We start from the raw sequence: 263,685 nt of genomic DNA, 5'->3' as shown, positions 1-263,685 counted from the left end.
GAGGCATTTATTTGCATCTCATCAGTGTTGCATTTTGGGATTTGTTGGATTTGAGTATTTATAGTTACTCTAGAGGAAACTGACTCTGACTTATATTTTTCATTTTTCACGCAACCACTTTCACATTAATCATAATGGCTTGACATACAGTCTAAATTTCTGTTTTTTGTTTTGTTTTGTCAAGTGGTGGCCTGAGTTACTAATAGGACAGGTGATAGTGATAGGTAGTTTATTATTTATTGTGTATATGGTGTAGTAATGTGTGAATAAGTCATTGTTGTTCATATTCAATGTTTTCCTTAATTGTTATGAGTTGATCGTAATATTGATTATTGCCTTTGTAGACAAAACTTGATATAGATTATTCCTTTGTGTAATAGACCTCTATCATTGACCAAAAAACTATTAAAAACACATCATTGATCAATACTGTTGCAGTGGGCGTTCCTTCATTGGGATGAAGTGCTCGAGTGACAAATGAAAATGAAAAACTAATTAGGACTAATAACTAATTATGTTTTAGGAAACTTAGCCTTTTAAAAAAGAATCCATAAGATTTCGATCTTTAGTTGGAACAAATGTGGTTGAGCTACTGGCAGGTTAAAGAAGAGAGAAAGTATTAAGAGACAGTGTTTGTTGACAATAAGAAAAATACAAAATATTGCAAGTTTAACCCTTTAATATCCATGAATCACTACTACTCCGAATGAGTAACTCTCAGACCACTTTGTTTTCCAAACCATCACTTCAGATGAGATATTTTCACTTGATTTCAAATGTTTTTTCTGAAAGTTCGGTTACACTGTCTTTACACCTTTGCATTAGTGTTTTAATGGGGAAAAAAATTAACCCTGAGCCAACAACAGTCAGCGTCAGAGTCATTGTCTAGGGAACCATTTTTGGGGTCACGTTTAAAGGTGAAACGGTCAAGGGGTGATGGTGTAAAGGTCAATAGGTGAGAGGGGGTCAGGCTGTGCTGACCTGTACTGCCCCCCCACCCCACCCCCACCCACACCCTTACCTCTCTTCACCTCTCTGCTCCCTCTTTAATTCCCTCCATCCTTCTGTTGTCCCCAGTGTTTCAGCAGGATTATGGGTCTCTCCTGGGGACGGAAATCGGCTGCTCTTCCAGTCTCTTCACCAGCCAGGCAGGACAGATGCAAGGTAGGTGGAGAAAGAGAGAAAGAAAGAAAGAAAGCATATGAAAGATTAGAGACAAGTGAAGAGTGTGTGTGATAATGCAGGTGTATTTACAGAAGGAGGTGAAATCATGAGGAAAGATGGTAGCAGAGAATTGAAAGAAAGGAAAACAAAAAAAGAGACTCTAAGGTATCTTTAATATGATAAGAAGAGGACAGGATGCACGTTGGGGCACCTTGAAAGGTTTAAGATTGATGGCAAAAGGAAGGAAGAGGTTATGATGCAGAGGAAAAGAGGGGAAGGATGAAAGTAAAGGTGACGAATGGTGTGTTTTGGGAAAAAAAGAGGCAAAAGGGGAGAGAGGGCGTCGAAAGTCTTGAGTGAGACTAAATAGTTTGTCAGGCCGGCTTAATGCCTCACTTCCCCAAAGAGCCTCCTGAGATTACCTGGACTGTTGACAGACATAACCTGTCAACACACAGCTGGGCTGATTGATGGAAGTGACAGAGACAGGTGTGTGTGTGTGTGTGTGTGTGTGTGTGTGTGTGTGTGTGTGTGTGTGTGTGTGTGTGTGTGTGTGTGTGTGTGTGTGTGTGTGTGTGTGTGTGTGTGTGTGTGCGTGTGCGTGTGGAAGTAGACGAAAGAAAAAGGTGTCAAGAAGTAGACAAAGTCCATTTTATTGATGGTACATGAAAGGGAGACTAATTTTTTCTGTCATTAGCTTCATCAGCTCATGTCATCTTACCCGTGCCTTTCACTACTCACATTCAAAGTAAAATATAATCTTAAGAGAAAATTGAAGCTGCTCATTTTACATTTATACTTCATTTCAGTAACCCCAAGTGGTTAAAGGATAATTCAAGATTATTACAATTTATTTTTGTCATGTTTGACCATCATTTCTATCAGTAATAAAACTTGAATTCACCAAGGTAATTGCTGATACTGATATCTGTGAATGTGGCTGAAACTAAGTTACCAAAGCAAGAAAGGTCTTGCTGTTTTCATCATCTTCTTTCAAATCACTTCTTAAAAACTATTTTTTTATCGGTTAGCCTATGAATAATTTTTCTGTCTTTTATGCTCGTCATCTTATTATGTTCTCTATGCTGCATTTGTTAGATCAATCTTATGTTTATGTAAAGCATTTTCTAACATTGGCTTTGAAAAGTCCTACAAATAAACTTCTTTATAATTATTTTCCTGTGCAATGAAGGATTATTATCTACATTGCCTGTGTGTTTATTTTTGAACTATAAATAAAATGGTTTATAGTAAAACTAGTTAATCATTTTCTATGTATGAACAATGCATGAGAAAGTGGTGACTATAGTGCCAAACCCTCTGATAATTATCATCTGACTCCACTTGAGTTCGCCTGAGCTCTGCGGACCAAATTTGCATTTTTTAGCACATAATTTGGTTTTCTGCCCTGCAAGTTTACTTTCATCAAGATAAACCGAGTTAGCAACTAGCTGGTGAACAAAGTGTAGCATTTAGCAGCTAAAGAGCCATTTCCCTCAAGTATTGGTGGAGACCAAACAGAGCTAAAAAGAGAGCAAACATTACACATTCATCAACACGACTCTAAATGAATGCTAATGTATCGGTAGTAGCAGTATCCGTATCTGCTGGATTTGTAAGAAACTGTCTGTCAACATGTTCACTTTATCAACTTTTTAAGGTGATACTATGTGGATGTCATGTTTACAGCTTTTTGTACTGTCTCCAAGTGGCCAAAAAGAATAATAAGTGTTGGCTTTGTTGTAGCAATGTCAACATGTCCCAACATTTCACATAATAACCAACAGAATTTAGGCCGAAATGAACAAAAATAAATAAATAATAATAATAAATCTGTAAACATTTTCATCTCATTTAAAACAATTGAATGTTTTTGTGTTGCATCCCAGGGTCACCGTACTACTACAGTGCAACATCACGGGGGGCGGGCCCTGCTGCCACTGCAACAGCCTCCGCCTACGACCGCCACTGACCCCTCCTACTGAGGGAGGAGGAGGATGCAGAGAGGAAGACGACGAGGGAGGGAGGGAGGAACGGATAGCACCAGCACTGCTCAGTTCAAGCCTGCCTACACATGGACAACAATGAGGAGAACATTTCAAACTTTCTGACGTCAGTGAAGTTTGAATTTTCTTTGATTGACACTTACCCAAACCCACACATGGCTAGCCTGCAACACAGACTTACTGTAGGGGTATTACATTACTGTGTGGACACAAGCGTTGCAGTGTCAATACCTGGAAGATAAAGGATTGATCAGAACATTTCATAAAATTTGAGCACTCTCATACTACATAAAGACATGGTATCCCTATCTTATTTGAATTTGTTTTCAACCAATCATTTACCAATCTAAGAGGTCAGTAGAAAGTGTCTGCATTGTGATCTGCTGGGTCAAATGTTGTGTTTTAAGGTTTTTGATGAAATTATTTGAGCTGATTAGAGCAAAAATCACTTTTTCAGACAGTCTTTTAATGACCTGACATGAATCAATCAATTTTCTATGCCATGTTACGGTGAAGTAAAGACAATCTAATTTTCATAACATTAAATGACCAAAATTGCTACCATAACTTTGTCATGCTAGACTCTTTGCAGTTGATTCAACCCATTTCTTCTAATGCTTAAAGAATGGGATACCCTGATTTTTAATGGGAGTGTTCAGTTACACAAATTCAAACACATGTTAACAGCCATATCCCTCTGTGTTTTCAGCACCCCAATAAGAAAAAACTGTAGTTAATGTCCACACTTACATTGGAAGTGGTGTGAACACCACTGACCGACAGACAGGCAGGCCTTTCAGCAAAGCACAGACCTAAAATCTGAGCCTCTACTGTAAAATGAATAGTGTGAGTTTTCACATCAGACCAAAACCAGGGAGTGTTATTGTACAGGAAGGTGCTATCCTACCTCCCCAGCCAAGATTTAGTCCTGATCAAGAGCTATTTATAAATGGAGGAGACACAGAGTAATATATTAAGAAGCTTTTCTGCGCTGCGCTCCATGATGAGAGTGAATGCCTGTAATGATTTATAATATGTGTCACGCTGTTGTGCTAGAATAGTGATGATGATGATGATGATGATGATGATGATGATGATGATGATGATGATCATGACGATGCAGTGAAATATGAAATCTTAAAAACTTTCAATATGAAAGAAGTCTTTGTTTATAAATGTAATCCGACTGCAATTTTCCTGTTTATAGTTTGTTGCCTGGTATCAGTTGACACAGGTGCCATTGAATAAGACGCCATTTTTATCCGCTTCCTGAATATTCAAATGAAGAAGCGGGAAGTGGCGGCACCCTCTCTTTCCCTCTCTCTTGCTCTCTTTCTATTTCTCTCTTTAAACTCCCCAAAGATGGCCCCCCCCAGTGGATCGGCTGACTAACTACAAAAGCACAAAGAGACTCAATCATCATTTAAAGGTGCCATTTTACTTTTTTAAAATTTCTTTTCAGAACCATGAAGTACTTCCTCTTCTTCTTCTTCTTCTACCCATTTTTGAGTGCTTGTCCTTGTGCTGTTTGACATCCTGAAATTGTTTCTATAAAAGCATTGCTTTCGTGAAAAACAAGTGAAACTGTTTTCTGTTTTTGTTTGTCTCCTGCATCAGTTCTGCGCTGTGACAATGCATGACACCAGGGTCGAGGCCTTACCCATTCAGTGTGCAGACAGAGTAGGACAGATTTGCCCTTCAGCGCTGATCAAAAATCAGTGTTATCCTACTTAAAAGTTGGAGGGGCCCACTATGTTGATCTGTGTTAATGGGCAGTATCTTCCTACGCTTGTACCTATGTAGCTTCCTGTCTCACATCTATCCATACAAAAATTGTACAGATATCAGTGAAAGAGAAGTCACAATGTCAATAGCAATTTCAATTATTCACATTTGAATTTAGATTTTAGTGATGAAGCTTTCTTTACGATAAAAAGACTAAGAGGTTTGTGGTGTTGTTTTAGCCATCGTCTGCGAGTGTTTACATATCTTTCGTTTGTTTGTTTTGGGTATGTGTGGCTGACCGTAGCACTTCTTTGCTACTGTGTAGTTTTAATAGCTATCAGATTAGAGGCACCAAATCTGCAGCGTAAGACATAAAATATAGCTATATAAACATATACCTATGAACACTGAACAAAGCTGTTAGTTTCTCAATTCTTTGTTGTTTCTCGGTTTTGAAATAGTGATAGAGTGGATCCTTTTACATTTGTAGACCTTAAAAGTTGTGCATACACAACTCTAAAGAAGATTCTTATGACGGCTCTCTCGCTGTGATGCCTGTGAGCACCGCGCCGGGAGCTGTCCCTATTTCTGTCTTTCTCTCTAGATCTTTCTGAGGCATTATTGAACCTGAACCACACCAGCTGAAAACAAGGACAGTGCCTTTAGTTTTATATGTCAACTCCCCCCTGACTGACCACGCGTCACTAAAACAAGATTCAGTGTCCCTTCCTTCAACTCCCTAAATAAAACTCTGACCATGTGGAGGCCAACACAGGATGGTAGACTATATGAAGAGTTCCACAAATAAGTAGCAGACAGTAATACCACTATCAACATCAGTTAGTAATTTGTACACTGTACCAATAGTAACATTGCAGCTCTGATAACAAGACCTTACCTTGATCCAGGACTGTATACTAAGTATCACCATTTTGTAAGGATATCTATGGTAACTTGGACATATTAGTCACAGTCTCGATCAATTCATATAATGTGTGACTGGAAGAATGTTGAAAAAATAAACTCCCTGGATGGTAGAAAATGCTCTCAGTGATCTACAAGCTTAGATAAAATGACGTCATGCACCTCTAAAGTTACAAAGAAGATTTTTTTATTCTGGCTAAGAAGGTCTGTTCAGTTTAAGTCAATACAAGTCATGTAGATGGCACAGAAGCACAAAACCTTGTGTTGCTGAACAACCCCTTGAGTCATTGAACAATGATGGGTGCAACCTTGCATTGACTTTAATGGAAGAGATCTTTATATGTTGAACTAAATGTTGCTTGTTTGTCGGTCAGTCCACCAGTTTCTAATCTGATGGACTGCCATTACAATTTGTAGAGGTATTCATGGTCCCCAGATGATGAAGCCCTATAATGTTGGTGATCCCCTGATATTACCTGTGGCGCCACAGACATTTTTGGCTTTTAGTGAAATGTTTTGACAACTTCTGGATGGATTGCTGTGAAATTTGGTGCAGATATCCATGTTGCCCGACGTATAAAGCGTATGACTTTGGTGATCCCCTGGCTTTTCCTCTAGTGCCATGAGCAGCCTACATTTTTCACATATTCAGGGAAATTCACACTCATATTTCAACATCTACTCAATGGATTGACACTAAATTTCTTGCAGACATTCATGGTTCGTAGATGATGTTTTGTATTCTAAAAACTTTGATGATCATCTTTTCCTCTTGCATTATGATGAGGTTGACATTTATGGATTTTTGTGAAATGTCTCGATAACTATTGGATGAATTGGTACACACAAATTAAACTAAGATGATGAACATGGGAAACATACCTGCTTTTTCAAGCTTCAAAGTCACTTGGAAGATTTCCTACCATCCAGTGACTTTATATTTTTAACATTCTTCCTGTAATACTGAAATGTTTTTAAGGGAGGTGACTGAAATGTGCAGGTTTCAGGGGATATCCATAATATTCGTAGCTCATAGTATACGTAAAGATTAGGGCTAAACAGGGTTCCACTGGCTTGACAAGGAGTGAATACTGACAAAAAAGGCACAAAATATACAAAAAAGCCAAGTAAGTGACAGAAATATTACAAGTCTGTTCATTAATATTGCTTTTTTTGTCCAGCCGGAGCATCTTATAACTGAATTACACTCTTTTTTCCTCGCACACACTCTACTGTAAACATGGAGAAATATTGATTGAAAGCCTTTCTCCTTGCAGAGGTGAATCTAGTCGTGCCTCCTCGTGAGAAGCTGTGAACCCAACAGGCCAAATTCTCCTACCCCCTTTCTCCAGTGTAGCCAAGAATCTGGTGATACATTAACAGGATTATTTGTTAACTATGCATCTCATAGTGACACAGCTTGCCTTGCCATTGCTTTGACCTAATTGGTTCACATAGGGAGAGACTGGATCCTCATTGGCCCGTAGTTGTTTCGATTGGCAGCCATGACATTGACTGCAGCGATTAGGGGGGACTGTCATTGTGGGTGGTACTGTAGGAAGCACGACGAGCAGAGGCCACACGCACACACACCTAAGTGTAAGAACAGACACACTCTCTCCCTCCCTTTGTCCTTTGCGGAGTGGCGATCGCCCCTCCTCTCATGCCCCTGTGTTCCCCAGGGGAGGCCAAACCTGCTGTGCCATCAGAAGCTCATCCCGTCTTTCTTCTTCCCCCCTCCCTCAGCCCTAATCTCATCATATCTCATGCACTCGTCTTCCCCTCCTCTCCTCTCCTGTAGCACTGCCACACCACCAGGATTAGGAATATTAAAACTATTCTGTTGATTTCATGCCTGTGACCTTCCTCAAAAAGTCCTCCCTCTGTGTTCAGACAACCCTATTAATCCTTTTCTCTCTCCTTTCTTACTTTTCTCTCTGACTATTCAGACGTGATGCTCACTGTCCTGTCAGGAATTCTGCATAGGAATGAAGCAGGGTGTTTTGTGCCAAAGCGAGGTCATTTCAATGGCAATATTGCTGCTGGTATCTTTATTTGGCCAAGAATATTCTGTGAGATCACATCTCATATTCCTCTCAAAGAGCTTTTAAAACACAAAGACACACAAAGTTTCATTTCCAGCACTGCTAGTTTACTGTCCATGAAAATACAATTGCATCCTGGATTTTTATCCCAAGCTCCAAATCAAATAGGAAACTGAAATAAATGCAAATTATTTTTCCCCCTTTATTATGATTTCTCACCGAGTGTGCACCGCCTGACTGTATCTCAATATGAGTCCTTGAAGATGGCTACTGCCTTTGTAAAACCTGAGGGGATTTCAGCATCACATCTTGACAGCAATTAGTGGCACAATCTGTTTCATGCTTGCTGATATAACTAGGCTCTGGACAGATCTAATACTGAAGTGTTACAATGTTCTGTACATCTTAATATTATTCAACTGTGGAAGAGGAGAAATATACAAGACTCAGCCTACAAAAATCGACTGTGCTTTTTAAGCAGATGTTTCAATCAAAAAAACAAAAAAAACAACAAAAAAAAACACACAAAAAAAGATAACATGATTTTTCACCTTACTGTGGCCTTTCGTGTAACAATCTGGAGTTTCTTTTGTGTCCATGGCTTCCTATCTGGGGTGTTAAAGAGATATTTATATCTGTGACGTTTTGGTAAAAAAAAAAAAAAAAAAAAGTTAAAATAATTAGCAAGCAAAAGACATCAGAACGCAGACAGATGCAAAGACGAAATTAGGTTTTAACGATTCAGCTCACTCTACTCTTCAAAAATCAAATGCGACAAAAAGAAAACATATCTGTAACATTCACCAAAGCCTGTGATGCCTGTTTTAAATGATAGATTCTTGTACAAAAAAACATATAAAATATCAGAAAAGACTAACAGATACAAACGCGAAATGAAGATAAGAAATGCCTTCAAATATTCTGGAGGGGAGGATTTTAAAAAAAAAGTAAAAAATATGCTTCTTTAAGAAAATGTGTATGTTTTTTATTCGATTTTCTAGTAGTTGCAAAACAAAAACTTGGTGTTTTTTCTCTTTGTGTGTTGTGTGTTGTCTTAATATTTGAATGTATTTTACTGCAGTGCGAATTTGCCAAAGATATCATATCACTTGATTTCTCTCCTTTTACTTTTCATTTAATTTTTGTTCCTGAATTGTGACCAATTTTGTTCAGAAAACTGGAAATAAATGGTGAATTTGATATTATGCTTATTTTTTATATTTCTATTGTTAATATTATTATTTTATTTCCTGGGTTTGAGTTTACTGTGAAATATTAAATTGCAGTTTGCTTGATGCATCTCTTCATACTCAGTCTGTGTACCTGTCCATCCGTCCACCTGAGTGACTGTTGTTGGTGAATTATTCCATTTATGTACCTGTAATGTGAAGCTAAGAAGTAATTATTTGTAAATATTTGCCATAATTTTATTGGTCCTTCAGAATAAAAAATAATTTTTTGGAACTGAAAGGTCCTGTGTGAGTGCTTAGCTGCACATATACACACATACACACATATAAACAATACACACACACACACACACACACACACACACACACACACACACACACACACACATACACACACACACACACACACACACACACACACACACACACACACACACACACACACAGAAACACACTTTTTGCTGATGTCAAATTCCTCGACATCCAGCAGCATTCTGGAAAGCCACAGACTTCTAGAATTTGAGGTCTTTTTCTGTCTCAGTGTTACCCCACAGTGCTGCTTTCATTTTGGGGACACTGATCTGATCTTGGGGCATCTGCTACCCCCCCACTACCACACACACACACACACACACACACACACACACACACACACACACACACACACACACACACACACACACACACACACACACACACACACACACACACACACACACACACACACACACACACTCTCCTCGCCCCACCAAACAGAGTGAATGGAGAGTCCCAGTGCTGCAGTCTTGGCTGCTGGCCGAGTCCAGGAGGGGGCAGAGGTGTGTGTGTGTATGTGTAGGAAAGGAGGAGGAGGAAGGGGGAAAGGGGTGATAATAGGACACAAGCCATGACATGGCGACAACACGCCGCACACACAGAAAACAGCACATACCCAGCTTGAGACACAGGCCAGGCTGTCCGCAGCTTGGGTGTCTGCCCAAGACACCAGAACGGCAAAATATGGTTTTGTGTGTGCGTGTGTGTGCGTGTGTGCATGTGTGTGTGTGTGTGTGTGTGTGTGTGTGTGTGTGTGTGTGTGTGTGTGTGTTCACTTTGGGTCTTTGCCAACCAAAGGCAACCCCTCTAAGGTTGTCTGTGAACGCTTCATATAATTAAAAAAAAAACACTGAAGTAAGAGTTAACAATCAGTGTTTTTACTCCAGCGATCAGAGCTGGATTAACCTGCTAGGGGGTTCTGGGGAAAAAGAGACACACGCATATTTGTACATATGTTTACCTAAAGTGTTGGAACCTTGAGCAATGTTCGACATGGACATCCAACATCATAGCAGTTGGTTACAGGGAGCACTGCACAGCCTGTGAAAACAGTTATGGATCAAGGATATCTTTATGTATTAAACCCTCAAGGGGCAATTTGTTGCACAGTCATCAGTAAAAGACAACAGTAAATAGATGAATTAAGAAATAAGACAATGAAAAAGTCAAATTTAATTATTTTAATTTTTTTAGGAAGTGTGAGATAACATACCTGCAAGTATTACAGCCAGATTTTGACAAATGGCACCTCTGCAATCACCTTACAGTATCATGTCAGTGTTTATTGTGCTTCAGTGGTGCACAATTACAGTAAATTAATTGCCAAGAAAAAAATCTGTCACTGCCGTTGGGGTCCGGCAACAGACATTTTATACTTATGATCATTGGACACAAAATCTTATGGATGCACCACCATAGTTTTACCAGCCTCGCTATGCTCCTTACATTTGGCCAAATATTTACCATTTTCTGAAACAACATTTGTGTCACAGATGCAGAGATGATATATGATCCGTCAGATCAATGTCTGCTTGAAAAATAAGGGTTTGACGGTGCGTATTATAGTTAGAAAGCAGTGTGACACCCTCTGCCCTCTTTACTCTCCTCCTATTGCTCCATATTACATAACATGACGAGGCACTGACATGTTATATCTTTTCTACTCCTCCCCTCCTCTTCTTCTTCCTCTGCCTTCCTATACAAGAGAAGACAGACAACAGTGGTACTTATGGAGGGCAAGAAGTCATGCAAATTAACGTCAGTCAGCATCGGTATTTTTTGGCCCTCCAGAGCCCCTGTAGAGAGGAGGTGCAGGGCCAACTGAGTATAATTGGGCTTCAGCTGATTAACGAAGAAGGGCTCACACAGGAGCGAGAGAGAGTGATGAGAAGATGAGATGCTAAAGAGATATTAGGAGTAAGAGAGCAGGGCCTTTGAGTGAAACAGGAGAAGACAGAAGAGAGAAACTGACAAAACATACAGATGAAAAAATAAGGAGCAGGGGGTGCACTAATACACGTGTTGCATATTCATGACTGCTGCTGTGTTTGCATCCCCGCTCTTTCTCTCTGCCATCTTTGCTCTCTCCTCACTCTCTTCTAATTATCTCTGAGTGCATTTGTCCTGTATTCATATATCATGGGTTTGGTGGTGGAGACACATTACTGAAGATATGCAACTGGCATGTAAACACCATGCTTTTTATTTGTATTGATTTTAATTTAAGGAAAACTGCAGTTGTACTCCTCTGGTTTAATACAACTTGCATCCAATTTTTTATAGATTCACCAAGTCCTTTGCCAAGATTTGATAATCAATTTAAATTTGAAAATCATTTAAAAGGAGTCAGACAGGGGAAGAAACACAAGCATGATCATACAAGTTTCATCACTAGGCAGGTATTGGAAGTCTCTGCAGAACACTGCATTACAAGTCCAACACCAACATTTTTAAACATTTTAAATTTTCTACAATACGTGTGCATGTCAACTACTTTAGGGGATATTTAGGGAATAATAGTGATAATTACAGTTCAGCTATAGTTAAAATGTTAGGCACTTAGAAACACTTGGGTAAGGTGAGGGAAACATTGTAGCTAGGGTGGAAGAAAGGAAGACACATCAACCATCCAGCCTCCACACCGTAACTCTCTACCTTACTACATAAAAGACACACCACCTCCTATGTTGGCACTGAATGTTGGCAGTTAAAAGTAAATTGTGGTGTGCAGAATCGTTTAATATGGACAGCCTTCCGAAGGATTCTGAGTTGGGTTTTAATCAAACCCCCAGGTTTAAAAAACTTATTCGAAAAAGAAAGTGAAGGTGAATGGTAATATTATTACCCAACATCCCTCTGTTTCCTAGACTTTGATCTCCTGTACGTACCATAGTTGTGTGTCTTCAGGCAGATCTCCTGTGCTCTCATTAGCCAAGAATAACGTTGTTTAGCTAACCTAGATAAACTGTTGGCTTGTTGATAACCAACATGACGTCATCATTTGATTGTTATGTTTTCATGACTATCTGACTTCATTGTAGAAAATTGTGTTCGAAGATCTCAGCAATTACTTGGTGGGTACAAATGTTTCATAACCAAAAGTATGAAATGTATTACAATAATCCCCTGAGTTTTTAATTTGATGAAGCTCCATGTTTTGAGGTGAAATTTTTACAAAGCAATGATTACCAACCAAGTTGGGAACCCGCCATGGGGTCAGTAGATAAATCAGAGAAGTCATGAGTAAACAGAATTGTAACACAGAAAGAAAAATTAATCTGAAGCACTAAATTATGTTAATTTTTTAGACTTTTTACAAATCAATGTTTTTGCTCATAAATGATTAGATTACATTTCGAGACCTCTAAAAATGTCTGTTTGGTTGAAATGGCCATCTTTCAGTGACATTTGTAACATGTAATGACGGATCACAAGCTGACATATCTTCATTTTAAAGGGTCACAATCCAATAAGTTTGGCTTGCACTAATGTTAATGAACCTTGGAAGTGTCAATCTCATTTTCACATGTAGTCGTATGCCACCTGTTCATCACCTTCAATCATTTGGTCTTGTAACTGTGCAGCTCACGCAAATTAAAAAAAAATCAAGTCCATGTGAAACAAGTCGGTCTTCTGCTGGCTCATCAAATGAAGAGAAACTCTCTGACACATGTACAGTGGAAAAAAATCTTGTTTGACCTTATCACAGAAGACATTTGGACCTCACAGAATGAGCTTCTACATGCTTCTCATTGCCCTTTACAGCAGCACCCATGCTCTCTCTCTCTCTCTCTCTCTCTCTCTCTCTCTCTCTCTCTCTCACACACACACACACACACACACACACACACACACACACACACACACACACACACACACACACACACACACACACACACACACACACACACACACACACACACACACACATATACAGAAGTCACAGAGATGCATTACACAGTGACAGTAGTAAAGATGAGCGAGGCTTGCATTACACAGTGACAGTAGTAAAGATGAGCGAGGCTTGAACGGAGTGCTTATGTGCTGTGTTTCACTCATTAAGAACCCCCAGACACCAGGAATGATGAGACATGTAGTTCAATGTAAAGCCCCCCCCCCCCCCCCCCCCCATGCCCATCACTCACAATCACTCCCTCACACAGATACTACATGTAACAAATGTCAGATGTGAGCACAGCATGTGTGTCTGTGTGTGTCTGTGTGTGTCTTTCTGTGTCTGTGTGTGTCTGTGTGTGTCTGTGTGTGAGTGTGAGTGTGTGTGAGTGTGGATGTCGGACCATTGACAGGCATGGAAGCAGCTTGTTGAACTAATAGCCTAACTAATGTGTCTACATTCCCTCCCTCCTTACGTCCCCCCCCCCTTTCCTCTGCAAAACTGGCATCTATGAACGGAGCACAGAGAGGAGGGAGGGAGAAAAGGGAGGAAAGAAGGGGGAAAAAGAGGAGAGGAGTGAGTTGACAAGCGGCAGACCCTCTCGCCCTCTCGTCTGACTCTGTCTATCTCCCCATCGCTCCCTGAGGGTTTGTCTCTGAGGATAGTGCTATGATGAATAGGCCTGTCTAAACTAACCTAGCAGAGACCAATTAGAGAGAGAGAGAGGAGAAGAAGAAGAGGAAATATAGAAACAGGAAAAACAATTTGAGAAACTGAAGCAAAGGAGAGCGAGAGAGTGGGGAGAAGGGAAGTATAAAGGAAGGGCAGATAGGTTAAAAAAGAAGGTAGGAGCATTGGGGTAAAAAGTTTAAGACAATGCATGTTGGGAGTACTGTTGTCCAGAATTGTGTGTGTGTCTCAGTGAGCTGTCAGTGCTGAGGGAGAGGCGATGTGAGAGGGGCCGGCCTCTTAAGTCTTAACATCGTCTGCTATTGCAGGAGAGGCTTTGACAGCAGAGACGCACAAACAGGCCTGACCCTCAAAAAAATACTTCCTCCTCCTTCTCCTGAGGAACCTTTCACTACTGTGCTCCTTGTTCCACATGTTCCTCCTTTCTCCCTCCTCCTGCTGATTATTCTGTTAGTCCTTAATAGTTTTTGCAGCCTAACTTGTTTCTAATCTAATCATCAACCCATCTAAAGTCCATCATTCAAGGAAAGTAAATGTAAATTTAGTGCTGCATTGTCAATGTACATTATTTTTAACCCTCACACGACCACCTGTGTAATCATACAGCAAGAGCTGCAATGATTAGTGGATTAATTGATTAGTTGACTATTTTGATAATTGCGTAGTTCTTACAAAGCAAAAATGCCAAACATTAGCTTGTTTCAGATCTCTGATATGACGATAATTTCATTATTTTCTTTGTCATACATGATAGTAAACTGAATATGTTTTGGGTTTTGGACTTGAAGAGGTCATTTTTGTACGGTGGCCCTGAAGTGCAAAACACATTTCAGAAAACAACAAAACTGAAAACAACACCAAAAACAAAAGAAAGAATCATTAGTTGCAGCCTGCATACAACAGTCTTGAGTTGACTGATAACAGGAATCTTCACACGCCGTAAACAAGGGAACCTTTCTTATCTCTACCATTTATCCTAGATAACATGAACCCTGTATCATATTGACTCCACATGTAGCTCCAGCCTGGCCTGAGATCAAATCCCACTAACACTTCCATGCCTCAGTCTGCCAAGCTAATTTTCCCTGCTTCAAACAAACATTTGATAAATGGCCTCCATGCTCTCCACTTTCAAAATAGGCAAACTCTCCCTCTCCTCCTCTCCCTCCTCCAGACTATCTCCGTCATCCTCTTCCCATCTCTGAGACAATTACAAACAACCCGCTTCCCATTTATCACCAACAATTAAACAGCATGGACGGAGGCTACTTCATGAGCGGAGAGGAGAGGTGCGAGCAGAGCGGGAGGAGACGAATGCGAGTGGAATGAAGTAGAGTCAACAGTGAGAAAGAGAGAGGAAGGCTGACAGCACAATTAAGGTTTTTAATTCTCTGCTTGAGTGGGCCGGTCCAGTCTTTATGCTAATTAGGATGCCACGGCCATGTAATAAATCTCTATGATCCAGCCTCATTTCCCCTCTGTCTCTCTCTCTCTCTGTCTCTTTCTCTCTCTCACACACACACACACACACACACACAAACACAAACACACACAGGCCTACACACACACACACATACACATACATAGGCCTACATACATACACACACACACACACACAAGCAGAGAAAGTTCACCCATTGCTTTTTATAGCTACTCTTTTCGGCTGGAGTATTAATAGTTTTAATAAAATTGTTTTTTTTATTGTGTGTGTGTGTGCAATTCTTAATGCTTCCCTGAGATCTGAGCGCCACAGCGTGTGTCAGCACATACTGTTTACTGGTTGGGCAAGCATTCGCCGTCTTGGCTCAACAGCTATACCACATGTAGTTTCTCTCCCAGTTAACTCCCTTTATTAGTGTTTTTCAGGAATATGGATTGCATGCCCTGCACTGCTGGACTGCACTGCGCTGCACAAACACACACACACACACACACACACACACACACACACACACACACACACACACTTAAAGGCGCTGACTCAATGAATGCAGAAAATCTTTCCTTATTCATCTCTCTTTCTCTCTTATCCGCTCATCTCCATTTGACAGACATGTCTAATGATAACATCTGCGGATGAGAAGGAAACAGCACAACAATCCGCAGATAATTGGAGGGGCACATTTAAAGAGCAAGAGAGAGAGAAAATGAGAGAGACAGATAAGTGGACAACTGCAGGCTGTTGGTCAAAGTAGCAACTAGCAGATCTATTTTCACCCTCATTTAGGTCACAAGGACGCACACTTATCAGTGTTTTTCTTCTGTTGCTTCTTTACAAATTGTCCCAAAGCCAATTTAAACACAGAATCTATGTAAAAATCAAGTACAGTAGTGTGTTCATTAAATAAATGAAAGTGAAAGCAGGTCCAAATTAATTTTAACTCAAACAAACAAACAAACAAACAGTAACATCATTTTGCAGCAGAACTCAGCCTTGCTTTCTCAATCCTGGCATCACTGTCTGCCATTTTGTGCTGTGTGAGGGTCAAAATGGCCACCACCCCAACCACCAAGGCCAGGTGAAGCAGGTAAAGTCCTACATGGAGGCAAGTGAGCAGCAGGGAGACAGAGATGGTGGCAATGCACCAAGGCCAGCACAGGAGCAGCAGCAGGGAGTGGTGGAGGGAGTTGAGGACGAGAGCCGGGATGGACAGGACAAGTCTGACGAGCATGGAGGCCAGCCAGGAGTACACAGAAAGAGGAGACAAGAGGAAAGACACTGCTGCCTTGCTCATGGATCCCGCCTGAAAGAGAAAATTAAAACTGGATATGTCATATGATGATGCTGGCGAAATGAAAAATGTGTCTATCTTACTAGAAATTCTCTGTTAGTTTTAGCTTGTGAGCCCTTAAATCTACAATAGCAATGGGGGAAGAGGAAACAAGTTGTGAATGCAAAACTGACATGTTATGAACTTGTTAGCAAACAGTTGTCTATTTACACATCCAGCAGATATGGACCAGCATTAGCAACATTTTCAGCTGTGGTTATGTCTACCTACAAATGAAAGTCCAATATTAACTGTCTTTTGATTTATTTGTTTTTCTATTTGGTCTTTGCCAACTGTTGAGGGAAATATCTGGCTCTTTCACAGACAATTGCTCCACCACCTAGTCACTAGCATTATAGTTTACCATTTGAGGCAAGTAGTGCACAGTTGGTTTTAAGAGCTTTTTCATGCTTGCAAGTATCCATGTGTGTGGGTTTTTTTAATTTATTGAATAGTTGCCCTGTGCTGCCAAAATAACGCAAAAAGTGGCAAAAGTAAAACTAATCAGTAAAGTTGCCAGCCAGAAAACCAAAACAATTAGCTAACATAAGCTATTAAGAGCTGAAGGGAGCTGCAAAGTCGGGTGTTAAGTGAGTTTTTAAGAATATAATTTAAACATAAAGGAAGAAAGTTTTTAAGAAAAAGTCAATACGCTAGATTAGATTGACAAACAAAACTACATACTGAAAATGAAGTATTTTTTTTCACTGAAAGAATTGTTAAAAGTCTAATTTAGTGATATTTTTTGCAAATTAATGCATATAATGACTGGCCACTTTACCAACTAAACCAACTTAACACTTGCTTCTGTTTTTCTTAAAATTTGTACCAATTTGCTTAACCGTTTCTGTAAAATATCCTAAAAACTAACCATTATATATCAGCAAATTACTTCAGGAAATTAGAACAAAATTATAGAACTTGAAAAATTAAAGCTTTACTGTGTTTTTAGGGCAGAGGTGTTATACAGCATTTGCACATAAAAAATTTAAATTAATAAAGAAAAACATTTTACTTTTCATACTTCAGGGGGGTCCCGACCCATCAATTGGGAATGAATGTATTACAGCACAAGTGGTCAAAACTACTGTCTTACTTTCTGCTACTATCTATTTTCATCAACTTACCTCACAAGGATTTCTATGCAGTGCAGTGTCATTAGACTCATTAGACATCTGTGCCTTGTGAAGCCCTGAAACATTTAAGCAATGTACAGATGAGGAAAAGGAAATAGAGGTGTCAAGCAGCTGTGTCACACAAAAAAACAGTATGAAAATTGTTGGACCATATAAGTGTAATAGCATTTCTCAGGATACATAAACTCACATAAGAAAAGGAGAAGGAGAGTGATTGCCAGCAGAAGCCTCATTTCTCCAACACTCACAATTCTGAAACAACAACAAAAAAGCAGATTAACAAAAAGACAGTTCGACGTTAAGCTGCTCTAATCAGTTCAAGCATTCATATTTGACACAAGGATAAAGTCTGCACATTTTCCTTGCACGCTGACAGCATTTTATGTGATAATTACTTATCACCCAAATCTGCTCCCAAACTGGACAAACACTATGCCACCTCACTGCAGGGACACAGTAGAAAGTCCCACTGTGGGAACCACACTTGCCCTATATTTCGCAAAGTTTCTCAGCTTTAATTCTTTAATCCTCTTCTGGGCATCAGGCAAGACACAGGCCCTTTAGTTTCCTAACAAGCATGGACTGAACTGACTTTGAGATTGCAGTGCCCCCTGTTTGAATGGAGGGACAATGACAAGACTCATGTAATGTGATTGACAGGTCACTACAGGGTTTGAGGTCTTGTCACAAGGAGAAAAACCCTGATCATTGACCACCAACCATTCAATAGAAATTTCACAGGAAAGCATGCAAGAAGATGAAAAGGATCATTCATTTTCATGAGCATCATTAATTATTTAGTTGGCCAGTGGAGCTCTTTTTATCATACAGTATTTGAAGCTGGTTGACAGCAGCTTTGGTCCAGCTGTTGTCCACAGCACAAACACGCACACACAGACACAGAAAGACACATACACACACACACACAGCTTTGATCCTCCAACCTCGGCCCAGCAAGAATGATTATCACTGCTGGAATAATGGAGAGAATACTTTTTTTTTTTTTTTACCTCTCACTCCAACCTTCACCTCTGTCTTAAATGATCATCTCACCCCCCACCCACTCTCACACTTCATTAAGGTTAACCTCCCCCCTTTCAGCTACTCAACCCACCATTACCCTTCTCCTCCCTGCTGAGACACCAAGGAGAACCTGCCAAAAATAAATGCTGATCAACAATGTTGTGACTAAGTGGCATCTTGTTTTGTCTGAAGAGGGAGGGGACTCTTCACTGCTTTTTTGCATACTGAGCCAGTGATCATTATTTAGTGTTACTGTACGCTCGCTCACCCAGCTGGTTATGATGTGCAAATTATTTTTTACTCTCATGATGTCTTGTGTTCTTCCCTCAGGGGTATCTGGTCCAGTCTCATTGCTGTAATTTGTGAGTCAGGAGTTTGCAATTGGGTTGAGATTATTTACTGCAGCAGCATTTTGTGGTGCGGCGGAATTTTGTTGGCTCTCAACAGATGTTGCAGCTGCTCAGCAAATGTTGTATAGTCTTGCTTTAAAGAACTGGGTGTGGAATTAAAGTTTGGCTTTGGCTTTAAAAGATAAAGAACCAGAGGTGGAAAGAGAGAGTGAGCTAAGGTTCCTATCCCCTCTTTTTTCAGTTTCCCTCAATTAAACCGTACCAGATACACCTGAGGCAAGAATACAAGACATCATGAGTCAAAATCATATGCACATCATAACATTGCAGGGGGGCATGTAGTATTTAGTCATTCAGTCAGTCATTACGCCCCATGCCCCTACTGATATTTTTCTGTCATAACAATGATCATCCACTCTTTAAAGCAAATCATTATCCTTATGGATGATAATGGAAATGTGTTACAGTATTAGGAGCTATGTGAGAAAATTCCAGCTTCAATGTTTTTAATAAAAGATAAAAGCCATAACAATCTAAGGCAGATTAATGGTTAAAAAAAGTCATTCTGTACTCAAATGTCTCTCCTGAGCTGACGCAGCTTTGCATCGAAGGAACTGACTTTTGTGACATTCAAATGAAGAAATGTTATACAAACCCAGTAAGAATTTAATCACTAGGTCTGTTTGTTTTGAAGACGCTTTTGTGAATAATTTGGCTCCTGGTAATAACCTTCTGAACAATGAACACTGAATGAATCATGAACAGGTAAAGCTGACTGCAATGGTGGTGGTTAAACAATGAAGACAACACACGACCCCGTACTGTGTTTAATTACGTCTTTTTTCATTACCAAAATGTATTCATGCTGGTCTTCTTTTTTGTGCTGCATACCAGAGGACATCTATGCTACCACTGTAAAGTTGGTCTTGGGGTCACTTCCTCCTCGACTGTTGTGTCCGATTCCACAGCAAGATATTCAGCCATGTATCATAAAACTAGTTTTCTTCCAAATATATTGATATTTTTTAAGTACTTAGTTATATGACTGCCTTGTTCTATATCTAGTATAACATTGTAGACTGTTTTGGAAGACCCACCTTTGACTATCCTTGAGGGCACCACCACGGAAAATGAAATGTAGTTTGTAGTCTAAGGCAGACCTATAAAGACTTTTGCAGCTGGATGAAGAGGGATTTTTATAACAGAGAAGACAGACATATATATATACACAGTACCAGTCAAAAGTGTGTGTGTATATATATATACATATATATATCTATCCTACCCACATTAGAACCATAGGAATCGACTTGAAAATCTGTTAAGTCGTCCTTTAATATTCATGAATAACTGAAGTAAAACAATATTCTACATATAACAAGATTTACTGTACATGAAATGTTCATACATTTACTGTAACATGTATTCTGGGAATTGTCGGCTGGCCTAAGAACAATTTTAGCAATTCACTAAGAATAACAAAAGGATTGATCACTAATGCTAAGAATGAGCCGCATCAGTCAGTTATCAATCATCCTTCACTTCTGGACACTGAAAGGAAAGCAGTTTCATGTCACTGACACAAAAAGGCCGGTATCCAAAATATTCTGGAGAAGAAGCGGTCGTCTCCAGGAAAGTGCTGACCCATCATTGTTTAGATTCTGAATGTGGAGAGGATGTCTTCCACCAGGTGCTTGTAGACCCAGGCATCCCCTTTCAGCCTCTGGCGGCGGATCCCAACAACCTCTGGCCTCTGCAGCAGGCACACCTCCAGCTCAAACATCATGTTCACCTTACCAAAGTCTCCCCAGGTCCGGCATTTCAGGGTGTACCTAAATTAAAGCACAAAGAAAAACAACATGGAAACATTACAATTCAATCATGGGATTTGTAGTCTGGACAGAGAGGGGGAGAAGAAGATAAGACGGGTCATCTTACCCTTTCTGTGTGAAATCAACGTTTTTCTCGGGCAGGATGGAGAGGATCTGATTAAGGATCTGGTCTGGGTTGGTCTGACTTGTTAGAGTAACGTTGTACAGAGCCTATAGGAAGACATATACGCTCATCAGAAAAGCTGTGTGTGCCACAGAATACATGACAAGACAAGGTGTTTGCACATACCTTGATCTTCCGTGGGCCGTCTCGCAGGGCTCGCCTCTTGCTGGGAGTGAGCATGGTTATAACCTTGTCCAAGCCTCTCTCCAGAGAACCAAACATCTTCCCACCTCTTTTCTTTTTCCCGCTGTCTCCCATACCAGCCATGTCCAGAGACCGAGATCTGGGAAGCAAACAGGGTCTCAGAGGTAAAGAACTTTTACCTGTCCCTCCAGCTAAATCACATGTCCAATATTTCAGTACTTGACATGACGTGTCACTCTCCTGCTGTTTACCATTTCTGTTCAACTCTTTCATCATTTAGGTGATTATCTGATTCAATTCGGCTTCAAATAAGAGAGCAACTTTGTGGTTCAGTCTCTTGAGACCATAGTCCAGCAAACCTAAACATGAAGTTTAGCCTCTCTCTTGTCTTGCCAGTGTCCATATTCACCCTATTCAGTACCCCAAACATTTCTTTTCCACACATCTGACTCCATCTCATTTATCTCACAAACTCCATCCATCCTGTACCCCATTCACTCACCTTCGCTCAGGACTGAAGGTCATTATATCAATGTTTGCTGGCTCCTTGTTCTCTGCTATTCTCTTCTTAGTGGGCTCTTTGGAGGCACTGCCTCCACCTACAACACACATACACACACACACTTGAGTTTAGAGAAGTGAACATAGACATAATAGATCACTTCTTAAAGCCCACGGACTATTGGTGAGTCACTGAAAATCAAAAACAGCGTGTTGGTTTTGAATATTTCACTAAAGTCCGTTTCAGACACAGAACAGCATTGCTGGATTAATCAATCTTTTTGTCATTCCGACATACTGTAGGTGTCTTGTGTTAATATTCATTATGGCTTAATTCAAACATGACAAACGTTTACACAAATGCACGAGAGAGCAGAGTTAAGTTAAAAAATTCTTCTCACAGTGAATCCACTTATACATTTTGGCATCAATTTGATCATAAATTCTAGAATTTTAGTGCCTATTTTATAAAGTCCAACAGTAGAAGTTAAGTTGTGATTCTCATTTAATTTCTACAGTATTTGCTCATATGCTCTGTAAAGCTTTTTTCTGGATATTCATTTATTCATCCATTCAGTTGGTTGACATGAATGAAAATTGAAAATATATAGAGTGCACTGGTTTGATTATTTTTGTGCTGAGGCCTTTTTAACCGATTTACCCTCAGCTGCACCACACATTTAATCTCTTTCTCTGCATGTTCAACCTGCAGCTGTGCTCTTTACGTTAATCTGATGGCATTCAATTCAGACTTGTGCTGTGTGGAAAATCTTATGGAAATGTAACAAGGTACAACCTAGTAAGATTGCTGTTGTGACTGTTAACATTCAAACATAATCAGGTAAAGCGGTGCATGTCTGAAAAGGGCTCAAGTGTCACTTGGCATCACATGGCTTTGAGTTGGAAAAAAGCTGACACAAAAACTATATGATACTGTCCTGATTCCTGACAAGAAGAACAAGATGTTTTTTTCCAACCTTAAAGCCACTGAAAATAAAATAAAAAGGGGAATACTGTGTGGAACTCTTTGTTCTTAGGCAGAGATCTGGCTGGCTTTGACATTGGACTTGTGAACACAAAAGCATAGTATACACGAAGACAAGTAGTCTGACACACACAAAAAGAGAGCTATGCTTTAGTGGCATGAGAACACATGTCCCTACAGCCCACGCAGGACAGTGAGCAGAGGACAAAAAACAGCTACACCTGTCACAGCACACACCTAGGGACAGACACACATAGACCACTGTGTGTGTGTGTGTGTGTGTGTGTGTGTGTGTGTGTGTGTGTGTGTGTGTGTGTGTGTGTGTGTGTGTGTGTGTGTGTGTGTGTGTGTGTGTGTGTGTGTGTGTGTGTGTGTGTGTGTGTGTGTGTGTGTGTGGACAAGTATGTCAGTACGGGAGCTTAGAGAGCAGGAGCCCAGATAAAGAGAAGGACCAAACCAGATTCCAAAGGTTTAACATCAACTAGGTCAGCTGCAGTGTGTTAGCCGGCTTGTGCTCCAGTTTATAGCAGAAAATAATGACACTGGACATCTGAGCACAGAATTCACTTTGACAAACAATTATGACTTTAATGATTCTCCATTTATATTGGTGTCCTTTATTTATAGATAAGTGAATAGAATTAGCTTCCTGATAATAACCTCACCTTTGAGTTGACAGTGTTAATTGTGTGTGTGTGTGTTTGTGTGTGTGTGTGTGTGTGTGTGTGTGTGTGTGTGTGTGTGTGTGTGTGTGTGTGTGTGTGTGTGTGTGTGTGTGAGAGAGAGAGGGGGGGGGGGCCTGTGTCCATTTTCAGTGTCGTAATGACAGCTAAATCATAGAAATATGAGTGGCTTTGGGTTAAAAAAAAACCCAGGCCCAATAAACGAGTTTATTACCAGAAGACAATTTACTTGCAAATGCGTGGCATGTGGATGTGGCACTTGTGATTATGAGAGTTGCATGAGACAGAGAGAGAGAGAGAGAGAGAGAGAGAGAGAGAGAGAGAGAGAGAGAGAGAGAGAGAGAGAGAGAGAGAGAGAGAGAGAGAGAGAGAGAGAGAGAGAGAGAGAGAGAGAGAGAGAGAGAGAGTGAGAGAGAGAGAGGGAGAGAGGGGGTCAGATAAATAAATGAAAGAGGGAAATGTGGAGAGGGGCAGTTGACTAATGCAAATAATCAAATAGATTGCTCTCCAAGCCCGTGCTTGGAGCAGAAAACAATTACAGTATACAATCAATCTACAAGACAGAGTAAAGCTCAGCATTCATTTCTGCTATTTGTCAAGAGATAGAGAAGTTATTCTTACCCTTAGGTGTGAGTGCATTTGTCTTGTTGTCATTGACGTAAGCGTTTTGGTTTGGTGTGGTCAACACATTCTTGTTGGGGCGTGCATTCTTCTTACTGGACGCAGGAGTTCGAGGAAGAGGTAACACAAATATTTCAACATCTTTCTCCTGCACAGCAATATTCTCCTTGTTCTCACTTGTTCGCTCTTGGTCTCCGTCCCTCCGCCCTTGGCGATGCTGTATTGTCGCTCGCCCCCCTCTCTGGGGTCGGGCTGTAAGCACATCTTCTCTCCACCAATGGAGATGCCAGTAACTTAAGGAATAAGACATAAATGTGGTATGAGTATTTCCCTAGAATAGTCGTGGTCCCTCTCCCCTGCTGGTACAAGCCTAAATAGAAATTCTTAATTAAAACATGTTTCTCAAACTCTGTGATAGACAGACGGCAAAAACACATTTGTCCCAACGTCCACACACCGTTTCTTTGTTGTTCGTGGTTCTTTCTGGCCGACTTCTAACCCCTTGGGGTGTATGTTGTGTGCCAGAAACCCACGGGCAATCATCAATGTATTCTGAGCAAAAGTCCAGAGAACCTACAATCACAGCATCTTCATCTTCGCTGAAGTGAAGGGTTTCTTTAGTCTGGAGACCAACAGAAAAATAAAAGGAAAAAAACAAGTAAGACAAAAAGATCAGTTGAAAAGTTAAATTAACTAAAGTATGGAAGGTTACAGGATAAAGTCATAAATGCTCATGATGGAGCCAGAACATCCAGCTCTATAAAGACAGAGAACAGAGAATTGTGGGAGTTGTCGTCCCCAGTCCAACCTGTAATCCTCTGTGTAGTGGAGATCTGGAATCCTCACGGCCAGTTGGCTCAGGGCGCAGGCGGACTGGCTTGCCCCTCTGCTTCTTTGACAGCAACAGCAGGTAGGTGGCTGTGATCTGGTCATACCGCCACTGAGAGAGTGAAGGTGTATTAGTATGTATATCTAACAGACACTATGTAAAATATCATATTTACACATTAAAAGGATATGAAAATGATTTCTGCATCAAAAACACAACAAAATCAGTTGAGGATGAACTGATTAGCATAATAAACATTTAATGCTAAGACTGAAACGTGCAGCCAAACTGGAACATACCTCCTTGACCAGCGCTGTGGTGCTCTCTCTGGATCGTTTCATGTTGACGGCCATCTCAGTGATACAGTCCTCATCAATATGACCAAGCTACAAAAAAGAAAGAACCACCATATATTCACAAAAAATGCAAGACACACTTCTTTTCACAGTGTTTATGTGTGAGCAATAAATTATTCTCAAATAATATTCAGTTTAAGAATAAAGGAATTTCTTTCCAGAAAAATACTTAAATGGAAATTGGAGCAAATTGACAAAAACTCACAAAAATCTATTTCACTCATTTCAATGGCAGTTTGAAATTTAAAATCTATTTTCTTAAATAAAACAGACAACACACTGCCTGAAGTTAAATGCTGCTTACATGTTTATGGTTGTACAATTGTACCTAGATGTTTATGCATGTATGTGTGAGTGTGTGTGTGTGTGTGTTTGTACCGGCTGCCTGCTGTACCACTCCACAGGGCTGTTGTAGTCTCTCATCACCCAGGGATGGTTCAGCAACTGTCTGACAGTAATACGCCGCTTGGGGTCCACCTAGAGGACACACACAGAAACTACACCTCAATATGGAGACTACACACTTCGCAGTTATGTCTACAATATATATTGTACATATTGTAGAAGAAAGAAAGAAATCATGTTCCAATTGTGTACAATGTTTTTAACCTTTATTATGAGTTCAACACCATTTCTCTCCTTTTTAAATGGAAAATCTATGAGACAGATCCCCAATGAGTTCTACTGTACTAGTTTCTGTGAAACAATGAAAAACCATGAAGAGAAAGCGGCACAGCGGGCAATGTATAAATATATGATATATATATATTTATAAATGATGAATATATACCTGCATCATTTGGTTGAGGAGGAGGATGCTACCTGGAGAGAGCCACTGAGGATTGTCGTATTTACCTCTCTAAAGATAAAAAAAAAAACACACATACATTAACATATTATTAAACAGTAATGCACTAAAACACAGAAACAAACCTAAGACTTGTCTGGTTTTTGGATTTTCTCAGCTGGTATTATTACAATAGTGAATGTGACTACTGTAACACCTCATGACAGCTGTTAGGAAGGGCCACAAGATATTTAGGCTTAATTTAGAAAAACCTAGCTGGGGTTAAGAAATTCAAAAAAGACATTTTCTGAGATGTGTGCTCATACACACAACAGAACTCTTACGGAAATTTTCCTATAGAGGACCATGCAGTTGTCGTCATCGAAGGGCAGGTATCCACAGAGCAGAGCGAAAAGCAGCACTCCCATACTCCACACATCAGCCTGGAGGTTACACATCACACAGCAATATTTCAACTTCAAGGATTTCAGTCATACACCAGCGAATATGATCAAGACACCATGAAAAAGCTGAATTGCGGAACAGGGCAGTAATCATGACTCAGTGAAAACAAATTCAAGTTTTGTGAATTTTAAATAAAAACAAAATTGCAATTGTTCCCCCATTGGGCTCAAAAGTTCAAAATATCATTCAACATGCACCTCTCACCTCTGAACCAATATATGCTTTTCCCTGGATAAGTTCAGGAGCAGCATAAGCAGGGCTCCCACAACATGTCATCAGTTCATAACTGAGACCTCCCTAGAAGACAAAAATAAAATACATGTACATATCATGTTTATATGCACTATTCAATGTGTATGAGCACACTTTCTTCAGGTATCATCTTCTATCTGTTAGACCTGTACAATCTAAGACATTACCGATAAAACAGAAATAATCAAGACTGAGTAGCCAATATGACAGCTTAAACACTCCATATTTTTTAGACTTAAGATGTTGTGATGTACCTTGGGTTTGGCACACAAGCCAAAGTCTATTAGCTTCAAGTTGTGGTCTTCATCTATCAAGAGGTTTTCCTAGTTGAGGAAAGTTCAGAGGGACAAAAATTGGAGCAGATGTTAGACTCATGTGTAATAAAATGCACAGAGAAACAAAAACAACTTCATAATAAATATTGTACAATCCATCTCTCTCTCTCACAGAAGCTGAAACCTGTTTTTTCCTCTCACTCAATCTTTCACATGCAAGCAGTAGCTGTTTTTACCGGTTTTAGGTCTCTGTGTGCATAGCCCTGGCTGTGAACGTATGCCAACGCAGACACAATCTGCCTGAAAAACACCCTGGTCTCCTCCTCTGACAGACGGTCCTTTGCTATGATATAGTCGAACAACTCCCCTCCTGGACAGTACTGTGAGAGATGAACCAAAGGATAGTGGAAGACAAAGAAGCCAAATGAACGAACATGACAGTGTTACATCCACAGTTACACATGTTCTCTGTGTGCGTGTGTGCTTACCTCAAGAATCATGAAGATCTGGGTGGAGGTCTCTATGACCTGGTAGAGACGACAAATGTGCTGATGACTCAAGTTCTTCATGGCCTCAATCTCTACCTTCACGCGGGGCAGGTCGTCCTGGGGACAGCAATGATATTATTTTTTATTTTGTCTCTATGTACACTCACCAAGCACTTAATTAATAACACATGTACAATATAATGCAATCCAATACAACAGCTCTGCCATAAATTCAACTTTCACAAAGCTTATACCTTTTCAATTTTTGTTGACATTGTCAGAAAGGCCATAATTCAACTCTATTATATTATTATCACGGTCATACTGGTTATTGGTCTACTGGAGTGCCTATTGAAAAGTGTTCCTAATATTTTGTCCACCCAGTTGACATACATAAGGGTCTGGTTTGCATTAGATTGCACAGGTGTTACTAAAGTGCTTTGTGACTGCATAAGTGTTTTTGTTTAGCATTTAATTTGCTAAATAATTTCTATATATTTATTATATGATGTTTATGAAACATATAAAATAAATTAGAAAATCTTCAAAAACTTTGTGAAAGAAAAAGCAGACCAAAATAAACAATAGTGAAACAAAAAAGGTAGGGATAGTGGCAAGCAAGTGTGAAAGATTAATTGGCAAGCTGCAAGTCAGTCTAAGACAGTTCTGAAATTTGATTAAATGTTTAAGACTGTAATAACGCCCTCTCAACTTGAGCATTTTCTTGCTTTTCCTTACATCACTCCAGACCTTTGAACATTTTGGTTGCTGTTCCCTCACTTTGGGAATTCATCATTTTAGGGTGTGGTAACTTGTGATGGTCATTTTATGGACCTTTTACTCGGCACAAATTGTACCGCCTGAAGTGGTTGTTGATCATGAAATATATAGTTAGTTGCTGCTTGAAAGTGAAGATTTATTTTAATGACTTCTGTTGTCTTGTGCTGTGTTAAAGCAAACATCCACAGTAGAAAACGTCTAAATAGAGGAAATGATATTTTTTAGACTCACCCCTAGATCCTTCTTGTTCATGATTTTAATGGCAACTTTTTCTCCTGTCAGGATGTGCCGACCTAGCTTCACTTTAGCAAAACCACCTGAAAAAAACATATAATTTGTAAGAAACAATAGCACAGACGGTATGGCACTTGCAACGCTGTTTTACACACAAACACACATTACCTGAGCCGATGGTGTCATACACCTCATAGTACTCGTGGAGCTCGTCGGCCCAACGGGGCTCAGTCCTTTCCACGGGCATCCTCCCTGCCTCAGCCTAACAACGTAACCCTCCCTGGGAGACAAAAAACGGCCTGAAACACCACAGAAGCACTCGTGGATAAAAAAAACTAAACTAGAAAAGACAGAATTAAGTTAGCTTCATATTCAACCCAAGTCCGTTAGTCGCTATAATCTGGCGAACTAGCTTCAGCTAACAAAAGTCGTTAAAACTACCAAAAAGTAATACAAGTAACGTTAGTAAAAAGCTACAAACTGACTGAATGACGCTTATCGACTTTAGGAGCTTACCTGATTTTGTATGAAAAGTCTGTAGTTTAGCCAGTTAGATGCCGGGTGCCATCGGGAGGAGCTCTGTAGATGTTTTGTTACTCAAATTTGAATTTCACACGTGACATCTACGTCAACTGCATTTCCTCCTTCCGGTGGGGTCATTGTGCACCCCCATCTGGTGAACAGTGGTACTGCAGCCCTAAAATGAAATAAAAAGCACTGCCGCCACACAACCACACATGGCCTACACTACATCCTATGTACAGTGTTGGGAAGTAACTAATTACATGTAACAACGTTACGTAATTTGATTACAAAATAAATGCATCTATAATCCGTTATAGTTACTGAAAAAAACGTCTAATTAAATTATAGTTACTTATGAAAATGTTGATGATGTCAAAGGGGGTTACATCTGAAGTCAGACCTTTAGGATATATTTTTTAAATATTTAATATGTTACTTAATAAATATATTGCTCTTTTTAATTGTTTGAAAACAATAATTTCTTAAAATATATATTTTTGTAAATAAATGATGATATGGGCTTATTTGGAACATACATAGGCTTAAATGGTGTCACAAGTACCAATTATTAAGCCCATGTCAGATCTTTTACTTTTTCATAAAATATCTTCTATCTTATTATATATAAAAATCTACATGAGCTAATGAACACATTTTCAAATGAGAGATAAATCTTGCTTTATAAGAAATGATCTACCTTCTAAACCATGTTAGTAATCACGAAAAACACCTGCACTTAATAGGTACACTTACCCTAACAGCCGAAACATTTGCTAGAAAATTATAAAAGTAATCAAAAGGAATAAATTACATTACTTTGATTAAGTAATTTAAATAGTTACATTACTTATTACATTTTAAATAGGGTACCAAGTAATCTGTAACCTATTACATTTTCAAAGTAATCAACCCTGTCTATGTATAACATGAAAGAAAAAAAACTTGAATTAATCAGGGAAAAAACTTCTTTTAAAAAAAATCACATGTTGCAATATATGCCAAGTCAAATCAAGTCAAAGGTATCTTGGGGCACTTTTCACATAGAGCAGGTCGAGATCGTACTCTTTAATTTACAGAGATGCAACACTCCCCATTATCATGTGTATTACGTGACATAATGAAGTACATTTCAGGTTCTGTGACATGAAAATGCATGCCCACTTCACCATGCTTTTGAATGGATGGTGCTGAAAGAAGTATTCAGATTGTTTACTTAAGTAAAATGTTAATATTGCAATGTTAAAAAACTCAGTTACAGGTTCCCCCTCCACTAAAAAAAGGGGGGGAGGCCCTGAACTCACCTGTTCAGACTTTATTATGATTTTATGTTGTTCTATTCTTATTTTGTTTTATCTCTCTGTGCTAGTCCACTCCTTTACATGTATGTTTTGATTGTATTACCTGTACATTTTATTTTATTTCTCTATGTTTTACATGTTCTATTTCTCTTTATTTATTTTGTAATATGTATGCTAAAATTGCCTAGCCTATAACTATCACCTATATTTTTTGCTATTTGTGAAGTCCCTGAAAGGCACAAATACATTTCACTTCCATACCTAATTACTCCGCTCAAAAATATGTTTTTCTTCCTGAATTGAATTGGATTGAATGAGTTTGACATTTTAAGGCTGTTTTAATGTTTATCTGTCAAATGGGAAAGTTTCTCTGTGTTCATAAATTTTGAGATGAGGAAGAAGAGGTAACTTTAACAGGAAGATATATAAAAATACTCGGCTTGAAATAATCAACTGTTCTTGACAGGGCTTTTATACAAAAGTTATTCAGGAACTCTTAAATTAGTTCTACTTACTCTTCTGCAATGAAAATAGAATCTATGTATATATAAATATTCATATTCAAATATTAATCAAACAGCAAGAAGTGTCCTACTTGCACACTTCTTGCATCCAGCATTCAGGACTGAGAGGTCCATTCACTGTGTATTTGCACTAAAGGCTTTTAAGGCTTTTGCACTAAAGGCTGTGTAAGTTTCAAACTGGACTTACGGCTGGCTCCAAACCAGTTGTGATGTAACAAATCATACCTTAAAATGAGCACAGTCAAACGTTCCCTCTTCAGGAGTTTAATGTGAAAACTGCACATACAACACACTACATAGCTGAGCTCCAACATCCAAGTGAAGTAACAATAAGCAACACGTTAACAGCTAATAAGTGACTTTATGTTTAATATCATTATTATCATCAAAATGTGTCCAAAGTAAAAGAAGACATGCAGTGAATGACCCTCGTGACTGTTATAATATACAGATGCACATTTGAGAGTTAAGTGATGCAAAAGTCATAGACAAAGATGAGGGAAAAAAGTGATATGAGTCATATGAGTGCACATGCTGTATAAACGACTATACCCTTTGTGGGCACCCTCTATGCAACATTGCTTTATGAAGTAACGACAACAAAGCAAACAATTCTAGCAAATGGCACATGGATGGTCACACATTTCTCAAAGATAGTGGATAGTGCTGGAATTTCCCTGCAAACATACTTTCATGTGCTTTCATGGGCAGGTATACACAGCCTGTGGGATGAAAAGCATCCAGTGTGTCGCAATTTGTAAACTGTCATGCTTGACCCTGTAGGTATGTGCTGACCAGATAGGTGTATTTATGGTGTCAGAAGGTGTGTGTGTGTGTGTGTGTGTGTGTGTGTGTGTGTGTGTGTGTGTGTGTGTGTGTGTGTGTGTGTGTGTGTGTGTGTGTGTGTGTGTGTGTGTGTGTGTGTGTGTGTCTTCACCTGCATAAGTCTCAAACCTGTAATTAGGAAAGGTGAGAGGTGAGCTCAGGGACCCCTGAATGCATCTTAACAGACCTTTGCCTACTTGTTAGCCCTTTGTAATGACTGTATACAACCACTCTCACTGTTAAAGGTTTTATTTTTGTTGCTGTAAATGTCACATGTCATATTGTCCTCCATCAAAAGAATAAGTACAATAAAATTCACTGCAGTTGTCTTTACAATCACAGACAGATAATCTTTAAACCAAATCATATCCTATAAACAATTCTGCCAGTTAAAAGGTCACACAAAAGGTCATCCCAGTCCTGCACTGTGCCTGTAAAATTCAACTAGTCTTTGTTCACTGAGTAAAAAAAATTCATCCTGACACTTACTTAACGAGGACAGAAAGCTGCAGAGGAATTTCAGTGATGGATCGGTGGTCGTCCTTTGTTTCTCATGGCAGTTAGGGAAGGAGTTGGTCGTTAGGGAAGTAACTGGTGGTTAGGGGATGTCCAGGTGTCAGCAGGATGACAGAACCCTTCATTTGGTTTCTGGGGCAGCTGGCCAGGACGAGACAGGGGGACATCAAACAACCCACATCTGGAGGAAAAGAGAGGAGAAGGAGAGAAGAAAATCGAAAGACACACGCACATCAATGTCAATTATGGACATTACATAGAAACACTGGCTCAAACTTATTTTAAACAGCCACATGTGGTGGATTCTCAGGCAGGCAATTGAACAAAAGAACTGCTTCAGGCCTTACTTTTATGAATCTATAAGTAAGGGCTCCTACATTCCCAAATCTGCATGAGCTCACACTTACTGCACATTAAAACATATATTCAATGTGCTGTAGCATACTGTAACATAAATTGTGGGTGTTCCCTTTTTCAGTCCTTTTATAAGATGCAAGTCAAGAGGAAATCTTTTCCCCCCTCTCATGAATAAAAATATAAATGGCTGTAATGATTTTGAGGGCAAGTTCTGAGACAGTAAATGGTTTTAACAGACAGAACAGGCCCTTCCATGGCCCTCGCCAGCCTAAATTAATGTGCGAGTTAGTTTCACATAAGCTTCTGCACTAAATCACAACAGTTGGGTATACTTGCCATCTTTAGTTAAATGACAATGTCTCTGCACGAAAAGCTCCTGACCACATTATGTTTATATACAGTATTGTAGGATTAACATGTATGTTCTCGGTCTGGGGAAGTATTATGTTGTTTGTGTACATCATATATGACTGTATACTTTTACAAGTCTTGAGCTTGCTGTGCCATTTCCAGATGCTCTCACATACACTTACAGTGTGTGTGTGTGTGTGTGTGTGTGTGTGTGTGTGTGTGTGTGTGTGTGTGTGTGTGTGTGTGTGTGTGTGTGCGTGCATGTGCGTGCGTGCGTGCGTGTGCGTGCGTGCGTGTGTGTGTGTGTGTGTGATCAGACATGGCAGCTATTAAGCTGTCCAAGTGGAAAACAGACGTTCTAGCCCTAACAGCGCCTGTCTTGGACAGAATTCCCAGTATACCTTGACAGACTTTTGGAGGCTCCCAGAATGCCTTTGTCATAGCTTCGTGACTACCGGGTATTCACTGCAGGGGACTGGCGTCTTAGATCTGGCTGTGTGCCAGAGAGAGAGAGAGAAAAAAAGAAGCATATATATCAAGTGTGTCTAGATGTGCAGTGTGTACACATCAAGTTCGTGATGGTGTTTGTTGTAGTACATCAGTGACCTCCCTTGTTTCTGGGGTCAGAGGGCACAAAGCCAAACACTCAGACACAGACACAGACAGAGAGAAACAGACAGGCATAAGAAATGATACACTGGGCGCGCAGGTGGTCGAGTGGTTTAGAGCGCATGCCATGTACGCAGCGGACCCCGGTTCGATTCCCGGCCGGCGGACCTTTCTGCATGTCACACCCCCCTCTCTCTCCCGTAATTTCCTGTCTCTCTACTTTCAAATAAAGGCGTCTATGCCAGAGAAAATCTTTTAAAAAAAAAAATTAAAAAAAAGAAATGATACACTGGTGTCATCTCTCTCCATGCTGCTTTCAGCGTTCATACATGGGTCACAGTCTGCTTGTCTGTCTCACTCATGCTGCTTTCATGGTCACCCGTTTAATTCACTTTGCATTAAAGGCATTGCATTGCACCTGCTACCTCATAGTGCTTTATCCCCAAATATGTGACTCATATGTCTTTGTAGAGTCCTCATGCAAATATGTGTAACTACACAAGCATACACCATTGCAAAGACAGAGAAATTCTTTAAGAAGTTGTGGATTTCTCCGTTCTGGCAATTTCACACCCATGTTGTGAACAGCTGCGGTGTCAATCAAGTGGTAATTTGAGCCCAAAATGTCTAGATCTAAATTGTGTTTTCTGATGCACCGTCATGCAAGAGGCGCATTACATTTAGGGAAATCAAATTATGTCTCCTCCATCCCACTAAATGTATCCTCACACTACAACATTACGTTACAGTTGACAGCTAAAGAAGTTTCTGATATTTACAACTCTCATCGCTCTTCACTCCCCAACATAAAACAGTGGAAAGTTAAAGCGCCAGGCAAGCTATGCTACATTGTGTGTTTACATGACTAAAACAGTCCTCTGCCCAGAAATGAAACATTCAGCCAGGGGAATTTATTGCACCTATCTGTATTTGAAAGTCTTCAAATCATTTATGTTCATGCAAATTTTACCATAACCTCAGCAGATTTGGGATTGTGTCATTGTGGTGTTCGGATTCCTGGCCAGAAGGAGTTACAGTAATTTATGAATCACTTACGTGTGAATCACTGATGAAGGGATACTGAATCACTCGTATAAAAAGGCATTCTACATGTGTTTTGTTGTGTTTTGTTTGTTTTGTTGTGAATCAATTTGAATATTTTTCCACAACAGATTACTGATTTTTTTCTACTGGCATAGATTTTTTTAATCTTTTGTCTCTAACCACTGTCAATGAAATGAAAAGAGGAATAACATAACTTGAACAGACAACTTGAAAAGTGAAAAACAAGACAAGCATGAAGAAGCCAGAGTAAGATCCAGAGTGATGTGTGTCCAAAGCCTCACAATCTTGCATGACGATTCACAGGGAGAGATATTGGTTTTGGATGAGTTTTGTTATACACTACAGGAGCCTGTCCTCAATCCACACACACACTCATCATGCGTTGTCACAACACTTATGAGGTGCAAAATGGGTGTGACCTCAACTTAAAACAACTCTTAAAAATGTGCCCACAATTTTCAAACACTTTCTCTCAGCATTTCTTCTTACATCCCTCCCAAACTTTGTCTCTTTTCCTCCCACCCCTCAAGCCAACCCTTTAAACATGAACACACATACCCCTCTGTGTGTGTGCGTGTGTGCGTGTGTGCATGTGTGTGTGTGTGTGTGTGTGTGTGTGTGTGTGAGAGCGTGTGTGTGTGTGTGTGTGTGTGTGTGTGGGTGTGTGTGTGTGTGTGTGTGTGTGTGTGTATGTGTGTCAGAGTGTCCTCCTCCCTCAGTCTCTCCATGGCTGGATCGTGGCAGCAGCTCTGCTCCCTGCGGCTGGGTCGAGCCCTGGCTCTCCTCCACTTCATCTGTCTTCTCTACCCACCCTCAGGTGCCCTTCTTTGGGATACCAAAGCCAACTCGCCTCCCCTGAAGGTAAGATATTCACATGGTCATGTTGAGCTTAATGCATGCTTGCGCAAATTTTTTGAGAGTTGTGTTACAGTCATATCATGTGCTTTTATCTGCTTTATAAGTTATATCATCTTTCATGAAAGAAATCGCATCCTAGTATCTTATGTATTTAACTCAGTGTTTTGGATATTGTTGTTCTTCTGTACACTACAACTAAGATCCTGTGTCAAAATTGGAAAGGGGAGGGGAAATACTACATGACATACAACCAGTTTGTTTTAGATTATCTCTGTCTTTGTTACTTAGGCTAACAAATCCCTACCAGAGCAAGCTATATCAGACTGTAAATAAAACATCAAAAGGGAAGAACCAGGCAGGCCTATTAAAATACACATTACATGAAAAGAGCAGAGGAGGTAAACTCGTTTCCAAAATGGAGATCTGTGTAAAGGAGGAATGGAGAGGAGGACCAACTCAAACCAATTGTTGGACCAGACTGAGTGAGCTGCGGGATTTCCAGCAAGACAGAGAGCTGCAGAGCAGGATGGATGAGAGAAAATAAGGGAAAAGAGCAGCAATGTGATCCAGTGGAATTTATGATTATACTGTTGAAACACATGCCTGCCATGGTTAAACTATGGTGTGTGCCTGTACATGAGTGTGGACAAACAGCATGTTTCTGTTGCTTTCCGTACATAAAAATATGCGTGAATGTGTGTGTTGGCAGGGGTTTGAGGTGGTGAAGGGGAATTTCTCTCGGACTTTCCTCCGCGTTGACTACCATAAGATTGCAGAGATTCCTGCAGGAGCATGCAACATCAGCATACGGGAGACTATAAAGAGCCGAAACTACCTGGGTACACACACCTATACACACATAGACACACACACACACACACACACACACACACACACACACACACACACACACACACACACACACACACACACACGAATACTGTATTTAACAACAGACATATTTTCAAAATTACATTTATTACAGTGATGGATGCACTTTGGGTTTCTCTCCAGCTCTGCAGACCCAAAGTGGCATCTCCATCATCAATGGCAACTGGGTGATTGACAGGCCCGGGACCTTCCTTGCTGTGGGAACACAGTTCACTTACCGACGACCCAATGAAATTCGGTCCCGCATTGGAGAATCCATTACTGCATCCGGGCCGCTGACTGATGACCTGCAAGTTTATGTGAGATGCAAACAGCTGCTGACATCAACCTTACAGCCTTCCCATGTCTCTTTCAGATGCACAAATACTGTAAACAAACACTACCACTTGTACTACAATATACATGCCATCATATACCACTAATCTCTCCTTCTGTCTCTTCTACAGTTGATCTACCAGCAACCATCTCCCAGTGTATACTATGAGTACAGCTTACCTTTACAAAACACACACCCAACTCAAGAGCCTGATCCACCTTCTGAAATACTACCTCTGGGTGAGTACCCACACTATCATGCATTAGAGTGAGCCTAATGACCACAGTGGGATTTTCTCATACTAAATACTCTGGTGTGCCTGCGGGGAGCATAACAGATAACAGATGCCTCTATTTGTGTCCTCACATTCAGTACAGTGAGTATAATGTGTTTGTATTGAGTGCAGATGTTACCGTAAGGTCAAAGTGTTTCCAATACCGTTTGTTTTTTTTGCTTGTTTGTTTCTCATCTTCCACAAGTGTGTAAAATGACTAAGTTGGTGGCACAGGTCTGGTGGGTGGGTACTTAGGAAGGTGAGCTGGATGGATACTTGGGATTATATTGGATACAATGTACGGTTTGTATTTTGTACAGGAAAGTTGTCCTTCTGAGAAATGCGATTACAATTTCAATAACATTTGAAACAGACCAGCAGCTGAGGTTTGTTCTGGCAAAGTGCTCTTTACCGCACACTGAGACAATAATCGCTCACTTAAGATGAATTTAATATCATTACCATCATTAAAGAAATAGCTTTATTTGGGTCGTCTGGCACCAATAAATAAGTATCTAATTTTAAGAGATCTCATGAAGTATCTCAAAAAACAACAAATATTATCAAAAAGGCACGTGAACACACAGACAACCACACACACACACACACACACATACAAACACACACAAACACACACACACAGTTGTTTTCTGTTGTTGTTGATCAGGTTGAAAGTGGGTGGAACTATTTAAGGAATTGTGTGTATACTTCATGTACAATATTAATATAAATGTGTTATTTGTCCCATCCAACATACAGACTGTATACAATACGTACAAGAAATCAACATACTTCATTGTTTTACACAAACAAGAAATACAACAATCCATGCATGCATTGGATGATGTCAAACTACAGTTTTTTTTAACTAAAAGACAGCAAAATATTTCCCCAAAATTTTGATCCTTGTATTTTTTCCTTGTGTGTTGGGGCTAGGGCAGTTTCATCACATCCACAATTAGTTTAGATTTTTTTTTACAGCTGCAAACATTTCTATGTAATTCCCTTTTCCCTATTTTGTCCCAATCAAATTGCAGACAGCTTAAAAAAGAATGCAAACTGAGTGTACTTTTTTGGTTATTTTCCAGTGTGAACATACTACGCACTCAAAACTGCATAGAATCATATACTGTATATACATAAGTATATGTTGCATGGGTCTGGGCCTGAAAGTACTGAAAAAACATCTGATGAGCTGTCATAATTGAATTCATTTGTATGAGTACACCATGGGTGTGCTGGGCCTGTAATTATGTTTTATTTTATTTAGCATATTGCTGCCACAATGTCAAAACCGTTTATTACAACGTTGTTGTTGTTGTTGTTGTTGTTGTTGTTGTTGTTGTTTTTACAAGATTACAAGGTCATTTCCATGTTATAACAAGATAGTTGGTTGTTATAATGATTAAGTAAACTAAAGTATTCTATTTTAACAAAAAACTTTTTTGTAATTACAATAATAATGTATCTTGTTATATAGCAAAACGTTCTCACTATTTCACAAAATGAACGTACCTCATTAAGACATACTTTTGTCATTATAACACGATAAATTGATGAATTGTTATAACAAGCCAACATTGGCTAGAAAAAGTGAGGTTTCTGGTTTATATGGTTTACTTAACTTTTATTTCATGCTTACTTATGCATTAGAAATGTTTCATGCTGAAAGGGAATATTAAAGAAGAAAATGTGTCATTATAACATGAAACTATCTCACTATAATATTTTTGTCAGGTCAGCAGCAATACACCATGTTACCCTGCCTAGCCAATATTTTGAATTAACTCACTGCCTTTATTACTTCACATGACTATCAACATTGGCCTCTTCCCAACAACCTTCTACTTTCTTGCAGCTGAGACAGTGGGCCCATCCCAGCCCAGTGAGGAGGAACAGCAAGGTGACATCACCAACAATAATATCATCAAAGAGAAACCCCACCCTGACCAGGATACCTCTGACCCCAGTGTGAACTCTGATCGTCTGCTTACATACACCTGGATGAAGACTGGGAATAAAGAATGCAACACCACCTGTGGCACTGGTGAGGAAACACATATTGTATTTATACCCTCTAAATCTTTATTTCTATATATAGTATAATAGTTAATTTACCTTTGGGATTAGAATACAATATGTTGCAGCAAGGAAATACAAGAGAAGACATTGCTAGTACATTAAAGATTGAAACACATATAGGTGAATGAAAACTGCAACTGTAACAATAAACACCAGCTGTCACACACTAAAAACAAGCTGGCAAAACAAGGCAAGCCACAACATTCATACATTGATGCAACATAGATTTCGTTTTGGATCACTATTCATCAATCCTTTGCACCAATTCAACCTTTTCTGGTAAAATAGTGTGTATGCAGTTATATTTTTTGCAGACATATATGTATTCATGTTTGTTGTTGTTTTTTTGTGCGTGTGTGTGTGTGCGCACACTTGCCAGGCAGGCGCCAGGTGCTATGGGAGTGTGTTGAAAAGGATTCTCAGACAAATGTTACTGCTGACCTTTGTGACCCTGCTCTTGAACCAGCAAACCAGGAGGAAGACTGCAACACCCAGTCCTGCCCTGCATAGTGAGCAACACACACACACCTGATGTCCCAAACATTATATATGGCACAGACACATAATAGTACGCACATACTCGTACATTGTATTAGTTCCACATGGTGCTGTGAGTCTCAGGGTGAAGCCATCATCACTCACACACATTCCAGTCATAAGTCAGTCACCAGTCACAGTCAATCGCACTGACTCACTTTGGTGTGGATTTGGTTTTCATGTCTTGTGGTAAATACCACTGCAGCTTACCGTTGCCAAGATGTAGCGGGGCATTAGTGCATTAACTGTATGTTTGGTTGTGGGTCTGTGAGAAATTTTCCCCAGTGTTAGTGATCCATGATAGCAGTCTGAAATATATATATGCCTCTAACAGTGGATTGCAAAACTGAAACTTCAGTAATAATAGTAGAAGAAGAAACATCTGATTTCTGCAGCACGAATTGGCTGCTTTTGCTTGCTTCTTTTATGTTCTACTTTTGGAGGAAACTGAAAGCTTTATAACGACCCCTTGTGGACCAATCTCAACTGACCACACACAATAACTGCGGTCAAAATCAGGACAAAGAGCTGGGAAAAACTCTGCCTGAGGAAGGTCATTGCTTGACTCGTGTATCACCATGAAACCACATCTGCTGTGTTGGATCAAGCTACTCTTTATTTCTTCCAACTCTCTCATTGTCCTTTGTGATTGGTTGACAGCTGGGATGTGGGGGAGTGGTCAGAGTGCAGCAGGAGGTGTGGACCCGGCACTCAGCACCGCCAGGTCATCTGCCGTCAGGTCACTCATGTCCATGCCAACAGGACTGAGACCTCAGTTACAGTAGCACCAGAGCTGTGTGGGTCGTCTGATAGACCAGTGACCAAGTCTACCTGTCAGCTGAAGATTTGCAGCCAGTGGGAGATACGATCTGAGTGGAGCCCAGTGAGAAAACCACACACACAACTGAGTATTATAGAGTATGACTCTGCTAGACCTGTACTAAAAAATAAGAGAAAAGACACTTTCTGAATGTTATTATGTTATATTTTTGAACTCTTCATATATTGTGGACACCTTTAACTATAATAATGTAACAATTTATAGGATGGATCATGGATCATGTTTTGTATATAACATTTTTATCTGCAAAGTTATTAACAATTATTGCTGTTGGGTAAATATAGTTGAGTAAGAAGTGCAATATTTGCCTCTGGAATGTAGTGGAGTAGAAATATAAAGTAGCACAAAAGTAGCACGCAGTGGAAATACTCAAATAAAGTACAGGTACCTCAAAGTTGTATGTTTTGCCAGTGTTTGAGTAAAAGTACCCACAGTAGTTGCATTCCACACCTGACTCTTTCATCGTCACAACATCATCAGGTCAAATTTTAAAATTTCCTTTGGTTTTTTAAAATTACTTTGGTTTATGAAAAAATACCCAAAGTTATACATTTCAGCAGATATACAGATATATATCTACTATACATAGAATTTAACATCCCATACAGAACAATTTGAATATTTTTTCAGTTCAAACTAAATAAGCTTTATTAACATGAGGATTGGGTTTGCATTATTGCCAAAGTTAAATAACATACCACTGAATATACAGTAACCCTCTTCTCTTCCCTTTGTCTGGTTCAGTGCTCAGTACCATGTGGGGTGGGCCAGCGCAGCAGGGAGGTTGTGTGTGTGAGCAACCAGGGTGAGGTCGAGCCGGACGAGGAGTGTAACATGAACCTGAAGCCAGACATACTACAGAACTGTGACATGGGAACCTGTGCAAGCAGCTGGTTCACCTCCCTCTGGAGCCAACGGGTAACACACAAACCGTAGTATTACGCATGTGTATGTGTGTAAACAGAACAAACTCAAACCGAGAAAAAAAGTGAATGCTGAAATCTTGAAATGTCTCCGTTTAAGAGTGCATGTGTCCAAAAAAGGCATTAAGTGTGTGTTACAATTGAATGTTCAACCTTAAAATATACAAATCAGTTCAAAAGATGATACACAATCAAATCAGTCAATACCTGCTTCTTCACATTTTCTTAAAATAACAGTGCTGGTACGTTTCAGCCATAGGCCTTCCTCTGATAATGAATAGTGTTTGAAAGCAGGTTCCTGATATACAATACAATCAAAGCAATGATTGGGGTTTAAACTCTCAGATAGTCACAGTCTTGCATTCTTGTATTCCTGTTTTCTATAATAGATTCAACATTGTTAAAGTTAATAGGCCTGGGTCTCTTGTTTGTCCCTTGTGGCTATCTGAGAGTTTACACCACTTTTTTGGTGTTATCTGCTGTAAAACTGTTAACTTCTTTTATCGTCTGCCACCTTTTTCTGTTTTTGAACTAAGAGTATGTGTGTTTGTGTGTACGTTCATATTCCTTAGTGCTCTACAGAATGTGGCCAAGGCAATCAAACCCGGACAGCGGTGTGTCTGATTGATCATGTGACCGATCTTCCATTGGACAGCTGTGAAGGGGAACGCCCACAAGAAGTGACATCGTGTAACTCAGGCCCTTGCCATAACCGCCTGGAATGGTACACAGGACCTTGGGGTCAGGTAATTTACCTGTAGACACTTACCCTCACGCACACAGATATTGTGATCCATTATTAATAACTTACGTGTGTGTGTGTGTGTGTGTGTGTGTGTGTGTGTGTGTGTGTGTGTGTGTGTGTGTGTGTGTGTGTGTGTGTGTGTGCGTAATTTAGTGTTCTGCAGAGTGTGGGAATGGCACGCAGACTCGGAGTGTGGCTTGTATTCTCAACAATGATGATCACATGGAGGTTGTGGACCTGTTCAAATGTTCCAGTCTACCCCAGCCAATCATAGCTAAACCCTGCAGGCTGAAGCCCTGTGGTGTCCAGTGGTATGTTACAGAGTGGAGTGCGGTAAGTAGTCTGTCTTCTCCTGAAAGTGCTATTGTTCACCTATTAACTATTGTAACATCTGAAATATACGATCAATTTTTGAAGACATTTGGATGTAACACACAAAGGGTGTTGAAGGGTCCCTCCACCCAAATTACAAAAAGTTTTGCTCTCATCCATAGTTGAATCTAAACATCTACGTAATTGTAGTTTCATGGGCCCAAGTGTTGAGATATCTGCGTCTGGGATTTATGCTGCCACCTCAGTTTTGTTTCTGCTCCTCTACTGCATTGAAAAAATATTGGCTAAAAGTGTTACGGGTGAATTCATAACAGTTACTGAGCTTGCATGTCAACTGAGTACATCTCCATGACAACTGAAATTCTATCCACTGATGAGGACCATGTGATGGTTGAAAGTTTCAGAAAACCCTCCTTAGGCGACCTTGAGTTTTGATTGTTTTGTCAAATCATGATATATCAAATCACCAGGAGAGTCCACAGAACATGCTGGTGTTGCTATTGTGTTAAGCATTGTGTGTAGAGAGTAACCAGGACATTATTTCTGGAAAGACACATTGTTCAGTTTTTCAAATGTTATTTTGTATTGCTTTGACCACCAAAAAGAGACAGAGGTCTGAAAGGTAAGCATCACCAAAACCCAGCACATAAAAATATAAGTTCAGAAAGATGTGATAACAAAGTGGCGTCCACATTAGTACATTCAGTCCTTCAGAGTACATCATAGCCCTTCATCTCTGCCTCTGTTCTCTCCATCACTTCAGTGTTCACGCTCCTGCAATGGTGGATACCGTGTGCGTGAGGTGCGCTGTCTTTTTGACAACATTTCCCCAAGTGACCACTGTGACCACCAGTTCGACTCCGGAGAGTCGAGAAGAATGCAACACACAACCTTGCCTAGCTGAGATAAGTAAGTCTAACCTAGCGGTGTCGTACTGCTGTAGAGGGATTGCACAGGTGTTTGCCTAGTATTTGACTGGGTCTAGCTGTTGAGACTGAGTATCTCAGCCAGGAGGAGTTGAGGTGTTGTACACAGGGCAAAGGGAGGTATAAGTACTATTTTTTGTGAATTGTGTATGAAGCTTACTAGCTGTCAAAATCGTTAAGAGAATTTGAAAACAGCTATTTGGAAAATTGTAATAAGTGCCTTAATCAAAGCATTAAAAGATGTGAGCAGGAACATGGATTTAAAGTATCCCTTCAAAACACCTCTGATGTTCTGTGTCAATCATTGTTCTAGTATAATTAATGACTTTTGAATATGAAAATGGTCATACATACAACCAAATATGGCAATGGTGTAAAGCATCTCTTTAATAGTTTTGAAAGCAAGCTGCATATGCCAAAAATATTTGAAGGTGTATGAACAAGGATTTGTGTTCCTGTAAGCAACAATCTATGAGTAAGGAAGGGTGTGGGATATATGTGATGTGGACAGTCTCCTTCTTCTATTGTCATACATATCAGGCAAACTTCTGTTTGGTTGACAATATAAGTGCAATGAATTTGGCCATGAAAATGTATCTTGCAATGTTGTCATTGGTACATTTTTTAAAAGTTGCTTGTTCATAGTTTTACAACCCTTAAAAATACAAATCTATTTGACAGACCATAAACATTTCAAGTAAGATATTTACAGCCACTATCTGGATTTTTATTACTACAGATCTGACTTCAGTTCTTAGGCCAGGATGACTTTATTGAGTTGGACTTCAGTTTAGGAATTGACTTGGAGGCTCAGTGAATTGGCTCAATTACCTGCAACAAGACATGATGTGACCAGCATGTGGCTCCAAGCATAAGAATGTAGTGAATAAATTGAATTGAAGAATAACATTTGCTTTGCTTCCCCTATTTTTCTCTGTTTCTCTACCTTGTTCTTCTTCCCTTAGATCCATCATGCAGCAGCGACCTGTATCATAACTGTATGGTGGTGGTTCAAGCCCGACTCTGTGTTTACCCATACTACAGAAGTGTCTGCTGTGCCTCTTGCTCCCAGGCCCAGAAAACATACCCCAACTCATTTCAAAAGAATCACATCCGCAGGTGATGCTGCCACCGGGAGAGTTAATTGACTTCAGGTCACAACTCAAAAAAACACACAAAAAAACAGCACCATGAGAGTGCTGTTAGCTCAGTTTAGAAAGCACTTCAGTGTTAAGATTGAGTGTTTTTCTTCAGTAAATATTCAGTCATTCAGTCTGCAAACAAATGCCTGATTCTATCTTGTGAACCACCACAGCGTAAATACTGCTGCTACAGTGAGATCCTGTTTCACGCTGACGCCAAACAGATAATTGCCTGAAATGTTCTTAATCTCGTGCACAAACACTCACACATTTCTGTAATAATTATCACTATGTATAGAATTTAGAGAGTGCTTTCATTCTCAGTGTAACTTTAAATGGGACTGGTCATGTTGGGTGATGTACTTATATATTTATTCTTAATAAACTTTTGGTACTCTTACTGTCGTATGTTGTATTATTACAGAGGTTACAGAAACTATATTGTTTGGTGTCTCCACCGTCAACAGTAGGGTATTAGAAGATCTAAAAATATTGAAATGTTAGCAAATTACATCACTAAAAACAGAAGTATAGGACAAATTAGTAGCAAAATGTTATTTTAATAATAACCTCAAATTGCTAAATGGTCAATTTATACCCCAAATCAACATCTCTACTCCTGGAATTAAAAGTGGTAATGTGCTGTGCCAGTTGTTGCTTGCAGGAATTGAATGTATTCAAGAGACATTAAAGTCTGTGTGAAGTAAGAATAAATATGTGTTCTGAGTTTGACCACAGAAAAGTGTGTTGTTAACCACCCTGCCAAATTTGAATGATTAAAAAAAATCGCCAATATTATGAAATTAGGCTTCAAAGTTGCGAAAAAAATCAGCCTCCGCTGTCTCTGCTACCAAACGCTGTGGGTGTGCCCAGCCGAGTTCGCTGAAACCCACGCCCCCTACCAAGTGTCACCTGTCAATCAAAAGTCACCACCTCTACTCGAAACATGGACGCTACGTCTGAAGCTGCATTCACACCAAAAGCAAAAAATCGCTTGAATCGCTTATATCGCACCGCTTGATCATAAATATCAATTTTTGGATCATCGCTTCATTCGCGCTTGTGACATCGGGAGAAACTCGCCACTGATTGGATGTCGTGGCGTGATGTCGCCTGAAAAGTTAAATTTTTCCAACTTTATTCGCGCCTCTTAAGACGCTTGATTCATTCGCGCTGCCTGATATGAAATTGCGTGTTATCGCACCATTTACATTGATTTTCTATGTAGACGCTTTTGGTCTGAATGCCCCATGAGAGCTTTCTGCCGCTAGTTCGGCGGCTAACTCGGCGGTTAACTCAGCTAACTGGCTAACTGTAGACTGTGGTAGTAGTAGTGTGTAGTAGCAGCAGGGGCGGGTTTATGCTAACGCGGTGGAGATTTTCAGACCCGCCCACTAAATCCTGAACACAGAAATTTTGAAACACAAAGCCTAGCTCCACAATTCAAATCTTAATAGTTGGAATGCTTTTTACACATTTTGAGAAATACATTTATGACCTATTTAATGTGTTTAGAAGTGGCTGAATTCCCTTTACACTAACTTTAATTCACACATCTATAAAATGTCAAGTCAAGTCAAGCTTTATTTATAAAGCACATTTAAAATCAACCTCAGTTGAACCAAAGTGCTGTACAGTTATCAAAATACAATATAATCATACACATAAATAAAAAGAAAAAACTAACACTAGTACTAGTACTAACACTTGCACCCTAACACTTATAAATAAATAGCAAAGACAACAAGCTAGGAAACCGAAGCTCTAGAACCATGTTTGGTTACTGCAGTGTACCTGAGGTTAATTGGGCAGTGTAGATTCTGTGGCACCGGGCAGCAGAGAGGTGCTCGGCTGCCATACCTCCTTTTGGAGACTTTATGGTAGGCTACCCCATGAAAATGGCAAGGTGATTCCTTTCCAAAGGTCACCATTGTACTTTAGGGTGGCTCCTCACATGTTCCAAATAAGGCTCCTGGGATTGAGTAAATACAGGATTAGGACAGGCAGTGGCAGGCTAGCTGTCTTGAACCTGGGGCGAATTGACTGGAGCGCAGGCTGGTTGTGAGTAGTGCAGGGCGCAAGCTGAAGGTACAACAAATGAACAGAACACAGATACAGAGGCTAGAAAGAAAGACATGAAATCCATGGCAATTTAACAATCTGGTAGAGAAGAATGGCAGCGTACAGGAATTAGTAGTGAGTGGCTGAGGAGGGCATGAGCTGCAGGTAAAGAGTGGGCAGAGTAGGCCAGGGGATGGGAGAGAGTGTGGCTGCAGAGAGGGATCAAGGTGCAGATTGTGACATTATCAACAAATCTGAAGTAGTCAACCTTAACATCAAACAACGGACAAGTAAGTCATTTTTTCATTCCCTTTCATGTAGCAGTATGTTTTAGCTCCAGATACATTACCTCAGTCAAAGTTCAGTGACAGTGACTACAGAATGTAGTTTAGACTAAGGTGACCAGATTTCTGAAATGAAAATCTGGGACATTTTCAATGCGGCGGTGAAAAATCATTAAATATTATCATTATGAAATAAAAAATGGGGACAAGTACTTTTCGTGTATTTTAACCTGCTTTTATTACACAAAAGGACCAGGTTAATAAATCAAAATATCAGCACCCACAAATATCATGTATCAGTAGCACACAGCAGTGTCAAAAACACAAATGTAGAATACTTTAGAAAAAACATCTCTCTTCCAAAGTTAAGTGTCATGTGCAAGGACAGCTGCCAGACCAGTAGCTAGTAAATATCATCAAGATGTAATTAATAATAATTACCAAGTCTACCAAGAGTATATTAATTTTATACATGACTCAGGGCATCAGCTAATCAGATGGTCTGCATTTATAACTACTACAGTCATTAGTTACCCACACAGCCCGACACAAAATACAGAAGCACACACAACTATCAACCATTGATTTATTATTAATTAATTTATTATTTTTAACAGAGTCTCATGTCCCTATGCCTACAGGAAAATCATATGTTACCAAAGCAGTCTTCGACCTCCCCCTCTTCCAAAACAGGGCCACATACAATGTCATCACCTGGTAATCTCATGCTAACGTTAACGTTACAGTGTCACTAATGACAGATATGAAAACATTGTCATAATGTTAACGTCCACTGACTTTTATAACGTTACGTTAGGTCTTCAATTCAGATAAACAACTTACTTTAATGTTACATCACTTCTCACACACACACACACACACAGCCAAGTCTACTGCCAATTCACACAAAATAAATAAGTTCATACACAACATACCATGTATGACCGCTGGTCTTCTTTTCTTTCCTTTTTGCCGCCTCTAGATTGTTGTTGTTGACGCTGTTGCGTCTAGTCGTACGTCCAGATAACCTGTACGTCATACGACGTCTTCTCTGGTGATGCGTTAGATGGCTACCGTAATAACTGGTGTTTGAGTCTGCGCGCATTTTTCCCCCATTCAGTGTCAAAATCGGGGACATTTTCGGGGACAGCTTTGACCGGGGACAGGTCACCCAAAACGGGGACTGTCCCCGGAAATCGGGGACGTCTGGTCACCCTAGTTTAGACTACTGTCTCATAATTTTAGTGTTTTTACATTTACCAACTTCATATTATCATGTCCCTGGCAAGTTAGAAATGATTCATAATTATGTTTTGGCCAGAGCCCCCCGATACCAACCAGGGCCTCCATACTCCATTGGTTTCCACAGACCGCTCATTAGCACAAGTTTCCTGACTCAGCTAATTACTATGGGAATCATAATTGCCAGGAAAGTGGAGTGGGGTGCCATTCAGAAGGAGAGAACAGTGAATGGGAGATGGGGCTCTCATTTCATGTTCTTCCCACATAAATTGTCTGGGGCTGCTGGTCGAATGTAGAATTGCAAAAGAGGAAACATATGAAGAGCAGTCCCTAAATGAAAGTGACATGATTCAGCTTCCATAGCCAAGGCCTTTGACCTTGTTTCTGCCACTGTTCTGGATGAAACCAACATCAACCTGGACAAAATAGACAGAGACCCCAAGAAGATGAATTGTGTCAAACTATTCTTTTCCTGGTGGAAAAGCACATTTTTGCACATTGCTGCGTGAGTGATGCTTACTTTGACAGTTTTGTAGTAGAACACTTAAGTTTTGTTATAAAAGCTTGTAGTTCATTATATGGGAAGCATGGTGGCTCAGTGGGTAGCATTGTGGCCTCACAGCAGATCCTGGATTTGAATGGTGGCCCTGGTCTTTCCTGTATGGAGTTTGCATGTTCTCCCTATGTTTGCATGGGTTTTCTCTAGTTACTCTGGTTTCCTCCCACAGCCCAAAGACATATAACCTAGATTCACTCGACAACTGTCAATAAATGCAATATGATCTGAAATGTGGATTGAATTAAGACTACAGTATTTGCCACAGAATGTAAAATACTACTCAAATAATACCACTACTAATAAAAATAAACTTGGTTCAGAACTGACACGTCCACTGTATTGGAGCTGGTCCCGGACTCCACTAATTGCTACATCAGAGTTTAGGGTAACATTAGCTGGGATTTAGGAAATTTACTGGAGATGACTTGGCCCTAATTTTACATTCTTTGCTCTTGCACTCTTCCTCAGGCAGGAACATAATGCTGAAGATTTTCTGACTTATTTGTGCCATTTAAGTGCCTGTATTTGTGCACATATTGAGCAAATTAAATTCTCTTACTATTCCACATCTGATGCCCCCCTTCATTTTATCTGGCTGAAAATACAAAAAAGCATAAAGGGCAATACTAATTGTTGGGTTTCTTGTTCAACTTCTCATTCTATAGGACCCTGGACTGCATTATGTTTAAAAAAAAAAATACAATTGTTATAAATACTTTTGTCTTCTTTTACAGTCCCATAGGATTGTAACATATGGCTAACTTATACCCTGCAAAACAAGAGCAAAGCTGCTTCACTTCCATTAGAGGTGGAAATTATGACACACTTAGCTGATTCAAATAATTTGGTTCTATTCAGTTCAAAGATTTGTTTTCTGAGTCTATTGCGGGTTTAAGCTGCTAGTTCAGTTAAACCATTCCTACAAGTACTGTTTAATAGGTTAATGATAAAAGAGAATCAGACAGAGATCTCATTTCTGTAGTCCCTTTCACCCTTATCTATGTGAAAAGAATGGTCTACATTGTGTACATGTTGATCTAGGCGCCACTCTACCCAGTCAAAAAGAGATAACATTAGCTTCATAGTCATTCAAGATAGCAGTACCATTGCTTTAATAGGAAAGCTGGGCTAACAGCACATAAAAGGCCATTATTCAATCATAAGAACATAAAGCACAGAAAGAAAGAACACCGATGACAAGTGATCATTGCATTCGTTTGTTTTATGCATTTCTCGTAAAACAAATTAAAAGTAGCATGGGGACCAACACTGTTTTACATATACACTCTCCCATTTTGTAGCTATACATAATCTTTAATAATGTTCCCGAGGTGCTCCAGGATCTTTCTGTGTCCGTGGATGCAAGGCTGCACTGAAAGGTCCATGCTAGTAGGCTGTTGAGGATGTGTGATTGGAAAAAAATCTTTAGGGTGAGCCTGGGCCTTTGGCATTGAGGGATGCAGGGTCCACATTCACCAATATCCGTGTCTGTCTTAATCAAATTGCTTGGACACCATTACCCCAAAAACATTCAAGGCTCTCTTTCCATGCTGATAAACCTCAACCCATTCATATATATGTATTTGTATTTTTTACTTGTAGACAACGAAGCTGGGTTTTCATGAACAGAAATAGCAACCCCTTGTCTTTTTTCTCTTGATAGGTCTTTTTTGCTTTGTCCTTGGCATTGGGTACTAGACTGTAAGACGTTAATGTCATTGTTACTGACGAGTTTAAGCTCTCTAAAAACATAATCGTTAACAACAAAACCCCCCCCCCCCCAATTGTCCTGGAATTGAACAATCATCATTTATACAAGTCAGTTCTGAAAATACAATGGCAAGTGACATTTTACACCAAATTTCATTGGGAACAACAAAAAATATATTTCATTCCCCATCTGATTTGTTCAGCTTATCAAATGCAATAACTGGTTTGTTTACTTTGTAGCATCGTACCAACATTCACTGATTTCAATAATGAAGTTTTACAAAGACATAAATATAGTAGGATACAATACAGTAAAAAATACAAAATAAAGTTGATATAGTTTTCTTTAAATGATAATTTACCAGAGGCAAACCCAGAAACGGATCCTTGACACTAGGCAAAAAACACTAGAATTACCCCCTGAGGTCAAATGATAAAAGAATAGCCATGTCTCAAACCAGGCCTTATAGTCCCAGCTAACTCACTACTTTCATATTATTCAGAAGTAGTGTACTATGTACAGGACTATAGGCAAAATGTAGGTGTCCTGTGTGACACAGTTAACATGTACTGTGCAAGTGCACTAGTTTGGGTGTTATTACTACACTAGCTGGACTGTGAGACATTACGCTTGAAGGAAAACTTGAAGGCACAATTATCTGAGGCAGCATATGCCTCGAGAATCAAACACAACAGTTGTGGTTTCAAGGGAGCAAGAATCAGAAAAGGTAAGGAAAAAAAGAGATAAGACAGTTTACAGTTTCAGGTATGGTTTAGGTCTGAGAACGACGAGGCAGTGAATCAAGTTAAGGCCAAATTACTTAAGATCGTCCAATCAGAACGCTCCAACAGTAAAGATGATGTTAGACCTGGCAATACGATCAGTTTTAATACCAGAACTCTTCTCTATATGTTTTCATAGCCTGGCTCGCTACATAGATATTTCTTCTCAAGGTTAAGTCAATTATATTAAACAAGGCTTTTTTTGCTATTCTTTCAGAGGTTGTTATTATGCACAATAACGTATAAATGTATGTTACAAGAATATACATGGGCTTCAGTCTATAATATCTCAGTAAGGAGTACATCCAAGCATTCAGGGTGAGGACTTTGGCTTTGAAATTTAGTCTACATATGCACAAATATGAAACACACATAGAAAATGCACCATAGAAAAAAAAAGGACATGGAAAATAAAATAAAAACTAGAAATGGACTAAATGGCTCACACACACACACACACACACACACACACACACACACACACACACACACACACACACACACACACACACACACACACACACACACACACACACACACACACACACACACACACACACACACACACACACACACACACACACACACACAGATCCACTGTCATTTATGACCATTTGCTCACTCAGAACCATTTCCTGTCAAAAAAGTAACACAAAAAAAAGATGTTTTCAGGATTTCCCCTTTTCATACCCCTCACAATTAATCTGTGTTCACAGACTTGTTCAGGGTTGAAAAGGAGCAGGTAATACAAAAACGGAACAAAGACGGGTTTGGAGGGCTTCAAGGGGTAAAGTTCAAGTTTGTCATTCCTCATGTGCAAGTCAATATAAAAATGCTACAACTCGTACAACGCTCTTGTCAACAAGACAGGTTCAGGGCATGCCAAGTTCCCCTGTAGTTTGCTAAATAAAAAGGGGCTCGGAAATTGGCAGGACAGCTTTCTCAGTCAGAGACGCAATGCACAGTCTCCACTCCCTGTATTTTTTTTCTAAAGCTCTTCACCTCTCCCTCTGTCTATTCATTTATCTGAAGGAAGAGCAACTGTGGGAGTCTGTGTCATTACAACTAGAGTCAAAACAAGATCTCCATCCTTTGTCTCTTCTCTCTTATGGCAGAAGAGGCATCTCCCTCCTTTACTCCACTCCACAATCTTTCATTCCTATGACATTGGCTTAGGTTGGCTATCCCATTCGTTTTTCTATCTCTCCATGTGTCTCTCACTCGCTGTCAGTCTCCAGGTCTGAGTCAGACCAATGCACTGGGCTCAGTTTCCCATGGCGCTGGGCGTACTCGATGACTGCTGTGTAGCAGAAGTAGTACTGGTCCCAGGTCTGGATGCTGAAAGCCCTTTGTGTACGCATCCGCCTCACTGTCTGACGGACATCTACTGTACCAATGTCCTCCAGCCGGGACAGGCAGATGTCCAGCGTACAAAATGTGCCTAGCCGAGAAGCAAAGGGGAAGGCATGGGTGGACAGGGAGAAAGAAAGACAGAGAGGTTAGTCAAGGGAGAGCTTCACAATTATTTACACTTCAAATTTTCATACCACTTAGCCTGTAAAAATGAATGATCAACAACAGAGCTGCTATCTGAAAACTTTCATTATTTTTGAAAATTATTTTTCTAGTCTGTCTGTTGTTTATTGTCGGATTTTCCAGCCAACACATACAAAGAAAGCACAAAATTCCTGGTTCAAATCATGCTGAAGGGCCTTTTGTTCTCTCTACTGTTGCTGAACACTGTTTATAAACATCCAGTACATGGGGCAGCAGTCGCTCATGTGGTAGAGCTGGTTTGCCTGTAATCTGCCTCATCCTGTGTCACAGATGCTGAAAACCAAACTGCTGCCAGTGTAAATTAGCCTGCTGGCACTTTGGCTAGTTCAGTACGTGATGTGAACCTCAATTTGGAGGTTGTAACGGTCTAATGAAAGTCTCACTACATTGATTACTGGCCCAACATTTTCCTGTAGAGTTTGCTGAATTTTTAGTAAAAGATTTAACAATAAGTTTGTAGATACTTAGACATTTTGAACCACATTCACAGTGGTCCAAATTATATGTTTTTCCAAATTTTTTCAATTTTTCAACAGAAACTCCATCTGCAATCCAATCTGGATTCTTTTGGTGTCTTCTTTCACACAACTCACATAAGTAATGTGCTTGTGTCCACTTAAAATATGGTAAAAGTACATTTGATGCATTACACCTTTTTGACATTATCCAATACCATAATAATGTGTGTGTTTACCTGTGCGGCCGATGCCGGCACTGCAGTGTACAACCACAGGAGGCCCTCCTGGGGGCCCTGTCCAACTGGAGCCCAGACTCTGGACTGCAGCGTCCCGCCTTTGAAGTACATGCTCACGGAAGTCCAACATGGCAGAAGCACTCTTGGGCACCCCAAAGTCTGGCCAGCTCACATAGAGATAGTGGCACACTTCCCGTCTCTCACCAGACTGAGAACAAAAAGATGATGATATTAGACTCTTTCCTTTGGTTTGTCACATACAGTATCAGTTTTAAGTTCAAGAAAATGGGAGGGTGTGTCCAAACTTGTGACTGCTACTATAAGTAAATATGCAAAATGGTGATATCTTCAAAGTGTTAGACAATAATATAATTAAAAGTGAATTTTGAAACATTTCTACATTAAAAACAGTTTTAAGGAAATTTTATTACCACAACTTGTCAGACCATGTTCAAGATTTTTCATATTGCAGTCAGTGTGACTCACTCGAGTGTTGTAAAGCTCAAGATGGGAGAGTTTGAAGTCCTGGAACACCTGGATATGAGTGTTCCTGACCAAAAAGTATCCATGCTGCTCAGCTCTGCCATCCTCAAGAGGCCAGTATTGCCCACACTTGACACGTCCACGCTCCACCACCCTAAGACACACACAAAAGTACACCCTTTAATATGATCACCAGCTTATCATGAATGCCATTACTTAGTCTATCGCTGCATCTCTAACAAACAACTCACTTCAGAAATCTCACCTGGTGGTCATGACAATGATAAGTACCATCTGCTCCCACACCATACGCCAGAAGTCACCAAAAGTTTTTGGCAAAGGACCTGAGGGACATAGATAAGTCTGTCAAACTGTGGTAACACCTGACTGTACCCTGCTGACATCTGAAGGGGACTGAGACAATATTGAACAGGACAGATGTCAACAGCTTCTCACCCTGAGTAGCAATGTAGGCGTTGCTCCTCTTGTACCCGTCCATGAAACTGGCATTAATGTAATCTGATGTCTGGAAAACACACATCGTAAAAGAGGTGAGACTTACTGTTTGGTGTGAGGATGTACTGCCTCCTGTAGGAGGAATTAGGTCATTACTACTGTAGTTTTAAGTGTTCTGCATCATGTAGACTTCAGTTTTTTGGACGATTCCCTTACAGGCGTCAAGCTGTTTCTTTAAAAGTCAATCCCAACATTTTGTACTGCAGCCATACAAACGTTTTGTTTTGTTTAAGCGATTTTACAACATGAGTCTTCTACTCATAGCTTTGACAATAATTTGTATCAGTTAAAATAACATTCCCTACACACAACACCAAACCCAAAACAACAAAACCCTGGTTGCAAAAAAAAAACACATAACATTTCTTTTAAACCACACAAAAGCCAGTAGATAAGGTAAAGACACCACCAAAGAAGGAAATGCTTTATAGAAATCTTATATCAACAGGCAGTTGTATGGTGACCGTCTGTATTTAGAGTGGAAATTGTGTAACAAAAATTACTGTGTTTAAATGTTTCTTATATGGAATGGAGGCCTTCTACACTGTAAATGTAACTTATCTTGACAGGAGTTATCAAACCATCTACAGAGTCGTGTAATTTGTAATGACAAGTTAAATAAATCCAGGGATCTCAGGAACATTGAGTGAACAAGTGTGATGAATTAATTTTTACCTCATCGTCATCATCACAGAGCTGGCAGAGTCGCACTCGTGACTGGTCCAGGCAGAGAACATCACTGTACCTGTTCTTTATCTGATTGGACAGTGTCCTGTAAAAACAGTGAGGTAACATGACAGATTGAATTTGAGGGCTATTGTATTTTTCTGTCGATGTTCCTTCAACTGGCAACATAAACTGAAAACAATGGAAGACACGGAATAATGAGGAGGCGGATAGATAAAACATATGTCATCAAAGAATAGCTTACTTGGAGTAGTCAAAGGTGCCTGCTGGCGGCTCCTTGCGGATCTCCTCGTACTCCTGATAGATCCCCTTCTTCTTCTGCCTCTTCACATGCTCCACCAGCTCATGCACTGTCATTCCTCCCGTTTCTGGCATGTGAACAGACACCTCCATGCAGTGCTCCTCGTCATCAGGACCCCATGATGAGGACAGTGGTGGGGACTGGGAGCAAGGCTGGTGGGGTGGTCGAGGCAAAGACTTCTGGGGCAACGGGGGTACTCCCTCCTCTTCCTCACCCTCCTCCTCGTCCACCTCTTTCACCTCCTCATTCTGAGATCTTTGGGCCGATTCTGTTTCCTCACCATCCTCTGTATCTCCATCACTTTTCTGGGAAAGTGGTGTGTCAGGGGGCGTGTCTGACTGGGGAGGAGCTTGGCGGCCACGACCATTCATGTTAGCATTGGGGCTAGAGCCACTAACAGCCATGTTGGCCCCACTCACAGCTGAGCCGTTCCAGTGTTGGTGGTTCCCCTGCGGCCTGTTTGCAGCAGAATGTGGGCTCTGCTGGTACTGGCCTGGGCCTCGAGTCCTGCCTTCCACCACACCACAGTGGTTGTGTGGGTTGGCATTGCTATCGTCGTAGCAGTTAGAGTTAGCCACAGCTAGCTCAGAACCTAACTGTGTATTTATATGGGTGTGGGACAGTGTAGCACTTGTATTGCTGCACTCCAAGCTGTAAGAGCGCAGAAGGCTTCCCACACAGTCGTGTGTGTCATGTACTTGTGTATCACCCTGAACAGTATTTGTGTGTACGTTGACACACGACTGGATCCATGCCACATGGCTATACTGGGATGTCCCACCCAGGTGTTCAGGGAGGGAGGAGACTGGGATGTGACTGGCCAACTCATGAGCTTTCACAGTGCACACCTGGTGAATGGAGAAGAAATATTAATAGATCAATAACAAAAATGATGTGTAACTATTACCTCTAGGTAAAAATATACATACCCTCTCTCTCAGCTTCTCGCGTACAAAAAGGCGGAGAACCGCAAATGGTGCTCGAAACCAAAGAGGTGATGACACAATGAAGACACATTTTAGACGGGCTGGAAATGCCCCCTGGGGAAAAAAAATCAGATCAAAAAATGTAAAATGTTGATCATTGCAGACTAACTATAAGCAGAACTAGAAAAATAAAAAAAGAACATATAATGTTCTTTAATATTTACCTTTAGCAAATTGAGGATCTTGACACAGAGCTCATAGTCAAAATTCCCATAGCTGGAGTTGGTCATGTCGTAAATAAATATGAGCCCATCTCTCTGAGTTTGCAGACTGGGAAGAAACAAACGAGATTTACAAATTAAGAGAGAAGGATGTAAATGGTCGAAACTCACAAAGGCAATACTTTTTTATCCAGGTGCTTGCAAGAAGTCTAACATAAAGGATTCCATGTTGACTGACAAAGAGCAAGATAAGTCACAACTGGAATATGAGGAGAAGGACTAAAAAAAAAAAAGGAAGGAGATGAACAACAACAAAGTAATCAGGGCAGATTTTAAAAAAGCTGTATGTATATATATATATATAAGGGGTGCATCACCTCTCTATGGCTTTGTCCAGCTGATAGATGATGGCCTGCAGCACAGCTTTGTGGGTGGTGACGTCTGGCCGATGGAGACGAGCAGTGAAGAGCGCTAGAGCAGCACCCTTCGCATCACGCCCAGGCTGGTAGAAACATTATTGGGTCATCATGTATGTCAATGTTAATTCACTGCACTTCTACCATACAGTATGTGATTTCTGAGATTTGACTGCTGATATTCTATACATAGAATGTCAAGGATATAAACTGAGTCAACATGCACATGCTTTTATTTGATCTCCATGCATAAAGACACACTAAAACAAGCATGTGTCATTGACTTGCACACACAAACTTTTTCTTCAATGAACAGCGTGTACACCATATCAGTGTATCTTCAGATGTAACTGAAAGGAGGCTCATAATAGCTCACCACTCACCAGGACTGTAAATTTTCCACTCAGCAACTCAGAGCGTAGGGGCTCCTCGTCAGGGTTGATATTGATGATCCCCTCTTTGATTCTTGTGTTCTAATATTGATAAATAGTGGTAGAGGAGGGAGAGAAGGGGAGTCATTAGCCTGTGGCCAAAATAGCAAACCTTAACCCAAACAAACAATAACATCAGACAACATTATTAAATTGATTTTAGTTGCATGCCATTAACGTTCATGTTATTTATTCCAACTATATATATGCAACAAAAAGTACCACGTGCAACCTCAGCAGCTGTCTGACACAATATTAAGAAAAATACAAGAAACAGTTTCACAACGGTGGTGTTTGTTGCTTGGTTTTGTGTTATTTTTCATTGAGTTCAGGCATTTATGTATTTATGTCCATGCTTTGTATGGGTCTGAACTAACACCTCAGTGGACTAACTTTCTCACTTAAAGACACTGCGTATTCATTCTTAGGATTAGAGCATAGTTATCCTGAACTAAATAACAGATTATTGCTCATCACTCAGACATCAAAACTTAAATACTTTCAGATAAAACTTTGTCATTATTAACATATGTGAACAGCTATGTACCCACCAATAATTATAATAATTTAATGTCATGATTACTTCTATTGCAACTTCTAATTTGCTCCAGTTGACTGGTTTGCAGGAAGCAACCATGAAAGGAACTCAACAAACGACTGCATAATTTTTTGATCAGACTTCAACGTGCCAACATAATGCATTTGTGATTAAAAACAAATAAGGAATCACTTTGCAGATCTCACATGGATATGTCACAAAGAAGGGGTTCATGGTACACGGATAAGCATTCAATAGCCACAAAAAAAGGGGAATCAATTCTCTAAAACGTCAAGGCACACTCCTACATCAAGGCACTAAATTTAAAAAGCCTTTTTTTCTTCTTCTTTTTAAATTTTATTTTATTTTTTTACAGTAGCTACATGATAAAAACAAGACCAACACGTACCACTTAAAACCTTGTTTGAAGCCCACCAAATAGGCCTGAAGGTTAATCTATAGAATATTTTCACAATTTAAAGTTTACTCGCAATATTGGTAAGAAAAATTACAATTAGAGATCTTTCCCAAATCCTTTATCCCTAATTGAGCCTGGTGGTGTCTTGTGGATGAAAAAAAGTAAATGGTGATCTCAGTTGTGTCACTAATTGAAGTGTTGCTGTACCTTGTATGCTTGGAAGAGGTCGATGGCTCTGGAGACGTCAAATTTGCGGGCCATGAGAAACTTAACAGCTGTAGGTTGGGAGACGAGCCCAGCACTGTGAGGCTGCTCCCGGCTACGCACCTCACTCAGGAACTCCTCCACAACCTAGAAAGACACGAGGGAGAGGAAATGGATAGGAAAAGGTGAGTCGGGGAGAGAATACAGGCTGAAAAATTGTAACTTGGGCAGAAGGGGAACAAACAGAGTTGGGGAAACTGTTAAAAAATACTTTACAAGCTTGGAATTTAGGGGGTAGAGGAAAAAGAAACAGAGAGAAGATGGGAACTGGCATGACAAGGAAAACACAAGCCCCCTCAGCTTTGTAGTCCTTTCCCTGCCAAAGTTACAATATTGTGTGATACAGATGGTAGCAGGCCGTGCCCCTAGAAGATGCCGTGGATGAGAGCATTCATACGCCAGGAGACAACAGCCAGCTTGTTTTCACCCAAGTGAGCTGCATCTGTCCTCCAAATATGTAACCAGCACGAGGAGAGTCAATGAATGGGCACAACAGATGAACTCAACAGCCACATACAAAACCTAAAATTTACTTTCATATACATTAGACAAAATATGCAGCAAGTCAATCTCAGGGTTCCCTAAGGTAATTGTTTAGCAGAAGCATAAAGCCATCCAGATCCTGACAAATCTCATTGTTCTGATCAATGCAGTTATTAAATTACAGCTTAAACAATGAAGAAATAACATATCTTACCTATGACTGGTAATGGTTTATCTCATAAAATAGAGTAATTGATCAATCCTCGTGGGGAAAGTACCTAAACTATAATGATGTTAGTAGAGTTGGTCTTTATTTCAGATATAATGGGACCGCTTTGAGATAAAACATTATGGGAAAGCACATGACAATATATATTTAGACATTCATTCTGCCACAACACCTGGGAATTAAAAATGTTTGAGGAAGGTGGGGCTGATTTCATCGGCAAGCTACAACTACAAGCATTGTGAAGAGCAACTGTCCTCAGGCAGTTAATCAGTTGACTTTACAGGACCAGGGAACGTGATGTTCAAATCTGCAAATCTGGGGAGTAGTAATTTGGTTTATTAACCAGGTAAAGGGCTGGTTCACAATTTTTCTAATCTTCCTAAAAACAACAGTCATTTATCAATATGAAAACTGAAATAGGTCTACAGGGAAACAATGTCTAAAGAAGGGTACTTTATTTTATTTAATTTTTATTTAAACAATATATTCCTAATCCTCCCCTCCAGGGATTACTACAATCTACCTAAAAAGACTGTACAAGTAGCAGATATCCACTTCATATGACTAACTCTACCTGCTGAAGCCTGATATAAGCTTAAGATAAACATTTAAATGCATTTTTGCACAAAATGACTGTGTGGACACTGTGGATTTTGGCCCCCATCACTAATATTAAAAGCTTATTTGAAGGGCCTCTTTTCATGGCCAGTATGAAGAGGAGGAATGATTACAGCAAAGAAAACCTTCTTCAGTGTATATATGGACACCTGACTGCTAAAATAGACTTGGAAAATTGTGAGCCTATCCTTTAACCTTGTGAATGCTTGAATAAGATAACACAAGTAGCTAACGTTATTAGACGGAAGCTGTCATCGGAACTGCTGCGTGACATTTCATGTGAGCTATCAATGTCAGGCCTACCCCGTTTACTAGAAAGTGATGGTAACAACAATGCTCAGAAACGGAGGCTCACTTCTGCGAATTCTCGCCCGTAAATCTGATAGGCTGGACACTGCCAGCTAGTCAGTGTTAAACGATGGCAGTCATGATCTCAAGACTGTCTTAACTGTGTCATCGGACATAATGGCAATCGACAAAATAAAGCAACCATGGGTTGGATATTTATAACCTTCACACTTAGTCCAATATAACCTTACTCCTTTGCAAGTCAACAATAGCTATCAGCATTAGCTAGCGGCTAAATTACATGTGGTAGCTGGATGGCTAACGAGGCACTACAAGCCACGTTGATTGAACAAACGTTAGGTCACCGAGTATTAATAGTTTAACATTAACGACATGAACATCTCTATGTGGTCCATGTGCAGCTGGGTTATCAAGGCAGCGAGTATTGGAGACACACAGCCGGTGAAGTGATCCCGACTAGTGCTGGCTAACGCCGTCATGCTAACACACGCTAACTGCTGTCAGTCACACCGGAGGAGCGGACGGGCCACGGCTGTTTACTACCCCGGGAACGACCAGCGTGACAGAAATATACCACAGAAACCGCCCAATAGAGGGGAAACTGAAGGTGACATGTGTACACACTGTACATGATGGGAAAATGTGAGAAAAATCCGTCAATAGACCCTTACCAGCTGCTCCTGAGTTGTCAGGGCTTCCGCCATCTTGAAGCCTCCGCAACGTCGCAGCGGGCGCGCCCACCAGCCGCTCGCTCACGCCCTGCAGCTCGAGACAGAGGGTCCCGCCCACAGCCATTCACTTTACCATAGATCAATAACTACCATTCACTTTACCATAGATCAATAACTGTTTACCATTCACTTTACCATAGACCAATAACTACCATTCACTTTACCATAGATCAATAACTGTTTACCATTCACTTTACCATAGACCAATAACTACCATTCACTTTACCATAGATCAATAACTGTTTACCATTCACTTTACCATAGATCAATAACCTTACCATTCACTTTACCATAGATCAATACATGTTTACCATTCACTTTACCATAGATCAATAACTACCATTCACTTTACCATAGATCAATAACTGTTTACCATTCACTTTACCATAGACCAATAACTACCATTCACTTTACCATAGATCAATAACTGTTTACCATTCACTTTACCATAGATCAATAACCTTACCATTCACTTTACCATAGATCAATACATGTTTACCATTCACTTTGCCATAGATCAATAACTGTTTACCATTCACTTTACCATAGATTAGATCAATAACTTTACCATTCACTTTACCATAGATCAATAACTCTTTATCAATCGCTTTACCATAGACAGATCAATAACTTTACCATTCACTTTACCATAGATCAATAACTCTTTATCAATCGCTTTACCATAGACAGATCAATAACTCTTGACCATTCACTTTACCATGGATCAATAACTCTTTACGATTATCTTTACCATAGACAGATCAAAACAGGTATTTATCAATATATTTTACTACTCTTGGGTATTTTATTAAGTTTACAGTATCTGTTTATCCATATTGTCCTTGCTTAATAAATTATATATACTCTAAATATGCATATATATTAACAGAGTTTACGTGGACAAAATCATTTTATCCACATATTTAAACATGTTTATTTTATTTATTTGTCAGGAACAATGAGCAAGAGTTGACTATCATCTGTTGTCCCTGCACAACACAATATAGCCTTATTTACAACAATAGATTATTATTATTATTTTTGATATTATTATCAATAGCTCTCTACTACTACTACTACTACTACTACTACTACCATTACTTCTACCACTACTACTATTACTACTATTACTACTACTGCTACTACTACCATTACTTCTACTACTACTACTACTACTACTACTAGTACTACTGCTACTACTATTACTACTACTACTATCACTACTACTATTACTACTACTACTATTACTACTACTACTACTACTAATAATAATAATAATAACTTTATTTGTATGGCACCTTCCATTCAATAAATGCAGCTCAAATTGCTTTACAACAAAAAGATATTTACTACACCAAGTGCTTCACATAAAAGGAACATAAAAGGTGCATAGAACAATGTTAAAGGAAATAAATAAAAACATTAATTAATATAAGCTGTAATACAAGAATAAAAATAACAATAAAAATAGTACATAGTAAAAGTAGCTAAAATAGAGTAAAAACAATATATACAATAAAGTTAAAATACAACTATGAAAAGAAGTGCAGTAGTGACTAATAGAAGAGTTAGTTAAAAAAATAAAATGAAGATATACGTGTTTAGCTTTCGGAACTAGGAACTAACATATTTCAGCATTTTGTTCCATCGGACTGTTGTTGTGAAACACCGGGGCTGCTCTCCGGCGGACTTTTTGATTTCAGATTTGCTGTCTGACACAGAGGAAATGTTTATACTACAAATAAAAAACAATTCAACAGGGGTGTTTGTTTTCGCTCGATTGCCTCCTTCCCCGTTAAACATTTAAATGTATTATCTGTTAAATATAGTTTCTACACTCGTGTCAGGACTCAAATTGATGTCATGTTAAGTAACATCAAGCTGCTTAGACATTTATCCAAAGCGGTGCATCTTCAGCATGAGTGGGTCGGCTCCACCTCCGCTGAAAAAGAAAAGCTACATGGGCCAACACCAGATCAAGAAGAAAATTAGGTAATTTAGGTCTCAGCTTGGATCCTTTTTTTGTTGATTGTGAGGGACAGCAGCCAGATCTGTTATCAAACACAATTTTCTCCTTTTTTAACACAGCCTCCAAGCTCCCGATGATCCACCAGAGAGGGACAGCCTGCTGAGGAAGAGCCACTATCTGTCAGACAAAACAAACACATCAGAGAACATCAGCAGAGACAGACTCATGGTGAGTTTGACATCTTGAGAGAAAGTTTTTTCTCCTCCTTTTTTGTCGTCTATGATCAGTGGTGGAAGAAGCATTCAGATCCTTTACTTAAGTACAAATAACACTATAGCAATGTAAACAATACTCCATTATTTAAAAGTCCTCCATAAAAACAATCATACTTAAGTGAAAGTACATACATTAGCAGCAAAATGTTAAGTATTGCAGTTAAAGTAGTGTTTTGGTCCCTCTGACTGATAATATGACATCATTAGATCGGTGTTCGAAAGCATCAGTGTTAGAAAGTAACTAAAGCTGTCAAATAAATGTAAAATATAAACATACAATATTTCTCTCTGAAATGTACTGGAGTGGATAAACTAACATAAAATGGAAATACTCAAGTAAAGTACAAGTATCTCAAAAGTTTACTTAAGTACAGTACTTGGGTAAATGTACTTCGTTACTTTCCATCATTGCCTCTGACACACAATTTTCTGTCTCAGGGTGGAGGGACAGTGTTTCCACTTGGGGAATCCACATTAGCTCTTGATGAAGAGATGCTACAGGTGCTGGATGCTGCAGATTCTGTGAAGCCTGCAGCTGACAGAGCTCGTCCAGCAACTGTAAACAGACACGCACAGGAACAACCACCAGTTGCAGACAGTAAGAGGGAAAATGACTTTGTGCTACAGGAGAGAGTCTGTGGGCGAAATGGTGACTATAAGAAACCAGGATGGAGCACTGACTGTGAAGACCTCGCTCAGCGGCTTCTCTTCAGTGAGGACGCGGAGGAATCAGAACATGCGCAGAGGGATCCAAAGAACGGCCAGTCAGTGCCAGCTTCTGCCTGCATCAGTGGCTCCACCTGGTGTGTCTTAACTTGCACATTATCATCCTTTAAAAAAAAATATATATATTATCTGCTTCTGTACATTTCTGTTAGCAATAGTTTTGCTTACTTTGTGTTTCAGTAGGCAGAATAATACATCCAGAAAAAATAGCTCTGCTCGTAGTGAAGACAAAAATGGGCAAAATGTGAATGCTGATGTACCTGTGGATGTATCCAGAGACTATATCTTATTCAGTCCTACACGCCTGGCAGCTGCCATGAAGAAAGCTAAACTCCAGAATCAGTCCACCTCTGTGCTCACAGTGCCCAGTGGCTTAGACCTCAGTACTCTCAGTGACACGGTACCTCAGCCAGGTAAAGTATTTTAACTACAATTTCTACAATCAGTGCCTTTGTTCTGATGTCTTTGTTTCTGTGTGTGTTATTGGCGTAATTCAAACCTTTTATGAACACATATGCAATGTTCAGATTGTATGATTGAATTCATATTTGGTATTAGATGTTGTCATCTTAAAATCAGATTTCTTTTCCACATCCACATGAAATCTACTTTGTACTAAACATAATTACTTTTAATGCCATTTATAAAAGGAGTTATTTGTGTGTTCTCTACTATAGGCATTGCCTTGTGTGCTCCTGCAGAGCATGCTGAAAAGCTGTTGTTATCCAGTTGGGGTTTACCAAAACCTATTTTGGAGCGCTACCAGAAGCACAGAGTGACTCACATGTTTGAATGGCAGGCTCAATGCCTCACTGTTGGACAGGTGCTGCAGGGAGGAAACCTGGTATACTCTGGTAAGAAACTGAATGTCTGTCTTTAAAGTGATTTAGGGAGTCAGTCACTGTTTGCACTTTTTAACAAAATGTATATTTTGTATCCTCCATTTTCAGCACCTACTAGTGCTGGAAAAACTCTGGTGTCAGAGCTGCTGATGTTGAAGCGTATATTGGAGACCAAAAGAAAAGCTCTCTTTATTCTGCCTTTTGTCTCTGTGGCCAAAGAGAAGATGCACTACCTGCAGGTGAGGGAGAGGTGGACAAAGGGAAATAGTTATGTTGTTATGGACAATGGACCTCATGCAAGAACATTTTCTGAATAAACCAAAACCGTCTTACTGGTACTCATACAAGTGTTCCAAGTAGGATTCAAAAACTCTCTGAATTGCCCAAATCACTCATTTTGTGCTTGGTGAATGCAGCATACTTAGGAGTAGGTGTGCATTCATGAGATTTGATCATTAGCATAATCATTCTGAAATTGCCATGTAAGGCTACATATTCCACTCTGATTGTGGGAAAATTGAATTCACAAAAATGTCACCAAAATGCAAACAAGAAACAAGAATTTCACACAGCAGAGTTTCACATCCTGCTGGCTACTGAAATCTAGCCAAAATATGCCAATAGAAATCATAAAATCTAAAAGATAGTAAATTATAAAAGCCATGATGATGCCGATATGGTGCACAGAATACCTGAGCATTAAGTTTATTTCTGTTACATTTTCAGTTTTATTATTGCTGATTTCAGTATCATATTTAAACTCCAAATTCATTATTAGTCTAAATCAAGTACAAGAAAATTGATAAATGACACATTTTCTTAAATCACTTGTACATGCCTTTTAAGAACAAATGTGTTCCAATGACTTGCATGAGGCCCATGGTGTTTTCATCCTGAGTCTACATTTTATCTCCTTGTATCTGTGGCCCTGTAGAATGTATTTGAAGAGGCAGGAGTCCGTGTGGAGGGATACATGGGCAGCACCTCGGCTGCTGGAGGTTTCGCGACGCTGGATGTGGCTGTTTGCACCATAGAAAAAGCCAACTCTCTCATTAACAGACTAATAGAGGAGGACAGTATGGGTCTACTAGGTAATGCACCTGTGATAATGATGTGTTTTCATGAATATAGAACATAGAGTATGACTTTTGGATGTGTGTGTTATATCTGTACTATTAGGTATGGTTGTGGTGGATGAGCTGCATATGGTTGGAGATTCTGGAAGAGGATACCTGCTAGAACTGCTCTTAACCAAAATCCGCTACATCGCACAGAAGCAGAACACCTCTGGGTTTGTGTTTAACATGGGTCTTATGTTATTTTTGCGTAACATATACAATCTGAATGTCAGACATTTGCATGTTATGTGTGTCTTTCTACAGGTCCCTTTCTGAGGGTGTGCAGATAATAGGTATGAGTGCCACATTGCCTAACCTGTCCCTCCTGGCCAGCTGGTTAGGTGCACAGCTTTACCAGACAGATTACAGACCGGTGCCTTTGCATGAGCATCTCAAGGTTGGATACAGCATATACGACAGGAGCCTCTCAGTGGTTCGTCAGTTCACTCCTGCTCTTTACGTTAAGGTAATTGAGACTGAAGTGTAGCCCAGAGATGATCCAGTGTATGTGCTATCATGATTGATACCTCCCTTCTCATCACCACTAATATAGTCATGCTCTCTACCATGTGCATGTTCATTTCCTTTTACAAAGGGTGATGATGACAACATAGTGAGCTTGTGTTATGAGACGGTGAGGGAGGGCCACTCTGTGTTGCTTTTCTGCCCCTCGAAGAACTGGTGTGAGAAACTTGCAGACAGCATCGCCAGAGAATTTTACAACCTCAGACATGCAGGTGTGTGTATTTGAATGTCATCTCAAAATCATTTGCTGTTATTGCACAATATTGTATAATCAAAAGTGAGGTCAAGAACAATTCTAGCTTGTCCTCAAGATATAATATCACAGTAATTCTTTGGTTTGACAGTCAACTGATGTGTTAGTTTTGCTTGAATAAGAGTTATGTATTTTTCAGATCGCCAGGGAGAAGCAGAGCCCCAGCCAGTGTGTCTGGATCAGGAGGGACTAGTGGATGTCATAGCACAGTTGAGACGAACTCCGGCTGGTTTAGACCCCATCCTCCAGCGCACTGTGCCATGGGGGGTGGCCTTCCACCACGCTGGTGAACACACTCACACAATCCTACAGCCAAAATGAAATGTTGGCTGAATCATTGCAGCTGTTTTGATCATATAAATAAGATAAAGTTTGTGTCTGTAGGTTTGACATTTGATGAGCGCGATGTGTTGGAGGGAGCTTTTCGTCAAGGCATGGTGAGGGTCCTGGCTGCCACCTCTACTCTCTCTTCAGGCGTTAATCTCCCAGCCCGCAGGGTCATCATTCGAACCCCAATGTTCAATGGCCACTTGTTGGATCCGCTCACGTACAAACAGATGGCTGGAAGAGCAGGGAGAAAAGGAGTGGACACTACAGGTATAGGGGGAAGAGGGGGACAAAACATTAAAGGAATGAAGGAAGAGGAAGAAAAAAAAAATCCATGTGACTTTGACAAATAATGTAGTCGGACACATGTTAATTGAAAAGTGAATGTAAAAACAGTGTGTCTGCTTTGGTCTCATGTCATTTTGTTTTTCCACTTCCAGGTGAAAGTGTGTTGGTGTGTAAGGAGGCAGAGCGTCAGAAAGGTATCAGCCTCCTTCAAGGTGCCCTTCAACCAATCAGCAGCTGCCTGGTGAGAAGGGAGGGAGAAGGTGTCACTACCAGCATGCTGCGAGCCATACTGGAGGTATGATTGATATTTAAAACAACTTTGCACACACAGAGATGACTTCAGGGTGTAAATGCATAATGATAATGATAATTCCTATTCATAGAATTGTTGTGGCAACGTTTTAGTACCAAAAACACATTTGTCAACTTGCAGATCATCGTCGGAGGTGTTGCCAGCACTCCACAGGATGTGAAGTTGTATGCTTCATGTTCACTACTGGCTGCCACCATGAAATGCAATGACAAAGAAAAGGCAAACGAAGAGACCAGCAGGGGGGCTATTGAGACCTCTGTTGAATGGTTGATGGAGAATGAATTTATCAGTATCCAAAAGCAAGGACAAGGTACTGCCACAGTCGCCACAGTGCTGTCTCAATATGTGCAATGTTCATACTATTATATGATATCACTACTACATTATAACAGGCCTTCAGTAATGAGATGACCATCAGGTAACAATTGATATTTGACAAAATGATTCCCAGAATTCAGTGAGGTGAGAAAATGCCTGAAAAGGAAAGAAAAATGTCATTATTTTTTCTGCAATTAAACCTCATACACCACTTAAGCCAAAATATCAGCCTTTCTCACTGTTGCCTCTATAGTAACTACTACATATCCTCTTATGTCTTTGCATATCCAGAGGAGCAGTACTGTCCCACTCAACTTGGTGCTGCTACCCTGTCTTCCTCCCTGTCCCCTCCTGAGGCTCTGGGAATATTTGCAGATCTCCAGCGGGCTATGAAGGGCTTTGTACTGGAAAATGACTTACACATTCTGTATTTGGTACAAAACATATCTTATATTATCACATGTTTAAAGAGGTTCTGTCATCTGCATCCAACCCTACATAACCCTCACTATTAAACATAATGTCAATACTAATTTTAGCCCTGAACCATCCAGAGTTTCCAAGTTATAAACACCAAACTCCTCAAAGGCATATATGAAGTGATATATTCAAATGGAAATTTACAAATGCTTTTCCAAATTTTCCTCAGATCACACCCCTGTACGCAGAATGGACTACCATCGATTGGTATCAGTTCTTCTGTCAGTGGGAGCAGCTCTCATCATCAATGAAGAGAGTGGCAGAGTTGGTTGGCGTTCAGGAGGGTTATCTTGCTCGGTCTGTCAACGGCAAACCTGCCGCTAAGACAGAGAAGCAGCGTAGACAAATGGCTATTCATAAACGGTAAAGGACATACTCATGTTAATTACACAAAGTTTATACAGTATGCTTACATTTTCTGACTGACAGTTCGACTGTAACTGTAAACATGTTACATTTGGCTTGGAAATAAAATAAGCTAGTTTAATACTTCCAGAAGTCATAGTCACAGTTGTTAGTGTACTGACACCTGAACTATCTAATTCAATATGATAAAATAGTCCTAAATATTTATGACAATTATAATATTTGGTTTTGGATGAAGCAGTGTCAGAGAGTTTTTGGTTTAATTCTATAATGTAATAAACATTTTCCTGAAGATTATATTGTTCAGGTGTTGATGTTTTTTTTGAAAGTTAAACTACAGAAAAGCTCAAAATTTTGTTTTGATCAGATGGCTCTTTGTCAGTTACATTTGCTCTTTGTTGGATCTTTTCACAGGTTCTTCACTACTCTTGTGCTACAGGACCTGGTGAATGAGGTACCTTTGGGAACAGTAGCATCCAAGTACAACTGCAATCGTGGGCAGTTACAGTCTCTCCAGCAATCTGCTTCTACATATGCAGGTACTCAATTAAGAGTGTTGGGAGCACATAATTAACAACTATATAGAACTTAAAACACTGCACAAGACTTCATAATAAAAAGGGGGAGCGGTGACACGTACAGTAACTCGATGCAAAAAGCTGGAGAACTTTAAAAGGACGATATGCAGCACAGATGTCCATTAGCTGCTATGTCGGTAACAACGTACCTCCTTCAGACAGATATCCGTCATTAAGTGCCCGTGCTTTTTGCATCAAGATAGTGTTCATGAGATCCTAGTGTGATTCCGATTCAGTTGGTTTTTTTCATAAATGTGGCTTAGATTAGGTCTGTGTGTGAGCCTGTATCTTTTGAAAAATGATGTTTATAATCAATGAAAAACCAAGAAGAGCCAAAAAGTAAGACATTAAGTTATTCAATAACTGTAATTTACATCCTCACCCAACAGGTATGGTCACAGTGTTCTGCAAGCGTTTGGGTTGGCACAACATGGAGCTGCTGTTGTCTCAGTACCAGACCAGACTGAGCTTCGGAATCCAGAGGGAGCTGGTAGATCTGGTCAGGGTTTCCCTCCTGAATGCAACACGAGCCAGAGCACTCTACGCACAAGGTCTCTGCACTGTTGCTGAATTAGCCAGGGCTACAGTAGCTGATGTAGAGAAAGCCTTAAGGAATGCTGTCCCATTTAAGAGGTAGGTGTGTGTTCCAGTAAGATATAAATGCATATTAGGAGATCAAGAATATTAGTCCCTTGACAAAAGGCTATTGAAAATGGAGGACCAGCAGTTTATGGAAGCCATAGCATTGCACTTAGTTTATTTCCCTTATCAGATTACACACATTAAACAATGTTTCCCATGATGAAGTTAAGACATAACTATAAACTCTGCCCTATATGCCAATTTCAAATGTTTCAATAGGAAAAGTACAGATGCTTGCTTTTTTTCAATAACTAATCTGCTAAATGTCCCTGTTAAAGTAAAACTGTACCCCAGAAACAAGACGTTTAATGATTAACTGTAAATTAACTCATTAACAGATTCTTGTTGTTCCTTGGCCCATCGTACAGGGGGAGATATGACAAGAAACCACTATTTTACAAAACATACATCTCCTGGTAATACTGCACGTGGGCAGCTGTGGCTCAGGAGATAGAGCTCAGGGCGTAGAGTGGAGAATCAATGTTTGATCCCTGGCTCCTCTAGTCTGCATGTTGATGTGTCTTTGGGCAACACAATGAACCCCAAAATGCTCCTGAAGGCTGTGCCGTGTGTGTGTGGGTGAGCATATGTACTGTCAAACATGAACACCACAGCCTCACTGTAGTATGATCCCAGATGTCTTTCTTCCTCAGCTCTAAGCGTGCAGTGGATGAGAGTGAGGTGGAAGCAGCTGAGCGGCGGAACCTCCGCTGTGTCTGGGTCACTGGTGGACGAGCTCTGACAGAAAAGGAAGCAGCCGTTGAGATCGTGACTGAGGCACGGCTCCTCCTTCAGGAAGACCTGGCACAGCTAGGTATTCAGTGGGACCCAACAACACTTGTGTCCCAACAACACACCGGGGCTTCTGTGGTCACCAGCGCTGATGACCATTCCAGCAGTAACTCAGACAACTCATATATCAGCTCACAAGAAGCACAGACAGTTAGCACTACAAACCACCAAGAGGTAGACGGGTTTAAGACAAGCAACAGGAGAGATATTGGCAGGCGTAGAGAAGAGAGTAAGGAAGAATCTAAAAGAGAGAAAACAAAAAGCAGAAAAGAGGGAGAAGCAAGGAGAGAGTACAGGAGCAAACCTGAAGCAGTGGGGGTAAAGAAAAAATTGGAAGAGAGGAGCGTACCAGACAGAGCACAATTAGGTAATGAAGTTTTAGTAGAAAGAGTGACAGAAGCAAATCAACAACAAAGAAATACAAAATCATCTCTGGCAAATGAAACAGAAAAGCAAGATGAAAAAAGAGACAAAGAAAAGAGTGAGGAATTAGAACAAAGAGGCCAAGAGTACAGAAAAGCAGTGCAGAAAGAAGGGGGTGCAAGTAAAGTCTCAGTCAGACCAGAGGATCAGCAAGCAAGTTGGCCCGTACGTCCTGAAAGAAGCCTGACACAAGAATTAGCAGAGATTGTATCTAGCCCCCTGCTTCAACACAAGCCACCTCCTCAGCCTTGTCCTTCCCCCATGGCTCCTCCTCGGTTTAGAGCCCTGATTTCCAGGGTAAAAGAACTACAACAAAGTGTCTCCACAAAGACATCAAAAGTAGACAACACCACGGGTGACTCACCTGTGCAACCAGGTAGACTGAAACATTCAAGAGCCCTAAGCAAAGTCCTCCATTCTATACAAACTGACAAAAGCCTACAAGATAATGTAGAGACTGTGCAGACATCACACTCACATAACACGTGCACATTTCCTGCTCTTGGCCCTGCACAACAAACTCCTTGCACTGTTTCTGCTCCAAGAAATGAAGACATGTCAGATTCTCCTCAGCCTGTCTCTCCTGCCTCAGCTCCCTTAATCTCACCTGAGGCCAAGCGAAGAAGGATAGAAGGCGGAGAGATAGATACGTTTTCATCTCCCGAGCTGTACGCAGGAGATGAGGAGGTTCAGGGAGAAATGAAAAAGGGAGAAGAGAGTTTTGGTGAGAGCTTTGAATTGGACACTCAGACAGAAAGGATCATTTTTCAACAGGTGGATCAACCCAGAGATGGGAATGAGAGAAGTATGAATGAGTTGGTAGAAACTGAAAAGATAAAAGAGGAGGAAGTGGTAGAAGCAGCTGCAGTGCAAGAGGGAGACGCCGATGAGAGAAGAAACAGGTTGGAAGCTCCCGATGACGCTTGTCCCAGATTCAGTATTTCTCTCACAGATAGCCAGATGGAGCTCATCCTAAACACCAGCCACCAGGTGGGTGACCAGAATCATCCATCATGTACTGATTGCAAACATATATTCAAATATTTTGCCTCTTAAAAATTAAAAGCTTACCTTTTTTATCACAGATTCCTTCTGATCCAGATGGTGGTGATAACATGGATGAAGATAAAGATGAAGTTGGTGATGATGGTGAAGTGCCCGTTGCCAATCAAGCCGTTTCTGAGAGTTCTAACAGAAGCAGTAGCTTCCTCTTCGACAGCCTGTACGACAGCTCTCTGCTGGCTGCTCTGAGTCCACATCAGATCGACCAATCAGACGAAGAGGAATGTGGCCAGGAGGTCAGAGTCGAACGTCCCTGTTCGTCAACCCAGGAGCGACGGCACAGCGAGCTCCTTGCCAACCAGGAGGCGGAAAAGCAGGAGGCAATCCAATGGGGCGAGTCCTTCTTCAACCTGTCTGAGTGGGGTGACTCACTGCTTGTGGGTGAACACTTTCTGGAGAGGCAGAGTGTGCTCAGACATACGGAGAGAACTGAAAAAGAGCAAGAAGCCAGCCATCATGAAGCTGAGCAACCCAACACAGACCAGCTGTCGAATTCACAATCTGAACTTGGTCAGATACAGTTAAAACCTACAACTACTACTCCTAAAGCATCTACCACAATTCAAAATGAGTATGACATGGGTAAAGCCAGTAATAATCCAGCCCCTACACACAGAAGCGAAGAGGGTAGAAATGAGAAATACTTAGAGAATAAAAGAAAGGAAGAGAAGGAGAAGGAAGAGAAAATGAATACTTTACTGTCAGATAATGCAGTTTTAAAACATCCTAATTTCCAAAATGCACCTGAAAGTACTCTTTGTTGCAGCCCTGGCCTACAAGAGATCTTTGACCTCTGGCCTAGTATGTCTGACCAGCCCTGGCAAAACACTACAACAGGCCTCACAGGCAAACACACTCAGACTGCTGCTGCAGCAGAAGTTACAAAAATACTGCAGTCCTCGATACAGGTGAGGAGAAAAAGAGGAAATCTGAATGTGCAGGTCGCTGCTGCTGAGAGTGGTTCTCAAAAACCCTCAAGACATGACAGTGAGAATGTAACAGAGAGACCAGGCTTTGCTGGTGACCTTATCCCCCCTACTCAGGAAACCCCACCTGTCACACCAAGAATAAAACTGACCACCTCGTCTGTCCAGTCGCCTCTCATTGCTCAGCCTCTCAACCAGTCGACTCCCTCCACCCTCCTGCCAGGGAAACCAGCAGCTCCTAAAACTGTGTGTTCTAAAACTCGCCCAGGATACACTAATAAGCAGTCCAGAGCTATTGACCACAAACACCAGCTGGGACACAAACCCAAGACACTACCTGAATCTGAGCAGCACACCAAAGTAAACCCCACTACTGTTTCACACCCAACTTTAAAATCCAAACCCCTGCCACTCTCCGACCAGAACCTCAGCCCTCCACAAGACTGGCCTTCTCCACCCCCCCCTCAGCCAAAGACCCTTTCTGATACAGAGTCACCTGTGACTGATGAAGGCTTCACTCTTCAGCTGTCCCAGGATGCATCACTCTGTTCCAGCAACTCTGGGAACTTCTCTATCATAGACGTGGCAAGTGACAGGGGCCTCTTCCACACTTTCATTAATGAGTGGAAAACAAAGGATCGGTACTCTCTGGCTTTGGCCTGTGAAAAGAAGGAGCACAGGCAGCAGCCTGAGGAGGAAATAGGAGGGAAACATAAGAGAGGTAACTGATACACAAAAATTACATTAATTTTTCAGTAAAATTAATTTTTGTTTTAAATTGATCTCAAGACTGATGTCATCTGTCAAGTATTTGTTGTAGAGAAGTATCATCACCTTATACCATTTAAAGGACTTAAAGGTGTGTAGGATTTAATGGCAACAACTGGTGAGGTTGCACATTGCAACCGACAGAATACTCCTCCCCCTCACCCTCCTTTCCAAGCATGTAGGAGAACCTTCGGTGGCCGTGAAACTCACGAAAAATGCTAAAGGCCCTCTCTAGGGCCAATGTTTGGCTTATAATTCTTGACTACTGTAGAAACATGGCGGTCCGTGGAAGAGGAACAGCTCCCTATGTAGATATGAAGGGCTCATTTGAAGGTAGAAAAAAATACAATTCTTATTTAAAGGTGATTAGACACTAACAAAAACATACTTATAAATATTATATATCCCTCTAAGCCTTACACACTGGTCTTATAATTTTGGTATAAACAATGAACTTGAAGAAATTCTTTTAAAAATCATTCTTTTCCTTTATTGTATTTATTTATTTGTTTATTATTTATTCATTTACAAACTGTGAAAAGAAAACTACCATCACAAAATCAGTCTCCTCTTTCATGCACGTGTGTGCACAGTGTCAGCTGCTCATCAGAAGCTTCACACAGCTGATGGTTTTCCAGTAAGAGATAGTGAGGGACTGGTGCTGATTGGGCTGGCTGTCTGCTGGGGAGCAAGAGATGCCTACTACATATCCCTGCAGCAAGAGCAGAGCAAAGGTATTCACACACACACAAAAATAAATCAGTTCACTCATAACTGTTCCCTTACTTCAACTACTCCTGTTACCCCTCAGGTTTGAGCTCTAGTCTGGCCCCTCCTCCACTGGATGGAAATCTGCCATTGAGTGAGAGGCTGGGGCAGGTGAAGGCCTGTCTGAGCAGGCTGTCAGCTGGTCATGGAGGGGGTGTGGTTGTCACGTATGACATCATTCAGGTGTACAAGACTCTAGTGCTTAGCTGTGGCGTCAGCTTGGAGGGTAACTACGAGGACCCCAAGGTGAGAGAGACAGTTTATTCACATTCAGACACGTAGACACTCAGATCTTTGTATTCCTTTATTGTTTTCCTGAGAAAAAACAACAAAACTTGACCCTTTATTAAATGCTTACCGTAGGTGGCGTGCTGGCTGATGGACCCTGGCAGTGAGGAGAGGACTATACCCAACATGGTGACGGTCTACTGTCCTGAGGAATTACCTCTGTTAGATGGACTTGGGAATGCACACGCACACTGTCCCCGTGTCAGGGCAGCGACCAAGAGTGTGCTTATATATGCTGTCATGAACCATCTCACTGGCCTGCTTGAGAAAGACGGCATGCTCGGTACAAAGAGCGCACATTCTAACAGACAATATTTCAGCAATGATTAGAAGTGTCATAAAAATATGAGTGACATTTTTTTAATGTGATTGTATGAAATGTGTCAGAGTCTTTCAGGAACATTGAGATGCCCTCCCAGGTGTGTCTGGCTCTGCTGGAACTGAACGGCGTGGGCTTCAGTGTTAAAGAGTGTGAAAGGCAAAAACATGTGATGCAAGCCAAAATCACAGCGCTGGAATCTCAGGCTTACAATCTGGCTGGACACGGCTTCTCCCTGACTAGCATTGACGACATAGCACAGGTCTGACACCTCTCCTTCTCCATCCCATCCATGTTTTTCTTTTTTTTTTAATTTAAATTGTCTGGAGGAGGAGCACATGTGCAAGGGCAACAATGCATAGTAAGTAAAAGTCAAACTTGTGTGTGCTCTTGTGTATATTGTACTGTAGATTTTGTTCTTAGAGCTCCACCTGCCTCCAAACGGAGACATGGGTGGATCGAAAAGTAAGAAGACTCTAGGCTACACCCGGAGAGGTGGCGGCAGAGTACGACTTGGAAAGCAGTTCAGCACCACAAAGGTGAAAACACTTAAAGATATAAACATACATTTTTGACAAGTGAAATTGGCACAGTAGTATTTAAGAGGTGAAATGTCCACTATGTCCAAACTGAAATGAGATGATGTGGTCAGGATGTTCTGGAGAAGCTTCTACCATTGCACCCGTTGCCGGGGGTGATTCTAGAGTGGAGGAGGATCACCAACGCTCTGACTAAAGTGGTGTTTCCCCTGCAAAGGGAGAAGCAATATCACCCTGCACTGGACATGGACAGAATATACCCCATCGCTCAAACACACACAGCCACAGGTGAAACACACATTCCATGCATCAAGATATTATGTTATGTATTGCATGGAGAGCCACCTTCATATTCATACGAATGTTCAGTATGGCTTATATGATTTTTTTTACCCTTCCCAACTATGAAGCATGCATTCACCACTCTCACTCTGTTAATAGGTCGAGTGAGCTTCACTGAGCCCAACATACAGAATGTCCCCAAAGACTTTGAGATTCACATGCCCACAGTGGTGGGTGAGAGCCCACCTTCACAAGATGGAGGCCACATGACCACCAAAGCAGGGTAGGTCAAGGCTTTTTGAATGATATTTCACTGCACCTGATCTACAGTGGTTCTTAGTGAGGACACTCAGGGTACCTGAGAGGCTTCCTGTGTGTTCTCAGTCAAATTAAATATGCTTTATTGTCATTAAAAATGCATCGTAATGTCTGGTTGTGGATAAATCTAGTTGAAAAACAATTTAATGAGTTTAGTTTAAAAAAAATACAGATTAATAACACATTTTGCATAATACCCAACTGCCTTATAGAGTGTATTTAAATACGCCGCTATTATCTGGTAAATATTCTGTTTTTGGGTTGGCACATATGTAGAAAACAAACATCTCCATAAAATAATATTTTCAAAATGTAAAAGCTTCATATGTTAGCATGAAAGTTAATGTATGAAAGGTGCTTATTAGCCCGGATACTACACCTTATTCCCCTTATTGTTTGTTTGTAAAGTCCTGTAATGTCCAGTCTTCCATGGTAATATTCATAATACTCTGTACACAAAATGTACACTTATAAGACAATATAGGCAAACAACAGGAACTTTAATGCACCTGTAATACCTGTGCACACAATGTAAATCTTAAAGCCTCATAATGTACAGTATTACATGCTATGTGTGGGTGGGGATGCACTTCATTCCACAGGTTTTCTCTGAAGTTAACATGTTAAGTGCTAAGCTAACTCAAAGTCATTCATTATAATAGAATGAGATGGTTTGTCATAGTTATGATTATACTTTTGTTACAGAAAGAAAAGACACTCCATGGTGTCTTCAGTTCCAGCTGGAGGTGCAGAACAAGGCCCGGCCTTCTCTGTCAGCATGAGACACGCCTTCGTACCTTTTTCAGGTTACTAAATTGTTATTTGTGGTTACCTTGTTTACCTATTACTTTCTCTTAGAATGTTGTCACCTTTGTTTTGTCTGCATCATATTGTAGGTGGAATGATATTAGCAGCTGATTATTCCCAGCTGGAGTTGAGAGTGTTGGCTCATCTCTCCAAAGATCAACGTCTGCTGCAGGTCAGTGGCTAACCAACACACAGTGACAAACAAAACAAAAAAATCAATAAAGGAAATGATGAAGTGTGTGTGTGTTTGTGTTGCCAGGTGCTGAATGGAGGAGCAGATGTGTTTCGCTGCATCGCTGCTGAGTGGAAGAGTGTTGACCCCGAGACTGTGAACGACAGCCTTAGACAACAGGCAAAACAGGTACAGATAGGCAGGAAGGAGAAAGACAAACATGTATTCCCACTGGTTTGCTCACAAATCTGTATTTGTGTTTTCAGATTTGCTATGGCATTATTTATGGAATGGGAGCCAAGTCTTTGGGGGAGCAGATGGGAGTGGAGGAAAATGATGCAGCCTGCTACATAGAGAGTTTCAAGGCCAGATACAAAGGTATGGTGTACGCTACTGTCCCATTCATTACTTCCTGGGCCCAGGTATATATATGTATGAAGTGTTTGTGTGTATTATGTGTACTGGTGGCAGTATTTCCATTTTCACAAAACTCCTACAGTTGTTGATTATATATTTGTTTTATTCTCTTTTCTTTTAAATTCTTCTTGTCATGTTCAAGCTTTTTTACTTTGTAGTCTGTTAGTTTTCATATTTTCTTGTTTTTAAAAAAACATGATATTAAAATTGCGACTATACCACACATGTAAAACTCCAAAAAGAAGAGTTGTGCAGTAAATGAAACCAAAATACTGAAGCCGCCTATTGAACACAACAAAGTCAAGTTAGCTTCTAAATTGCCGCCCAGAAACATTTACGTTTTGTTTTGTGTTTCAGGGATCAACCATTTTCTCAAAGAGACAGTGAAGGGCTGTATAAAGAATGGCTACGTTCGTACCCTGATGGGCCGTCGGAGATACCTACCTGGAATCACTAACACCAACACACACATCAAAGCACATGTAAGCATGCTAATCCATCAGACTTTGGCTGAATTTATATGCAAGGCGTGTGATGTTAAATCTTGTCTGTCTCTCTCCCTTGCCGATTCAGGCAGAGCGCCAGGCAGTGAACTCGGCTGTACAGGGCTCAGCAGCAGACGTTGTTAAACTTGCCACTGTGAACATCCAGAAACGACTCCGGAAAACATACCCTGCAGCTCCACAGTCTCACCAGCACACACGCCCAGGTAACACACTTAACCGTACCTTAAAGAGGAAATATTATGCTTTTTGTAATTTTTCTAATACTATTATTATGTTGAATGTCTCTGCTATTCATCGTCAAAATTCCAAAACTTGAAATGAACTTTTTCTACCTTGCTGGTAGCCCGTCAAGCATGCCCTTAAACAGCTGTCGGTTCCATTGCTTTTGTTGCAAAGGTTTTTCTATATTCTATATTACTCTCCATGCTCATATTTAAGATCGGAATCCAGCTCAGACATGTCGGGGTGTATTTCAGAAGTTGACATTTCAAGTAAAGAACAAGAAAAAATAGTGAAATCCTACTACTATAGTTTGTTTCATAGGTGAATGAAGTTGATTCTTGAGATAGCAGAAGTCTATCCAGGGGCAGCTTTCAAAAAACTGGCCAATCAGAACAGTGTGGGCTCATTGGGAGGGGGACCGTAAAGAGGCAGAAGCTAAAGTGGCTGGTATAAGATAAATACAGAATTTTTTGAATTGTAAATCGTGCAAAGATATTCTAGTAGAGCCTCAGATTTAAACATATAGACCTATAAATGTGCAGATTACCTATTTAACTATCCCAAGTTTAGCATCACATGCAGACAGCATTACTTCAAAGTAAAATTTACTGTATGTTTGATGTGTCCGTTATACAGCCAGTCATCACCGCAGGGCTGGGTCGTCTCATCTGAGAGGAGCGTATTTTGTCCTGCAGCTGCATGATGAACTTATCTACGAAACTGCAGAGGAAGACCTCCTACAGGTATGAGAATTATCTTCTGGATTATTAATTTTTCAGGATTTATTGGCTGACCATTCTAGTTTGTCATGATTAAAAACACAAAAAAACATTTAGGAATTCAGCTCAGGCTAAATATATAAATATATATATATATATATATATAAGAACAAGAAAAAGTAGTGAAATCCTACTACTATAGTTTTTTCATAGTTGAATAAAGTTAATTTTGGGGCCTTTTTGGATCAATTTTTCTCCTCAGAACAGGATCTATCCTACACATTCTTTGGCACAAGCGGAGGGACAGGGCAACTGATAAAATACTATATACATATACTGTATGTTCATCACTTTTTGTCTTTGTTGTCCAACCCCTCTTTCTGTCAGGTTGCCCAGATTGTCAAGAGGGAGATGGAGTCAGCAGTGAAACTGTATGTGAAGCTAAAGGCTAAAGTCAAGGTGGGACCCAGCTGGGGTAACATGCAGGACCTCGATATATAATGTTTTAGTATTTAGTGTGAAATCAAATGCCATGCAGTCATTGCTTAAGGCTCTGTGATATGTAAATACAATAATTTGAGTATTTTAAAACTACCATTTGAAAAATAATGAAATAAATAGAATATAATTGCACTAAATGAACTTCATGGAATGTATTTATAATTATATTTTTTGTGTACAATGTCAAATTATACTTGTAAAAAAGATAAATGAGATTTTGTGTATGATGGTACCCGGTGTAATAAAAACAAAATATAGTACTCAAGCCAGTGGTTTTTCCTATATTTTGAAAGCTTGTGATGTTTTTAAAGCAAAGACTGAGCCACTTTAGTCTTGAGGACATCCCGAAAACTCACATTTTATTGGACCATTGGTTGAGTTGTCTGTCAAAGGAACATACATCATTATAATTGTCACTCGTTAACACTCTTTTGTTGTACACTTATGACATTCACTGCACGAGAAGTGTTGTCAGTATGAGACATTTTCTTTGCAAAGTGAAATTCACCACCTTCGTTTATTAGGAGAGAAATACATGTGTTAAAGGAAGCATTTTGTGTGACTTCAGTCTTAGTTTGGCTATAGGCCAGAAGGTAATTTTTTCTGACACAAATGATAACCTGTAAGAGAACGAGATTTTTAAATGATTCTATTCAAAAGTATATTAACATTATCGTCACTGTAAGCCAATGATGACCGTTTCAAATACCCTTTTCAAAACTAAAAAGAAGGCAATTTACACATCTGGATAAACACTTTTAGGATGAATTTGTTCATCATTGATTAACAATTAACCAGTGCACCATGACTCAGAGCTCATTAATTGGCTCAGTTTGACACAGAAACTGACAAAAATGAGTAACAAGTAAATAAATACATGTCATGGACACACATCTATAAACAAATGCAACAAATAAATCATGAACAGTTACGATTTAAAAAAAGAAGAAGTTTAAAACGGTAGGAGTGTGATTTCAGATGTTGATACGGTTTCATGTTCGTCAAAAAAAAAACTTTTCTGTGAAACAGCGTTTCAACTCATGCAGTGACTTAAATTAATGGACATACTGTTTACCCAAATGTGTTAACTGATGCCATTACCAATATGTTAAACAACGTAGGCAAGACTAACAGTTACTAGCAGGTGGTTTTATCCATAGTGTGGAGTGATACACACACTGGCTACGTCACAAAGCAACACATCCATTGATGCCTGTAGCACACATCAACCATGTACTCCACACAGAAGAAGTAGACAAGGTACTGCAGCCATGATGTCCCGATCTGCGGAGCCATTTGAAAAAAACTGCTGCTTCTCTCTCAACGGTTGACGTGTTTCAGTTCTGGGAAACAGGACATTGATATATCCCCACAAACTGACCCATGTCAACATGGTATGAAGCACGTCAAGACTAGTACTGCAACTACTGGTTATTTTCAGTATTGATTAATCTATCAATATTCTCGATTAATCCCTTGGTCTATAAATTGGTAAAAAATGTTGATCAACAATTCCTAAATCCCAAGGTGACGTCTTCAAATGTCTTCTTTTGTCCTAACTATCAAGCCACAACCCAAATATATTTAGTTTACTGTCACAGAAAACTAAATAAAACAGAAAAGAAAATACTGACATTTGAGTATGGAATCAGAATTTGGACATGTTTTCTTTAAATATAACCCACAATTATTAATCAGTTATTAAAATAGATAGCCAACAATTTTTTTTGTTGCAGTTTTAGTCAAGACTCTCGATGTGTGTTGCTCTTGCTCCGCTGTGATATAAATGTGTTTTTATGAGGCAAAGTGATCATAAAAGAGAACAATCATCTGCAGACAACAAAACTTTGTATCTTTGGTGGTTTCTCTGTTGTCCACTGACCTTTTACACCTCCAAATTATTCAACAAATAATGGCTTGACCTGTTTATACAAGGGGAGATGGCCCAGCAACTGGCCAATTTTGTGGTTGGCAATATTTTTAAAGCCAGGGGGAGGAGAGGACAAAGATATGATGCCTACTATCTACAAATCCACTTTATTGTCCCCAACAGTCCTCCCACCACCTCTTTTTAGGGCCTAGTAGATTTAAAACACAAATGAGATGCTGGGAGTTTGCAGGTTTCTGTAAACAGTTTTTAGTCAGACTCACTGCCAAAAAAAACATTATTAATCAATTAAGGCATCGACACAGGCGGAGCTGTGCATTTCACCAGAGTAGAAAACAGAACAGAGAAAATGTATGTACACAAGTACAGTTAAGTGCTACTGAAGCAGCCTCATGTTCCACTGGCTAGATCTGCGGCAAGAAAAACAGGAACCAGGGCTGGTCTTTTCTTGCTCCATGAAGTACGGGGGAGGCTCGTGCTGGGGCCAGGAGCTTTACCAGCGTCATATAACATCCTGGGGGAAAGCTCTTGGCCCTGGCCCAGGTAATTGGGGTACAATAGTATACATGAAAGAAGGGACGTAAGGACACAGGAGGTTTGAGGATGATGTCTAGGAAGGTGTCAGGGCGTCTCTCCGTTGTGGCTGAAGTAGTACCTGACAGGTGGGCCAGGGAGGTCCTCATCTCCGTCTGCCTCCGGAGCGAACGACACGGTGAGGTCAACGTAGCGGCGGTCCACTGATGGCTTGATCAGCTTCTGCATCCTACAGAGAGTCAGGGACAAGAGGCTTAAGATGAATCATTTCACTATGATGAAGCAAGGATAATAACTTGGTTAAGCAGGGTATCTGCACATTTTTTAAGAACAAATTTAATAACTTAAGACATTTTTAATACCTCTTTAAGGAAAAATTAATACCATTGGTGAGACATAGTAGTGCAAAAGCAGGATTTTACTGTTTTAGTGGGTTGAAATGGAGCTAATTTTGAAGTAATTTATATAGGAACGCAACTAATGATTAGTTTCATTATAGTTCAAATTGCTGATTTGTTTTTTACTTTAATTAATACGTTGGTTGGTTGTGTAAAATAATCAGAAAATAATGATAATAATAATAAATAACAAACTGAACAAATATAATTACACTTGTTCACTCTGCCTTAATGTAATGCCATAACTCCTACAATTCCAGACATTTTTAGACCTTGAATATCAAAAGCTAAATTTAAGACATTTTATGGATCTGCGGGGCCCTGTTAAGAAGACAGGATTGCTTTTAAATTAGCTTTCTCCAAACTCCAAACATACAAAAAGACGTGGTGGTGAGGTGGATCAGGTGTGGTGATAAGGAAGACCAGGAGGTGCTGCTTCTTGTCATAAAAAAAGGCACATCAAGAAAAAGAGCATCCCTTTCTAGGTTAAGTACTTACGTGAGTTTGAGTCTCTTCGAGTGTCCAGGCATCACAGGCACATAGAGCATCTTCACACCATGGACGACCATAGTGGGTTCAATTCCATACTTCTCCTGGAATAAATCATCAACAAAAAAGTATTTGACAAAAATAAACTTTAAAAAAAAGTCATCAAAAACCTCATGGAAAGTGAAATAATATGGTAAATAACTAAAGCACCAACAGAATGTGAGGAAATGTTTCTCACCCTCACTGCATTCATGAAGTCAGACAGAGTGAAGTCCTCATGGCCAACGATAGTCCAACAGTCCCAGATGGAAAAGTAGATGTTGTCCCTGGGAGAGACATTGTGTCACTACTTCGTATTTTAATAATGAAGAAACACACGTTAAACATGCTGAATTTTTTGAAAATTGTACTACACAGTGACATAACTGCCAAGCCTTTAAGCAGAGTTACAGAGTGAGATATTGTGTGTGTGAAAGTTTAACTGTACATATCCTCCTACCTGATAAGTGTCTGTTTAACTGGGGCAGGCTCAGTGAGCACCATTACAGGAATGGCCAAGTTAAAGAAGCAGTTTTTGAAAGACTCAAACTCATAGCCTCCAACCACTTTAATCATCTCCAGGGCCACCTAAGGAAGTCAAAATAATAGAAAAATGAACAGAGTTTGATAAAGAATAAATAGAATTCATTTTGGCTAACACAGATGTGCACATTAATGCTCTAATAAATCTGAGCAATCATAATGATATTATCAGCTACATGTAGTTATTCTGAACACCTACATTTGTCACTTAAATTTAAGTGACAATTGAGTAAATATCTGTTGGTATTTTTACAATAACTGCAGCAAGTTAAACTATTAAAATACACTTGCCAGACACTTAATTAGGTAGCAAATATATAATCAGCCAATCATGTGGCAATTCAATGCATGTAGACATGGTCATGATGTTGTGTTGAATTTCAAACCAAGCATCAGAATGGGGAAAAAAAGGTGATTTAAGTGACTTAAAACATGGCCTGGTTGTTGGTGTGAGACGGGAACCTTCTGATCGACTGATTTTCACGGACAACCATCTCTAGGGTTTACAGAGAATGGTCCAAAAGAGGGGAAAATATCTAATGAGCGGCAATTCTTCTGGGTGAAAATTGTGGCAGAGGTCAGATGAGAGTGGCCGAACTGGTTCGAGCTAACACTGCCATCAGCTAAAAAAAAAGGAAAATGAGGCTACAATTTGCAGAGGCTCACCTAAACTGGAAATGAGAATATCAGAAAAACGTTGCCTGATCGGATGAGTCATGATTTCTGCTGTGACATTCAGATGGTAGGGTCAGAATCTGGTGTAAACAACTAGAAGGCAAGGATCCATCCTGCCTTGTATTAAGGGTTCAGCTTGGTGGTGGTGGTGGTTGGTGTAATCCTGCTGGGGGATATTTTCTTGGCATACTTTGGGCTCAAAATCTCTGAGGCATGTTTCCAGAACCACGCTGAATCTATGCCATTAAGAAAAGGAGGTGCGGTACTAGCAAGGTGTACCTAATAAAGTGACCGTCCAGTATGTATGTCAACTTTCAATGTCTTCACGGGACAAACTCAATACATAAACATGAGTATTAGTTACTGATATGTTCTCACCTGTCCAGCTACAGCAGCTGTTGCCGTGGCAATAGCAGGGATGATCTTGCCAGCGATGCGTTTGGTCTTGAGTCTGTCAGCTGGCTCAATGGAGTACATATTGGCTCTGAGAGAAGATGCTGATGCAACAAAGTCCATGTGGCCATTACTGTCATCGTCCTTTTCAAACAGCACTGGTCTCATCCGTAGCCTCTCTACAGATTGCATGTGAAAGCACACACGTCATCCCTTTATCACACAGTAGTCTTACAGGATATAATAATGACATTATTAATTAATAATAATGATGTACCCCTAAAGATTTCAGCTTTGAATTGTAGCTGTAATCTTGGATGTTTTTCTCTACGTACCTAGTGTGACGTCAGTAGCGATAGCCTGCTCCAGCTGTATGATGGCCTCTCTCTCCTCTTCACTGCTTAGAGGCATCTTCATAAAGTCAGGCTTCTTTGCCGTCTCATCTGTTTCTATACACTGGGAGGGACACAACAATCCACAAGATTAGGTTTATTCAACAATCAGATAGAAAGCCAAGAATCAGATCAATGAACAAGCTTACTTTCTGTGAGGGCCTGTACTCGGGAATCTTGACATCAGAAAGAATCCGGTTCACCGCCTCTTCAGAGACGTCCTGAGAAGGATGGGAAGAAAATGCAGTGAGTCGTTTTGTGCATATATATATATATATATATATATATATATATATATATATATATATATATATATATATATATATATATATATATATATATATATATATATATATATATATATACACGTATGTGTATATATGTACGTATGTGTGTCTGTGTGTGTGTGTGTGTGTATGCTAAATGACCTACGTTCTCTGAGTAAGGGATGTTATAAATCCCTGCCAAGAGCCGGGCCATGCTGACAATGAAAGTGAAGTGCCTGATAGGAAAAGGGAAGGGTTTGGTAAGCTTAAAGGTAAAACATAAAATACGAGAGGCTTTAACAGTTATACAAGAGCAGCATACTTACAAAGTGTCTTTCAGGTCAAATTCAATAGGTGCTGGAGGTCTTTTTGGTGACTGCCAAAACAAACCTAAGGAAGAGAGAAAAAATTAACTATATTTTGTGCTTTAAAGTACAATTTATATTGTTGTTATATTCTACATATTCTGTATGTGTATTTCTTTTGGGAAAAAACGTACTTCCATCTTTTAACCTTGTGTCAAGGGGGAAAGAGTGCAACAGTTGTCGGGCCTACAGAAAGATAACATCAGACATTATCAGTACATTGATTCTCCTCCTTTAATTAAAAAGGAATGATAATGAGATGAACAACTCTTGTGACTTGTTACCTTTCTTGTAAAATACTTTTCAAATTTCAGACGAGCTACAGTGATGCACTGTCTCCACTGGCTAGGCCACCTGCTTAGCAGCTTTATGACCTGGAATGACCCCTCCAGACTTTCCCCCCCCTGCATCCTCTGTACACACATATAAAAAAATCGATAATGTGTTATTGAATTGTAGGCATATATTTACACAAAGGTCCTGTTTATTAACCTATGACACACAAACTCATACCTGTAGCACAACTTCAGCTGAGGAGTGGGTCTGCCAGAAGGAGTTGTACATAGAGGGCTTGTGGGCGAACAAATTCTCAAACTAGGCAAAAAATTAAAAATGAGTACAGTATTGAATAGATACTTTCTAAAATGATAATAATGATCATTAGCTCATGGAAGAGTAATTATGTTTGACTTTAAGGGAGCAGACCTTGTCCCTGGCCCACTGGATGGTGTGCTCTATGACAGAAGGGAAAGACTTAAGAGTGCAGAATGGGATTTCCTCTTCTGGGGGGTCTCTCTGGGAAGCAAAGAAAATGATATATGAAAGTCTATTCCTGTGAAGCAAACAGACAAGAAAAACATATGACATGCAAACTCTCACGCATACTCACATGGCTATTGTAGGACTCTGTCAAATTTGGCACAATGATTTCTGTGTGTCCTTTAGTTCCCATGGTGCCAGAGTCCAGGAGAGGTCTCTGATTTGATACACAGCGGCTGAAAATTAAATAAATAAGTAAACACTTCATAAAATACCTTCCTAACTTCTACATTTATGCCATGAGTATGCTCTCTCTAAGTTACTTTAAAATTTTCACTGACCAGTCCACATATCTCCGAGCTTCCACGTTGTCCAGTGCAGTGACCACAAGGTTCAGGCGGGAGTAGAAGGTGTCACTGTAGATACCCTCAGTAGCTGGACACACCTTATTGAGGTGAGCATCCACCTGCAAGTCAGGGTTAATCTCCAGAGTGGCTTCTGCTGCAGTGGTACTCTTCGGTTTCTGAGACAGAGAAACACAGGAAACATGTAAGTGTGCGTATGTGTTTTGTATTATAAAGAAGGGGGTGGAGGATATGAGTGGGGAAGATAAATCACTACTCCTAATCTTGACCCTGATCCAAGTTTCTTTTCCTGTCATTGTTTCAATAATGTGTTTTAATATCAAGTATATTAAGTTAGCCAGGATAAGCAAAGGCAAAGAAATGTTTGTGGAGGAGAAGTGAGAGAACCTGTATATGATGTGGTCGGAAGAGAAACTGCCGATTCAGGTTGGACTTTTCTATAAGGTCAGGATCTGTGATGCACACCTGAGGATGGACAGATGCAGTGTTCAACCAATAAAAATCATTGCTGTAATTAAAGAAATGCAGTCAAACAAAGACAAAAAGAGTGCAAACCTCTCCTGAGCTCTTGGCCAGTCCCACTCCAAGCAGGGCAAAGTTTTTCAGCATTTCACAGCCTATGGCACCACAGCCCACCTGGAAGTGAAGAGATAACAGGTGTATTTAGACATAAACCTTTAACAGAGATCAATACATAAGGGACCTTCTAGGAGCAGCTGGGAAATACTTACCATGAATACCCTGAGCTTGTGTAGTTCCTCACACATCGATTCACCAATGCAAGCTCGTAATCCATCATATCGATCTCCTCTGGGGAAAAACTCCTCAGCAGGCAGAGACTGAAGTGGCCGAACAACCTCAATGGCATCGAGATAAAACTTAAAACAGGAGAAACAGAGACAGAAATAAACACAGTTACAACAGAAAAAACTGGCTGATAAAGTCAATAAAATGAATGGCTTCTGTAGGTGTATTGCAGTGGAGAAGTGGGTCCATTTCACTTCCAAAAAGAAGACCTACATGTCTACAGAACACTACAATAGTAACAAGCTTGTGTGGTTTGATACAGTCAGGCCATGTATTTAATCTGTGTGATAGATCTTGGTTTCACAAGATGTTTTAAAGGAGCAGACAGACGCAGAGCTGTGACTCTCTGCTCTGAATTGAACTTTAAACTTACCTCAACTAGACCGTGTTAAGTAAAAGGTGTCCAGCTGGTCATATCAAACTACCTTCAGCTTGGTATCTGACTGGCAGCACTATCTGCTCCCCTCCAATTATGTGGCAACTTTTTTCTCACAGATCCTCACTGCACCATTAGCCTCTAGTCTCTTCAACTCGGCTCTGATTAATTACCACAATGTAAACATACAATGTCATGATTCATCAGTCATTTTCACCTGAGATGAATCCAGATGTAACTTGTCTGGTGGTCCACGTAGTTACAAAATGGCAAAGTTTTTATGTGTTGTACTTTTGATGGTTTGTTTCAGCGGTGTGACCTACCAACTGCTGCAGGGGTGCAAACTTCCCAGTGATGGCCTTGAGCACTTCCTGACTGGCTAGGCCTCCTACAGCTGCTGCTAATGGAGGGAGAGTCCCCCTCGCTGTCCTCGACAGGCAGCACACCAACTCTGTATTCACAGGGGCCTGAGAGGAATGAGGAGGAGAGGAAAGTCACAGAAAGATGTCAGTGTATCTGTGTGTTTGAATGTGTTTCATCTGTCACAGAGGTTAAAGAGAATGAAAGCATCAGTAATTTTTAAAAAAAGGCAACAGAATGAAAGCATCAGGAATAAAAAAAAAAAGGCAACTCACTTTGTCCCTGAGTGTTGCATTGACCTCGTCGGTTAGCTTCAGTAAGACTTCAGCATCCTGTACACACCTGATGGCATCAAAGTAAAAATGCTCACAATGTAACATGTCACATTTCAACAATTTCACACACTGAAAACCACAGTGAGAAATATATTCCATCTTCAGGCACTGTTGAAGCAGCAGCTTTGAGCTTGACAATGAAAACATAGAAATATTTTATTTACCCAGTATTGGGAAGTCTACTGTGCTGCTCCTGAAAGGTGTCCAGGGCCAACATGGCTGCATGGATCTGTAGCGGGGCCTGATGATGGTGGATTTAAAACAGGATTGTGAGGAAAATGCTTGATTAAACTCAAACTAAAATTTATGAGACATTTGTGAACTGGGGTGTGTATCGTACAGCAAATTCAACTTTGTCAGACAGCTGTTGAGTTATCTGGCTTTACTGAGACTAAAATAAGTTATCCTGGATAACCTGTTTTACAAAACTGTTTGTCAAGCATCTTTGTAAACCCAAGAAAAAAATAAGTATACAACTAGAACAAAAGAAGCAAAGTGATTCTACCAAGGCAGTGTTTTTGGTCCTGAAGGAATGATGGCTCCATTATCTCTGAAACCTATTTAGCTTTTAGTGTGAGCATCAAAAAACTATGGTCCGATCCAAACTTCACCTACTGTGGACTACTTAACCATGCAGCATAATTATGTATAAAATGTAATTATTTATGATTTTTGGCAATTTGCTTTGGAAAAATGATACACATGAGACTGTAAAACCAGGCTTTAAGTTATAACCCCACTTTGTGATACAAACCAAGTAACCTGCTTTAAATTCTCACCTCTGGTTTACTGAAGTCTGGAGTCAGAACCTGAGGATCACACAGGTGTCTCTCTAATGTTTCCTAAAATGCACAAGTGAATAAATGCAGAGGCAATAATATGTTTAAATGCATTTAAAAATGCATGTATTTTGTTTTTGGTTCAATTCTGATATTTTTGGTTTATATGAAAACTACATGACTCACAAATCTGTATGTCTTAGGGGATTTCAACAGGACAAAGAAACCTCCGTGTTCATATATTTGTAGCTGAGATGTGTCTCCTATTGCAAAACTGTAAGGAGAGAGGACTAACACCACACACACACACCCAAACAAAACACACACACCCACACATATGCATTTACAAACACAGTACAAAAAAGGGACAGAAATGGCTTAGATTTGATTACTGCATTATGATATCAGAGAATATCTCACCAAACATATACTCTTGGAAACTTTAAGATATGACAAAGATATAGACCCAGTATGTTAAGAAAAACAGAGCATTTGTTTTGCCTTACGGAAAAGTTTTCCTCAACCACATTATAATTATTGTGTACATCTGTGATTTGATGGATATGCTGACGTTACAATCACAGTCATACAGTTAAACGCTCTATAACAACCTTTAATACACTGAAACCATTATCTTCAATATAGACATGATACCTGAAACTTGACGTGCAGTGCCATTGAGTTCCTTCATGCCATTGACCTCTCTGAAGACAACACTCTGGCCTGTCTGTAGGCCATGAGGTTGGTTGTCCATGCAAGTTACCACACCAGGATTGTCCTGAAGGGAGAAAAGTCAAAAGGGGATTCATTCATCCTCCTTCTAATGTAGCTAATTATTAAATCTGACAATTTGAAAAATGTTGAGACTACCTTAGTGATACTTTGGATGAAAATCTCCTTGGGTTCTTCTCCTGTGGGATCTGACACCTCAAACTCCTCTCCGAAATCACAAAACACTCGCGCACAGATCCCATACGCATCACAGCCAATGAACTAGAAAGGACATACGGTAATATAGTTTGGTTGATACACAGGCAGAAGGTTTGGTTAATATTTGACTGCTTGTGTGTTCTACATTTATAGTACATCTGTTAGCTAATGCTCTGTGATGCATAACCGCTACATGGGCTGTAGACTTACTCTGATCGGTGGTTGTTGCAAGTGGCAGAACTCATTTACTCTCTTCTGCAGGCTCAATCTGGCTTCCGTCAGAATCACACACTGCAGGAGAGAGAGAAGAGCACACAGTCAGATATTAAAAGTTACCTGCAGTCTTAAGCAGATAAAGATTGAATAAATTGTCTATTTTTGAACTGAGATGATGGTGTATTCTAGAAACAAATGACAATAAGCCACAATTTCACTGTCATACACAGTTAATACAGACAACTCATGGGCCTTTCTGTGCCTAGATGCATCTTCCCTAAAAGTGTAATTCAAATTCTAACAGATGATTTGGCCAGTTATAACCTTTCAATTTTGGCCTCTTAACCCACATTTTAGTTAAAATATGACCGCAAAATAAGACTAACAACAGCTGTAAAGAGGATTATGCATCAGTGCTTACTGAAGTTTTTACTGACATTTTTATATTATGTCCAACATTGACTGACAAACACACATCTCTGGGACTGGGAGCAAGCCATTTACTACTTGGGTTGGTCATGAACCAGAGTCTGAAAAGCAATTCCTTACCTGATACTTTCTGAGAAAGCTGAGATCGGTGTTGTCATCCAGAGCAACAGAGGACAAGTCAACATGGACATAAGGGTTCAACTCTGCAACCCGAGGGCACACCGCCTCCCCCCTGAGGATGGATGAGAAAGCGAAAGAGAAGAAGAAGGCATTGACACAGAGAAGTTTTCATGTGTATATAGATTACAGATGTGAGTGTATGATATTTCAGTGCAAGTTCAGTCAGAGGTTTGGAGGAACAGCCCAGCTCTGTGTTGTGTATTACCTTTTCCTCTGGTTCAATACATCCTCTTTGCGAATGAAGAAGTTAGAGCCCAGATCCCAGGTCTCACATTGCTTTGTGTCATGAAGGGTGACTGTCTGTACACAGGGAGAGCACATGTGTATTCAGATACTGTATGTGCACAGACAAACACTATGACAGTGAGAAATCCAATTCTTAAGATACTGCAAACAAAACACGTTGGACAATTGTGATATTTAGTGAGAGTGCCTACCTTCACACCAGCCAGAACAATATTCTTTGCTGTGGAACCACAAAGTTGCTCAGTGTTAAATTATGGTAGGTTCATGTGAATACTATGGCAATAAATATCTTACAGTGCTATGATGAAAAAATGTGTTAGCCTACCTATCTCTATTCCCAGGCCTCCCATTCCACTTAGAAAGACTGAGGACTGGGCCATCTGGTGCATAGCACTGTCTCCCAGCACATAGCGCTGGCGGCTGCATAGAGAGAAAGGGAGAAAAAGTATATATGAGTAACTGTGCTATAGCAGTTTCCCAACCTGGGGGCTGGTGTAAAGATAAAATAAATCTGAGAAGGGCTGCAACTACTGATCATTTTCATCATCAATTAATCTGCATTTTATTTTCTCAATGAATTATTTTGTCTATAAAATGTTAAGAAAATGGCATTCATATACTGAGCTGATGGCGATGACCCAACATGTTTTAATTTACTGTCACAATAGACAAATAACATTTGAGAAGCTGAAACTAGTGACCTCTTTGCTTGAAAAAAAAAAAGTATTATTATTTGATTATAAAAATAGCTGCAGATTACTATTATGCCAATCAATTAATCGTTGCAGCTCTCAAGCTGAAGGGTCAAAAGATATTGATTTTGCCTGTCATCATTCACATTGTAAGTGCATCATGAATGGTGCCTGGCATGAATGGTGCCTACCTTGTAATGGTTAGTATGAACAGGAGAAATGATTACGATAAGAAAATGTTCAATGTTCAATGTTCATTTGGGCACCTGACTGATTTTTAAAGACAGACTTGAATAATTGTGAACACATCCTTTAAGGTCTGAGGTCTGGAACAATAGAGTTGAGGATCTTCCAACCAGGTTTTGCTAAAATTATAGTTAAAAAAAACATTTCATAACTAATACTACTGCCTATATTTAAGACCTTCATGAAATAAAATGTAAGATTTTTGAAGACCTGCTACGGCCTTTTATTGAAGGACAACTACATAAAAGCTTTAGTTTGGGTTTTAAAGACTTTATAAGACCTGCTGATACCCTGACTAAGTGCAATAACTGCAATGTTTTTTACGCAAAGTATAGCACTGTTATTTTCAGTCTTAACTGTTATGTAACCTATCGTTTGAATAACAATGTGTTTGATAAAGATAAACTTAAGACAGAACAGATTTACCTGTACAGAGAGTCGTCAATCTCCATCGAGTCTGCAGCCATGCTGGGAGGGGAAGAGGGGAATCAAACTGTTGGAGCGATAACGACCCTACCTAAAAAGACATAAAAGCACAGTGGTTAAATAAGCTATAACGCTATTTTCTATTATTGTTAGCGGTAATATTTAACAGACAACGCCCTGCCGTGCTGTAGCTAAACGGCTAACTAACTGTAGTTGTCAGTAAATGTTGTTGACCCGGCGACAGTCAGGTAAGGTAACCAGGGTAAACTCACTGATAAAGTGGCGTCGAAGTAAGTAATGAACAAAAACGACTTTAATTAATCATCGGCATATCTCGTTAGCTCACACAGTAACGCCGGCTGATGTCTTGAAGCTTCAGAGGAAAGCTGTATGTTAGCAGCTACGGCTACAGCTAGCATTGAGTGCCACTGCCTGGTGCCGGTGGCGACGACACTTGTCATAAACTCGTTTTTAAAGTGTTGACACACACACGTTAGGTATTAGGTAACTCCACGTAGAAGACAGCTGGTTAAGAGTTATAATTCTAACGATTAAACGAGTAAATATTTGTGTTAATATTATTAAAATAAGGCACAAAAATAGCATACGTATCTACCTGTCAGTATGCGCGACAAGCTGAAGCGAATGAATGGCTGTGACTGGTTAAAAACTTGGAGTTGTTCCGGGTTACCGTGGTCACATGATCAAGGTCATCCAATAGTTTCACATCACTATTGAAAACTACATTTAGGTTATAGTACACTTTTGGAGGTATTTTGGATTCAAATACAGGTCGGTCAGGTCTGTCTTGGTGCCCAATTGATCACTGAAACATGTTTTTCTTGCTGTAATCATTCCCCCTGTTCATACTGGCCATTAGAAGATACCCTCATAATGCACTTAAAATTTAAATGATGGGGTACAACATCCTCAAGCCTCCATCTATGTAAATGATAACAATAATAAATAAATAAATAAATAAATAAGAAAAATGTTTTTCTGAAGCTAATACAAAGATTCACCCATCCAGATTAGTCAAAACAAGTAGATATCTTTCAATGTTACAGTCTTTTTAGTGCCAAAGTTCCTCTTTCTGTTTCTTTTCTTCCACTGCAGCTTAACAGGGAAACGCTGCCCGATGCACACAAAGAAGGAATTTTACAACAGACTGAACATTTGGCAGTTATCCACTTGATATAACTAACTCAGACAGCTGAAGCCTCATGAAAGCTTCAGATAAACTTTAAAATTCATTTTTGTACAAAATGACAGTGTGGACACACTGTGGACTTTGGCCCCCATTACTTACATTGTTGTTGCTTTGTTGGGAATTTTTTTAATAGGATATTTTATCATATTGAAATGTCATCAAGCAAAGCACTATTTATTTCTCCAAATAACATTTAAAAATACTATGACAAATTACAGAAATAAAAGTGGCTCAGGAGGTAGAGCGGTCGTCCTCCAATTGGAAGATTGGCTGTTCGATTCCCGGCTCCTCCAGCCCACATGTCGATGTGTGTCCTTGAGCAAGACACTTAAACCCTGATGAGTGTGGTAGCCCCTACCATCAGTGTATGAATGTGTGTGAATGATGTGTAGTGTAAAAGCGCTTTGAGTGCTCATAATGACTAGAAAAGCACTATATAAGTACAGTCCATTTATCAAAAAGCTAAAATAAATTATCCAAACCATTGAAAATATCATCTGTGTTCTTTAATTATACACATTCTCAATATCTCTGAGTTTAAAACAGTTTATTTTCTATACTATATGTAGCAATATATTCATAGAAAAACATTATAGCACTGTATGGCAATGAGTGAAATTTCGATCAAAAGAGAATGCTGAACCAGTCCCAGCCAGAGTTGGAACAGATGATACAAAACCATGTTTGGGATATTCACTGTTTAAAGAAACAAAGGTCAATAGCCAAGTGAAACATTGACATCATACTGACCCATTTTGGGTAATGATGTAAGAAAAGCACAAATCTAGTGCTGTCTTGATTTTATTTGTATAAAACTTGTGTCTGTGAGTTTGTGTAACAAAGCGAGTGGGCAAGAAACAGTGTGTGTGTCTTTATTAGGTCTATCTCTGTTTTAAATCCCACTTAGACTGATGCATAAACAGTCTGGACAAAGATTAATTTAGTTATTTTGTGATTCATTTGCCTGGGACAGTATCCCCCAACTTCAGACCTCCGAAACACCCTCCCTCTAATCATATTGGTCAAAGACAGACAGGAACCTCCCCCTGAACTGGAGCCAACATCATGCACATGCAAGCAACAGACTCTGAACTCCAAAGTATCACTTTCATCTCTCAGACACCTGCCAACAGATTTACTCTCCCATGGCAATGTGGTGCAGTCGTACAGCTCTGCGTCGGCTCCAGCGAGTCGCTGTTAATTCTTTGAATATCACTGGGGGACCAACAAGCTTTGTGCAGAGGGAGATGTCAACCCTGCAGCGGGTATATGTCACCCGACAGATCCCACCTGAGGGCCTGAAGATCCTCCATGAATCTGGACAGTGAGTCATGGCCTCCTGATAAGTCATTTAAAATTCATGATTTTTATGTAGAACATCCTGTATGAACAACTTATTGAAATATGTAGCTGACTTGACTGATGCTTTTCTGAATTTCAAGAGTCTGCTTTCTATAGTTCATCATTTACTTTTGAGCAAACAGGACGGCTGGTGTTTGCCCCTAGGTTGGTCAGATAAGACTGGTTTAGTCTAAAGGGTGCTCCCCCACAGCAAATCTATGAAGGCATACAGTATGTGAAATAGCTTGAAATACTTTAAAGAACATTATATAGGCTCCTTTTTAGTCCACTGTGTAGCCTCTTGCTGTGTATTTTTGTTTGACTTATATGTATTTTTGAAATTAATTAACTTCCCTATAATATAAAATAAAACAGGATTTGATTAGATATTCAGTTGTGGTTTCTGCTTTCTCAGGGTGCAGTATGAGCTGTGGGACTCAGATGATGTCCCTGTGCCCAGGAAGGAGCTGCTTCAGAAAGTCAAAGGTGTTGACGCCCTGGTCTGTGTGCTGACAGAGAAGATTGATGCTGAGTTGTTGGACGCTGCAGGTCTGAAGACAGCCCTTGAGTCAGCTGAATGATCTGAATACAGTGAACAGAGTCTAAAATGTATGTGTCTGTATGTGTTGTGTTACAATCCTGCAGGTCCAAACCTGAAGGTCCTCAGTACCATGTCTGTGGGTTTTGACCATCTAAATCTGGAGGAGCTGAAGAAAAGGTGATTCTGATCTTACTTATTCCTTACAGTCACTGTATTTAGGACTTCATAAATCCAGACATTTGGTAGTATCAAAAAGGTGATCATGGCAAAAAGCAATGTGTGCTGCTACCATTTTTGCCTTTCACTCATAAATCTGAGTTTTAGAGACAAAGAAAACACTTTTATCCCCTCTGAGCTTTACCTGTGGTGAACCTCCATGAAACATTTTCAATAGGAAAACAACAGGTGGCCGCACCACTACACCCATAATCAAAACCATGTTTCTAATATTGTGTTTGATATTTGTGTGTGTTCTCCCCAGAGGGATCCGTGTGGGTTATACCCCTGATGTTCTGACAGATTCTGTGGCTGAGCTGACGGTGGCTCTGCTGCTCACAACCTCCAGGAGGCTCATAGAGGCCACACATGAGGCCAAGACGTAATGTGACACACAGACACACACACACACACACACACACACACACACACACACACACACACACACACACACACACACACACACACACACACACACACACACACACACACACACACACACACACACACACACACACACACACACACACACACACAGTCTCTCTCTCATTGTCTCTCTCTCATTGTCTCTCTCTGTTTCTCTCACCTACAGTGGTGGCTGGGGCACATGGAGAACTCTGTGGCTGTGTGGACACGAGTTGGCTAACAGTACAGTCGGTATCCTGGGCCTGGGCAGGATTGGTGAGCATATTTGAAACACTGCAGACTATACATGCTCATCAGCCTTTCCTTGACTGTAATTTCTGTAAATTTGTGCTCTAAGGTGTGGCTATCGCTGAGCGTCTGGCACCTTTCAAAGTAAAGAAGTTCATCTACACAGACATGGCCCCTAGGCCTGATCTGGCCAGCATCATCAATGCAGAGTTTGGTAAGGATCAGATTCACTTCTCATGCCAGCATTTTATTCTGTTACAACTTGTGCACAAATGTTACAATATCAACAAGGCGGATGATGGGGATTTGGTGTGCTAGCTAATTAAAAGCAAAGGTCAGTTAATCCCCTTTGACCTTTCAGTTCTGATCTCAGTCAAAGATACTCATGAAATGTTTCAATGCTATAAATAAGGAAATGAAATTGGTTCAAAGGAGAATTTTTAGTAAGCCCTTTTCTGTCATGCCATGTGATGATATCAATAACCAGACATTTGCACTTCGGACTCTGTTTCCACCTTTAAATCCCGCCTGAAAACGCACCTATTCAGAGTGGCATACTCTGTCTCACACTAACTATGCAATCACGTTCTTGTTTATTTGTTGTACTGATGCACTTTATAGTCACATTCATATTTATTTCTTTATCTTTGCACTAAACGTTACCTGATTTTTATTGTTTGATGTACTGTTGTCATGTTTTACATGCCTTGTAAGGTGTCCTTGAGTGCTTTGAAAGGCGCCTTTAAATAAAATGCATTATTATTATTATTATTATTATAAGCTTTCCTCTTAATCTAGTCTCTATGGATGAGCTGGCAAAGCAGTCAGATTTCCTGGCTGTGTGCTGTGCTTTAACACCAGAGACAAAGGAGATCTGCAACAAGGACCTCTTCTCCAAGATGAAAAATACCTCTATCTTCATCAACACAAGCAGGTACTCCCAACTAACCCCCCACACAGTGCAATCACAATGTGTAAGTGAATGTCTCAAAATAATACTAAAATACTTGACTATGTATAGGCCCTGTTGTAATCTACATTATTTCTGTCTCTCTATAATTCTGGTCTCTCTGTTGTTTCAGAGGTGGTGTGGTGAACCAGGAAGACCTGTATGAAGCTCTATCCACAGGACAGATTGCAGGCGCCGGACTAGATGTCACTGTCCCCGAGCCCCTGCCCACCAGCCACCCACTGTTTACCCTCAAAAACTGTGGTGAGTCTGCTAGAAAACGACTTAAACCCAGTTACAGCTTTAAAGGATGATGCTGGTGATATTCTGCATTTTCACGCTGTCAGCAACTTCCATGAAACCAACAATGCGTTAAAAAAGTATTAAGACACAAGTCTTAATACTTTTTGAACTCCTCAGTTTATCTTTTGAACTCAGTCCCAAGAGTATAGGTTTCTATTGAAGATTTTAAAAAGTAAACATAAAAATAGGTCACAAATATATATCCTTTTTTCTTTTTTTTAAATCCTTTTTTGTAATATGCTGCTGTGAGTATTTCTGGCAGCAGTACAATGTTTGTGGGATTGAGATTATGGAAAGAACATGTCATCCATTCATGGCTCATGAGCATGTTTTTAATAGCTTTAAGACAATAACTGAAGTATACGGCACAGTGGAATGAGCAATATCAGGCTTTGGCTACTCATGTAACACTTCTTAGTTGGATCATTTAATTGATGGTTTTGGTCTATTTGTGGGATTTTTGAGATTAACACAATATCACCAGATTTATCCTTTAAGTACTGTGATATTTTATTACAACATATTTACACCATTTCATTATGAGCATGTTCAACTGTCACGGCCTATCACTTGTCTTATGTTCTCTCTTCCCACAGTGATTCTACCCCATATTGCTAGTGCCTCCTATAGTACCCGTAATGCTATGTCTGCCCTGGCGGCAAACAACCTTCTGCTTGGCCTGCAGGGTAAACCAATGATCAAAGAGCTCAAGCTTTGAGAGGCAACTGGCTGAATACGGGACCATCAGTTCAACTCACAAACCAATTTGAGATAAAACTTCTTGTTTAAAAAATGTATGTTTCCTCTTTTCCTTTATTTCTGACTCTTCAGTCAACTCAACTTAAACAACAATATTCAATTCTGTCTTATACTTGATTAATCGCTATGCTACCGCATAAAAAAATGTCACCAGCAATAATACTGAGCTTCATTGTCTTTTTAATCAGTCTATACAACAACTGAACATACTATACAATCTTCATAGCCTTCAACAGTAAAGAGACAAACATTTAGTCCTCTGGTTACAATATGTTAGTTATACAAGAAAGAAAACAACATACAAATCTTTCAGTTTTGGCATTATATCACCAAAAGCTCCGCTTTTCAAGCTACAAGGCGTAAGGCAGTGACTTTAATCATCAATTTAGGCCTTCTACATACTTTTCAGGGGTAATACAGTGCATTTTTCAGATATTCACATGAATTGTTTATGCACATTATTAGAAGACAGCACCATAATAATTCTTTATGTGCGAGACAGGGAAGCTACTTTCGGAGGATTACATCTCTCCTTTTGCATCATCACCTCCACAACTCCATATTTCTCAAAAGGATACCACAGCTCCACAATGAGACAGGAAGCTGAATGAGAGTAGGCAACATAGGGGAACAGAAGTCAGATTTGAGGTTTAACCATCAGTTGCTGAGCTTTAACGACTTTACTTTAGCTTATATTTACAGGGAGAACATCTTACAAGGCAATTATTCTTCAATGAAGTAAAACGTCAAGAATATCCTCTAACATATGCGTCAAATAAATCATTTTGTACTGACTAACAGTGTAATGACTCTACAGTACAATAAGTACTATGTAAGCAATGAACATGTGATTCTCATTGACAGTGTTAGGTGACACAATACAGCAAGCAATTAAAGTATACAAAAGACAAACATGTATTTACAGTGTTATTGTTAGGGGACAGAACTGCATGAATGCTGATTTCAATTAATCAACTGTCTACCATTGAAGCTGCTCTTTTTTACATCCTGCAGTAAGTCAGGCATCTCAAACTAGGCTGATGTAAAATTCCCTCATATGTTGGATTCACTGGGGTTTTTCCCCTATACACTGCAAATGTGGTTTCCTTCTCAGCATGTTTGTTTTTTTATGAGCCTTGCAGAACTACTTAAAAATAATTCACAGAAAGAATTCAGTCAATGATTCATCTGCTGAGAGGAACAAAAATGCTAAAACTGCTGGCATGCGAGCTGGTAGAATTGGATAATTGTAATGCAGCAATGTTTTCACATAGTTTAACGTTCAAGTAAACATATTGGTTATACAAAAGAATGAATTGTCTAAGTGCTTTTGTAACAGATGCAACATTAGATGTATAACACATGTATAAAGCACTCGTATCAAGTACAGTAGCAACATTTTACACAATGTTTATTTCTTCTTCATGAGTTGTTTTGTCATGTCTCCAAGAGAAAAAAAAGCACTTTGTAACACACAATGAATCACAACAAGCTGTGGACAGTTTCCTGCCACTCAGCACAACTCAATTGTCCTTTCTTTCAAAGGTCTTATTATTGATTGTCAATAAAGAATAGAACAATCACTGTACAGGGAAAGATGTTGTATTTTTTTCAATCTGTCCAAATAACAACAGACAACCACAGCTGACCACAATAATATATTCTAAATTATGGATAAATAGATGACTTCATTGCCCTTTAATCAAACAAATGAACACACACACACACACACACACACACACACACACACACACACACACACACACACACACAGTATACAGACAGTTAGTAAACTTGTTGGCCACAGCTGAACTTTTTTTCCCAGTCAGTAAACATTGACAAGTCGCTTTAACGCCATATCTTCTACACATAAAAATCTAAACAAATTGCAACTTTTTTGCACATCATGAAACGTAATAAGGTGCATTTACGATGCATTTTCCTGTGAAGATGTTGTGTCACATGGCATTAAACTGTCATGTTATACCAACATCAGTTATTTCAAAGAGAGACGTCAAGGCCAAGTCAATGCAGATTTTTTTTCTGCTGTTAATTCAAAGACTGGTGCAAATTGACTCATTTCCTTATACAATACAACTTAGCAGCTCTGCCTGGCAAACACTAATTGGGCGAAATAATCAAAGCACAATTCAACGTTTCCTATGTATCCAATACTTGTTCTTACAAACTACAGGTATAAATGTATCAAGACATTAATTCCCATACTCACATGAAGTGAGAGAGGGCCCCATCAGTGCAAACTGAATTATCTTACATATTTTCAACTCTAACTGAGCTTAGCAATACAATCAATGATGATAATTCATAGGTGGTTGGACTGAAAGGCAACTAAAGAGGTCAAATACCTCACAACAATTTGACTGTAGTTGTTTAAGTGGTCGAATATGCATGGATATCTGCTTTTTTTGGGTTGCTCCTGTCGTGGTTAGCAATGCCTCTAATTTTTAATTTTTTTTACTTCAGTAAATATAAGAATCACATGTATGCCACCTGGCCATTTCATCACATTGTAACTGCAACACTAGATGCTCTTGCTGAAAGTTACTAATTTCAGCTTTAGCTAGGCCTGTCTCACAGGATAGAGACTGCACTTTTTAGAGGCAATGTATCTGGCATCCATATCTGAATTACTTTATATATTTCACTTCCCTTGTACAGAAGAAGGCACAGCCAGTATGCACAGTTAGGATGAATCTACGGTCTGATGTGAAATGCTCCTACAAGTTTTCCAAATGTGCAATAAAAAATCTACATATAAGCACAATATTTTACATGTTATCTGCAGCTGCCATTATCTGCAAACACTCATACACTGGAGTGTTACAATGACTGACACAAATTCGCTTCTATAACCGAAGACTATATATACCTCAGATGTAAATGTCACTTCACTTGTTAAAAACACAATACAGCCAACAGTGTGGCAGCTTTAAAAATCGAACCTCAACTGGACCTGTTCACTGTTTAAAACCTATGGGCAACATGTACTGACACTACTGGAAAGTCCTCATAATACCACTTGAAATTAAAGGAGAGTATACAGTGTACATCTGTATACTACTCTATAATGAAACCATAGTAATAATAAATGAGGCGTTTTTGTCCTACATCTCCAAAATCTTGTTAAATGCAAACTTTGATTGACTTGATGGTGTGTATATGATAGTAAGTGTATGATTACATTATCCTGCCTGTCTTTGGTATGTGATCAGGACTGATTCATTTGGACTGAACAGCTGCTCTGACACAACTTCAGAAAAATCAAAAAATGTGATAATTTTAGTAATTGGATTCAGCCTATCTCTGATCCTGTATATCCCTTCTCTGCTGTTGGTCCTACAACAGGGCGTTGGACATGTTACTGTTCTGCCAACGCAGACAGGTGGTCTTGGAATGCTTGTACAGATGGGAGGACTGACTGAAGCGCTTTCCACACTTGAGACACGCGTAGGGCTTTTCTCCTGTGTGAACGCGGATGTGTTTCTTGCAGTCTGTCAGTGTGAGGAAGGTTTTGCAACAGATTTTACAGGCATATTTCCGAGCTCCCTCGACCACCAAGACATTATGCTCCGACAGAGCCTTCTTGCACTTAGACAGGACGTCTGCTGAAGCTCGGGTGAGGTGAGGGGGGAGGGAGGTGGGCCTGCCACTATTCATCTCATACCCACCACTCTCGTTGAGGAGCAGGGGACTTGCCAGGCTTGATGAGGGAGAGGAAGCATCCTGGAGAACACCAGCTACTCCTTCTTCTGCCCCCATGCTGCCAGTCATTTTTGGAGCAATACGTCTGTAGCCTGGATAACCCAGAGTGGTGGCAGGGGCTCCTCCAGTTCCTCGTGAGGGTCGCCCCAGTGAGTGCAGCCCCAGACTAGAGTGCTGGAAGTCCAAACCAAATGGATCAACCCCTCCACTTCCCCCACTTCCTCTGGGGTTCCCCAAACCCTCATGCAGGGGGCGAAGAAACAGAGAATCAGCCTGAAGGTTATCTCCAAAACTGTTGCGACTCTCGCCACTGTGCGGACCTGACTGCAGAAGAGAGGAAGAGGCAGAGCTCTGCGGCTCAGCAGCTTCCTGTCTCAGCACAAAGTGATGTGCGACTGTGTCGCCAGTTGTTGTGTTAGGGAGATCATCTTCCCCACCAATCAACCCTGCATCGCCACTTCCAAAATCCTTAGTACCAAGGAAGCTAGAAATATTGAAACCGGATTTGCTGTTCAATCCGTTATTACACCCAAAACTTCCCCCGACTCCACTGCCTCCTCCCATGCTGCTCTTAAGGAGGAGCTGGGAGCTGGGCTGGGTTTCAGAGATGAAGCTGCGGTCACTGCTCTCTGGGCTCAGCTCCACCTTCTCCTCCTCCTCTTGGCCCCCAGGCTCAGCCGGGTCGCTGCCTTCAGCCTGCGAGGTCACGTCGCTGATTTCATCGGTTGGCTCAGGTGAGCTGAGCGGCTCTCGTTTAACCACCACCTACGTAGAGCAAAGGAGAAGCGATTAGTTTAAACTAAAGTGTTTTGCATGTGTATGATGTATAAAATGATTTTGTGACGATCAGACAATGAAAGACAATGAGTTAGTTTCTTTGCCACTGACAACAAATCAATACACAACTTTACCTTCTGTTCTTCAGCCTCCTCCTCTTCTGTTCCTGATTTCATCTTCACCCCTGTTCTGTTGTCCTGGTGGTCCCTGTCTCCCATGTCCTCCTCCTTACCCACCCCTCCCTGCATTCTACCCAAGTCCTCCCCCTCACAGTGTCCACTGTCAGACTGGCTGGGCATTTGAGGGTCATCTTGGGACACACCTACTCGGCCAGTAATTGCAGCATCCATCTTGTGGGAGTCCGGGGAGAGTAGCGCCCCTTCTTCTCGCTCTGCATTCACTCTGTCTTCTCCTAACAACCCGAGGTTAGGAGCAGAGGGGCGCTGCCTCTGCCTTGGTCTCTCCTCTGATAGGCCCAGTGCCAGAGAAGGCTTCCGTTTATGGAAGCGTCGGATAGGGAAGGAGGCTCTTTGCTCCACCGTCCTACTGCCAATGACATTTCCCACCACATCCTCCTCCATTCCACCTAAAGCAGAGCTCACCAAGCTGAGCCCCAGCTGCTGCAGCATGAAGGAGCGCTGCAACTTCGACGTAGCAGAGTTTGTTGCAAGATTGGCGTTAGCAGCTAGAGTAGGGTTCACTGTTAACTCTGCTACCTGCTGCTGCTGCCTGTGCCTCTGCTGCTCTTGCTGTGGGTGGTGGTGGGTTAATCTGTCAGATGAGGGGGACATAGGCAGTGTGCGAGTGGTCAGATAGTGTTTACAGGCTTTCACTACATTGTTGAGGTGCAGGTGTGAGGCTGCAAGGAGGATGTCCATCACATTGCTCTCCCCCAGCATCAGTGTTGAGGTGTACATCATGTCCACCAGAGCAGCAAAAGCTTCAGCCGTCACCACCTGCAAACACACACACAATATTTCAAACAGTAGCAAGACAGATTTTAAGACACGGCAGTAGTTTCTACTCAAAGATTATAACTCTGAGTATTATCTGAAATTGAACATAATCATCATCACACTCTTCTCTGTCATCGTCATCCTAATCTATTTTACACAACACCATTAAGATCCAAACCTCGCTGTCCAGCTGGATCATATTCATGCTGGCATCTCCCTCAGCGACGGTGAACAGGGCTCTGAAGTGGGTGCTGCAGGCTGCCAGCACTGAGCGGTGGGCCTTGAAGTGTCGGCTGCCGACCACGATTACGCAGTCACACAGCTGACCGTGGACACGCTGATAGTTTAGCTGCTGGAAGATCTGCTCAAAGTGGCCCGGGAAGTCCATGGCCCTAAAGACAGAAGCAGGCAGAGGGTAAAATGGGTTTGGATGGGGAGGGGTAAATAAAGGCCATGGGCAAAATCAAATGACAGTAAAGCTGAATTAATGAGTCAGTTGACAGGACATTCATATGCCAAAGTTTTGATCACTGAATACTTATTTAGTTACTGATAAAAAATGGTCTTTGTCAAGACAAAATTACCAAACATTTGCTGCTTACATACATCTTATTAAACGTGAAACTTGTCTTTGCTCTTTTGTTTTGTGTTGTTTAAAACTGACTTTCTTGAGTTTTGGGCTATTGGTTGAGCTAAACAAGCCATTTAAAGCTCAGAGCAAGATTTTACTTTACTGACAATTTATAGGCTTAATGATCAATCATATAATTTAATAAAAACTAATCTAGATATTAACTGTTAATCAAAATAACTGGTAATTGCAGATGATGGAGGCATAAAATGAGGGCAGGGAAGTTTTGTGTCTGTAATCTTATTTTTGTAAACTTGCACATCTATGTGTTATTAGGTAGGTGTGGAGTAAAGATGCAGTTTAAATAAGTCTTCATGCGATAATTGTGTTTAATACTTTTGCATTTCAAGTTACGTTGGACAGAACAAATAAAAGCAATGCTGTTTCTAGTCGACTCTAAGGAAGAAATACAAGAAAATAAGGTGGGATTATTAATTAATGTGCACAAACAGTCGGTTTTTCCTGTGGGCACTCCCTGGTAGAAGTAAAAATGTACTGTCTACTTATGCAAACAATTTATAATTAACGTTATAACTGCACTTATTACACAGTAGCTGCAGACTATAGCTGCTAAGTGCTCCTTGTGCTGTATTCACCTTAAGAGGGTTACTCAATAGCTAGCCAGTGAGTCAAAGTGCACTGGCTAACACTGGACCAGTTAGCTATGTAAACAATACAGCCACACAGCAAACATGGCATCCTGTTGTTCTGACAGTAATCTCAAAGAACCGGTTTTAACTTACCTTACTTTGATGGGGGGGGTGTCCACCGAAAGCGCAGGTAAGAAGAAGCAGCGCAGGCCACACGCTGACAAGGCTAAAGTTAGCTGGCTACAGACCAGCAAATTGCTTCTTAGCTGGTGAACAGAAGCAGTCGCATACGGTCACCTGGACGGACCGCCTGTCTAAAATCAAAGTTGCTTTCTTCCATCAAATGTGGCTATCGTTTGCTAACATTTCCGCAGCTATGCTCCACGTCCCCCCGGGGGTCAGTCTGTGGGCTGTGGGGGCGAAAAAGCAGCGAGTGATGGGTCTTCACAATCGGTAACTTTGTCTCCAACAGCGGAGCAAACTATCAGTTTCATCCCCCCCAAAAAAATAAATTAACGATGAAAAAGCGTTGATAAAACAGATACAGACTGTTAAAATATTCCGGAGCAACGTTCATGTGCTGTTAATTCTAATAATTGACCCCCTTCAGACGGGTTCTTCCGGCCAGACTCACGGGGTGGCGCTGTGCTTCCCATCCATGTCTATGACCTCGCCGGGGTGAAAGACTGCAGTTCTGCGTCTGACCACACTGTGTCGTTGCTGTAACGTCTCAGCCAATATGTACATAGATTGTAGACAAGGAAATATAGTTCACTCACCCTTTGTTTTTCAAAAGATCTCACCCTGTAGAAATTCATCTATCACTCAAATATCTTCCAATAGATATGTTTGGATTAATCTTAAAACTGTTTTTGTTACAATAACTGTCTTTTACTGGATATTATTTACAGCATTTATTGAGTAATCCCATGTCCTTTCACATGGAATAAACTGATCAACATTAATTGTTCTGGCTTGATAGTCATCAAGTGGAAAAAGACTTGAAAATCTTGGTGTTGGGTTCTGGGATGGATATGTACCTAGTGGAATCTTTTCCGCCCAGTAATACAGCTCCAATAAAAGGTGTTGTTGATGGAGTCTCACACAAAGTGGATGCAAGGAGATGTAAAGTGTGTACACGTATGACAGACAGCTATGGAATGAAGAGGTTTGACGAAATAGTTAATGAAAAGTAGCTAAATCTGTAGTGATTCACTTTGATTTAGAGTACTTGCCTGATAAATGTTCTTGGATCATAAGTCATACCCAGTAGTATGCAGCAGTACTTTTCCAAACCTTTGCAGTGCAAGAATTGTTGGAAGTTTCATCATGGTGTGTTTGTATGTAGGACTAAGTTTACCAAATGTGGTAAGTGAGGCAATAATGATTGTGAAGGAGACTGTGAGAAAGATCCAGAGTGACTTCTTGGCAAAGGGAATCATACAACATGGGAGGACATGTCAAACAGAATAAGATACTTCTGCATGAGGAAGTAGGTAATACATAATGTGATGTCAGACAAGAAGCTAAGGAGGACAAATTGGCCAGAAAACATAATCTTTTTGTCCTTTTAGCAATGGTAATTAATTGTACTACTGGAGCAAAAAGACAATCTGAGAAAACTGACATAATTGTAGATTCAGCAAGGAGATTTCTGGGTGTTTTGAGAGTTTCTGGAGCAGGTGTGCAGCAGAGCTGTTGAGGAAAGCTTTAAGTTTCTCTCAAATTCCGGATAAATAGAGAGGTTACAACAGAGTGGGGAAATAGGTGGGAAGGGGTTATTTAAAAAAAATTATATTATTTACAGCATTTGCACAAGTAAAATATACATGGTATATATTGATAGAATTTGTTGAAAATGTTGGGTTGGGTTCTGGGATGGATTTGTACCTATATGGAATCTTTTCCGCCCAGTAATACAGCTCCAATAAAAGGTGTTGTTGATGGAGTCTCACACAAAGTGGATGCAAGGAGATGTAAAGTGTGTACACGTATGACAGACAGCTATGGAATGAAGAGGTTTGACGAAATAGTTAATGAAAAGTAGCTAAATCTGTAGTGATTCACTTTGATTTAGAGTACTTGCCTGATAAATGTTCTTGGATCATAAGTCATACCCAGTAGTATGCAGCAGTACTTTTCCAAACCTTTGCAGTGCAAGAATTGTTGGAAGTTTCATCATGGTGTGTTTGTATGTAGGACTAAGTTTACCAAATGTGGTAAGTGAGGCAATAATGATTGTGAAGGAGACTGTGAGAAAGATCCAGAGTGACTTCTTGGCAAAGGGAATCATACAACATGGGAGGACATGTCAAACAGAATAAGATACTTCTGCATGAGGAAGTAGGTAATACATAATGTGATGTCAGACAAGAAGCTAAGGAGGACAAATTGGCCAGAAAACATAATCTTTTTGTCCTTTTAGCAATGGTAATTAATTGTACTACTGGAGCAAAAAGACAATCTGAGAAAACTGACATAATTGTAGATTCAGCAAGGAGATTTCTGGGTGTTTTGAGAGTTTCTGGAGCAGGTGTGCAGCAGAGCTGTTGAGGAAAGCTTTAAGTTTCTCTCAAATTCCGGATAAATAGAGAGGTTACAACAGAGTGGGGAAATAGGTGGGAAGGGGTTATTTTAAAAAAAATTATATTATTTACAGCATTTGCACAAGTAAAATATACATGGTATATATTGATAGAATTTGTTGAAAATGTTGGGTTGGGTTCTGGGATGGATTTGTACCTATATGGAATCTTTTCCGCCCAGTAATACAGCTCCAATAAAAGGTGTTGTTGATGGAGTCTCACACAAAGTGGATGCAAGGAGATGTAAAGTGTGTACACGTATGACAGACAGCTATGGAATGAAGAGGTTTGACGAAATAGTTAATGAAAAGTAGCTAAATCTGTAGTGATTCACTTTGATTTAGAGTACTTGCCTGATAAGTGTTCTTGGATCATCATAAGTCATAACTAGTAGCATGCAGCAGTACTTCTCACAAACCTTTGTAGTGCAAGAATTGTTGTAAGTTTCATCATAGTTTTTTTATGTAGGAGTTAGTTTCATGTGGTAAATGTGGCAAGAGTTATTGTGAAAGAGAAAGAATGCCTTCTTGGCAAGTACAGCATGGAAGGATATTTTTCTTCCATGGGAGGCTGAAATGATTAAAGTTGGATCTAAGAAGAGACTTCACACGAGAAAGTAACATTGTAATATGAGCCAAGAAGCTAAGGAGTACAAATTAGCCAGAAAACATGACAAGTCTTGTTTCTGTAAGGATTGGGGGACGGTTTGGGCCTTGTTGGCATCTGCAATTAACTGTAGTTATAGAGCAGAAAGAAAAGAGATTTCTTGATGTTATGGGAGTTTCTGGAGAATGTGTTGGGAGCTGTTGAGAGCTGTTTTAGCAGAGTGGGAAATGGATGGTAGATGGTCATTATTGTCATTATTTTATTTAGTCATTGGAGATTTATTAGTGTATATCCAGTAGATGGCGGTAATGCGAGACGTTGGATGTCAACTGGCACTAAGAAGAAGAAGACGAATCTCGACGAAGACGGAAGTATGAAGGATTGAACTCTCTTGCCACACTTACGAACACATGACAATAAGAATGGCTGCCTCCTGCTCGTTGGTGTGTTGTGGAGAGGAGCGAGACTCCGATAAAGCGGTTATAGGTGATTGTCTCACATTTGTTGCTCGTCGAAACTTGTTAGAAGTTAACTTCAATCGCAGTTACGGCAGTAAATGTTGGGTCGTGCTTAATTTCTTTATTTAAACACTCATTTTCATCGCACACGTGGCCACACTGCTAGTAGTTAAGTTTTATGTTTTCTAGAGAGGTATCCGCGGATCTTACTGTGTATAAACAGCACAAACGGTAGTTTAGTGTTTGGTAGATTATTTCTTTGTTGTAACAATGCTTCATGGCAATAAATCTTATACCGTTGGAAAGCCTGTTTATTTCGCTTTTAAATGGTGCCACATTCGTAAGGAACACGCATTTGTGGGATGAGTATCAGAGCTGAGTATTTGGGTTGCGCCCATGTCAAATGTGTCAAATCTCTGCCTTCTTTGGTGGAGGCAGTGTGATGGTGTGGGGAAGCATCTCCCTCACTGGAAAAACGACGCTTGTCATCACTGGAGGCAATCTCAATCTCCACTGTGGAGATGTGGGATTGCCACAGATGGAATGGCCTGCCAACAGCCCTGACCTCAAGCCCATTGAACACTTGTGGGATCAGCTTGGGCGTGATAATCGTGCCAGAGTGACCAACACAACCACGTTGGCTGACTTATGACAAATGCTGGTTGAAGAATGGGATGCCATCCCATAGCAGTGTGTGACCAGCATGAGGAGGAGGTGCCAGGCTGCTGTGGCTGTGTATGGTTATTTCACACACTACTGAGGCTCCTGTTTGTTAAATGAATACATTGTTAAATTGCCAATATGTCTTGTTTCTTCAGACTTTAGTCATCCAATCCACCAAACAACAACAAACAAGAGTCAATAGCAGAATGAGCTATTTGGCATTGGCAGTGAAGATTTGGCACATTTTTCAGGGGCGCAACCAATATACTCAACTCTGCAGCTCAGCCCAATGCATGTTCCTTACAAATGTGGCATCATTTAAAAGGGAAATAAACAGACTTTCTAATGGTATAAGATTTATTGCCAAGAAGCATTGTTACAACAAAGAAATAATCTACCAAATACTAATTTCCTTACCTTCTGTTATATATATATATCAGTCAAAAGTTTGGACACAACTTCCTATTCCAATTAATGAGAAAGTGTCCAAACTTTTGACTGGTACTGTGTATATGTATACATATGTATGTGTGTGTGTGTGTGTGTGTGTGTGTGTGTGTGTGTATATATATACACACACACACACACACACACACACACACATGCTGTGTACATGTATGTATGTGTGTGTGTGTGTGTATACATTAAGATAGTCAAGAGTCCAAATTGTTGTAAATGATTATAATGAAAAGTACAGTTGCTGTTAATGTCTCTATTGTGTCATATTGACTAGTTATTCATTATAATTTTTCATCTCACAGTCCGCTTTTCAAATGGCAGTGTAAAAAATGCAGAGAAATTGGATTTTACGATGTACAAAAACGCAGACGAGAGTAACCAAAGGAAGAAAAGCAGAAGGATATTGGTGAGAAAGTTTCCTGATTGCTTCAGTAAAACGACTATTAGGCAGTACTGCTCAGCTTTCAGTACTTTCATGTCAGTGTTTTTATTTTTTCTCTGTCTAGGTTGCTGAAGCAGACAGGCTGTCCTATGTTGGAAATAATTTTGGAGCAGAGTCCTTAAAATGCAACAGTCTTTGCAAGTACGTGGATTTTATGGTGCAAAGAATAAATCTGTGCAGGTCATTGTGATTGGGTCCAGAATTGCTGTCAAGTGACTTAATGATGCTTGATGTCTGTTTAGGTATTACGTGGGAGTGCTGGACAAACAGACCATGCAGATGGAGTTGCATAGTGCTCAGCTCTTCAACATGCAACCTCTTATACCAGGTATAAAACTACTTAACAGAACATTCAGCCATTAGATTGCATACAAAAAGTCAATCGGAGGTTTTTGACTTTGCGTTATTTTTTACCAGGAGAGGCAACAGAAGCGGCAAAACCGCAGGACACTACACAGACCTACAGAGACAAGGTGACACTGTTTGTCCAGTACAAGATGATTTGACGAGAATGAGAATAAGTTTGGTATTAATGTCTCAACCTTTTTTTCTCTTTAGGTTGACTCTCTCATTGAGGCTTTTGGCACCAACAAACAGAAGAGAGCTCTGACTTCTCGTAGACTGAATCAGGTGGGCAGTGATACTCTCCATCAAGCAGTGGCTAAGGCTGCTAACACTGTGATTGACCAGAAGGGTCTGGAAGGTAAGCTAGACAAGCAACATTTGTTAAGTCATAGGCACAGACATCAATAGTCTCAAAATGATCAATTAGTTATGTGAGAGTTCACTCTTAACAAAGTCACATAGAGAGATTGCTTAATAAAGGAAGAAGGATAAGCTAACCTCAGTTTTCTGGATGCTTCAGTCGTCATGTTGCTCTGCATGTGGCTTTGTGTGTTTCCTTTAATTTGTATGTTTGTTCTTCTTTCTCTTCTCAGCTCTGCAACAGGAAGTGGCTGACACAGAGTCCCAGGCAGACCTGGCTCTCCACCTGCCTCCCTTCAGTACAGACGCAGACAAACCTGAGAATGTTTACCTATTCGCCGATAGTATCCTTCATTCAATTTGTGTGTGTTTTACGGCGAGAGAATGCGAGAATTGGAATTGTAGATTGTGGTGCAGTAGATTAGATTATATTGAATACACTCTATTGACCCATAAAGGGGAAACTACAGCAGTCACCACATGCCAACACATACAACAGAGGAAAAATGGTACAAAAAGACAGACAAAGCCAGAATCAAACAGTTAAAACAGTCTGAAAGACAGCATCAGACACATGGATTAGTAATGTGTTACTTAATCACAAGTCAATAAAACACAGAGCAAATAAAGAATACAAAAGACCAACAGTAATCAATTATCATAAAGACCACTTAATACTCTAAAGGCCACCTAATGGTATACTAGAAAATCTTTAATCTTAATCTTTTCATTGAGCATCACGACATGAGTAGCTGTGCACTAAATCATCTGTTTAATCCACGAAAAACACTACTAAGCCAAAGTGTTTTCTTCATAGTTTAGAGTGGTCATAAACGTTTATTTTGTTCTGTTTTCTAAAAGAAACTCCGGGGAATTTGATGGTGAGCCAATGATAGAGCCTGCTTTAAAAAAAATAATTTTGTTTATCCTCTCCTTTTCCTCCCCTGAGACTGAGTGCCTTGTTGGTATCTTTTTTGATCCAAATGTACATGCAGGTAATCTCCAATCACCTCTTGACCAAAGGGAGCTAACTTCCTCCCTTTTCTTCCTAAAGTCACTAATCAGCTCCCTTGTTTTACTGATATTTAGGTGCTGACAACATCTCTGAAAGCTAAATCATTTAGTTTTGACACCAGGGGCCTGTACTATGAAGCAAGTTCAACATACCCAGGATATAAGCTTCACTGAGCCTAACATTGGCTGTCCAGATAACCAGTGATACTAAGCAGGCTATCAACCTGCTCAGTCAACTCTGGGGTTTCCTTTCCAACTACGAGCACATTCATATGAAAGAGGTGGGGTTATTAATTACAAACTAAATCATCAAAACCATGAATGAGGTAGGCCAATATAAAATATGAGATGAAACGATGAGCTGCAAAAAGTCATTTCTAACAAAGTGAAGTGTAAATGACAGCCTGTAATTGTATGGTTTCTAGAAACAAATCATTTCCACATATTAAAAGTAGACTAGGGCTTAAAATACATGAAGGTATTATTATATATGACTTAAGTATAGAGTATTGTTTGCTATTCAGTGACAAAGGAACCATTCTGAATGTTACATATAAAAAAAACTTAAAGTAATGTAAAGAATGTTTCTGCTACAAAAAAAAAAAAAAAGAGTATAAAAGTAGTAAATGACTGATGAGGTCTGACCCCAATGTTGCATTTACAATTATTGGAGCCAATTAACAGACTGCATTATTATCTTTTGTTTTTATTATTTATTTATCAATTATAATCACACAGTTGTCTCATGTTATTCTGAGTTGCAGTGATGGAGTCGAAGTGTAAAACCATCCAAACTGTCAGCTATCATTCCAAGGATAAAATCAACTTTGCACAGTTAAAATGCAGCTAAAATCATCATGTGTTTATTATAGGTGTTTGTTAGATGGTGTTTTAAATCCATAGTGGAAATAGAAAGTCTCGAACTATAAAGGGTTTCTACTGGCCTATAATAATATATATTTCTCCTTTTTACTTGTCACTTTATTGTGAAGTCAGAAAGTTTGCACATCTGGATCTTGTAGGAATGATGACTCTTTTTTTCCAGTGATCTGATTGGTCAGTGGTTGAGGTGTTGACAGATTTTAATCCAATCCTGAAGTTAACCTGCTCTGTAGCTGGTTAGCTGTTCAGTGTAAATTACCATGTTGATGTACCCCATTAAGAAGTGAACCACCATCATAGGATTTAAAACCCAGAGTTAAACCGGAATTATCTCACTAACCCCAAATCATGCTTCAAAGTACAGGCCCAAGGTCAACCAAGACAGAGTTTTCAAATCAGATATTATAAGTGTGTTTAAAGCTACAACTGTGTCCATTTGTTCAAGTTCCTTATTGATATCCACAGTCCTGAGTCCAGTGGAGTTTGAGGCTTTGAATCAGGCTGGTTCCAAGATGGCAGCACTCACCCCTGAAGAGCTGCAGAAAATGAAAGATGAAGGAGGGTAGGATGACAGTTGCTGACATTTTATTGAGGTGCATGTTGCCTGCTTGGGTTCATAATTTTTTAGTGATGCTCGATATTTACTTTTCTGCCAATATCAGATATTCCGATATTCCCCAACTCTTAATTTCCGATACCGATATCACCCGATACCAAAATTTGCAGGCTTTTTACACCAAAACTATTAGGTAACAACATAACATATCTCCTATTATGGAATTAACACATTATGCCTAATTTTATTGTCAGTCCCCACTGAATGCATCTATAAATGCAACATGGCTTTCCAAATGTAAACACTGTCTGTGCAAAATAAGAGAACAACTTCAATTTAAGTTATGGAAAAAAGTGCCAATATGGCACTGCCATATTTATTATGCTGCTTTGCAGCCATTGCAAATTGCAATTTTACTATCCGTAGGGAGAACTTGGAAATAGTTCCAAACCACAGACACAAGCCCCGTTTCTGGAAGCAGGACCTTTTTATAGGAACGTCCTCTAGTAGGACCCAGATAGGACCCACCGGACTCTGACAGTGACGTCACAGAAGCGACTCGCCGAAAGCATAACAGAGAAAATGACAACGAGGAGGTAAACCTCGTTTCTGTTTAGCCACGGTTAGACAGTGTGTTGTTGTTGTTATACGTCATCAAGCGCGCCCCGGTGAACGTTCCATGCTGCATTCATGCAGACTCGGAAATGCTGAAGCCTACAGAACAAATATCGGTTATAAAAACCCGATACCGATACTTTCCGAGATTACACTTTTTAAGTGAATATCGGCCGATAATATTGGAGGGCCGATAATATCGGACATCCCTATAATTTTTGTTTGTACTTTCTTTTTCTTTAAGGCGCCTGTCTGTCGTGAAGCACCTAGAGAACATGTCGAGTGTAGGAGAAGACAGAGAGAAAACGGCTCAATGTGCCTTTTACCTTTCTCTGCTCCTCCAACTCGCACGGCAGAGGAGCATCACCCGCAAGTGTGAGTCATCTCTGCTTTATCTTCATCATACGTGTGTGTCAAATATGCATCTGCTCTGGGGCCAACGCTTACAGTGATTTATATATATATATATCCACAGTCGGCCAGGAGGAAGGCTGCCCTCGCATCATTCAGAGCAAACTGTTAAAAACATTCACAGTGGAGACTTTCAACAATGGCAGGTATGATGGCGACAGCTTTGAGCTTTTGCACCTATAGATAATATACTGTAATGAAAATATTTGTAGGGGTCACATTGTAATGCTTAATTTTATAACCATGATTACATTCAGGTTTTTAAACAATTTAAATGTTACTGTATATATGCTGATAACCTGGAAAGTATTATTTCTGTCACTCAAAATCACAAATTTGTCTCAAAGGGCTTTTTTAATCTGTACTGTGTACCTCTGTCCTTAAACCCGTAGTTTATGTGAGGAGTGGATACAATTGATATATTTGTTGTTCTGTAGATTATTTATTTGGCTATTCAGTCTTTCATACAAACATACTCACATTTAATAACCCCTTTTAGGGTCCAGAACATGTTGTCGGCATCAATGCGTGCAAAATTAGCAGCATACTGCTTGGCTCTGCTGCTGCATATGGGTCACATGACTGCTGACCTCACATTACTGCACCGTGACCTGGGAATCACTGAGGCAAGGTAAGAAGAGAGAAGCTCAATTCTTATATTTATACTTTAGTATATGTATTATTGTGTTGCTGCCAGTGTACAATAACTGATGTATATGTCCTCATATAGGATGACTGAAGTTGCCAAGTCGATGGGACTGACCCTAGCTAAGTCGGGCCGGGGGAAAGCTGACGACGCTGAACTGCGAGACGAGCACAAATATGCCTCGCTTGTTCTACCTCTGGTCAAATATGAGCAGTTCACAGAGAGAAGGAAACGCAAGAAAATGCACTGAGCACCGCAAGAGGGAAGGAAATGGATAAAGAGAGGACTATAAATTCCAAATGCCACAAAAACAAGAACTGTTTATTAATGCATTTGGTAAACAAATAAAGTGATGAGTGATTACTTTTGAATTATACATGATGCTGTTACTTAGGGCTTGCTGTGCAATATACAAAGAATCTGAGTAATGAGGTGTAAACAAATTCTAGATGACAGAAAACATCTAGCTTAGACGGTTAAAACGTATAGGCACATCTGTAGACATCACATATTGCACACTGAAAATATTTTTTCCTTCTATAACTGACTATTACCTGGTGAGTCTGTGTGGTCGTTTATCACTTGGCAGTGTGCTGATAGTGTCTGGAATGATTTCTTGTCTTGCCTCATTGAATTTTGTACAAGAAGTCCAAGAAAGCTGAATTGCATCACTTAAACAAAAAAAGATGAGAATATGATACAATACAGACTCACTAGGAAACGGAACAGCTCCGTGCAAGAGGCAAGAAGCTAGAGTTTGGCTTTGTTCTTTTTTTTTGCATATGCACGTTATGCTATGACAACTCCTTCTCTAGCTACAATCACTGATTGAATAAAAAAGTCAAACAAGGCATAGTTTGTCTTTGATACATGGTTGAAGCTGCTTTGACTCCTGCTAGGATTTAAAAACGTGCACTTCCTAACCAGTCAGTCGCTGAAGCGCACTAATAGAAGAAGACTACAGCAACTTTTATACGTTAATATGAAGTCTGTTCAAAAGAGGACATTAAGTTAAAGCTTTCGTGTGGAAATGGTTGTTGAAGATGTAGAATGATGCTAATAATGCTTGAATGTCTTGTACTCCAGCTTCACGTCATTAGTCCAAATTTGATGAGTGCATTGTCATTTATGATGAAATTTTAAAAAGTCAGATTACAGATTTACAAAATGTACCATCATAATATAATGTTAGGTAAATGGCCACTATAGTGGTTATAATTGGTGCATCTTCTTTCTTCTTGGACTCCACCCAAATGGGAGGGTGTCATAGAAAATCGTCTTTGAGGTCACAGTGGAAAAGAGTCCTGTATGCATCACACCAAATGTGACCAGATGCTGACCTCTCGGCAAATTCGCTCATTATAGTGCTTGCCATTTTTCATAGAATCGAGCAGAACATGCTGCCACTGTGGCAACCACTCTCCACAGTGGCACTGATCCTTGTTGTCATGGAAATTCCAAGTCGGGAAGGATATTGGGATGAGGAGAGTCCAGAAGGGGAGCTGGCCAGTGGACGAGGGGGAGGATTTTCCAAAACCCAGGGAGGAGCAGATGTACAGCTTTAAAATGCAAAGAGATACAAGAAAGAGTAAATAGAATTCTTCATGGAAACATCTGACACATAAATCGGGAGCAATGCAAATGATAAACGATAAACGAACGATGATGAAAGAAGGACACTGAAGCCACTGATGGTCTCTAAATCTCTGGTATTTTCTGTTGGTTGCCTAGTTACCTGTTATTATGCCTTAGAATATTGTTGTTGCGCAACACGCAGCTCTCATTGCCAGGATCCATAAGTAGCAGTGTTTTTTTGTTTCCAGGGTGGCCTTGGAATAACAGATTGTCATGGACAGCACCTTTTACTGGCCCCAGCACGGCGATGCCACAACCCTGTGCTGGTTGGACACGGTTGCGCAGTACCTAAAGATAAAAATGATGAAACAACAAAGTAGTACATAAATTATTTGTTAACAGTTCAGTGAGGAGCAATGTATAATGTTACCTTGTTCCACCTTACCTTGATATCAGCACTGCCAGAGACCTGGATCCCATATCCACGGTTTCCAACCACATCATTCTCCACAATCTGCCCGTTACCATTGAAACTGACACCATGGCCACAGTTCTCATAAATGCCATTACCACGAAGCTCCACCCTGCAGTCTTTCTCCACTGTAACACCACCTCGACCATTTTCAAGAACACAGTTTGTAACCAGACGGGTCAATTGACTGCTCTGCAGCACGCCAATGCCAATTCCCCGGTTACTGTTCACAAGATTTGCGAAAACATTGAGTGGCTCACTGCTCTTCACATACAGGCCAACTGCTACAGAAAGGGGGGACAGAAAGATGGAGAGAACACTTAGACATGAGGAGTGAATGACTATTAGTGTTAGACCCAGCAGGTGCATTTTTTACCTCCATTGAAGCTCATGCAGTTGCTCTCCACTAGGGCCACGCTGATGGAGCGACGGGCAGAGTGGCGCTCATCCTCACTGTCCAGATCGCTCTCCCATGCAAACAATTCTCCCTCCTCATTCAAGTTCTCCTGCCCTTCTCTGTCTTCTCCCTCTACCCCCCTCCTTTCTCCACTTCCTTCTCCACCAATCCCTTCCTGCCCTGGCCAGTTCCCATCCCTGGCTTCAATGTTCTCCGGGTCCTTCCTGCAGAAAACTGCTAGCCCATACATACAGTTATGGGTGATGTAGTTTCCTAAGAGCTGCGGCAGACTGGATGACATAACCCACACACCACAGCCTTTATTACCTAGAGGAAGAGAGGAAGTCAAACATCTGTTCATGTGGAAGACTTTGCAGAGGCTGTTTAGTCAAACAGCTGTTATGTCAAGATAAATTCAAGATGCTGTCATCATCAGGCTGACACTACATACAGTAGACATGGTTTCCCTCGATAAGTCCGCGGCCTCTCTCCCCCACCACCACGCCGTCTGAGTAGCCGTGACAGATGTAGTTGTTCCTCAGGATGGGGTCACCTCCTCTGCGGATGTCCACACCCCCCCACTGGTTCTCTCTGATCACGTTCTCTGGAATTACAATGTATTTACATGTAAGAAAAGGAACATTTGTAGCATATCAATGAGGAACCCACACGTTCTAGGACACACTAACATACACACCTGTTATCATCCCTCTGCCATTCTCATTTATAGCAATCCCAGCAGCCTGGCCTTGGAAGATGTGATTCCCACTATGAGAAAGTGAGTAGAGGAGATAAGCAGGAAGGGAGCAAATATTGAACAAACACAGATTTCATGTAGTTTCACAAAAATCCAAGGTGATGACACAGCTAATTAATTAATTAATTAATAGGCTGTTGTTCATATCAACTCTGGGTCCTAGTTGTTCAAATGTTCCATTTGGAGCAAGAGGATTTTAAGGGTTGTATGGACATTTGAATAAATTGTGATGATATCCATTCATACAATTTAAGACTAATTACCGACACCTTTAATATATTGGACAGTGCTAAGAAAAAACAGACCTGTTTCATGGGAAACTGGTTCCTCTGAACTGTGCTCTGATATGTTTACAAGTTATTTAGACTTAATATTTCTCTCTTGGCTGAAAGCCAACCACAAAACTCTGTTGAAAATGAATGCCTTCACACACGTCAGGGCATGAATACAATGATTAATACCCAAGTCAGGGGGAAAGCAGGGCTACATATTCCTGGGAAAGTTTTTAGTGGAGTCCTACCCACCTGACCACAGGATTACCACTGAAGAGAATATACACGCCTGCTTCTTTGTTGTTATAGATTACATTACTCCGTATTGAACCTTTTCCATTTCCAAGGACAACAACCCCAGAACGCAAACCGCTGTGTATTTTGTTACACTGTGGAATAAAAGACAGAGGGAGAATGTAAAAACAGAGTATGAAAAGGCAAGCAAACTCACAATAATTACATGTGGAAATGCAGACTGTACGCTATAGAGTACCTACTGTTGTGGCAAACATTTATATAATTTGTGAGGTTTCATGAATCTCTACACCAAGAATGAATCCAGTTCATTATAAACACCTCGTTTACACAAAGCTTCCATTTATCATACAATGAATCCCTGACTGTCTACTGACTCTTGAATCACCAATTGGGTATTAGCTATTATTAGCAACAGTGTTAACAATTTAGTAGTAAAATGCTAAGTGTCTGCTTTTTACAGCTTTTCAAAATGTTTTCAAAATGTTCAGACTGTCATTTTTTTGTATAATTTTAATATTATTATTTAATATCTTTTGATATATCAAAACTTATCATAACTTGAATATCGTTTTGGACTGTTGGACAATTTGGACAATGAACACTAAAAGTGACTGGATTTTTACTTATTACTGAAAATAACAGGCGCAGCCCTTAAAGAATCCCATATCAAATTGAGCACTAAAGTACTAAAAGTTGGCAACAAATATTCTTTCAGATTCTTGTTTATTATCTTGTATTATTAACAAGTTTATGAGACTACTTTGAGTTTCACAATTTTTACACAGAATTTTAAGCAGCTGATGTTCTTGAATGGCTATTCAAAACAAATAATTTGTTGTAAAATGTGTTTATACTCAGGAAATTAAACATTTGTTTGTATTTTTAAAAATAGCAGTTACCACAATGATGGGGTTTGCCCCTTTTCGGATGTCCAGCCCTGCTTCCCCGTTCGAGTGGATGTTGTTTTCTGCAATGAGGCCCTGAGCTGAAAGACGCAGGAACACGCCTGAAGCACGGCACTCACACACCTCATTTCTCAGCATCACTATCTGAAGACGGTGAGATAGAGAGAGACCTCAAGTAACAAACTGAATGAGAAACTGCTGCTTAATTACTAATGATCTGGGCTACTTCCTTAACTTAATACATAAGCTAAAAATGTTTGCAGCCTATATTTTATTGAACAGAAGGAATTGAAATGTTATAGGTTACATTCAAGTGACAAAGTTATGTAATCGTATTTACTGTAGAGTTTTGGATGCAGCGGACAGCATAGTTCAGCCCACGGAAAACATTGCTGTCGAGTCTTGCTTGTCCATAATTGGACAAGTGCACACCACCCTTCCCCTCCCTGAAGAGGCAGCGCCTGACGATACAGCCAAGAGTGGATGCTGCCAACATCTGAGCCTCTGGGTCCCTGTCTAATTCCTGCTGAAGGGTGAGGGGTTCAGGGGTCACTGATGGAGGATCAGGTGAGGAGGCCGATGGCAGAGAACCATCTGGCTGTGGTTTGAGCATGTTGGATAGGCCATGATGATGACACGGAATTTTGTAATCCAGAGTAACTGGATTTTTGGTGTTGGTTCGCTCTCCCACCGGGTTCTTCTCCTCTCCCTCGCTGCGTTCACCATCACTCCAGCCATCTTCAATCACTGTACCCTGACAACCTGCTTCCACGCCATTCCTTCTCTGCCAGTCTTCTATACTCATGTGCTCCTTTTTAACATTAACACCAGGTGGCCCACCAGTTGAGTGGGCCTGGAGGCCTCTGTGAGGGCTATTATTATTTCCTAATAAACAACATGATGGGAATGTCCTGGCCAGGCCAGCCAAATGTTTACAAGCCCAGTTTCTTTCTGAAACTGGAGGACCTTCCACTGACACAGAGGCTGTGTCACTTCCTGAGAAGTCACAGCTGTCCAATAAACTGAGGACAACACCCAGCAAGTGAGCAGAGCTGCCCTGTGAGAAGGAGCAGAAGCGTGCTTGACAAGTTCCAGGGCCACGGATTTGCAGCTGAGCCCCTTCAAAGTTGCAATTGTCTAGTTGGACATGACCCCATGACGTCTGGAACAAAGCAAAGAGTGAAAAGTAGTTAGAGCTAAATATTTATACAGGCGAAAAGATGAAAAAATATTAGTCAGCACATCAGAACATACAAGAGTAAATAGAAAACATTTCCATCAGGGTTAGAGAAATTACTGTATAATGAAACCATCTGGACAAGTTGGTACTTCACCTTGTAGACCACAGTGGAAAACCAGGGTGGCATGAACACCAGATTACACAGCCTGGCAGTTGGACACTGCTGGTCCATACACACCAGAAGGGCTACCTCGCCTAGTCTGCCCAGCCCAACCAGCTCCACAGGCACCTTTAGTGCCACTTCAGCCTGCTCCTCATACACCCCTGGATGGAGAACCACACGGTCGTACGGCCCTACCACCCCAAGAGCTCCGCGCAGGGTTTCAAACTCACACCCAGGTCCCACATGCCAAACCCTGCGGTCTTTCCGGCGACGAAAAAAGAGGAGGCATGCAGAGGACTGGAGCTCTGGCCCATTTTGAGTCCAGGTGCGGGTGGCCATGGCGTGCTGCTTCAGTGCCTCCCTCCAGGATGGGGGCTCCAGATGGGGCTGACTGGGCCAGTTGGGATGTCTGCACTCAGGGCAGCCCAGGCAGAGTTGTCTCCAGCGGGTGTTATCCAGGGAGAGGATGAGCTCCCGCCAGGCCCTGCACACCTGACAGCAGCGGCCCAGGTCAGGGAGAGGAAGGTAGGCCAAGATAACCCTCCACAGCTCCACAGGGAGGCTGCCCACCTCCATGGCAGCAGAGACACCGGCTGGGGAGCACCGTGACGGAAAAGGCACCTGGAAACAATATGTCACATGCACATTACACAACAATAACAGAGAAAAACACGAAGACACACTACAAAGCTTATAAAATACAATCAAGACATATAAACAATGCTACCTTGGCCAGCTGTAACTATAACGTTAACTAGCTGTCTTGTTGCATTGTAACAGTAAAAAACACACATTGCAAACTAAGACATGTTGGAAATTAAATGTTATTATAATTTCAGTGTGTTTATATGCGTGGGTTAAACCTGCGATGTTGTACTGATAGTTTGCTACGACTGATGACTAGCTAGCAAGGTAAAGGTAGTTACTGGCAAACCTTGCGTAACTAACGCTAGCTTCCAGATCAACAAGCACAAAAAGCATCGTCAGAAATGAAAGCCTTAACCTACCTTTCACCGGTTTGCCTTAAGTTGACCTAGATCAAAATATGTTTCAAGGCAGCTAAGCTATCTTAACTACATGTCTGCGTCTGCAACCCCCCCCCCCCCTCGCTGCCTCCAGAGTTAAAAACATCCCATGGTAACTGCAGATGTGCCATCGAGACGTTTGCTTCTAGTTTACGGCAAGACAGCACCACACAACAAGACGCTGGTCTATCTTCCGCTTCCCCCAAAATGGGTGGTCCTTAAACAAGCCGCTGCTTTGCTGTGCATCAGTTTAATGTACATATGAATATAAATAGGTAGGTGCTTTAAACCTGCTGCATCTGATGCTGTGCTCTATACTTGTTTAGCCTCTCATTTTCCTTTCATATTCCTGGTAGTGTCACTGCTGAGCAGAGATGGATAGGTTACTTTGGAAATGTAAGTGTACCCATTAAGCCCACCAAAATCTAAATTCAGGGGGTTTTCACGGGGAGATCATATAAAACAAGATTTATCTCTCATTTGAAAATGGAATATAAAATATATTTAATATATATAATATATAATATATTTTAGGGAAAAGTCAAAAGTCTGGCATGGGCTTAATTAGTACTGTGACACCATTTAAGCCCATATGTGCTCTAAATAAGGTCCACGTCATGATTTATTTACAAAATATATAAAAGAAAATAACTTAAGAAGAATTAAAAACAGCAATATATGTATTCAGTAACATGTTAAATATTTAAAAAGGAGGAAAAAATCCTCCTCCTGAGCAAAAATCTTAAAGGTCTGACTTCAGATGTAACCCCCTTTGTAATCATCAACATTTTCATAAGTAACTGTAATTTAATTACACGTTTTTCTTAGTAACTGTAACAGATTTATATTTATTTTATAATTAAATTACATCACGCTGTTACATGTAGCCTAACTAGTTACTTCCGAACACTGCTGCTGAGCACTTTTCTTTAACATTTTGGTCTAAATCTCCCCTTTCTTCGTAATTAGACACTCACTTATTCTAGCCAAGCTCACACACTCAGTGCCAAATCTAGTTGCTTTAAGCCAACAGACAGAAAGAAGATGTGTTGTCGTGACAATTATGGTTTTATCTGAACAGAGTCCTTGTTTGCTCTCATACTATAAAAAAATAAATGTTTTCTTTTTTCTTCAATGGACAGGTTTTAAATAGCCACACAAATCTTGCATCACCTGTTAAAATGTAAAGAACCTGAACACTGAACTTTTTTTTGCATGCTATTTCCCCTCCCTTAATCATTATCCAAATAATATTATATATTTATTGAAAAATGGGAAGTGTTTTCCATCCTTAATATGCACTGGGTCAAACTAGGCTTGGCGGTCATCGCAAGGCCACACCAAATCTTGGGTTAGACAAGTCTCCCCTTGAGATAGTAGTAAGCAGTGAGTCTGCTCCTTTTGGGGAAAACAGGAAGCAATCTGATAGTGTTGCATAGCAGCCAAGGTCAGATATGTGTTTGACTGTTTTCCCTGAACGGGGTAGAGGTAACTGGAGTCAGAGGTTTGATATAGTGTTGGATGGAGGACAAAGGTCCTGAGTGTCATCTAAGCAATGTTTTGTCTTTAGACCAGTAGACTAAATTCTGTATGTTATAGATGTGTTGGACCTGCCCATATTTGGGCATGGCTCAACCTGTGGCATTATCTGTGTGGCTTAAAGACTATCTCCGGAGGACAGAAACTTCAGAATTGAGGGGAGCATCAGAACATAACGTGTACTGATCATTCATTTACTTCTCCTTGATCAAGTAAATAAACCTTTTCAATGCAAGACATCCTAGACTCCTGTCTACTCTCTCAATTGATGTATGGGCTGCATAATTAAATCTCTAACAAATTGGCGTCACCGAAGCAGGATCTCAACATAACGACTGGGTAAGTGCTGACTTTAAATTTTGTCTGACCATGTCAGTGCTTAACGAGATCAAAATAAAAGAACCTTTTGATTTTAATTTTGAAAATTGGCAAAGGCAAAAGTAAGATAGCCCATACATTGTCATTGACCAAAACGAAATAACAATTTCACTAAAACATGGATACTTAATCAGAATCAATGTGATTGACAACGATTGATTGAAATAGCAGAGTGTGTGGTGTTGGAGGGTCAGACTGCGAGTGTTTCTGACCCCTCGTAGGGCCACAGTGTGGCTGTTTTGGTTTCTGGGGAAGCTTCGGGCTGCACTCGGCACAGGGGGACCCACCTGAGGTTTAAGCTGTAAGAAAAGACGTTTTCGGGGTAGTAATTGACTCTACCTCACTTAAATCAAGACAGCATTTTTGCTCAATAGCTCCCAGGTCATGTGACCAAATGACTCCAAATCAGTGGTGGATCACATGACTACACAGGCTGGTTAAGACACACCTCTTTTCATTAGCTTTCAATGGTCTTCATAATTTACACTAATAAGTCAATCGAAAAAACGCAACCAGATAATGTGTCAAAATTGCCTTTTAATACTCATTTTAATTTGAAAACCGGAAGCTGGTCTTCTCTGTGCAGTTACCATAAAGGTCGCAATATGGGCGTACGTAAAATGTAGGAGCCTCTCTCATGATTTTGAAGTAATTCAGAGAAAAATTACTCTGAAAAACAGAAGAAAAAAAATACTCCAAAAAGCAGAAAAAACAGAAAGAATTACTCAGAAAAAGAGAACTTTTTTTAAATTATTTTTTTTCAAGTGAATGCAATACGCCTCTGTAAGAATGCACTTTAGAACCATGAAAAAGTATCACAGTCCTAATGGCATGCACCTTTGTCCAAGAGGTGGCGATGTATATCCACTGGTGTTGAGTCTGACTCTGCAGGTACACTGTTCATCATAACTCTATATGAAGAACACTGAGTATTTAAAATGTTCACAAAGAGCAGAATAACTTGACAATGTTTAGACCCCAGACAGAACATTTAAAAATATTGTACACAACTCACTGTGACAGTATTCTTTCCCCCATCACTACATATTATATAAAATCACAATAAATAATATATCAACAAAATCATGAAATGTGTCTTTCATGACTTATGCTGCTCTATCCTGCCTTTAAGAATCGCAGCTGATTCAGAATACTACTGCTTGAGTCCTCACTAAAACCAACGTTTCTGTTTGCCTCTGCCTTTTATTAAATCTTTTTTGAGGCTTTTACTGCAATGACAATTTTAGTCTTCTGTTGTATCTGTCTTATTCTGTTTTATCTTATTTTATTTCTTATCTTATTATATTATCTGATTTTTCTTTTACATTTTGTCTTAATGCATTTTATGTTTTATGTAAAGCTCTTTGAATTACCCTGTTGTTGAAATGTGCCAAAAAAAGATTTGCCTTGCCTGAGTATTACTGCCCATTAACAAATTACAATGAAATAAAAATAATAAAAATAAATAAGAATGTCAAAAGAGAAAAAAAAGGGATATGAACAGATTCTTGGTTTGTATAAGACCACAATTTATTTACAAAGTCATTATCTGACGGTACACTGCTGTGTCGAATGTCATCCTGTTATGCAGTCTGCACTACCATGTTTGGTTGGTTGTTGTTCTTAGTCCTCCATTGTGATCAACATTACATGGTGAGACACAAAAATGGCTATTACAAGCCTTATTAAAGAAAGTAATCATATGATGTTTAACATATTAATCTGAAAGGTACATTCATGTCAACATGCCTCCTTTCTTGTTGACACTCTAGAAATTCAGAAGTTGGTTTGTAACTGCCTCATGAAACTCTGCCATCAAGCAAAAGAAACTCTGAACTTCAGTGATGTTAAAATATGTCTCCTTCTTTCCACCTGAGAGGGTTAGCTCTTTAAGGTGTCTGCCTACAGAGAAGAAGACACCAGTTTTAAAGGTTATTCACTTCACTTGCACACACACACAATATAAAATTGGCAGTAGCGTCTTCTTTCCTGACTTATCACAATTAAATGAATTCAAAATATGGTGTTGACATAATTTAAATATTCACAATTTTAAATTCAGGACCAAGGTTGGAAATGGAATGCAATAAACACTGAGATTCAATTTAACTAAAAATTCATGGTCCCTATATAATCTTATTTCATTAATCAGAATGGGACATTTAGTGTCAGTGACTGTTAGTACCAATTGTACATTTGAAAGTATCTGCCACCTGAGCCAAATGAGTAAATAACAATTCATACCAGTGCCATGCAGTTCCCTTTTAGTTGACACTATCCCAACAATAAAATCATGTGGTGAAGCAGTTTGGTTTCTTTCAACTGTTTAACCTAAACACAAATAATTCTCCTGTTCAAATAAGGTTGATTTCAACATTCACAAACACACAGTGAGGTTGTACTTACTCAGCTCGTTTCCTGTCAAGCACTTTTTTGACCCAAGGAGCATTAGGGTCCAGACATATCTTATTCCCATCTTTTTTAAGAGTTGCACTGCAGGATCAAAGACATATCAGAGATGTCAGACACAGTATTAATGCCAATAAAACCTTCTGGTATTACATCAGATGAATTAAGACTATTTTATGAGTATAAATGAACACAACAACTATTAAACTTTGGCCTCAGGGCTTACATAATCTCAACGTTTTTGCAGTAGGAGTTAGCAGGGTTCACTTCTAACATTCCTATGAGACGTCCAATGGGCTGTTTCTCCAACTTGATGCATTGACATCGCGGTTTCACTATTTGATCCCCCACACTCATACCTGAGGTTGCAAGGAGCCAGAAAATGATATCAATATCTGGACAGGATACATACACATACATATACGTATATATATACAGTATATATGTATATATACACACATACACATACATCATCATATTGCTGGTTACAAAATGCAGATCACAAAAAAACACAACATGAATCTAGAAGTGCATGCATGCTGGCAATAAAGACAGTAAAGCATTCAATTCTTATATTTTAACAGTAATTAATAGATTAAACTCACCCTCAGGGATGGTCAGGAAACCCAGAAGTGCCACAATAGTGATGACAGACATATCTGCTCTAAATAAAAAGATAGTCAATAGACTATCAATATGTAACACTCAGCTCTTCACTAGTATGCAGCTGTAAACTGAGAGTCAAGTACGCTCTGTAAACCCTTTTCTTCTCTCCTCATTTCTCCCTCCTTCACTTATTACAAGGAAATGAGTTTTTTTTTAAATCATCTGGAAGTTGAGTCACAATAGTCGGAGCACTAGTCCTTCCTGTTATTCCAAAGGAACCAAGCATATCTCATCATTGGTTATTTAGATTTAAAAGAGCTCTATTGGCAGCAGTAAACTAAACAATTTCATTTTTCGATAAAAACGGTCAGAATTTTGATATCTGTGCCATTGTGTTTCTGCAATTGTGCAGAAAACAATGCTTTTTTTCTGGGTATAAACACATGTAGCTATTATGTACAATACTGTCAAAGAACATGAATAGGACAGTTTGAAACTTAGTATTATGTTCAATGTTAATATGTGCTGTGCAAAAGTAAAGCTAAATTATGATTATGCACTGTACATATAAATAAAAGTTGGAAACCCTTTGCAGTATCATTTAGAGTTACTATATAGTGGTAGGTTATGAGAAGCCAGCAAGCTTGTCAGGGCATGATGCTTAACGTCAGAGGGACACTGTTACACAAATGGAATGTGAGTTCCTGTAAGGCCACTCACGTAGATACCCCAACTCAAACCTTGTGCGAGGGTGAAAAAAGCACTCCGTTTTTTACCCCTCTTTCAGCTATGTGCAAATCCGTCATTTCCCAAAATCTCTAGGGGCTGACTGAATGCCTCTGAGGTTTCTTTTGCCTGGTTCTCGCTACACTTCATGTTGTGTATACAGAAAATCAAAACCACAACCCTAGTGTAGGGGAAACTAATTATTTCCCATTGTACACATTACAATGAGGCACAGTGATACTTAAGCAGCACAGCCTACCTCAAACATAAAAGGTAAAGAAAAAGGAAGAAAGACTGGGTGGTGACAAGTGTATGATTCATTCCTGACTTTCCCAACACTAATCTTCATATCCCTTATCAGGCAGAATAAAAACAAGCTTTTCATGACATATCAGATACAGTGAGTCTTTAACTGGGAAATGACCTGCTGAAAGTTGTCCAGGAAGTTGTGTATCAGCAACCGCCAGTTCCTCTCCAGTAGCCACACTGAACAAGCAATCCCTCTTCATCTGAAGTCTTTGTCAAAGCTGACAAAAGAATATCAGATAAGCAGGTGATTTGAGGCTAGCAAGTGAAAGGTTAGCAACTAGCTCCCACAGGCTAACTTTTTTTTTTGTTTTTTTTAACTAACACAACCATCTGAGCCCCTTTTAGGCTCACTAGTAAAAACTAATGTTACTGTCCTAGGTTACTTACACAATACAAAATATAGCTTGCTGTAACCTATATTACATGCAAAACACACACTAATCACTAAAATAAGGAGTGAAACCATGGAATCTAAAGCATTTGGCTTAAAACATGATAAACCAGGTGAGTATGATTTCTGCACACATAGGTAGCTTGTACAAACTTCTTGCCAAAGTTAACCTTGCATGTTGGCTTATTAGTGATCAGCAGGGACGTCAATAGGATTTTATGTTTAGGGGGGCTTAGCCCCAAAGTAATGCACGCGCATAGTGTGCGCTGCAAATTTTTTTCTCATACAAAAATAAAATCTTTGAGATATACAGAGCTCTATGAGCTATGTGCCATGCTCACAGTATAGTATATGTATAGTATACATAGGTATTACACCTACCCACTAGAAAAGGTCCCGAATTTAATTGCGCAATGATATATATCAACATTAATTGCTAGACAGAGATATGTTCTGGCATACTGATATCTTTTAGCATTTTGTGAACGGACGCAAAATCGGTCACAATGCAAGCGTCAGGCACCCCACGTCTTGCATTATATCACTTTCCTTCATTTTAAGGTAGTCTCTGAACTATATTATATAGTAATTAGCAGTGGCGGCTGGTGACAAAAATGTTTGGGGGGCGCAGTTTGATTGTTGGTGGTCCTAAGGTTAGTGTCAAACAAGCCGTAGCACCACTACATATCGCAGCAAAAAAATTAAAATAAGAAAGGAAAACCAATCTAAAAACAAGACAAAACACTATAATGTCCCCTGGTTTGTCCCATGTATAGTATCTCAGACCCACAGAAAGAGGAATAAAAAATTATAACCAGACATGATAAAATGCCCATTTCACTCACATCACCTAAAGATACCAGCAGTTAAAGCAGAGTTACCAATAAGGTAATATGCTTAAAAAGAGACACCACCTATATTTTAGTTATTGTGTCTTCAGTCCTGATTTCACTGAAATCTGTTAGTTGTTGCAATACCTAAACAGGACAATAGATGGCGCATTAAGCACTATACACTGCTGTGATTAAGCATAACTTATGTAACTTCTTATTTTAATAATGAAATGTATCCCAAATCAACTGTAATTGTCAAAATGACTTCCATCATTTCTTATCCTGCATTTAAGTTTTTTATACTTCATAGTTATGTCTTTTATAAAGTATTTTTAACACTTTACAATATTAATAACAGGAATGCAGCTACTACCTGATCTTTTGTATGTTCTGTTGGAGCTGCTGGATGCAGCCACTGATATGGACTGAATCTATGTTCCTCTTTTGGAGCTTGGCATAGCGGAGGTCCACATGTGGCCAGATGTGGCCAGCTGCAGACAGAGCTCAGCAATGCTAAGTCTGCTCAAAACAACTTAGCTCCATGCTATTGTCTCGATGGCTGCAGCTTTCTGTTTGATTTTTTTCAGAGAGATGTTTTAGGTCTCGTTCCCCTGTCGTTGTCCACAACGTTTCGGTGCTGACACTTTGAAACAGCAAACAGATAAAGCAATAAAAGGAATAACTCACACTGCATCCAGCTAGCCAGCTCCGTTTATCATAACAGCAGCGGGAGAAGTTCTGGGTCTCAACTCCTCCATTACCTGCTGCTGCTGAAGCCGGTCCGGTCCAAACTGCGTGAAAGTCTTGTGAAATTATGTTTTTGTAGAGAAATTACCAAATAATCTTCTTTAATTTCCGCGGCTCCACTTTAACGTCATCTCCTGAAACTACCGTCAACAGGAGTTTGGGTGACAGCAGCTGACGGGAGGGCGTGAATGACAGCCGGAACTGTCCAATCACAGTAGATTAAAAAACATGAAACAACAACAATTCGCTGCCAATAAAAGTGGGCGTGTCCGGGGCGGACTGAGCTGCGCCCCGTGGGAAATGTGACGCAGGCCAATGAGAGAGCAGCTGCAGGTCATGTGCTTGTCAAAAGTTTGAGGGCTTGCATTGACTCCCATTAGGCCGGCACCCCGCATACAGGAAGTACATATAGAAATTAATAAAATACAATTTGGAATCGATTTATAATGAATGCTGACAGGTGCTGAGAGCCATTTTACAAGCAAATACTTTTTATCTCATAATGATTTAGCATTATCTAATTAATTTATATTTAATATGTTTAAAGGGGCTATATGCGAAATACAGCTTTATTAGCTTTCAGGAATTTTATTTTTGCTATGTTAACAACTAATGGTGTATTGACATCTGGAGTAGAGAGTTACGTCACACGGCCTCTGTGTGTGTTGTTCTGGAGCCTTTGTTTTGGAAGCCGGGCCGGCCACTCGTTCGTGTTAGTGCATGTGAAACACCTCCTCGTCTCCTCCACCGGAACTGTTATGCCACTCCCCCTATATAATCGCTGCAGCGAGGGAGGAGAAGCGCTACTGGAAACAGAGACCCGGGTCAGCCTCGGTCTTTCATTTCCAAGGCGGAGAGCCCTGCGAGAGGCAAAAGGAGCTAGAGCTTCTTCTCTACACGCTGTTCTCTCTCTTTCCAATGGCTAAAACAGGCCAAATGTTCCTTGGAGGTCCACTGTTTATAATGTCCCTTGTTAGCCTCCACTGCATGTTTCCAGTTAGTGAAGCCTTTGGTAGAGAAAGCTAGATCACATTTGGACTGAGAAGAACGACAAATTCTGCATTCAGCATCCCACTTGACGGAATATTTAAGCCACTCGCGATTCTGGTACCATGATGACATGAAAGACCTCTTTTTAGTTCCAAAGATGCGTGAGGGGTATTTCTCCAGTCTGACTTGTGTTGTCATGTCTGTCAAGTTTCTGTTTGCTATTGCACATTTCATGTTTATGTCTTGTCTTTCCTGTTTTTATTTTGAAATCACTAACCCTCTGTCTCTGTTCTAGATTTACTTCCTGCACGCCCTTCCCCCGTCCTGTCACACCTGCTCCCTGATTGTTCTCCCCACCTGTTTCCCATCTTCCCTCATTACCTCTTGTACTTTACCTTGTGTGTCTCACAGTCTAGTTGCCAGTTCGTTGTACCTCACAGTCCTCGTCCCAGCTCTTATCATAGACCAAGCCATAGCCTGTTTTCGTGTATGACCCTGCTTGCCCCTTTGACCTGCATTTTGCCTCTCGATTTGGAAACTTCTGCCTACCTGACTGCCTGCCCGTGTACCGAACCCTGCCTGGTAATAAACCTGCCTTTCTTGCCTGAACCTGCTGTGTTGAGCATTTGTGTCCTCCCGTTCTGCGCTCTTAGTTCATGACAGAGTTTGCCCATTCATATTAAAATCATCAGGATCGAGGCAGTTAGCCTGCCTAGCGCTAGCTGAGCTAGCAATAGCTTGGCTAACTCTAGCACCGTCTGTGTACTCAGGAGCATTAATAACGTTATTGTTACTTCCATGGCTGAAGCTTGTCTCACTGCCAGGGTCAGCTGCACCAGTAGCCAAGGTAAGACTAATATTATCCAAATCATTAGCTCGGTTGTGACTTTTTGCTGACACAGGTCGTGCACATCACTTTCTTATGTCCATTAAGAAAGTTAGCTTGCCTTTGCTTACCACCAAGGAATAGTGCCACCCACTTAAGTAATGTATAAATTGTTTTTAATTTGCTAGACAGGATGTCATTTATATTTTAATTGATAACTATCATTACTTGGTGTTTTGTTTTTAATTGGTGTTTAGCACCAGTGTTCAGTCTTACTGTATGATTTAATTTCACTTATAGCTGTATTTCTTTTCTTTTTTTTATGTCATGGAGAGAACTCAGTAGGGTACAGTACGGGGACAGTCCCCGTTTTGGGTGACCTGTCCCCGGTCAAAGCTGTCCCCGAAAATGTCCCCGATTTTGACACTGAATGGGGGGAAAATGCATGCAGACTCAAACACCAGTTATTACGGTAGCCATTTAACGCATCGCCAGAGAAGATGACGTACAGACGTTATCAGGACGTACGACCAGACGCAGCAGCGTCAACAACAACAATCTAGAGGCGGCAAAAAGGAAAGGAAAAGAAGAACAGCGGTCATAAATGGTATGTTGTGTATGAATTTATTTATTTTGTGTGAATTGGCAGTAGACTTGGCTGTGTGTGTGAAGTGATGTAACGTTAAAGTAAGTATGATTGTTTATCTGAATTGAAGACCTAACGTAACGTTATAAAAGTCAGTGGACGTTAACATTATGACAATGTTTTCACGTCTCTCATGGCTCTGTTTTGGAAGAGGGGGAGGTGGAAGGCATAGGGACCTGAGACTCTGTTAAAAATAATAAATTAAATAATAATAAATCAATGGTTGATAGTTGTGTGTGTTAGGCTAACTTCTGTGTTTTGTTTGTTCTGTAGTAGTTATAAATGCAGATCATCTGATTAGCTGATGCCCTGAGTCATGTATAATATTAATATACTCATGTTTTGACTTGGTAATTATTATTATTAATTACATCTTGATAATATTTACTAGCTACTGGTCTGGCAGCTGTCTTTGCACATGACACTTAACTTTTCTCATGTATTATTCTACATTTGTGTTTTTGGAACTGCTGTGCGCTGCTGATACATGATATTTGTGGGTGCTGATATTTTGATTTATTAACCTGGTCCTTTTGTGTAATTTTAGCAGATTAAAATACATGAAAAAGTACTTGTCCCCTTGTTTTATTTCATAATGATAATATTTAATGATTTTTCACCGCCGCATTGAAAATATCCCCGATTTTCATTTCAGAAATCTGGTCACCTTACAGTAGGGGGGCACATTGACCTTGGTGGACGGGCCTGGCCCTCTAAGGCCCGCCCCCAAATCGCAGATGCTGCATGTAACCTCCTTTGTAATCACCAACATTTTCATAGTAATTTTAATTTACATATTTTTTCACAATAACTGTAATGGATTACAGTTACATTTATTTTGTAATGAAATGACATAACGCTGTTGCATGTAACTAGTTACTCCCCAACACTGACAGTTAGTCAAAGTATGTTTTGGATCGTTGTCCTGTTGGAATGACAGCCTGTACTCTCATCCTTATCGTCCTGGTGAATGGCAACAGATTTTTCTCAAGAATATCAACAATAACAATTTCAAAAAGTTAGATTCTCCTGGTACAACGAGAGGAGAAACATCCCCATACCATAATGCTTCCACCTCTGAACTTCCCTGTAGATATAGTATTTTTAGAGTCATATGCAGAGTCATTTTTCCACCAAACATGGCACGTGGTGTTATTGCCAGAAATTAATCTTTTATCTCGTCTATCCATACCACATTCATCCAGTAATCCACAGGCTTCTGTAGGCTAAATATTGTGTGGCAAACTTCAAACAAGCTTCAACATGCCTTGTCTAAGCAGAAGAGTCTTACAGGTGACAGACTGTGACGGTGGAGTGCACCTGCTTCTTTCCTCTTACTGTGTGTTCAATAAATTTGTTTTCCTGTGTCATTCAAATGTATCTTTATTTATTGGAACGTATGATTTTGTTAGCTGTGTTGCCTTACTGGGTTAACCTTAATACCAATGATCCTAATGTCATATGAATGGCTGCACTGAATTAGAGTAAGTTTTCAACATGTCAATGTTGACATCGAATACTTACCCCCCCCCCGCTGTAAATTTATAAACCAAATATACAGCATGACACTTTAAAACTACCACACTTTATTTCTCTATATGGCATATGCAATAAAGTGAAATGCTATGCAATACCTTGCTGCACAATGCATAGTTGTGCAATCTTGTACTGATTCTGAAAATAACAATGTGTCAAAATGCTGATTCATAGAATGATTAAGGGCCATGTTTTTGGGTATTTTCCTGACTTTTTGTATATTGTGTTTTTGCATACTGACACTTGCTAAGACGCAAATCAGCACTAAACATAAAAGCACAGATAAAGTTAATGGGAGTGCCATTGGTTTTCGGCTGTCAGGGGCTAGATTAAGGCAGGGAATCAACAGTTGTTAAGACATTTCACTTCAAACCTTATCCTGCCCCTAGAGGAAAATTCAGGGGATTGCCAAATAATTAGGACTTGTCCTCATGGGACCACATATCTCTATAAATATTTCATAAACAATCCATCTACTCCATTTGTTGAACCATTTCTGTCTGAACCAAAGTGGTGGGCCAACAAACCAATTGTCAACTTGCTATCTCTTTCCTGTAATTAGGGCCTGAGCGGCGACTGCAAGTCGCCTGGCGAAAGCCCTATTGAAATTGTAATGTTTATTATTATTATTATTAGTATTCCGACATTTCGTGCCCCAATTTCGCCCCTTTCCCAAATGCGAAAATGCTTATACTTTTGCACGGACGTCCGGCCTCATCCGAAATTCGATATTTTTGGGTGGTCGCACATGGTCGACGCAGAATGGCGGAATAGCGCCCCCTACAAAGTCAAAAAATGCCCATAGGGAATTTTGCTAACTTTGTCCTATGCTCACAAAATTCGGTACACATATGTATTATACCCACATATGCAAAAAAGCCTCTTGACCTCATGACCTCAACCCAACAGGAAGTCGGCCATTTTGGTTTTGATTTTTCCCGCCTAAAATTAACTCCTCCCACAGCATTCGCCCGATCAAGTTCAAATTAGGTAGGCAACATCTCCAGACCTAGCTGAGCTTAAGTTGTGCTCTGTGCATCCGTAGGTCAAAGGGCGTGTCTGCCAGGGCTCAACTAACTTTGGCGTGCTCGCCATGTACATACGAGTGGCTCTCACGCCCACATACTTCATCCAATCAGCTTCAAACTTGCTGGACATGATGATGGCGCCGCCCTGAACGTCCCGATATATTAACTTCCCACGTAACTCATAGCGCCCCCCGGTGGTAACAGGAAGTGAACTTAAATTCATTAAAATTACATACTTTGCCCCATCAACTTCATTCAGAGCCAGTTGGTGAAGCTACATTATGAAGACTGTGAAGCTACGAGTAATGGCGTCCGTGTGGCGACGCGGCGACCATCAATTCCTCGCCATGAAAATACGTTTGGCTTTTTGATGGCTTTATTGAACTCGTATCATCATGAAAATTGGTACACAGGTCCAGGGTGCTGACCTCAACGTCTCCATTCGCTCATAGGCGATCTCACTCGTGTCGCCCCCTAGTGGAAACAGGAAGTGCCATATTTTACATCATCATTGTGCGATTTCCACAAAACTTCACATGTGTAATCACTGTCCCACCCTGAACGCAACCGCTTGTGTTTTGTTACACTCTACTGCCCCCTGGTGGATGAACCATCAACCTCTCATAACTCCTTCATGCTTTGTCCAATTCACTCCAAACTTCACATGACTGATGAGTGGCCGCCCTGAACACACCAGACCACACCAGACCATATATGTAACTACCTGTGACTGCCCCCTACTGGATGAACGAAACATTGCATTTTTGGCCTCCTTCCAGGTTTTTTCTCACTTTCTGCTTCACGCCACAGCCCCGCCATGCCTCAGGCCCCGAGGTGGCATGGGTGAGCGAGGGCCCGCCATCGCCGCTTGCGGCTTTAATTATTATTACTATTCTTCCGACATTTCGTGCCCCAATTTCGCCCCTTTCCCAAATGCGAAAATGCTTATACTTTTGCACGGACGTCCGGCCTCATCCGAAATTCGATATTTTTGGGTGGTCGCACATGGTCGACACAGAATGGCGGAATAGCGCCCCCTACAAAGTCAAAAAATGCCCATAGGGAATTTTGCTAACTTTGTCCTATGCTCACAAAATTCGGTACACATATGTATTATACCCACATATGCAAAAAAGCCTCTTGACCTCATGACCTCAACCCAACAGGAAGTCGGCCATTTTGGTTTAGATTTTTCCCGCCTAAAATGAACTCCTCCCACAGCGTTGGCCTGATCAAGTTCAAATTAGGTACGCAACATCTCCAGACCTAGCTGAGCTTAAGTTGTGCTCTGCGCATCCGTAGGTCAAAGGGCGTGTCTGCCAGGGCTCAACTAACTTTGGCGTGCTCGCCATGTACATACGAGTGGCTCTCACGCCCACATACTTCATCCAATCAGCTTCAAACTTGCTGGACATGATGATGGCTCCGCCCTGAACGTCCCGATATATTAACTTCCCACGTAACTCATAGCGCCCCCCGGTGGTAACAGGAAGTGAACTTAAATTCATGAAAAATACATAGTTGACCCCATCAACTTCATTCCACTTCTAAAACATGCAGAACCAGTTGGTGAAGCTACATTATGAACACTGTGAAGCTACGAGTAATGGCGTCCCTGTGGGGGCGTGGCTACCATCAATTCCTCGCCATGAAAATACGTTTGGCTTTTTGATGGCTTTATTGAACACGTATCATCATGAAAATTGATACACAGGTCCAGGGTGGAGACCTCTTCCATCTGATAGGGGTGTCGCTCATGTCGCCCCCTAGTGGAAACAGGAAGTGCCATTTTTTGCATCCGATTTCCACGAAACTTCACATGTGTGATGAGGGACCTTGAACACACCTGCACGCATCCCATTACTGCCCCCTGGTGGATGAACCATCAAATGCTCATAACTCCCTCTTGCTTTGTCCGATTCACTCCAAACTTCACATGAGTGATGAGGGGCCGCCCCTGAACGCACCACACCACATGTGCTGACTGCCCCCTGGTGGATGAGCCATCAACCTCTCATAACTCCTTCATGCTTTGTCCAATTCACTCCAAACTTCACATGACTGATGAGTGGCCGCCCTGAACACACCAGACCACACCAGACCATATGTGTAACTACCTGTGACTGCCCCCTACTGGATGAACGAAACATTTTTGGCCTCCTTCCAGGTTTTTTCTCACTTTCTGCTTCACGCCACAGCCCCGCCATGCCTCAGGCCCCGCGGTGGCATGGGTGAGCGAGGGCCCGCCATCGCCGCTTGCGGCTTTAATTTCCTTTAAGATTTAACATTAAATTAAATGATAAACCATGATTATGACACGACCAGATTTTAGTCTGTGTTTAACATGTTTATCATATTTCAATAATTGTCTGCTCAGCAACAAGGAAAGTTTAAGCTGGGGTTAAGGGGAAGTTTTGGAATATCCTAACATCTTTGTATAATGCCGTCCAAAGACATTTCATCATACTTCCTGTGATCTCATCAAGATACAGAGCCTGTTTCCCCTATTGTGCATGAGTGTGTGTTTGTATCAAGTATCACCCATGTTGTGGGGACATGAATCTACTTACACAATCACTTTTTATGATTTGTCCACTGAGGTGATGGAAATATAACTATATGTGTGTATGAAATTGATCCTGCTCTAGAAAATGAAATCTTGCATATCAGTACAGTAACAGCAATGAATGTGTTCATGACTTGCGCCTACCATTGCAATTGTTACACAAATAAACTGATAAACAAATTGATGTAAATAAAATAAGGAAATGCCATGCATGTACACAAATCCTAAGCACTTCTCTCTTTTCGTACTTTCAATTTCTAAAAATCATCTGACACTGTACCACAGATATTTTTGGGGAATACCAATACAGTAGAAAAATGTGATCATGTGATCCTGATTTATGTTGGTCAGGTGCTACCAGTCATGTTATTTTCTACCATGTTCATCTGGTTTCAATTCCTTTGTTAAGTGGAAATGGAAATAAATGGTTGAAGAGAAACAAATGTATTTCACTTTAACTTCCAAATCCATAATAACAATACAAGGTTAGCGAATCATCTCCACCCCACCTTTACCAGGCCTTTTCCTGAATGTTCAATAACATTCAGAGGTCTCTTCTGTTGGAACCAATTACCAGTTCATAATAGAATTTCCACCAGTCTAAAAGTATTTAAGAAATTAACCATATTCTTCTTCCTGGATCAATTAAGTAATGCAGCATCATAACCACTCTCAATATCATATCCTATGCATCGGTAAGTTTTTTGTTAAAATTGTAGCACCTTAGCTTTTTATGTTTTTGTTGAGCTTTTGTATGCATTTGCCTGTATGTCTTTACCCTTAAATGTGTATGTTGTACACCCAACAAGCCCTTATGGGTTTTATTGGATCCTTCTTCTCATTTCTCTTTTGTTAATTATTGTTTTCTTATGTATTTTTTTCTTTATGTGCAATAAAGAAACATACATATAAATGGTTCTAGATGAGATTTGCCATATTTTGTTCCAGTATTCAATAAAGAATTAGTACTTGTTTGACTTTTATCAGACATTATATTGACTTCTTTCCAAACTTTCAGTCAGCACGTATTGTTCAAGTGAGGAAAGAACTGAAGTCATGAATGTGTCAAATACCGCAAGATTGAATCCCATGAAAGACGTTGCCCCATACCTCCTTCTGCTTTGTGAATGTGACGAGAATGACGTGATGACTGTGGACAGATGTCTGTTTGAGCTTGTTGAAGTTGCATCAATATTCTGTTATATTAATGTTTTTGGCACACTGCCTGATCTTTTAGGAATGTAACAAGCATGAGTCGTCAATATACAGCAAGTCAATTGAGAGTTGCCATTTAGTCAATTGAGAGTTGCCATTTGGTTTGAGATGGAGTTGTCTTTATATATGAGGAAATAACAGGTGACCAAGTGACGAAGATAATGAGGCGCAAAAGAAAAAAAAAAAAGATCTATCAGAGAGATATCAAAGGCATGGTTGGGTGGTTTGCCAAAATAAACTATTGGGTACATTCTTAGAAAGGAAGTGCACAGAGGAAAACTTAAAAATGGCAAATTAACTGGTACACTGAGGTAAGCAGAAAATAATTTGCATGGTGAAGAAAAAGTCCTTTATGATTGCACAGCAAGTCAACAATGTTCTCCAGGATGAAGGTGTACATGTTCTCTCGGCAACAATCAAGATAAGACTTTGTAATAACCTCAGAAAATTCACCACAAGACGCAAACCCCTCATATGCCTCAGAAACAGAAAGGCCAGGTTGCAGTTCGCAATGGCACACTGGCATTTATTGATAATTTCACTGTTGACAGAAACAAAAGAATGAATGCAGAGGTGTACAGGTGCATTCTGTGTGCTCACTTTAAGCCAAATGTATCAAAACCAGCATTTCATCATTCAGCAGGACAATGATCCCGAATATACAGTCAATGCAACCAGGGAGCTTTTCAGGGTGAAGCAGTGGAATATCCTCCAATGGCCGAGTCAATTGTCTGATCTCATTCCACTTGTTGAAGACCAGACTACAGGCAGAGAGATCCCACAACAAGCAAGAGCAGAAGGTGGCTGCAGAGAAGACCAGGGAAGATTCAAAGCATGTGCTGATGTCCATGGGTCCAAGACGTCAGAAAATCATTGACTGCAATGGAATTTCCAAAAAATATTAAATATAATGATTTTCATGTGTCACTTCTGTTTGAATCCCTAAACTTTGGGCACTGTGTTTTAAAAGGGCTACAGCTTCCACACAGTTATTGACATAAACCAACTCAAATTAAAGCTGATGGTATCTTTAACTGTTGGGTAATGCCAATGTTGAGAACTCAACATGGCAGTACATGCAGGGAATTGTGTGGGAACTGTTACTAAAACCAAATAAAAAGTAGTTGGTCCAGTATGTGAGGGACATGTCAACACAAGGTTAATTAAGTGAATTAACTCTTGGCACAACAAATTGCTCTTTCTGAAGTTTGGTTAGAAAAACCTGAAGGCTGCATTTATCACTTGTTCATTCATGTATACCTGCAGTTGTTTATTTTATTATATGTCAACTGTGATTCAGTTGTCAGTAGATCATCATGATAATCATGTATGAGCAATTTTGCAGTTAACTGTTCTCAGCAATAAGGAAATACTTGATGATTTACTAAGAATTTCTCTCTAGCATTCCTAACACAACATTATTCCTACAGACTTTGGTGTGTTTTTCCAAGTAATAACGCTGCATTGTGACAAATGATGACCCATAAGTGCTCTTGATAAATCCAACAGTCAAATACTTTACAGGGCACCTCACTGTGTAAATTCCCACTCAACTGCAGATAGTCCCAAGTTGCGCAAGACTTTCAGGGCAATGACTCACTTCCAGAAGATGGCCTATAAAAGGAGAAACTCTCTACTTCAGCACTACATTCAAATATCAGAGCAAAGACAGGGAAGAGAGAACTGGCAGAAGTAAAAGTTGCTTTTCTCGCTTTACTTTTACATTGCACTTCAGTCTTCATTTGTGAGCTTTCTGAAAGCCATTCTTATCTTTTAGCATTTTAGTTGTTGCAGAATTTGTAAAAGGCAAAATGATGAGCTGCAGAGTTACAGTCACTGCTGTCATGGTGCTCCTGTGCCTTCTGGCCACCAGTGAAGGTAAGATCATTTTATTATTTAAATATATTGTTAAATAATCTAACAGCAATGGCAATGCTGTTTGCCTTTCTGTCTGTCACTATTGTGCACAGTCTTCTGTCCTCTTCCCCTCACTGCATGGAGAGGTATAAAGTATCTATATCAACACTATTGCACTTGACCATTTTTTACTGTCTGTTATCAGGGATGAGTCTGAGAAGCTTGGGAGTGGAGCTGCACTGCCGCTGCATCATGACAGAGAGCAAACCCATCGGCCGCCACATTGAGAAGGTGGAGCTGATTCCTGCTAACTCCCACTGCGAGGAAACTGAGATCATGTAAGAACTAATTTCAAAGTCTTCATCCCATCTTAGCAACTGACACTGATCTTAAATGTGAAGATGCTGGGGCTTTGAGATTTGTCTTCATCACAGTGAACATGTTCTGATTGCATCTCTGTCTCTTGCTTGGTGTTGCAGTGCTACACTGAAAAAGACAGGCCAAGAGGTCTGCTTGGACCCCGAGGCTCCCTGGGTGAAGAAAGTGATTCAGAAAATTCTGTCCAAGTAAGTTCATCACATAATGGCAGAGAGACACAATAATGTGTTACTAAATGATGGACTGACATAAAAACATTTTCTGCTTTTATTTAACAGAAAATGTCTGTTAATTTAATACACATTGTAATTGCTCTTTTCTGTTTGTTTTCTCTGCAGCAAAAGGCGCTGAACAGATGATGTAAGGGACCCCGTTTCATGAGTCCGAGCTGTTTAAGAAAACAGAAAAATACCAGTGATCCACTCATTTCAGCACTGGAGGACAGCATAGTCAATTAACTGTTGAAAATGACAACAGAAGTGCAACAGAATTTATTCATATTTATGTTTGTATCAAACATGTTATTTATTAACAAGTCTATGCTTGTTTGTTTGTCACTATATGTTGTAGCCAACTCTTGTTTCTAATTTTGGCTGCTCCTGTCGACTGCATTACTGTTTACTTGTCTCTATATTATGAGTTTATTATATTTATTTATGTATTTATGAAATGTAAATCTATCTGGATTCACTTGTGTACGTCTGTTGACCACTATAAATTAATAAAAAGGTTTATATGAAATTGAAAGCTGAATTTTTTTTGTCTTAAATATTATCATTTTCGACTTTTGACCCTTAGCTCAACATTTGACTCGATTGATCATGATACACTCATGGACCACCTTAAGAACTGGGTTGGGCTCTCTGGAACTGTTTTAGTGGTTTAGATCTTATTTATCAAATAGAAAATTACTATTACTATTGGAGATGATGTGTCAGATAAATATGATTTGCCATTTAGTTTTGCCTCAAAAACAAGGAAAAATTAGCATATTACTCTGCTTTTAGCCACACTTCACTGGCTCCCAGTGTCTTTTAGAATAGATTTTAAGGGTCTTTTACTTGTTTTTAAAGCTCTGAATGGTTTGGGACCTGCCTACATCACAGACTCTCCCTCATGTGATCTCAGATCATCCACAGCTGGGTTTTTAAATATACGCAATTACGCCCATAAGAAAAAGGAAGCACAGCATTCTTTAATTATGCTCCAAAATTATAATAATTATAATAATAATAGTCTACCCAAAGCTATAACAGATGGAAGCTCTGTGAACTTTTTTAAACGACAGCTGAAAACACATTTATTTAATTTGGTTTTAATTAATGTCATTTTAACGTATTTTTTACTGAATGTCTTTTTTTTAATTGTCTAATTTTATATCCATTTTGTATTCTGTTCTATTTGTTGTTGTATTATTGTATTTTTTTTGACTTTTTTTGACTTTTTATACCTTTATTCGGACAGTCTGGCAGAGAGGCCAACAGTAAACAAGCAGAGAGATAGGAATGACATGCAGCATAGGTCACTGGCTGGAATTCGAACCAGGGACGCTACGATTATATGGCATGCATTCTAACCACTTGACCAGCAGGGCGCTCAGTATTATTGTATTTTTATCTGTAAAGCACTTTGAGCTACATGCCTTTTATGAAAGGTGTTATATAAATAAAGTTTATTATTATTATTATTATTATTGTTATTATTATTATTATTATTATTATTATTATTATTATTATTAATGAGCTCTTAATGCTGTGTATCCATTGCAAAGATCATACGATCTACAGTGTCAATCAGTAATTTCAACTACCAGTAACTGATATATCTGCGTGCATAGCCTATCGTCTTAAGGTTAGCTTCAATATTATTCTTTAAATTTGAACATAATGAATCATAAATAACCAACAACAGTAAGTTAAAAAAGATAAGGATAATGATTGAAATAAATCATGTTCCCTAAGACGTTACTTATATTTAAAATGACATGAAATAATTAAAGACTTTTATAACACAAAAATGGAAATTTGTTCTCACATTTTTATTACACACGTATAATGCTTATAGTATGCTCTGAAGCAACAGTCACATCCTGTTACATCACTGCTACGCTACACCACACGATGCTGGTGGTGTAATGACCTCACCATCTTGCCACAGGGTCTAAATCCATGGCACACAAATAATTAAATAAACCTGCTAATATGAGATTATGCAGAGATTGTAATGTAATTGTCTAATGCAAATATTGTTGTATTCTCTGTCAGTAAATTTACATTATATCATAAATCACATGAACATGTTTGCATTTGCATAACCTTCTACCCCCAGCAGATCTTACTATTATTAAGATGATGATGCAACAGCAAAGACAATGATTTCTGTTTGTCGGTTTGATTTTAAATGGGAGCTTCATAGTTTTTAAAGCAACATTAAATGAATTTAGTGTTGTGCCATAAAGTTGGGGGACTAACCAAAGTTGGAGTTTTAATGAAAGCAGAGGTTCTGACCAGAACCAGACCAGAAATGATGGAATATACAATTTCTATAATGAATCTTGATAATGTCTTTCAATACACCCACCCTGCCTGGTAAATATGTATGTCTTTAAAACGTCATGCCCCAGTTTATGATGCAGGCTTTCTGTTTAAAACATGTAATGCTGTGTAGTAGGGGTAACACTAATGACATCACGAGGCTTATTATTTCACACCTAACAAAAGTCTCTCCAGAGCCACAGAACACATTAGGCTACAAGTAGTCCATACAGCTGTAGGGCATCTTTAAAGGAATGGGAGGTAATAATATAGGTAATATTATTTACTACTAGTAGCTAGTAGTAGCGATACTATTATTACTACCACTAATAGGCTATTGTTAGTGGAGCAAGATTAGAGTAAAAGGTGTTTTGTTTTGTTTTTTCATCTGTTTTTTCTTTTCTTCACTTTGTAGCCCCTAGCAGTCTTTTTTATTGTCCTATTTATGCATTTCATTTCAAGGTACATTAAATGCATATGTCTCTGTAATAAAGTAACCATGAAAATAATTATAATGGTTGCTATCATTATTATTATTATTATTATTATTATTATTATTATTATTATTATCATCATCATTATTATCATTATCCTTTGTTTGTTATTGGCCTGTGTGAGGATGCAGGCAAAGGGGCGGAGCGCACAGCCGGGGGTAGGTGCGGTAGTGCGGCGCTGGTGCACGCAAAGAAACAACACTCGCAGCGCTGAACGGAGAAGCACTAGAGACACTGAAATGCACACAAAATGCTGCGTCTACGAGATGTGACAAGCTGCTGCATGTGAAGAAAATAAAGAAACAGCCATCGATAACGCCGGAAGTTCCCGCATCCTGATTCAATCTCTCCCGCAGACTGATTTTTTTTCCGCACAAATCATCCCACCAGCCGATGTGCTCCAGTTGTGCATTCATTTCATACTCATCCGAGTAGCTTGCAATTCTAAGACAAAACCGGGCGGCGTTGACGACTGTGTGTGGTGGATACCGTTTGTGAGTAGTGCACCTTATCTGCGTCTCCACCCCTTGGCACCTCCTTCAGGATGGCGTTAACGATCTGCACGAGATTTACCGACGAATATCAGCTGTTCGAGGAGCTGGGGAAGTAAGGAAGCATGTTTAATCATCTTGCATCATCCCTGTATGAAATGTCAGCATGTTATGTACTAGGCCGCCTGGGCTTAAGGACGCTGATTCCGGGCTCTGTGTGTCTGTGCTTGTGCGTTTTTGTGTGTGAGTGTACTCGCGGCTGACAGTGTATCCATAAAACCTTCAGCAGGGGCGGTTCAATTCGCTATCATATATCTTGCAGGCCTGTGCGATGGCATCCTGATGCATTTGAAGCCTGCTTACGTGTAGTGCTTGCGAAAGAAGATGTTGAATTGAACGTGTCGTCATTTTGCCTCCATCCTGTGCAGCTACCGATGTTGCATTTCGACCTTTCGGGGTGCCACGGGAGGGCGAGGAGCTCACTTAAGCAGAGTGAAATGCATCGTGGTGTTGGAAATGGCGAGGTTTCAGCCCCCACCCCCTCTCCCCAAATCCTCCCTCACCTCCCGCGTGACAGAAATACACACTGGTAATGCGACAGCAGACCATGTAGTTGGTGGTGACACATTCCCCAGCCAAGCACCGAGCTGCGGTCATCATTATCAGACACAGTCAGGGAATTCCTCACCCCTAACTCTGAGAGAGAGAGAGAGAGAGAGAGAGAGAGAGAGAGAGAGAGAGAGAGAGAGAGAGACGCCTTTACCTGCGTGTGTGTGTGTGTGTGTGTGTGTGTGTGCGAGAGTGAGAGAGAGAGAGAGAGAGAGAGAGAGAGAGAGAGAGCGCATGCTCGAGTATGGATATATATTAGTATAATAGTGTGGTTTTTTTTTTTATAGGTCTAGGTCTGCATTTCTTCATGTGTGTGTATATCTGTGTGTTCATATGCTGGCTGACCTGCAGTCTGCCCAGCACCCCATGGTCAGTGCACGTAGTCTCAAACGTCTGCAAAGTAAGAGATAGAAATGCACTCCCTGAATCCCAGTGTCTCTTATTTAGCATCCTCACTGGAGGAACTGATCTCCTGTAACCCCCCCCCCCCCCCATGAAGCCTGTGGTTGTAGTGTGGAAGAAGACATCTCCTGCAGTTATGAACCAATGCTGTGTTCATCTTCCACCATCTGAGATTAATAATGCAGCAATATTGCTTTTAGAGTTGCTTTTAACTCACCTAATCCCTTACAGTGTGTATACCCCCCTCCCCCTCCCCAACACACACACACACACACACACAGAGCTGATATTGACCAAAAAAAGTCAATTCAGTTCCGGTACAAAATACCCAGACCTTCATAATATTTCAGTGATTCCAAAACTATAATTTCAGGAGATATTTTTATGCAACAGTTTATTGATAAAGTTTGTATAAAATCAGATTCAGCCACACCAAAAACCATATCAGCATACATGCAAGATTTGACTTTAGAGTTTGGATGATTAAATTAAATTAAATCATTAAATGTTACCGGGTTTCCGATGTATTTTTCTTGCCATTCCAAGAACTCACTATTCACTAATTTCTGGTCTAGCCAACTCAGTTTTGTCATCCATCACATCGAAGCTCCAGTCAGTATAGATTTGTGTAAGTGTAAATTATTGTTGAGTCGTTATGCGGTTTAAGTGCAGATTGATTTGAAACATTGCATTGGATTACCAAAAATTCTCTATTATAATATAATATAGAAATGAATGGAAACCAACAGATGAGTGGAACTGTAGAAAAAACCCTTAAATACAGCCACATCATCGTCATTTCAACTGGAGCTGTAATTTAACATATTTGTGAATTGTAGTAAATGGGTTAAAACGAACATTTAAGCTATAACTCAAATTCTTGAAAGAAATCCACAGAGGTCTGGAAATTGTATGGATTTAGCCTCATATAGCTTGGTGAGTTTATGTGACCGTTGGTTACCCAGAAATCTTTTTCAAGAATTTGTACGTGCTTACATAATCAGATGCTCAATGCCAGTCATGTATAGTGTAATACATCTAATTTTGCAGCCATATTTGAGGCAGAATATGGACAAACACAGAAATGACCTCATCACAAATAATTTGTGATGAATTGCACCTTGTTCTGGCTTGCTTGCCTTTATCTTATTTTCAAAATACAAAAACCTAAGTAGTTATACTGTGCTGCCAGCTACTGCACATGTGCTATGTAGGCCACATATTCAGGTAACAGACACAGTTAACAGTTCACAGTTTCACAACTATCCAGGATAGTCAAGTAAAATTCTTATGTAACATGTTACGCTATGATAATTTCTTTACCAAATCCCCTATAAATTAGAGGTAAGCTTTAGTGGCAAGCTGCTCACTCCAGAGGATGTTAGATAACATGTCCATGGTACACATCGCTTCAGCTTGAGTTATTTCTCATATTGTAACACTGATTTGAATGCACACTAAATAATGTAACATTGGAACACCAAAGTTGCAAGCCTGCAGTAAGAGGTAGAACAAGGTTCATTTGAGGTAATGTGTATTCCCAACTTAGTATTACTAGTGTCTGCATCCAAGTGCCTCAAACTGTTCTTTATATCTCTGATGTTGTCAGGAGCTAAACAGGGTCTGGCTGTGGAGGAGTACAGATTCTCTTTGAAAGAAAATGCGTGCACAGACAGAGATGGAGGTTGAATAGCAAAGCGGCCTGCATGGCTGCAGAGGCAGTCAGACCGCTCCATAAAGATGAGAGATGCAGCACTCTGCACTTCTCCTACCTCAAATATAGCTGACCCAGTTTTTTGATCTTCATACATGTGCACCAGAACAACACATGGCTGAAACAATTCTTGACTGGTGGGCACGTTTGTTGGTGTTAATGGTCTTGTGTAGTGATTAGGACAACGTGTTCTGTAAGTGTGGCAAGTGAGTGTTTTTATGAGGGTGTGTACAGCCACTGCATATTCACTTTTGTGCATTTTATGTTGAAATTTGACTGTAAAGCATACATTTAAACTCAGCCATGTTTGTAATTTCTCCTTTATGGTACATGAAGGCTGTTTCATAAAGCAGAATTAGTAGATAAAGTAAACATATTTCAATAAATAAGGCTTATTATTAGAAAATTCCATTTCATGGAGCTGTTTTGAATTAATTCAACCTAAGTTACTATGGAAACCATTGGGCTGTCAGTCAGGTTGTTTTTTTGTTTTATTCATCTAAGGGTTAACCAGTGTTTCAATCTACCATCCAGACTGAAACACTTGTGTTTTTTCCAAAGCTAGTCACCAGAGGTCAGAATAAAACTGCAGGACATGTCAAATGCAATGTAATTTGGCATATGCTGCAGTTATTTTCTGATTAAAAAAGAGCTGTCAGGCCTTTATCAATCTAAAGTCTAGTCCTGTTTGTTATGCTCATTCGAGCCTTAAAAAAAAAAAAGTCAATAAGCATTTCTATGTGTGAATTCAATTTAGGGGAGCATTCTCTGTGGTCAGGAGGTGTGTGAAGATCTCTTCTGGACAGGAGTATGCTGCCAAAATCATCAACACCAAGAAGCTTTCTGCCAGAGGTAGGAAACACAAATACATGTACAGAAACACACAACACACATACACACATAAGCAGAAAAACATGCCCCAAGTGTCACCAAGTTACATGTGCATGAGCTGTGAATATTGCTGGCCCTGGATCAGGCTTTGGGACTTTTACAGAGTTTGTGTGTATCTGAGTGAAAGACAGACATGGACACAGGGACAGAGACATATCTGGTTTTTGGTTGATTACATTTTTTGGGTGTGTGTCTGCACAGAAGAAAACGGTATATGTCAAGGTAAATGCTGCAGCTTTTTGTGCAGCAAGGTACATGTTCTCCTTTCTTGTTGTGTTTTTGTTTGGTTTCCATGTAAAAATTTGTCACATACAACCTTGTCTGTGTGTGTGTGTTTGTCCGTGAGTGTGCTAGTGTTCCGTATTGATTCAGGGCTCTGGCTGGTCTTGTCGTCACAGGGGCAGATCTCTTGCGATGCCGACCCAGTTCTTTCACATCCGTCACTGTAATTGTAGCCGCTGGCCTGGTTGCCTCAGGCTTGGGACACACACACACACACACTCATACATGCACATGCAAGCACACGCATGACCCAGGAACTACCAACAGCATATTCATGATAACTAACCAATGACGATGGTTCGCTGTTGCTGTTCCTCCTTCTGTCTAGCCAATGGCGTGTTTCGTCACTGGTTGCCTGCCCGTGATATCCAATGACTGCATTCTTACCACACAAGGCGTCAGACTGGTGTAGATGTGAGTTGAGCCCTGTAATTAAGATTGAATTCATAATAATTTACAGGAAGGTATCAGTGTTGTTGTACACGTCTTCCTATAGTTTCATTATGATTATGCAAATGTATGGTTTGTTATACTGTTGTAGTATGTGTGTATTAAGTCACAACCCCTCCCCCTCTTTGCAGTATTTTACCTTTCATTCGTTTCCAGCAGCTCCGTCTTTAGCATCCTCTCTGCTATTTTACATTTACGTGTCTTCCCTGTTTTGCATTTTACTTCCCCTCTCTTCTATATGTTTTTTTTTGTGATTTACAAGACACTGTCATATTTTTCACCAGGTACTTTTACCCGACCCCTTCTTCCTGCACATTTTCTCTTATACTAATACCTCACCATCTATCCCAGCCTTCATTCCTCCATCCCTCCATCCCTCCATTGCCTATCTCTCCTTTTCGTTGCTCCCTTCATGCTGCGTGTCTTTGCTTAAGGATTTCTTCTCTCTTTCCTCACCAATCCTTTACCTTCTCCCTCTTCACACACTGGGATAGATTTTCCAAAAATACTGCAAAGGGTTATCTCACCACCTCTACACACACACACACACACACACACACACACACACACACACACACACACACACAGAGGAAAGAGAGAAAGACAGTGTGTGTGTGTGTGTGTGTGTGTGTGCGTGTGTGTGTGTGTGCGTGTGTGTGTGTGTGTGTGTGTGTGTGTGTGTGTGTGTGTGTGTGTGTGTGTGTGTAGAGGTTTACATACTGGGCATGCTGGCGTGTCAGATATGGTCTTACCCTCTTTCCCGCGATAAGCCCTAGAATTGTTACTCTGATTCCCTTCTCCCTTCTCTCTGGCAGGATCATGACCTCTCCTCAGCCCCACTCCATCACTGTGTGCATGTTTGCCTATGCAAGTATATGTGTGTGTGTGAGTATATATGATTGAAAGGGGTTTAGGATAGGATTGGTGGCTGAAATGTAGGCAGATCAGAGCCCTGTGTGTGTGTGTGTGTGTGTGTGTGTGTGTGTGTGTGTGTGTGCGTGTGCGTGTGCGTGTGTGTGTGTGTGTGTGTGTGTGTGTGTGTGTGTGTGTTTCTGGTTATGCATGCACACACATGTAGAGGGCCTATAGGACCAGCCATAGTCTGGCAATCTGCAATCCTGATTATGCAGCATTTCATTAAGAGCAGCAGATGAGTCAATGAATGAGTGGTAGCAGTGGAAAGAGAGAGGAAATAAAGGATAGGAAGCAGAGGGAGAGAGAGAGGGACAGCAAGTCAACACTAAAGTGTGTGTGTGTGTGTGTGTGTGTGTGCCTGCGCACATGCCATATTCCTCACAGCAGTTGAAGATTTGTCCTCTCCCCTCATGCGTGCATCTGTGTCCTGTCACTAGGACTCTGTCTGCTATCTTTTGTCACTTTGTATTTGCTTGTGATGTGCAGTGTGTTTGTGTGTGTTTGTAATCCCTCATCTGGTTATGTGTGTGGTGCATTGTGGAATCCATTGCAATAAACCTGTTTTGAATTTTTAAAAAGGCCCGTTTGTCTCACTGTGTAAATATTGCATTGCATTGTGAGAGTGACACAGTGATGAGAAAACGGGGTGTAGATATAGGGCTGAAAAAGACTACAAAATATACTAAATTTGGGTTTTCATAGTAACAGAGAAGAGCCTCAGTCTGCCTCAGACATATATATATATATATATATATATATTTGTGTGTGTGTGTGTGTGTGTGTACATATTTTGTATAACGTTCCTCCTGTACATCTCTTATTGTCTTCATCACTCTGTTTCACCTCCTCTGAAGTGAAAGGAAGGAAGGAGAGGAGGAGAGAGGAGAGGAGAGAAAGATTGTGAGAGAGAGAGAGAGTCAGAAAAACAGGAGGAAAGGAAGGGAAGGAGGGATCAGTGGGAAGAAGGGGGATCACATGACTCACTGAGTGCTTGAAGGCTAAAAATAAATGTTGGTCATTCTCTCACTTTTGGTGTTGCTATCTCTTTCTGTCGCACAAACACACACAGTATTGAAAATATTCCATTTTCTGAAAGGAGACAGGTTTTTGGTTTCATTCGATGCTCACCTGTCTCGCCCACTGGACCCAGGGTGGGAGGAAAACACATTAAGCTGAACCTGAAATTTTAGAGTGTTTATGTGCATTTATCTCTGTGTATGACTGAGTAAGTGTAATTAAGATATTCCAAGAACCGATGTATAGGTTGAGCAATGAAGGGAAAATATCTGATTGCAACTTTTCTGACCATTTTGATAATGATCTAAATAGTATTAGTATTAGCATTGGTATTATTTTCTGTAAATAATTAATTGACTAATCACTGAAGTTCTAATACATAACCTGCCAGTAATTTATGCTTAATAATTAACTTACTGCAGTACCTGTCTGAAAATTATGCTATGTTGTCCCTACAGAGGTAGACTCACTACTCTGTTGGTCTGTTTGTACATTATGAAGACAGTTTATTCTACATTTTCAAACATTAAAATTATATAAATTGGTGTTTTATTACAAAACCAATGTTGTATTCTTTGATAAATAGATAATAATAAAAAAGAATAGATATGCAGAGAGCACACTAACCAGACAACAGTCCTGAGTTTCATTTGTAGTTCATTAGCTGTTTAAATTTTCAGTGACAGTTTCAGCTGGCAAAATTTGGATAAAAATTTGACGTCTTAAATTTTTGTTAATAATGTAAGCTATAATCAAAATTGCAGCTTTTGCATTTTGAAAATGTCAGGATTTCGATATAAAAACGATTGATCGTTCAGTCCGGAAATAACCTACAGTATGACTAACAAGGGTAATGGACTCTGCAGAAAGCTAGGGCATTCTTAATTACAGAGTAGTGCAAGTCCTATCTTTTCATCTCCCTCGTTTCTCTCTTTTCTCTTGCCTATTGTATGTCCTTTTCAACCTTTGTCTTTTTCGATCTGTTTGATTTAGTCTTTCCCACTAACAATCCTCTCCCATACTGTCCTCCCTCCTTCTCCTCTTCCTTCCTCACTTCTTCTCTGGCTCCCTGGCAGTATGTCGTCACTCCAGTCTGTGTATAACATAGTCAGTTGTTCAGATGGCTATGCGTATTGTATTATTTTTCCATTAGAGCTACATAAATCTCGGATGTTGAATATGAAAACTGAGAGATATTCAATTGAAATAAGCGTTAAAACTCTTGATACCAATACATTTCCGTTTTGCTGATGGATCGATGGAAATAGATATATTTCCAGCACTGAAGCAACAAAACTCAGTATTAGAAAAATGTGAAAACATAACAACAGAAATGGGGAAAGTCAGATTTGGTGGTCATAACCTCAAAATCAAAGCGTGTCTATACAGATTCCCATTTTGCACAGAAGGAAATAGAGACTCAAATTTTGTTATTAAACCTGAGGGAAATGTAGCTCTCACAAGTGACACTTTTAACTGAATGAAGGATTTTAGTCATTGGACATATGGATTTTAAGTTTTAAGAGAAAAAAATTCAGCAAATGTTTGCGGTAGCTCAGCTTGCTGATGCTTGCCAAACAGCATTCAGCGTTTCATTGGGCATAATACCGGTTATAATCACTGGGTTTGTTCATTTTTGAATGGGAGGAACTTCTGTAGACACTTCAACTCCTGGTATAAACCTCCATGGAGGACAAACATTGATGAATCCTAATCCTAACCAGAAGAAACTGACTACAGAGCACACTGTGTAAAACTGTACATCTGGATCAGTGCAGTCAGGCCCATTTGGGGCCATTGCTGGCTCAGAAAGCACTCTCCCTGTTTCCAGTCAACAACATCTTTTCTTATTTCATGATGGTTGTTTGCCTTACTGCTACAGCTACTACAAAGTAAACAAATCATTTCACACAATTCAACTCTGCTGCCAAAGTTTTTCTCAGTTTCTCTGCTATTGGCCTTGGATCATCTCACTAGCCGGACTGCCTGTGACCTACTACAGTGTACAACTCTTCCCCTGCTTGTATTGACTGTATGTGACTCATTACTACAAGGATACCAGGTTATCCTTAAAGAGAAAGGAAAGGATAGCGAAGCACATTGAAAATCCACATTGAAAATAGTAGGTCTAGCACAGGAAAGTAGTAGGTCCAGGACAGGAATCTGTCATCCAGACGTCTACAACCCCAAGGTTACCTGTGAGACGAGAGAGCACAGAGAACTCCAGGGAAGAACTTTAAGTTAGTGAATGCATTAATAGCACATGCATGTAAATGGATATAGATGAATAGAGAGAGGGAGGAGGAGAGAGGAGTTCAGTCCAACATGGGAGTTCCACGGCAGTCTAAGGCCCTGTTTACACAACAACGCTTGTGGGTGAAAACGACAAAATATTTTATCTGATGTGCCTTTCGTTTAGACGGTGACAGCGTTTTTGAGGCTTAAAAACGCAAAAAAGTGAAACCACCGTCGCGTTCCCATCTAAAGGGTAAAATTGCAAAAGTCTGCCTTAAATGCGGTCTGAAACTGTAACCTAGGTGACAGATGCTCTTCCATGTGACGTCACGTACCTATCCTTCTGCTGATACCTGTCTGCTGCAGCGGGCCCTGACAGAGGAGGGGGGAGAAAAGTGTAGTCCAAGACAAAATGGACAGTCCCAACATGGCAACCAGATCTGAACATTGGTTGGTTTAGCATCCATCAGTGGTTGCAAAACTTGCACCAGGTGTTTTCTGCTCATTTTAAACTGCTCTCTGTTAGGTTCTATCGTAATTTTTTTTTTTTTAAATTGCTCTTGTTCAAAAAGTTTTAAGAAAGCTGTCTCTTGATCCCTCTGATCTTGACAATGTTGGCCTATTTTTAAGTTCCCACTTATAGTCAAGAGTTTAAAAAGATTGTAGCTTATCAACTGTTTGCTTTTATTCATGAAAATAGTATTTTTGAGAAATTCCAATCTGGTTTTGGAAAAATCACAGTACTGTACATTGTGATTCTAGGTCAGCTACAACAGTTTTTCACTGTGGGGTGCCCCAAGGGTCAGTGCTAGGTCCAATCCTCTTTTCCATTTACATGCTCCCTCTAGGCTACCTCATACTCAGTCATAATATCAGTTTCCATTTTTATGCAGACGATACTCAGATGTAACTAAACTGTGACCCTGAATGAGATCTACACATGGATGTCACACAATTTCCTGCAGCTAAATGCTGATAAGACAGAGATATTAATCATAGGTCACAATATTTAATATCTCAGCATTGCTGAAGCCTTGTAGTCATTTTTTAAAATCAAAACCTCACCCTAATTAAACATGTTAATTCAGTTGTTCAATCCTGTTTTTTATCATCTCAGAAACATTCAAAGTATTAGACCATTCTTTTCTCCCAAAAAATTAGAAACTGTCATTAATGCTTTCATAGGCAGTAAATTGGAATACTGTAATTTCCTAAGACTTTGTTATGACCTGCCTGAGGAGGCCAGGGCCAACTCTGTCTCATCTTGTAAATTACTGTTAAAAACCAACTTCAAAATTGCTTCTAGGTTAGCTTATATTTTATGGCATACTTTATTTGTGTTTTTATAATGGACTTAGTTTTTATAGTTTTCAGTTTGTTTTTATATTTAAAATGTGTTCTGTTTTTTTGTAAATAATTTTGTAACTGTGATTTTGAATTGCTATATAAATTATTATTATTATTATTATTATTATTATTATTATTATTATTATTATTGTTATTATTATTGTTAAGAATACAGCTGCACCGCCTTGCTCTTATTTTTCAATGCTATTACTTTCCATAGAACAAAAAGACAGATGAAAAGTTAAGGCACTTTAACTGGAAGGCATTGTGCGTGGATGCAGGAACAATGTAGCTCAAGTAGGTGTAGAAAATAGAACATTTTCCTTTTAAGTATCAAGAACAACAATGGTATGCTTTTAATAGTTGGCTCATATGTTTATGCTGTTCAAAGTTTGTACTCTTTAGTGTGCATACAGTGCTCTCAAACAGGCAGTCTTTATTCCCCCTTATTGTGAGGACTGTGAATGCTAATTCAAGTACCTGTGGTAACCACGGAGATACATGGTTAGTGATACATGACTTTTTTCATCTGCTGTTGCCTGTATAAATAGTAGAAATGATATGCAAGAAGACTTTTTTATACAGTGTATATGGGTACGGTATTTTGGTACATTGGTGCTGCCAATGTTCTTCAGCTGCACCACAGAGCCCTTACATCATTGATTTAATCATCATTATCAGCGTAAAGAGCATACAGTAGGGCTTTATTGCTGCATTTAAATCTGTATTTGTGTGTTTAAGGTGAATTTTCATTTGTGTCTGTTTCTTACTATTGGTAAGTGTGTCCTTGCTAGGACGTCTGGATACCACCTTTCTCAGATTAATCTCTTTATTACATATTAGTCTAATGTGTGTTTGTGCCTGAATTACCCTGGATAAGATAAAACAGACATTACCGTACATTATGAGACTCCCAGCAATGCCATGGGGGCAGTTTTATCTCTGACACCAGCCACCTTTTGTTTCTCTTCCATGGAGAAAGCAAGGGAGTTATCAGTCTCATAATTCTTCCTCTATTGGGAACCAGCAGAGGGTGACAGTGTCTCAGCATCCTGGACGGTTTCATTAGACCCCCGGGTTCTGCGGGGGTAGCATGGAACAGTATGGAGGAGAACTCCTTAGCTGCTGGCCACAGAGGATGGTACATCCACCCCACTACATCTTTTAATTAAAACTCTTAATTAAATTGGAGCAGAGCAATTCCAGCACCCTGTTGTGTGTGGTGAGTGGATTTGAGTGAGCATTAGAGTTAGGACTTCTGGTTTATATTTATTATTGATTAGTTTATTGATTGTTTAAACTGATCAATTGAATAATGTCATTGTGAGTTGCCAGAGGCCAAGGTCATGTTTTTAAACTGCTTATTTTGTTTGGCAAATAGTAAAAACAGCCAACAGTATAATTTAAAATGATATGTAACATTGATGAACAATTAGTTAATTTGACAAGCTGCAGCCAACTAAACTTTGGTATCTTTACTTGATAAACTATTTAAATGATCAATTGAACAGAGACACTTTGACACATGACCATTATTGCACATTTAGCGAAGTCACAGGACCCTTTTTCCAGGGAATGGTACAAAGCTAACCTTAGCTAGTGCTGGTTCTCTTTTGCTTAGGAGACGATAGAGAAATGTGTGGCTTTTGGCCATTTTCAATTCAATTCACTTTCAAAAGTGTTTTGGTATTAGCTATCCCGATAACTGTCATTATATTCTCAGTGAAAAAGAGTAGGTCAGCCAGTGTTAAGCTTTTTATTGCCTGCCATGGCAACTGCAACTACTGTCAAGAAACTATATGTACCTCAAGCCTCGTTCCTTCGATCTCATTCTTTCAGTCATTATCCAAAGCTTATGACCATTGATAAGGGTTGGGAGGAACAATGGCATACCTTATACAATACCTTGCTACATTAATACATAAAAAATAAAATAGTTGAAACCTTTCCATCATTTTTAATGCAGCAACAAATGTATGTAGCTAAGTGCTTCAGTCAGTGTAAAGTCGGCCTGTAGCATACAGGTCACACTGACATGTAACCAGCCAGTTAATTAACTTAACATTTAACAACAGAGTTGATGGTAAAGTCCTTTATTGCAGGTCTACATGTCTTGGCTTGAAAAAGGAATGGCAAGCCAAGGTACATACTCATGTATGTTTCCCTTAGAGTAGTGTACTTGTAAAATCACACCAAATAAGTAGAAAAAATGTAATTCCATTAACCTTTGATACCAATATCTGAAGCAACCCCCCCCCCCCCCAAACAAAACAAAACAAAACAACAACAACAACCCAACAACACCTATATTACTTTATTACTTCTTGGGTTTCATCTTCCACAGAAATGAGTGCTTGATTCAATGACATACTATATAATGTACTGTAGGTCTGATTGAGGAAAGAGAAATTAGATGACAACCATTACTTACATCACAAGCAAGGACAGGATATTCAAAGTGTACTCTGTTCAGTGACAACCGTTTAGAACCAGACATGCTGGCCTCTCTGTCTGACTCTTCTTCTTCTCCTCCTCCTTTTTGTTGGAGGTATATTTGACTATACTTTCCTCTGTCAGGTGTTTTTGTCTCCATTTGCATCTCTGTGTCTTGCTTGTTGTCCTCTCTCTTTCTTTGTCTGCCCATGTATTCTCTGTCTCTCAATCTGGTTGTATTAGTCTTACAGGAAGTCAAATTGCAGATTTTTAAAGGCAATAAAAATACAAACACACATAGAGCACTAGACTCTGCTGCAGTGCGGTTGCAGACGCGACACATCAGAAATTGACTGAAAAAGAAACTAGCAGCAGTTGAGGGAGAAAGAAAGGGAAATAGAGGTGGGGTTATATGGGGTCGACTTTGGAAATTTTGGAATTTGTCTTGTGATGACAGCAGTTTGCAGAGTTAATGCAACTTTGACAGCAACTTTTCAAAATGACCCATTAAAGTGTAAGGAAAAAAGAAACCAAATTAAAACTGCAAGCAGTGTCGAAGGGCCCTTGCACCCCCCAGCTTTCCCCCCAACTGTAACGTGCGCCGTACGTGCACGTCGGTGCGTGCGGCAGTGCAGAGCATTTTTGCCTGGATGGCCGACTTCCTGTTGGACTTAGGCTATGGGTCCAAGAGGCTATTTTGTGCGTCTGGACATGATACATGTGTTTACCGAATTTTTTTTGTCTATGTCAATCTGGATCGAGGGGCTTGATTTTTTTAATTTTCTAGGGGGCGCTCTTAATCCATTTTGCGTCGGCCATTTCCATGATCCTTAAAATATTTAATTTTTCGCAGGATCGGACATGATTGCAAGTTTTGGTGAGTCTTGGGGCATGTTTAGGCTGTCAAAAAGGCGTAAAACTATAATAATAATAAATATCATCCAGATTGAACATTTTAGCCTGGATGGCCGACTTCCTGTTGGACTTGGTATGCGTCTGGACATGATACATAGGCCTTGTCGATTTCATTTCTCTATGTCAATGTAGAAGGCGGGGCTTAAACTTTGAAATCTTCCAGGGGGCGCTGTGGAGTCATCTTCTCAATCATCTTAAAAATCCCAAACTTTGTCAGTAGTCAATATGTGTGACTGTTGACGTATGTGTACAATTTGGTGAGTGTAGGAGTTTGTGAAAATGTACAAAATGGATAAAGGCATTAGGGGGCGCTTTTGAGCTGTTGGTCTCAAATTAAAGTGCTCCTGAGTGTGAACCTATGTGGGCAGTTTGGTGATTCTGTGAAGACGGGAAAGTCCTCTAAACACAGTGGGAAAATCGGAAAATTGACGCAGGAAATGCACAATAACCGACTTCCTGTTAAAGCGAAAATTTTGAAAAACTTAATTTGGGGGTTTACCCATGAGTGCTATGAGTCCTGTAAGTTTCACGAAGATCAGACAAAGTTTTTGGTCACATGACCTGCTGTTAGGAGGCGCTATGGAGACCCCTTGCCACACCCACGCCCAATGATGTTGAAAATGAAACGGCTTCACCAGGTGTGACAATTCACGCACTGCATGTATAAACATCCGACAATGTATGGAGGAGGTATAAGGAGTTGTTTGTTTATACAAACAAACGACTGCCACGCCCACCTGGTATAGCGTAGGTAAAATCTGTCGTCAAGTTTACATCATCAAGGTCTGAGGATGATACAGTTCGAATATGAAGTCTCTGTAGTCAAAACTGTAGGAGGAGTGCGTTACAGTACGAGGCCTGGAAATGGGGAAAATGGCCGAAAAAATGCACCTGTGATCCAACATGGCCGACTTCCTGTTGGACTTAGGGTATGGGTCCAAGAGGCTTTTTTGTGCGTCTGGTCATGATATATATGAATCCTAAATTTCATTCATGTATGTGTATGTAGAAGGCGGGGCTTCAACTTTTAATGTTCTAGGGGGCGCTGTAGAGTCATCTTGCGACTGAAAAGGTTGCACTTATACCAAAAAATTAAATTTGTTAGTCTTGACGAGTGTGTCCAATTTGGTGAGTTTTAGAGTTTGTCAGTACATACTAAGTGGGAAAAGGCATTAGGGGGCGCTACTGAGCTGTTGGGGCAAACTGTTGGACAAATGTGGTATCAGATGAAAGAGCTCATGATTTGAAACCTATGTCTATGTTCAGGCCACCAAAAATGCGATTCATCACGCGGCATAAGAACGTGAAAAATAATGAAGTATAATAATAAGAATCTTGGCAAAAGCAATAGGTCCCTCAAGGAAGGAAGGGAGGAAGGAGGGAGGAAGGAAAGAGGGAAGGAAGGAAAGCACGGAGGGAGGAAGGGAGGAAGGAAAAGAAGGAAGGGAGGAAAGGAAGGATGGGAGGAAAGAAAGGAAGTAAGGAGGAAGAAGGAAGTAAAGGAGGGACGGAGGAAGGGAGGAGGGAAGGAAGGAAGGATAAGAGGGAGGAAGGAAGGGAGGAAAGAAAATAAGTAAGGGAGGAAGGACGCAGGGAAGGGAGGAAGGACGGAGGTAATAAGGAAGGAAGGAGGGAGGGAGAAAGGAAAAGAGGAAGGGAAGAAGGAAGGAAGGACAGAGGAAAGAAGGAAAGGAGGAAGGTAGGGGGGAGGAAAGAAAGAGAGAAGGAGGGAGGGAGGAAGGAAAGGAAGGAAGGAAGGAAGGAGGAAAGGAAAGAAGGAGGGAGGAAGAAAGGGGGATGGAGGAAGGAAAGAAAGAGAGGAGGGAGGAAGGAAGGACAGAAGGAAGGAAGAAAGGGGGATGGAGGAAGGAAAGAAGGAAGGGAGGAAAGATATAGGAAGGAAAAAAGAGAGAAGGAGGGAGGGAGGAAGGACAGACGGAAGGAAAGGAAGGAAGGGAGGAAAGAAGGAACAGTCAAAACAGACGGGGTCAATTTGACCCAGGAGGACGACACAAAGGTTAAGAGTGACCCTAGCCCTAACCCTAACCCTAACCCTAGCCTTAGCCCTAACCCTAGCCCTAACCATAGCCCTAACCCTAGCCCTAACCCTTGCTCTAACCCTTAGCCCTAACCCTAGCCCTAACCCAAGCTCCAACCCTAAGCCTAACCCTTAGCCCTAACCCTAGACCTAACCCTAACCCTAGCCCTAACCCTAGCCCTTGCCCTTACCTAGGGCACCTAGCCCTTACCTAGGGCTAGGTGCAGCTAGGAGGAGGTCATTTGTCACTCCTAACCTTTTTGTCGTTCTCCCAGGTCAGATTGACCCCATCTGTTTTGACTGTTCCTTCTTTCCTCCCTTCCTTTCGTCTGTCCTTCCTCTCTCCTTCTCTCCTAGGTCCCTCACTGACTTGTCAGTGCTCGGGCCCTAATTAACAACTGTTGTTAATGCTGTTGCTGTTATAACTTACTCAGAAAACAGAACCAGCTTGAAGTGGAGTCAGTGTGACTCACAACCCTTCCACTTAGTGTTTGAACACTGATGTCCCTGCACAAAAGCCTTTTCATTCCACATTTAACGGTACTCATATGAACAATATGTGTTTATCTTTTAAAATATTCAAAAGTTGCCCTTTCAAATGTGCTGTATTTAGTATATCACAAAAATGTACTGTCACAGGAACTTCTAACACAGATTTGCTATAAACAAATGGTAAACACCATCACTTAAAGAATAGAAGCCTCTTGTGTTTACTGCACTATACTATATTTCATCAAGATCTGTTGGACCGTTTCATGACACAAAGAAATATTGTTATAATATTTTTTGTCAATCGAGAGGGAGCGAGCTACTCCACCAAGTTTTTTTGTTTTCAGTTTCTAGCAGATTAACAACTTAAAAAACAACATGTCTAACTCAAGACAACCCTTGGCTTAAGGAAATATAGATCATATTTTCAGCATAAGGAAACAGATTATATTGGAAGTGTGGTCTTAATCACAAACCATCATGGTCATCATGGTCTTACTTAATATATTAATAGTAATTAATTCACTGCTAGACAGAGTAACATACATACAGACAGACAGACAGACACTCGGATAGGCAGTTTAGATCAGGCCAGAAAGGTTCAGACCATCCTGAATGATAACAGCTGACTGGAGTAGCTTTACATTTGTCAGCACAATTACACTGGCTTCAGATTATGTAGAAATGCTGCTGTCACTTTCAACCACACAAGCAAAAAAACTCTCACTCTAGTGTCTGTGACAGTAAGACTCAAGCTTGCACACCCACACAGATAAAGTATTGTAAAGCATTTTTATTAACCAGTCAAGTGAATCAGGCAGGTTTCATAGTCAACTGCAGCAGAAGTATGTTCAGTATAAGGTGTAAAATATGTTTTTCTTTTCCATCATAAGTTCTTTCAGGCAAAGATTCAGACCATTAACACACCTTTTAAGTTTTTCCCTCACCAGCACAGATCATGTACTATCACATTTTCACATATTCAGAGTTTTGCAGAGATTTCAGTAACCTCATATCTTCCACAACAACTGTAGCACCTATGCTGAAGTTTAAATGTCATGTCAAATACATCTTTCGACTGCAGAGGGTGACAATGACACATATTTATTTGTTTTTATTCTATTTTAATGTCATGCACAAGAAACTGTTTAAACAGAAGCATCTCATGGTTTTGGTATTCAGTTTAGTTTACACTCTGCTTTCTTTTGGGCTTGTACAGTGCATACCTTGGCACTAACAATAACTGTTGCAATACAGGATTGTAGTTCTGTAGAGTTTAATAGTTGTGTGTGAACTCTCAGTGTCAGCCATTTGCATGCAAGGCTGGTTCCACTGCAGAGGAGAGGAGAGGCCTGACACTCTGATTGGTGCAGGAGTTGCTAGACAACAGATGTCCAGCTGGCTGGGAGGTGGACTACCTGTGGAGGAGGGAGAGTGAAAGAAAAGTGGGGGTGGAAAAAGATGATGAAAACATGTACCTCTAAAGCATTGTTTGCTGTGGTGATTTATAATAAATGATATTATATTACATTATGATATCTAATGAAGTATTTCCAGTATTTTGTTTATCTACTGAGGTCCAAAACAGCAAAAATAATTTCATGTCAGTATAATTATGCAACTACTTTACTGTTTTCCTCATTATATGCATATTTTGAATTGCTATTTGACACAATATAATGTTTCTAAATTTGTGACAGATGTTAAAAAAAGTAAAAAGAAACAGAACATGGTTGATGATGATGTTCATACAGTAATATGTTATTGTATATTTTTTAAATCTACTAACATCCCAATCTAAATTGCATCCTTGTACATTTTTAAATGGACTATTAAAAGAAGAAAAGTCTAAAAATGCAAACATATTTTTGGTTGTGAACAAATGTACTTCTGTTTGCTGCCAAATATACTTTAGAGTATATATGAGAAATGTTGAGGCTTAAATATCAAAATGTCAAACAGTCTTATATCAGCAGAGTACTTTATGCTTTCTAGTAATTTGTCTGTTGTAGAATGATGATAAATTATAAACAGTTTCAAATGAATGCATGGTTTCTGTTTATATAAATAAAATAGCAAAACATTGTTACTTTTTGGTATTGCTATCAAAAAAATATTTTGTATTTAGTTTACATGATATTGAGCTGTAAAATAGGCTTTTCATCTTTTGGTTTGTCAGCCAAAGTTTATTTAAGAAATTGATAAACTGAGGCGTGAAATGTAAAAATGTGTTGTGTCATTTAAATTCATCACACACGACAAAACCACTAGTACCATGCAGCACACAATAAACAAAAATCTGAAACAGCCATAAAATGAATGTGCTAAAAACTAGCACACAGAGTAAATCAAATGCATTTTTTGACTTACTGAAGGAAAGACATAGTTTGTAAGTTAGTCTGAGAGAGATGCAAAGGGATTATGTGTTGTGTAGTTACTTGGCAAGACTGAAGTTAGATATGGAAAAGTGACCTTGCTCAGCTGGTCCTGCTTATCATGAAATAATGGCTGAGCTGCTCTTGTTTCTGGTTTTGCCTGTCAGGATGCTGGTCTGCCTCTCTCCTGTTTGCCTCTTAAACTGGCAGAACACCTCAAAACAATCAAAATGTGCATGTTCTCACAGGCATTATGGCAGACTTGTAAAAACAAGCAAACAAAAGCTTGCAAAGCAGACCCCCTATCAGATATTTCCCACGGTCTTCTTCACCAGCCCTTCAGTTTCTTAATAGTATCATGTGATTAGTTTTGCCCTTTACATGTGGCCCTGACGCACTTTATAGACATTTTTTGTATCTTTCCACCTCAGGCACACCTCAAGTGTCATTATATGTCTGGCCCTAAGTCATTGCTACACCTGAACAGGTTGTGTGTGATTTTGATTTATTGCGTATAATACTTGGATGGAGACATGGGAGAATAATTGAACACTTATTTTGGAAGATCATCAAACTGGCTGGCACACATCCACCTCCTGCTCCATAGCTTAGGGAGCAAACATACCTTCATATAACTCACTATACTCGGGCACAGTCTAAATCAACTTTTTGGGCTTTTTTTTTTGCCTTTATTTATATAGTGACTGGCATAGAGGCCAACAGGAAACAGGGGGGAATGACCTACAGCATAGGTCGGGATATGAACCAGGAACACTGTGATTATGTGGCATGCGCTCTAACCACTCAACCACCAGGGCGCTCCCTAAATTCTCTTCTACCTGTACTTTTAGTTTTAACTGTAGTGCAGCCACAGTCTGTGTTAGATTTGTTTTTCATGGAGCGCCCTGGTAGCTGAGTGGTTACAGTGCATGCAATGTATCTGGAACGTCCCCGTTTCAAATCCATGTTACATGTCGCACCCACTTCTCTTTCCTGTCTGCCTCTCTGCCACTAACTTACTAATAAAGGCAAAAAGATATTTTTAAAAAAAAAATTGTTTTTCATTTCACTGTTCAGTGAAGTGAGTTCAGTTCTGGTACTGGCATTTTTACCCAGCCTTTGAAAAAACACTGAGTTCCACTTTGCATAATTTAAACTGGAGCCCTAAGTTTGTCTGTTGGTCTTGCTTCTGAGCTGAACTGAGTCCACAGTTTCCATAGCATCCAGAATAGTGGAGGAAGGAGACAAGGTTGAAAAATAGGCGTCCTATTTTATTTGGAGAAAAAAAAGTAGAACCCGTTGCTCTTCTTCCTCTCCCTCTCTCTGTGTGTCCCCAGGCAAGGCTGAAATGGGTCGCCTCAACACTGTTCTGCATCACTCATTGTAACGACTGCTGCTTTGACTCATTTGTTCTGAATCAGAGTCACTGGACTTTGTTTTTTTATTTCTTTTTATTTCACTAAGGCAGATAAAATGATTCTGGTCTCACAAGATGCTCTCTGTGGGGTCTTGGATCACATGTCATCCAAGCCTCTATGTGGTCACATGGCAGAGGTACAGTAACCACAAGTGCAAGCTGTCCTTACTGTTTGTCTGTAGAGACTATGTTGCATTTAGTTTGTGAAATTTGGTGATTTTAGTATTGGCCACCATAAGAGCAGTGAGCAAACTGAGGAGAGCCTGGAGAGGTAAAGGATAGCACTGGATAGAAAAGGAATGACAGTCAGTAGGAGTAAGATGGAATACATGTACATGAATGGGAGGGAGCATAGTTGAATGGTGAGGATACAAGGAGTAGAGGTGGTGAAGGTGGATGAGTTTAAATTCTTGGGGTCAGCTGGTTAAAGTAACATGGAGTGCGGAAGAGAGGACAGGATTAGGATTAAGTGCATTATAGGGACAGGTTTGGATGGTTTGGAGACAAAGCAAGAGAAGCGAGATAGATGGTTTGGAAATGTGAAGAGGAGAGATGCAGGTTATATTGGAAGAAGGATGCTGAAGATGGAATTTTCTATGTTTCCAGTTTCTGGTTTGGGAAGAAACTGCTTTATCACCTTACTTGATTATATATGTATATATAATATTATATTATATAATATTTTCAGGTTTTGTAGTGTTAGTTTGGAAAAAAACAAGAAATTTCTTTACATCACATAGGACACTTAGGACATTTTAATTTATATTTTTCAATCAAATATATACATTTTAATTTAAAAATAAATTAAAAATTGTAATAATTAATAATAATTAACTAAAAAAATAATCAGCGGTTTAATCAATACTAATAATAATCATTAGTTGCAGCCCTAGCCTAATGCAATGTGACATAGCTACTTTGGTGATATATCAAAAGTTGATTATTTAAAAATGTCTATCTTCTCATAAAGCGCTGGGTGATTATTTAATATGTTGTTTTCCTGACTTTCAGTGGTATCACATAGTTTTGGTTTTATCTTCCCTTATGTGAAGAGATTAGTCTGATATAACAGTGTAATGCAGTTCATTGTACTAAATATAAAATACATTTTTAAGATGATGTGATTTTGCATACATGTGAAATATCATGATTATATCAGTTGTACTGGAAAAATATTGTTAATATTGTGATATTGAGTTCAACTGTATCATCCACACCTACTCTCACAGTGTACCATGTGTTATCATGTCCCCTGATTCCAGGCTGCTGTAATAAGAAAATGTTAATAGTAAAAAAAAACAAAAAACCTCATGTTCTTTACATTAATTTGGTTACGCTTTTGAATAAGTGAATTCATTTTGTCTTCAGGGCAGCGAAAGAAACCTCTACACCAATTGTAGGAGCTCATACTGAGCCCTGACACCAGAGGTTAATATGAATCCACAGTGGCAGCTCACTGTGTTTGTTGTTCACTGTTGCCTGTCTGTTTGTGGCACATAACCAAGAACATATCAGGTCACATTATTTTTGTCAAGCATTTCAGTTCTGATAAGGAAAAGAGCAGCACTGACATGAAGCCAACACACACATGCATGCACAATACATTCACAAACACTGCGCTGTGTCCTCCACTGACTCAAAACTTCATGTTAGATGATTCAAAAAGCCAATCATAGCAGGGAATAATGAAGAGCATTAAAAATAAAATGTCTGTGCCATGTTTTTCTTTTAGATCATCAGAAGCTGGAGAGAGAAGCGAGGATTTGCCGTTTACTGAAGCACCCCAACATCGGTGAGCTGCGAGTCCTCAATCTAAAAAACATTCACACACAAGCACACAGGCATACAAAATGAAAACACACATTTTTTCTTCAGGTCTCTGGTGATTCCAGCTATGGCTATTCATCTTCTAGACACAGTTATGCGAGAGAGAGAGAGAGAGAGAGAGAGAGAGACCTCTGACAAAACCTGTCTCCCTACACATGCCCTTTCTTTTCTTCGCTGTCATTATTTCAGATTTCTCAAACCAGTTCCGCACCACAGCTGCCATTCCAGTCAGTTTCCAAGATAACTCTGCTCTCATGAAGTTTGAGAACATCTAACGTCTTAACATTTAGAAATTTTCATTTTAAATAGAAAAAAGACTGGTTATGTGATTAATGTACTACAATGAATTATACAGGCCACAATGTATTATTTAATTAATTATATCAGCACTTTTAAGCCCAGAAGCTACAAATGATTTGTTACCTACAACCAACAGTGACATAATCCTGCATAAAACCAGATATTCATCTATTTTACACTTTTACACACTGTTTTTTAAATTAAAAAAAACAAAACATACAATGTGTTCATCAGTGACCTTTAGAGGTTTTACCCTCGGACAGAGCCAAGCCAGCTGCTTCCCCCTAACTTTATATGTAGTGTATAAACATGACAGTGGTATCGATCTTCTTCTCTAACTCTGTGCAAGAAAGCGAGAAAACATGTAATACCAAAATTTTGAACTGTTCTTTTTAAAAACCAAAGATCAGCGTGGAAGAAATTTTGAAATTGTACTGCCTAATTTGACATATTTACACTTTTGGATGGATTCGGGTTAAAATGTATAAAACTCTAAGAATATATAATAATAAACAATATATAAAATGACAATGTGTAATGTGAGAAGCGTTGCTTGTATTGCTGAACCTACAAAGAATTATCACTTGACACCTGAGTTTCAGCTTATTGTTTAACTCCCCGTCTTGCAACTTTATTGTTTTGTTTCCCTCACTACCATCATAGTGTTGTTTTTTTCTGCAGCAGGAAGCTTTTTTTCAGAAAAACAGACACAGTTAGATGCTAGCTGGTGTATATAGCGGAGCATTTAGCAGCTAAAAAGCCAGATATATCCCTTCAAAAATGGATTGATGACCAAAAGCAGAGCTGTCCCCATTTGGCCACAATCAGTTCATGCAGGTTTAAAGAAAAAATGTCAACTTCCTATCTTTAAATCCAAAACAAGGTCAGAGATTAACAATAAGCATAAACATGCATGAATCATTTACTAATTCCCTGACCTAAATGGGACAGCGTGTGAATGGAGATTTGTTACTGAGGTTATCAACATGTTTTGCTTTTTTCAATAACTTGAGGCAACAAGCCCATTTCAGGAAGAAAACATACCTATTATATACCTGTGGCTTTCGTATAGTCAGTCACACTCTATAATTTGAACTTGATTATAGGGGTTATTTGAGTCATAGTTGTTTAGTAGTTTCCCCCAATCACAGTGATTGCGGGGATGGCAACTACAACTGTACTAAGAACATTTTCGGAATGCAAGCACACTTGATAACAGCGTGAATCACCAAATTAAGTGGAGGTAAAATATATTATACATTGGAAACTCATTTTACTACTTGACTATACTTCACATTCCTGTATATGTCGCATATTGAATTTGTCACAGTATCTCTGACACATCTGATTACCAAAAACCAAACTCTGAGGCACAGCAACAGAAAGAAAGATGCAAATAACAAGTATTGACTTAAATAGTATAGTATTAACTCCTTTCTCTTTTCCTTTTCTGTCCTGTGTTTGTGTTTCATGTGTTTGTTAAATCTCCTCTACAGTACGGCTCCATGACAGCATATCAGAAGAGGGTTTCCACTATCTGGTGTTTGATCTGTGAGTAACAGACTCACCTACACACATGCCCACACATGTGAGGGTATGTTTGTAGAATGTCCAATGGGACAAAACGTTTGAAGATATTCACATACATTCACACATGCATGCACGCACGCACGCACACACACACACACACACACACGCACACGCACACACACACACACACACACACACACACACACACACACACACACACACACACACACACACACACACACACACACACACACAATAGCCAAGAAAAGAAACATTCCACATGCAGAGAAGCAATATTTTCATCTACTACTACAGTGTCCCAATCCACTGCCAGTATGTTTTACACAACCACAGCATGCTGGATAAGCTCATAACCCGAAAGCTGTCTGTATTTAGTCTAACTGTTTATCTGAGTTTGCCACTTATCTAAAATTAGGAAAATTCTTGTAAACTTAGCTGCTGGCTGAGACAAACCAGCCCCTACTCTCTCTACCAGCAGTACCTGCATGCAATGAATCAAATCAGCAGCAGAGGGTGGAGGGTGTAGTGTGTGGATTGTCTGTGTAGATTGAGAAGTTTGAGTGACATGGAAATTATGGGAGTTTCCCAGGAGGAAAAAAATTAAACAAGAGGTCAGTGGGAGATGGCCTTTAAATACAGGAGAGTATTTTGGGAGTGTTGGCAGGTCTGACTCATACCCATTTGCACATTCTTGTGCAATCATATACTCACACAAACATACACATGAAAAATGAATACTTACATACATATGCAAAAACATTGCTTGTTCACTGTAATGTTGTCTCTGTCTCGCCACAGGGTTACAGGAGGAGAGCTGTTCGAGGACATCGTGGCCAGGGAGTACTACAGTGAGGCTGATGCCAGGTAGCACACACACCCACACACACAGATACACTGCTGAGCACAGCAGCCATTATGTATCTCTGTCTGTTACCCGCGAGAACAACTGCGTGTGCGTGTGTGTATATTTGTGTGTTTCACATATGGTCGTCTCAGAGGTGTGATACAACTGCCTTGTCTTTGAGGCATCTCAAAGAGTTATTTATAAAGGGGATTTATGACATATAGCCTGCAGTATTAATCATACAAAGCCTACCTTACACTACCAGCTTTACATTGAAATACTGCCTCCCCAGAAAGAGAGAGAGAGAGAGACAGAGGGGAAGAGTATCTGTGTTTTCTTTTCATAGACATTGTAAAGCTTTGGTTTGTCTGTAACCAAAAAAAAAAAAAAGACTAACCTTCAGGTGACTTCATGTCATCTTTCATGAAAACAGCATCACATGTAAGTGACTAATGAGAAAGACATATGATACATTGTTATGGGATGGTTTCCTCTACTCTTCCTCTTAATTAATTACCTCCCTTCTCTCTTTTTCACTGCCTTTCTTCCTGTTTTTTTCTTCCTTGCCTCCCCTTACATTTATCACATTACTCTCCGACCCCCAGCCACTGCATACAGCAGATCCTTGAGAGTGTCCATCACTGCCATGTTAATGGGATCGTCCACAGGGATCTTAAGGTTTGTATGACTGCAGCCTTGGCTGCAGCCACGATTAGTCCTGACTTTGTACAACAGATGGCAACGTTAAGAAAGAGCCAATGAATCTCCACATACTCCTTCCCTTTGCATCCACACATTTTGCTTCTTCTGTAATCTTGTCTATAAAATAAAACTGAAATCACTGGGGTTTAAAAAAACAAACTTTTTTCTAGTTTTCACATTCTCTCATTCTCAATGTAGAGACCCTAAAAGCTTTGAAGGGTTAATGAAGATGATTTGACCTTGACCTCAGCTTTGAAATTTGTGACTCTTATTTTCAGAATACAGCTATCCTGTATTTTGTTACATTACATCCTTGTTGAGCTAGTCAGCACTCTTGTTTCAGTACTTGTCTTGCAAATGTCAAGAATAAAGATCCTCCTCTAATACTATCCCCATGTTGTATGGAGTATGCCAGCATCTTTGTGTGTGTGTGTGTCAGTGTGTGTGTGTGTGTGTGTGTGTGCGCGTGCATGCGTGTGACTGTAGCACAGCGCTGATAGGAATAGAAGCAATCATGCACCAGAAACTCAGGAATGATAACCATTTGCATAATTATGTAAAAATTATGTTGAGATGTAAAAGATTTTCCAAGGTCATGAATATTCTAATGGTAGTTGTAACCTCCCAAGAGCATTTTTATGTGGCGGAAAGAGGAAGGAGAATGCAAGAGTGCTCTCTTGAATATGTTCAAATGGACTGTGAACATGCCACTGTATCAAATAACCATGATGATTAATCAGATTTCTGATCTGTCAACTTTATTAGGACATACGTCCTTTGCTCAGGTGATTTTCAAGTTTTCAGATGCTTCATAATAAGGGACATTTATTCACATTATGTAAATTATTTTTTAGATGTGTCCAGTTGTCAGTTAGTGTCTTTGTCCTGAAACTGACTGCTCACAGGCTGTATGTGTTTAGAGTCTCTAAATTTAAAAAAATGTATTATTCATTTGAGCACAGTGTCTAACTGGCCCTAGGTTAGCAAAGACCTTTCTGCACCTGTGACTATGTGTGTGTTTGAGAGTGTGTATGCATGTGTGCTTGCTGGGGGCCTGCATGTATTTGTGATTGTGATAAACTGTGTTAGTGTGCAGCGTGCGTTTGTCGTTACCCATATGTGGCTGAGTCACTTGTTTTTGCATCCGTGTCTCCTGTTACACCACACCTCACCCCCTGTATCCTTCTCCCTGCAGTGTGCACTTTGTTCCCACTTATGGATTTTAACAGTGGATTGGTGTAACTGTGGACAAGCACATCATGTCCGCTACCAATTCACTCCTTCTGAATCCATCAGACTGAGGGAACAAGTCCACAGCTTCAGTGGTGGAAGTGTTCCTGGTCACGTAGAGATTTGGTCCCGTGCACATGTCTGTTACTCTGTCATTTTGTGTGGCAGAAAGGGACTTGCCTCAGACACTGATTTAAGAGCAGTTTAGCATCGTTGACCCCTAATAGTTTGAATTAGGATTTGGTTTGGCTAATCTGATTTTAGATCTGTGTCTGTGGGCGGCTTGTTCCCAGAGCGTGTGACCTCTCACCTCTAACCTGTTTGACTCCGCCCCCCCCAGCCTGAGAACCTTCTATTGGCCAGTAAGCTGAAGGGGGCGGCGGTCAAGTTGGCTGACTTTGGGCTGGCTATCGAGGTGCAGGGGGACCAGCAGGCATGGTTTGGTGAGTATTCACCCATCCATTTTTAAACCAGAATCAGTTGGCCAATCAAGCAACCAACCAATCATTTAGTTAGTTGAGAAACAGCTTAGTCACTGAATTGCTCGCTCCCACCTACCATTCCACATTTCCTCCCTCCCTCCATATCACTCCTCCAGGTTTTGCCGGCACCCCAGGCTACTTGTCTCCAGAGGTTCTAAGGAAAGACCCATATGGGAAACCAGTGGACATGTGGGCTTGTGGTAAATAACATTTGATTTCTCTCAATGTTGGTATGATTTTGATTCTAGAGCAGACCTATGGCTTTGGCTGAACTGGTCAGGTGTCACCTTCATGTTTTTTTGTGTTTTGTGCTGAACTTATGACATCCTTCCCTTCCAGGTGTGATTTTATACATCCTGCTGGTGGGCTATCCTCCCTTCTGGGATGAGGACCAGCACCGCCTCTACCAACAAATCAAAGCTGGGGCTTATGATGTAAGTGTACTTGTACATATCGACACACAGACACACACACACACAATCACTTATGAGAGTATGAATGTTTTAAAGCCGCCTGCTTGGCTCTAGGTATGGCAACGTCGGTCCAGTCGGTTTGGTCCAGACTAAAATAGCTGAACAACTTATTGGATGGATTGCCTTTGGTGATCCCTTAATTATTCATCATGTTACAATTTAAATACAAATAATACTGTAGTTTCTGACTCAATATCTGCAGAACTAAGGACATTCCCATCAGCCTCTGCTGTACTTTGTGTTTAGTACAAATAAGTAGATGTTAGCATGCAAACAGGCTAAACTGTAAATGGTAATGGTAACTATCACTATTTTAGCATGTTAGCATGATGACATTAGATCATTGGTTCCAAACCTTTTTCTTGAGGGACCCATATTGCACTGATAAATCAATAAATGACTCTTCTTGGCTTTATACTCACAGAGCTCTTATTGCATTTACAGCAACGTACCAAGTTTACTTGTTGTGTCAACTCTCCACCGCTGTTTGTCTCTCACACAAGGAGGACTGTGCAGGCCTGCAGTCTCTTCTCCATGATGCTTCCCATTTCTCCATCAGCTCCCTGTTCAAGTTGCTAGTTAACCTCCGTGTATACTGCAGGAGGAATGTTCACGTTATACACGCCCTTATCCTCGCAATATATTTAACACATTAAAAGTATTACACCCCTTAAAATCAAGAGGGCTTCACAACCCCCAGTGGATCTTTGGCGCCCCCCTGAGGGCCCCCCCCCCCCCCCCCCGTTGGGAATCCCTGCATTAGATGACATTAGTAAACTCAAAGCACTGTTGTGTCTAAGTACATCCTCACAGAGGCTATATCAAGTGTGGTTATATCTCTGATAGTCACTCATGTGAGTGAAAATGAGTGACACTCCTGTTCTGCTTATTTGCCTCACTACAAAAGGGATATTACAAATGTGTGTTGCTATGTTTTGATTTTTATAAGCTTTAACAACGTAATGAGTGTTTGAAAATGTGTTGTTTTTGACAGTTCCCATCCCCAGAGTGGGACACTGTAACTCCTGAGGCCAAAGATCTGATCAACAAGATGCTAACCATCAACCCCAGTAAACGCATCACTGCCGCAGAGGCCCTCAAACACCCCTGGATCTGTGTATGTGTAACACACAAACAGAGATGCAGTAACAAACAGAAATACAGAGGCAAAGCAAAAACAAAAGCACACCCACTGATAATGATAAACATCTGTAGTAAGAACGCTATATTGTCCAACTTCTACAAATACACAAAACTCTCCACAGTATTGTTGACTACACATGGACATCCATACATTCTTCCCACCAAATGTTTTCATTCTCTCTTAATCCTAAAATCCTCTCATCTTCTTCCTGTAGCAACGGTCTACTGTAGCTTCCATGATGCACAGGCAGGAAACTGTGGAGTGCCTGAAGAAATTCAATGCCAGGAGGAAACTTAAGGTGAGACTTCTGGCAACTTCTGTTTCTATTTATGCAGAATAATCCATCCAGCCATCGTTCTCTTCCCCTTCTCACTGTCTTCCTTACTCAAGACTTCTCAGGGTAACTTAGCAAAATGATGACTTGTTCTCTGAAACCTTCAGGTTGCCCCTTTGCTGTAGTCATCTCTCTTGCTATAACCTTATAACCAGTCTTCCTCTTTCTGTTTCTTCTTTCCTTACTTTCATCATCATTCCCTCCTTCTTTCCTTCTTTTATCACTGCAGGGAGCCATTTTGACCACTTTGCTGGTCACAAGAAACTTCTCAGGTATGTCTCTCACAGCCTGTCATACAAAACCTGGTCCCCCAAACACATCTTATGAATTAAAACTGTCCATCAAAAAACAAAACAAAATAACAGGAGGCTTAGCCTTTAATGTTGAAGATAGTATGGTTAGGCATCCATTGAAACATTCATCCTCTAGTAATGGGGAAACAGATCACAGGCACTACAAATAGGTAAAGCTATCAAATGTTTGATACTTTTTAACCTATTTTTGAATGCCATCAATCTGTTCATCTTTAGAATAAAGATGATCTTGGCGCAAAGAGGCCACTGGTAAACAGATTCATCTCTCATTATCTTTCTCTTCTTTAGCTGATGCTCTTCCACTCTCTCTCTCTGTCATACCTTTTTGCATGTATTTTATTTGACCTACCTCTATTTTCTCAGCCTTTTAATGGCCTGCTTTCTCTCTTCATTCTACAATAAAATGCAGCAGTGCATTTGTGTCTCTTTATTCATAATTTTCTTCCTTTTTTCAATATTCTTTCCTCCTTTTTTTTGGATTGTGGTATCCATTTGAGGTAAGATTTTTGGAATGACGGGATGAAGTAGGTGTGGTTGGGCCCAACTAATAAGTAGTGACGTTTAGGCTTTTCACTATTCTAATAGCTAATCACATGTGCATGAAGATGAGGTGTTTGGGAGTCAAAAGAGCAATATTGAACACGCTTGCTAAAGTGCTGATATGAGATTAGGAATTTATACCCGGATACAGCATGCATTTTAAAATGCAGTTTAGTGTTTGGAGTCTTTATACCATAAGAAATAGAGGGGAGAAGAATTGGTGGGATTGTATATGTGGTTGCTAGAAGGTAAGTGCATGTGTATGTGTGCAAATGTCAATGAAAAAATGCTGCGCGAGTCGGTTTGAAATAGGTTGGTTATCCCATTCATCACCTGCTAAATACACACTCAATGAACTACCCACCATTCAGCCATTCACATGTGAATTAATATGTAGCAGGAGAACAACATTGCATAAATAATGATGCCATTTGGATCATCAGCTGCATTGCATTATGGATGTTACAGTTGGATTTTGCACCTGGAGTTTGAAGATAAGCACAGTTGACTGATGTGCTTGCTGCATGATAGTTTAGCCTCAGGCTTCAGACTCTGTTTGTGAACCCTCATGCTGAAGTGTTGTCTCTTTCCCCTCTACAGCAGCCAAGAGTTTGCTCAACAAGAAAGCAGACGGCGTTAAGGTGAGTTGGTTTGCACAGTGAAGAAAACACTTTGTTTCTTGCATTAGTCTGCTCGAATGTTCAGTGTCTGAGGAGCCTTATGAATAATTATTATGCATTGTGCACTTATAACAACATCATCATTCAGGGACAGTCTCTCAAAGCAGTGGGCAGAGGTTGTTATTTTATGAGCTTGATCTCACAGTTGTTCTCGTGACACAGCAGACCACATTGATTTTGTTTGAGTTACATTTCTATTTTAATCCTCATTTAAAAAAACAAAAAAACATTGGTATTTCCTGTCTGTCTTTTCTGAATGGACCTTGTCTCATATTTTCCATAATACTGTAATATTAACTATAGAGACCTGTTGTGCGCTATCCTATTTCTCTGTGCTTTTGGGGATCTGAAAATAACATTTTATGCACAGGTGCATGTGTTCACGTGTCTGTGTGTGTTTGTGTGTGTGTGTGTGTGTGTGTGTGTGTGTGTGTGTGTGTGTGTGTGTGTGTGTGTGTGTGTGTGTGTGTGTGTGTGTGTGTGTGTGCTTGTGTGCATACCTGTAAGCACATACACAGTGTTGAGAGTGTGACTGACTAATTCAGTGTGACTGTTTTACATGCAAGTGAATATTGATTTGAGATTGGACCGCTGTATACATTGTATGGATCAATGTTTGGGTCTTAGTCAGGCCTATAGTATGTCACGCTGGGAGGTTCATTCCAGGGAGTTCATCTCTTATTCATGTGACACAATACAGTAAAATACAATAAGTAGTAGTCCTCACAGACAGTAGAGTCAAAAATGAAGGGACATGCCTTCAATGAGAAATGTTAAATATGTTGTAGATCTTTGACATAGTAAATGTTTTGAAATATGTACAGGGAAACTTTTTTAACTGAACTGGTGAATCCAGAATAACTTAATTCTGTTTTGATTTCCTTCATTCAAATTATTTTAAACTACTTACATACATAGTCTTATAGCTAACAAGTAGCAGGGTGTATTCATTTACTGGAAATGAATGAACATTTATTTTCAGAATATTCAATCTTTATTTCTGTCCCTCAGTAAATGGTAGGACTGATACATATCTACAATGATATGAATGGATGAGGAAAGGTTTTTTGGAACCTCAGCAACATCTGATCTTCAGGACACATGAGTTTGGATGATCATTTATGAATGGACCTTTAGTCAATGTGTGTGTGTGTGTGTGTGTGTGTGTGTGTGTGTGTGTGTGTGTGTGTGTGTGTGTGTGTGTGTGTGTGTGTGTGTGTGTGTGTGAGCTTGTGCGTGTGTGCATGCACATGTGTGCACATGTGTGTCTGGAAAGTGTGTATGTGTGTCATATCACCTCTACACTGCCCCCTGCAGGTCAACAACAAAGCCAACACAGTGACCAGTCCTAAAGACACTGGCCCTGCCCCTGCACTGGTATACACACTCATCTTCACCACACATTCATCCACAAAACCCCCCACACCTCCCCACTTCACACCCCACCATGGAGGAGGTACAGGTTCACCCTTTCACACAGGGCTGGATCATTTCCTGTTTGATCTCAGCTTTTCTTGATAAGTTTTCAATTCTTAACCCAGTGTATAAGAATATAGAATAGATCATGGGTACTAACTTTAGGCTATCCCTGAATGAAATATTATGTAAAAGCTTTTGTGACTGCACAGCATGTCCAGCTCCAGCACATTATATACCGCTAACCATGAAAGATAATGTATTTATAATTCAGATTGATGTGTTCTTTCATTCATCTGAATTACGAGACCATGCATGAGGCATATAGAGCTTGGCCAGTTTGGATTTGCTGGATCTGTATAGTATTAATGTCAGGCTGAAACAATAAGCCTTTATGTATGTTTGGATCAGGATTCGACTAGTATGGTTTTAAATCTGTAGTTAGGGACAACCTTTACCTCAAACCCTCGGCTCTTTGTCCCCCTATTCTCTGCAAGAACCCCTCCTCTCTTCCTCCTTACACACCTTCACCATGCATGTGCTCCTACCATGTCATGAAATATACTATACCGCTGTCAGTGTTGCATTTGATAGTACATTTCTTGTAGTAGCCATCAGAGGATGTGTAGTTAAGAGATTACTGCTAAAATGGTTTGTCTGTGCATGGATGGAGTGTGAGGATGTTGGCTTCTAGGTTCATTATGATGCTACATTCCCAAGTGGTTTGGCTATCATTGATTGGCTTGTGCATGGTGTCTGCTGACTGGCCGTCGATGTCAGACCACATGACTGCTGCTCTGCATGATGTCAAAGGGTTTCTCTCCTCCCATTTTCTGTCAAGTTGATTACACTGGACATAGGCACATGACATCTATTTCTCTTTCTCTCTCTATCCTCCTTTCTCCATCATCTCTTCTGTATCCATGTGCTCTCTCTGACACACACACACGCACGCACACACACACACACACACACACACACACACACACACACACACACACACACACACACAAACACACACACACACACACACACACACACACACACACACAGCTGATGTTATAATCTAGTGTAATCTGGATGAGTGTTTAGAAGGACTGAGCTGGTCATCAGGATCGATTCTACAAAATCCAAGACATCAGATTACCGAGGCAGGACACTGCTGAGGACTGATAAAATAAAAGCAGACACATAAAAAAAGGCTTTGAGCAGTCATACCATTCACCAGGAAAGATAAAACAATGAAGGTCATTCAAAAAAATGAATATCAGATATGGGTTAGGATTATATATATATATATATATGCAATGTATAGATTTATAGAAATAAGACAGATAGTTCAAAATGAGGCCAAAATAAGTCATAGGCAAAATTCTCAACCCACAAATACTCAAATACTGCCAACACACACAAGCACATTTTCTTTACTTTCTTAACAGTCTTTCTGTGCCACCATACCTTTTCTGGACTCCTCTAGTCATGTCTTCACACAATTTCTCACTTGCTCTCTTTAGGAACCACAGACGACTGTGATCCACAATCCTGTGGATGGAAACAAGGTATTACAATATTTTAAAATTTAAACAAAATTTTCTCTTTTAGGAATAAGAATTAATAATATAAATATGCAAGCATTGTAGTACTGTTACATAATCAAATGTTTAAATTATATTTAAATCATTGTATATGTTAAATCTGAGTTTGCAAGAGCATTTTATTTGAAAATGTTCGTCCAGCTGGCAACATAAATTATGCTCTTGTAGTCATGCATACATACTGTACTCTATACCAAACCCTAAAATATGTATGTTGTCATTCTTAAGGAGTCTATTGAGAGTGCGAACACCACCATAGAAGATGAAGATGTTAAAGGTAGGGAAACTCAAGGTTTTTTTCCTCTTACCTACAGTTATCAAACATACTGTATGGTTTCAGCAGTCCGTCCTCACCTTTTCCAGCTAGACTGATCACACTTTTGCATGTTTTTCTTCATTGTGTATTAAAACACGGTAAAAGTGCACAGCAAATTAACCACTGTGCCATCCTGCTGCCTGTCAGCTTCTCTTACACCATGCAGACCCCCCTGTTATTTTTCTGTCGTACCCTGTCTCGCAGCCTTGTGTTTCTCAGATTTATGTCCAACATTGTTCCAGAAATTGCTTAACACAGCTTGCTTTTTCAGTTTTGCATAGTTTTTTTTATTGTTATCACTAAATATTTCTTCTTTTTACATTTCTTTTTCTTTCTTTCTTTCCTTTCTTCTGTTTTGTCAAAAATATCAATTTTCCCACACAATCCTCCTACATTTGTCAATGCATACAAACGCCTTAAACAACCTTGATTTCTGTCACATCCCCCACTCAACACACACACTTGACATCCACCCATGCAACCTCTGACAGCCCTTCGTCTGGGCAGCTTAGTAAGCGGTATCTTGAGCTCTAAGAGCCGTTCCTCACAGATGTCTGAATCGAGGCAGACTCCCACCTCCTCAGTTCAGAGTAAGTCCCTCTACAGTGGGGGAGATGCCCTGTTTTGTTCCCTTTATTTTACCCAGTCATCACCAGGGTTATTATAGTTAACCAAAACTAAGACTAAAACTAAAACTATCAGTGAAAAAGTAATTAAGTGAACTGAAATAAAAATGACTTACTAAATAAAAACTACAATGAACAATGCAAAACTAACCAAAACTAAACAGATATAGATATGCAGATATAATCAGCTTTGTTTTCGTTGTCGTTTCATTTTCTCCGTCAATTTTTACTGTCCTGTTCAGTTTGACTTCTTGAGATAACGGGCTGGCTCCAGAAGGTGGCAGCATAGCAGATGCCGGTTGTTGCATAACTCACAAGAAGAAGATGCTTGACGCGCAAGTTACAATTTTCTAGAAAGAAGAAGAAGAAGTTCCAGGCAGAAAACGTCACAGCCCAATATGGGAATATTTTGACTACCAGTAGATAAAAGTAAAAGTGTAAAAGAGTGATGGGAATATTTGTGGGATACACCTAAAACGAAAATATCCCACTAATGTGAAAGTCCACATTCGAACCTCTCACAGAGAAGCAGGAGACAGCTAATGTAAGCTCACAGTCAGACAAACGCACTACAGCAAACCTTACCTAAGTGTCATTCATTATTTCATCCTTTTCAGCTTCTAAAAATCAAGGCTTACCTCCTAATACCTGAAAAACTAAAACTAAGACCAAAACTAAATAAAAACTAGCTAAACTAAAACTACCTAATCATGTGTTAAACTAACTAAAACTAAACTGAAATAAAAAACAAACAATTGAAAAATGAAATGAAAATAAAAACTATAATAACCGTGGTCATCACTGGAGGAAACTGTTCCATGTAAAGTGCCTCAAAATTGTGTGTTCCTAGTTTTCAGTTTATTTCCCTGGTGTAGATTATTGCACCTTGTGCTGCATTAACTACCTCTTTCCCATTTAAATAAAACCCTTTGTATTTAACCCCCTAAAGTTCTTCTCCTTCCGTTTGATTTATTCCTCAATATTTTGATTAAAGAAGATTCTCCTTTGCTACATATTCATGTCTGGTACATACAGACTCTCCTCTCACTCCTCAATTTGCCTTCTGTTCTGATTTACTCAAACAATGACTCACATAATAAAGAGCTGACTCACATACAAGCTTCATGTAGACACACATTGTAGCTTACAAGGCAAAGGAGGTGAAAGACATTGATTTTTTTTTTTTTTACTATTTAACATGTCTTTTTGTTGCACAAATTAAGTAATGTTTTCAATATCCCCAGCCTGCACCAATAACAATAAAGGTAACTCAACATTACTTAGTCAAAACTGCTTTCGTAGCAAATACTTGCATCTGAGCATTGGTTTGTCTTTGTTCATTTTGAGCTTTGTTGGATGAAAGGAATCGTGTCATCCTGCATTCCCCTGCCTGGTATCACTATTAGTCATGGGAGGCTTTCTGTTTTGTTACACGAACATGAAACAACAGAAATTTTATGAAATACTTTTTTTCAAGCGCCTTCCATTTCTAATAAGTTTGAAGTCCTGCTAATCCGTAGACTAGAACCCAATTGAAGCTAATTTGATGTCAGATTTCCTTTTTTCTGCACTCAGACCTACATTTGCCTGAAATACAGTGAAAATCAGTTTGTGCAACTGATGATGCTCTGTGATCTTTTGTTTTAGCTCGCAAACAGGAAATTATCAAAGTCACTGAGCAGTTGATAGAGTCTATCAACAATGGAGACTTTGAAGCCTATGCGTAAGTCTTTTATTCTGCATTTGTACAGTAACATCTGACTCAGTATGATAATGTGCTTACTTCCTTTGCTGATTCTGTCTTCTGTTTTGGTGCAACAGGAAGATTTGTGACCCTGGTCTGACTTCTTTTGAGCCCGAGGCTTTGGGCAACCTGGTGGAAGGACATGACTTCCACCGCTTTTACTTTGAGAATGGTGAGTTAAAAAACATTAATTCTGACTATGGCAAAAATGAATTATAGCGGCATTATCAAGATACTGCCTCAGGTTCAAGTATCCTTAAACATTTTACAACTGTTGTCCAGAGCAGTTGAAATTTGTAGTAACTGTTGGTATGGGGTTGTGCCAAAAGGTGTAAGTAGCTAGCTGGCTCTGCACCCAAAACCAGAGACTGAAAAGAGAGTTTGGTTTTGGAAGGATTTATTGTTTATTCTCAACAATCTACTGAATGTTTTCCAGCTGTGCCTGAGATTTTTCTTGTTTTACTTGTTTGCTCACATTTACAGGCAAATGGCCTCACAAATGACTGCATGGATGGAACCAAAAAGTTGTTAATTGTACAACATACTTGATGTTTTTTTGAGTATGTAGCATAGTCGCTGAAAAAGATGAAAAAATTAAGTATGCTTGAAGAAGCTAGAATTAATGTCAGACATGCAGCTGAACATCATCTGACCAGAGTCACTTTTTCAGGACTGATTGAAAAACCCCACTCCACTTCTACCATCAACTAACTGTAGTACTGTAGTAAACTACACGATAACCCACAATGCATTTCGTTCCTACCCGAGCTGAAATCAGCAGGCTGAAGCTGAAAGAAGCTGAAAGAAGAAGAAAACCATAACGATAGAATTGGTGCTTTTATTTTGAAAAGAGGAAGCGAACATACCTTGGCTGTAGCTAACTTGAAACCACTGAGGTGGTGATCTGTGGCGTTTGTTAGTTTTTTTTCAGAAGTTACGTTGCATCTTGGGTAATTTGAGTGTAAGAAGTCAGCTCTTGATGCATACTCTGCATTTCTGGCGAATCTAGTATACCATCTGGGAACTTATCGCATACTATAAATCGCATACTACGCAGTTGAAACACACTACATACTTCAAATGAAGTCAGAGTCAGTATGAGTAATAGGAAAGTATGCGGTTTCGAACAGACTACTGTCTCCAAACATTTGATTGGCACTATAGATGCAATCAGAGGCTGCAGACGTCATCAATTAATGAAGCAGCTGTGTTGGGAACTCACTGAGATAGCATACTGGGCACTGGGCAGGTTAGGTACAGACTATGGCAGTGGTCTCCAACCCTGCTCCTGGAGAGCTACTGCCCTACATGTTTTAAGTATCTCCCCTCAGGCTACGTTCACACTGCAGTTAAAAGTGACCTGAATCCGATTTGTTCGCTCAAGTCGCATTGAACCTGACATTTCCAAATCCGGCCACTTTCAAATGTGGTACTGAATCGGATACATATCGGATTTTTTTGAATGCGACCACAATCTGTACAGTCAGGTCGCATTTAATGCGGCTTTGACGTTATTCTGGAGCAACACACATCACAGTTCTACGCAGCTGACAAAAATGGACATCATTAAAGTATTAATTTTCTTTCTCCTAAATGAGACTACCAGTAACTTCATCGGCTGTTGCTGTTGCCATGTTCGCTTCCGTAAACACCGTTCTGTGCGTGACGTCATTAATGATCAACTGAGCATGCGGGTTACTTCAGGAGCGTGAGCTGTTCACATCGCAGTCCGCAGACAGGCCGCATTTAAAAGTGTAATATGAACAACCAAACAAAAAAATCGGATTTGAGCAATAAATCGGAATTGAGCATTAAGGCCTGCAGTGTGAACGTAGCCTAATACACCTGATTCTAATAATTAACTCGTTATCATGCAGCTGAAACTTGTCAATGGACTTAAAACAAGTTCATTATTAGAATCAGGTGTGTTAGAATGGGGAGATACCTAAAACATGCAGGGCAGTAGCTCTCCAGGAGCAGGGTTGGAGAACACTGACCTATGGTATGGTGTGAGTATGGTGCATGTATGCTCTGTATCAAAATGTCAATAGTGTATTAGTGGTCATGGTCTTCATTGTTGATTTCATGTCAATATCCATCCCTATCAGTTTACAGTTCACGTTTGCAGTACAGTACACTAAAAAGGCATGGCTGTGATTATGGACTAACCTTGGAGCAAAAAATCTTGAATGAATAATGACGGCTATAAATGGCAGAATGTCCTCAGTGTGGGTAAAAATAGTTCAGATAAACTAGATATGTCCCAGAAACCTCAATCACTTGGCAAGCCTGTGCTTGTCCACTATCCAATATATACATGTGGAGACTTTTGCCTCTTGACATTTACTGTACTTGTAATCAACTGTCTAATTTCCAGCTCTTTCTAAAGGGAATAAACCGGTGCACACCATCCTCTTGAACCCACATGTGCACCTAATTGGGGAAAATGCTGCATGTATTGCCTATATTCGGTTGACCCAGTACATGGATAGCAGTGGCATGCCCCGCACCATGCAGTCTGAGGAGACCCGTGTGTGGCAGCGCCGCGATGGCAAGTGGCAGAACATTCACTTCCACCGCTCCGGCTCACCCAGCATCCCCTCTCAGTAAGAGACAGTAAGTAATACAGTATTAACCTTGATGAATGAGAAACGTCACAGCAGATGGAAATGTTGTTTTTACTGACTTTTTGCTGATTTAATTTCTCACCTTTCTGCAGTGATATAGAAGAGTATGCCAAGGTGTGTCAGTACACTGTTTGTTGTAGTTACAGGTGCAACAGAGCTCACTTGTGACCGCACCAATCAGTGGTGCTGGATATTGTCAGAGACTTGGGGAAATAAAAAAAAACGTTAATTATCTTGGTATTAGTTACTCTTTTACGTGAACTAACCAAGATAGAATCGCAAAGCTGGAATATTTAAGAGCAATTCTTTAGCTTGATAATTCATTTCATAATGTAAGGCCTTTTTCATGACAGATGCTTTAACTTGTCATAGCTGACTAAGAAACCTATCACTTAAGTGATTACTCTGTTCCAGTTACACACACACACACACACACACACACACACACACACACACACACGTACACGTGTTTTCACTTATTTTAGCTAATTCACGTCATATTGACATTATTGAAAGGACTTGAAGAACATGAAGATAAAGATGTCATGAAGATGTTAAATTTTCCCACCTTAGTAGGTGCAACAAAAGTGACAGGATAATCAGGGAGATGGCTGTCTAGCCTGTAAACACCCACACAGTCCTGATATGAGGTCTACTATTGAAAACAACTGTGTGTTAGCGTGCTTTAAGATTCACAGGAAGTAATGGTGAGCCAACATGCAGACATTTTGACACATTAGTAGGAAAAGCACAGGTAAAAGCACAGGTGCGAATTATTAAGTTAACAATGGCTGAATTCCATGCTGTTTCAGGGTCTTGGTATTTTCATTATTATTGATCTGCTTTTTGTACTATGACAAGTCAAAATTTCTGCTGGAAACTACTGGTCTGATTATTTCTTTACGCAGGGAGTGGATATTTTTGTTGCTCTATAGATTCATATTTATGCTCTCTTTCTCTCTTTTTGCAGTTAATGGAAAATCATCATGTGGTCAAAATAACAACAACAAAAATTTCCCATCAGCAAATCTGTGAGTAGGGCAGTCAACTAGCCAACCCGCAACTGCTCTCTGACCTCTGACCTTACTTTAAGGACATGACATCGCACAGGACACAAGTATTAATACATTTTATTGTTATGGCATTTTATTAATGGACATCATTTGAAAAACCACCACCGGGTGGCTGCACACCATATTTGGACATTATGAAACGTACATATTGACAAAAATGTTTCTTTGTTTGTTTTTTAAGATGTTTTGGTATGCATTTTAAATATAAAATAGAGATGTTTAAAATCTACTAATGTAATCTCTCCCAAAAATTATCTCTGTATTTTTATGTGTATTTATGTGTGTGCAATACAAAAACATTTGGAAGATCAGAATGTTAAAATTGAGCTTGCTTTAGTTCTGGTGATGTATATACATTGTGATTGTTGATAAAAAAAAACAAACAAACATTGAAATTGCTATTCTTGCTATCAGAGGAATTAAGAGTTTACGTAAAATCCAGTTTATGAGCTACATTTATGTTTGCTATGAGCTAAGTCATACTATTTGAATTGTCCGACTTCAACCTATAATACTAATTTAAATGTAAAGAAAAACAGAGCAGCTTACTCTTTGCATTGAGATATGTTTGCCTTTATATCAGTGAAGTAAGAAATAAGAGAATGTAGCATATATGTAATATATGAAAATTCAAGACTATTGTGTAGTGCATGGGGGGGAATATTGTGAGTAAGATCATATGAAACTATAATATCTTCTGTTTGATTTGTGAATCACTGACTTGTTTGTTTGCATTTGTTAATGTTGTGCATCAGTCCTGTCCCAAATGTTTCTAATGTCCTCCAGTATCATGCAACTGTTGTAAAAACAATAACAGTTATGGTTAACATCCAGCAAAAATATCAAAACCACATATCTAAGACGAGGAAAAACAACACTTTGTGGTTGCTGAAGCACCCCTTACATTTTATATAAATGAGAGAAAACAAGCTCATTTTTCATAATGTTTGTACTTGTACTGTATGTAGGTTTTCTGTTATTTTATTCTCGTCATTTCCAGTGTGTTAGGTTGCCAATTGCACAGAGAAGGTGGAGATGATGAAGATGGGGCAAAGGCACTATAGTCTCTACCTTCAGTCAGGTTAAACGTCACCCTGATGGTTGGGCTAGTAAAACTGGAAGACACATAAAAGCTGTGGAATGAAGAACATTGCAGGATGGTAAGAGGACGGTGAAGGAGAATGTGAAAAACTACAAATTAGAGTTGGAGTTTAATAAATATTTGGATGTCTTCCTTGACGATGAGTGCTTCTATTCGCCAGTGGTCTCCTTACCACTGCAGGACAATGCCAGTGTCTTCGTCATCCTTACTGCTCACTCTCATCAATTGGTTTTGTCTCTTCTTTTTAAGGGGAAAATACGGTAAACATTTCTTTTGACGAAACGTATGATGTCAATGCAATGCACCACTCCTTATATGGTGTGTACCTGTTGCCAGCACGGCAATGGATGGCTTAACATGTTTAAGAAATAAATAAATCAGCTAAAAGGTGTGATAATGAATGAGTTTTCATTTGTTTTTATTGCTCGTTGGTCATTATTGCTTCAGTGAGAAGGAGATGGAAGGGAACTACTGTTGTGTGTGTTAGATTTGAAGCTGATTAGCTGAATCATGTCTTTGTGACCTTTGCTCTATCTTAATATACTCTTTTGAGTATAGATGAATAACATATAATCCCAACAGGAGTATATAAGTTTGCCATGCAAATGTAACTTTAATTAAAATTTCAACGCGTTCTGGCTTGCAGCCTTCATCAGGGTCATGACCCTCATTGGTCTATTATGACAGTTGTTTTATACTTCAAGTGTTGCTAGAGCTTTGACTTTTTTGGACTTTTTCCCCCTTCTGCATGCACCTTAGAAGTAAGTGAAGTTGTGCCAGAAACCGCTACCCTGTTTTTACAGTCTCCAGTGCACATACACTTTTCATTGAAGTATGAGACATCTTGTCTCCATTAGTTAAACTTCTAAAATTATGTAATATGGCATATTCATTGATTCTGTACTTTTAATAAGCTGGAAGAAGATGAAATATTAAGATTTGACCACAGTTTGATCAAAGTCAATAAAATCAAATTTGACCAATTAAAGGACGTGGAGCATCTGTACTCTGACTAACAGATATGTCTAAGGTCAGAGAAGCAGGCTTGTGACCTGGAGGTTGCCAAGTCCTTGGACAAGCAGGATAAAGGTGTGTAGGGAAAGCAGAATTGCCTGTCAATCATTACTATGCTTAGTGGACTGGGGGTGGACAGGGCCGCTTCCAGGTATGAATGTGTGCAATTAGTGAGGGCTAACGGCTTTTCCGAAAAAGAGAGCCTGGCTCTCAGCAAAGAAAAAGATGAACAGTGAACAATTGTATCCACACTGATGAGAATACAATTTTTTTCAAGAAATTTAGCATGATTTGGATTGCTGTCTAAAGGCGTACAATGTGTTCTCTCATGCTGTATTCCCTCTCACAGCACCATTTAGACAGCAGTTAAATTTACAATATAAGACAGAAAAAGATAGAACACTACATACAGTTGTAGATTTTTATTCTCTATCAGCCATAGACACACTGCAGCCATTTTGTTTTTGTCTTTTTGAATTTTGATACAGTAATACATGCCTTTATAGATATTTATATATGCATTGTATATGTATATAACTGTCATCATCACAGAAAAGGGATGCTGATTCATCAAATTAAAAGCATATCTGTCACAGTGAACTTCCACTAGTTTGCATTTTACATGTTTTTAAATCACAAAGTAAACAGTGAGAGTGAAATAAATAATTACATGTTGTAGATACATACAGTAGCAATGCTCAGAGCTGTGAATAATGATATATTGAGCTCTCAACTGGCCTCATTATGCTTATGTGTAGTGTATCGCCATCTTGTATTTATCATTTGTCCTGCCAAAATGAGACTGGTCAGTGTGGCAATAATATACTGTATACCTCACGTCCTGTCCACAAAAAGTATGGAGGTGTTCCCTCCTGACATTCAGGAGTGCAAATACCGTTTGTGTAAAATAAATGTTTCTTTTCTTTGCTGACATAAACTGACACACATTATTTTAACTACACTCATTCACTCACAATCACGCACCCAACACATGGTCCAACACTTTGGGTCAAAATATAAACTAATATAGGCTATCATTAAATAAAGCAGAAAAACCTGATAACCTTACCACAAATGTTATATCAGACAAGTGTCTCTACAACAGCTGTCATGATCTCACTCACCAGTGGCAAAGGCTGAAGGACTTCCTAAGGAACAGAAGCATCTCATTGGCATACAAACAAAGATTAAATAGGTTCTTTATATTACCCAGTATGCTTAACTCAAAATCAAAAAATAAACTCTAAAATAAGACAGACAACAAAGTTAAAAGCAAAGTTTAGACAATACTCTCCTCAAAGCAGCTGTCAGTGCAGTGTTCAACTTCATGCACAGACAAACATACGATACCTACAGTACAACCTCACTCACAGCCACTATCCACACAATAAGAGCCATGATCAACAATTTAAAAGAAAAGAAAAAAATGAGAATATGAGAAAAATATAACACAGAAAGACACACACAGAAGGGACTGAGAGGCAGAAGTGCAATCCATATAACTACAAAGCAGTCAAAGCTAGGATCATAATGACAGATGTTGATTAGTCATGCCTGCTCTACTTCACATGAGTGATTATTAATTCCTAGGCTACAGATGTCAGTAATGTCTAGATTATAGATAATATATAATTCCCAAAGACAGATTACACAGCCTACACAAAACACAGCAGCAGCAGTTAAATTCAGTGTCGATACAGTCTGGTTTTCTCTGTGTGACATCGTGACTACCTGAATTGAAAGAGCGGAGAGGCAAGTACAGTGAGTGAGACAGTTTTCCAGTAAAGGAATATCTGAGAAACTCTGGTTGTGAGACGCAGTGCAATGTGAAATATTGTCTTTCAGTCCAAGCACCCACTCAGAGAGCAGTATTAGTATTTCACGGGTAAAGTGATCTTTACCTTTAGGAGGTTTGTGAGTTGGCTGATGTGAATAGCATTTCTCTGTTTTCTAGTTGTTGTTGTTGTTTTTTTGTCGCTCTACCACAGCATCAAGACAAAACATCAAAGACAATTATGACATGAGAATCAAACATTTTGAGGAAAACAACAAAAGGCTTTCTTTGGTCACAAAAAGGTAAAACAACATCAGAACATGAAAAGGAAATCATGACTACGTAATACCAGCCAGGGAAGAAAACTCCAAATTGTGAACAAAAGATCATCTTCCAGGACCTAAATGGGAAGACTGTGGTAGCTTTGAGGTGCCTTGGTGCACACTGAGATTGCATGTGGCTAATGCATAGGATTAGGGGGAACTTTAGCATGGGCAGAGCCAGCGGCTGGGAGTGTTAAACTCTCTTCTACACATTCTTCTATTCTTTCTCCTCCTCTTCCTCCTCCTCCTCCTCCTCATCATCATCATCATCATCATCATCATCATCATCATCATTGTCCTCCTTTTCTTCTTCCCAGTAGTGGTGAAAGAGCTGGTGGAGATGCTGCCGGAGATCACATGGTTTTGATCCCTTTGTAGGGCTGTCCACTTGCTCTAGAAGGATCTGTTCTCGCTGCCCAGCTCCCTTCACCACTGTTCGTCTGAGGGTGTGACCTTTACGCATGTGGGCCCTACAGAGGGGGAAACAGACACAAACAGAGGAAAATGCTACAGTCAGCAACCTTAGAAAACACATGTGGCTTTGCAAAAATAAATCAAAGAAACAGATGTTGCAATACTTGAAATTGCATATCATAGGAGTACCCACAAAGGATAACATGCTTTGTAAATCATGCAGAACACTTAAAACCCAACACAACACATTCTTGGAAATTGAAACTTTTGTTTCTTTGAGCTGATATTCATCTTGTGACTTTCATTAACTTTGTTCCTGAATTTATAAGGCCATTTCCCTGCTGTGGTACGGTAAAACATAGTTGTATACAAAACATCCCAAAGTAATCATTGAAATAACAGGATATAATTAATAGAATAAAGCTAGGCTTTACTAAAACACTCATGAATTGAATCAAACTCTAATGTTAGAAATGTAAAACTGTGGGATGCAAGCTGCACTGAGTAGCACAGTATTAATCATTACAACTGCAGGCATGGGACAACGATGGGACAACCGTTTTATTTCTCCTAAATGACAAAATTAAACACAATTATCTAGTCAGATTAGTTTTATGTTATCTCTCTTTGAATAAGAATACAAAAAGTAGCAGTATGCTAATGTTAGAAACGGAAACATATGTCATCTAGTAAAATGAATAAACTTACAGCATGGCTGTCATTTTAAAAATTCACAAGCAATTACAGAAACGCAATCAAGCAAGCGCACTCAGGTATTCACGCACACCTCCTGAACACAGTTCCATCTTCTTTGACAGTCTCTCTCTCTACCACATGAGGGAGCTCTGATCTGGTAAAGCCACTTATATAACCTAGTGCCTGGTGGCATGAAAACGAAAAAAAACAATATTAACTTATTATTTATTATTCATTTATTTATTAATTAATTAATGAAAACCAGAGGATTGGTAATTACTCCATACGCACATGAAATGATTTTCTAAACCGACAAGTACTGTAATTGAGCTACAGTATGTTGACAGCATCATACTGCTATCTTCAATTTGTTTTATTCCATACAGTTTGTCTAGGTTAGGAAATAATGGTTACAAGGTTAATAACAAACCTGCTTGAAGTCCTCTTGAGCTGAGGGGAGGTCAGAAGCCAAAGACGGGTCACCTTGGTGTGTCATTGTCCTTTCACCCTCCACCACCGTTTTCTTTTCTACCTGACTGACCTTAGAACCCTCAGGTGAACCCTCTTGCCTTGATAATGAGAAACCCTCACATTCAGCAAATGTTACCTAGGTTAGAAGAAAATGTTACTGGTTTGTATTTTGATTGTCCTTTATGAACTACTACCAATGTAAATGTTGATGTATCTGGCATTTCTCGGTTAAAATATGATTTGGAGGGTATGATAATAAACACACATAATACACAGTACACACACCTCTGTATGGTCTCCTTCACTCTTTACTACAGTCCGCTTCACCACCTTGGAGTATCCATCTCCCTCGGCCATACTGATTGACACTTGGGGAGCTCCGTCTAATAAGACCTCTTCATGCTCCACTCCATCGGCAGAAACACATTTGCGAATAATTTTACGGGTAACCTGGGGAAGGTCATGTAGTCAAAGACCATAAGGTGGAGAGGCATTCATTTTAATAAAAAGGTGACCATTGGAATATTTTGGTTGTCTCTGTCTCTGAATGAAATGAAGCAACAATGCAGCAAAGAGCCTTTTATATTAATGCACAATCACAAAGTTGCTTTACTGGCTATTGTCACTTTCAGTTTAAATTAGGGCTTTCAAAGTTAACGTTTTTATAACACGTTAACGCAAATTCATCTTAACAGCGTTATTTTTTTAAACACGTTGTGTTTGTCCCTTGTCCCGGCCTGTAGTTTGGAAATAAGGAAGCGATGCAGCAGTAATGTTTTGGATAACAAGCAGAAATTGATCAAGGAAATAGTCTTATGAACGGCAAATTCAGCTCAAAGCCCTGCCAGATGTTCTATCCACAAGACCAACGTTTTTTTCATAACGGAGTACGTTGAGTCTCAAATACCAGTCACTGGCCAAGCAGCTGATACAGAGAGACCTCCTCCTGGTCAACAAAGGTGTGTGTGTGAGTGTGAGCGTGTGAGCAAAGCAGAGAGAGAGACAGAGAGAGAGAGGGACTGTGTGTGTAAATGGCTGGGTGAATGTAACTAGTTCCTAACTGATATCATAACTGACAGCAGATTTTTGGAGCATGCAGTATTTCATTGTTCTGGATTGTTTCAATAATAATAAACATACATTTGCATTAAGCAAGCAAATGTATCCACTCTCATGTTAATAAGAGTATTAAAAAATATATATTTTAAAGTACATTTAGAATTTTTTTTAAATGTGCGATTAATTTGCGATTAAATATTTTAATCGATTGACAGCCCTAGTTTAAATACTGCCCTCTTAAATAAAAACCTTATATACGATCATGGTTTACCTTTTTGACAACGATGTGTCCATTTTCATCCTTGTACTTTTCTTCTGTCATTGACTGAGTAGGGAGGTTTGGCATATTTTCAGCCTGTAAGGGATAAATAACGTACATAATGAGGAATGTGAACTTGGATCAGTGTAATGTTTAATTTCCCGCTTGAAAAATTAAATGCTGAGACATGTTAGAGAAAGTACGGCATCCAAACTTCCATTTTAAATATTATTTCAGTGAGAGAACCTTGGATACAGGAAACAAACTTGCATTCTCTGGGAAAAAGGTTATGTTAGCAAACAAACAAACACAGAAGTGCTGACAGCAGCATAAATCATCTCCATGAGGCTTAGCCATCTGTGCAAATCAAGTGTTATGCTTCTTGTGAACTTTACATTAATCTTCAAACACACATATTTCACCCATTTTGATTAGACTAAATGTTGTTAGACAGTAAACCTCTCAACTTGACAATGAACACTGAAAATTGCACTCTGGGAGTAACACCCTGCATGCTCATTTAAAACACCACCAATCATGCTAACTAGATACCTGGATGACAACTCTCCTTCGCACTATTCTGGTGGTGAGAAATTCATCCTCTGAACTTTCTGACATTGATCCAAGCTCTGCGGTGATCTCCTGACCAGGTAACACAAATCCATGAAGATTTAATGAATGACAATATATGAATACTACTGCTGTATATTTGGAGCAAAGCAAGTAATAAGCAGAGTGATATGGTGCACTTTCCACTGATTTTGAGTATTTACAATGAATTTTTCATGTTTTACTCATGTTGGAAAGTATAGCATGTCAATCTGTAACTCGGGAAATTGCTTTCAAAACATACCATGCTTGTTTTGAATTAAAGAGTCAATGCACTCATTGCTGATGAAGAAAAAACATATAGCTTATGTTATTAATGTGAGTGATACTGCTGGTTACTGACAAGTGACATGCTGAGCTGGGACTGGTTAAATGGAAAATAAAAATAAAAATGGGGGTTATAAGGAGTTTTACATCCCATCCATGTAGCCAGAGGGTTAGCAATCATTCCTCTTTGAAGCAAATATAGTATTTGGTTAAGCTCAGCTCTAGTAAAAGCTTGTAGACTGGTATGGTTTACCAAAGTTCGTCTTACCCGTGTGAGAGATTTTTTAGTATCATCACATGCTCCCATTTCACAGACAGGAGGCTCACACAAGGTGAATTCTTCATCAGATGCTTCTGAATAGTCTAATAATTCTTCACTCTCTTCATGCACATTAGGAAGAGGTTCGTGGACAAAAAAAGCGTCCTCATAATCTTCACTTCCGGAGGACGACAGCACTCCTCTATTCACCTTTTCTTGCTTTCCAGTAAGGCTGAGATTATCCTGAGGCTGACATCTACTTGACCTAGACCTTGTCTCTGGTTCATCAGGCTCAGTCTCCGAGAAATCTGATGCACCCTGTTTGCAGTCAAAATAAGGCTCTGGGTCGGAGTATTGAAAGGTTGGGCTGTCTGCATTATTATGTACAATTTCTGCATATTCTGGGGGCATGTGGCTATAGTTGCTAGTGGTACAAGAGGTCTCTGCATATCCAGGTGGGATGCTGTACTCCTCATCAGAAGATGATGTAGTCATTTCTGTGTTGGGTTTAGCTAAAATAAACTGAGAGGCAAAACCTTCATACTCTACTGGAGTCAGAGGTTGTTCTGACTGCTGCGAACTGGTCCTCAGCCTATCCTCATCTGAAAATGTCTCTGAGTTTCCTGAGGAAGGGTATGGCATCAGTTCATCAAAGCTGAAATGTCTTGCAGATGTAACTGTCTCAGGAGTCAAATCTGAAGGAGACTTAGAAAAAAAAATATCCATCTGCATGGTTTCAACAGAAGTTGCCTCACATAAATGTGTACTTTGATCTTGGATACTCTGTGTTGCTGCTTCTTCTGTCAAACCCCTTGAGTCATTAGGTGATGTAGATGATTCACATTTTTCTTGACTTTGAAGTATGTCACTTGTATAATCAGTTGTTCCAGATACTTTAGGGAAAGACAGGGAAGGATATGTCTCTGTAGTATTTTCATAATTGCTAGACTGGAATATATCCAAAGGAAAACTTGAGCTCATTGGCGGTCCCATTACTTCACAATCTCTTTGAGGAGATTCTGGAATTGAAAAGGACTCAGTTGGGGATACAGGACTGTCTTTACTACTACTGAGACTTGACGGTTCACTTGGTAGGCTTGAGTGTTTTGTTAGAAAAGGTGTAAGTGAGACTACTTCAGATTCAGCTTGAATGGATGTCTGGAAATGTGTAGGAACTGTGATTGCTGCATTTGTCTGATTATCTTCTGCAAGCTGTATCATAGATGACATACTGACTTTTAGGGTATCACTATCCTCTGCAACACATTGATCATCAGGTGGAAGGTCTTCAAACTCATCTACTTCATCAACATCCGGGCTTTCATCCCTGTATTCTGACAGCGGTGGAACAACTGTCTCTGGTTCAAACTTAAGTTTAATTTCTTCCAGATCTGAAAGCAGTTGTACAAGCTGTGGGGACCTTGACCCTGGTGGTGTTGGAGTGGACTTGGAGGACATGACAATTTGATCATCTGGACTTTCTTGAGCTGTTTGACAGAGTGAGTCTGGGGCTATTGGGCTTAGTTTAGAATCATTTGGCAAGGATGGTGTCTCAGTTGGAAAGAGCTGACTCTGCTCTAAATCAACATTAGTTTGTTTAGTAGATTCTGAAAGATTTGCTTTGGAAGATGGTGCTGAAACCTGCAAAACATGATACAATAGAGTGGAGAAAAATATAAATAAATATGATTTGTGATTTCCTTTTGTGAAGAAAGAGTCATATGAAGCATGCACTTGTCAAAGACAATGTCTCAAATGCAGAAATTTACTTGTAGCCCACTTGCATTTACATCATTTTGGTATTATCTAATGTATAATCAACAAAACACACACATAAAACGCATAATGTGTTGTAAAATTAAGACATTTTTTAAAATATAATTGATAATAGCATGTCTGGAGATATTCAGTTGAGTATGTCACTGGATAGCACAATATGATTATAAAAGCGGGGCACAAATGAATTCAGGATTTGGTGCAACATGAAAGTGGACATGCGTCATTTTACACATGTTTATGCCCTGTCATAGTTAAAGGGCATGAAGTACTTCCCATGAAAATGCTAAACCCACCAGTTTACAGTATTTGTCACAGCTACTTCCAGACCTGAAAGCAGCAACTGCTGTCTGTTTAACTTCTGGTCTGCCCCATATCCAAAAAATTACACAGACACACACTGCTTCACTTACACAACATTTTGAAAATCATATTCACACCTACACAAGGTGAAAATATTACAATAAACAACCAGAAAGGGGAAGGAGGACAGTAGTGGGTGGATATGTTGAGTAACAGACATCACATTTAATTTTGAAACTAATCTGAATTCTGAATTTGAGTGTTTTGGATATGACTGCAACTCATGTCATACAATTTTAGGAAAAATAATGGGTGCCAATGGGGTGGTATGTCTCTGGGATCTGTTATTATTTAATAGGAGCCCGTGCCTTACAAACAGAAAAGCAAACCAGCAGCAGTACAGACATTACATGCATCTAATTGTGGCAAGTCAAACACTTGGTTTAGACTTTTATGGCTGTTAAGATCTAAGATCCAAAAAGCGCTATGCAACTAACTGCAACGAGAGTTAAAAAAACCCAAAACAATGAAAATGTATGTCATCTAGGCAAGATATAAATTAGGCACTTGAATCTCTCGGTTTGACGCAATCAAGTCAGGCAGCCTAAAAGTATCACAAAGTCCATTGGTTAGCCTTTTATCTAACTTTTGAGAATATTCTATACCAGGACAAAAGTATAACTATGTGATTTCCATTAGTTGTGCTTCACTGAAATATCATTCCTTCTGCTCTAATGCAAAACATGCCACAACACGGCAGTGAGGCCATTGTAATTAGTGAAAGCTTGAGGCAAGAGTTCAACATTCACATTTTATGTATTGCCATATTTATTACTTTTGAAAGCAACACTGCATTCTCTGCTGAGCATAGCTTGTGCTGTCTTACCGACACTGAGAAACGTTTGCTCTCGTCCTCTCTCTGGATTTTCTTTCCATTGTTTTTTCTTTCCAAACAAATCTTGGGTGTGTGTCATCTTTAATTGTAATTCGGGGTCTGTCAAGTGGTCTTCGTTTCACTGATTGATTCTTTGTTTGAGTTTATTCATGGACAGCCTCCTCCAGCCAGACAGCATGATGAAATTCCAATGTTTGTACTACAGATGGCATGTGACTCAACTCAATGCAAAACTGGATAATCATGTCTTCCAATTGGTGACATCAACATCTCAGGATGTAAATATGTTACTGTACGATCAAAAACTGTGAAGTGGGATAGTGATGAATTCTTTAATAGTTTGGAATATGGTATCATAGTTTCTAAATGAGAAGATTTGGTTGGGCAAGTCATGCTTCTCTTCCATGCTTCTTGGACCATTTATCAACAGTACCTTGAGAGAAATGAACCTTGTCATAGACATGTACTCCTTCACAGACTGGATCACAAATATGTGACATTCACCTCTTGCAGACACACCTCTATACAAATCTGCTCTCTGTGGTAACAGTCCCATCTGGGAGACTTTACCAAGATGGCAGCTGGTTTAAACTTTCATCTAGATCTTCTATCGATTCAAGAATTTGAGGGTTAGGTTCTTAGCTCAGATAGCTAGTAGTCAAGAAATGACTGCATGTATTCTTCCCTGATGGCATGTTGTTGACACACTCAACATTAATCAGTACAGTCTCTTTAGCATTATGGAGTCTGGTGAAATAAATCTATTTTCTGACAAATGCATATAACAGCAAGGATGAAAGTCAAAGTGATGATTTTTTGAGTCAGGAGACATGGCAGTCAACACATCAAATGATGTAAATGACTCTGGAGAAGATGGCCTCCGGTTACTGAAGAAGTAGTTTGAAAATATAGGGTGTTGATCATCTGTACTTCTTCAGGCTGTGGTAGTCTATACCACGTAAGTGAAAAAATGTCTGTTTCAGACGGTGATATGCCAGTGCTGGTTTGACATTGTGACAAAACAGAACAAGTAATTAGAACATTTGAGAACAAAGACTCATTTACACTTTTATCATCTGAAGTTATGAAAACTGTAAGATAACCATGAAAATAGATATAGTAGATATAATAGCCACCAGCTGTAACCAGCTGTAAAGCTAGTGGCTATTACATAATACTGTTTTTTAATGGTTTATCATAAATCAGTGGGTCGCAACTTGTGGGTCGAAAAGTGGATTCTGGGTTCATTCTGAATGAGTGGTTGAGCATTTGGGTCAATTTCATCTTTTACTACTTAGTGCCATGAATGTATGAAGAGAACTGGATACAGTGTCAAAGGCGGGGTATAGCCCGTTCATTCCTATGAAAGTTGCACATTCGTATATGAATCAAAAAAGGTAACTACCTGAAAACATACTGTGCACTCTCTGTGGGCCCAATTCACCACGGGGCTTGCTCACCAGAGACTTCTCCCAGCTGAAATGTCTAATTTCAGGTTAAGCCCTCCAGCTAACTTGAATGGGGATAAAAATGATTCAATCATGCAGCTTTTCTAGACTTTGGAAATGTGATTGGACTGAAGAGATCAAATTAAATAGGAAAACATGCTATCTTGTGGGAGTAGTGATGCTTGTAAAAATGTATACACTGATTTTCAGATGTTTCTTTCACAATGTGAGTCTATGAGAAAGAGTCTTTTTGGGCCCAATAGAATCATGTGACATTGCAATTACACGGTTTGGCTGCTATGTCAAATTGGCTTCAAAGGCTGGTGCTTTATCTGTACCCAGTTATCTTAATACATGCATGGTCCGTGCTACAAACCCATGAGTATAATAATAAGCAACTTTACAGTACACATAACCAAGCGATGGTGGTTTTTTGGATCATGTGACACTTACTTTGCATGTCCACTGACTGTAGTGTTTTTTTTCCAGAGAAAAAGAGAAAACCTGCTCCACATCAGGCTGAACAAAATTGAAAAAACATATTCAGCTTGTTTTTTTTCCCACACTCAACACAAAAGGGGAAAAAAATGCTTTGTGTAATGAAGTAGAGGCCTTGCTTAAAACGTAGCTTTAAAATTATTTTCCCCCATTTTCTTTGTATTAGGCATATTTACTTTTTCTGCTGTATAAACAGTTTTAGTAGTTGTACTTAAAAAATAGTTTTGAATTAGACTGAATTAGTGAAATTTTTTTTTCGAATGTATCCATATTTCATTGGTTTCTCCATAAGTTGTGCTTGTTGGTTAGTATTTTTTCAACTTGTTAAGTATAGGGTTGTGGTCTTTTTCGGTCCTTTTGTGATCTGCTTTAATGCTGTGATTCTAGGATTCTAAATAAATATTAATTATCTTTTTTTAATCCCTTTATTTCTTTAAATGTTCAGTTTAAGCCCTAATTATCTTCTCTTGATGCAATGCATCTTATTTTATTGACATAAGCCTCAGTTGTAATTAAGTTATCATTTTTTTAAAGGGGCATTCATGGTTAAAAATGTCTCCTTACAAAGAAAATCAACTGACAGGCATAATAGAGGGATGGAATTATATTGAATGGGTATAAAATATTTCAATGTTTAGACTGTGATCTGATGTAAAAATATATAGACCTCCTGAGCTAGACCATTTTGGAACCACTACCATAAAAAATACTTTTCAAAATTACATTCGAATCTTTTTTTTTTTTACAACAGGAGCATGCTCCCTTATAAATTGGATCATACAAATGTGAAATTAAGGGGTTAAGGAAAGCCTTATGTGTAACTCTGTATTCCTTGGTATATGATGTGGAGTGTGATGACAATAATTCAGAAGGGATGAGTTTCAGCTTGGTTAATTTTTTCTCTGACTTGCGGACTAGCACAGAATGATCATGGGAGCATGGTTTCAAATCAGAGGACAACAAACTGGGAGAGAATGTATGTTCCTTGATTAAACAATCTGATTGTTTTTCATGCACAGAACCCCATTCAGCATCTGCATATGAAAGAAGTCTTGCAACAGGCAGTAATTCAGATGAACATATAGTCAAACTATGTTTTTGGGGTTTATCTTGTGAAGAAACTGAATCTGGCGAGTCTGGTCTATTGTCCTCATATAACTCCTCCAGACAAAGTCCTAAATACTCAATATCTGACAATGTTGAAAGAGGTGATTGTGGTCTACTTTCAGAGTACTGTAAGTAATAGTCACAACATTGACCCTTCATCTGGCCAAATATCATGTGAGGAGAGAAAGAGTGCTGCTCAACTGATGCCACAGATTCTGGGGAGGATGGTCTAAAGTCTGCCAACCAGTCCTGAAGGAGCGAAAAGTCAAAATTGGAAGAGGCTCTGCCACTAAAGAACCTGTCAAGTTCAAAGTCTGATAAAACTGACTGTGGGGAATCTGGTCTGGTCTGATCAAAGAGGGTTTCCAGACACAAATCGGTACCTTCCCAGTCCGAAATTGTTGATTCTGGTGTAAAAGACCTGTACCTTGACAGTTCCGCATCATAGCCAATATGGGGCAATGTGAACTGAGGAATAGGTGAGTCCGGAGACAATGCCCTACTACTAAAGAACTTATCAAGTTCAAAGTCTGATGAATCTGACTGCGGGGACTCTGCTCTGGTCTGATCAAAGAGGGTTTCCAGACACAAATCAGTACCTTCCCAGTCCGAAATTGTTGATTCTGGTGTAAATGACCTGTGTCTTGACAGTTCCACATCATAAGCAATATAAGGTGGTCTGAACTGACTAACAGGTGAGTATGGAGGCAATGCCTTGCTACTGCCATTAAAGAACATGTCAAGTTCAGCTTCATTGTGTGAAGCAATGTAATCTGATGAATGTGATCTTTTGTCTTCAGCAACATCTTGAGATGTAAGTGCTGAATGTGGTGTACTTTCAGAGTACTTCAAGTAATAGTCAGAAAGTTCATTTTTTATTAGGTCAAATGTTATGTGAGGAGTCAAATAATGCTTATCGATAGATGCAACATCATTGGCTGAGGATGGCTCAGATTTTTCCGGGCAATTCTGAAGGAGGAAAACATCACGACTGAAAGACGCTGTTTCAGTCAATGACTCCGCTTTGTTTGATGTTGAAGCTATATCACTGTAAAAGTTCAACTCTGAAAGCCAGTAATCAATGAAAGACTCATTAGTTTCTGCTTCTGGCTTTGTGATTTCAGATGACAGTGGTTGAAATTGAAAAGTGTTATCTGTGTTTATTGAATTGTCCAAAACCTCAACATTCATACTTGTAACGTCGGTATGTGGATGACATTTTGGAGATGAAGCAGAATTAGTTAATGAAGGTTCTCCTTTTGCAGTTTTTGCATGCCATGACATTAAATCAGTATCATTTGGGATGTTTTCAGCACAACATTCATCAAGATGTGAGGAAGAATCATTTATAGAACCTTGAAAATCACACTTTATGGATTTGCAATTTGAAATTGACAGATGTTGAGATGGATAATCATTTGATGTGACAGAGCCCTGATAGACTGGAGCACAATTATCAGACTCTACTAATTTTGGATTTAAAGGACTAGCCAGACTGACTTCATCAGTGCAGACTGGTGGAGACAGGTTAAACATTAAAATGTGTGATGAATCTAACTGTGGCAACTGTGGGCTGGTTTGATCAAAAGGGCTTTGGAGAACAAAATCGGTATGTTCAGAAAACTGTAAGTAATAGTCACAACGTTGACCCTTCATCTGGCCAAATGTCATGTGAGGAGAGAAAGAGTGCTGCTCAACTGATGCCACAGATTCTGGGGAGGATGGTCTAAAGTCTGCCAACCAGTCCTGAAGGAGCGAAAAGTCAAAATCAGAAGACACAGAATCTGGGGACAACGCCCTACCACGAAATAACCTGTCAAGTTCAAAGTCTGATAAAACTGACTGTGGGGAATCTGGTCTGGTCTGATCAAAGAGGGTTTCCAGACACAAATCTGTACCTTCCCAGTCCGAAATTGTTGATTCTGGTGTAAAAGACCTGTACCTTGACAGTTCCGCATCATAGCCAATATGGGGCAATGTGAACTGAGGAATAGGTGAGTCTGGAGACAATGCCCTGCTACTAAACAACTTATCAAGTTCAAAGTCTGATGACTCTGACTGCGAGCTCTCTGGTCTAGAGTGATCAAAGAGGGTTTCCAGACACAACTCTGTACCTTCCCAGTCTGAAATGGTTGATTCTGGTGTAGAAGACCTGTACCTTGACAATTCCACATTATAAGCCATATGGGGTGGTCTGAATTGAGGAACAGGTGAGTCTGGAGACAATGCCCTGCTACTAAACAACTTATCAAGTTCAAAATCTGATGAATCTGACTGCGAACTCTCTGGTCTAGGGAGATCAAAGAGGATTTCCAGACACAAATCTGTACCTTCCCAGTCTGAAATGGTTGATTCTGGTGTAGAAGACCTGTACCTTGACAATTCCACATTATAAGCCATATGGGGTGGTCTGAACTGAGGAACAGGTGAGTCTGGAGACAATGCCCTGCTACTAAACAACTTATCAAGTTCAAAGTCTGATGAATCTGACTGCGAGCTCTCTGGTCTAGAGTGATCAAAGAGGGTTTCCAGACACAAATCTGTACCTTCCCAGTCTGAAATGGTTGATTCTGGTGTAAAAGACCTGTACCTTGACAATTCCACATTATAAGCCAAATGGGGTGGTCTGAATTGAGGAACAGGTGAGTCAGGAGAAAGGGACCTATGGTCACTTTGAGATGCTACTGACTCTGCAGAATGCAGTCTTATCTCCTTGACCCAATTGTCTTTGACGGAGTCACTGCACTCATCTAATGACCGTGACGGGAGACTGAAAGGTTTCAGCTCAACTGATTTGATGCTAAACAGAGTCTCTGCTTGTTTTTCATATTTAGTGCCCCGCACAACATCTGCATATGTAAAGGGTCTTGCACCAGGAAGTGCTTGAGTTGCAGATATTTTAACAGTACGTTTTTCATCTTCGTCCAGTGAAGAAACAGAATGTGGTGAGTCTGGTCTATTGTCCTCAAATAACTCCTCCAGACAAAGTCCTAAATAATCAAAATCTGACAATGTTGAAAGAGGTGATTGTGGTCTACTTTCAGAGTACTGTAAGTAATAGTCACAACGTTGACCCTTCATCTGGCCAAATGTCATGTGAGGAGAGAAAGAGTGCTGCTCAACTGATGCCACAGATTCTGGGGAGGATGGTCTAAAGTCTGCCAACCAGTCCTGAAGGAGCGAAAAGTCAAGATCGGAAGACACAGAATCTGGGGACAACGCCCTGCCACTAAAGAACCTGTCAAGTTCAAAGTCTGATAAAACTGACTGTGGGGAATCTGGTCTGGTCTGATCAAAGAGGGTTTCCAGACACAAATCTGTACCTTCCCAGTCCGAAATTGTTGATACTGGTGTAAAAGACCTGTACCTTGACAGTTCCGCATCATAGCCAATATGGGGCAATGTGAACTGAGGAATAGGTGAGTCTGGAGACAATGCCCTGCTACTAAACAACTTATCAAGTTCAAAATTTGATGAATCTGACTGCGAGCTCTCTGGTCTAGGGTGATCAAAGAGGATTTCCAGACACAAATCTGTACCTTCCCAGTCTGAAATGGTTGATTCTGGTGTAGAAGACCTGTACCTTGACAATTCCACATTATAAGCCATATGGGGTGGTCTGAACTGAGGAACAGGTGAGTCTGGAGACAATGCCCTGCTACTAAACAACTTATCAAGTTCAAAGTCTGATGAATCTGACTGCGAGCTCTCTGGTCTAGAGTGATCAAAGAGGGTTTCCAGACACAAATCTGTACCTTCCCAGTCTGAAATGGTTGATTCTGGTGAAAAAGACCTGTACCTTGACAGTTCTGCATCATAGCCAATATGGGGCAATGTGAACTGAGGAACAGGTGAGTCTGGAGACAATGCCCTGCTACTAAACAACTTATCAAGTTCAAAATCTGATGAATCTGACTGCGAGCTCTCTGGTCTAGGGTGATCAAAGAGGATTTCCAGACACAAATCTGTACCTTCCCAGTCTGAAATGGTTGATTCTGGTGTAAAAGACCTGTAACTTGACAATTCCACATTATAAGCCAAATGGGGTGGTCTGAATTGAAGAACAGGTGAGTCTGGAGACAATGCCCTGCTACTAAACAACTTATCAAGTTCAAAATCTGATGAATCTGACTGCGAACTCTCTGGTCTAGGGAGATCAAAGAGGATTTCCAGACACAAATCTGTACCTTTCCAGTCTGAAATGGTTGATTCTGGTGTAGAAGACCTGTACCTTGACAATTCCACATTATAAGCCATATGGGGTGGTCTGAACTGAGGAACAGGTGAGTCTGGAGACAATGCCCTGCTACTAAACAACTTATCAAGTTCAAAGTCTGATGAATCTGACTGCGAGCTCTCTGGTCTAGAGTGATCAAAGAGGGTTTCCAGACACAAATCTGTACCTTCCCAGTCTGAAATGGTTGATTCTGGTGTAAAAGACCTGTACCTTGACAGTTCCGCATCATAGCCAATATGGGGCAATGTGAACTGAGGAACAGGTGAGTCTGGAGACAATGCCCTGCTACTAAACAACTTATCAAGTTCAAAATCTGATGAATCTGACTGCAAGCTCTCTGGTCTAGGGTGATCAAAGAGGATTTCCAGACACAGATCTGTACCTTCCCAGTCTGAAATGGTTGATTCTGGTGTAGAAGACCTGTACCTTGACAATTCCACATTATAAGCCATATGGGGTGGTCTGAACTGAGGAACAGGTGAGTCTGGAGACAATGCCCTGCTACTAAACAACTTATCAAGTTCAAAATCTGATGAATCTGACTGCGAACTCTCTGGTCTAGGGTGATCAAAGAGGATTTCCAGACACAAATCTGTACCTTCCCAGTCTGAAATGGTTGATTCTGGTGTAGAAGACCTGTACCTTGACAATTCTGCATCATAGCCAATATGGGGCAATGTGAACTGAGGAATAGGTGAGTCTGGAGACAATGCCCTGCTACTAAACAACTTATCAAGTTCAAAATCTGATGAATCTGACTGCGAGCTCTCTGGTCTAGGGTGATCAAAGAGGATTTCCAGACACAAATCTGTACCTTCCCAGTCTGAAATGGTTGATTCTGGTGTAGAAGACCTGTACCTTGACAATTCCACATTATAAGCCATATGGGGTGGTCTGAACTGAGGAACAGGTGAGTATGGAGACAATGCCCTGCTACTAAACAACTTATCAAGTTCAAAATCTGATGAATCTGACTGCGAACTCTCTGGTCTAGGGTGATCAAAGAGGATTTCCAGACACAAATCTGTACCTTCCCAGTCTGAAATGGTTGATTCTGGTGTAGAAGACCTGTACCTTGACAATTCTGCATCATAGCCAATATGGGGCAATGTGAACTGAGGAATAGGTGAGTCTGGAGACAATGCCCTGCTACTAAACAACTTATCAAGTTCAAAATCTGATGAATCTGACTGCGAGCTCTCTGGTCTAGGGTGATCAAAGAGGATTTCCAGACACAAATCTGTACCTTCCCAGTCTGAAATGGTTGATTCTGGTGTAGAAGACCTGTACCTTGACAATTCCACATTATAAGCCATATGGGGTGGTCTGAACTGAGGAACAGGTGAGTCTGGAGACAATGCCCTGCTACTAAACAACTTATCAAGTTCAAAGTCTGATGAATCTGACTGCGAGCTCTCTGGTCTAGAGTGATCAAAGAGGGTTTCCAGACACAAATCTGTACCTTCCCAGTCTGAAATGGTTGATTCTGGTGTAAAAGACCTGTACCTTGACAGTTCTGCATCATAGCCAATATGGGGCAATGTGAACTGAGGAATAGGTGAGTCTGGAGACAATGCCCTGCTACTAAACAAATTATCAAGTTCAAAATCTGATGAATCTGACTGCGAGCTCTCTGGTCTAGGGTGATCAAAGAGGATTTCCAGACACAAATCTGTACCTTCCCAGTCTGAAATGGTTGATTCTGGTGTAGAAGACCTGTACCTTGACAATTCCACATTATAAGCCATATGGGGTGGTCTGAACTGAGGAACAGGTGAGTCTGGAGACAATGCCCTGCTACTAAACAACTTATCAAGTTCAAAGTCTGATGAATCTGACTGCGAGCTCTCTGGTCTAGAGTGATCAAAGAGGGTTTCCAGACACAAATCTGTACCTTCCCAGTCTGAAATGGTTGATTCTGGTGTAAAAGACCTGTACCTTGACAGTTCCGCATCATAGCCAATATGGGGCAATGTGAACTGAGAAACAGGTGAGTCTGGAGACAATGCCCTGCTACTAAACAACTTATCAAGTTCAAAGTCTGATGAATCTGACTGCGAGCTCTCTGGTCTAGAGTGATCAAAGAGGGTTTCCAGACACAAATCTGTACCTTCCCAGTCTGAAATGGTTGATTCTGGTGTAAAAGACCTGTACCTTGACAGTTCCGCATCATAGCCAATATGGGGCAATGTGAACTGAGGAACAGGTGAGTCTGGAGACAATGCCCTGCTACTAAACAACTTATCAAGTTCAAAATCTGATGAATCTGACTGCGAGCTCTCTGGTCTAGGGTGATCAAAGAGGATTTCCAGACACAAATCTGTACCTTCCCAGTCTGAAATGGTTGATTCTGGTGTAGAAGACCTGTACCTTGACAATTCCACATTATAAGCCATATGGGGTGGTCTGAACTGAGGAACAGGTGAGTCTGGAGACAATGCCCTGCTACTAAACAACTTATCAAGTTCAAAATCTGATGAATCTGACTGCGAACTCTCTGGTCTAGGGTGATCAAAGAGGATTTCCAGACACAAATCTGTACCTTCCCAGTCTGAAATGGTTGATTCTGGTGTAGAAGACCTGTACCTTGACAATTCCACATTATAAGCCATATGGGGTGGTCTGAACTGAGGAACAGGTGAGTCTGGAGACAATGCCCTGCTACTAAACAACTTATCAAGTTCAAAGTCTGATGAATCTGACTGCGAGCTCTCTGGTCTAGAGTGATCAAAGAGGGTTTCCAGACACAAATCTGTACCTTCCCAGTCTGAAATGGTTGATTCTGGTGTAAAAGACCTGTACCTTGACAATTCCACATTATAAGCCAAATGGGGTGGTCTGAATTGAGGAACGGGTGAGTCAGGAGAAAGGGACCTATGGTCACTTTGAGATGCTACTGACTCTGCAGAATGCAGTCTTATCTCCTTGACCCAATTGTCTTTGACGGAGTCACTGCACTCATCTAATGACCGTGACGGGAGACTGAAAGGTTTCAGCTCAAATGATTTGATGCTAAACAGAGTCTCTGCTTGCTTTTCATATTTAGTGCCCCGCACAACATCTGCATATGTAAAGGGTCTTGCACCAGGAAGTGCTTGAGTTGCAGATATTTTAACAGTACGTTTTTCATCTTCGTCCAGTGAAGAAACAGAATGTGGTGAGTCTGGTCTATTGTCCTCAAATAACTCCTCCAGACAAAGTCCTAAATACTCAAAATCCGACACTGTTGAAAGAGGTGATTGTGGTCTACTTTCAGAGTACTGTAAGTAATAGTCACAACGTTGACCCTTCATCTGGCCAAATGTCATGTGAGGAGAGAAAGAATGCTGCTCAACTGATGCCACAGATTCTGGGGAGGATGGTCTAAAGTCTGCCAACCAGTCCTGAAGGAGCGAAAAGTCAAAATCGGAAGACACAGAATCTGGGGACAACGCCCTGCCACTAAAGAACCTGTCAAGTTCAAAGTCTGATAAAACTGACTGTGGGGAATCTGGTCTGGTCTGATCAAAGAGGGTTTCCAGACACAAATCGGTACCTTCCCAGTCCGAAATTGTTGATACTGGTGTAAAAGACCTGTACCTTGACAGTTCCGCATCATAGCCAATATGGGGCAATGTGAACTGAGGAATAGGTGAGTCTGGAGACAATGCCCTGCTACTAAACAACTTATCAAGTTCAAAGTCTGATGACTCTGACTGCGAGCTCTCTGGTCTAGAGTGATCAAAGAGGGTTTCCAGACACAAATCTGTACCTTCCCAGTCTGAAATGGTTGATTCTGGTGTAAAAGACCTGTAACTTGACAATTCCACATTATAAGCCAAATGGGGTGGTCTGAATTGAGGAACAGGTGAGTCAGGAGAAAGGGACCTATGGTCACTTTGATATGCCACTGACTCTGCAGAATGCAGTCTTATCTCCTTGACCCAATTGTCTTTGACGGAGTCACTGCACTCATCTAATGACCGTGACGGGAGACTGAAAGGTTTCAGCTCAAATGATTTGATGCTAAACAGAGTCTCTGCTTGTTTTTCATATTTAGTGCCCCGCACAACATCTGCATATGTAAAGGGTTTTGCACCAGGAAGTGCTTGAGTTGCAGATATTTTAACAGTACGTTTTTCATCTTCGTCCAGTGAAGAAACAGAATGTGGTGAGTCTGGTCTATTGTCCTCAAATAACTCCTCCAGACAAAGTCCTAAATACTCAAAATCTGACAATGTTGAAAGAGGTGATTGTGGTCTACTTTCAGAGTACTTTAAGTAATAGTCACAATGTTGACCCTTCATCTGGCCAAATGTCATGTGAGGAGAGAAAGAGTGCTGCTCAACTGATGCCACAGATTCTGGGGAGGATGGTCTAAAGTCTGCCAACCAGTCCTGAAGGAGCGAAAAGTCAAAATCGGAAGACACAGAATCTGGGGACAACGCCCTGCCACTAAAGAACCTGTCAAGTTCAAAGTCTGATAAAACTGACTGTGGGGAATCTGGTCTGGTCTGATCAAAGACGGTTTCCAGACACAAATCGGTACCTTCCCAGTCCGAAATTGTTGATTCTGGTGTAAAAGACCTGTACCTTGACAGTTCCGCATCATAGCCAATATGGGGCAATGTGAACTGAGGAATAGGTGAGTCTGGAGACAATGCCCTGCTACTAAACAACTTATCAAGTTCAAAGTCTGATGACTCTGACTGCGAGCTCTCTGGTCTAGAGTGATCAAAGAGGGTTTCCAGACACAACTCTGTACCTTCCCAGTCTGAAATGGTTGATTCTGGTGTAGAAGACCTGTACCTTGACAATTCCACATTATAAGCCATATGGGGTGGTCTAAACTGAGGAACAGGTGAGTCTGGAGACAATGCCCTGCTACTAAACAACTTATCAAGTTCAAAATCTGATGAATCTGAGTGCGAACTCTCTGGTCTAGGGAGATCAAAGAGGATTTCAAGACACAAATCTGTACCTTCCCAGTCTGAAATGGTTGATTCTGGTGTAGAAGACCTGTACCTTGACAATTCCACATTATAAGCCATATGGGGTGGTCTGAACTGAGGAACAGGTGAGTCTGGAGACAATGCCCTGCTACTAAACAACTTATCAAGTTCAAAGTCTGATGAATCTGACTGCGAGCTCACTGGTCTAGAGTGATCAAAGAGGGTTTTCAGACACAAATCGGTACCTTCCCAGTCCGAAATTGTTGATTCTGGTGTAAAAGACCTGTACCTTGACAATTCCACATTATAAGCCATATGGGGCGGTCTGAACTGAGGAACAGGTGAGTCTGGAGACAATGCCTTGCTACTAAACAACTTATCAAGTTCAAAGTCTGATGAATCTGACTGCGAGCTCTCTGGTCTAGAGTGATGAAAGAGGGTTTCCAGACACAAATCTGTACCTTCCCAGTCTGAAATGGTTGATTCTGGTGTAAAAGACCTGTACCTTGACAATTCCACATTATAAGCCATATGGGGTGGTCTGAATTGAGGAACAGGTGAGTCAGGAGAAAGGGACCTATGGTCACTTTGAGATGCTACTGACTCTGCAGAATGCAGTCTTATCTCCTTGACCCAATTATCTTTGACGGAGTCACTACACTCATCTAATGACCGTGACGGGAGACTGAAAGGTTTCAGCTCAAATGATTTGATGCTAAACAGAGTCTCTGCTTGTTTTTCATATTTAGTGCCCCGCACAACATCTGCATATGTAAAGGGTCTTGCACCAGGAAGTGCTTGAGTTGCAGATATTTTAACAATACGTTTTTCATTTTCGTCCAGTGAAGAAACAGAATGTGGTGACTCTGGTCTATTGTCCTCAAATAACTCCTCCAGACAAAGTCCTAAATACTCAAAATCTGACAATGTTGAAAGAGGTGATTGTGGTCTACTTTCAGAGTACTGCAAGTAATAGTCACAACGTTGACCCTTCATCTGGCCAAATGTCATGTGAGGAGAGAAAGAGTGCTGCTCAACTGATGCCACAGATTCTGGGGAGGATGGTCTAAAGTCTGCCAACCAGTCCTGAAGGAGCGAAAAGTCAAAATCGGAAGACACAGAATCTGGGGACAACGCCCTGCCACTAAAGAACCTGTCAAGTTCAAAGTCTGATAAAACTGACTGTGGGGAATCTGGTCTGGTCTGATCAAAGAGGGTTTCCAGACACAAATCGGTACCATCCCAGTCTGAAATGGTTGATTCTGGTGTAGAAGACCTATACCTTGACAATTCCACATTATAAGCCATATGGGGTGGTCTGAATTGAGGAACAGGTGAGTCTGGAGACAATGCCCTGCTACTAAACAACTTATCAAGTTCAAAGTCTGATGAATCTGACTGCGAGCTCTCTGGTCTACAGTGATCAAAGAGGGTTTCCAGACACAAATCTGTACCTTCCCAGTCTGAAATAGTTGATTCTGGTGTAGAAGACCTGTACCTTGACAATTCTGCATCATAGCCAATATGGGGCAATGTGAACTGAGGAATAGGTGAGTCTGGAGACAATGCCCTGCTACTAAACAACTTATCAAGTTCAAAATCTGATGAATCTGACTGCGAGCTCTCTGGTCTAGGGTGATCAAAGAGGATTTCCAGACACAAATCTGTACCTTCCCAGTCTGAAATGGTTGATTCTGGTGTAGAAGACCTGTACCTTGACAATTCCACATTATAAGCCATATGGGGTGGTCTGAACTGAGGAACAGGTGAGTCTGGAGACAATGCCCTGCTACTAAACAACTTATCAAGTTCAAAGTCTGATGAATCTGACTGCGAGCTCTCTGGTCTAGAGTGATCAAAGGGGGTTTCCAGACACAAATCTGTACCTTCCCAGTCTGAAATGGTTGATTCTGGTGTAAAAGACCTGTACCTTGACAATTCCACATTATAAGCCAAATGGGGTGGTTTGAATTGAGGAACAGGTGAGTCAGGAGAAAGGGACCTATGGTCACTTTGAGATGCTACTGACTCTGCAGAATGCAGTCTTATCTCCTTGACCCAATTGTCTTTGACGGAGTCACTACACTCATCTAATGACCGTGACGGGAGACTGAAAGGTTTCAGCTCAAATGATTTGATGCTAAACAGAGTCTCTGCTTGTTTTTCATATTTAGTGCCCCGCACAACATCTGCATATGTAAAGGGTCTTGCACCAGGAAGTGCTTGAGTTGAAGATATTTTAACAGTACGTTTTTCATCTTCGTCCAGTGAAGAAACAGAATGTGGTGAGTCTGGTCTATTGTCCTCAAATAACTCCTCCAGACAAAGTCCTAAATACTCAAAATCTGACAATGTTGAAAGAGGTGATTGTGGTCTACTTTCAGAGTACTGTAAGTAATAGTCACAACGTTGACCCTTCATCTGGCCAAATGTCATGTGAGGAGAGAAAGAGTGCTGCTCAACTGATGCCACAGATTCTGGGGAGGATGGTCTAAAGTCTGCCAACCAGTCCTGAAGGAGCGAAAAGTCAAAATCGGAAGACACAGAATCTGGGGAACACGCCCTGCCACTAAAGAACCTGTCAAGTTCAAAGTCTGATAAAACTGACTGTGGGGAATCTGGTCTGGTCTGATCAAAGAGGGTTTCCAGACACAAATCGGTACCAACCCAGTCAGAAATTGTTGATTCTGGTGTAGAAGACCTGTACATTGACAATTCCACATTATAAGCCATATGGGGTGGTCTGAACTGAGGAACAGGTGAGTCTGGAGACAATGCCCTGCTACTAAACAACTTATCTAGTTCAAAGTTTGATGACTCTGACTGCGAGCTCACTGGTCTAGAGTGAGTTATGCGGGTTTCCAGACACAAATCTGTACCTTCCCAGTCAGAAATAGTTGATTCTGGTGTAAAAGACCTGTACCTTGACAGTTCTGCATCATAGCCAATATGGCGCAATGTGAACTGAGGAATAGGTGAGTCTGGAGACAATGCTCTGCTACTAAACAACTTATCAAGTTCAAAATCTGATGAATCTGACTGCGAGCTCTCTGGTCTAGGGTGATCAAAGAGGATTTCCAGACACAAATCTGTACCTTCCCAGTCTGAAATGGTTGATTCTGGTGTAGAAGACCTGTACCTTGACAATTCCACATTATAAGCCAAATGGGGTGGTCTGAATTGAGGAACGGGTGAGTCAGGAGAAAGGGACCTATGGTCACTTTGAGATGCTACTGACTCTGCAGAATGCAGTCTTATCTCCTTGACCCAATTGTCTTTGACGGAGTCACTGCACTCATCTAATGACCGTGACGGGAGACTGAAAGGTTTCAGCTCAAATGATTTGATGCTAAACAGAGTCTCTGCTTGCTTTTCATATTTAGTGCCCCGCACAACATCTGCATATGTAAAGGGTCTTGCACCAGGAAGTGCTTGAGTTGCAGATATTTTAACAGTACGTTTTTCATCTTCGTCCAGTGAAGAAACAGAATGTGGTGAGTCTGGTCTATTGTCCTCAAATAACTCCTCCAGACAAAGTCCTAAATACTCAAAATCCGACACTGTTGAAAGAGGTGATTGTGGTCTACTTTCAGAGTACTGTAAGTAATAGTCACAACGTTGACCCTTCATCTGGCCAAATGTCATGTGAGGAGAGAAAGAATGCTGCTCAACTGATGCCACAGATTCTGGGGAGGATGGTCTAAAGTCTGCCAACCAGTCCTGAAGGAGCGAAAAGTCAAAATCGGAAGACACAGAATCTGGGGACAACGCCCTGCCACTAAAGAACCTGTCAAGTTCAAAGTCTGATAAAACTGACTGTGGGGAATCTGGTCTGGTCTGATCAAAGAGGGTTTCCAGACACAAATCGGTACCTTCCCAGTCCGAAATTGTTGATACTGGTGTAAAAGACCTGTACCTTGACAGTTCCGCATCATAGCCAATATGGGGCAATGTGAACTGAGGAATAGGTGAGTCTGGAGACAATGCCCTGCTACTAAACAACTTATCAAGTTCAAAGTCTGATGACTCTGACTGCGAGCTCTCTGGTCTAGAGTGATCAAAGAGGGTTTCCAGACACAAATCTGTACCTTCCCAGTCTGAAATGGTTGATTCTGGTGTAAAAGACCTGTAACTTGACAATTCCACATTATAAGCCAAATGGGGTGGTCTGAATTGAGGAACAGGTGAGTCAGGAGAAAGGGACCTATGGTCACTTTGATATGCCACTGACTCTGCAGAATGCAGTCTTATCTCCTTGACCCAATTGTCTTTGACGGAGTCACTGCACTCATCTAATGACCGTGACGGGAGACTGAAAGGTTTCAGCTCAAATGATTTGATGCTAAACAGAGTCTCTGCTTGTTTTTCATATTTAGTGCCCCGCACAACATCTGCATATGTAAAGGGTTTTGCACCAGGAAGTGCTTGAGTTGCAGATATTTTAACAGTACGTTTTTCATCTTCGTCCAGTGAAGAAACAGAATGTGGTGAGTCTGGTCTATTGTCCTCAAATAACTCCTCCAGACAAAGTCCTAAATACTCAAAATCTGACAATGTTGAAAGAGGTGATTGTGGTCTACTTTCAGAGTACTTTAAGTAATAGTCACAATGTTGACCCTTCATCTGGCCAAATGTCATGTGAGGAGAGAAAGAGTGCTGCTCAACTGATGCCACAGATTCTGGGGAGGATGGTCTAAAGTCTGCCAACCAGTCCTGAAGGAGCGAAAAGTCAAAATCGGAAGACACAGAATCTGGGGACAACGCCCTGCCACTAAAGAACCTGTCAAGTTCAAAGTCTGATAAAACTGACTGTGGGGAATCTGGTCTGGTCTGATCAAAGACGGTTTCCAGACACAAATCGGTACCTTCCCAGTCCGAAATTGTTGATTCTGGTGTAAAAGACCTGTACCTTGACAGTTCCGCATCATAGCCAATATGGGGCAATGTGAACTGAGGAATAGGTGAGTCTGGAGACAATGCCCTGCTACTAAACAACTTATCAAGTTCAAAGTCTGATGACTCTGACTGCGAGCTCTCTGGTCTAGAGTGATCAAAGAGGGTTTCCAGACACAACTCTGTACCTTCCCAGTCTGAAATGGTTGATTCTGGTGTAGAAGACCTGTACCTTGACAATTCCACATTATAAGCCATATGGGGTGGTCTAAACTGAGGAACAGGTGAGTCTGGAGACAATGCCCTGCTACTAAACAACTTATCAAGTTCAAAATCTGATGAATCTGAGTGCGAACTCTCTGGTCTAGGGAGATCAAAGAGGATTTCAAGACACAAATCTGTACCTTCCCAGTCTGAAATGGTTGATTCTGGTGTAGAAGACCTGTACCTTGACAATTCCACATTATAAGCCATATGGGGTGGTCTGAACTGAGGAACAGGTGAGTCTGGAGACAATGCCCTGCTACTAAACAACTTATCAAGTTCAAAGTCTGATGAATCTGACTGCGAGCTCACTGGTCTAGAGTGATCAAAGAGGGTTTTCAGACACAAATCGGTACCTTCCCAGTCCGAAATTGTTGATTCTGGTGTAAAAGACCTGTACCTTGACAATTCCACATTATAAGCCATATGGGGCGGTCTGAACTGAGGAACAGGTGAGTCTGGAGACAATGCCTTGCTACTAAACAACTTATCAAGTTCAAAGTCTGATGAATCTGACTGCGAGCTCTCTGGTCTAGAGTGATGAAAGAGGGTTTCCAGACACAAATCTGTACCTTCCCAGTCTGAAATGGTTGATTCTGGTGTAAAAGACCTGTACCTTGACAATTCCACATTATAAGCCATATGGGGTGGTCTGAATTGAGGAACAGGTGAGTCAGGAGAAAGGGACCTATGGTCACTTTGAGATGCTACTGACTCTGCAGAATGCAGTCTTATCTCCTTGACCCAATTATCTTTGACGGAGTCACTACACTCATCTAATGACCGTGACGGGAGACTGAAAGGTTTCAGCTCAAATGATTTGATGCTAAACAGAGTCTCTGCTTGTTTTTCATATTTAGTGCCCCGCACAACATCTGCATATGTAAAGGGTCTTGCACCAGGAAGTGCTTGAGTTGCAGATATTTTAACAATACGTTTTTCATTTTCGTCCAGTGAAGAAACAGAATGTGGTGACTCTGGTCTATTGTCCTCAAATAACTCCTCCAGACAAAGTCCTAAATACTCAAAATCTGACAATGTTGAAAGAGGTGATTGTGGTCTACTTTCAGAGTACTGCAAGTAATAGTCACAACGTTGACCCTTCATCTGGCCAAATGTCATGTGAGGAGAGAAAGAGTGCTGCTCAACTGATGCCACAGATTCTGGGGAGGATGGTCTAAAGTCTGCCAACCAGTCCTGAAGGAGCGAAAAGTCAAAATCGGAAGACACAGAATCTGGGGACAACGCCCTGCCACTAAAGAACCTGTCAAGTTCAAAGTCTGATAAAACTGACTGTGGGGAATCTGGTCTGGTCTGATCAAAGAGGGTTTCCAGACACAAATCGGTACCATCCCAGTCTGAAATGGTTGATTCTGGTGTAGAAGACCTATACCTTGACAATTCCACATTATAAGCCATATGGGGTGGTCTGAATTGAGGAACAGGTGAGTCTGGAGACAATGCCCTGCTACTAAACAACTTATCAAGTTCAAAGTCTGATGAATCTGACTGCGAGCTCTCTGGTCTACAGTGATCAAAGAGGGTTTCCAGACACAAATCTGTACCTTCCCAGTCTGAAATAGTTGATTCTGGTGTAGAAGACCTGTACCTTGACAATTCTGCATCATAGCCAATATGGGGCAATGTGAACTGAGGAATAGGTGAGTCTGGAGACAATGCCCTGCTACTAAACAACTTATCAAGTTCAAAATCTGATGAATCTGACTGCGAGCTCTCTGGTCTAGGGTGATCAAAGAGGATTTCCAGACACAAATCTGTACCTTCCCAGTCTGAAATGGTTGATTCTGGTGTAGAAGACCTGTACCTTGACAATTCCACATTATAAGCCATATGGGGTGGTCTGAACTGAGGAACAGGTGAGTCTGGAGACAATGCCCTGCTACTAAACAACTTATCAAGTTCAAAGTCTGATGAATCTGACTGCGAGCTCTCTGGTCTAGAGTGATCAAAGGGGGTTTCCAGACACAAATCTGTACCTTCCCAGTCTGAAATGGTTGATTCTGGTGTAAAAGACCTGTACCTTGACAATTCCACATTATAAGCCAAATGGGGTGGTTTGAATTGAGGAACAGGTGAGTCAGGAGAAAGGGACCTATGGTCACTTTGAGATGCTACTGACTCTGCAGAATGCAGTCTTATCTCCTTGACCCAATTGTCTTTGACGGAGTCACTACACTCATCTAATGACCGTGACGGGAGACTGAAAGGTTTCAGCTCAAATGATTTGATGCTAAACAGAGTCTCTGCTTGTTTTTCATATTTAGTGCCCCGCACAACATCTGCATATGTAAAGGGTCTTGCACCAGGAAGTGCTTGAGTTGAAGATATTTTAACAGTACGTTTTTCATCTTCGTCCAGTGAAGAAACAGAATGTGGTGAGTCTGGTCTATTGTCCTCAAATAACTCCTCCAGACAAAGTCCTAAATACTCAAAATCTGACAATGTTGAAAGAGGTGATTGTGGTCTACTTTCAGAGTACTGTAAGTAATAGTCACAACGTTGACCCTTCATCTGGCCAAATGTCATGTGAGGAGAGAAAGAGTGCTGCTCAACTGATGCCACAGATTCTGGGGAGGATGGTCTAAAGTCTGCCAACCAGTCCTGAAGGAGCGAAAAGTCAAAATCGGAAGACACAGAATCTGGGGAACACGCCCTGCCACTAAAGAACCTGTCAAGTTCAAAGTCTGATAAAACTGACTGTGGGGAATCTGGTCTGGTCTGATCAAAGAGGGTTTCCAGACACAAATCGGTACCAACCCAGTCAGAAATTGTTGATTCTGGTGTAGAAGACCTGTACATTGACAATTCCACATTATAAGCCATATGGGGTGGTCTGAACTGAGGAACAGGTGAGTCTGGAGACAATGCCCTGCTACTAAACAACTTATCTAGTTCAAAGTTTGATGACTCTGACTGCGAGCTCACTGGTCTAGAGTGAGTTATGCGGGTTTCCAGACACAAATCTGTACCTTCCCAGTCAGAAATAGTTGATTCTGGTGTAAAAGACCTGTACCTTGACAGTTCTGCATCATAGCCAATATGGCGCAATGTGAACTGAGGAATAGGTGAGTCTGGAGACAATGCTCTGCTACTAAACAACTTATCAAGTTCAAAATCTGATGAATCTGACTGCGAGCTCTCTGGTCTAGGGTGATCAAAGAGGATTTCCAGACACAAATCTGTACCTTCCCAGTCTGAAATGGTTGATTCTGGTGTAGAAGACCTGTACCTTGACAATTCCACATTATAAGCCATATGGGGTGGTCTGAACTGAGGAACAGGTGAGTCCGGAGACAATGCCCTGCTACTAAACAACTTATCAAGTTCAAAGTCTGATGAATCTGACTGCGAGCTCTCTGGTCTAGAGTGATCAAAGAGGGTTTCCAGACACAAATCTGTACCTTCCCAGTCTGAAATGGTTGATTCTGGTGTAAAAGACCTGTACCTTGACAATTCCACATTATAAGCCAAATGGGGTGGTCTGAATTGAGGAACAGGTGAGTCAGGAGAAAGGGACCTATGGTCACTTTGATATGCCACTGACTCTGCAGAATGCAGTCTTATCTCCTTGACCCAATTGTCTTTGACGGAGTCACTGCACTCATCTAATGACCGTGACGGGAGACTGAAAGGTTTCAGCTCAAATGATTTGATGCTAAACAGAGTCTCTGCTTGTTTTTCATATTTAGTGCCCCGCACAACATCTGCATATGTAAAGGGTCTTGCACCAGGAAGTGCTTGAGTTGCAGATATTTTAACAGTACGTTTTTCATCTTCGTCCAGTGAAGAAACAGAATGTGGTGAGTCTGGTCTATTGTCCTCAAATAACTCCTCCAGACAAAGTCCTAAATACTCAAAATCTGACAATGTTGAAAGAGGTGATTGTGGTCTACTTTCAGAGTACTGTAAGTAATAGTCACAATGTTGACCCTTCATCTGGCCAAATGTCATGTGAGGAGAGAAAGAGTGCCGCTCAACTGATGCCACAGATTCTGGGGAAGATGGTCTAAAGTCTGCCAACCAGTCCTGAAGGAGCGAAAAGTCAAAATCGGAAGACACAGAATCTGGGGACAACGCCCTGCCACTAAAGAACCTGTCAAGTTCAAAGTCTGATAAAACTGACTGTGGGGAATCTGGTCTGGTCTGATCAAAGAGGGTTTCCAGACACAAATCGGTACCTTCCCAGTCCGAAATTGTTGATACTGGTGTAAAAGACCTGTACCTTGACAGTTCCGCATCATAGCCAATATGGGGCAATGTGAACTGAGGAATAGGTGAGTCTGGAGACAATGCCCTGCTACTAAACAACTTATCAAGTTCAAAATCTGATGAATCTGACTGCGAGCTCTCTGGTCTAGGGTGATCAAAGAGGATTTCCAGACACAACTCTGTACCTTCCCAGTCTGAAATGGTTGATTCTGGTGTAGAAGACCTGTACCTTGACAATTCCACATTATAAGCCATATGGGGTGGTCTGAACTGAGGAACAGGTGAGTCTGGAGACAATGCCCTGCTACTAAACAACTTATCAAGTTCAAAATCTGATGAATCTGACTGCGAACTCTCTGGTCTAGGGTGATCAAAGAGGATTTCCAGACACAAATCTCTACCTTCCCAGTCTGAAATTGTTGATTCTGGTGTAGAAGACCTGTACCTTGACAATTCCACATTATAAGCCATATGGGGTGGTCTGAACTGAGGAACAGGTGAGTCTGGAGACAATGCCCTGCTAGTAAACAACTTATCAAGTTCAAAGTCTGATGACTCTGACTGCGAGCTCACTGGTCTAGAGTGATCAAAGAGGGTTTCCAGACACAAATCGGTACCTTCCCAGTCCGAAATTGTTGATTCTGGTGTAAAAGACCTGTACCTTGACAATTCCACATTATAAGCCATATGGGGCGGTCTGAACTGAGGAACAGGTGAGTCTGGAGACAATGCCTTGCAACTAAACAACTTATCAAGTTCAAAGTCTGATGAATCTGACTGCGAGCTCTCTGGTCTAGAGTGATCAAAGAGGGTTTCCAGACACAAATCTGTACCTTCCCAGTCTGAAATGGTTGATTCTGGTGTAAAAGACCTGTACCTTGACAATTCCACATTATAAGCCAAATGGGGTGGTCTGAATTGAGGAACAGGTGAGTCAGGAGAAAGGGACCTATGGTCACTTTGAGATGCTACTGACTCTGCAGAATGCAGTCTAATCTCCTTGACCCAATTGTCTTTGACGGAGTCACTGCACTCATCTAATGACCGTGACGGGAGACTGAAAGGTTTCAGCTCAAATGATTTGATGCTAAACAGAGTCTCTGCTTGTTTTTCATATTTAGTTCCCCGCACAACATCTGCATATGTAAAGGGTCTTGCACCAGGAAGTGATTGAGTTGCAGATATTTTAACAGTACGTTTTTCATCTTCGTCCAATGAAAAAACAGAATGTGGTGAGTCTGGTCTATTGTCCTCAAATAACTCCTCCAGACAAAGTCCTAAATACTCAAAATCTGACAATGTTGAAAGAGGTGATTGTGGTCTACTTTCAGAGTACTGTAAGTAATAGTCACAATGTTGACCCTTCATCTGGCCAAATGTCATGTGAGGAGAGAAAGAGTGCTGCTCAACTGATGCCACAGATTCTGGGGAAGATGGTCTAAAGTCTGCCAACCAGTCCTGAAGGAGCGAAAAGTCAAAATCGGAAGACACAGAATCTGGGGACAACGCCCTGCCACTAAAGAACCTGTCAAGTTCAAAGTCTGATAAAACTGACTGTGGGGAATCTGGTCTGGTCTGATCAAAGAGGGTTTCCAGACACAAATCGGTACCTTCCCAGTCCGAAATTGTTGATACTGGTGTAAAAGACCTGTACCTTGACAGTTCCGCATCATAGACAATATGGGGCAATGTGAACTGAGGAATAGGTGAGTCTGGAGACAATGCCCTGCTACTAAACAACTTATTAAGTTCAAAATCTGATGAATCTGACTGCGAGCTCTCTGGTCTAGGGTGATCAAAGAGGATTTCCAGACACAACTCTGTACCTTCCCAGTCTGAAATGGTTGATTCTGGTGTAGACGACCTGTACCTTGACAATTCCACATTATAAGCCATATGGGGTGGTCTGAACTGAGGAACAGGTGAGTCTGGAGACAATGCCCTGCTACTAAACAACTTATCAAGTTCAAAATCTGATGAATCTGACTGCGAACTCTCTGGTCTAGGGTGATCAAAGAGGATTTCCAGACACAAATCTGTACCTTCCCAGTCTGAAATTGTTGATACTGGTGTAAAAGACCTGTACCTTGACAGTTCCGCATCATAGCCAATATGGGGCAATGTGAACTGAGGAATAGGTGAGTCTGGAGACAATGCCCTGCTACTAAACAACTTATCAAGTTCAAAATCTGATGAATCTGACTGCGAGCTCTCTGGTCTAGGGTGATCAAAGAGGATTTCCAGACACAACTCTGTACCTTCCCAGTCTGAAATGGTTGATTCTGGTGTAGAAGACCTGTACCTTGACAATTCCACATTATAAGCCATATGGGGTGGTCTGAACTGAGGAACAGGTGAGTCTGGAGACAATGCCCTGCTACTAAACAACTTATCAAGTTCAAAATCTGATGAATCTGACTGCGAACTCTCTGGTCTAGGGTGATCAAAGAGGATTTCCAGACACAAATCTGTACCTTCCCAGTCTGAAATGGTTGATTCTGGTGTAGAAGACCTGTACCTTGACAATTCCACATTATAAGCCATATGGGGTGGTCTGAACTGAGGAACAGGTGAGTCTGGAGACAATGCCCTGCTAGTAAACAACTTATCAAGTTCAAAGTCTGATGACTCTGACTGCGAGCTCACTGGTCTAGAGTGATCAAAGAGGGTTTCCAGACACAAATCGGTACTTTCCCAGTCCGAAATTGTTGATTCTGGTGTAAAAGACCTGTACCTTGAAAATTCCACATTATAAGCCATATGGGGCGGTCTGAACTGAGGAACAGGTGAGTCTGGAGACAATGCCTTGCTACTAAACAACTTATCAAGTTCAAAGTCTGATGAATCTGACTGCGAGCTCTCTGGTCTAGGGTGATCAAAGAGGATTTCCAGACACAACTCTGTACCTTCCCAGTCTGAAATGGTTGATTCTGGTGTAGACGACCTGTACCTTGACAATTCCACATTATAAGCCATATGGGGTGGTCTGAACTGAGGAACAGGTGAGTCTGGAGACAATGCCCTGCTACTAAACAACTTATCAAGTTCAAAATCTGATGAATCTGACTGCGAACTCTCTGGTCTAGGGTGATCAAAGAGGATTTCCAGACACAAATCTGTACCTTCCCAGTCTGAAATTGTTGATACTGGTGTAAAAGACCTGTACCTTGACAGTTCCGCATCATAGCCAATATGGGGCAATGTGAACTGAGGAATAGGTGAGTCTGGAGACAATGCCCTGCTACTAAACAACTTATCAAGTTCAAAATCTGATGAATCTGACTGCGAGCTCTCTGGTCTAGGGTGATCAAAGAGGATTTCCAGACACAACTCTGTACCTTCCCAGTCTGAAATGGTTGATTCTGGTGTAGAAGACCTGTACCTTGACAATTCCACATTATAAGCCATATGGGGTGGTCTGAACTGAGGAACAGGTGAGTCTGGAGACAATGCCCTGCTACTAAACAACTTATCAAGTTCAAAATCTGATGAATCTGACTGCGAACTCTCTGGTCTAGGGTGATCAAAGAGGATTTCCAGACACAAATCTGTACCTTCCCAGTCTGAAATGGTTGATTCTGGTGTAGAAGACCTGTACCTTGACAATTCCACATTATAAGCCATATGGGGTGGTCTGAACTGAGGAACAGGTGAGTCTGGAGACAATGCCCTGCTAGTAAACAACTTATCAAGTTCAAAGTCTGATGACTCTGACTGCGAGCTCACTGGTCTAGAGTGATCAAAAAGGGTTTCCAGACACAAATCGGTACTTTCCCAGTCCGAAATTGTTGATTCTGGTGTAAAAGACCTGTACCTTGACAATTCCACATTATAAGCCATATGGGGCGGTCTGAACTGAGGAACAGGTGAGTCTGGAGACAATGCCTTGCTACTAAACAACTTATCAAGTTCAAAGTCTGATGAATCTGACTGCGAGCTCTCTGGTCTAGAGTGATCAAAGAGGGTTTCCAGACACAAATCTGTACCTTCCCAGTCTGAAATGGTTGATTCTGGTGTAAAAGACCTGTACCTTGACAGTTCCGCATCATAGCCAATATGGGGCAATGTGAACTGAGGAACAGGTGAGTCTGGAGACAATGCCCTGCTACTAAACAACTTATCAAGTTCAAAGTCTGATGAATCTGACTGCGAGCTCTCTGGTCTAGAGTGATCAAAGAGGGTTTCCAGACACAAATCTGTACCTTCCCAGTCTGAAATGGTTGATTCTGGTGTAAAAGACCTGTACCTTGACAGTTCCGCATCATAGCCAATATGGGGCAATGTGAACTGAGGAACAGGTGAGTCTGGAGACAATGCCCTGCTACTAAACAACTTATCAAGTTCAAAATCTGATGAATCTGACTGCGAGCTCTCTGGTCTAGGGTGATCAAAGAGGATTTCCAGACACAGATCTGTACCTTCCCAGTCTGAAATGGTTGATTCTGGTGTAGAAGACCTGTACCTTGACAATTCCACATTATAAGCCATATGGGGTGGTCTGAACTGAGGAACAGGTGAGTCTGGAGACAATGCCCTGCTACTAAACAACTTATCAAGTTCAAAATCTGATGAATCTGACTGCGAACTCTCTGGTCTAGGGTGATCAAAGAGGATTTCCAGACACAAATCTGTACCTTCCCAGTCTGAAATGGTTGATTCTGGTGTAGAAGACCTGTACCTTGACAATTCTGCATCATAGCCAATATGGGGCAATGTGAACTGAGGAATAGGTGAGTCTGGAGACAATGCCCTGCTACTAAACAACTTATCAAGTTCAAAATCTGATGAATCTGACTGCGAGCTCTCTGGTCTAGGGTGATCAAAGAGGATTTCCAGACACAAATCTGTACCTTCCCAGTCTGAAATGGTTGATTCTGGTGTAGAAGACCTGTACCTTGACAATTCCACATTATAAGCCATATGGGGTGGTCTGAACTGAGGAACAGGTGAGTCTGGAGACAATGCCCTGCTACTAAACAACTTATCAAGTTCAAAGTCTGATGAATCTGACTGCGAGCTCTCTGGTCTAGAGTGATCAAAGAGGGTTTCCAGACACAAATCTGTACCTTCCCAGTCTGAAATGGTTGATTCTGGTGTAAAAGACCTGTACCTTGACAATTCCACATTATAAGCCAAATGGGGTGGTCTGAATTGAGGAACAGGTGAGTCAGGAGAAAGGGACCTATGGTCACTTTGAGATGCTACTGACTCTGCAGAATGCAGTCTTATCTCCTTGACCCAATTGTCTTTGACGGAGTCACTGCACTCATCTAATGACCGTGACGGGAGACTGAAAGGTTTCAGCTCAAATGATTTGATGCTAAACAGAGTCTCTGCTTGCTTTTCATATTTAGTGCCCCGCACAACATCTGCATATGTAAAGGGTCTTGCACCAGGAAGTGCTTGAGTTGCAGATATTTTAACAGTACGTTTTTCATCTTCGTCCAGTGAAGAAACAGAATGTGGTGAGTCTGGTCTATTGTCCTCAAATAACTCCTCCAGACAAAGTCCTAAATACTCAAAATCCGACACTGTTGAAAGAGGTGATTGTGGTCTACTTTCAGAGTACTGTAAGTAATAGTCACAACGTTGACCCTTCATCTGGCCAAATGTCATGTGAGGAGAGAAAGAGTGCTGCTCAACTGATGCCACAGATTCTGGGGAGGATGGTCTAAAGTCTGCCAACCAGTCCTGAAGGAGCGAAAAGTCAAAATCGGAAGACACAGAATCTGGGGACAACGCCCTGCCACTAAAGAACCTGTCAAGTTCAAAGTCTGATAAAACTGACTGTGGGGAATCTGGTCTGGTCTGATCAAAGAGGGTTTCCAGACACAAATCGGTACCTTCCCAGTCCGAAATTGTTGATACTGGTGTAAAAGACCTGTACCTTGACAGTTCCGCATCATAGCCAATATGGGGCAATGTGAACTGAGGAATAGGTGAGTCTGGAGACAATGCCCTGCTACTAAACAACTTATCAAGTTCAAAGTCTGATGACTCTGACTGCGAGCTCTCTGGTCTAGAGTGATCAAAGAGGGTTTCCAGACACAAATCTGTACCTTCCCAGTCTGAAATGGTTGATTCTGGTGTAAAAGACCTGTAACTTGACAATTCCACATTATAAGCCAAGTGGGGTGGTCTGAATTGAGGAACAGGTGAGTCAGGAGAAAGGGACCTATGGTCACTTTGATATGCCACTGAGTCTGCAGAATGCAGTCTTATCTCCTTGACCCAATTGTCTTTGACGGAGTCACTGCACTCATCTAATGACCGTGACGGGAGACTGAAAGGTTTCAGCTCAAATGATTTGATGCTAAACAGAGTCTCTGCTTGTTTTTCATATTTAGTGCCCCGCACAACATCTGCATATGTAAAGGGTCTTGCACCAGGAAGTGCTTGAGTTGCAGATATTTTAACAGTACGTTTTTCATCTTCGTCCAGTGAAGAAACAGAATGTGGTGAGTCTGGTCTATTGTCCTCAAATAACTCCTCCAGACAAAGTCCTAAATACTCAAAATCTGACAATGTTGAAAGAGGTGATTGTGGTCTACTTTCAGAGTACTGTAAGTAATAGTCACAATGTTGACCCTTCATCTGGCCAAATGTCATGTGAGGAGAGAAAGAGTGCTGCTCAACTGATGCCACAGATTCTGGGGAGGATGGTCTAAAGTCTGCCAACCAGTCCTGAAGGAGCGAAAAGTCAAAATCGGAAGACACAGAATCTGGGGACAACGCCCTGCCACTAAAGAACCTGTCAAGTTCAAAGTCTGATAAAACTGACTGTGGGGAATCTGGTCTGGTCTGATCAAAGAAGGTTTCCAGACACAAATCGGTACCTTCCCAGTCCGAAATTGTTGATTCTGGTGTAAAAGACCTGTACCTTGACAGTTCCGCATCATAGCCAATATGGGGCAATGTGAACTGAGGAATAGGTGAGTCTGGAGACAATGCCCTGCTACTAAACAACTTATCAAGTTCAAAGTCTGATGACTCTGACTGCGAGCTCTCTGGTCTAGAGTGATCAAAGAGGGTTTCCAGACACAACTCTGTACCTTCCCAGTCTGAAATGGTTGATTCTGGTGTAGAAGACCTGTACCTTGACAATTCCACATTATAAGCCATATGGGGTGGTCTGAACTGAGGAACAGGTGAGTCTGGAGACAATGCCCTGCTACTAAACAACTTATCAAGTTCAAAATCTGATGAATCTGACTGCGAACTTTCTGGTCTAGGGAGATCAAAGAGGATTTCCAGACACAAATCTGTACCTTCCCAGTCTGAAATGGTTGATTCTGGTGTAGAAGACCTGTACCTTGACAATTCCACATTATAAGCCATATGGGGTGGTCTGAACTGAGGAACAGGTGAGTCTGGAGACAATGCCCTGCTACTAAACAACTTATCAAGTTCAAAGTCTGATGACTCTGACTGCGAGCTCTCTGGTCTAGAGTGATGAAAGAGGGTTTCCAGACACAAATCTGTACCTTCCCAGTCTGAAATGGTTGATTCTGGTGTAAAAGACCTGTACCTTGACAATTCCACATTATAAGCCATATGGGGTGGTCTGAATTGAGGAACAGGTGAGTCAGGAGAAAGGGACCTATGGTCACTTTGAGATGCTACTGACTCTGCAGAATGCAGTCTTATCTCCTTGACCCAATTATCTTTGACGGAGTCACTACACTCATCTAACGACCGTGACGGGAGACTGAAAGGTTTCAGCTCAAATGATTTGATGCTAAACAGAGTCTCTGCTTGTTTTTCATATTTAGTGCCCCGCACAACATCTGCATATGTAAAGGGTCTTGCACCAGGAAGTGCTTGAGTTGCAGATATTTTAACAATACGTTTTTCATTTTCGTCCAGTGAAGAAACAGAATGTGGTGACTCTGGTCTATTGTCCTCAAATAACTCCTCCAGACAAAGTCCTAAATACTCAAAATCTGACAATGTTGAAAGAGGTGATTGTGGTCTACTTTCAGAGTACTGTAAGTAATAGTCACAACGTTGACCCTTCATCTGGCCAAATGTCATGTGAGGAGAGAAAGAGTGCTGCTCAACTGATGCCACAGATTCTGGGGAGGATGGTCTAAAGTCTGCCAACCAGTCCTGAAGGAGCGAAAAGTCAAAATCGGAAGACACAGAATCTGGGGACAACGCCCTGCCACTAAAGAACCTGTCAAGTTCAAAGTCTGATAAAACTGACTGTGGGGAATCTGGTCTGGTCTGATCAAAGAGGGTTTCCAGACACAAATCGGTACCAACCCAGTCTGAAATGGTTGATTCTGGTGTAGAAGACCTATACCTTGACAATTCCACATTATAAGCCATATGGGGTGGTCTGAATTGAGGAACAGGTGAGTCTGGAGACAATGCCCTGCTACTAAACAACTTATCAAGTTCAAAGTCTGATGAATCTGACTGCGAGCTCTCTGGTCTACAGTGATCAAAGAGGGTTTCCAGACACAAATCTGTACCTTCCCAGTCTGAAATAGTTGATTCTGGTGTAGAAGACCTGTACCTTGACAATTCTGCATCATAGCCAATATGGGGCAATGTGAACTGAGGAATAGGTGAGTCTGGAGACAATGCCCTGCTACTAAACAACTTATCAAGTTCAAAATCTGATGAATCTGACTGCGAGCTCTCTGGTCTAGGGTGATCAAAGAGGATTTCCAGACACAAATCTGTACCTTCCCAGTCTGAAATGGTTGATTCTGGTGTAGAAGACCTGTACCTTGATAATTCCACATTATAAGCCATATGGGGTGGTCTGAACTGAGGAACAGGTGAGTCTGGAGACAATGCCCTGCTACTAAACAACTTATCAAGTTCAAAGTCTGATGAATCTGACTGCGAGCTCTCTGGTCTAGAGTGATCAAAGGGGGTTTCCAGACACAAATCTGTACCTTCCCAGTCTGAAATGGTTGATTCTGGTGTAAAAGACCTGTACCTTGACAATTCCACATTATAAGCCAAATGGGGTGGTCTGAATTGAGGAACAGGTGAGTCAGGAGAAAGGGACCTATGGTCACTTTGAGATGCTACTGACTCTGCAGAATGCAGTCTTATCTCCTTGACCCAATTGTCTTTGACGGAGTCACTGCACTCATCTAATGACCGTGACGGGAGACTGAAAGGTTTCAGCTCAAATGATTTGATGCTAAACAGAGTCTCTGCTTGTTTTTCATATTTAGTGCCCCGCACAACATCTGCATATGTAAAGGGTCTTGCACCAGGAAGTGCTTGAGTTGAAGATATTTTAACAGTACGTTTTTCATCTTCGTCCAGTGAAGAAACAGAATGTGGTGAGTCTGGTCTATTGTCCTCAAATAACTCCTCCAGACAAAGTCCTAAATACTCAAAATCTGACAATGTTGAAAGAGGTGATTGTGGTCTACTTTCAGAGTACTGTAAGTAATAGTCACAACGTTGACCCTTCATCTGGCCAAATGTCATGCGAGGAGAGAAAGAGTGCTGCTCAACTGATGCCACAGATTCTGGGGAGGATGGTCTAAAGTCTGCCAACCAGTCCTGAAGTAGCGAAAAGTCAAAATCGGAAGACACAGAATCTGGGGAACACGCCCTGCCACTAAAGAACCTGTCAAGTTCAAAGTCTGATAAAACTGACTGTGGGGAATCTGGTCTGGTCTGATCAAAGAGGGTTTCCAGACACAAATCGGTACCAACCCAGTCAGAAATTGTTGATTCTGGTGTAGAAGACCTGTACATTGACAATTCCACATTATAAGCCACATGGGGTGGTCTGAACTGAGGAACAGGTGAGTCTGGAGACAATGCCCTGCTACTAAACAACTTATCTAGTTCAAAGTTTGATGACTCTGACTGCGAGCTCACTGGTCTAGAGTGAGTTATGCGGGTTTCCAGACACAAATCTGTACCTTCCCAGTCAGAAATAGTTGATTCTGGTGTAAAAGACCTGTACCTTGACAGTTCTGCATCACAGCCAATATGGCGCAATGTGAACTGAGGAATAGGTGAGTCTGGAGACAATGCTCTGCTACTAAACAACTTATCAAGTTCAAAATCTGATGAATCTGACTGCGAGCTCTCTGGTCTAGGGTGATCAAAGAGGATTTCCAGACACAAATCTGTACCTTCCCAGTCTGAAACGGTTGATTCTGGTGTAGAAGACCTGTACCTTGACAATTCCACATTATAAGCCATATGGGGTGGTCTGAACTGAGGAACAGGTGAGTCCGGAGACAATGCCCTGCTACTAAACAACTTATCAAGTTCAAAGTCTGATGAATCTGACTGCGAGCTCTCTGGTCTAGAGTGATCAAAGAGGGTTTCCAGACACAAATCTGTACCTTCCCAGTCTGAAATGGTTGATTCTGGTGTAAAAGACCTGTACCTTGACAATTCCACATTATAAGCCAAATGGGGTGGTCTGAATTGAGGAACAGGTGAGTCAGGAGAAAGGGACCTATGGTCACTTTGATATGCCACTGACTCTGCAGAATGCAGTCTTATCTCCTTGACCCAATTGTCTTTGACGGAGTCACTGCACTCATCTAATGACCGTGACGGGAGACTGAAAGGTTTCAGCTCAAATGATTTGATGCTAAACAGAGTCTCTGCTTGTTTTTCATATTTAGTGCCCCGCACAACATCTGCATATGTAAAGGGTCTTGCACCAGGAAGTGCTTGAGTTGCAGATATTTTAACAGTACGTTTTTCATCTTCGTCCAGTGAAGAAACAGAATGTGGTGAGTCTGGTCTATTGTCCTCAAATAACTCCTCCAGACAAAGTCCTAAATACTCAAAATCTGACAATGTTGAAAGAGGTGATTGTGGTCTACTTTCAGAGTACTGTAAGTAATAGTCACAATGTTGACCCTTCATCTGGCCAAATGTCATGTGAGGAGAGAAAGAGTGCCGCTCAACTGATGCCACAGATTCTGGGGAAGATGGTCTAAAGTCTGCCAACCAGTCCTGAAGGAGCGAAAAGTCAAAATCGGAAGACACAGAATCTGGGGACAACGCCCTGCCACTAAAGAACCTGTCAAGTTCAAAGTCTGATAAAACTGACTGTGGGGAATCTGGTCTGGTCTGATCAAAGAAGGTTTCCAGACACAAATCGGTACCTTCCCAGTCCGAAATTGTTGATACTGGTGTAAAAGACCTGTACCTTGACAGTTCCGCATCATAGCCAATATGGGGCAATGTGAACTGAGGAATAGGTGAGTCTGGAGACAATGCCCTGCTACTAAACAACTTATCAAGTTCAAAATCTGATGAATCTGACTGCGAGCTCTCTGGTCTAGGGTGATCAAAGAGGATTTCCAGACACAACTCTGTACCTTCCCAGTCTGAAATGGTTGATTCTGGTGTAGAAGACCTGTACCTTGACAATTCCACATTATAAGCCATATGGGGTGGTCTGAACTGAGGAACAGGTGAGTCTGGAGACAATGCTCTGCTACTAAACAACTTATCAAGTTCAAAATCTGATGAATCTGACTGCGAACTCTCTGGTCTAGGGTGATCAAAGAGGATTTCCAGACACAAATCTGTACCTTCCCAGTCTGAAATTGTTGATTCTGGTGTAGAAGACCTGTACCTTGACAATTCCACATTATAAGCCATATGGGGTGGTCTGAACTGAGGAACAGGTGAGTCTGGAGACAATGCCCTGCTAGTAAACAACTTATCAAGTTCAAAGTCTGATGACTCTGACTGCGAGCTCACTGGTCTAGAGTGATCAAAGAGGGTTTCCAGACACAAATCGGTACCTTCCCAGTCCGAAATTGTTGATTCTGGTGTAAAAGACCTGTACCTTGACAATTCCACATTATAAGCCATATGGGGCGGTCTGAACTGAGGAACAGGTGAGTCTGGAGACAATGCCTTGCAACTAAACAACTTATCAAGTTCAAAGTCTGATGAATCTGACTGCGAGCTCTCTGGTCTAGAGTGATCAAAGAGGGTTTCCAGACACAAATCTGTACCTTCCCAGTCTGAAATGCTTGATTCTGGTGTAAAAGACCTGTACCTTGACAATTCCACATTATAAGCCAAATGGGGTGGTCTGAATTGAGGAACAGGTGAGTCAGGAGAAAGGGACCTATGGTCACTTTGAGATGCTACTGACTCTGCAGAATGCAGTCTAATCTCCTTGACCCAATTGTCTTTGACGGAGTCACTGCACTCATCTAATGACCGTGACGGGAGACTGAAAGGTTTCAGCTCAAATGATTTGATGCTAAACAGAGTCTCTGCTTGTTTTTCATATTTAGTGCCCCGCACAACATCTGCATATGTAAAGGGTCTTGCACCAGGAAGTGATTGAGTTGCAGATATTTTAACAGTACGTTTTTCATCTTCGTCCAATGAAAAAACAGAATGTGGTGAGTCTGGTCTATTGTCCTCAAATAACTCCTCCAGACAAAGTCCTAAATACTCAAAATCTGACAATGTTGAAAGAGGTGATTGTGGTCTACTTTCAGAGTACTGTAAGTAATAGTCACAATGTTGACCCTTCATCTGGCCAGATGTCATGTGAGGAGAGAAAGAGTGCTGCTCAACTGATGCCACAGATTCTGGGGAAGATGGTCTAAAGTCTGCCAACCAGTCCTGAAGGAGCGAAAAGTCAAAATCGGAAGACACAGGATCTGGGGACAACGCCCTGCCACTAAAGAACCTGTCAAGTTCAAAGTCTGATAAAACTGACTGTGGGGAATCTGGTCTGGTCTGATCAAAGAGGGTTTCCAGACACAAATCGGTACCAACCCAGTCAGAAATTGTTGATTCTGGTGTAGAAGACCTGTACATTGACAATTCCACATTATAAGCCACATGGGGTGGTCTGAACTGAGGAACAGGTGAGTCTGGAGACAATGCCCTGCTACTAAACAACTTATCTAGTTCAAAGTTTGATGACTCTGACTGCGAGCTCACTGGTCTAGAGTGAGTTATGCGGGTTTCCAGACACAAATCTGTACCTTCCCAGTCAGAAATAGTTGATTCTGGTGTAAAAGACCTGTACCTTGACAGTTCTGCATCATAGCCAATATGGCGCAATGTGAACTGAGGAATAGGTGAGTCTGGAGACAATGCTCTGCTACTAAACAACTTATCAAGTTCAAAATCTGATGAATCTGACTGCGAGCTCTCTGGTCTAGGGTGATCAAAGAGGATTTCCAGACACAAATCTGTACCTTCCCAGTCTGAAACGGTTGATTCTGGTGTAGAAGACCTGTACCTTGACAATTCCACATTATAAGCCATATGGGGTGGTCTGAACTGAGGAACAGGTGAGTCCGGAGACAATGCCCTGCTACTAAACAACTTATCAAGTTCAAAGTCTGATGAATCTGACTGCGAGCTCTCTGGTCTAGAGTGATCAAAGAGGGTTTCCAGACACAAATCTGTACCTTCCCAGTCTGAAATGGTTGATTCTGGTGTAAAAGACCTGTACCTTGACAATTCCACATTATAAGCCAAATGGGGTGGTCTGAATTGAGGAACAGGTGAGTCAGGAGAAAGGGACCTATGGTCACTTTGATATGCCACTGACTCTGCAGAATGCAGTCTTATCTCCTTGACCCAATTGTCTTTGACGGAGTCACTGCACTCATCTAATGACCGTGACGGGAGACTGAAAGGTTTCAGCTCAAATGATTTGATGCTAAACAGAGTCTCTGCTTGTTTTTCATATTTAGTGCCCCGCACAACATCTGCATATGTAAAGGGTCTTGCACCAGGAAGTGCTTGAGTTGCAGATATTTTAACAGTACGTTTTTCATCTTCGTCCAGTGAAGAAACAGAATGTGGTGAGTCTGGTCTATTGTCCTCAAATAACTCCTCCAGACAAAGTCCTAAATACTCAAAATCTGACAATGTTGAAAGAGGTGATTGTGGTCTACTTTCAGAGTACTGTAAGTAATAGTCACAATGTTGACCCTTCATCTGGCCAAATGTCATGTGAGGAGAGAAAGAGTGCCGCTCAACTGATGCCACAGATTCTGGGGAAGATGGTCTAAAGTCTGCCAACCAGTCCTGAAGGAGCGAAAAGTCAAAATCGGAAGACACAGAATCTGGGGACAACGCCCTGCCACTAAAGAACCTGTCAAGTTCAAAGTCTGATAAAACTGACTGTGGGGAATCTGGTCTGGTCTGATCAAAGAAGGTTTCCAGACACAAATCGGTACCTTCCCAGTCCGAAATTGTTGATACTGGTGTAAAAGACCTGTACCTTGACAGTTCCGCATCATAGCCAATATGGGGCAATGTGAACTGAGGAATAGGTGAGTCTGGAGACAATGCCCTGCTACTAAACAACTTATCAAGTTCAAAATCTGATGAATCTGACTGCGAGCTCTCTGGTCTAGGGTGATCAAAGAGGATTTCCAGACACAACTCTGTACCTTCCCAGTCTGAAATGGTTGATTCTGGTGTAGAAGACCTGTACCTTGACAATTCCACATTATAAGCCATATGGGGCGGTCTGAACTGAGGAACAGGTGAGTCTGGAGACAATGCCTTGCAACTAAACAACTTATCAAGTTCAAAGTCTGATGAATCTGACTGCGAGCTCTCTGGTCTAGAGTGATCAAAGAGGGTTTCCAGACACAAATCTGTACCTTCCCAGTCTGAAATGCTTGATTCTGGTGTAAAAGACCTGTACCTTGACAATTCCACATTATAAGCCAAATGGGGTGGTCTGAATTGAGGAACAGGTGAGTCAGGAGAAAGGGACCTATGGTCACTTTGAGATGCTACTGACTCTGCAGAATGCAGTCTAATCTCCTTGACCCAATTGTCTTTGACGGAGTCACTGCACTCATCTAATGACCGTGACGGGAGACTGAAAGGTTTCAGCTCAAATGATTTGATGCTAAACAGAGTCTCTGCTTGTTTTTCATATTTAGTGCCCCGCACAACATCTGCATATGTAAAGGGTCTTGCACCAGGAAGTGATTGAGTTGCAGATATTTTAACAGTACGTTTTTCATCTTCGTCCAATGAAAAAACAGAATGTGGTGAGTCTGGTCTATTGTCCTCAAATAACTCCTCCAGACAAAGTCCTAAATACTCAAAATCTGACAATGTTGAAAGAGGTGATTGTGGTCTACTTTCAGAGTACTGTAAGTAATAGTCACAATGTTGACCCTTCATCTGGCCAAATGTCATGTGAGGAGAGAAAGAGTGCTGCTCAACTGATGCCACAGATTCTGGGGAAGATGGTCTAAAGTCTGCCAACCAGTCCTGAAGGAGCGAAAAGTCAAAATCGGAAGACACAGAATCTGGGGACAACGCCCTGCCACTAAAGAACCTGTCAAGTTCAAAGTCTGATAAAACTGACTGTGGGGAATCTGGTCTGGTCTGATCAAAGAGGGTTTCCAGACACAAATCGGTACCTTCCCAGTCCGAAATTGTTGATACTGGTGTAAAAGACCTGTACCTTGACAGTTCCGCATCATAGCCAATATGGGGCAATGTGAACTGAGGAATAGGTGAGTCTGGAGACAATGCCCTGCTACTAAACAACTTATCAAGTTCAAAATCTGATGAATCTGACTGCGAGCTCTCTGGTCTAGGGTGATCAAAGAGGATTTCCAGACACAACTCTGTACCTTCCCAGTCTGAAATGGTTGATTCTGGTGTAGAAGACCTGTACCTTGACAATTCCACATTATAAGCCATATGGGGTGGTCTGAACTGAGGAACAGGTGAGTCTGGAGACAATGCCCTGCTACTAAACAACTTATCAAGTTCAAAATCTGATGAATCTGACTGCGAACTCTCTGGTCTAGGGTGATCAAAGAGGATTTCCAGACACAAATCTGTACCTTCCCAGTCTGAAATTGTTGATACTGGTGTAAAAGACCTGTACCTTGACAGTTCCGCATCATAGCCAATATGGGGCAATGTGAACTGAGGAATAGGTGAGTCTGGAGACAATGCCCTGCTACTAAACAACTTATCAAGTTCAAAATCTGATGAATCTGACTGCGAGCTCTCTGGTCTAGGGTGATCAAAGAGGATTTCCAGACACAACTCTGTACCTTCCCAGTCTGAAATGGTTGATTCTGGTGTAGAAGACCTGTACCTTGACAATTCCACATTATAAGCCATATGGGGTGGTCTGAACTGAGGAACAGGTGAGTCTGGAGACAATGCCCTGCTACTAAACAACTTATCAAGTTCAAAATCTGATGAATCTGACTGCGAACTCTCTGGTCTAGGGTGATCAAAGAGGATTTCCAGACACAAATCTGTACCTTCCCAGTCTGAAATGGTTGATTCTGGTGTAGAAGACCTGTACCTTGACAATTCCACATTATAAGCCATATGGGGTGGTCTGAACTGAGGAACAGGTGAGTCTGGAGACAATGCCCTGCTAGTAAACAACTTATCAAGTTCAAAGTCTGATGACTCTGACTGCGAGCTCACTGGTCTAGAGTGATCAAAGAGGGTTTCCAGACACAAATCGGTACTTTCCCAGTCCGAAATTGTTGATTCTGGTGTAAAAGACCTGTACCTTGACAATTCCACATTATAAGCCATATGGGGCGGTCTGAACTGAGGAACAGGTGAGTCTGGAGACAATGCCTTGCTACTAAACAACTTATCAAGTTCAAAGTCTGATGAATCTGACTGCGAGCTCTCTGGTCTAGAGTGATCAAAGAGGGTTTCCAGACACAAATCTGTACCTTCCCAGTCTGAAATGGTTGATTCTGGTGTAAAAGACCTGTACCTTGACAGTTCCGCATCATAGCCAATATGGGGCAATGTGAACTGAGGAACAGGTGAGTCTGGAGACAATGCCCTGCTACTAAACAACTTATCAAGTTCAAAATCTGATGAATCTGACTGCGAGCTCTCTGGTCTAGGGTGATCAAAGAGGATTTCCAGACACAGATCTGTACCTTCCCAGTCTGAAATGGTTGATTCTGGTGTAGAAGACCTGTACCTTGACAATTCCACATTATAAGCCATATGGGGTGGTCTGAACTGAGGAACAGGTGAGTCTGGAGACAATGCCCTGCTACTAAACAACTTATCAAGTTCAAAATCTGATGAATCTGACTGCGAACTCTCTGGTCTAGGGTGATCAAAGAGGATTTCCAGACACAAATCTGTACCTTCCCAGTCTGAAATGGTTGATTCTGGTGTAGAAGACCTGTACCTTGACAATTCTGCATCATAGCCAATATGGGGCAATGTGAACTGAGGAATAGGTGAGTCTGGAGACAATGCCCTGCTACTAAACAACTTATCAAGTTCAAAATCTGATGAATCTGACTGCGAGCTCTCTGGTCTAGGGTGATCAAAGAGGATTTCCAGACACAAATCTGTACCTTCCCAGTCTGAAATGGTTGATTCTGGTGTAGAAGACCTGTACCTTGACAATTCCACATTATAAGCCATATGGGGTGGTCTGAACTGAGGAACAGGTGAGTCTGGAGACAATGCCCTGCTACTAAACAACTTATCAAGTTCAAAGTCTGATGAATCTGACTGCGAGCTCTCTGGTCTAGAGTGATCAAAGAGGGTTTCCAGACACAAATCTGTACCTTCCCAGTCTGAAATGGTTGATTCTGGTGTAAAAGACCTGTACCTTGACAATTCCACATTATAAGCCAAATGGGGTGGTCTGAATTGAGGAACAGGTGAGTCAGGAGAAAGGGACCTATGGTCACTTTGAGATGCTACTGACTCTGCAGAATGCAGTCTAATCTCCTTGACCCAATTGTCTTTGACGGAGTCACTGCACTCATCTAATGACCGTGACGGGAGACTGAAAGGTTTCAGCTCAAATGATTTGATGCTAAACAGAGTCTCTGCTTGTTTTTCATATTTAGTGCCCCGCACAACATCTGCATATGTAAAGGGTCTTGCACCAGGAAGTGATTGAGTTGCAGATATTTTAACAGTACGTTTTTCATCTTCGTCCAATGAAAAAACAGAATGTGGTGAGTCTGGTCTATTGTCCTCAAATAACTCCTCCAGACAAAGTCCTAAATACTCAAAATCTGACAATGTTGAAAGAGGTGATTGTGGTCTACTTTCAGAGTACTGTAAGTAATAGTCACAATGTTGACCCTTCATCTGGCCAAATGTCATGTGAGGAGAGAAAGAGTGCTGCTCAACTGATGCCACAGATTCTGGGGAAGATGGTCTAAAGTCTGCCAACCAGTCCTGAAGGAGCGAAAAGTCAAAATCGGAAGACACAGAATCTGGGGACAACGCCCTGCCACTAAAGAACCTGTCAAGTTCAAAGTCTGATAAAACTGACTGTGGGGAATCTGGTCTGGTCTGATCAAAGAGGGTTTCCAGACACAAATCGGTACCTTCCCAGTCCGAAATTGTTGATACTGGTGTAAAAGACCTGTACCTTGACAGTTCCGCATCATAGCCAATATGGGGCAATGTGAACTGAGGAATAGGTGAGTCTGGAGACAATGCCCTGCTACTAAACAACTTATCAAGTTCAAAGTCTGATGACTCTGACTGCGAGCTCTCTGGTCTAGAGTGATCAAAGAGGGTTTCCAGACACAAATCTGTACCTTCCCAGTCTGAAATGGTTGATTCTGGTGTAAAAGACCTGTAACTTGACAATTCCACATTATAAGCCAAATGGGGTGGTCTGAATTGAGGAACAGGTGAGTCAGGAGAAAGGGACCTATGGTCACTTTGATATGCCACTGACTCTGCAGAATGCAGTCTTATCTCCTTGACCCAATTGTGTTTGACGGAGTCACTGCACTCATCTAATGACCGTGACGGGAGACTGAAAGGTTTCAGCTCAAATGATTTGATGCTAAACAGAGTCTCTGCTTGTTTTTCATATTTAGTGCCCCGCACAACATCTGCATATGTAAAGGGTCTTGCACCAGGAAGTGCTTGAGTTGCAGATATTTTAACAGTACGTTTTTCATTTTCGTCCAGTGAAGAAACAGAATGTGGTGAGTCTGGTCTATTGTCCTCAAATAACTCCTCCAGACAAAGTCCTAAATACTCAAAATCTGACAATGTTGAAAGAGCTGATTGTGGTTTACTTTCAGAGTACTGTAAGTAATAGTCACAATGTTGACCCTTCATCTGGCCAAATGTCATGTGAGGAGAGAAAGAGTGCTGCTCAACTGATGCCACAGATTCCGGGGAGGATGGTCTAAAGTCTGCCAACCAGTCCTGAAGGAGCGAAAAGTCAAAATCGGAAGACACAGAATCTGGGGACAACGCCCTGCCACTAAAGAACCTGTCAAGTTCAAAGTCTGATAAAACTGACTGTGGGGAATCTGGTCTGGTCTGATCAAAGAAGGTTTCCAGACACAAATCGGTACCTTCCCAGTCCGAAATTGTTGATTCTGGTGTAAAAGACCTGTACCTTGACAGTTCCGCATCATAGCCAATATGGGGCAATGTGAACTGAGGAATAGGTGAGTCTGGAGACAATGCCCTGCTACTAAACAACTTATCAAGTTCAAAGTCTGATGACTCTGACTGCGAGCTCTCTGGTCTAGAGTGATCAAAGAGGGTTTCCAGACACAACTCTGTACCTTCCCAGTCTGAAATGGTTGATTCTGGTGTAGAAGACCTGTACCTTGACAATTCCACATTATAAGCCATATGGGGTGGTCTGAACTGAGGAACAGGTGAGTCTGGAGACAATGCCCTGCTACTAAACAACTTATCAAGTTCAAAATCTGATGAATCTGACTGCGAACTCTCTGGTCTAGGGAGATCAAAGAGGATTTCCAGACACAAATCTGTACCTTCCCAGTCTGAAATGGTTGATTCTGGTGTAGAAGACCTGTACCTTGACAATTCCACATTATAAGCCATATGGGGTGGTCTGAACTGAGGAACAGGTGAGTCTGGAGACAATGCCCTGCTACTAAACAACTTATCAAGTTCAAAGTCTGATGACTCTGACTGCGAGCTCACTGGTCTAGAGTGATCAAAGAGGGTTTTCAGACACAAATCGGTACCTTCCCAGTCCGAAATTGTTGATTCTGGTGTAAAAGACCTGTACCTTGACAATTCCACATTATAAGCCATATGGGGCGGTCTGAACTGAGGAACAGGTGAGTCTGGAGACAATGCCTTGCTACTAAACAACTTATCAAGTTCAAAGTCTGATGAATCTGACTGCGAGCTCTCTGGTCTAGAGTGATGAAAGAGGGTTTCCAGACACAAATCTGTACCTTCCCAGTCTGAAATGGTTGATTCTGGTGTAAAAGACCTGTACCTTGACAATTCCACATTATAAGCGATATGGGGTGGTCTGAATTGAGGAACAGGTGAGTCAGGAGAAAGGGACCTATGGTCACTTTGAGATGCTACTGACTCTGCAGAATGCAGTCTTATCTCCTTGACCCAATTATCTTTGACGGAGTCACTGCACTCATCTAATGACCGTGACGGGAGACTGAAAGGTTTCAGCTCAAATGATTTGATGCTAAACAGAGTCTCTGCTTGTTTTTCATATTTAGTGCCCCGCACAACATCTGCATATGTAAAGGGTCTTGCACCAGGAAGTGCTTGAGTTGCAGATATTTTAACAATACGTTTTTCATTTTCGTCCAGTGAAGAAACAGAATGTGGTGAGTCTGGTCTATTGTCCTCAAATAACTCCTCCAGACAAAGTCCTAAATACTCAAAATCTGACAATGTTGAAAGAGGTGATTGTGGTCTACTTTCAGAGTACTGTAAGTAATAGTCACAACGTTGACCCTTCATCTGGCCAAATGTCATGTGAGGAGAGAAAGAGTGCTGCTCAACTGATGCCACAGATTCTGGGGAGGATGGTCTAAAGTCTGCCAACCAGTCCTGAAGGAGCGAAAAGTCAAAATCGGAAGACACAGAATCTGGGGACAACGCCCTGCCACTAAAGAACCTGTCAAGTTCAAAGTCTGATAAAACTGACTGTGGGGAATCTGGTCTGGTCTGATCAAAGAGGGTTTCCAGACACAAATCGGTACCAACCCAGTCTGAAATGGTTGATTCTGGTGTAGAAGACCTATACCTTGACAATTCCACATTATAAGCCATATGGGGTGGTCTGAATTGAGGAACAGGTGAGTCTGGAGACAATGCCCTGCTACTAAACAACTTATCAAGTTCAAAGTCTGATGAATCTGACTGCGAGCTCTCTGGTCTAGAGTGATCAAAGAGGGTTTCCAGACACAAATCTGTACCTTCCCAGTCTGAAATAGTTGATTCTGGTGTAGAAGACCTGTACCTTGACAATTCTGCATCATAGCCAATATGGGGCAATGTGAACTGAGGAATAGGTGAGTCTGGAGACAATGCCCTGCTACTAAACAACTTATCAAGTTCAAAATCTGATGAATCTGACTGCGAGCTCTCTGGTCTAGGGTGATCAAAGAGGATTTCCAGACACAAATCTGTACCTTCCCAGTCTGAAATGGTTGATTCTGGTGTAGAAGACCTGTACCTTGACAATTCCACATTATAAGCCATATGGGGTGGTCTGAACTGAGGAACAGGTGAGTCTGGAGACAATGCCCTGCTACTAAACAACTTATCAAGTTCAAAGTCTGATGAATCTGACTGCGAGCTCTCTGGTCTAGAGTGATCAAAGGGGGTTTCCAGACACAAATCTGTACCTTCCCAGTCTGAAATGGTTGATTCTGGTGTAAAAGACCTGTACCTTGACAATTCCACATTATAAGCCAAATGGGGTGGTCTGAATTGAGGAACAGGTGAGTCAGGAGAAAGGGACCTATGGTCACTTTGAGATGCTACTGACTCTGCAGAATGCAGTCTTATCTCCTTGACCCAATTATCTTTGACGGAGTCACTGCACTCATCTAATGACCGTGACGGGAGACTGAAAGGTTTCAGCTCAAATGATTTGATGCTAAACAGAGTCTCTGCTTGTTTTTCATATTTAGTGCCCCGCACAACATCTGCATATGTAAAGGGTCTTGCACCAGGAAGTGCTTGAGTTGCAGATATTTTAACAATACGTTTTTCATTTTCGTCCAGTGAAGAAACAGAATGTGGTGAGTCTGGTCTATTGTCCTCAAATAACTCCTCCAGACAAAGTCCTAAATACTCAAAATCTGACAATGTTGAAAGAGGTGATTGTGGTCTACTTTCAGAGTACTGTAAGTAATAGTCACAACGTTGACCCTTCATCTGGCCAAATGTCATGTGAGGAGAGAAAGAGTGCTGCTCAACTGATGCCACAGATTCTGGGGAGGATGGTCTAAAGTCTGCCAACCAGTCCTGAAGGAGCGAAAAGTCAAAATCGGAAGACACAGAATCTGGGGACAACGCCCTGCCACTAAAGAACCTGTCAAGTTCAAAGTCTGATAAAACTGACTGTGGGGAATCTGGTCTGGTCTGATCAAAGAGGGTTTCCAGACACAAATCGGTACCAACCCAGTCAGAAATTGTTGATTCTGGTGTAGAAGACCTGTACATTGACAATTCCACATTATAAGCCATATGGGGTGGTCTGAACTGAGGAACAGGTGAGTCTGGAGACAATGCCCTGCTACTAAACAACTTATCTAGTTCAAAGTTTGATGACTCTGACTGCGAGCTCACTGGTCTAGAGTGATCAAAGCGGGTTTCCAGACACAAATCTGTACCTTCCCAGTCAGAAATAGTTGATTCTGGTGTAAAAGACCTGTACCTTGACAGTTCTGCATCATAGCCAATATGGGGCAATGTGAACTGAGGAATAGGTGAGTCTGGAGACAATGCTCTGCTACTAAACAACTTATCAAGTTCAAAATCTGATGAATCTGACTGCGAGCTCTCTGGTCTAGGGTGATCAAAGAGGATTTCCAGACACAAATCTGTACCTTCCCAGTCTGAAATGGTTGATTCTGGTGTAGAAGACCTATACCTTGACAATTCCACATTATAAGCCATATGGGGTGGTCTGAATTGAGGAACAGGTGAGTCTGGAGACAATGCCCTGCTACTAAACAACTTATCAAGTTCAAAGTCTGATGAATCTGACTGCGAGCTCTCTGGTCTAGAGTGATCAAAGAGGGTTTCCAGACACAAATCTGTACCTTCCCAGTCTGAAATTGTTGATTCTGGTGTAAAAGACCTGTACCTTGACAATTCCACATTATAAGCCAAATGGGGTGGTCTGAATTGAGGAACAGGTGAGTCAGGAGAAAGGGACCTATGGTCACTTTGAGATGCTACTGACTCTGCAGAATGCAGTCTAATCTCCTTGACCCAATTGTCTTTGACGGAGTCACTGCACTCATCTAATGACCGTGACGGGAGACTGAAAGGTTTCAGCTCAAATGATTTAATGCTAAACAGAGTCTCTGCTTGTTTTTCATATTTAGTGCCCCGCACAACATCTGCATATGTAAAGGGTCTTGCACCAGGAAGTGCTTGAGTTGCAGATATTTTAACAGTACGTTTTTCATCTTCGTCCAGTGAAGAAACAGAATGTGGTGAGTCTGGTCTATTGTCCTCAAATAACTCCTCCAGACAAAGTCCTAAATACTCAAAATCTGACAATGTTGAAAGAGGTGATTGTGGTCTACTTTCAGAGTACTGTAAGTAATAGTCACAACGTTGACCCTTCATCTGGCCAAATGTCATGTGAGGAGAGAAAGAGTGCTGCTCAACTGATGCCACAGATTCTGGGGAGGATGGTCTAAAGTCTGCCAACCAGTCCTGAAGGAGCGAAAAGTCAAAATCGGAAGACACAGAATCTGGGGAACACGCCCTGCCACTAAAGAACCTGTCAAGTTCAAAGTCTGATAAAACTGACTGTGGGGAATCTGGTCTGGTCTGATCAAAGAGGGTTTCCAGACACAAATCGGTACCAACCCAGTCAGAAATTGTTGATTCTGGTGTAGAAGACCTGTACATTGACAATTCCACATTATAAGCCATATGGGGTGGTCTGAACTGAGGAACAGGTGAGTCTGGAGACAATGCCCTGCTACTAAACAACTTATCTAGTTCAAAGTTTGATGACTCTGACTGCGAGCTCACTGGTCTAGAGTGATCAAAGCGGGTTTCCAGACACAAATCTGTACCTTCCCAGTCAGAAATAGTTGATTCTGGTGTAAAAGACCTGTACCTTGACAGTTCTGCATCATAGCCAATATGGCGCAATGTGAACTGAGGAATAGGTGAGTCTGGAGACAATGCTCTGCTACTAAACAACTTATCAAGTTCAAAATCTGATGAATCTGACTGCGAGCTCTCTGGTCTAGGGTGATCAAAGAGGATTTCCAGACACAAATCTGTACCTTCCCAGTCTGAAACGGTTGATTCTGGTGTAGAAGACCTGTACCTTGACAATTCCACATTATAAGCCATATGGGGTGGTCTGAACTGAGGAACAGGTGAGTCCGGAGACAATGCCCTGCTACTAAACAACTTATCAAGTTCAAAGTCTGATGAATCTGACTGCGAGCTCTCTGGTCTAGAGTGATCAAAGAGGGTTTCCAGACACAAATCGGTACTTTCCCAGTCCGAAATTGTTGATTCTGGTGTAAAAGACCTGTACCTTGACAATTCCACATTATAAGCCATATGGGGCGGTCTGAACTGAGGAACAGGTGAGTCTGGAGACAATGCCTTGCTACTAAACAACTTATCAAGTTCAAAGTCTGATGAATCTGACTGCGAGCTCTCTGGTCTAGAGTGATCAAAGAGGGTTTCCAGACACAAATCTGTACCTTCCCAGTCTGAAATGGTTGATTCTGGTGTAAAAGACCTGTACCTTGACAATTCCACATTATAAGCCATATGGGGTGGTCTGAATTGAGGAACAGGTGAGTCAGGAGAAAGGGACCTATGGTCACTTTGAGATGCTACTGACTCTGCAGAATGCAGTCTTATCTCCTTGACCCAATTATCTTTGACGGAGTCACTGCACTCATCTAATGACCGTGACGGGAGACTGAAAGGTTTCAGCTCAAATGATTTGATGCTAAACAGAGTCTCTGCTTGTTTTTCATATTTAGTGCCCCGCACAACATCTGCATATGTAAAGGGTCTTGCACCAGGAAGTGCTTGAGTTGCAGATATTTTAACAATACGTGTTTCATCTTCGTCCAGTGAAGAAACAGAATGTGGTGAGTCTGGTCTATTGTCCTCAAATAACTCCTCCAGACAAAGTCCTAAATACTCAAAATCTGACAATGTTGAAAGAGGTGATTGTGGTCTACTTTCAGAGTACTGTAAGTAATAGTCACAACGTTGACCCTTCATCTGGCCAAATGTCATGTGAGGAGAGAAAGAGTGCTGCTCAACTGATGCCACAGATTCTGGGGAGGATGGTCTAAAGTCTGCCAACCAGTCCTGAAGGAGCGAAAAGTCAAAATCGGAAGACACAGAATCTGGGGACAACGCCCTGCCACTAAAGAACCTGTCAAGTTCAAAGTCTGATAAAACTGACTGTGGGGAATCTGGTCTGGTCTGATCAAAGAGGGTTTCCAGACACAAATCGGTACCTTCCCAGTCCGAAATTGTTGATACTGGTGTAAAAGACCTGTACCTTGACAGTTCTGCATCATAGCCAATATGGGGCAATGTGAACTGAGGAATAGGTGAGTCTGGAGACAATGCCCTGCTACTAAACAACTTATCAAGTTCAAAATCTGATGACTCAGACTGCGAGCTCTCTGGTGTAGAGTGATCAAAGAGGGTTTCCAGACACAAATCTGTACCTTCCCAGTCTGAAATGGTTGATTCTGGTGTAAAAGACCTGTACCTTGACAATTCCACATTATAAGCCAAATGGGGTGGTCTGAATTGAGGAACAGGTGAGTCAGGAGAAAGGGACCTATGGTCACTTTGATATGCCACTGACTCTGCAGAATGCAGTCTTATCTCCTTGACCCAATTGTCTTTGACGGAGTCACTGCACTCATCTAATGACCGTGACGGGAGACTGAAAGGTTTCAGCTCAAATGATTTGATGCTAAACAGAGTCTCTGCTTGTTTTTCATATTTAGTGCCCCGCACAACATCTGCATATGTAAAGGGTCTTGCACCAGGAAGTGCTTGAGTTGCAGATATTTTAACAGTACGTTTTTCATCTTCGTCCAGTGAAGAAACAGAATGTGGTGAGTCTGGTCTATTGTCCTCAAATAACTCCTCCAGACAAAGTCCTAAATACTCAAAATCGGACAATGTTGAAAGAGGTGATTGTGGTCTACTTTCAGAGTACTGTAAGTAATAGTCACAATGTTGACCCTTCATCTGGCCAAATGTCATGTGAGGAGAGAAAGAGTGCTGCTCAACTGATGCCACAGATTCTGGGGAGGATGGTCTAAAGTCTGCCAACCAGTCCTGAAGGAGCGAAAAGTCAAAATCGGAAGACACAGAATCTGGGGACAACGCCCTGCCACTAAAGAACCTGTCAAGTTCAAAGTCTGATAAAACTGACTGTGGGGAATCTGGTCTGGTCTGATCAAAGAGGGTTTCCAGACACAAATCTGTACCTTCCCAGTCCGAAATTGTTGATACTGGTGTAAAAGACCTGTACCTTGACAGTTCCGCATCATAGCCAATATGGGGCAATGTGAACTGAGGAATAGGTGAGTCTGGAGACAATGCCCTGCTACTAAACAACTTATCAAGTTCAAAATCTGATGAATCTGACTGCGAGCTCTCTGGTCTAGGGTGATCAAAGAGGATTTCCAGACACAACTCTGTACCTTCCCAGTCTGAAATGGTTGATTCTGGTGTAGAAGACCTGTACCTTGACAATTCCACATTATAAGCCATATGGGGTGGTCTGAACTGAGGAACAGGTGAGTCTGGAGACAATGCCCTGCTACTAAACAACTTATCAAGTTCAAAATCTGATGAATCTGACTGCGAACTCTCTGGTCTAGGGTGATCAAAGAGGATTTCCAGACACAAATCTGTACCTTCCCAGTCTGAAATGGTTGATTCTGGTGTAGAAGACCTGTACCTTGACAATTCCACATTATAAGCCATATGGGGTGGTCTGAACTGAGGAACAGGTGAGTCTGAAGACAATGCTCTGCTACTAAACAACTTATCAAGTTCAAAGTCTGATGACTCTGACTGCGAGCTCACTGGTCTAGAGTGATCAAAGAGGGATTCCAGACACAAATCTGTACCTTCCCAGTCCGAAATTGTTGATTCTGGTGTAAAAGACCTGTACCTTGACAATTCCACATTATAAGCCATATGGGGCGGTCTGAACTGAGGAACAGGTGAGTCAGTAGAAAGGGACCTATGGTCATTTTGAGATGTTACTGACTCTGCAGAATGCAGTCTTATCTCCTTGACCCAATTATCTTTGACGGAGTCACTGCACTCATCTAATGACCGTGACGGGAGACTGAAAGGTTTCAGCTCAAATGATTTGATGCTAAACAGAGTCTCTGCTTGTTTTTCATATTTAGTGCCCCGCACAACATCTGCATATGTAAAGGGTCTTGCACCAGGAAGTGCTTGAGTTGCAGATATTTTAACAATACGTTTTTCATCTTCGTCCAGTGAAGAAACAGAATGTGGTGAGTCTGGTCTATTGTCCTCAAATAACTCCTCCAGACAAAGTCCTAAATACTCAAAATCTGACAATGTTGAAAGAGGTGATTGTGGTCTACTTTCAGAGTACTGTAAGTAATAGTCACAACGTTGACCCTTCATCTGGCCAAATGTCATGTGAGGAGAGAAAGAGTGCTGCTCAACTGATGCCACAGATTCTGGGGAGGATGGTCTAAAGTCTGCCAACGAGTCCTGAAAGAGCGAAAAGTTGAAATCGGAAGACACAGAATCTGGAGACAACGCCCTGCCACTAAAGAACCTATGAAGTTTGGATTCATCATGTGATGATTTGTGTCTGTTCTTCTCAACAACATATTGAGTTGAAATAGGTGATTGTAGTCTACTTATGGAGTACTCTAAGTAATAGTCACAACATTGCTCTTTTATTAGGCCAAATGTCATTTGTGGAGACAAAGATTCTTTATTAATTGAAGCCAATGGTTCAAGAGGGGACTGGATAAAATTTTCCAGGCAGTCCTGAAGTGATTCATTCAGTGACTCCCTTTTGTTTGATGTTGGAGATATTTCATTGTAAAAGTCTAAAATTAATTTAGGTCTTTCTACTAAGTTAAAAACCATTGGTTTGGGTGATTGGAGATGTGAGAAAGTGTGACAACTTTCAACAGATGGCTTGTTATACGTCTCATATGAACAAAGGTTTGTTTTGGATGATTCGTTCATTTGATAGAAATTAATGGATTGCATCTCATTGCTGTCTACTGTGGCTTTTTCAGAGTTTGATAAAACATTATGTGAGTGATGTTGTGATGGCATGCAGTTAGAAGATTCTGATTCCAACTTTGAAAACCAGTAATCAATAAACGATTGATTACTTTCTGATTCTGGGTTTGTGGTGTCAGAAGATGGCTGAAACTGAAAAGATTTTTCTGTTTTAATTGAACTGTCTAAAACCTCAATAGTAATTCTTTTAACTTCTGTGTGTGGAAGACATTTTTCAGATGAACCAGGACTTGTATACAAAGGTACTTTTTTTTCAGTTATTGCACGCCATGACATCGAATCAGTTGAATTTGTGTTGTTTTCATTACACCATTCAGCAAATAGTGATGAAGGAGTATTAAGCGAACTTTGTAAATCACATTTTATAGTCTTGTTCTTTGAAACTGACAAATCTGGAGGGTCACAGTCAATTGATATGAAAGACTCCAGAAAGATTGGAGGACTGTGATCTGAAGTGACTAATTCTGGTGTCAAAGTGTTACCCTGACCCATTTCGTCACTGTACACTGTAGTGTATGGAGTTGACATTAGTGAGGGTGACAGATGACTTGCCTCTGAATAAAGTAAGAAATAATTACAATGTTGACTCATAAGTTGGGCACGGTTTTGTTCAGAGAGCAAGAGTTCAAGAAATGAGAAACTACACTGAGAAGATTGGGATTCCGGTGAGGTTGGTCTACAATCCATATCTGACATTCTATGTCCGGGTGATCTCCTACTGACAGAAAAATCTTCAAGCAAAAAGTCATCACACTGATTATCTGCTGCAACAGGTGATAATGCTCTAAACTTTCCCTCCATCAGTGCACCTTCAGGTATAGGTGGACAAAATTTAGGTACTTGAGAGTCAGGGGACTGTGGCCTCCACTTATTCCTAGACTCAAAGGACTCAGAACCAACATTGTGTACAACTACAAAATCTTTCGAACAAAGTAGTTGTTCACATTCATATATGTGTGATTGATAGGGAATTACATTATTTTCATACATGTTAATTTCTGGTGAAATACATGCATCAGACCTTGGAGAGACTGTCCTCATGCCATCCAATATACTGGCAAAGTCTGCAGGTAAGGCCTTTCTCTTGCCCAGAGGAGAGTCAGGTGACATTGCCCGATAATCACTAATTGACATAACTGAGTCAGGGGATGACAGTCTAGGTATGGGGTCGTTAAATATCCATGACCCTGCAGGTACGAGATCCCTTTCATGAATAGGTGAAAATGAGCTGCACTGCTTATCAGATGCCAAAGAATCAGGAGTCAAAGGGTTGTACTCAATAAAAGTGGAAGGTAATGTTTCATATTGTTCAGGTGACTGTGGTACACATATAGGCAGATAAAGGCTGGATGAGGCAACCTTAGGTTCAGAAATGTGGGGGGCCATTGTCCTGTCTTTGACATAATCACTGTCTGTACTCACAGAACAGTAATTATAGTGGCTATCAGTTGAGTCACAGGCCATGTGAGCAGGGCTACTGGTTCTCAGACTATGAAGCAAAATGGTCTTTTGAATGTTTTTACTATGTTCCACCATGCTGTACTTAGCTATAGCAACAATGGGTTCAATTGACTGGACATTGTCCTCATCATCATCATCATCATCATCATCATCATCATCATCAATGAAGGACATGTTTTTTGAACACCCATTACTGTATGACTGGTATTTACTGTTTTCTTCTTTGCTTGTCTTGAAGGATTTGAAACCCGAGTCCACACCTGGAACCTGATGGATGTCATGACCATGCGGCACTTGGACGAATTGCGCTGTGACCTCATCAATACACCTCTGTGAGACCCTGCTTTTTTTATCTACATCTGTGTCATCCTCAGTCATGGCAAGAGTTGCTTTGTGGTCCTCTGGTGGCAACACTAACAGGTAAGGCTCAGGGATTCTTCTGACATTGGTTTTAACTGTGTTTTTATTGCCAAGCTGTGGTGTATCGCTGAAATTGTCACAAAGCTCACTGAAGTGGGTCTCAGCTTGGTCTGACTCTGATAGACTCAGACTAAAGTCTCTGATAGATATAGATGATGGAAACTTCTGAATTTCAGATGATTGGCCTTGCTCATCTTCATAACCAAACTGCTTCAGCAGTAATGTATGGCAGCATTCATCTTTGACTTGAGTGCCAGCTTGGAAAGCCCTCAAGAAATGAACTTCAGTACTGTGGCAACCTTGTTGGTCTTTCACATTTTCCTGGGAGTCATAAACCTGACTTGCTTGGCTCCTCATTGCTGCTTCTTTTGAAGTGGGAAGAGTACTTACTTGCTCATCCAAGTTGTCATGACTGGTAGGTTCTTGTGTAATTACATCCTCCGAAGTCCACAGATTTGGATTCAATTCACTGTAACACAAGAGACAGACTAGGTCAGGTTTTCCGCACACTGCCAGATCGAGGATAAGGCAATATTGCTATTTTGCAAGGTCAAGATGTGTCAACCCTTTCGAAAAGCAGCAGTTTTGACAACTTCTGTATTTATGGCATGTCTGGTGTGTGATATGGGTGTCAATTGAAGTGCATCAAATGACATGACAGTATGTGACACTGTCAATGTGTGTTGCAGATTCAGGAATAATTTGGAATCAATCATTTACTGTGGGATCTCAAGCTCCTCCAACAGGTCACCATGCATGCTCTCTGAATGGGTGTGTCCAACAGGCTCTGCCCAGGAAGGAATATCCAGTAGGGAAGCAACTGAGAGGTCCTCTTCTGAAACAGCTGGGGGTGGTCTGCGGTCTGATTCCACCCTTCTTATGACTCTGGGGCTGTCTGCATCCTCTTGCACTGAAGAAAGGGCTACTGACACTGAAAAACACACATAACAATAAGAGTGCAAGCAAACACACAATTAGAGTTAGGTATTAGTTAGAGCCTTTAAATTGGTTGCTGAATTGAGTGTTTAGATGTGTGGCTACCTTCACTGTGATCCAGTGTCTTCTCTATCTCTGCATAAGTTCTAGATGTTTGCTCTTGAACTGACTTGTTCATCTGGGTTTCAATAAGATGGACAATGTCCATGCGGTTGATCTTGGTTAGTCTCTTAATCAGACAGTCCTCTGTGGAGGGATTTATCAATCATTTATAGACTTTAGAAAAGCATTCACTGAACACAACAAATAAAAAATGCAAATATAAGGTTAAATTGAATCTATGAATACAGGTCTACTTAATACACAAATTGATTCAAAGAGCTAGTTGTGCATTTAGTGCATCCTCAAACAAATTAGCAGTGATTACAGGGTCAGAAGTATTGTATTGACAAATACTAGTAAAATCAAAATCAAAATCTGTCAGACCAAAAAACCATGTACCTGTGGCATGTTTGCCTTCCTGCTCAACCCAACGTTGCAGCAAGGCATGGCTCTGCTCTTGGAGTGAATTGGGATTCTCTGTTCTCACTAATTGAATGTCATCCTCACTGAATTCCAGTTCCCTTGCCAGCTCTGGGGTGATGGATAACAAATAAGGGATGAAAAAACAAATTGTTAACCGTATTTACTGTTTTGCTGTTAGAGCATTAGTGCTCCCATATAGACTTTATAGATATTACCCCAATACTGCTCAGAAATACACAAGCTTCAATTCAAACAAAACACACTATGTATTGCCTCCCTAGATTGCACTGAGTGAAATATTTTGAAATTTAGATTGAAAAAAGAGAATTATATCGTTATTTCACAGCTTACCAGTCCAGCTGAAGCCAAGAAGGTCTGCAATGATAGCTAATGTCTCCTCTTTCCTGTCAGCATCATCCTGCCAATCCACTAAAAAATACCGCCAGAGCCAAACATTCAAATTTAACATTATGGTCAGCAGTTCAATATTTAAAATTCCACAACTACATATCCCAAAGTATTTTTTTTCCACAAACCAAGTACCTGTCATGTGAAATATACTTTGTAAATGTAGATTGGTTGAGGACACTATGTTATGTTATAAACTGTAATACTCTGAAATTAAATATGAATCTGTGATGTTGACATGGATGATAACATAAATGTTGGATTTGTCACTGTAAAGACATTAATGTTCTGAATAAGTGATGTGCATGCTAATATTAGTAAAGCTATATTAGTATTATACATACCAATACAATAGTGGAAGTCAGCATCAAAATTCTTTAAGCTACAACTGTTTTAACTGACATGGCCATTCAATCTTGAGATAGCACATACACAAATAGATGGAAAAGTAACTCACCAACATGCAAAACACCACAACACACACACACAAACACACACACACACACACACACACACACACACACACACACACACACACACACACACACACACACACACACACACACAAATATATATATATACATATATATATATATATATATATATACATATATATATATATATATATATATATATATATATATATATATATATATATATATACACACACAGTACAGACAAGAAAACAATGCAAAATACAAATTACAACACATGGAAACAACACAAAATGAGTAACAGTGGCATTATGTTCTTAAGAAGAGGAAAAATGGTCTTGCTGTCGAGGAGAAGAGATAGGAAAGCAAAAGCCCATGTAGGTCTGGCCATACCTGGCATACATTCTGGAGTTTGGTCATCGTTGATTCTCTGCATCTGAGTTTCCACCATGTCATCCCAGGCAGGCCTGGATTCAAATACATTCTCTGTACCAGAAGATGGTTGCACACTCATCAAAGGATTGTCATCAGAGTTGGAACTGTGTATGGTTGGGATGTCGTATGTGAATATAACAGAGTCTGGACTCCTGTGACTAGCACTACTTAGATCATCGGTATCCAAAGAAGACCTAACAGATGTTTCTGTAGTCTCAGAGAATTGGATTTCTTTCATTTGGATGGAGGAAGAGGAGATTGTGTGAGGTATAACTTTCTGTTTCATCAAGACAGGAAGTTTGGAGGGGGAAGGGTTGGATTTATTAGTGGGTTCAGTACTGTCAGAATAGCTCCTGCTGTCTTTATTAAAGGTTTTACTTGTGTCACCATCAGACTCAGATCTAGTCCTGTGATTCAAGGTTGAGCCTTTTTCTGCTTTTCTTTGAAACAGATCAAGCTTGGGTACCTTTGGGTCGTTCATGGTTATTTCCGATTTGAAATGACTAGCCTCTTTATTTGTGCTGCCTGGTTTAATTCCCAAAGGTGGAGGTGAATCCTTATAGTACTGCGTTGGGAGATCAGTCTGTGTAGTTGAAAAGGACATCTCTATGACTGAGCACTGGTCCTCATCTTCCTCTTCTTCCTCCTCCTCATCAGGAGATGAGTCTGAAGAGTCATTGCCCTGCTTTGAGTACACTGAATGGTCAACTGCGATAGTGTCTGATTGAAGGTCAGCTATGGTAGAATCTAGATAGCCTAGACCAAGGCTTTCAAGGCCTCCAACTTCATCTCGAATATCAGTTAGTCTCTCCAAAGCAGCGGGAAAACCAAGCTGGACCTCTATGGGGCTGGCAAGTTGGTCTTTCGAAAGTGGCTTCTCTTTCTCTGACTTGTCACTTGAGGGTTGAATGAGAGTTCTGGGTTTGGGAGTAGGAATTATGTCAATAGCACACTGACTAAAAGATGATGTTGGGGTCTCTTGGAGAGATGTATCTGCAATTGAAACACTATTTTCTAAAGTTAAAGACTTTGTTTGATTTTCCCTAGTCTCCTCTGGCATAACTTCATCAACTGGATGTTCCTCTATATGAAAAAATGCGTATCCTTCCCTTTCTTCATCAAAGCTTCTTCTTGTCATATCAACGGCACCCCCTCTTGTCATTTCAAATAGCTTTCCCTCTTGAAACTGAAATGGATCAGGGGTTTTCTCATAACCTGGTGTTTGAGCAGGTGTTTTATCAGGGCTTTTTCTGTCTTCTGCAAAACAAAGATGAATCTGTTCCTCTGACTTAACATTGAAGGCTACATCATTTTCATCCTCCCATCCTTGGATAACATACTCTAGGTCTTTAGTATGTGCTGTTGCCTGAGGTTTACTCGCAGAGCTTGAACCATTTGTCGGTGGGGGTTTAACCGCTTTGTCATCCACTGAATATTGCTCATCAGTAACACAGCTGGAAAAATGCGTGTCATTGACTGAGGGACAAACAAATTCACCCTCTACAGTGTCTTTATCTGTCTGTATGTCAGCCTCTCTTTCCTCTAAGAGTTGCATAGATTCCTCACTCACTGAATAAGGTTCTTCTCTGTGACTTGCAGTTGAATACAATGAACTGTCAGCTGTTTGAGTAGATATTAGTTGTGACTCAATTCCCACCCTCTCCTTACAGCTTAAACTAATATCTGTTACCCCACTAAGTGTGTGAGTGCTTTCTGTCACATATTTTTCAGAGTTTTCCTCTAGTGTATATTGTGAGGAAAACTGTACAGCTGGGGCAAATCTTAGATCTACCTTATCGTCTTGGTGATCACTTGTCTTTGATAGAGCACTGGCATCTGAGGATGTGTCTCTCTTCATTTTAGCCTCCTGCTCCATCTCCTCAAATGTTTTGATCTTTGCAGCCATTTTAAACATTTCCTCTTCTGGGGTGAATTGTTTGTTGGTGGTATCGTCCTCGCTATTATCTTTGTCAAGAGAGTCTACAGAGTCTTGCCTTATGAGCTTGTTCAAATTTTCACTGTCACATATTTTGGGGTCAGAGCAGATGTTGCCATCAGTTCCTGTTTTTGCTGAGTAGGAATATCCGTCTTCCATACTTTCACTTTCCTTTTGTAAGATCTCATTGCTTTCATGCTCATCAAGCTCATTTTCATCACGGTAAATATTTCTGTCATAAGCAAAACATGCTTGGAGCTGGGAGGCATATTCCTCATACACAGCTGTCTTGGCTGGCTTCTTAAGCTCGGTGTCCTTTGATTGAGTGGGACTTCCTTCAAGAGAGTCTGGACAAGGGGATTCTCTGGTCGGGCTTGGGTCAATTGAATCAGGGGATTTCGTTGAAGATCTATCCTCCATTAGAGGACTTGCCTCTAGTGAGTCTTGATGGCAAGGCCGTTTAGCTAAGTCATCAAAAACTGCATTGTTTAAGTTCTCCAAATCAGTCGGTCGTTGTGGTGTGTTCAAACTATCTGGTAGTTGAAAATAATCATGTGTTTGAAGAATTGAATTAACAGCAACAACACTGACATCTTTATGATCGGGCTCATAGTCATCCTTTGTTACATATGACTTTGTAATGTCCACCGCCCCTTCAGTAAAGTCATAAAAATGGGAACCTGCACCTGAAGTGTTAGTCACATCTTCCACAGATGAGAAACTCTTGGGACCTTCATTTTCATGGGAACATGTTTGCCATTCACTTTCCAAAGTTCTTTTTTCATTGATGTCTACAGTTTTTAAATTTGTATCCTCTGGTAGCATCATCTTATGTTCAGGGGAGAATGTAGAAGTTTCTCTTTTATTGTCTTTTGTCAGGATAAGTTGTTTGTAGTTCTCATGGACTACCTCCTCTTCCGAGTGGTATTGTGGCACCACTGGCTGTTCCTGTAAATATTCATCTAAGTCACCACTGAGCAATGACAACATACCTGACATATCCCGCCCAGTTGTTGACTGTTGTTGCTGTGTATTTCTCTCAATATAGACTTCTTGGACTGGTATCTCCAAAACAGAACTTGATGACAATGCTCTGTCTTCAGTTGTATCTGTTTGCATGTGTTCATTTACCTCTCCACTTATCTCATCCTCCAAATGATTCCTTGTCACTATAACTTGATGGCAATTCTCATGGACTAGATCCTCTTCTGGGTGGCATTGTACTGACGTTGGCTTTTCCTTGAGACATTGATCTAAGTCACTACTGAGATGTGATAACATGCCTGACATATTCTTCTCAGTTGTAGACTGTTGGTGGTCCATCTTTCTATCAATGTAAACCTCTTGGAAAGATGCCTCCAATACAGAACTTGGTGCCAGTTCTTTGACTTCAACCACATCAGTTTGCATCTGTTCAAATGTCTCTTCATCTGTCTTGCCCTCCACATCAGGACTAACTACTGTTGGTATTTGTGTTGTGTCACATATTGTAATTGTTTCCTCCTCATAAGAGGGTTTTCTGATTTTGGTGATAATAACTTGTTCAAATTTCTCCTGTATAATGTCCTCTTCTGGAGGCTGATTCATTACTTGTCTGTCCATTAAGTACTGGTCCAAGTCACTATTCAGCAGTGACAGCATGCCTGACACATCCCTTACTTTTGTCGGAGGCTGATATGAAGTCATTGTCTTTACCCACTTTTCCTTCATTGGTAGTTCTTCAGTCAAGGTTGCTTGGGTTTCCTTTAATTCACTTGCCACCTCTTCACCTCCCATCATGACCTCATGTTTCAATATAGCACAGTCTATCTCTTGTGTTGTGTCATCCACTTCTGCTCCTTCATTTTCACAAGTGAATTTTTCTTCCATTGGTGGACAAGCCATAGACCTAGCCTCTAGAAACTGATCCAAGTCTTGATTAATGACTAACATCTCTGATATATCTTTTACGTCTTTGGATGCTTTAGCTTCTTCATATTCACTCTCTGATTCTTTAGCTCCCAATGTAAATGAATTCTCTTTGGTCTTTGCATGATTGATTTCTTGTATTGTACCACTCACTGTTGCTCCTTTATTTCCATCAGTGACAAATGTGAATATTTCTTTATCTTTTTCCTTCATTAAAATCATTTCTTCAAAATTTTCATGAACAATATCCTCTTGTCGTGGCAGACTTGCCACAGGTCTAGCTTTTACATACTGTTCCAAGTCAGTGTTCATTAAGGACAACATCCCTGACATATCTTTTACTGCTGTGGATGCCTGGCTTGATGTTTTCCTCTCAATGCAGATCTCTTGAAGTTGTGGCTCCACAATTTTGATCTTTGTTACTTCTTTGTCAGTTTGTTTAAAGAACAGTTTATTTCCATGATCAACTGTTGTATGTTCTCTTCGTGCATCGTAAAATGTCTCTTCCTTTGAAGGGTTGACGTACATTTCTTTTTCTTGATGCAAGGAAGTAAGCATTTCATTGTTCATTTGATGGGTCACTGCTAGTCCTTCATAATTCTCGCTTTCCCCTGAGCTGGAATGAGGGGTCCTAATGTCAACACTAGTGTCTGAGGATTCAGCCATACCTTCATGCTTGGAACTCTCAGGACTTTGATCATTATCCTGGACTAGATCCTCTTCTGGGTGGCATTGTATTGACTTTGGCTTTTCCTTGAGACATTGATCTAAGTCACTACTGAGATGTGATAACATGCCTGACATATTCTTCTCAGTTGTAGACTGTTGGTGGTCCATCTTTCTATCAATGTAAACCTCTTGGAAAGATGTCTCCAATACAGAACTTGGTGTCAGTTCTTTGACTTCAACCACATCAGTTTGCATCTGTTCAAATGTCTCTTCATCTGTCTTGATCTCTACATCAGGACTAACTACTGTTTGTATTTGTGTTGTGTCACATATTGTAATTGTTTCCTCCTCATAAGAGGGTTTTCTGATTTTGGTGATAATAACTTGTTCAAATTTCTCCTGTATAATGTCCTCTTCTGGAGGCTGATTCATTACTTGTCTGTCCATTAAGTACTGGTCCAAGTCACTATTCAGCAGTGACAGCATTACTGACACATCCCTTACTTTTGTCGGAGGCTGATGTGAAGTCATTGTCTCTACCCACTTTTCCTTCATTGGTAGTTCTTCAGTCAAGGTTGCTTGGGTTTCCTTTAATTCACTTGCCACCTCTTCACCTCCCATCATGACCTCATGTTTAAATATAGCACAGTCTATCTCTTGTGTTGTGTCATCCACTTCTGCTCCTTCATTTTCACAAGTGAATTTTTCTTCCATTGGTGGACAAGCCATAGACCTAGCCTCTAGAAACTGATCCAAGTCTTGATTAATGACTAACATCTCTGATATATCTTTTACGTCTTTGGATGCTTTAGCCTCTTCATATTCACTCTCTGATTCTTTAGCTCCCAATGTAAATGAATTCTCTTTGGTCTTTGCATGATTGATTTCTTGTATTGTACCACTCACTGTTGCTCCTTTATTTCCATTAGTGACAAATGTGAATATTTCTTTATCTTTTTCCTTCATTAAAATAATTTCTTCAAATTTCTCATGAACAATATCCTCTTGTCGTGGCAGACTTGCCACAGGTCTAGCTTTTACATACTGTTCCAAGTCAGTGTTCATTAAGGACAACATTCCTGACATATCTTTTACTGCTGTGGATGCCTGGCTTGATGTTTTCCTCTCAATGCAGATCTCTTGAAGTTGTGGCTCCACAATTTTGATCTTTGTTACTTCTTTGCCAGTTTGTTTAAAGAACAGTTTATTTCCATGATCAACTGTTGTAAGTTCTCTTCGTGCATCGTAAAATGTCTCTTCCATTGAAGGAATGACATAAATTTCTTCTTCTTGATGCAAGGAAGTAAGCATTTCATTGTTCATTTGATGGGTCACTGCTAGTCCTTCATAATTCTCGCTTTCCCCTGAGCTGGAATGAGGGGTCCTAATGTCAACACTAGTGTCTGAGGATTCAGCCATACCTTCATGCTTGGAACTCTCAGGACTTTGATCATTATCTTTCATTTCATTCTCAATAAGAGAATTATCTTCTCTAAAATAACTTATGCAGGAACTGGAGATGGATGCTGGATTTGTATCAGAATCACCAACCAAGGTTGTCTCCTCATGTGCGTCCAACTGATAGTTCACATCTGTTGCTTCTGATTTCTGCTTGAACAGCTGGTACTCTGGACTTTCTTCTAGCTCAGCCTTTATGTCAGCACTGAAGTCCTCAGAGGGCCTGCGGTCAGGGCTGATCTGTAGGTCTTCAGATAAACTCCTACCAGTGTTTATGACTGGTTCTTCTAATTGCATCCTACATAAGCTCTTGCCTGATAACTCCTCTCCCTGAAGGCTAACCCTTCCATCATCACATTGAATCGTATTAGCAATTTTTACTTTCTCTCCAAAACAATCAATATCTGAAATTAGCTGTGATTCCACAGAGTTACCTCTCTTTAAGTGTACTGTTTGAGCATCTACATCTAAATTTCCACATGTGATGACATCACTCTGTGCATAGCAAATTGGGAGATTCTCTATTTGGGTTTGCAATTTTGTTTCCTGTGTGGGTTTCTTGTCAGTACTCTGTATCTCTTCATGACCTTGTGATTCAGATATCAGTGTTGAAATACAAGAGGAATACATTGATTTGTGTTCAAAAAGCCCTACATCACTTTTTGAAGGGTCCTGCCCAGTCTGGAATGCTTTCATCAGCTCCTTAACCGACAGCGTCTCCTTACCTGACAACTCTAGTGCCTCTCTGTCTGGGCTAACACTTCCATCATCATGTTGAATTGTAGCAGCAAATTTGACTGTCTTTCCAACATAAGCACTATCAGAAATCAACTGTGATTCCTCAGAGTTATCTTCAGTAAAGCTTACCTTTTGCTCGCCTAAATCTGTTTCATCACATTTTTTGACATCACTCTGATGGTGAAGAAATGTGAGGTACTGACCCTGGGTTTGTGGTTTTGGCTCCTGCATAGGGCTTTGTTTATTGCCCTGTATCTTTTCAGAATCAGCTGATTTGGATATCAATGTTGAAATACAAGAAGCCACAGCTTTGTGTTCAAAAGTTGCTGTTTCATTTTTTGAAGGATCCTGTCCAGGCTGAAATGCTTTCATGCGCTCCTTAACAGATAATGTCTCCTTCTCTGGCAACTCTAGGGACTGTTTGTCTGGGCTAACGCTTTCATCATCATGGTGAATTGTAGCAGCAAATTCTACTGTCTTTCCAACATAAACATTATTTGAAATTAACTGTGGTTCCTCAGAATTATATACAATGAAGCTTTTGTCACATATCTTAACATCACTCTGTGGATGGAGAATTTTGAGGTTCTGAGTCTGAGTTTGTGGTTTTGGCTCCTGCGTAGGGTTTTCAGTCCTCTGTATCTCTTTGGAATCTCCTGATTCAGATATTAAAGTTGAAATACAAGAGGAAGCCACTGCTTTGTGCTCAAAAAGCCCAGATTTATTTTTTGAAGGGTCCTGACCAGTCTGGAATGCTTTCATCAGCTCCTTAACAGACATCGTCTCCTCTAATCTTTCTGTCTGAGATTTGGGGGATTTAGGGGACATGGGAACTCTGGGAAGCTCTGGCATGTCTGCCTCCATCTTCTTTGTTGTGATAGTTGATTTTGCCTGAGGAATTAATGCCTGAGTATTTGTATGCACCTCTTCCTCTACGACTTTGTTCTGCAAAGCTTTAACTCTGTCCTTTATAGATCCTATAGGTGTCTCAACCACGAGAGGAGAAGCTGGAGGATCCATAACTGGGGTGGGCTCAAGGCCACTCTCCTTGAGAACAACATCACCATCTAAGGACTCCTCAGAGCTCATCCTTTCCAGTTCCCCCTCAGAGCTACTGTATCCAGAACGCTCTTTGTCTCTAAGTTTCTTCCGAATAGGTTTCTTGATATCTGGGGGACGCCGTTTGCCATCACGCTTTACAATAACCTGTTCAAACCTATCTTGGACAAGGTCTTGCTGAGAACCACTCATTATAACAGGTCTCTGTTCCATGTATTGGTCCATGTCGATGCTCAGGTGTGAGATCATGCCTGTCATGTCTCTGCCTTCTGGGGCAGGTCTACTTGAAGTGTTCCTCTCAATGCAGGTCTCCTGTAGGACTGGTTCTTCAATTAGGGGATCCCTCATTTCAACAGCTTGTGCCTCATGTTGTTGAATCTCTCCAACCTTTTCCAGCATCTCTTTAACTCTCTTTTGCCTCTGTTCCACAGTGGCAAAAGCCTCATTTTCTCCAACCCTTCTGGCTCCAGCTATGTCTTCATTAACGGAGTACTCAATTTGCTCTGCAGTCAAAATAACAGACATTTTGATGTCCAACATGTCTGAGAGAAGGTCTGGGCTTGCAAGGGTTGCAGGGTCAAGCGGCTGGTTAGTTTTCAGGGAGAATGTCTCAGTTGACTCAGATTCATCATCTTCAATTAAAAAGTTTCACAACCAAAAAGGGTAAAGAATGTAAGGGACAAATGAAGTGGGGAAGAGAGACATCAGAAAACTGTGATCAAGACAATGCCATTAAAATCCATCTTCAGTTCAAGGAGTAAGGAGAAGACTGACAAGGCAGAGGATAAGGGAGTCTTAAAAGGAAGACCAAAAGGAGGATGGCAAAGTGATCCAGAAGAGTTTGGAGAGGAGTAGAGCAGCAGTAGCATAAGCAAAGCCAGGAGGAGAAATAAATCAGGTAGAATATGGACAATAATAATAATCTAATTTGTTTTATAGCAATATTCAGAAATAAAACAAAAAAATATACCTAATAACCAAAGTGAACAGAAAGAAACTACACAGAAAGAGAAAACTACTTATGGAACAAAAGGACAGGAATGAAGGAAAACAAACAAACAAAACCTCTCAAGATTGTTGCTGACATGGAGAGCCATGTCAAAAAAACAAAACAAAACAAAAAAACCCCAAAAAACGTCAAACAGAGAAAACATAAACTTTGAATACACATAAAACTAATAGAAGGTTTTTAGTAAGAGGAGATGTGAGATAAGTAATTAATGGAAAGATAACCAGGTATTGTTTACTGAATTTTGTGTCTGTTTTAAAACTTTATAATAATTATTTATGAGCAATATCAAGTACTAACATGGAAAAATACATATTCTAAAACACTACCTTTTCCAAATGACTAAAAAGAGTAAATTCTATTATTATTTATTAAAGTGTGTAGTTTTATGTGGTATCAAATATTATTACAGGGTCAAATTAGTAAATGTTAAAATATTAGATATAAAGTTTACTCAGTTTTGTGATCTTGTAGAGCTCACTTACAGAAAATGAGAAGTAGTGACTTAAAACAACAATTATGTTAGAACTTGACATGGATTTAATTCATGGTGCAACTGAATGAATGAATGAAAACAAAGTTGGTAAATGAAAAATAAATGTGCACTTGGAGTAAATACTTCCAAAAAGATGGCAGTGACTGAAATGATATAAACTAAATGATGAGAATACCAATAATTACTCTACACGATTTAAGAAAGAACAATCTAAATTATGTTGTTAGTCAATTATTTCTGTACAGAACAAATAAAGTTTTTCAACATGCTACTGGTAAAACGGTTGACTGGTCAAAATTAATACTTTTTTATATATTATTACAGCAAAATATAATTATTTTCAAGGTCAGATTAACATGAATGTACATGAATATCTTCAAATCAAAACAATTTTGAGTGGATTTGAATAAAAAGTATTATTTTGACCTTTATTTATGACTCATAATAAAACAAAACAAAGGGTCATAGCCATTACAGATACGGTAAATTAAAATCTTGAGGGAAGGAGAAAGTCAGTGGGATTTGGAGAAAAAGGGAATGCAGTGTACATCAGCCATAGCATAGCTGCTGGTAACAAACATGTAACTATACGCAGTATTAATACAGCAAAGTAAGAGAGAAGGGTTAATCCAAATAGAGAGTAACATATCAAACAATGCATCTCTTGGCACATACAGATGATTAGTAATTTTATGCTGATCAAATGTATCTCCAATTTAGAGTAAGTTGCACTGTGAAAACAATTATATAATGTATTATTATATAAAAAATATACACTGATGCCATCAGCACCAACACTAACCATCAAAAATATATAGTAACATTTCTCACATGCATTATCCTAAACCAGACATTAAAGTCATTTTATCTACTTCTGAAAAGGTTGTTAAAATGCTAGATATGTAAAAAACATGAATTATATAAAACAATAGAGTTCATCTTACATTTCTTGTCACTCTTCTCACTCTGCAAAAAGGTCAGAAAGGTACAGTTAGGTACAACTTTACAATTATGCTGTCTCTGTTAAAGTATTGTATCATGCAAACATTATTTACCTCGTCATCTGCATCTTGGTCTGAATCAGACTCCTATGAAGAGGAATAAAGAAAGAGAGACAAAGGATAGAGTAATTGTAACTAATAATAAATTACAATTAAAATGTTGAATTATTTTCAAACTTACCTTTGAGTATGTTGGGAGGGTTATGTTAAGGTTGCATATAGCATTGTGGTTAAGACTTCGGTACGTGCGTGGTTCCTTGGTGAAGGACAGGCGACCACATGGCTCCTGTGCTGTGTCTCTTATCTGTTCATCAATAAAACAACAATTCAGTCAATTAATTACATGTATTCAGATTTCTGAATCTCTGAGTGAATAGAAGTTTTATAATTTTGAATCAATGTGTAAGCATACTTTGATGAAAAGGGCTAGTCTGTTCTCTTTGAAGGCAAAGAAGCTGAACACATGATGCTGTCCACTCTTGGTGAGAGGCACAAGGTTTCCAAAGCAGTCAGCAAATATAGGTTTTCCCTCCAGCACCTGTGTGAGGACATGACAGCAGCTTTCATGATTCAAACAAGCCAATAACTAACAACTTCTCCCCTTAATTTCCATTCACTTTTTTCAGTGTCTGCTTCTATCCTTTTTTATAGCTCCAGATTTGGTGAGAAGCTGATTCAACATTGTAACCCCCCCCCCCCCCCCCACACACACACACACACTCTGCACCTCAACATCTCGGCTACGGGCGACTTCAGTGAAGTTCTCTTGCTGCTCCAGGGTCTTATCCATTTTGTCATCAGTCATGCAGAAACAGCGTAGCCGGGCCTCGATGGGGTCCAAGGTCTTGGCAAAAATTACAAACTTGGCCATGTATGGGACACAGATGATCTCTCTGTACAGCTGAGATGCAAAACTAACAGACTCCTGAATTTGTCTGCAGTCGATCAGCCAGAACCTAAAAATATGAATGAGACTTTCATTCAGTTACTGATTGATGTTATCAAGTTGTAACCCAGTGTTCTAGGTACTTATTGTATAATGTTTAACTCACTTAAATGAAGGAGAGGAGGATGTTTGATCAAAATTTTAAAATACAGGACATTTGAATGCACATTTAAACATTTGAAAGGATTTACCTTGCTGACACATTTGTGGTAAAGGAAACACATTGGTTAACAAAGGTAAGAGGTGTGGAGCCAGTGATGTCCTCCCATTGGGCAGGAGTGGTTCCACCTGAAATATATACCGATGATTTGTTATCCAACATATATTTTTTGTATGTATAGAAAAGAAAAATAATGACAGGATTTCTCAAGATATGTTACATTACATTAGTTTACAACACTTAGTTACACAGAGTTAACATTTTAGGTGTTTATTACTACTATTTCACATATCACCATATGGACTGTGATATGTCAACATGTTTGACATGTTTACTGAAGTTGATGATGATCTTCACCATACTTACCTGTAATACTGCAAAGCAAACGTAAGGTGGGGGTCTCCCCACTAAACACTGTGCTCTGGCCGTCACTGTTTGAGCTCTTCGGAATAGGGATCGTCATGGTGATCGGTTTGTGGAACTTCCTCCTTCTTGGCTCCAGTGTGACAATTGGGCTGAATGTGGCTTTGTTACCTAGAATCCTTTTCACCACTTCAACATCAATGGGCTGAGCCTAAGTCAAAGTACAAAATAACATTTCAAGGAGATAACCTTATTGATTATCTTAAACTTGGAGATTCCATATGACTGACTGACTTTATGATTTGGACTGATGAATGCATTTATGTACCTGTAGCCCAACTCTGATCTTCTTGGTGAGGGCTCCCTCAGGGAAGACAGCCTGGACTTGGGGCACAAGGGTGCTACTGAGGACCCCGCCCTCTGGACCAATCAAATGACTGTCCTGCTTTATCCTTGACACCACAGCAAAATACTGTGGGAAGTCTCGGGTGATGATGCGGCATATTCTTTTCTTCTCAAGCTCCTCAGGGGAATCAAGTTCTGTGAAGTTCAGGGATATTCAGTAGTACTACTGGTAGTAGTTGTTTGTTTTTTTGTCTTACATGGCTATTGAAGAATAAACTTCTCAGACAGCCATTAAAATAACATAAATCACCCACTGTTAATTGTTGTGAGTTTATTACTGGTATATATGATTGATCAAGGTCCCCAGTGTTGGAGCTTTCTGATTTCACAATTGGCATAAATTCAAATATTCAATAAGTAAAAGTAATGTTGTTGTTTTTCTCTATACTCATTCTGTGTACATCACAGTCCAGTTTCACTTACTTTCATCCATGCCATTAAGTATCTGATTCAGTTCCTCTTCAGTGAAGTCACAGTGGTGCTCCCTCCAGCTTTCTCCTGTTTCACTCCTCAAGATCACTAGCTCTCTCTCTGTGCCCCTCAGAGCAGCAAAATGAGGGATCTCTACAATCACAGGCCTACGATGGATGAAAAATGTAACATCAAATATTAATTAAACAGATTTGTCAGTACAGTTTGTTGTAACAGTATGTCAGAGATGATTTTATCACATACTATGTTGTAGATGTGGTATGTGGTTGGGATATTAAAATGTATGAATTGATTTATGCATCACATCAAGAAAAAAACCAAAAACAAACACAAAGGAGAACAACACAAGATTTCAGATTCAGGCAATATACAAGATGCTAAGTCATGCTTAGTGAAATAGATAAAGAAAAAAATAACAAAAAAGTCATTTAAAAACATAAATTTTGCATCACACACACAAGAAGGAGCAGAATCAAGCAAGAAACTAGTTTGGGGATTGGAACTATATATTGAGGAAAACAAGGGGATAACTGCACAACATAAAACAGCAAGTCAGGTGGTTTCAGACTAAGGCTGATCTTTCACTTTAATAGTACCAAGATACAAGGTACAATGTAAACAAAATAGGTAAACAAAGTAACATAATTTAAAAAAAAACACAAAAGCACATTAGCACATTATGGGAAACTCAAAACATATATAATCTCAGGTGGACATGGTGGGAAAATATGGGTAAGCATGTGATCAGGCTTCCAGGGTGGCAGTGTGTCCCCCACTCATGGTCCTACCCGAGGAACTTGGTTCCTGGCGGACCCAGCTGCAGGATGCGACTGACCAGGCTCTCACC

At 40.5% G+C, this 263,685-nt stretch overlaps 14 protein-coding genes across 16 annotated transcripts in view; 7 read left to right on the top strand and 7 right to left on the bottom strand.

Moving 5' to 3' along the window:
* The window catches only part of pax5 (paired box 5), a 47,443-nt gene extending 44,307 nt beyond the window's left edge, over positions 1 to 3,136 (top strand). The window contains exons 10-11 of the mRNA XM_062429359.1: positions 1,078 to 1,164; positions 3,054 to 3,136. Coding sequence (XP_062285343.1) covers positions 1,078 to 1,164; positions 3,054 to 3,136 — 170 coding nt within the window. The remainder of the gene's footprint in view (positions 1 to 1,077; positions 1,165 to 3,053) is intronic.
* A 17,429-nt stretch (positions 3,137 to 20,565) lies between these two features.
* On the bottom strand, positions 20,566 to 29,197 carry melk (maternal embryonic leucine zipper kinase). Its single transcript, XM_062429384.1, is given in 19 exon segments — positions 20,566 to 21,066; positions 21,173 to 21,276; positions 21,356 to 21,512; positions 21,876 to 21,972; positions 24,164 to 24,404; positions 24,406 to 24,456; positions 24,621 to 24,785; positions 24,972 to 25,103; positions 25,292 to 25,378; positions 25,727 to 25,825; positions 26,139 to 26,207; positions 26,480 to 26,578; positions 26,805 to 26,897; positions 27,107 to 27,175; positions 27,364 to 27,507; positions 27,616 to 27,732; positions 28,627 to 28,712; positions 28,798 to 28,909; positions 29,146 to 29,197. Coding segments are annotated over 18 exon segments (2,067 nt in total). The 5' UTR covers positions 28,877 to 28,909; positions 29,146 to 29,197; the 3' UTR covers positions 20,566 to 20,888.
* Positions 29,198 to 35,425: 6,228 nt separating this feature from the next.
* On the top strand, positions 35,426 to 44,712 carry adamtsl7 (ADAMTS-like 7). The gene is given in 13 exon segments (XM_062425793.1): positions 35,426 to 35,560; positions 36,267 to 36,396; positions 36,572 to 36,747; positions 36,895 to 37,003; positions 38,897 to 39,085; positions 39,500 to 39,629; positions 40,318 to 40,540; positions 41,243 to 41,416; positions 41,994 to 42,167; positions 42,320 to 42,499; positions 43,263 to 43,355; positions 43,357 to 43,408; positions 44,391 to 44,712. Coding segments are annotated over 13 exon segments (1,923 nt in total). The 3' UTR covers positions 44,549 to 44,712.
* A 5,804-nt stretch (positions 44,713 to 50,516) lies between these two features.
* On the bottom strand, positions 50,517 to 61,007 carry ptpn9b (protein tyrosine phosphatase non-receptor type 9b). Its single transcript, XM_062429307.1, has 13 exons — positions 60,969 to 61,007; positions 58,602 to 58,745; positions 57,391 to 57,480; positions 56,969 to 57,093; positions 56,595 to 56,700; positions 56,374 to 56,484; positions 55,388 to 56,292; positions 55,132 to 55,228; positions 54,397 to 54,466; positions 54,206 to 54,284; positions 53,944 to 54,094; positions 53,458 to 53,665; positions 50,517 to 52,647 (listed from the first exon to the last, which is right to left on the bottom strand). The coding sequence occupies exons 1-13, from the start codon at positions 60,999 to 61,001 to the stop codon at positions 52,424 to 52,426; spliced, it is 2,343 nt and encodes a 780-aa protein (XP_062285291.1). The 5' UTR covers positions 61,002 to 61,007; the 3' UTR covers positions 50,517 to 52,423.
* A 1,421-nt stretch (positions 61,008 to 62,428) lies between these two features.
* Positions 62,429 to 80,135, top strand: polq (polymerase (DNA directed), theta). The gene is made up of 35 exons (XM_062429263.1): positions 62,429 to 63,020; positions 63,117 to 63,225; positions 63,711 to 64,075; positions 64,179 to 64,411; positions 64,676 to 64,852; positions 64,949 to 65,079; positions 65,775 to 65,931; positions 66,020 to 66,131; positions 66,223 to 66,424; positions 66,554 to 66,695; positions 66,876 to 67,022; positions 67,121 to 67,333; positions 67,504 to 67,646; positions 67,785 to 67,974; positions 68,274 to 68,416; positions 68,632 to 68,825; positions 69,243 to 69,367; positions 69,796 to 70,039; positions 70,702 to 72,253; positions 72,349 to 73,972; positions 74,613 to 74,753; positions 74,831 to 75,033; positions 75,151 to 75,358; positions 75,463 to 75,656; positions 75,805 to 75,933; positions 76,047 to 76,221; positions 76,375 to 76,498; positions 77,239 to 77,339; positions 77,430 to 77,512; positions 77,600 to 77,701; positions 77,779 to 77,890; positions 78,287 to 78,411; positions 78,503 to 78,638; positions 79,294 to 79,400; positions 79,764 to 80,135. The coding sequence occupies exons 1-35, from the start codon at positions 62,947 to 62,949 to the stop codon at positions 79,875 to 79,877; spliced, it is 8,331 nt and encodes a 2,776-aa protein (XP_062285247.1). The 5' UTR covers positions 62,429 to 62,946; the 3' UTR covers positions 79,878 to 80,135.
* A 78-nt stretch (positions 80,136 to 80,213) lies between these two features.
* uba6 (ubiquitin like modifier activating enzyme 6) lies at positions 80,214 to 93,641 on the bottom strand. Of its 2 annotated transcripts, XM_062429276.1 has the most exons (32): positions 93,622 to 93,641; positions 93,006 to 93,096; positions 91,967 to 92,061; positions 91,833 to 91,861; positions 91,601 to 91,695; positions 91,336 to 91,447; positions 90,781 to 90,861; positions 90,511 to 90,633; positions 90,295 to 90,418; positions 89,827 to 89,930; positions 89,641 to 89,703; positions 89,026 to 89,102; positions 88,802 to 88,868; positions 88,490 to 88,633; positions 87,715 to 87,861; positions 87,539 to 87,619; positions 87,371 to 87,448; positions 86,960 to 87,141; positions 86,749 to 86,854; positions 86,565 to 86,654; positions 86,373 to 86,453; positions 86,144 to 86,272; positions 85,994 to 86,045; positions 85,821 to 85,884; positions 85,661 to 85,730; positions 85,378 to 85,449; positions 85,172 to 85,292; positions 84,822 to 85,015; positions 83,686 to 83,813; positions 83,425 to 83,512; positions 83,196 to 83,290; positions 80,214 to 82,528 (listed from the first exon to the last, which is right to left on the bottom strand). In XM_062429276.1, exons 2-32 carry the CDS (start codon positions 93,044 to 93,046, stop codon positions 82,387 to 82,389), a joined length of 3,075 nt encoding a protein of 1,024 aa, XP_062285260.1. In that variant the 5' UTR covers positions 93,047 to 93,096; positions 93,622 to 93,641; the 3' UTR covers positions 80,214 to 82,386. The 2 variants fall into 2 exon arrangements, with proteins under 2 accessions (XP_062285260.1, XP_062285268.1); XM_062429284.1 differs by lacking the exons at positions 93,006 to 93,096; positions 93,622 to 93,641 and having other exon boundaries at positions 91,601 to 91,691; positions 91,967 to 92,045.
* Positions 93,642 to 95,307: 1,666 nt separating this feature from the next.
* On the top strand, positions 95,308 to 99,016 carry grhprb (glyoxylate reductase/hydroxypyruvate reductase b). Its single transcript, XM_062429371.1, has 9 exons — positions 95,308 to 95,539; positions 95,972 to 96,105; positions 96,202 to 96,274; positions 96,579 to 96,695; positions 96,906 to 96,994; positions 97,077 to 97,181; positions 97,766 to 97,901; positions 98,050 to 98,180; positions 98,816 to 99,016. The coding sequence occupies exons 1-9, from the start codon at positions 95,361 to 95,363 to the stop codon at positions 98,935 to 98,937; spliced, it is 1,086 nt and encodes a 361-aa protein (XP_062285355.1). The 5' UTR covers positions 95,308 to 95,360; the 3' UTR covers positions 98,938 to 99,016.
* Positions 98,987 to 106,268, bottom strand: LOC133990895 (zinc finger and BTB domain-containing protein 5). Its single transcript, XM_062429318.1, has 4 exons — positions 105,809 to 106,268; positions 104,613 to 104,826; positions 103,613 to 104,434; positions 98,987 to 103,466 (listed from the first exon to the last, which is right to left on the bottom strand). Exons 2-4 carry the CDS (start codon positions 104,820 to 104,822, stop codon positions 102,336 to 102,338), a joined length of 2,163 nt encoding a protein of 720 aa, XP_062285302.1. The 5' UTR covers positions 104,823 to 104,826; positions 105,809 to 106,268; the 3' UTR covers positions 98,987 to 102,335.
* On the top strand, positions 105,758 to 117,061 carry polr1e (RNA polymerase I subunit E). Of its 2 annotated transcripts, none has more exons than XM_062429342.1 (12): positions 105,758 to 105,845; positions 110,729 to 110,832; positions 110,933 to 111,009; positions 111,111 to 111,196; positions 111,286 to 111,341; positions 111,427 to 111,571; positions 111,807 to 111,917; positions 113,935 to 114,031; positions 114,885 to 115,015; positions 115,116 to 115,197; positions 115,551 to 115,682; positions 115,782 to 117,060. In XM_062429342.1, the coding sequence occupies exons 1-12, from the start codon at positions 105,758 to 105,760 to the stop codon at positions 115,945 to 115,947; spliced, it is 1,275 nt and encodes a 424-aa protein (XP_062285326.1). In that variant the 3' UTR covers positions 115,948 to 117,060. The 2 variants fall into 2 exon arrangements, with proteins under 2 accessions (XP_062285326.1, XP_062285331.1); XM_062429347.1 differs by lacking the exon at positions 105,758 to 105,845 and adding an exon at positions 109,211 to 109,332 and having other exon boundaries at positions 115,782 to 117,061.
* Positions 117,062 to 117,070: 9 nt separating this feature from the next.
* On the bottom strand, positions 117,071 to 122,782 carry fbxo10 (F-box protein 10). Its single transcript, XM_062429296.1, has 11 exons — positions 122,684 to 122,782; positions 121,668 to 122,297; positions 120,674 to 121,495; positions 120,328 to 120,477; positions 119,423 to 119,559; positions 118,839 to 118,909; positions 118,593 to 118,745; positions 118,121 to 118,468; positions 117,718 to 118,028; positions 117,433 to 117,620; positions 117,071 to 117,256 (listed from the first exon to the last, which is right to left on the bottom strand). The coding sequence occupies exons 2-11, from the start codon at positions 122,250 to 122,252 to the stop codon at positions 117,076 to 117,078; spliced, it is 2,946 nt and encodes a 981-aa protein (XP_062285280.1). The 5' UTR covers positions 122,253 to 122,297; positions 122,684 to 122,782; the 3' UTR covers positions 117,071 to 117,075.
* A 3,347-nt stretch (positions 122,783 to 126,129) lies between these two features.
* Positions 126,130 to 127,761, bottom strand: LOC133993121 (interleukin-8-like). The gene is made up of 4 exons (XM_062431986.1): positions 127,633 to 127,761; positions 127,254 to 127,386; positions 127,025 to 127,111; positions 126,130 to 126,520 (listed from the first exon to the last, which is right to left on the bottom strand). Exons 1-4 carry the CDS (start codon positions 127,682 to 127,684, stop codon positions 126,508 to 126,510), a joined length of 285 nt encoding a protein of 94 aa, XP_062287970.1. The 5' UTR covers positions 127,685 to 127,761; the 3' UTR covers positions 126,130 to 126,507.
* A 13,361-nt stretch (positions 127,762 to 141,122) lies between these two features.
* LOC133990791 (permeability factor 2-like) lies at positions 141,123 to 142,416 on the top strand. The gene is made up of 4 exons (XM_062429200.1): positions 141,123 to 141,324; positions 141,509 to 141,641; positions 141,783 to 141,869; positions 142,020 to 142,416. Exons 1-4 carry the CDS (start codon positions 141,258 to 141,260, stop codon positions 142,030 to 142,032), a joined length of 300 nt encoding a protein of 99 aa, XP_062285184.1. The 5' UTR covers positions 141,123 to 141,257; the 3' UTR covers positions 142,033 to 142,416.
* A 2,763-nt stretch (positions 142,417 to 145,179) lies between these two features.
* On the top strand, positions 145,180 to 186,030 carry camk2d2 (calcium/calmodulin-dependent protein kinase (CaM kinase) II delta 2). The gene is made up of 20 exons (XM_062429188.1): positions 145,180 to 145,315; positions 148,683 to 148,777; positions 166,462 to 166,521; positions 168,353 to 168,407; positions 169,206 to 169,271; positions 169,857 to 169,929; positions 171,524 to 171,626; positions 171,782 to 171,865; positions 172,005 to 172,099; positions 173,133 to 173,255; positions 173,497 to 173,580; positions 173,846 to 173,888; positions 175,071 to 175,111; positions 176,468 to 176,527; positions 178,081 to 178,125; positions 178,390 to 178,438; positions 180,751 to 180,826; positions 180,925 to 181,019; positions 183,225 to 183,463; positions 184,445 to 186,030. The coding sequence occupies exons 1-19, from the start codon at positions 145,254 to 145,256 to the stop codon at positions 183,455 to 183,457; spliced, it is 1,542 nt and encodes a 513-aa protein (XP_062285172.1). The 5' UTR covers positions 145,180 to 145,253; the 3' UTR covers positions 183,458 to 183,463; positions 184,445 to 186,030.
* Positions 186,031 to 189,215: 3,185 nt separating this feature from the next.
* Positions 189,216 to 263,685, bottom strand: part of LOC133986011 (ankyrin-2-like) — a 123,527-nt gene continuing 49,057 nt past the window's right edge. The window contains exons 31-56 of the mRNA XM_062425781.1: positions 263,627 to 263,685; positions 262,830 to 262,984; positions 262,330 to 262,541; positions 262,005 to 262,212; positions 261,670 to 261,766; positions 261,260 to 261,488; positions 260,945 to 261,070; positions 260,714 to 260,836; positions 260,587 to 260,619; positions 260,476 to 260,497; positions 258,390 to 258,658; positions 256,884 to 258,323; positions 256,323 to 256,469; positions 250,217 to 253,142; positions 249,333 to 249,410; positions 248,958 to 249,089; positions 248,562 to 248,702; positions 248,241 to 248,451; positions 247,911 to 247,989; positions 194,045 to 194,435; positions 192,804 to 193,417; positions 192,212 to 192,301; positions 191,672 to 191,755; positions 190,627 to 190,791; positions 190,301 to 190,477; positions 189,216 to 189,230 (exon numbers count right to left, since the gene is read on the bottom strand). The exon at positions 263,627 to 263,685 is cut by the window's right edge and continues 40 nt beyond it. Of these exons, the coding sequence (XP_062281765.1) occupies positions 189,216 to 189,230; positions 190,301 to 190,477; positions 190,627 to 190,791; positions 191,672 to 191,755; positions 192,212 to 192,301; positions 192,804 to 193,417; positions 194,045 to 194,435; positions 247,911 to 247,989; positions 248,241 to 248,451; positions 248,562 to 248,702; positions 248,958 to 249,089; positions 249,333 to 249,410; positions 250,217 to 253,142; positions 256,323 to 256,469; positions 256,884 to 258,323; positions 258,390 to 258,658; positions 260,476 to 260,497; positions 260,587 to 260,619; positions 260,714 to 260,836; positions 260,945 to 261,070; positions 261,260 to 261,488; positions 261,670 to 261,766; positions 262,005 to 262,212; positions 262,330 to 262,541; positions 262,830 to 262,984; positions 263,627 to 263,685 (8,223 nt within the window). The remainder of the gene's footprint in view (positions 189,231 to 190,300; positions 190,478 to 190,626; positions 190,792 to 191,671; positions 191,756 to 192,211; positions 192,302 to 192,803; positions 193,418 to 194,044; positions 194,436 to 247,910; positions 247,990 to 248,240; positions 248,452 to 248,561; positions 248,703 to 248,957; positions 249,090 to 249,332; positions 249,411 to 250,216; positions 253,143 to 256,322; positions 256,470 to 256,883; positions 258,324 to 258,389; positions 258,659 to 260,475; positions 260,498 to 260,586; positions 260,620 to 260,713; positions 260,837 to 260,944; positions 261,071 to 261,259; positions 261,489 to 261,669; positions 261,767 to 262,004; positions 262,213 to 262,329; positions 262,542 to 262,829; positions 262,985 to 263,626) is intronic.

The sequence above is a fragment of the Scomber scombrus genome, chromosome 2 (genome assembly GCF_963691925.1).
Source record: "Scomber scombrus chromosome 2, fScoSco1.1, whole genome shotgun sequence".
Lineage (NCBI taxonomy): Eukaryota > Metazoa > Chordata > Actinopteri > Scombriformes > Scombridae > Scomber > Scomber scombrus.
This window is presented reverse-complemented; position numbering and strand designations above follow the sequence as displayed.

Coding starts and splice junctions, on each gene's coding strand:
- ptpn9b (XM_062429307.1), bottom strand. CDS start 61,001: ATGGCGGAAGCCCTGACAACTCAGGAGCAGCTG. Junction 57,094..57,390: donor GTGGAAAATTTACAGTCCTG/GTGAGTGGTGAG, acceptor TGTTTCTACCAG/CCTGGGCGTGATGCGAAGGG. Junction 56,701..56,968: donor CTGGACAAAGCCATAGAGAG/GTGATGCACCCC, acceptor GTTTCTTCCCAG/TCTGCAAACTCAGAGAGATG.
- polq (XM_062429263.1), top strand. CDS start 62,947: ATGAGTGGGTCGGCTCCACCTCCGCTGAAAAAGAAAAGCTACATGGGC. Junction 65,080..65,774: donor AGAAGATGCACTACCTGCAG/GTGAGGGAGAGG, acceptor GTGGCCCTGTAG/AATGTATTTGAAGAGGCAGG. Junction 78,639..79,293: donor TCACCAGCACACACGCCCAG/GTAACACACTTA, acceptor TCCGTTATACAG/CCAGTCATCACCGCAGGGCT.
- uba6 (XM_062429276.1), bottom strand. CDS start 93,046: ATGGCTGCAGACTCGATGGAGATTGACGACTCTCTGTACAG. Junction 91,448..91,600: donor GTATTGAACCAGAGGAAAAG/GTAATACACAAC, acceptor ATCCATCCTCAG/GGGGGAGGCGGTGTGCCCTC. Junction 86,454..86,564: donor TCCAGTGGGCCAGGGACAAG/GTCTGCTCCCTT, acceptor TTTTTTGCCTAG/TTTGAGAATTTGTTCGCCCA.
- grhprb (XM_062429371.1), top strand. CDS start 95,361: ATGGCAATGTGGTGCAGTCGTACAGCTCTGCGTCGGCTCCAGCGAGTC. Junction 96,106..96,201: donor TGAGTTGTTGGACGCTGCAG/GTCTGAAGACAG, acceptor ACAATCCTGCAG/GTCCAAACCTGAAGGTCCTC. Junction 96,696..96,905: donor GCCACACATGAGGCCAAGAC/GTAATGTGACAC, acceptor TCTCACCTACAG/TGGTGGCTGGGGCACATGGA.
- LOC133990895 (XM_062429318.1), bottom strand. CDS start 104,822: ATGGACTTCCCGGGCCACTTTGAGCAGATCTTCCAGCAGCTAAACTAT. Junction 104,435..104,612: donor TGATCCAGCTGGACAGCGAG/GTTTGGATCTTA, acceptor GTGTGTTTGCAG/GTGGTGACGGCTGAAGCTTT. Junction 103,467..103,612: donor AGGAGGCTGAAGAACAGAAG/GTAAAGTTGTGT, acceptor TGCTCTACGTAG/GTGGTGGTTAAACGAGAGCC.
- polr1e (XM_062429342.1), top strand. CDS start 105,758: ATGGCATCCTGTTGTTCTGACAGTAATCTCAAAGAACCGGTTTTAACT. Junction 111,010..111,110: donor AAATGCAACAGTCTTTGCAA/GTACGTGGATTT, acceptor ATGTCTGTTTAG/GTATTACGTGGGAGTGCTGG. Junction 111,918..113,934: donor TGTTTACCTATTCGCCGATA/GTATCCTTCATT, acceptor TGATATCCACAG/TCCTGAGTCCAGTGGAGTTT.
- fbxo10 (XM_062429296.1), bottom strand. CDS start 122,252: ATGGAGGTGGGCAGCCTCCCTGTGGAGCTGTGGAGGGTTATCTTGGCC. Junction 117,621..117,717: donor CTGGCAGTGCTGATATCAAG/GTAAGGTGGAAC, acceptor TTTTATCTTTAG/GTACTGCGCAACCGTGTCCA. Junction 117,257..117,432: donor ATTCTAAGGCATAATAACAG/GTAACTAGGCAA, acceptor TGCATTTTAAAG/CTGTACATCTGCTCCTCCCT.
- LOC133993121 (XM_062431986.1), bottom strand. CDS start 127,684: ATGTCTGTCATCACTATTGTGGCACTTCTGGGTTTCCTGACCATCCCT. Junction 127,387..127,632: donor TTTCCTGACCATCCCTGAGG/GTGAGTTTAATC, acceptor TTGCAACCTCAG/GTATGAGTGTGGGGGATCAA. Junction 127,112..127,253: donor TGCAAAAACGTTGAGATTAT/GTAAGCCCTGAG, acceptor TTGATCCTGCAG/TGCAACTCTTAAAAAAGATG.
- LOC133990791 (XM_062429200.1), top strand. CDS start 141,258: ATGATGAGCTGCAGAGTTACAGTCACTGCTGTCATGGTGCTCCTGTGC. Junction 141,325..141,508: donor CCTTCTGGCCACCAGTGAAG/GTAAGATCATTT, acceptor GTCTGTTATCAG/GGATGAGTCTGAGAAGCTTG. Junction 141,642..141,782: donor TGCGAGGAAACTGAGATCAT/GTAAGAACTAAT, acceptor TTGGTGTTGCAG/TGCTACACTGAAAAAGACAG.
- camk2d2 (XM_062429188.1), top strand. CDS start 145,254: ATGGCGTTAACGATCTGCACGAGATTTACCGACGAATATCAGCTGTTC. Junction 145,316..148,682: donor CTGTTCGAGGAGCTGGGGAA/GTAAGGAAGCAT, acceptor AATTCAATTTAG/GGGAGCATTCTCTGTGGTCA. Junction 171,627..171,781: donor GGACCAGCAGGCATGGTTTG/GTGAGTATTCAC, acceptor TCACTCCTCCAG/GTTTTGCCGGCACCCCAGGC.